At 37.6% G+C, this 288,358-nt stretch overlaps 2 protein-coding genes and 1 long non-coding RNA gene across 6 annotated transcripts; 2 read left to right on the top strand and 1 right to left on the bottom strand.

Annotated features, from left to right (window-relative positions):
• The first annotated feature begins 57,669 nt into the window (after positions 1-57,669).
• Positions 57,670-227,697, top strand: Cdc14a (cell division cycle 14A). Of its 4 annotated transcripts, none has more exons than XR_007109761.1 (17): positions 57,670-57,809; positions 58,576-58,666; positions 78,498-78,573; positions 84,179-84,223; positions 90,174-90,266; positions 120,572-120,651; positions 135,389-135,455; positions 138,613-138,675; positions 151,080-151,167; positions 158,213-158,443; positions 163,610-163,748; positions 197,835-197,994; positions 204,575-204,690; positions 205,444-205,494; positions 208,841-208,960; positions 209,693-210,209; positions 226,867-227,697. XR_007109761.1 is itself a non-coding variant. In XM_047560390.1 (17 exons), the coding sequence occupies exons 1-17, from the start codon at positions 57,761-57,763 to the stop codon at positions 226,894-226,896; spliced, it is 1,839 nt and encodes a 612-aa protein (XP_047416346.1). In that variant the 5' UTR covers positions 57,670-57,760; the 3' UTR covers positions 226,897-227,697. The 4 variants fall into 4 exon arrangements, 1 of the variants encoding a protein (XP_047416346.1); XM_047560390.1 differs by having other exon boundaries at positions 209,693-210,032; XR_007109762.1 differs by lacking the exon at positions 84,179-84,223.
• LOC124990391 (uncharacterized) lies at positions 164,847-234,829 on the bottom strand. The gene is made up of 4 exons (XR_007109764.1): positions 234,698-234,829; positions 217,827-217,955; positions 214,096-214,187; positions 164,847-167,163 (listed from the first exon to the last, which is right to left on the bottom strand). It is a non-coding gene; the product is annotated as an uncharacterized LOC124990391 (long non-coding RNA).
• A 10,404-nt stretch (positions 234,830-245,233) lies between these two features.
• Gpr88 (G protein-coupled receptor 88) lies at positions 245,234-248,846 on the top strand. The gene is made up of 2 exons (XM_047538416.1): positions 245,234-245,453; positions 245,834-248,846. The coding sequence occupies exon 2, from the start codon at positions 245,903-245,905 to the stop codon at positions 247,055-247,057; it is 1,155 nt and encodes a 384-aa protein (XP_047394372.1). The 5' UTR covers positions 245,234-245,453; positions 245,834-245,902; the 3' UTR covers positions 247,058-248,846.
• The last annotated feature ends 39,512 nt before the right edge of the window (positions 248,847-288,358 follow it).

Below are 288,358 nucleotides of genomic sequence, written 5' to 3'. Positions count from 1 at the left end.
TTAAAGATGATGACAATACTATTATTTGATGTTCATATTTTCACAAATGGGTAAGTTTTACAAATTGCTCACTTTTTAACAGTTGAGATATGAGGTATCTTTCTATTTTTAGAGTAAAATTTTTGGAGCAAAAATATGCTTATGGTATAGGATATTTGTTAGGCTCTGTTAAATTTTGGGTCTTCATGCTGACGTGATCCTTGCTCCTTCTGATGGGGTGTGCCAAAAATGTTGAAAAAGTAGGCTGGAGTGCAGAAATTGGGGATCTGGGAGTGAGAGATTTAAGTTCCACAGTGTACATGGTGAGTGTATGATTGATCTGGGGTTGGGTTTGTCACTATTTTTGAGTCTCAGCTTTGGTAAAACAAAGGTATGTCAACTGCAAAGAAAATTTTATAATTCCTACAATTGACTTGAGTTTCTGTTTTCCCAAAACAATTCAATTTCTAGTTTTATTCTGTATCTAAAATTCTATTTTCAGTAAGTTTGTTTTAAACCAACAAATAGTAGTTCTGTTGATTTGACACACTATGTTTGATAATCTTTAAGAATATTCTTCAAACCAGTGACCTTCAAACAGGGTGTTCATACTTGGAGTTTCACAAAGCCTTTTTATAAGTTTCAGTTTGCAGTTATCAGTAGTTTAATAGAGAAAATTGGCTTCCAAGTTTCTCTTCTTAAATATGTACTTCCTCTTGAATTGCCTGAAGTCAAGGTAGGGCTTCCAGGTTCTCCTATTTAACTGTTCTCTCACAATTGCTGTTCTTCCTCTTTACAAAAGAAAAATTTATTTTTTACCCATTCTAACCATGCTGTGGTTCGTTCCCACAGAGTCTTAAGAAAATCTTCAGGCCACTAAATAAACAATTGGACAGGATAGTCTTTGAAAGCCTATTCAAAGATAGAAACTTGCATCTTGTTTTTATATTTTGTATGACTTTAAATAAGGAAGAGAAAGCTGCAGTGTTTACTTTGAATAGATCAATACTGCATTTTTAAATAAAACTTTTTTCCTGATTAGTAGAAACACTTCTATTAAGTTTGCCAAAAGGCTATTAGAATGCTTACATTTCTTTCTCTTATTTTTTTTTCATTTTAGAAGTTCACTGTTTAGTATGAATTAATTACTTTTCTTTCTATTCATCCCTACCTTGTGAAATATATTATAGTTTCTATAATCTATATTGTTAATATTGTATAAGTAGTACCTATTATTAGTAATACATATTTTTAAGCCCTCTTACTTGCTTGGTAACCTTTTTTAAAAAAATATTTTTTAGTCGTCAATGGATCTTTTATTTATTTTTTATATGTGGTGTTGAGGATCAAACCCAAGGCCTCACACATGCCAGCAGTCTACCATGGAGCCACAACTCTGGCCCCACTTGGTAACCTTTTTGATATTGATTTTCATTGAATTTTATCTCATTCTAACAATTAACAATATTCATTCATGATACATGATTTTATTTTGGGAAAAAAGCATCAATCTCATTATGACATATTTCCAATAAAATTTTACTTTTTTATGTATAGTATTTCAACCAACTGAACTAGATCCCCATTCATTCAAAATTAATTTTTATGCTCAGTTATTTAGTAATATAATCATCAGAAGAAACTAAAATTCTAGGAGTTGCATTCAACGAAAAATTTAAAGTGTAATGCAAATTAATACATATTTTTATGGTAGAAAAATATGAAATGAACCATTATGCATAAAAATATATTAAATAGTGGGGAAGAGGAATGTATTTTTTCAATTTCAGAAAATGGATACAAAATGCTATGATATTTAGATAACAGTGGATAACTTTGAGAGTGGTGGAATAATTTTATTTCAAATTGGAATTATAATATTAAAATTAGACCCTTTGCTATAACTATTGAAAATTAAGATGAAAAAAACTTTATTCTAACTTAAAAATGTATAAGGATAATAGTATTTTAACTTAAAAATGTATAAGGATAATAGTATTTTAAAATTTTAGGTTTGTGACCAAAAAATATTTAAAGTCAACTGCATTTAGTTAAAAAGTTCTTTTAAAAAAAGTAAAGCTGTTAATTTCTGTCCGATAAGGAACCCACTAGTCTATAGCTATAGAAGCTTGAAAAATATCTAATCTAAATGGGGAAATTTAATTTTGTTTTTGATTTAAGTTAAATAGCTACATGTGGCTAGTGGCTACCATTTTGAACAATACTTATTTATTTCATACTGGGGGTTGAGCCCAGGGACTAGTACTGAGCTACAAACCCAGCCCTTTTTATTTTTTTGTTGAGGGACAGGGTCTCACCAAGTTGCCTAGGCTGGCCTTGAACTTGTGATCCTCTTGCCTCAACCTCATGAGTTGCTGGGATTACAGCTGTGCACCACCACACCTGGCTTATTTTTTAATTTTATATCCTCTCTTACACTATGTACTAAGAAGGAGCATTTGAGGAAAATCACTTGGAGCTGATGTTTGTAGTTTAGATGATTCCACAATGACAAGGTTTGTGCCATCTTGGAGAAAACAGATGGTAATGAACATTTCCAGCATTTTTTCATATACTTGTTCCAGCACTTTTTCATATACTAAAGGAGGGAGAGGAGTCCTTAATCTGATTGGTGAGAATCTGCCTTCTATAGTGGACAGCCCACCCCAATCCTGCCACCAGTACAGCAAAGGAGGTAAGAAGGACAAGCAGTTCTTCCCATCCTCTGCTTATGTCCATGTGTGAAAATTTGCTATTAAATGATGGGATTTTTGAGACCTGTGATCCTTCAGGCAACTGGCAGGGCAAGTTTGTTCAGTGTCTGCCTTGAACTTTCTTCTCCCTCACTGGTAGGTAGTTGTTAAACCTCAATTTTAAGGGGGGACAGGAGGTGGCTCTCCTTGAGCCTCAGGTTTCAGTTTTCTTGCTCCCCAGTTCAGCTTTACCTGAGAGCCTCTGGTTTGGAAGTAATTGGGCCTCCTGATAAGCTCTATTGATTTGAACCTAGAAGTGGGGAGGAGACTTCACTGCTAATGTAAAATATATGGGGTCTTTTTAGGGAGAATAATTGGGAAAACCCTGTTTGGTGATTATTAAAATAAGCAGACTCGTGGTTTTGATGGTTGATGATTTCTTTTGGTTTGTTTTTTCCTTCACATAAGAAAACTAGTGTGACATTTAGTTTTTGTCTGGTTTTGGTGTGTGCTGCTTCAGTAACTCTGAAACAGAGCTGATAGATAGGTGTGCATGATGGTTGTTTTAACCATCTTTCCTCTAGACAGGCTGGCATGTCCTAAAGAAGTGCGGGTTGGGGGTAAAAACATTCTCCAACCAGGTGCTTCTTACTGCAAAGCTTAAAAAAAAAAAAAAAAAAATTCATGTTAGATGAAAATGAGCATTAAGAACAACATTGCACCCAGGCATGGTGGTGCACACCTATAATCCCAGTGACTTGAGAGACCAAGGAAGGAGTATCACAAGTCCCAGAGGAGCCTTAACAATTTAGCAAGACCCTGTCTCAAAAATAAACAATAAGGGCTGGGGTTGTGGCTCAGTGGTAGAGCACTCGCCTAGCACATGTGAGGTGCCAGGTTTCAATCCTCAGCACCACATGAAAATAAAATAAATAAATAAAGGTATTGTGTCCACCTACAACCAAAACTAAATAAATAAATAAATAAGCTGAGGCAGGAAGATTGTGAGTTCAAAGCCAGCCTTAGCAAAAGTGAGGTGCTAAGCAATTCAGGGAGACCCTGTCTCTAAATAAAATACAAAATAGGGCTGGGGATGTGACTCGTTGGTCAAGTGCCCCTGAGTTCAATCCTCAGTACCCCCACCTCAAAAAAGATAAAAAATTAAAAGGGCTGGGAACGTGCCTCAGTGGTTAGCATCCCTGGGTTCAATCCCTAGTACCAAAAAAGTAAAAATAAAAAATAATTGTAGTGTCAGGAAAATGAGTAATATGTGGTCTTTAGATGTTAACAGGCAGGGCAGGGCAAAACATGTCCAATCACCCAATGAGGATTTTCAAATTACCCCATTTTCTCTTCTGTTGTAGTAGTAGTACCACCTCTTCCCTATTCTGACCTTAGCACAAATCTCCTATGGTCATAATAGGGCAACAAAATGGTACCCTCCATTTATTATCTCCAAAGGTCAAAAACTGTACAGCACTGTGCAGGCTGTCATGGGGGAGACAGAACCTCCTGGACCACCAAGCAAGCTGCAGTGATTTGGAGCCATTGTTTGCCAAATACATGTAGTGCATATATTGACCTGTAAGAGTTAAGAGAAATTGAAATTCAGGTGGTAGAAACCTGAGGCAACCATTTCCAACCCTATAGATCCATCTTACCAAATCATTAATGGGGCTTATTTTGAGTTTGTACTATTTCAGTGGTCCCCAAAGCCAGTCATGACCAAGAAATATTTTAGTATGATATATACTCTTAAATCAGTCAGGGCTTACTCAGGAAAAATAGGAACCACATTTGATATTGCATAGAAAGTTGAACTTATACGGGAAACTCATTACTAGTTGTTGGAAAGCTAAAAGAGCAAAGAGAAGACACTGAGGTAACCAGAGATTAATAAGTGTGAGAAGTGGTTAACATACTAGGAATGGGGAAATACAGGTAAGAGTATGATTACCAGAATCTAGGAGTTTGAAGGAGGGGCACTTTGGAACTATAATCAGATTTCTCAGCAAGGGGCACTTTTCAGCTGGTGATTTGACCTCAGAGCATTGTGTTAATACCCAGCCTGCTGAGGGGAGGTGCAGCCTGGTAGATTCCAGTGGCATGGCCCAGCAGGTGAAGGAGCACAGTGGGGCTAACATTCCAGCTGCCAAGGGAGCACAGCAAAGGTGTGTGGCAGGGTCAGGAACAGAGCTGAAGGAAGCCAGTCTGCTGCTGCTGCTGCTGGATCAGTCCTGCAGGAAAAGTGTTTTCCCTTCCCCCTTTCCAAGTTCATATTCCCTAACTAAGAAAAGATTGCTTGGAAGTTACTCTGACTTTTACTGTGATTTCAGTTCTCTTATTTTCAAACCACTTAGGCACAGATTATTCCAGTCTCACCAATGATACTTCTCTATAATCTCAGTAATTTTAAATTTCTTTGAGAAGATATAAAATCCCAGGCTGGCGATGTAGCTCTGGGCAGAGCATTTGCCCAGTATACCGAAGGCCTCTTTGGATTTGATCCCTAGGCCAGAAAAACAAAGGTAAAATTCCATTCAACTCCACTCTCAGGAAATTCTGAGTGGAAAATTCTGGGTAGGCCCTGTTTCCCAAAGGACCCTCCCAAGTGACTTGGGTTTAGTTGATCCACATAACATCCTTTAAGGAACACTGCATTTATAGGTGACTCCAAGGCTGGGGAAAACTGAGGAAGAATTCAAGTAAGATTTGGGAAGAAACAGGTGCAAGTTCTGTTGTCAATAGAATCCAATTCCAGAAACACAAGTTGAAAGAAAACCCAAAATCTTTTTTGCCTTTGCTTAACATTGATTCAAATTGTAGCACGTCAGTGCACTCACATTACCAACCCAGGTTTGCAGAACAGCTCTCTATCTGCATGAGAAAGGCTATACAACATAATGGATACTGGTATCAGATTGCTCTTTCAGGACCATATCACAGCTGCCACCAAAGCCTGTGGAGACAAATAGATGTGAGCTTGAATACCAGCTTCCCCACTTCTTAGTAGTCTAGGTGAATTAACTGAGCCTTGGATTTTTCATGGGAATAATATTTTTTAGTTGTTATAGAAGACTTGAACTAGAATACTTAATCATTTTAGATCTAATATTTTTCTTAATACAAGGCTAGAATATCTGATATCCTTCCTAGCTCTAAGCATCTTCATATATTATTTGAGGATTCTATTTCTAGTGTAATTCAAGTGAAAACATTCAGATACTTGCAGAAAACAAAATCTGCTTCTTTAGGCAGAAAGAGTTTTCATAATCATATTCCTAAGTTGAATAATGACAGGTAAGGCAGTAATAGCTTCAGGCAGAATGAGTCTACCTGGCACTGCTACAGGTCTCTGGAATGAAGGGTGTTCTTTGGATCTGATGAGTGCGGCTTTATCAGACAAGTCCTGTGAACATCCTCAGTGGACTTTGTCATGGAAAAAGAGTGTCCAGTGATGAGAAACCGGAGTTGTGTCACACTGACCCTGGAGTTAATGGTCTCAAAGTAGGGTATATGAAGAATGATGCTTAATTCCTGAGGAGCCTTTGAGCTAAATAGGTCATGACATCTCATCTCACTCCTGGTGTGTCTTAGATTTCTCCATTCTCTATCAACATGAAAGTATAAAGGGGAAAGATTTCCCTCTGGAAGCACAGGAGCCTGGTTTCCTACCTTTCCCCACGTTCTTTTGCTTTTTTGGCACTCATCTTGTCCACTCCAACACATTGTTCAGGTTTATGTAGACAACTGACCTTTTTTGCGTTGTAGGGATTCTAAGGTACAAACACCTGAGGTTTTTTTTTCTCAATTAGGCTTCATATTATTTAGTTGGCTTTACATACTTATTAACACCCCGTTATGCACACTTGTCAAAAAGGCTTAGAGGCTTACAGTACTAAAAATTTGTTCTTCTTGGCATTCCATTTAGCTCTTAGATCTGGGATTATAGGCATTGTGTGGTGTGTGTGTGTGTCTCACCCCTCCCATCCCCCCATCCCGGGCTTGTGCTGAAGAACTTTCTTTTCCCTAGAGGGCTTTTTCACTCACTGTGATAGGCAGGATCATTGAATCAAGGGGAAACTGAGAGTAGGTAAAGTAGGTTTTAAAAAGTCATTGAAAACATCAAGAACGAAGCACAAAAGAAAAAGGAAGGGCTACTCTCAAGACACACAGTAGGATAAAGTTTGTGAAAGTCAAAGGTCATGGAAAGGTTATAGGTCATACTAGAAGGGCATTCAGAAAACCAGAAGTCCTCAAAACTGAGCAGTAGTTCACTCCAGAAAGGGAGCACCATGTGTGCTCTTGTTGCTATATTGCTGAATTCTTACTGTGTGAGGAGCCAGATGACTTATTTTCCCAGGTAGGCTAGTCCAGTGAGGGTTAAACATACACTTTTTCCTCAGAGAATGTTTTGGTCAGCTTTTTCATTGCTGTGACCAAAGACCTAACAAGAACAATTAGAGAAGTAAAATTTTATTTTGGCTCACAGTTTGAGTTCGCAGTTGATAGATGGCTGACTCCATAGCTCTGGGCCGGAGGTGAAGCAGAACATCATGGTAGAAGAGTGTAGTGGAGGAAAGCAACTCAGGACACAGCCACAACCCACCTGCCTACAGTTGCTACCCAGTTATTATATATCAGTGAATTAATGCACTAATTAGGTTAAAGCTCTCATAACCCAATCATTTCACATCTAAACTTCTTCAAGCAGCAGGCCATATAGCACACTTCGTAGAGGGCCAGCCTGTCATGCTGGAGGCCCAGGTTCGAGTCCCCAGCACTCTGGGGTTCTGGAAATAACAAACAAACGAAACCTAAACTTCTTACAATATCTTACACATGATGTTGTCGGGGAGCACCTCACATCTAAACCCTAACAGACCATAATTCTGTCCTGTTTGTGATCCAGATCTACATTCCAGCTGTTGGTAAAAGCTGCACTGATTTTTCATGTATTTGGCTGTGGTAGTTTCTCTCTTCCTTTTCTGAAGAAACTGCCTGTTCTGTCACTCATGTTATCCACAAAGATCCTGGATAATCTACTTTTTATCTGTCTCCTTATTTTCAGTTTTTCTATCAGACAGTATCCTTTGTATTCTCCCTCTTGGGCTTCTCTCTCTTTTCCTACTTATCTCCTTTGTAATTGATCTGCCTTCACAGTTTTCTACTCTGAGCAGATTTTTTGGTTATTTTCTTAGAGTTTCTCCCCCCTTTTCTCTTTCAGGTAGTTTTTCTTTTTCTTTTCTTTCTTTTTTCTTTTTAGCTCATCACAACTTCATTCTCTGTTTCACTCCCATTGTCAGTGCTCTTGGATAAAGTAGAGATTCTTTCTCAGCAATTCTGCCAAATACATCTGTAGCCTTCTCAACATGGCTACCAACTTGAGAAAAGTTTTATTACCTTGTATTGAATGGTTTATATCAAAAAGCATGTTTTCTACAAGAATTTTTTAAATTTATTTTTCTAATCTATGATTATTAAAAAAAATAAAATGTTAAGCATATTCAGGATCTTCTAGGTGCCCTTTTTTTGTAGTCAAGCATTGTCACAATTTCAGCATTCAGAGTTACACACATAATTGCATAGGCACCAAAGAAAACAGGAATAGACTTAATGTGTAAGTGATGCATTTGAGCTAAGCGGAGGCTGAATGACATCATGTTGCATTGTACAGATGAATGTTTTTCAGTGATTCAAATGTAGAGAATTAATGGGGGAAATGAATCATCACAGCACAAACAGTGAAAAACCTGCCAAACAAAAACAAACCTGTACTGAAGCAAGCAGTACTACGCCTAGTTTAAACCAAATCACATCATTAGTCACCTTAAACGTAATTAGTTTGAATTTAATTTATTTTTGGATTGTATCATAATTTATAAAAATTTAAAATGATTTTTAGTTGTATAAGAGCTATGTGCATAAGGGGTTTATAACTCTTTTTTATATTTATAGATATTTATATAACATTATACTAAAAAGTTCATCAGGCTTCTGTTTCCAGACAAAATGAACCAATAGGGATCAGAGCTACCCTCCTGCCTGAGACGACTTAAACTGAACAAAATACATAGAGTGACAATTTTCAAGTCATTATTAGATATCAGACAATGAAAGATAGTGTTCCCTGAAGTACAGGAAACAAGCACAGCTTAACCCTGCTGACTGCCAGTATAAAGTTTCCAGACCATGGTGCAGGGGAGGGGAAAGCCAGGTAGAGCCTGGTGAACTCCTTGCATTGAGGATATTGACTGAATGATTGTAAACACTTGGGTGGCTAGAGTTTGAAGGATAGAATACTGGAGAAATGAGAGAGAGCAGCAGAGGAAGTTCAGAAACCTGCCAAAGGTTCCCCTCAAATATTCAGTAGAGTACTGATGAGCCCCTCATTACATCAGGCTGTGAAAGGACCATCCAAGAGGAATAGAAGGAACAGCAATTGTTGCTCACACAGGAGTAGAAGATGTGCCTATCCACTGCCACCCCTACCTACCACAAAGCCAAATTTAGAAAACCTCATAATTTATGGGGAATTATGTACTCTGGACAGTCATGCTTCATAAATGGGGATAAATTAGCCCTAGAATAAATGCCTGAGCTTGTCTCACCAAGGAAACTTAAGATAGATTTAAAAGAACCAAACTATTTCCTAGTAATATAACTGTGGCCCAGAACCAATTCCAGTGATGTTCAAAAGAATACAAAAAAATCCAGCCACCAAAAAAGTAAAAAACACAATGTTTGGTACCTTTAAAGTACTAGGGCAGGGGCGTAGCTTAGTGATAGAGCACATGCTTAACATGCACAAGACCCTGGGTTCAATCCCCAGCACCAAAATAAACAAACAAAAATTACCAGGTGATCAATATGCAGGAAAACATGACCTCAAATTATAAGAAATGAATCAATAGGAATTCACCGAGAATTGACAACATTATTTAACTGTATTCTATATGTTCAGAAAGATAAAGATTGAACATGTTAAGGAGAAAGGAAAGCACAGAAAAGACCTATATAGAACTTAGAGATGAACACTGTGATACTTGAGATGCAAAATATGCACATTAGATAAAATCAGACAATGCAGAAATGTAGAGTAATAAACTTGAAAACATAATAGAAACAATTCAAAGAGTAATACAGAGGGAAAATGAATTTTAAAAGGTGAACAGCATATCATTAAGTTGTGGGACAACTTGAACGGGTTAAATTTATGTAATTGGAGTCCCTGAAGGATAGGGGACAGGAAAGTATTTGAAGAAATGATAACATTTTTTGAAATTTGTTGAAGAATATAACCCCACAGTTCTAAGAAGTTCAACAAACCCCAAGCACAAGAAACAGGAAGAAAATACATCAAGGAATAAATTGCCCCAAACCAATGAAAAAAAGAAACTCTTAAAAGAATCCAGAAAGAGATACAGCAGATTTCTCTTAGAAACAATGCGAGTAAGAAGAATGGAGGAAAAAGAAAAAGAAAAAGAAACAAAAATGTCTTTTAAAAAAAAGACAAAATACTTTTTCAGACCTACAAAAGTTGAAAGAATTAGCCACCAATAGATATATACTAAAAATAATAATAAATGAAGTTCTTCAGTTGGAAGGAAAATGATGCAAAACAAACCTGGACTACACAAGGACTGAGCACTAGGAATCATAATTCCATAAATATAGGCTTTTCAAAAAGAGAATAGACTATTGAAATAAAAATAATAACAATGTAGTATGGATAATATATATAGAAATAAACCATGTGACAACAGTAGCAAAAAGACTGGGAGAAGAGAACCAAGAGTATACTCTAGTACTAAAGTTTCTTATACCATATGTGAAATGATGCATTTGGTTCTCATTCTATCGTGCCTTCACTGATAAAGACTGTGAAACACATGTTGGAATTTTGAATGGTATCATATTAAATCTATTTGTAAGGTTTTTGCTTTTTTGTTTTGTTTTTGTTTTGGTACTGGAGATTGAACTCAGGGACACTCAACCACTGAGCCATATCCCCAGCTCTATTTTGTATTTTATTTAGAGACAGGGTCTCACTGAGTTGCTTAGTGCCTCGCTGTTGCTGAGGCTGGCTTTGAACTGAAGATCCTCCTGCCTCAGCCTCCTGAGCCACTGGGATTACAGGCTTGTGCCACCACACCCAGCTATTTGTAAGCTTTTTATTCATCAACATGGTATGTCTCTCCATTTACTTATGTTTGCTTTAGTGTTTCAATAAGGTATTATCATTTTTTCCAGAAAAGACTAATACTTATTTTTCTATTTCTAGTTACTACAAGGAATGTCCTTCTTTAAAAAAGAATACAGACTTTATTTTATACAGCAGTTTTAGGTTCATAGCAAAATTGACTGGAAGGTGTAGGGATTTCCTTTATGCCACTTACCCCATGAACACATATCTTCCCTGTGATGGAAGTTCTTCTGGGTAGATATGAAGAAATGTAATTGTGAATCATACATATATATTTTTAAAGAAACTCTTTCAAGGTGGATTTTGCATTTCCACTAGCAATCAATGTTTCTCTTCTTCCACATCCTTGTCAGAATTTGGTGTTGTGATTGCTTGGGTTTTAGTCATTCTAAATGATATGTAGAGGTTGAATATGTTTTTTTTTTTTTTTTTTTTGAAATTTCAACTAACTCCTGTCACTCTTGTATTTTGATCTGATAGCAAATTTACCATACTCTTATTAATTCTAATAATTTCTGTGTACATTTCTCTGTATCTTTATTTAGGCAATCATCCTCTGTGAGTTCTCGCAGTTTTGTTCCTGATTCTTTTTTTTTTTAACTTTTATTTTATTTATTTATATGTGATGCTGAGGATTGAACCCAGTGCCTCACATGTGCTAGGTGAGCATTCTACCACTGAGCCACAACCCCAGCCCCATTGTTCCTGATTCTTGTTTCATATGTTTTAAGCAATTTTCTGCTGGAAAAGAATTTTCAGACATAGCCTGAAGGAATATGGCTATAATATGAACAATATGAAAATTTAGACTTCTATTATGAGGCTCCATAAATGTAGACAACCATCTTTATTGGTCAAACTTACAAAGATGGAGATCATGAATGGCCAATTTGTAGCTCAAAAGGGGTTCATTAACAATTACTCTCTGTAGTGGAGAGTTGAGATCAATGATATTGCACTTGTTGGTGACCCTAAAACAATTACTCTTAAGATTCTCAAAGTCTATGGGTTCACGTTCAGGTTTTCTAAACTATCTTTGATGTTAAGGCAAATCTAACAACGGAATAACAACAACAAAAACTTCCCATAAAGAAAAGCAAGATCCAGGTGTGGTGGCACATGCCTGTAATCCCAATGGCTCAGGAGGGAAAGCCAGGAGGATTGCAAGTTCAAAGCCAGCCTTAGCAGAAAGTGAGACGCTAAGCAATTCAGTGAGACCCTCTCTAAATAAAATACAAAATAGGGCTGGGTATGTGACTCAGTGGTCAAGTGCCCCTGAGTTCAACCCCAGGTACCTCCCTGCACCACAAACAAGAGAGAAGCAAGAGGGGTTGAGGGTGTATGTATTCAGTGGTAGGGCATTTGCCAACATGTGGAGGCTCTGGATTCCACCCCCAGCACTGCAATAAGAAAAAAGAAGAGAAGAAAGAGAGGGAGGAGGAGAGAAAGTGAGGGAAGGGAAGGAAAGGGGCGAGGGAGAGGGCTGGGGGGAGGGGAGGGAGAGGGGGACAAGGGAGGGAAACAGGAGCCTTCCTCACTAGGGGCAGACATCTTGGTAATATGGTTTACCTACGTTTCATTTTTCTTTAATTCCAGGTGCTGAAGTAGGCTGAGCCACTAGCTTTATCTAGGCTAAGCAGACACTTTGGTGGACCATAATGCACTGTCTGCCCCATCAATCAGGACTGCAGTGCTGAGAAGGATGGTCTGTGTCAGCCACGAAAAGACAGGGCTTAGAGAATAGGGGCAGCAGGCTGGTGCAAGGGATCTGGGCTTTCTGGTGTGGCAAACACTAAGGGAAGGCAAAAAACAAGGATGGTGTTAATGGTTTGGATGTGAGGTGTCCCCCAAAAGCTAACATGTGAGATTATGCAAGAAGGTTCAGAGGAGCAATGATTGGGTTGTGAGAGTATTAACCCAGTCAGTGATTTAATCCCCTGATAGGGATCATCTGAGTGGTAACTGAAGTGGTAGGGTGTGGTTAGAAGAGGTGGGAATTGGGCGTGGGCTTTGGGTCTCTCTCTCTCTCTCTCTTTCTCTCTCTCTCTCTCTCTCTCTCTCTCTTTCTCTCTCTCTCTCTCCCCCTTCTCCTCCCCTCCCCTCCCCTCCCCTCCCCTTTCTCCTTTCTGATCATGATATGAGCTACTTCCCTCTGCCACACTCTTCTGCAATGATGTTCAACCTCACCTCGAGCCCTGAGGAATGGAACTAGCCTTCTAATGACTAAGACCTCTGAAACCATGAGCCTCCAAATAAACTTTTACTCTTCTAAAATTGTTCTAGTCAGAATCCTTTAGTCACAACAGCCAAATAGCTAACTAAAACAGATGGTTACTTTTTATAAAACATCAGTTTTGGGGAAAAGATCAGCTTATAAAGAAAATACAAAGTCATTCTTGGTTCACCTACCATTTGGGACTCACATTGTTTTATATCAGTATACAATAACAGATGGATAAGCAAATATTTAAAAAATAAATTTGGGCTTGTAGTCAACATAGTTGTGTCTAGGGTTTTTTCCCCCTTTATAGATCATGAACTTGTCTTTATAAATTCTTCAAAAATGTTTGTAAACCTTATTTTTCAGTACAAGAGAGTTCACTGAGCAAGCTCAGTGTGACGTCCAGGCTACAGAGGAATCTAAATCTCTCTAGAGCCAGGCATAGTGGCACACACCTGTAATCCCAGCATCTCGGGAGGCTAAGGCAGGAGAATTGAGAGTTCAAAGCCAGCCTCAGCAACAGTGAGGCCCTAAGCAACTCAGTGAGACCCCATCTCTAAATAAAATACACAAAAGTGCTGGGGATATGGCTCAGTGGTTGAGTGCCCCTGGGTTCAATCCCATACCAAAAACTAATAATAAAAAAAATAAATTTCTCTTTTAAGCAGAGCTAGGAAGGATAACAGAGGAGCATAGGAAGGCTGTGTTGTTCTTCTGTGGACAGTCTCCCTTGCCACACCCTATGAAGCTGTAGAAACCCAAGAGCTTCCTTAAAAGGACACTTTGTGCCCCTCGTGTGCTCAGGGCTTTCGGATTTCTCTTTGAAAAACCCCAGGAAAGACATAGTTGTTTACCTAAGGAAAGAGGAAACAGGAAATATGATAAAAGAAGAGTAAGAAGCTGAATGAGGGGAAAGAGGAGGAAGAAAGAACAAACCCAGGAGAGCCAGTGGAGTTTGCTCTGTATATTTTTGTTTATTTCCTTCTTTGTTTGTTGTAAAAGAAGCAAATGGCGTGAGAATCTTGATTATAGCCAACTGGGAGTCTGGGGACCTAAGGGGTTTGCTAGTTTTGACTTAGGGAGTCTGCCATAAAAGCAAGAATAGGAGAAGCCACCTTTTCTTTATGTCAATGGAGACATCATAGAGTCTGAGTGAGAACTTCAGTGAATGATTTCCACATCCCATATTCAACCCTGCCTTCTTTTTAAAAGGGAACAGTCCATAACTAATTGAAAGAATTTTTTTTAAAAAAGGAACAGTCCTGTATTTTCCTGTAATTTTTCTACATTTTTATCTTACTAATTTGCCTCAAATTCAATTTGAATAAAATTAAACTCATTGCTCTAACTTCACCTCCCACTTCTAATTCAACTACCTTGCCTTTTTTTTTTCCTTTCTTTCTTTCTTTCTTTTTTGGACCTGAAGGATTCAGCACAGTTGGTGGGGCTGTAAGGGTGCCTAAGGGGGTAACTTGTAAATCAATACACTAAGTCTAATTGTGCTATAGGAACAGAAAATATCCTTAAGTTCCAGATATAATCAACTAATTAACTTCTCCATTCCTTAATGCCGTAGACTGAGCCCTAGTCATTTGTGCCTGAATGATGCCATCAGAGAGGCACCATCTCTCAATTTTCCTCTCTTCAATTTATCTTAGCACTGATGCCAAACTAATCTTGTACATAGCTTTCAATGACCTCAGTGACTACTGAATCAAGTTTGTATTCCTGCACCTGGCTCTTGAAAGCCTCGTTACTTAGCCTCATTATGGTTTGCACAGAATTTTCTCTTCTATGCCCTAGAAAATGTCATTCTCCTTCCTGCCTCCAAGATTTTGTTACTCTTCATCTTGGGCTGTTTTCTCCTTTCCCTCTGCATTTCCAGATGCTTCACATTTCTCAGTGCAGCCCAGATCACCCTTTCTTGGTGAGACCTTTCCAATTTCTCCAGTCCCTCCTTTGGTCTTCATTGAATTTCCAATGTACTCTGAAAGTGAGACTTCAGTCCTTTGTTATATATTGTCTGCTAGAATTAAATACCATCTAAGAGTAGACCTGATTCTTTTCATTCATTCTACAAGTATGTGTTGCATAATTTTTAAACTCAGCTCTCATTCTCTGTGTTTTAAATGACTCAGAAAAGAGCATGCTCCGGATACTGAGCTTTAAATGTTTAACCAATTCTCAGGTCTTGGGAACAAGAGAATTTTAGGTGGGGAGGTAGAGAAGAATCAAAGTAGAACTCAGTTTTGGATCAAGGATAGAGTTTTTGAGGAATGGGTAAATAGAATCAAGTGCTATTGAACCTTTATCAAGAAGAATGACAACTGAAAAGCCAATAATGGATTTTATAACTACGAAGTTATTATTATCATTATTATTTGTAGTACTTGGAATTGGTACTTAGGAATTCAGGGGCGCTCCACCACTAAGCTAAATCCCTACCCTCTTTCATATTTTAATTTTGAGACAGTGTCTAACTAAGTTGCTCAGGCTGGCCTTGAACCTGAAATTATCCTGCCTCAGCCTCCCAAGTAGCTGGTATCACAGATGTGAGCTACCAAGCTTTACACAAGTAGGAAATTACTGATAACTTCCTAGAGTGAAGCCGGGTATGGCAGTGCTTGCCTGTAATCCCAGTGGCTCAGAAAGCTGAGGCAGGAAGATCAAGAGTTCAAAGTCAGCCTCAGCGCTGGTGAAGCGCTAAGCAACTCAGTGAGACCCTGTTTCTGAATAAAATACAAAATAGGGCTGGGGATGTGGCTTAGTGGTTGAGTGTCCCTGAGTTCAATCCCCAGTACCAGAATAACAACAACAACAACAACAACACACTTCCTAGCATGAAATATATTTAGAATTGTTTAGCCAAAAATCATTTAAAAACCTTTGTAAGGGCTGGGGAAGTAGCTTAGTGGTAGAGCTTGAGGTCCTGGGTTCTAGCCCTGAAACCTCAAAAAAAAAAAAAAAAAAAATCTAAAAAATTCATCTCAAGAGATGCCTGTGTTGAATTTTGGTTGTAAAAGTAAGAGGTAACTATTTTAAGTACTTTGGTCCTTCCTAAGGTAGATATTAATGTTTAAGTTAAGCAATTCAGAAGATAAACATTATATTTTACTTGTTGTACATGGAGTAGAGTTTATTTAATTTTGAAGGTAAAGCAAATCTAAATCCAGTTTATTTGATAATGAACATTTATTCAACACTTAGTCAGAGGCCTTTTAAATAAAAACGCTTCCCTTCCTTCTGCCATGTGTAAAATGTCTAATTAGGGAACGAAACTTTGGTGATTAAAAATGACTTTCAGAAAATATAGTTACAAAATAAAGCTGATGCAGATGTAAATGATAGTAATATCAAACACTCTACATATAGTGCTTGCTGCTTGCCAGGCACTGCTCTTCGTGCTCTCCATATATTTATTCATCTATTCTTCACAATACCCCATTGTAGCAAATAAAGGAATGAAGAGGTAACTTGTTCAAGGTTATACAACTAGTAAGTGACAGAACCATGTTTCAATAGTTCAGACCCAGACAGTGGGACACCAAAACTAAAGCGCTGAGATTTTCGTTTTTGTTTGTTTTTTTAGTTTTTATTTTATTTTTTTTTTTTGCAGTGCTGGGGATTAAACCCAGAGGGACTCTACCACTGAGCTACATCCTCAGCATGCCCCCGCTTTCTGTTTCAGATAGGGTCTCACTATGTTGCTGACGCTGGCCTGGAATTTACAGTCCTCCTTTTTCAGCCTCCCAAGTTGCTGGGATTACATGCTTGCACCACCACTTCCAGCTGCATGGCTGTTATTTTGGATGTAGCTGACAGAACTTGGACAAGAGGCTGCAGAAGTACTAAACATAAATGCCTTACAGGACTGATGTAGAGAAATGGTGAAGTAGGAGGTTTTGCTTAGATGTGCCCATTGTCATTTCATCTTCTTTGGTGGCTGTTTAATGCCAGGCTATCAAGTACTAGTGTGAGTCGATTATTCTTGAAAGATGTGAAGGCGTAGTAGAAAGAGTATCATCTGTTATTCTGCACTGAATATTTTGGAGAGAGCATTATAAGGGAGGGATCAGCACATTTCCCCCTCAGGTAAGGGCACAAAGGAGGCAAGAAGTTTACTGCATTCTCTAAAGAAAAGAAGTAAGAATGCTCTAAAATTCCATCCAAGTTTCCATCTTACTAGTAGACTTAGAAAGTTCTATAAGTTTGATAACTTCTTTTGACTTATTGATCTTTGTAATGTTCTTCTCATTTTTTGCTTTGATATTTCCCCTTTATTTCCCTAAAGTTAATAGCAAAATTTTTATCAAAGAGGGTTTTTTTTTTTGGGGAGGGGGATACTGGGGATTGAACTCAGGGGCACTCGACTACTAAGCTACATCCCTAGCTCTATTTCGTATTATATTTAGAGACAGGGTCTCACTGAGTTGCTTAGGGTCTCACTAAATTGCTGAGGTTGGCTTTGAACTCTTGATCCTCCTGCATCAGCCTCCTGAGCCACTGGGATTACAGGTGTGCCTGCTTTTATTTTTATTTTTTTTGTGGTCAGCAAGATAGGGGTAGCTGTAGGGATAGAAGCCCACTCTAAATTTTGTGCCAATTGACAAAATACCAAGCGGTAGTGTGGGGGATGTCTGCAACCTGGGTTCAGTTTAGGGGTAAACACAATAAAATCCTCTGATGCAGAAGTCATGGTTAAGAAGTAGGAAAGTCCTCATGGAGCTTCATGGCAATTGATTATTTTGTGCTATCAGAACTGATGTTCTAATTAGAAGGAATGTTTCAGTAACTTTTCCATCTTTATCACAGAGGTGCTACCACCTGCATTTCTTATGTTCTAGTTCTTCCTATTCCTTTTTGCTCTTTCCCAAATTCCACAAAATACTGAAATGCTGGAGGTGAATTTTCAGGGTGCTCTGTCAGGAGTTAAACATTTTTTCCTCTTCTCTAAGGAGAAAATTGCCAGTGAATTACTTTGGAACAAAAAATTACCCTCCCTCCTCCAAGGTCAAGGGAGAACTACAGTGGGATCCCTGGGGAGTCTCCCTTAGGTGACTCCCCTGTACTGAAATCATTGAGGGAAATTTCTCATGGAAGGCCAGATTCAGGAGGAAGAACCCTCTGTTGTTCTCAGAGAAAAGTGGCACTCCCTGGGAGAGAAATTTTTAGAGTAGTGGATAATTGGATTGGTTGGTTTGTAGGCTGAACAGAAGTCAATACAAATGATGAGACTGAAGATAGGAGAGCATTAACAATAGGCAAGGTCAAGGTCTTACATCGGCAGCCAAGAGGTTGAAATCAAAGACATGGTTGGAGGATTAGCCTTGGGATAGAAGAGGAAGAGTTCTTTCCTTCAAATTGATGGATGTGGGGGGATGGTAGTTAGAGATATAGGGAAACATTAAAGTGACTAGAAAGACTATATTTAAATGTTAATGTCACCTGGTGCATAACCAGTGAGCATGGACTAGGACTGATCAGTGTAGCATTAATTTTCAGATTAGCTACTACCTGCAAAGTATAAGAAAATTAAAGTTTGTGGCTAGACAGTTATAGACAGAAGAAGTTAATTTCCTTCCTGTTCTCACTTTCCCTTTCCCACCGTAAGTGCATGGTAAGCTTCCATTATTAGGGAATACACATTTTTTTTTCAAGTAGACATGGACATGTATGAAAATTGACCATGTATTTATCCACACAAAACTTAATGGCTTTCAAAGAATGGGTACCAAATAGAAAATATTCACTGATATCAATGAATTTAAGTTAGAAATTAACAACAAAAAGCAACTTTTAAAGTACTATATATGGAAATCAATCCACAATTTAAAGAAGAAATCATAATAGAAATTAGAAAATATTTATAATTGAATGATAGTAAAGATTGTGCAAGTAAATTCCTGTAGGAGGCAGCAGGGATGCTGCATAAGGATGCTGCAGCAGGATGCTTGACTGTCATTTCTGCGTAGCATGTAACACAGTGGCCAACCCCCTGCAGAGTGACATGCCCATGTTTTACGGTGACTATTGTTAAGACCCACCTAACCCATGTCTCTATCTGGAGGACACATTGCAGTAGTAGGAAACACAAGAAGAAGGTGAAAGATGACTATTAGAAATGGGTGGAAGACCAGGCTCAGCACTTGACGAACAAACTGATGGCAACTACATTTCAGCAAGGAAAGATAGCTCCTCCTCCTGCAGGACCAATGATCCCACCTACCCTCAGGCTCCCAGGTTCTCTTCACCTTGATGATGTCATGACCTTTCATGATGCCAGTGATGGCCCCTCCTCCTCCTGGCATGATGCCATTGGGGCCTGCTCCTGGAATGAGCTACCCACAGGAGTCCGTATGCTAGTGATGCCTGTGCAGGATGAGTCTTTGAGCCCAACCCACTATGGTGCCCATTAGACAAGGAATGATTTGAGCAGACAAGGACAGAAAGGAGGTCTCTTTTTAAAAATTTTATTTTATTTTAAATTGACATATAGTAAATGTACATATAATATACATATTTATGGGTATAGTGTAACATTTCAATATGTGTGTACAATGTGTAATGAATGATCAAATGAGGGTAACTGGCCTATCTAGAGGAGAGTTTCTCCTCCTCTTCTCCAGTGGTGCTGGGAATCAAGGGAGGCTTTCTCATATCAGTTTTATATTACTTCTTCTACTTTACCAGGAGATCTTGGTTCTCTGACTCTGCATTTTCTAATAACATGAAAAGGAAGACTTGCTTCTTCTTCCTATCAAACAGAAAATAGTTTTGGAGCAGAGGAATGGGACCAAAAATGTGTAGCTTTCATTTGTATTGTGAAATGTGAAAATAAAACTGTCAACCTTTTAGTTAAATCAAAAAAGATTCTTGATCACATCATGGAAATGCAAATGAAAATCCCAGTGAAATATCATATTACAGTCACAGTTTGGCAAAAACTTTAAATCTGAAGTGTTGGCAAGGAAATGGAAGACTGGAATTCTCATGTACTGTTGGTAGAAATGTAAGTCAGTCTACCACTTTGGAGCAGAAGTTTATATTAATCAGAACATTTGAAGATGTACATATCCTACAGTCCAGATGTCCTCTGCTTCATGTGTATATAACTTTTGGACTCTTGTATATGTGCACCAGGGTGTACATTCAAGAATGTTTATAGGAGTATTATTAGAAATAGACTAAAAATTGCAAACAATTCAAATGTGCGTAATGAAAAGAATGTCTAAAGAAAGAGTGGTTCCTACTATATGAATGTATATCAAAACAACTTTGAACTGAGAGGGTAGGTCACAAAGATATGTATCTGGTATAATATACTTCGTGAACACTTCAAAACCATGAAAAGCTGTACATTTAATTTATTGGGGTACAATAAATTGATTTCAAGATAAAGGAAGAATTTTGTATGTAGAAAAGCGATTATTCTGGGGTGGAGAAAAGGAAGGAAGACAGGAATTTTGAAAAGGTCAGAAGTAGGAAAGGAGTGAAAATAGAATAACAAAGTGCTTAATTAAGATCATAAAAAGCAGAAAAAGAAGATAAAAATAGTAAAAAAGAACAAGGGAAACAAATCAAAACAGTAACAAATATGGTAGAAATTAATCCAACAATATCAATGACTATCAGTGATCTAAATTTACCTATTAAAAGACATATTATCAGAGATATCAAAAACAATTTCCAGGTATATATTGTCCACAAGAAACCCATTGTAAATATAAAGACACAGATTAGAAATACATGGATAGAGAAAGATATGCCATGCTATTATTAAAAGAAAGGGATTAACTAATTTCAGATGGAAGCAACTTAAAAGCAAGGAAAGTTATCAGAGATAAAGAAGAGCATTATATAATGACAAAGGGGTAATTTATCCAAGAGAGCATACAAATCCTTAGTGGGTATGCACCTAACAACAGAACATTAAAACATGTGAGCAAAAAAAGGGGAGAAAGTAGATTTCCTAAGTGCCAATCTTCATTTCCAAAGTCCTGTTCTATGACTTAAGCTGGGTGGTAAGCAATGAAATGTCCTATTTTATTATACAAAATGCACATGTAATTCCTATATGCCATTTGTATGTGCTACATTTTGAATGTTGGCATTACCTAACTAATTCATATGTTGAAAACTAATACCCAATGTGATTAGACAATGTGGATAGAACATTCACCTATGGGTTTAGTGGTTTCGTGACCTTCCCCCCACCCCCTGGTACTTGGGATTGAATTCAGGGGCACTTAACCAGTGAGCCACATCCCCAGCCCTATTTTGTATTTTGTTCTGAGGTTCTCACTGAGTTGCTTAGGGTCTCATTAATTTGCTGAGGCTGGCTTTGAACTCTTGATCCTCCTGCCTCAGCCTCCTGAGCCACTGGGATTACAGGCATGTGCCACCGTGCCTGGCATAGTGTCCTTTTAAAAGAGGTTTGAGGGAAGGAAGTTAATTTTGTCCCACTACCATGAGAGGACACAAAAGTCAACATCTGTGAGGAATGAACCCTTACCAGACATTGAATATGACACTGTCCTTGATCTTGAACTTTTGAGTCTCCAGAGCTCTGAACAATACATTTCTGTTGTTTATAAGTAACCCACCATAATTTGTTATGGCAGCCAGAACAGACTAAGACAGTCAGTATACTATGTTTATATTATATACATATGCATCGTATTTCTTAGTATGTTCAACAAAAACAATAGAAAAAATTACTCTGGCAGCTACGTGAAAATGGGAGATTATAGTAGAATCAGGGAGATAAGCAGATGCTGACACAATAATGATAAATGGAAAAGGATAAATCACAGGCTTTTTCAAATTGAATTTAGGACTTTTGAATTAACTAGATGGGTTAGGTTGAAGGAAAGGAAAACATTGAGGGTTATTCAATTTTCTAACTTGTAATGTACTATACATTTCTACATATTAATAGAAAATTTCTGGAAGGCTATTTAGAAACCGGCAACAATGTGGCCTTTGGTAGAGAACTGAATAGTCCTGTGTAGGAGAGAGAGAGAAATACACTTTTTATAATCTCTTGAATTTTGAACCATATTCATGTATTATTCAAAATATGAGAAGAGAGTAGAGATTTGTATTTAGCTCAGATATGACTATTCTGATTTAATAAGGGAAAATGTTTTTAGTAGTAATAGGATCATAGCAATGGCTCCACATATTTTGGAATCTGATGCTGAATTGGCTAAATAGCAAATCTTGTGCATTTACCTTAGGCTAGTATGGAAGTGAGGGTTGACTGCCCTCTGGTTGACAGCTAACTCTTGCTGAGAGAAAGTGAGGGTGCTGGGGTTGCTCCTTCTTCAGTAGGATGTAAGTAGGCAGTCACTCTGATTGACATGTGTGGTACAATAACAGAAAGAAATGATAAAATATTCTCTGGTTGATCCTTGTGGCTGCAGAAGTCTTATTTAAAAATTATATGGTGAGGTTGACCCTGACAGTATCTTACCTGCCCTTCCTGTATCTTTTCTTGAAGCATTCTCTGTATAAAAATCCTGTACATGTAAGCTGGTCCTCAGTAAGCAGCAAAGTAATAAAACCTTCAATATTAACCCTCTAAGGGAGAAGGGGGATTATTAGGAATTCTCAAAATCAAAAAGGTCTCAAAAATCAAAACATAAAAAAAGGGGGAAAAAAAGAAAAGGAAATAAAAAGTGTTATTGTGAACTTCCTAATTCTTATGTCTCCCCCCACCTCCTCTGGGGATTGAACCCAGGGACTTGTGCATGCATGACTGGCACCCTATTACTGACCTACACTCCTTGCCTAGTTCCTGTGTCTTTTTGATTATGCTATTTGTCTATTTCTAAGGCTGATCCTGCCTCTTGTTGTTTATTTATTTATCTATTTATCTACTTATTTATTTATATTGGAGATTAAACCCAGGGGTGCTTAACCACTGAGCCACATCCCCAACCCTTTTAATTTTTTTTTTTTTTTTTTTGAGACAAGTTCTTGCTAAGTTGCTTAGGGCCTTGCTAAGTTGCTGAGGCTGAACCCAAACTTGCAATCCTTCTGCCTCAGCCTCCAGAGTCACTGGGAATACAGGTATGCATCACCATGTCTAGTTTGATCACTGTTTTATTTAATTTTATTCATATCTTGCCTCATTTCACAAAGTAATTGAGGTGACATAATAAATACAGACCATAAAACAGTAAGCTACAAATAAGGAATTTAGCCCAGAGAAATAAAAACTAGAGTAGAATGTCATGTCCAGGCATAAAAGTAAAAATGAACCACTAGAATTGAGTTTCAGGTTTGGTCTAGGACTCCTGGTGAAAGTCAAAAGGGAAACATATATTCCTAGTTATTCTCTCCCTGTTCCTTTCATCCCCTAAAAAGTTCTCTATTTTCTTAGGGAAAGTATATGACTTTTCCTAATACTTGACCATAGAAGAAATATTTCTCATGTGGCTATAAATTTTTATTATCAACACTGACTCCACACACTTTTGCATAAGAAAGGGCACAAAATAAAAAAGAAAATAAGTTGTAATTGAATCAAAATTGAGTAAATGGTTAATTTGTACATTGGGTATAAAGGAAACAGTGAATGTAACTGACATGACTTATTGCTATGTATTTGTTTACCAACTTATATCTCAGGAGCAAATAACTAGGGATTTAAGAATCCTCATTTGTGTGCTTTGGAAATATCATGCAATCACCTGGTATGGTTGCATCATTTTTTTGGTTCATATGGAAATAGTCAAAGTGATGTTAACTTGATAATTCTGTTTGCCAAGCTTCCTGTTTTGTGTGATATTTTGTAGTATATTTAAGTTGTTCTCTGTATAATTAAATACATTCATTGAATGGGTCATTGCCGAAATAATAGTAGTTTCTAAGGAAAAGTTTTGTCAGCATGTTTATCATTGACCCAGACAAAGAGGGAGTATACTGATTAAAAATAATCATGGACATGAAACTGAAAGGGTTAAGTTGAGCAACAGATAACAGAATCTGGCTCTCATTCCCTCTTGACCATATTGTAAGTAAGTTGCCAAAAACAGCCAGATGTATATCTGCTTGACTGTGGATTTTTCCAGATCACTTCCTATTCTGAACCTCTGGTTTTTGCCCCACTCCACCCAGGACCTTGTTCTGTTTCCTAGAGATGATCTGTGTTCAGTCTCTGGCTCCATGCCCTAAAACTCTGTGGAAAGGATGCTCTGCTTTCCCTTGCTCCTCCAAACTTGATTTGGCTGGGTCAACTTGCCGTGTGTGTGTGTGTGTGTGTGTGTGTGTGTGTGTGTGTGTGTGTTCTGTGTGTGTGTAGTGAGGTATGATCAGTCTTTTTCTCATTTTGTTTGGACTGAAGTCAAAGAGTGAGGAAACCTAGGCTGGGTGAGTTGGTGTAAGCCTGTAATCCCAGCAAGTTGGGAAGCTGAGGCAAGAGGAGTGCAGTAAGTGAGCAAGACCCTGTCTCAAAATAAAGAAAAATAAAAAGGACTGGGGATGTAGCTCAATGGTGAGTGCCTGTGGGTTTCAGTATTGTGAAAACAAAATAAAGAGGAAGCCTAAATGTTGCTCACAATTGTTTAACAAAATAAAAATGCTCCAAAGTGTATTTGTTCATTCACTTATTGTGTGCTTGGCACTGAGAACATGGAGATAAACAGAAAAGACTACCTTGACAGAGTTGAATTAACGACAAGGGAAGAAGTAATTTTAAGGCAGTTTTTCTTGAGTGTATGATTTATTATCATTTACATAGTAGAAATAGTTGATTGGACAATTAGGCAAGAATGATATGACAAAGTCTTTAACAGCAGTTATTAGAACTCCACAGTCTCAAACTGGGGTGATTGTGCCGTCAGACTGGCATTGTCCAAGGACACTTTTGGGTGTCACATTTTTGGATGCGAAAGTGCTACATGGTGGGTATATGTCAGGGATGCTGCTAAACTTCCTACAGTGCACAGGAGAGTCCCCCATAATGAAGAATTATTGAGTCCAAAATGTCAGCTGAATGGAGGTTGAGAATCTCTGGCTAGAGTATATGTCAATCCAAATGCTTTTGAGATAGCAACTATCAGAAAGGTTTCCTTTAGTCTAGTATTTATTATTATTGCTAATGAAAGTATCTGACTGGGCTGGGGTTGTGGCTCAGTGGTAGAGTTCTTGCCTAGCACATGTGAGGCACTGGGTTCGACCCCCAGCACCACATAAGAAAAAAACTAAATAAAATAAAGGTTTTGTGTCCACCTACCAAGAAAAAAAGTATCTGGCGTTCATTGAACCCTTAATATGTGGCAGGCATTATGGTGACATTTTCAATTGACTATCTCATTATTATTATTAGCTCTAATTTAAAAATGGAGAAACAAGTTTGATGGAGGTAAGAAAGTTGTCTTGCCAGGTGTGGTGGTACATGCCTGTAATCACAGCAGCTTGAGAGGCTGAGGCAGGATTGCAAATTCAAAGTCAGCCTCAGCAATTTACCAAGATCCTATCTCTAAATAAAATGTGAAAAAAAAAAGGGCTAGGGATGTGGCTCAGTGGTTAAATGCCCCTGGGTTCAATCCCTAGCACAAAAGAAGAAGAAGTAGAAGAAGAAACATCCAAAGACTGGGGATATAGTTCAAGGGCAGAGCACTTGCCTAACATGTATGAGGTCCTGGGTTTGATTCTCAATACTGCAAAACAGCAAACAAAAACTTGTCCAAGACCTCATTGCCAATAAGTGGCAGAGTGGGAGTTCCTGTTGAACCCAAGAATTCTGGCTTCTCTTTCCTTACTACTACAACCAGCATCCCTAGTTCAGATGCCAGGCCGTCTTTTCAGCTGTTCATTAGCTCATAAGAAATTGCTTTAGTGATTTGCTATAGGTCACAGGCTTCTGTTGGAAGCCTGAAGGAAACGACAGGTTGACATAATGGTGTACAAATCAACCCAAATTTGGGAAAACAGCATTTTAGGTTTTAAAACATCAACATCTAGTTTATGTGATTAATTAATGGTTCTGTCACATAATTGTGCAGCTGGCATGTTAATCTGACCCAATTAAAGAGAATCAACCAAAATTATTAGTCATATCTAATTCAGCTATGGCTGTGTTGACACAAAGCAAACCACGATACTATAAATAGCAGAAGAAAGTTAATAGGCTCAATGCAGTCAGCTTTCATTATTTTACATGTTATTATTTTGGCTTTACTTTTCATTATTTTATACTTCTGTTTTACTAAGAGGTTCTGGGCAGTTTCTGATAAAAATTTTAGGATTCGATAGCACTTTTCATCAAATGTTGATGTTTTCTGAAAGCTGCGGTCCAGTGTCATCCATACCTTTACTTGCATTACTGTGCCTGAGACTCCCAGAATGTAATTTGATCTAGTTCTTTATCCCGTATTCTAACTGATAGAAGGTAATCGAATACTACGTCTGTCCATGTGATAGGGCAGAATTCTTCTGTTTCTCACCTGAGTACAACAGGCCTGTGCCACCCAGAAGAATGCACTGGTGACTCAGAATATGTGGGGTCCTTATAGCCCAGGAGGATATCCTTATGAAGAAGAGGAAGTATGGGCCCCACAAATCACAGGTCAGTGTGAAGTGAGTGATCCCTGCAAGTTTCTGAAATACTTGCTCATATATATGTATAGATCTGCAAGACGGGCAGTTTCAGTTTTTTAGGCCTTGAGGTATGTGTGGGTTTTGGCATTTTAAAAGTACCCCAAGATACTTCGTTTCATTTATTTATTTTTGGTACTGGGGATTGGTACAGAGCTACATATCCAGCCTTTTTTATTTTTTTATTTTGAGGCAGGGTCTCACAAAGTTGCTAGGCTGGTCTCAGACTTGTGATCCTCTTACCTCACCCTCCTGAGTAGCTGGAATTACAGGCATGAGCTGCTGCACTTGGCCCCCAGGCATTTTTTGAAAGAATAACTTACCTAAAATTCATATCTGTTTGGCTGACATGAATGAAGACACCTTTATACATTGGACCAGTAACAGTTTCAGTAACAGTAACAGTTGGTTAAATTGAAGGAGGTTGAATTTTTTTCTTTTTTTAAAATTATTATCATCTAAAGGGGGAGGTTAGCCAGTGAAGGCATTTTTGTGGATAAACATTCTTTTTCTTGCATATTATTGAGACTGGTATATTACTTATTTCTCGTATAATTCAGTAAGTTTCACAGACACTATTTCATTCATGACGTCTCTGAATCCTGGAGTGGAAGATGGCTGTCTGGTGTGTGTATGTGTGTGTGTGTGTGTGTGTTTCTCTCATTTTTTAAAAGTCACGAGAGGTTAAATATCTCAAAAATTCAAAGCCAGTCAACAGTTTAGTAGTATAGCTTTATATTTTGGAATCTTCAGAAACTCTTGTAGGGGGTCTGCTGTTATTCAATCTGCTTCCAGAAATGTCCTTTCATATTGCCTGCAAACCCTCTTGATAATAGAAGTACTTATAGTCAAGCTGAATAAAAACATAGTGGTAATAGCAACGATCATTTATGGATTGCAATGTGCCAGGTATAGAGCTGACTGCCTTAAATGCACTTTCACTTCATCTGCATAGCAACTCTGTTATTTGTTCCTATTTTACAGAGGAGACAAATGTAGTTTCCATAAAGTCATACAGGTTGGATGAGTCACACAACTGACAAGAAATCAGTTAAACTGGGTTTGAATGCAGTTCAAACTGATACTCAGGTATTTTTGATCAGCTGTCTCCTGACTGAGAACTCTGTCCTTGGTCTCAGGGTTTAAGTGAAAAGTTGTGGTTCCTAGAGACAATGGAATAATAAAAAGAAAGAGAGTGAAGGCCAGGCAGTGAATTTCTTCCAGGAGTCTGATTGTTTATTAATTTTTTTTTCTAAAATTTTCTTAGTAAAGTTTTGATTTTTTATTTCACGACAGTTCTAAAAGTGACAGATTGTTCTAGGAAAACCAATGTCACTTTCCACCTAGATAATAGAATATGTAGTTTGATTTTTAAGGACACACACTTGAAAACAATTTCTTAGTGTTGTAGCTCTCAACACTACTTACTTCAGATAGAATTTCCTACCCTGCCCTTTTCCCACTAAGATGCAAATAAAGGCTTAACTAAGCTTAGTTCCTAATCATTTAATTAAAGAGGTAATTCTGTATTTCTTTTATTGGGGGGGAGGATGTGGGTACTGGGGATTAAACCCGGGGGTGCTTTACCACTGATCTATATCCCCAGCCCATTTTATGTTTTTGAGACAGGGTCTTACTTAGTTGCTTAGGGCCTCCCTAAATTGAGAAGGCTGGACTTGAACTTGCAATCCTTCTCTTTCAGCTTCCAGAGTCGCTGGGATTACAGGTGTGCACCACCAGGCCTGGTTGAAATTCTGTATTTCTTTAGAAGGGCATTTTATATCATTTAAGCTTTGCAGTCCACATAGACCATAAACCTATAGGTTAAGATAGGAAATGTCACCTTCTTTTGATTCAGCTGTTATATCTGTAAAATTTTTACCTAACTCATCTTCAAAAGAAAGTTGTAGAGTCGGTAACTAGATACTTTACAGTAATGCGTAGTTATTTAGCATTCAATTGTCTTGGCCTTGTGCAAGGATGGGTATTTTATGTTATATTATGATATTTCAGTCCCTCTATCCAATATGTAGAAGTAGTAATATCTCCATTTTACAGATGATAACTTTGAGGTTTGGAAACTAGCTTAAATTACACTTTTAGTTACAGAGTCTAGACTCAAACAGGTCTGATTCCAAAGTCAATATTTTCAAATTTACCCCAATGGTGTCTAAACTTTGGGCAAATAAGGGTGAAATGTAAATATATATATATATAATAGAAGTACTTATATTCCTTTGTTTTCCTCTGCCCAAAGAGTGCTCCATTTTTCATCCTCAACAGATTAATACCTTTATAAAACACTTTTATCCCTGTTTACTACAGATGGAAGATCAAGGATTTAGGAGGCACAGGTTTGTATTGCAACTCTGCAAATTCCTCAGGCTGGTGTGGAAAAGGCTGTTAAATTTCTTGTTTTAAATTCGTTCTTGCTGCAACCATACTGGGTTACTCATTCCCCAGACACGTCTCACTTTTTCACTTAAATGTGTCAAGGTTTTCATATGTGCAAGATGCTGTATTTTGGGGAAATTTAAAGAATAAACATTGCACAGCTGGTGGGGATGGCAGTCTTGAGATGAGATGCTCTTTTACAGATTCTAGTATAATACACTGAAAGGGAGGAATACACAAAATTCTGGGGAAACACAGAAGAGGGGAATTCTGGAGAACACAGAAGAGGAAGGGACCAAGTGTGACAAAATTAGCATATGAACTACTTGGCTAAGAGGATTTTGTCATGAGAGATGGTGGAAAGGGCGTAGTAGACTTCCCAAAGCTGTAGCATAGTGGAAGATGTTGATTTGTAAAGGTCACACCACATTCAGGGAAGAGACAACCACGTAGTATGAAAAAGGACAGGTGTAAAATTGAACATGGCTGGAGACAGGCTTGCAAGGTGTTGGGGAGGGTGGTAAAGGTCCTTAGAGTTACTAATGAGGAATGTGGGTATTGTTTTATAGGCATGGATACCATTAAAATTCAGAGTTTACCAAAGCCTACCATCTTCTCTAAGACCTTACATGTCCCATCCACCTGTACTGCTTCCTTGTGCTATTTCCAACCTTCTCCCCTTCATTTTCTCTGCCCTGTCCACCCTGACATTCTCTGAATACTCCAAGAATGCTCATATAGCACTTGACATTTCCTCTACCAGGAAGAATGTTTTCCCCCATTCCTTTCTGTTGGTATTTCAAGGCCTGGGAGTGCAGTTCATCACTGCATGAAAACCCTGCCTAGTCTCATGCCTTCTTAGTAGAGAGACACTGACACTAATTTGTGAAGACAGAAGTAATTAGACAACTGTACCATTTCTATCACTTGCCCATTCAATTCACAAACTTAATTACACTTGTGCTCCTTACTTCTTTGTCATGGATTTGGGGTGGATAATCTACAGCCCATGGGAATGCCACATGTTGTAAGTAAAATTTTACTAGAAGACCGCTGTATCCATTTCTCGAAGCATTAACTGTGGCTCCTTTAGAAATAAAATGGCAGAATTGAGTAGTTGGTACACAGATTATGTGACTTGCAGAGCTGGAAATATTTATCATCTGGGGCCTTTATGATAAGGTGTGCTGATAACCTGTGTTAGAACCTGAGGTGATCCTTGTATTTTTTAAAATTTATTTTTATTGCAAACGAATGGGATATATCTTGTTTCTCTGTTTGTGCATGAAGTAGAGACATACCATTTGTGTAATCATACATTTACCTAGGGTAATAGTTTTTGATTCATTCTGTTATATTTTCCTTCCCCCTCACCAGTTCCACCCCTCTTTTCCCTCTATATAGTCCCTCCTTCCTCCATTCTTGCCCCCCTCCCACCTCCCATTATGTGTCATCATCTGCTTATCAGCGAGATCATTCGTCCTTTGGTTTTTTAAGATTGGCTTATATCACTTAGCATGATATTCTCCAATTTCATCCAGTTGCCTGCAAATGCCATAATTTTATTATTCTTTATGGCCGTAATATTCCATTGTATATATATATATATATATATATATATATATATATATATATATATACCACAGTTTCTTTATCCATTCATCAATTGAAGGACATCTAGGTTGGTTCCACAATCTGGCTATTGTGAACTGAGCAGCTATGAACATTGATGTGGCTGTATCTCTGTAGTATGCTGATTTTAAGTCCTTTGGGTATAGGCCAAGGAGTGGGATAGTTGGGTCAAATGGTGGTTCCATTCCAAGTTTTCTAAGGAGTCTCCACACTGCTTTCCAGAGTGGCTGCACTAATTTGCAGCCCCACCAGCAATGTATGAGTGTACTTTTCCCTACATCCTTGCCAACATCTGTTGTTGCTTGTATTCTTGATAATCGCCATTCTAATTGGGGTGAGATGGAATCTTAGGGTGGTTTTGATTTGCATTTCTCTTATTACTAACGATGTTGAACATTTTTCCATATGTTTGTTGATTGTTTGTAGATCTTCTGTGAAGTGTCTATTCATTTCCTTAGCCCATTTGTCGATTGGATTATTTGCATTCTTGGTGTAGAGTTTTTTGAGTTCTTTATAGATTCTGGAGATTAGCGCTCTATCTGAAGTATGATTGGCAAAGATTTTCTCCCACTCTGTAGGCTCTTTCTTTGCATTGCTGATAGTTTCCTTTGCTGAGAGAAAGCTTTTTAGTTTGAATCTATCCCAGTTATTGATTCTTGTTTTTATTTCTTGTGCTATGGGAGTCCTGTTGAGGAAGTGTGGTCCTAAGCCGACATGTTGAAGCTCTGGACCTACTTTTTCTTCTATAAGATGCAGGGTCTCTGGTCTGATTCCAAGGTCCTTGATTCATTTTGAGTTGAGTTTTGTGCAGGGTGAGAGATAGAGGTTTAGTTACATTCTGCTACATATGGATTTCCAGTTTTCCCAGCACTATTTGTTGAAGAGGCTATCTTTTCTCCATTGCATATTTTTGGCCCCTTTGCCTAGTATGAGAAAATTGTATTTATTTGGGTTTGTGTCCGTGTCCTCTATTCTGTACCATTGATCCACCTTTCTATTTTGGTACCAATACCATGCCGTTTTTGTTACTATTGCTTTGTAATAGAGTTGAAGATCTGGTATTGTGATACCCCCTGCTTCACTCTTTCTGCCAAGGATTGCTTTAGCTATTCTAGGTTTTTTATTCTTCCAGATGAATTTCATAATTGCTTGCTCTATTTCTGTATGGTACGTCATTGGGAATTTAATTGGAATTGCATTGAATCTGTATAGCACTTTTGGTAGTATGGCCATTTTTTTTTTTTTTTTTTTTTTTTTTTTTTTTTGGTACTGGGGATCGAACTCAGGACCTTAGTGCTTGTGAGGCAAGCACTTTACCAGTTGAGCTATCTCCCCAGCCCCAGTATGGCCATTTTGACAATATTAATTCTGCCTATCCAAGAAGATGGGAGATCTTTCCATCTTCTAAGATTTTCTTTAATTTCTTTCTTTAGTGTTCTTTAGTTCTCATTATAGAGGTCTTTCACCTCTTTTGTTAGATTGATTCCCAAGTATTTCATTTTTTTTGAGGCTATTGTGAATGTAGTTTTCCTAACTTCTCTTTTTGAAGATTCATCACTTATGTATAAAAATGCATTAGATTTATGAGCATTGATCTTGTAACCTGCTACTTTACTGAATTCACTTATGAGTTCTAAAAGTTTTCTGGTGGAATTTCCTGGTTCCTCTAAATATATAATCATGTCATCAGCAAATAGGGATAGTTTGAGTTCTTCTTCCAATTCGTATCCCTTTAATTTCTTTGGTCTGTCTAATTGCTCTGGCTAGAGTTTCAAGGACAATGTTGAATAGAAGTGGTGAAAGATCAGAAGAAGATCTACAAGCAATCAACAAACATATGGAAAAAATGTTCAACATCTCTAGTAATAAGAGAAATGCAAATCAAAACCACCCTAAGATTCCATCTCACCCCAATTAGAATGGCGATTATCAAGAATACAAGCAACAACAGGTGTAGGCGAGGATGTGGGGAAAAAGGTACACTCATACATTGCTGGTGGGGCTGCAAATTAGTGCAGCCACTCTGGAAAGCAGTGTGGAGATTCCTTAGAAAACTTGGAATGGAACCACCATTTGACCCAGCTATCCCACTCCTTGGCCTATACCCAAAGGACTTAAAATCAGCATACTACAGAGATACAGCCACATCAATGTTCATAGCTGCTCAGTTCACAATAGCCAGATTGTGGAACCAACCTAGATGTCCTTCAATTGATGAATGGATAAAGAAACTGTGGTATATATATATATATATATATATATATATATATATATATATATAAATATATATAATGGAATATTACTCAGCCATAAAGAATGATAAAATTATGGCATTTGTAGGCAAATGGATGAAATTGGAGAATATCATGCTAAGTGATATAAGCCAATCTCAAAAAACCAAAGGATGAATGATATCGCTAATAAGTGGATGATGGCACATAATGGGGGGTGGGAGGGGTTAGTGTTAGGGTTAGAGTTAGGGTTAGGGAGGGGGGCAAGAATGGAGGAAGGAAGGACTATATAGAGGGAAAAGAGGGGTGGGAGGGTTGGGGGGGAAGGGAAAAATAACAATGAATCAAACAACATTACCCTATGTAAATTTATGATTACACAAATGGTATGCCTTTACGCCATGTACAGACAGAGAAACAACATGTATCCCATTTGTTTACAATAAAAAAAAAAGTGGTGAAAGATGGCATCTCTGCCTTGTTCCAGTTTTTAGGGGGAATGCTTTCAGTTTTTCACCATTTAGAATGATATTGGCCATGGGCTTAGCATAGATGGCCTTTACAATGTTAAGGAATGTTCCCACTATACCTATTTTTTCCAGTGTTTTGAGCATGAAGGGGTGCTGTATTTTATCAAATGCTTTTTTTGCATCTCTCGAAATAATCATGTGATTCTTGACTTTAAGTTTGTTGATATGGTGAATTACATTTATTGATTTCCAGATGTTGAACCAACCTTGCATCCCTGGGATAAAACTCACTGGATTGTGATGCACTATCTTTTTAATATATTTTTGTATGTGATTTGCTAAAATTTTGTTGAGAATTTTTGCTTCAATGTTCATTAAGGATATTGGTCTGAAATTTTCTTTCCTAGATGTGTCTCTGTCTGGTTTAGGTATCAGGGTGATATTGACTTCATAAAATGAGTTTGGGAGGGTTTCTCCTCTTGTATTTCATAGAATACTTTGAGGAGTATTGGAATGAGCTCTTCTTTAAAGGTTTTGTAGAACTCGGCTGAGAACCCATCTGGTCTTGGATTTTTCTTTGTTCGTAGACTTTTGATGACTTCTTCTATTTCATTACTTGAAATTGATCTATTTAAATTGTGTATGTCCTCCTGGTTCAGTTTGGGTACATATGTCTCTAGAAACCTGTTGATGTCTTTGAGATTTTGTATTTTGTTGGAGTATAGATTTTCAAAATAGCTTCTAATTATGTTTTGTGTTTCAATCATGTCTGTTGTGATATTTCCTTGTTCATTCCAAATTTTAGTAATTTGAGTTTTCTCTCTCCTTTCTTTGTTAGTGTGGCTAAGGGTTTATCCATTTTATTTAGTTTTTCAAAGAACCAACTTTTAATTTTGTCAATTTTTTCGATTGTTTCTTTTGTTTCAGTTTCATTGATTTCAGCTCTGATTTTAACTACTACTACTCTTGGTGTTGCTCTGTTCTTCTTTTTCTAGGGCTTTGAGCTGTAGTGTTAGGTCATTTATTTGTTGATTTTTTCTTCTTTTGTTGAATGCACTCCATGCAATAAATTTTCCTCTAAGAACTGGTTTCATAGTGTCTCAGAGATTTGATATAATGTATCTTTTTTCTCCTTTACCTCTAAGAATTTTTTTATTTCCCCCCTGATGTCTTCTGGTATCCATTCATCATTCAATCATGTATTATTTAATTTCCAGGTGTTGAAGTAGTTTCTGTTTTTTTATCCTGTCATTTCTTTCTTTCTTTTTTTTTTTTTTTTTTTTTGGTGCTGGGAATGGAACCCAGGGCCTTGTGCTTGCAAGGCAAGCCCTCTACCAACTGAGCTATCTTCCCAACCCATCCTGTCATTTATTTCTAATTTCAATCCATTATGATCTGATAGAATGTAAGATAGTATCTCCGTCTTCTTGTATTTGCTAACAGTAGCTTTGTGGCATAATATATGGTCTATTTTAGAGAAGGGTCCATGTGCTGCTGAGAAGAAAGTGTATTTGCTGTTTGTTGGATGGTATATTCTATAAATGTCCATTAGGTCTAAATTATTGATTGTATTATTGAGATCTATGGTTTCTTTGTTCAATTTTTGTTTGGAAGATCTGTCCAGTGGTGACAGAGGTGCGTTAAAGTCACCTATTATTATTGTGTTGTGGTCTGTTTGATTCCTGGAAATGAGAAGGATTTGTTTGATGTACATGGATGAGCCAATGTTTGGAGCACAGATATTTATGATTGTTATGTCTTGCTGATTTATGCTTCCCTTAAGCAGTATGAAATGTCCTTCTTTATCCCTTCTGACTAACTTTGGCTTAAAGTCCACATTATCTGATATGAGGATGGATACTCCAGCTTTTTTGCTGAGTCCATGTGCATGGTATGTTTTTTCCCATCCTTTCACCTTTAGTCTGTGATTATCTCTTTCTATGAGATGAGTCTCTTGCAGGCAGCATATTGTTGGATCTTTCTTTTTAATCCAATCTGTCAGTCTATGTCTTTTGATTGATGAGTTCGGGCCATTAATATTCAGGGTTATTATTGAGATGTGATTTGTATTCCCGGTTATTTGGTTCATTTTTGTTTTTTGACACGACTTGGTTTCTCCTTTATTTGGCTATTCCTTTAGGGTAGTTCCTCCCTTTGCTGATTTATATCATTGTATTTCATCTCTTCCTCACGGAATATTTTGCTGAGAATGATCTGTAGTGCCGGCTTTCTTTTTGTAAATTCTTTTATCTTTTGTTTATCATGGAAGGATTTTATTTCATTGTCAAATCTGAAGGTAAGTTTTTCTGGATATAAGATTCTTGTTTGGCATCCATTTTCTTTCAGAGCATGAAAAATGTTGTTCCAGGCCCTTCTAACTTTTAGCGTCTGGGTTGAAAAATCTGTTGATATCCGTATTGGTTTCCCCCTGAATGTAATTTAATTCTTTTCTCTCGTGGCCTTTAAAATTCTGTCTTTATTTTGTATGTTAGATATTTTCATTATAATGTGCCTTGGAGTGGGTCTATTTTAATTTTGTGTATTTGGAGTCCTATAAGCCTCTCGTACTTGATTTTCCATTTCATTCTTCAGTGGGAAATTTTCTGATATTATTTCATTGAATAGATTGTTCATTCCTTTGGTTTGTTTCTCTAAGCCTTCCTCAATCCCAATAATTCTTAAATTTGGCCTTTTCATGATATCCCATAATTTTTGTAGATTCTGTTCATGATTTCTTACCATCTTCTGTGTTTGGTCAACTTTGTTTTCAAGATTAAATAATTTGTCTTCAATGTCTGAGGTTCTGTCTTCCAGGTGTTCTATCCTATTGGTTATGCTTCTATGGAGTGTTTAATTTGGTTTATTGTTTCCTTCATTTCAAGGATTTCTGTCTGTTTTTTTTTTTTTCAGTATCTCTAACTCTTTATTGAAATGATCTTTTGCTTCCCACCTTTGCTCTTTTAACTGTTGAGTGGTGCGATCATTCAATCCCTGCATTTGCTCTTTCATCTCATCATTTGCTTCTCTGATCATTTTAATTATATACATTCTGAACTCCCTTTCTGACATTTCTTCTTCCATGCTGTCATTGGATTTTATTGCTGTAGCATCTAGGTTTGTTTGGGACATTTTCTTCCCTTGTTTTCTCATATTGGTCAGGTGTCTATCCCTCTAGTACTGAAACTCTGAGATATTGCAGATTTCCTCGATTTCCTCTATTGACTTATAGTGTCCCTGTAGATTTCCAATAACTTGCCTCTAGACTTCAGTAGCCTGAAGTCTTGGAGGAACTTGATAATACAGTGATACACAAGGAAGCTGCCCCTCTAGGTGTGGTGGCCTTCAGGTGGGGCATATTTCCTGCTGGTGGGCAGAGGCACCTCCACTTTTTGACCGATGGTCAGTCAAAAGGAGGACTAAACTGCAGGCTGGGACATGGCTGGTCTGGGACTGTGTCTCTGGTTTCCCCTGGTGGGAAAGTCTTGCCCGGTGGGGAAGACTCACCTGGTAGGGACGTCTCTCTGGGCAGCTCTCCTCTGAGAAGTTCCCTTCGGTCCAGAACTACCACCTGGGCTGAGCAGCCCTCCTCTGTGACATTCCCAGGGGTCTGGACCTACCTCCTGGGCCAGGGGGCCTCGTCCTGTGATTGAGACTCTCGCTAGGCAGCCCTCCTCTGCAATGTTCCCTGGGGCCCCGAACTACCACCTGGGCTGGGGATCTGGCCCTGCAAGGGACTCTGTCTCTGAGCGGCCCTCCTCTATGACGTTCCCTGGGGACTGGACCTACTGCCCAGGCCTGGGACCCTCGCTCTTCTCCGAAGCCTCTTTTTGCACATACTGTTTTGAAATATGTTTTAGTTTTAATTAGTTTTCCTCCTTTAGTCATTTAATCCAACATTTATGTCATATGATTAACCATCTTTTAAGGCAAATAATTGTCCTAAGAAATGGATTTTTTTCTTTCATTATTTGCTTAGTGTACTACATCCAATAAATTAATATAATGCCTAAACAATTTTTTAAATTTCCTACATCTGCTGCTTATACACACAGGATCACTGCTGAGATACAACCTTTTATTTTATTTATTTTCTATTACTATAACAAGATACCTCAGGCTAGATACTTTTTGAAGGAGAAAGGTTTTTTGCTCACAAATTTAGAGGCTAAACATCCAAGATAAGTTTACTGCATTCTGGGATTACTGACCTGTCCAGGGAACCCCCAGTGGGAGAGACTCACCCGGCTACTCTGAGTTGGTCCCGAGTCTCTCAATACCTCCTCTTCTTGAATCCTGAGTCCTGTCAAAGGTCCTCTAGCCTCCTGTATGTGTGTCAGGAAGGGAGCCACCCTTCTGATGATGATGGCCATGTCCTCAGGAATAATTTAAAATGCCTGCACCGGCCTCCAAAGAAGCTGGGGAGCCCCAGGGAGGGTGCACTGAGTCAGCACAGAGGCAAGTGCAGTGTCCCTCAGCGGTAGAGGGGCAGGCGGGCAGGCTCAACGATGGCGTCCAACTTCAGCATGGGGGTCCGCAGGTTCTGATCCTTGTTTTGATATTGTCCTTTTCATTTTTTCAGTTCGTTGGGCTCTCCTTCTGCACTCAGGCTTGAACTTCATTGGCCACCTCTTCTTCAATTCCCTAGTGTATTTAAAGATAGTAGCTTTCAAATAAAACAATCCCTTTATCCTTCAACACACTCATGACCCTACCTAACTTCTCATCTTCCCTTCTCATCCCAGTTTTTTCTTTTTTTTGTGGTGGTGGAGATTGAACCCAGGGTCTTACTCAGGCTATGTAAATGTCTACCACTGACTTATATCCCCAGTCCTCATCTAAGGTTCTTAAAAGTTTGCTTTCCTAATCAGTCACCTCACCTTCCAGTCACAAGTCACATCCCAAACCACTTCGGTCTTACTTTTGTCCTATTTGCTGCTAGTTAGTAAAAGAAATCAATCAGCTCAATTAATTGACTTAGTTAATTAATGAAAATATTTGTTGGGGAACCACTAGGTGCCATGCTCTGTGCTTGCCTTTGAGGACTCAGCAGTGAACAAAGTTGACAGAAATTCTTGCTGAGTGGAACTTGCAATCTAGTGGGAGACACAGATAATAAAATATCCAGTATTTTAGAAAGTGATAAGAACTCTAGAGAAACATCCTTCGGGGGAGATCGGGAGTGCTGGTGGCAGATGTGGGGTTCTGAGTTTAGAAGGGTCGTCAAAGACAGCCTCACTGAAATGATGACCCTTGGAAAAAGACCTAGTGGGAGTGAGCCCCTGAATGGGGAGCATTCAGGGTAAGGACCCTGGGGTTAGGATTGTCTGGGATGTTCAAGGAACTGAAAGGACCAATATGGCTGGAGTGAGTAGGAATAAAGGGCAGAGTGATGGGAGGTGGGTTTAGAAGGGTAAAGAGGAACTGTTGTTTAGAGCCTTCTAAAGATTTTGCTTTTTATTTGAATGATTTGGGATACTATTAAAGGACTTTTGGGCTAAGAAAGAATGTGATCTGACAGGATTCTAAAAGGATCCCTCTGACCACTCTGAGGGAAGCCAGTTAGGAGATTGTGGCAATTTTTCAGAGAATGGTGACTTGAATGTGGTGGTACTTTTGGAGAACTGTTTCATTTCTGAATACATTTTGAAGGTAGAGTTGACAAGAGAGATGTGGTGTGTGACATAAAGAGTGGAGTCAAGAATAAATCCTGGGCTGTGGATATAGTTCAGTTGGTAGAGTGCTTGCTTCACAAGCAAAAGGCCCTGGGTTCAATCCCCAGCACTGCAAAAAAAAAAAAAAAAAAAAAAAAGAATAAATTCCAAGGGTTGGGGTTGTGGCTCAGTGGTAGAGTGCTTGCCTACCATGTGTGAGGTACTGGGTTTGATCCTCAGGACAAATAAAAATAAATAAATTAAAAAAAGGTTAAAAAAAAAGAATAAATCTCAGGTTTGGGGCTTAAACCACTGGAAAGGTGGAATTATCAGTTTAGATGAGGTTGATTGTACAAGAAACAAGTTTTGAGGGAAATATCAGGGATTTTGGGGGACACACTAAGTTTGAAATGCCTTTTAAAAATATTTAGTTGTTGATGGACCCTTATTTTATTTATTTATTTATATGCAGTATGGAAAAATCAAGCCCAGTGACTTACACATGCCAGGTAAGCACCTACCACTGAGTCACAACCTTAGCCCTTGAAATGCCTTTTAGACATTCAAGTGAAAATGTCTAGTGTCAAGTTAAATGTATAATATATAAGTCAGGAAATAAGTGGAGAGGTAGGATTGGGGATGAGTGCTTGTAAGCAACATATAAATCAAAATTATGACTAAGTGAGGTAATAAAAGGAGTGGATGAGATAGAGAAGTATTTAGGCTCCGAGCTCTGAGGCATACAAATACATACTCAGATAGACAGACAGACAGATAGATAGATAGATAGATAGATAGATAGATAGATAGACTGATTTTTTTTTTTTTTTTTGGTACTGAGGATTTAACCCAGGGACGCTTTACCACTGAGTCACATCCCTAGCTCTTTTTATTTTTTTATTTTGAGACAGGGTTTTGCTAAGTTGCTTAGGATCTTGCTCAATTGCTGAGGCTGGCTTTGAACTTGCTCTTGTCTCAGCCTTCAAATTATGGGATTCCAAGAGTGCACCCCTGCACCTGGCTTGGGGCACACTAATTTTATAAAGTTGAAATAATGAGAAGGAGCAGAGCACAAAAGGAGTCAATGAGATAGAAGGGGAACCAGGAGATTTGGTGTCATGGAGGCCAAGTGGGGAAAGTGATTAGAAGGAAGCAAACATGGAGTTAAATAGACTGAGAATTGGCTGTTGAGTTTAGCATCTATGGGTCATTTGTGATTGACAAAAACAATTTTGGTAGAATGTATATACAGAAACCTGATTGGAATGTGTTCAAGAGAGAATGAGCTGAGGAGAACTGTTGATAGGGAAGACAAAAATACAAAGGAATTTTGCTGTCTAAGACAACAGAGAAACAGTATTCTATTTGACAATCCAAAGGCACTTGTTATTTCTGCTTTTATTTCTCTGTTATTTTTGCCACTGTGCACTGTGCCTTATCCTGACTTCTACAAGTCCATCCACCCATATCTGTATCTCTGTGTCTGAGGAATTTTTTTAGTTTTAGTTTTAGTTTTAATCTTGGAGGCACCAAAGAAAAGTTTGGGAAATTAGTATCCCTGGAAGCAGCCCACAACCGAAGGCTGGTGTCAGTTGGTATATAAATGTCACAGCCCTGAGTCCTTTGTTTGTGTGTGTGTGGTGGGGGGTGTAGGTACATCTGAGGGCTAGTGGTTTTGCACTATTACCCAGTGTACCCATGGGAAAAAATTCCAGATGCCCAGTAATAGACATGCTTGAAGATACATCCTATGTATTTTTTTTTCTCATAAGGGAGTTTATTAAGCAAACAGAGTGTCTCCCTGCAGGGTAAGAGAGAAAATGAGAGGAAAAGAAAGGGAAAGAGAAAGGGCATGCTCTAGAGAGAGTGGAAAGCAAGGAGGAGAAAGAAAGCAAGTTAGGGGGAGAGAAAAGCAAGAGAGAAAAGATGGCGGGGTAGCTACCGTAAAGCAGTTGAATTCTCCCGGGCTAACAGGGGACCAATAACGGAGAAGGATACTTGCAAGCTGACTGATGAACCAATAGCTAGCTAGGATGTTCACAGAGTGACAGTAGTTGGGAGGTGGGGAAAATGCCTGCAACGGAAAGGGTGAGGGAGCAGCTTTGTATATTACATTCCCCCGTTTCTGTTTTTATAAGAAAATCTTTTGTTCTCCAGTTCTTTCCTGCCTTCTCTCTCCTTCCTGCCTAAGTGACTAGGGCTGGTTTCGCAGGTGAGATGTAAAAAGTCCATTCTCCCAGGGGCAGTGTTCATCTTCCAGACTTCCAGAGGCAGATGGCTTTCATGGACTTCATTTCCTTGATTTAACTGATCCCCAATTTCTACACTAACTGCCTGTACCCAATTCTGGCTTAACTCCTTTACTGCTTTAGGGAAAGGGGGTGCTGACCCATCTGGCTTCTTCGAGCTGGAAGGGGGCAGCGTGGGGCAAGCAGTTTGGAGTTCCCTTTTTAGAAATTGGGTTAATCGAGGGGTCCATGGTAGAATTCTGGTTGGGGAACAGCAGGTTGTAAGGCATCTGGGGGATACATCCTATAATGACTATCTTCCTTTCTTGACCCATTTAAACTAAGACACTGCCTATTTAGACATAATCTAAAATTTAATAAAACTCTCATGGTCTTATGTTATTCAATTAATACCGTTTATAGTAAATGCTCTCAAGGTATAAGAAAATGGAAAAACAGAGAAAAGTTACTTTTGCAAATAATCCTTTTGCTTCTTTTTCTACCTGTGATAATGAGAAATATATATTTGGTCTTTGTCCCAGGGTCCTAAAACAGAACTTCTAAAACCCTTGGAATTTCCTGAATGATAGGTGTGATAGGAGCATCTTTTATTTTATATAAATGCCTTTAAACTACTGAGCTTTTGCTACTAAGGGAATTCCTAGTAGGTTCCTACAAAGCTTCAGGATGGTGGCTAGTTGCCAGAAGAAACAATGAAACATGTGAAACTTTTAGCCCTACCCCTGTACCTCTGGGGAGTAGGGAAGGACTGGAGATTGAGTTCAGTCACCAATGTCTAGTGAGCTATCAACCATGCCTATATAACGGAACCTCCAGAAAAACCCCTGCACAATAGGGTTCAGACAGCTTCTGAACTGATAAACACATGGAGTTACTGGAAGGCTAATGTGCCCAGAGAGAGCTTGGAAGCTTTGTACCTTCCATTATACCTCTCACCCCCATTTAGCTGTTCCTGATTTGCATCCTTTATAATAAATTGATAATGGTAAGTAATTTTTTTCTGGGTCCTGTGAGCTGTTCTACCAAGTTATTGCACCTGAGGAGGAGGTTGTAAGAATCACTGATTTATAGTTGGTTGGTTAGAAGAACAAGTGGCAACCTGGGACGTGCAACTAATATCTGAAATGGGACAGTGCTGTGGGAAGGAGGCCTTAACTTGTAGGATGTGATAAGTTCAGGTAGATAGTGTCAGAATTGAACTGAATTATAGGACACCCAGTTTGTGTTGGCAAGAATTGGAGAACTATACATTTGTGTCAGAAGTGTCGTGAATATAAACAATAGAGAACCTACTGTTTTTTTCCCCTGATACTGGGGAATTGAATCAGAGGTCCTTTCCCACTGAGCTGTATCACCAGTCTTTTCTATATTTTATTTCGAGACAAGGTCTTACTAAGTTACTGAGGGTCTCACTAAGTTGCTTAGGCTGTCCTGGAACTTGTGCTTCTGCCTCAGCCTCCCCGGCATCTAGGATTACAGGTGTGCTCCAATGTACTCAGTCCTACTATTCTTTCACAAATATGTTTGTTCCTGCATTTTGAAGGTATTAACACAGTAACATTGCTAGGTGTGGGGATAAGAAGAAAAGTTTGATTTCATGCCAGTGATATTAATTTTGCATCTATGATGTCTAATCGTGTAAAGTCTAGGAAATTATTAATTCAGCAGTAATTCTCAGAGCTCTTAAGTAATTTTCCTCTTAGAACACTTTATGAATATTAAGTATCCAACTCAGAATCTATAAAGTAGACAGATTATTTTATGGTCAGAGTAATGTAATTCCTCTTGAGATTTTGTGGTTTTTCCCAATGCACAACATTCAATTACTGTTAAAATCTGAAACTTCTTTAAGTATACAAAGAACACTGGGCACCCCCACCTCGCACACTTAATGTAGCTAAGCACATACTTCCCTTCTATCTACGCCTATTGAACTAAAAATGTTATACTTCTGAAATTATCTGAGACCCTGAATATTGAAACTGTGGAGAATCTTGTACCAGAAGAGGAACCCTGAATGTTTTATCACCTCTCTGTCTCAATGTCTTCATTTTGGTGTCTTTTGAGAAAAGAAAACTTGGACTGGGGTTGTAGCTCAGAGGTAGACCGCTTACCTAGCATGCACAGTGCCCTGAGTTCCAGTCCCTGGACTGAAAACAACCAACCAAACCAAACAACAACAACAACAACAACAACAACAACAACAAAAATTGTCTGGAGCATCTTCTCATTCTCTTTCAAGAGTGCCTCTCTCTTTATTCACATCGGAAAGTGTTGACAGTCTCCATGACTGATTGAGTCTTTAAATTATTTTTTATTTTTTAATCTCTTGTTTCATTCATTCTTCCTTGAAGAAAATTTTTATTTGAAAGAAATGCATATAATGTTGATTATATGCTATACAGTATTTTACAAAGAAAATAGTTTCATCTTTATGATAGAATGAGGTAGATATCGTATTATACTCATTTTATGGATTAGGAAACAGGCACAGAAAAGTTAGTAATTTGCTCAAGTTCCCACTACTAGTAAGTGGAGGGGCAGATGTTCTGTCTCCAGAGGTCATGCTATTTACCACCTTATGATTTTCTTCAAAGTAGACTGTGTTTATTTTTTGAAGAATCTGAAACCTGTCAGTCAAGCCCAACCACCTCTCCTGAGAGTTCTATCTATGTATTCAAGTGCTTACTTATATGTATTGCCATCTCATTGTCCGGCAAATATTTCAAATTCTAGAGAATACAAACTGAGCTCACTTGCCTTCTTCTTTCCCCAGGAACATCCTGTACCTCTGTTTTTGAAAACGCAATCACCTCATCCAGTCAGTGAGAGTCACAATTCTGGGAGTCATCTTTGGCTCCCCATTTCCCTCTCAACTTTTATTAACAATTGCTTTGCATATCCTGCAAATATTTTGCATAATTTTCCTAGTTATCATAGTGACTTTTTCATGATACTCAATTTATTAAGTAAAAGTCCTTATTATTAAAAGTCCATCTCAACTTTTATTAACATTTGTTTTACATATCCTGTCATATCCTATGAATGTCTTGAATTTGGCCCTTTATGCCTATTGTCATCTACCTATGTCATTTCTGTCCTGAATTACTGAGTACTAGGAGTTGTAGTCTACGTATAAACCATGTCCATGTTTGACTCACACATGCTTGGGTATATCTGATAAACTTGTAGAGAGCGCTCCAAAGATCCACTTAGAAAAAGAAAAGAGAAGTCAATGGAGGAGCATGGAGAGAAGGAAAATTCAACTTAAGGGAAAGAAGAAATAATGATGAGCTTCGCTAAGGTAGAAATCAAGGTTTCAGGTTTTTGAAGGAAAGGTATCTGTTCAGGAATAGTACATTGTTTCTCACTTGCATCTGTGGCTCAGCATCTGCTGCAATATGCTATCATTGAAATTTTATATTAAGTTAGAACATTGTAGGCTATGAACATTCATTCTGGGCTGTACATTAACCATTTAAACCTTTTTATTTTTATTTATTTTTTACACATTTTTAATTTTTTCTAATTAGTTATGTATGACAGTGCAATATACTTTGACACATCATACATAAATGATGTATGACTTCTCATTTTTCTGGTTGTACATGATGTAGAATCACAAAAGTTTTGTAGTCATATATGCACATAGGGTAATAATGTCTGAATCATTCTACTATTCTTTCTACCACCAGATGCCTTCCCCTCCCTTCACTCCCCTCTGCCTAATCCAAAGTAACTCTCTTCTTCCCTAACCCTCCAATTGTGAATTAGCATCTGCATATTAGAGAAAACGCTTGGTCTTTGGTTTTCTTGGATTGGCTTATTTTGCTTAGCATGATATTCTCCAGCTCCATTCATTTTAGAGGTAAATGCTATCATTTCATTCTTCTTTATGGCTGAGTAATATTCCATTGTGTATATATATTGCAGTTTCTTTATCCATTCATCTGTTGAAGGACACATAGGTTGGTTCCATAGTTTAGCTATTGTGAATTGAGCTGTTATAAACATTGATGTGGCTGCACCACTGTAATATGCTAATTCTAAGTCCTTTGGGTATAAACCCAGGAGTGGGATAACTGGGTCAAATGGTTCCTTTCCAAGTTTTCTGAGGAATCTCCATACCACTTTACATAATGGTTGCACCAATTTGCAGTCCTACCTGCATGTATGAGTGTACCTTGTCTCTACATCCTCACCAACATTTATTATTGCTTGTATTCTTTTTTTTAAATTATTTATATATATATTTTTTAGTTGCTGATGGACCTTTATCTTATTCATTTATATGCGGTACCGAGAATTGAACCCAGTGCCTCACACATGCTAGGCAAGTGCTCTAACACTGAGCCACAACCCCAGCCTGCTTGTATTCTTGATAATTGCCTTTCTGACTAGAGTGAGTTTTGAATTGCATTTATCTAATTGCTATCTAATTGCTAGAGATGTTGAACACTTTTTCATGTATTTGTTGATTGACTGTATTTCTTCTGTGAAGTATCTGTTCAGTTTGTTAGCCCATTTATTAATTGGGTTATTTGGGGGGTTTTGGTGTTTTTTTTTTTTTTTTTTTTAGTTCTTTATATATCCTGGAGATTAATGCTGTATATGAGGAACACGTGGTAAAGATTTTCTCCCATTCTGTAGGCTCTCTCTTCACTTTATTGTTTCCTTTGCTGAGAAGCAGCTTTAGTTTGAATTCATCCCATTTATTGATTCTTGATTTTACTTCTTGTGCTTTAGAGGTCTTATTAAGGAAGTCAGATCCTAAGTCGACATGGTGAAGATTTAGGCCTACTTTTTCTTTATTAGGTGCAGGGTCTCTATTCTAGTGCATGGTGAGAGATAGGAGCTTAATTTTATTTTGTTTCATATGAATTTCCAATTTTCCCAGCATGATTTGTCAAAGAGGCTATCTTTTCTCCAAGGAATGTTTTTGGTGCCTTTGTCTAGAGACAACCCCCCATAAACCTTTTTATTTTTAAGTGACATTACAAACAACTCTAAATAGATGTCAAAATGTAAAATATCCCATAACTATCTGCCCCCACAAAAAAACTATTTCCATGGCCTTGGTTAGAATGGATTATTTTCAAGTGAAATGCATAATTTTATTTTTATTATATTTAAATTCACAGTTAAGTTCATAAATGAAATGGGCATAAGGGTTTTTTTAGTGTATCATTTATTTCCAAGTTTTCAAAGAGAACCAAAGCTAAACTGGATAATGTGCCAAGTTTTCTAAAACAAAGGTATTGTTTTATACATTTTTTAAAAAAATTATAAAACAAATATTAAAATAGTGCATAATAAGTAAATTATCTGTAGTCCAACCCTTTTAACACTATTGTTTCAGTGTATTCTCTTTCAGTCATCTTCCTGTTTTTGTTTCTTAGACAATAGCATTTTAAAACGGTATCTTTTTAGAAAACCTTAACATAGAACTTGATGCAGAAAGCATTATAGGAGGGCTGAAGGTATAGGTCAGTGGTAGAACAATTGCCTAGCATGTGTAAGGTCCTGGGTTCACACACACACACACACAAGCACGCGCACACACGCACAGACACACACACGCACACACACACAGCATTAAACATTATAGTATCATGGTTGAGGGGATGTCACATCTAGATTCCAGTTCCAAATGCACTTGCTATGCAGTTTAGGGTTCAGTTGAACATCTCTAAGCCTCACCATCTGAAAATGATGATTAAATATCAGGATAAGTGACAATGTGTGCGATGGGTTTGTCATACTCTCTGGAACACAATATGTAACAAAACAACTTTATTACCAATTATCCTCTTTGCATATGCATTTGCATAATTTTCCTAGTTATCATTTTGACTTTTGCATAATACTCAATTTAGATGACTTCTGACATTAAACAGACAACCATTCCTCTTTTTTTTCTAATATATTGTGTTGAAAACATAGCCCATTGTTTCGATCTCCATTCCTTTGATTTCTGAGGTTATTTTAGCACATTTGCTAGCTAAATTATCTTTTGTAAGTGGTAACCTTCATTCATTATTTTATTTGATAGATGCAATTTCTTATAGCTTTCTATATATTTTTGTACATGATATGTAACATTATTGTCTCATTTCTTGAGAATATTTTCTCTGAATTGCTGCTTACCTTTTTGTTTTAGTTTTTTCATAGTTGAAACTGGCGATATTTTCTTTGCAGTTTCTTTTGGTAGGGTTAAGCTTCCTCTTTCTGAAGTGATTAGATAATATTATTTTCTATTACTTAATTTTTAGAATATTTAACTCTTCCACTTATGCATAACTCTTTCTAGTATGGGAAAGAATTAATCATTCCCTCTGTATTTCTAAGAACTTATCCTGATGGCATTTATTGAACAGTCCTCTCTTGTGTTCGAGAATTGCTTTCCATATTTTAAGTTTTCTATTTGGTCATTTTAGAACCAACAATATTGTTCACTAATGTCCTGTGATCTACTTTCATTACTATCTTATCTTGAATATCCTAAATACTATCTTAGCCTCTGCTCTATGTAACTCTAATTATGTAATACACAAACTTTCATGTGAAGAAAATATCAGTACCCTAAAGGTTGAAGTAAGGGCGTTTAAGTTTCTGAGGCTGACTTTGAACTCACAAAAACTCTCGCCTCAGCCTCCTGCTTCAGTCCTTGCCTCAGTCCCAGGTATTACAGCCACTGCACTTGGCTGAAGTAAGAGCTTTTAATTTGCCTTCTCATTCACTAACTCCTTTCATTAACCCATTCACTATTGACGTCTATGCATTCTAATGAGAAGTAAAGGCCTTCTCTGAAATTCTTACTTGGAGTTCAAAGTTAACAATAGTTTCTTCTCTATTTCAGAGTTCTTATATCACCCCCAAACACTCATGGAAAGGTGTTTTGAACACATCTAATAACTACAGGTTTGGATCTTATTATTACCAGTCTGTGGGCATTCATACCCATGTCCTTCCCCAGGATTTTATAATTTTTTTACTTAAAATCTTTTCATCATTTTCTGCACATGGCACCAGAAACTATCTATCTAGTTATGTGATTTCTCCTTTTAGAATCTTTCTGTGACTCTTATTGCTTGAAGGATAAAGGACCACATTCTTTTTCAGTGGCTCATAAGGCCATTCACAACCTGGCTCATATCTCGTTGGCAGCCTCAACTCTACATTCCTTGCCTGGCCACAGGGAGCTGTGTTCTGACCAAACATACCCGTTTGGATTCATAAGGCTTCATCATTCAGAGCTGGGCAAGTATGAGGTAAGGCAGAAGGGGCAGGTGGTCCTGACATTGACCCTATCCCAAGGACCAACTGTAGGCAGTGGACCCCTGAATAACTTCATGGGATTGTGAAGGGAAGAACTGATTAAAATAACCCTCTTATCCTATTCCCTCCTTTAAAGGACACAATCATGGAGGAATTCCAGTTGAACGACAGTCCTTTTGTCCTATCTACAGATCAAAGCACAAGTGAAAGTTTTGCAACTCTTGGTTGTTGCAGAGATCTAGGGAAAGGAGTAACTGACCTGGAGACAAAAGTGGAAGGATTCAGGATTCATTATGAAGAGAAGCAGGCAGGTCATGTGCAGTGTTTGGCTGTGGGAGTTAACTTAAAAGATAATTCTTGACTTGGCTTTGTCTTGAGGAACTGGATTTTATAGTGGTATGTATGGACCTGGGGAATTCTAGAAGAGGAGGAAGTTTTGAGGTGGAAAAGTTCTGGCCAAAGAGTTAAAATGCTGGGACAGGTTTGAGACATCTTGGTAAGTCAGGGGCCTTTGTCAAATTTTGCTTGTGTTTGTGTGTGTGATTGCTGTAGGTAAGTGGGTAATACTTAGGTTAAAGATGCTCCAGTAAAATAAAAAAGATTTTAATAATAAAAAAAAAAGATGCTCCAGTAACTAAAAGCACTTTCAGAGGAATGCTGCAAAGGCAGTGATAAGGCGAAATTCTTTAGGAAACTTGACTGGGCAAACTATCAGAGAGCACCAAGGAAGGTTTTGCAATGTGCAGACAGTGTGTGTGAGATAAGAATTCTGCCTGGACAGTGAGTGTTTTTCCTCTTAAGAGGAGGTGGGCAAGGCTGCCCGTCTGGGGGCTCCAGGGTAGGCCATACATTATGGTCGCTTTGCCTTTTGCTTTTCTTTTCAAATCTTAAGGACAATCAGCTTGCCCTCTAAGAAGTCAATGTTATTATTTTTTCTAAACCTGTTTCTTTTTTCTTTTTTTGTGCTGGAGATTGTACCTAGGGCCAAACACCTGCTAAATATATACTCTACCACTAAGTTACACCTCCAGTCCTTAAAAGTTTCTTTAAAATCTGACTTAGAAATCAACTTCTTATATATCCCAAATTACTTTTGTTAATTAAAATATTTTAATAAAGTGTAATTCCTATATTTTCTGTTTTCTATGTTTGCTTAGGGTCTTTTTATTAAAATCAGTCACAACTTAGAAGGAATGTATATTATCTCCTTTATTTCCTATACATGCAAATTAAATTTCATGACTTTCAGACAACTCTTCCCTTTATGCCCTTACGTTCCACAAAAATTGACCAAGTTCTCTTTTGTCTTTTTAATGGTCATAGGTAAAAATAAAGAATGGAAGATCCTATTAATTGAACTGAATTCTTGTTATAATTCTGCTTCTTTGGGGAAATAATGACTTGGCCTCCAGTCTGTTTACAGCAAGTTTAAGGGTTAGGTTGCAGATCAGTGGTGAAGCACTTCTCTACCATTCGTGAGGCCCTCAGTTCTATCCTCAGTACTGCAAAAAGAAAGAAGCAAGTCCATATAATTAGTGTAAGTATTTTGTGGACTGTGGCAAATTTTAACTCCCCACCTGACAAGACTGTTTCCTTTTAATATATTTCATATTGGTGTCCACTGCCCTCTGGTTAAAGTCCAAATTTTTAGCCTAACTTACCAAAATTCTTCCTCTCTATGTACTTTTTACTCTGTGCTGAAGTCAAATGGACCTATTTTGGATCCTGTACTAACTTTTCTATTGCTTCTCAGCCCATGTGCATAACTAATTCTTCAACTTGGATTTCCTCTTCATGTCTCTTTCCTTCCCACCTCCTCTGCTGTCTTGCTCACTCAGGAAACTGGTTACTTCTTCCTGACTAACACCTGTTCAATCTTCAAGTCTATACAAGGATCCTTGGGGTCACTTTTTACTTACCCCCGGTACTGCTGTGCCTCACAAAACCTCCCTGGTGCTCTGTACTCTACCCTATGGTGGACCTTGCTTCCAGAAACCAACTGCTCGTCTGCAGCCCTTTCCAGAATGTAAATTCCTTAAGAACAGGAGCTCTGCCCCTAATATCCAGCACAGTGCCAGGCAAACAGTAGACAATAAATATTTGCTGAATGAATGCATTGATGTAAACAAAATGTATATTGATATTATGTTAAATTTAACAAGTATGAAGAGGAATATTTTACCTAAAATCAGTATAATGTATTTTAATATAAGCAAGAAATTATTTTTTGTGTATCACATTATTAGACTGTTATTCTACATCAATAAATACAAATTATACTTTGGGCACAATTGGAAGAATAACATAGACTTTTTACATGGGAAGCCTTGGTATTCCAATGGTTCCCCACCATGAGTATCAATATAATTATTGGTGTTGTTAGTAACAAGAACTGCCATCAGGAATCTGTTCAGTAAATAACATAGTATTTTTAATTGGAAAAGTGAAAACCAAAGGTCTCCTGTTAGTTTATTAAAATTTTTGTTTTCTGTAAAAAGAATAGGAATGGAAAATTTTTGTATCTATACCAGAAAATATAGTGTTCCAAAGGTGCATCAATAGTCACCATGGAAACTGCAGGGAACAACATTTGTGTTCCAGGCTTCTGGAACAGAACAATAGAAAGAACATAGCCAGAGCAGGGGAATTTAGGAATTCACTGAGGATGCTTGAATGGCGCTGTTGGCCCCATTATATCTAAAGAACCAGTCAGAGACAATCAGAAATGAAAGATGACATTAACTTTAGCCTGTGGAGTTGTCTTCAGTTGATTAAAAAAATCTTCTCTGTGAGTATATATTTCACTTATATTGTTAGCTAGGAGTAAGTTACTAATACCTAGATCTAAATAGGTGTACTCATTTGAGAATTATGAAAATTAGATTTTGAAAATAGATTTCTCTCTCTTAAATCTATGCTTTAATAACAAATATTTGTATACTCTAGCATCACAGCAGCACACTATTATTAAATCCTGCTTTTATTCCTGTGAGTTAGAAATTATTACAATTCCTATTTAATAACAGAGGAAACTAAAAACCCCTGAAATTTGAGCTTGCACTTATAAATCCAGTTATCTTTCCAACTCCAGGTTGTAAAGGAAGTGATTAAAATTTTTTTTCTTTAGTTGTAGATGGACATGATATCTTTATTTATTTTTTATGTGGTGCTGAGTATTGAACCCAGTGTTTCACACATGCTAGGCAAGGAAGTGATTTATGTATCCAGCTGATTCAATTCAATTGATGTGTAAGTACTGAAATATACATTGCTGTGCTTGGTTTTAAGAAGAAACTTAACCATTAACTGTTATTATCTTCCTGGTAGAAATATGTATAGTGGAGACATGTGTTAAGGTGCATTTGGGACTGCATATTCAAACCTTGAGATTGCAATATGTAACTCACTGATATTTCTCAGTAAGGTGATGGTGATGGACGTCATCATAGTTGAGGAAATGATGATGGTGGGTGAGGAATAGTGAGGGATAGTTTATATATTTTTGCAGAAAAAAAATTCAGTTATTTCTTTTGTAAAAAGAATAGAAATGACAAATAAGCAGATAGATAAATTCTATAAAATTAAAAAATGCACTGAGTTGTTAGCCAATTTGAAGAAAAATAGGAATGGAAAATTCTTGAAAAAGGAGGCAAACTGGCTAATAAATCGACTACTTCTGGCGGCGGATCTTTTGTCTTCTAAAGCTGTACCATTCTTTATTGGCTGTATTAGTCAAAGATGAAATTACTTGTTAGAATGAATGTTAACTAAACCAGTGATTCTTAAACCACATTCTGTAGAATTCTAGTACAGGGTTAATAAATCACAGGAGTAGAAGACAATTCAATATTGTATGTGTGTGTGTGATCTGCTGGGGAGGGAACCCAGGGCTTTGTGCATGTGATTCAGATTTTGGTAGCGGCCAGATGGCAATGATAGTAGTAGCAGATAATACAGCATCTTCTATTGTTTCACTTTGAGCTTAAATTATTTCAGTATTTTTTCTAAATATTCTGAAGAAAATACTTATAAATATTAGGCATATGTGTTATTGTTTAAAACTTTATTACCTCAAACATGTAAGAACTTAAAGGCTAAACCGCATAATACAAGCTAACTTAGAAGAAAAGTAAGAAAAGATTGTTAGGTTAGGAATGATGTATATGCTGTAATCCTGGCCCTGGGGAGGCTAAGACAGGAGGATCGACTGAATCCAGGGGTTTGAGGTCAGCCTGAGCAACATAGTGAGAGCCTGTCTCCAAAATAAAACACACCCCACTGCCAAACAAAACAACAACAAAGGGTTGTTAGTATTAGAGCAAATAATGAATTATGGTCTTATTTCTACTATGAATTAGTTACTTGGCTTTATAATGTCAATTACCCTCTATGGACCTCAGTTTCTTCCCCCTGCCCCAGCTTTTTCTTCTATTTTGCTACATAATCTTACAAATGCAGTATTTCCTAGAAGCCCTGAGCATTCGTTCACGGCCGTTCACCCCTATTCCCAGGTTTAGCCTCTGCTAAATCCCTTGGGTGCCATGAAGTCTGTTGAAATTATAACTAGCGAATCTTCTGGTTCTTCTTTGAATTTGGTTTGGAATTCTTAAACATGCATTCCTGTGATGTAGAGTATGATTGGATTAGCTATTTTATGAGCCACACAATCTATAAATTTTTAGTATTCTGGTTTTACTATAATAGCACACACACATATACATACATATATACATATATAAAGTTTATTTTTGTGGTGCTGCAGATTGAACCCATAGCCTTACCAATGCTAGGCAAGTATTCTATCACTGAGGGACTTTCCCAGCCTCTATATGTATTTTACTAAAAGCTGCTTTAAATTTAGTTTTTATATCAGATGAAGAATAAATTATCAAAATGTTTAAATAACTCTAATTACACCTTTTCAAATTACTTAGCAGTATGAATTTCTATTGCTTTTTCTAAAAATTATTTTTAGCTTTACATGGACACTATACCTTTATTTATTTATTTATTTTTATGTGGTGCTGAGGACTGAACCCAGTGCTCCACACATGTGAGGCAAGCGCTCTACCACTGAGATACAACCCCAGCACTCTGCTGCTTCTGTGTCATACTTAATATGAAATTAATTTCTAGAAAGAATTCAAAGTATATATTCTGTTTTTTTTAATTTGCTTAGACTTATCATCATTACTGAACAAGCATGTTCTAACGATGTATTCTAATAAGAAATTATGATAATTTAAAAAGAATAGAATATGTAAATCTCCTAGCTGTCTAGAGCTTTGACGGTCTTGAGCTCATTTTTCCTTGCCCTTTTCCAGCAAGAGAGAATATATTTCTTTTTTTCTTATAGCTAAACTTAGTTTATTGCTTTTGTCCCCATTCAAATCTTCTATTGGTATTTTTTCTGATCTCAGAACTGGTCACACTAGGTCACCACTGCCCTACATTCTGCTCTGAAACACCCTTTATGAGAAATTGGACAAATTGGAGAAGAGACTAGTTGAGAAGTAAGGAGGCTTGAAGTTATATGATATAAGAAATGTTGAAGAACACAGGGAAGTTAATCTTGGTATTTTAATGGAAAGGGTTAGTCAATGGAGCCACATTGCATTTTTGAAGGGTTGTCAAGTGTAAGAATAACTAGGACCCTTCAGGACAGCCTCAAGATGAATTAGGGGCTTGATGTAATTTGGAGCTGCCCCCAGTAGAGCTTTCTAGGTCTGCAAGCACCCAAGCATAGGCTACAGGGTGTACTCAAACAATGGTTGCATTAAACTTAAATGTTGTTGTTTTAATACTCAAGACATTTTCTATGCTTACCTGCTAAATTTTTTGTATAACATTTCCTTCTTTTTCTGCAGTTGAGTAACATCTTAAATCTCTTAGTATTTCTTTTATGAGTGATACACCTTTATTGTACCATAAAATGAAACCCAGTTCCTTACATTTATTTGAAGTTGGGTAGTTGGAAGTATCTTCCATTGTCTTTCTCCGTAAGCTGTAAAAGCATGCCTTTATTATGAAACTACAACCAGTAGGAACATTGACCTCATGATAATTGAGAGAATAATGTGTTTTATGATCTCATTAGAACTTTGGCGTGTATGTGTGTTGTGTATGCACAATCTTGTTCATATTTTTCTTATAGTATTTTTTTTGTACTACTTACATTGTGAAGATTTTGGTTTAGAGAGATTCTGTCATACTGACATTATTTTTCTTTAATATAACCTTAAAACAAACATTACTTACAGTGACTTGTTACTTTCAAAAATTTCATTATAATATTCATATTGTAAGTATGCTAACTTTTCATTTATTTTAAGGACTTCTATTTTATAGTCATAATTCATTCCTTATTACCAAAATTTCTAAGCAGGAAAGGTTTATGAAAGAAAATGCTTTTGCAAATTCATTTTAAGAAATACCAAGAGGGCTGGAGTTGTGGCTCAGTGGAAGAGCCTTCCCTGGCATGTGTGAGGCCTGGGTTCAATCCTCAGCACCGCATATAAATAAATAAATATAAGATCCACTGACAACTAAAAAATATTAAAAAAATACTAAGAGAGTATTCCATTAAATGTGACTTCTCTGGAAGTGTAGATTTGGAGTTCTTTCCATGATAGTATTTATGAAATTAAAATTTATGCACTGAATGAGAACTCCAACTTTGTGTGTGTGTGTATGTGTGTGTGTGTGTGTGTGTGTGTGTGTTGTTGAAAATTGAACTTGAACCCAGGGCCTTGTGCATGCCAGGCAAATGTTCTATCATTGCGCTATATACCCTGTCTCCAAATTCCATTTGTAATGCACTTTTCCTTACATAACACTAAGGTGAAAAATTCTTAGAGAATTTAAGTGAATTTAGATTCTACAAGCATTTAAAATCAGCAACTTTAGAAATAGATTGTCATCACTGGATTTATTTAACTTTTTAAATAAAAAAGGTAAGTTTGATTCATATACTTTGTTTTTTTCAATATTTTTGTATATGACAATCTCAGAATTTTATCAATAAAATAATATGAATCGGTCAACATGATTGTTGACACTAAGAATTGAAAGAGTAAACATCAGGCAAAATACAATTAACTGAGTGTGCAAAACATGTTTGAGAGATGCTTTGTTCTTTAGAACTCTAGACCCCTGATCAGTGACCCTTAAAACTTGGAATGCACCTCAGCACTCATTGCCACTCATCTTTTCAGGACTTTCACATTTTTAAAAAAATTTGAGATGTTTCTTTTCCTCATGTGAAAATGACGGGGTATTAGAAGGCACTCTGATGATTCTTCAAATTTACTTGGTTCTGGGTTTAAGGATTTTAATGTTAGGGTAGGTTCTGTTTTTAACTCTCTTACAAGGACATGTTTGGTTAGAATTTCTGAGTCTCTAAATAATTTTTCCGAATATCAAAGTAAGATTTGTTTATAGTTTCTGTGCCAGTTTGACTTTCCCAGAGCCAGCAAAGCAGGGTAAGGGTCTAAAACCAGAGTTAAGCGTCACACCTTGGCCTCTGAGCGCTCCCTGTCAGTTGCTCTTCACTTCTGCGCCCCCTTCCTCTCCAGAGGTAAAAAGCCTCTGCGCTGGAAAAGACTGGTACAAATTCCTTTCTGCTTCTGGAGAAACCACTCAGAGCGCATGCCCTTCTGATAGTGAGTTCGTAGCGCCATTTTCATATAAAAAGGACTGCCCACTAATTAGGCATGTTCATAGGACACCCAGCATTAAAGTTGTTCAAATAGTTTGAAGAGCCTCGCAGGAACAAGTCAAAGGCGTCTTTGAGAGGAACCCCTCCCCGCCCTGCAGCGCTTTAGCTGAGAAATTCTTTTGTGTTAATTTCCCTTGTGCACCAGTGGCCCTTTCCCCTTCTCTTCCTCCGCCCAAGCTGGCCAAAACTGTAATTCCTCGCTCCCTCTGGGACCCGAGCAATACAAAGATTTAGCTTTTGTGATGATATTGTGCTCATAGTGGCGGCCCAAATAAGAGGACATGGAGAACCGGATGGGAATGTTTTTCCCCGCGGTGAGAACAAAGCACAACTTATATCAAAGTCTAGTATGTGTAAAGGAAGCGCTAGGCGGTAGAGCTTCTTTTTTGATTTTGTTTTTTTTTTATAAAGACGCAGACCCCTCAGTGTTGTGGATGGGGGTTGGTCGCAAGGTCAGCTAGAGGTAAGGTAGATGGTAGAGAAGATTTGGGTTTTAAGTGTGTGTGTAAGCGCGCGCATGCAAGAGTTTAAAAGAACATGGGGTGAGTGGGGAGAAAGAGAATCAAAGAAACAGAGCAGTCTGCAGTGGAGAAGACAGTGGGTGCAGAAAAGGAAAGGGGGTCGGCTCATCCTTGCCTCGGAGGCCGCAACAGCGCCCATGGTGACATACACTCTTAAATCCCACCGTTTCATTCATAAGTTTCAGGCCTGGAGGCCCCGCCCGGCTCCCCTGAGCCGAGGGCTCAGTTTCCTGTACAGCAATTGGTGAACGGCAACAAAGCCTTAGCAACCGGCTCCTAGTGACCCGCAAGGCGCCTGGTAACAGGGGCGCAGGGCCGGCCCTGAGTAAGGAGCGGAGCTGTCCCTTTAAGGGATGGCCGCGGAGCCGTGAAAGTGGAGGGGGCTGAAGGAGGGCGGGGAGGAAGGTCTGGGGGCGGGCCGAGGGGGAGGAAGAGTTGCTGCTGAAAGGAGGTGGCGAAGGAGGAGCCGGAGCAGCTGCTGCCAGCCCGCGGGCACCGGAGTCCTGCCCGCTGCCGCACGAGTAGCCACGGGCGCGATCCGGGCCAGACGCCTCCTCCTCCATGATCACTTTGGGAGCCGGGAGAAGACTTTGCCCGGCCGTGAGAGCTGGTCTGCGTTTCCCAGGCGCGGCGGCGGAGCAGCAGCAGCAGCAGGATCCGAATCGGAGCGGCCACAGCCCGGGGCGTGTGCGCCCCGCGCGGAGCGGGCTCGGGTTCCCCACGGAATGTCCCCGGGGCGCCCGGCGCGCTGACCCCGCAGCCACCTCCGCTTTTGGCGCCTGCCGCCTCCCTCGGGCAGGCTCGGTGTTCGGGACTGCGAGCTTCCCGGCTCCTGGGCAGTGGGGAAGCCCCCGGGGGCGGGTGACCTCAGCTGGCCACGACCCAGCCCTCCCCTGAGCGTATTTCGCTTAAGATGGCAGCGGAGTCAGGGGAACTAATCGGGGCTTGCGAGTTCATGAAAGGTGAGGAGAGCCGTCCCGCATCCTTCAACCTTTCCACACCCCCAACTCTTCACTTCTTGTTCCTTTGTCCCAACCTCTGTCCCGGGCTTCTCCTGGGCCCCTCAGTGCCCTGCAGCTGTTGCGCGCGCTCTGGTCCCGGCTTGCTACTCTCCTGTCCCCGAGGACCCCTTGCTTCCGGCTTCTTTCTTGCGTCCCTCGTTCCCTCTGCAGCTCCCTGGTAGTGGGACAGCGCTGGCTTCTGCCAGGTCTTCACTTAGCAGCTGGTGGGGAACTTACTCCGGTTAATCCTTTCGGTTGCCTTTACCCCCACCACCATGGCTGGCCTCGGTTTTTGGGACTCCCCCCAACCACACCCCCCTGTCTCTCTTCCTCTTCTTGAAGTGCAGAACTGCAGGGGAGAGGCTCGCCTCTCTTCCCCATATGCAGCTGCTGAGGTCTGAAGATTTCGGAACCAAACTTGCATCTCCAGTTTTGCGGGTACCGGAGCTCTGTCTACACCCACAGGCCTGAAATAAGGGGGGCGCCGGCACTCTGCCCCTGGCTGACGTCCTCCGTCGGGTCCTCTTCTCGCCTTTCTAACTGTTATACTGTTGGGTCTCTGTCGCTTTCTGGGAGAGTTCAGGTTTCTGCAAGAATCCCACGTGTTAATGGGGTCTTTAAATTATGTTTACAGTTGTTATTTTTGAACTTTTGTGTATTATCACCACCCTTCACCTCACTTTCTTACTTCTCATGTTTTCTTCTGTCTTTTAAATTTGTCTTTCAGATCGATTATATTTTGCTACTTTAAGGAATAGACCAAAAAGCACAGTAAATACCCACTATTTCTCCATCGATGAGGAGCTGGTCTATGAAAAGTAAGTTTCTATTGTTCTTCCCCCACCCCTTACCCGTTTCAACAATTTAGCTTGTTGGTTCTTAGGTGAGGAAACACTATGCACCTTTATGGCAGTTTTATTCACTTCTCCCTCACTGGTGTAGGTAACAATATCAAGTTGTTTATTTTATTTTATTTTTTGGGGGCACCGGGTCCTTGGGGAAAAGTATAAGGAAAAGTAACATTTGAACTTGTCCACATCTCAGTCCTTTTTAGACTTCTGTATATATTAATTCTTTCTACCCTCACAACAAACAGCCAATATAGATTCCTAACACTCCCCAGAGTGGGACCAGGCAGTCACATACTCTTATCTTTAACAGACTCTGTAATTGGCCTGTGAATCAGTTGCCAAGTATTTATGGAGCACCCCCGGGTACAGGGCAGTGTGCATATTACGGGTGCTTAAGCTGTGCAGTTCATAAGATTTCTGTGAACTGCAAATGGTTTTGTTTGTGTAACTTGTTTTCAGAAAGTGGGACAACATGAACTGCAGGGAGCTGTATCCAAGTTCTATGGATTTTACCTGTATGATGGATTACTGATAGAGTTATTTTACTTAGGTTCCCTGAACTTCATGATATTATTTTCTTTGCTTTTGAGGATGTGGTATAGGAGTGCTCATTTACTTTCTTTCTTTACTTTTCATCTGTGGGTTAGGATTTGGGAGTGTAAAATAAGAATAGGGAACTGTCTTTTGTGACCATTGGTCTATGGGAAAAAGGTATTTTAATGTTTTAGGAATAGTAAAAATTTAATTGAAAAGAGATAAATATTCAATAAAAGCAGTAGGTTATAAGGAATAAGAAGGCTGAATTGACTTGGTTAGTGCCAATAAGAGGCTGGGACTGTAGCTCAGTGATGGAGCCCTTGCCTAGCATGTGTGAGGCCCTGGGTTTGATTCTCAACAGCACATAAAAATAAATAAAACAAAGGTATTGTGTCCATCTACAACTAAAAAATATTTTTAAAAAGTATTGATATATCAGAGTACCCATTCCAATTTAAACATTTAATTTCACTTGTTACCTTAACCAAATGTGCAATTGAATGAACACAGTTAAATGAGCCATAAAGAGCTTCCTAGAACTTGCCTGTTAAAAAAGATATTGACAATTCTGCCTGAGGATTTTTGGGAACTAACTGAATGAGTTTTCTGGACCTTCAAGAGCTATCTTTTATTTGAGGGAAAACAATCTTTGTCACTTCATCATAGGAGTTCTTGAAGCTGATTTCTTCAGGACGTTTCTCTTAGTGGTGCTGGGAGGAGGATGCTTCTTGAATGGCTGAAGTGAGAGTGGGAATGAAAGAGCCCTTTGCTATTGCTCATGAATGCCCAGAGTTGCTGAGGCAGAGAGGTCTAAATCTCTGGTGTCAGATTACAGCTCTGCTCCTAGACAGAATGGAGTTATGTGCAGCCTGCTCCCTGACCCTGTGTACCTGGTTGATGTCACTGCCAGCAATGTTTATTGAGTGGTCATTCTGTTGTGTGGCTTTCTTTTTGTGAGTTTAGGGACTTCTTGAGAATCTGAGGGTAGGGACTTTGTATATTCCATTATGTTCAATTCTGCAGTGACTAACGTGCCAGAGGTTATTAATATGTCATTGAACAAGCTCCAGTCTTGAAGTCTGAGTCACTTCTCTTGGGATTGCTAGGTGGTGGATCTAACAGAAAATTACATTTAGCCAACTAAGCACAGTGTAAAATGACTTTTAGATTCTAAAGTTGATGTATGAGGACAATTTTTTTGGGGGGTGATTTTAATGTTATATAATAGGGCTAATGTTTATAATAGGGCTAATTACAAATTGTATTCCTTCTGTATCTATTCTACCTTTTTTCTGATATCTTATAAGGAAAGACTTGCTAGAGAGGGTATTTGGTTTATTTTGTGAGTTTGGATATCATTTGAAATGATGATGAGGACCCAGCTTGACAGAGTGTGTCCTAGTCTGGACTTGCTCTCTTGTCAGAGCAGTAGCTATGGTTCTGATCATCCACAACCCATCTTTATCGTTATCCCAACATATTACACTGTGCAAGGTGGTGCAGAGAACAAAACAAGGATGAATGCACATGTTACTTTCAAGGAACTGCAAGCCAAGAGGTGAGTAACAGAACTGCAGTTAGAGATGCAGGAAAGAAAACTGCCCTGAGATAGATATCCCCCTGTGTTTGGAGGCATTCACAGGGAGGTGGGTGCATCTGGTGGAGGGGTTCAGAAAAGACTTCGTGGAGGAGTTAAGACTGGCTTAAAGGATGGACAGGACTTTAATAGGCAGGAACATGAGAGGAGAAAGAGGAGAGGATGCAAGGATGAGGAGGGAGGCTCAGGTCGTGTGCTCTGGGAACAGTCTGTCCTCCACTTTGCCCAGTGTGTATATAGGTCACATGGGGAAATGTGGAATACGAAACCGAGAGGTCAGCTGGGGAGAGCTTGAATGCCAGGGTGAGGAACCTTGGTGGAATACCATGGGACTCTCCTAAGAATTTTGGGCAGGTACGGTGTAACTGGATTTGCAAATAATGGCAAACATTTACTGAGTGTTTAAAGGTGTGCCAAATGTTGTCCTAGGTACTCCACAACTATGAATTCATTTCGTTTTCACAACAATTTTATGAGGCAGGTGCTGTTGCCATCCTGTTGTACATTGATGAGAATAAGGGACAGAGAGATTAGGTAACTCACCCAAGGTTACAGAAGTAAGTAGCAGAGCTGGTATTTGAATCAAAACCATATAGTTCCAGACGACACATCTTCTCTCAAACAATTGATATGACAGCATCATTTTAGACAGAATAGTAAGAGCCCCCATAGAAACATTCTGGGATATCCAAGGTGAAGAAACAAGTGCTTAAATTTAAGATGGTGGCAGTGAGGATGGAAAGAAGGGATCTGAACCATGTGACCTGGCAACAGATCAGGGCTGGTTGGTGGAAAGCTAAGGAAAAAAGAGTCTAAGAAGTTTTTAAGAGCCTGGGAGGTGAGCCTGCAGGTGCCACTAACTGAAACAAGAAAGGAGGACAGCTTTGGTGAGAAGATCATTCCATCTTGGTCAGATGGAATTTAAGAAATTTTAAGGCATATTCACATCACCATTGAATATGACATACTTTTGAAGAATTTAAATTTAGGAGTTTCAAGGAGATGATAAAGTAGTAAGAATGATGCAGTTTCTGGGGAGGGAAAGAAGATATCATGATCTGTATTGCACAGGTAGACCAAGGGAAGGAATTGGAAATAAGCAGCCAAAGAAGTGGAAAGCCACTGAAGGAGAGAGGGACAGAGGCAATGGAATCCATCCCTTAAGCTCCACTCCATGAAAGTATGGACTGAGAGAGATTGTCAGTCCCTGGAAGGGCATGTAGCAACATGGGTTCTGTCTGTGGAGGAAGTCCTGCGGGAGAGAGAGGTCTTGATGGTCACATCATGATATGCCTGTCCCTAAGGAAAGGAGTGTGTTTATATGCATTATCACACAGGGCCTCATACAGCTCTTTCTAAGTCTGTAATTGTTTGCTGAATGTTTCAAAGAAATGCTGCCTTTCTGGCTAAATTATCACCTTAGAAACTATTAAGTGGACTCTTTAAATACTTAGGCTGCATTTGCTCTGGACATAGCTGTGTTTCTTGCTGATGTTTATTTAGTTATAAAAGAATGATAGCACTCTGATTGAAATGGCAACCTTCTGAGAAGGCATTGGAGAGACTAACAGAGCAGCTTCCTGAGGTAAGTCTATTAGAATGAAAGTTTAAATTTTCTGCTTGATTTTTAAACAGGACTTACCTCATTACTGTAAATGTTTTAACAGTTTTAATAAAATGTAGATGATAAAAAAAATCATATTTTGTCCCCAGAGTTAAAACAGTATAGGTTAACAAACTTGTGATACAAAAATAGTTCCATAAAAAGGCACTCTTTCAAAGAAGATTTATCTGTGTTTGATTAAGCTACAAAAAATGCATAAACTCTCCAGAAAGGCTAATTCTTCGGTATTGGAATTGGTCCCTGTAATCCAAATAGAGGCTTACTTTTAATAATGTGGTTCACTTTTTAAAAAATTTTGGCCCAAGAATTAGCAAAATCTGATATGTTAGTTGTTATAACCTTTGTGTACCCCTCTTAATGGTGATCACTGGTGTGGGGTAGGTGTTAATGGCATGGAAAGCCAGTTTCCTGTGAAGGGTAAGGGCTGGGATCATCATTTTCAGCCTGGGTTTGCAAAGGAAGAGTATTGAAAGTGCAGAAAAGAACTCTTCAAGAGATATATCTGGGGGACCGTGGCTGTAGCTCAGTGGTAGAGCACTTGCCTAGATTGTGTGAGGCACTGGGTTCAGTCCTCAGCACCACATAAAAATAAATAAATAAAACAAAAGTATTGTGTCCTTCTACAACTAAAACAAAAATAAAAAACAAACAAAAAACAAGAGATATACTCTGGGGACTGAATTTTAAGGAGTTTCTGAAGTGACTCCAAGAAATTTACCAAGTATGGTAGCATGTCAAGAATAAAGAACCTCTGACAATGACTAATTAGCTAAATGAAAGATTTAAATAATCAATTTTCATTTAAACTTTATTAAAACAGTCTGATATGAATAGATCCAAGAAAATCATTTAAAAAAAATTTTTTTTGTACCAGAGATTAAACCCAGGGACGCTTAACAACTGAGCCACATTCCCAGCCCTTTTAATATTTTATTTTGAGATAGGGTCTTGCCAAGTTGCTCACGACCTCACTAAGTTGCTGAGACTGACCTTAAACTCGTGATTCTCCTGCCTCAGCCTCATGGGATTATAGGCATGCCCCATTGGGCCTGGTCATTCAGGAATTTATTGATAAATGATTTATAAAAGAAAGATCTCTTCCTTCTTCCCTCCCTCTCGCTCTCCCTTCCTTCCTTCCTTCTTTTCTTTTGGTACCAGGGATTGAATCTAGGATCACTTAATCATTGAGTCACATTTTCAGGCTTTTTATTTTTTTTAAATTTTGAGACGGGGTCTCACTAAGTTGCTTAGGACATTGCTAAGTTGCTGGCTTTAAACTTTTAGTCATGCCGCCTCAGCCTCCTGAGTCGCTGGGATTACAAGTGTGTGCCATAGCACCCAGCTAAGATTGATTTCTTTAATCTCATCCATTGCATAGGTTTGAGTCAAAATGTGATTATAGAACATCTTTGAGTAAAGTACAGGAAAACTTCTCTTGCCTGGAAATACTTATGGGAATGAGTATTTAGGTTATATGTAAGTGAGAAGAAAACTCTGGTTTTTCTGTTTTTATGTCAAGTTTAATAGGTAGCAGGATAATCTAATGGGAAGTTGGATGCCACCGAAGTTCATGTACACATATACATATACACGATCTTAAAGAGCGTTAGGATTATCATTTATTACCTTAGCTCTCATTACAAATTGCTGTGATATAGGAAGAAGGGGAGATTTGGTTGAATTTAGGAGAGATTTTTACCATGGGAATATCAATAAAGTCATAACAGTGACAACAGTATGTCCTGTGTCAGGTAGCAGTTTGTGTGCTTCACACGCACATTGCCTCAAATAATCCTCAGAACAACGCTAGCAGCCAGGTGCTGTTACATCCTCCTCTTTACAAATGAGGAAACTGAGGCCCAGCGAGAATAAGTCTATTTTCCAAAGTCACTGAGTTAGTAAGTGGCAGAGCTGTAGTTCCGTCTACAGGATGACTGTCCTGGAGTCCATACTCTTAGGTTTCTAGCAAGTTCCCAGTTGTTCTGCACCTGAGGAAGTGGGGAGGGTGTAGGGCTTTGCCCCTCCCTGCCAGACTTGACTGCCCTAATTTGGGTGTGATGATAGCTTTAGTGAGAAGTGTGCCCCGACAGCATGTGCACAAGCTGTATCCCAGTCATTCCCAGGATATGTCCTGATAATTGAAAGTTTTTTGGTTTGTGATTCCTTTTTTGTACATGTAATTTTGTTTTTTCTCCTTACAGTGTACTGCCAAGGAGAGAGAAAATAAATTGAGTTAGTTATTATTGTATATTAGTAGGACATGTGAAAATAAAAGAAGCCCAGTTTTTATAAGCCTGTGAAATCTGCTTTTGTAGGCTATCTGGTGATACGTGTTCTTACCTGGTGTAACTTAAGATATAATGATTTCTCCTAAGAGTCTAGAAAACTAGTTTTTAAAAGATGGTAGGTTTATACTGTCTTCCCCCCTTTCTCCTTCCTTCCATTCTCTCTTACAAAAATAACCAGTATTGTTCAGGCCTACTTTTCATATCTTCTGTTTTTAACACCTGAGTTTTAGGCATGTGCTTGTGCATGTATACACCTATTTATATATTATGAGGAAGTAGAATTATCTGTACACATTCAAAGTTTTTTTTTTTTTTTTCCTGTTGGGGTTCAAACCCAGAGTCTTGCATATTTTAGAAAAGACTCTACAACTGAGCTACATCCCTAACCCTCAATTCTTAATTCTATGATCCACTAGAGTGAAATTTTACTTTTTAGATATTGATTTACTTAAATATAATAATATTGATTTATTTAAATACTCTATTTTGACCTCTTGGGCATTCATGATACGTAGGCAATCTGTAATCTTCATAATGATAAATTGTTCAGTTTTTTCAGTTTGCTTAAAATAAGCCTGATGAAAATGCAAACTTCAGCTGAGGTGCTAAGGAGTTTTCATAACAGCACTCATCTTCATTAGTCAGCCAGAGAGTGATCCAAGTGGGCTGCAACGGCCCAATAGGGAGCTGTCTGCATCCAAGTGTTTTCTGTGCCAGGTCACCACAGGGCGGCTTCATTATTTTGTTTGAAGTAGATTCCTAAGACATCAGATGTTCTTATTTGTAAGTTCATAAACACATTCTCAAGGCCAAAGTAAATGACTTTTACTTAGCCACAGCTCAAAACACCTTTGTGTTAAAAAAGGAAAAAAAGAAAAGACTCAACACATTTTTACAGGACATAAATGGTATTGAAACTTGTGATTGAAAATTGGTATACACAAAACTAATATTTAGGTGGGATAGATTGTGATGCAGAACACTGTGAGAGATACACAAAATGAAGCAGGAAGTGGAAATGTAGACTGTAGAGCAATATATGCCCAAAGCTGTAGATGTATGTGTTAGGAGTCCAAGAAAGGAAGATTATTATTGCCTGGGGCATTAAAGACTTTACAGAGTGATGTTTGAAGCAGTGGTTAAAGGGTGTGTAAAAAGCAAAGAGGACATTTTATGATCTCTGTGAGGACCAGTAGGACCAGTTTCTGCTCACCATTGTATCCATTTGCCTAGCACAGCACCATAGAGATGGTGCTCAAGAAATTCAAGTGAGTGAAGGATTATGAAAGGAAGAAAAGGAAAAAAAAAAAAAAAAAAAGTTTTCAGGCAGAGTCATGCATGAGAAAGGACACAAGAAGTGTTGGGAATAGCAAGATTCTGTTAGCTGAGGTGTATTATTTAAATGGAAAGAAATTGCAGGTTAAGGATGGGCTGGAATGAGGGGGGAGCCCTTTGGGTATCAGTTAGTTCTGCTTATGTATGAAGGGCAGAGGGACTAATCAGGGCTTTGATTGGGACCAGTACTGCCAAGGCCAGCAGGTGGTAGTCAGTGAGGCTAATGGCAAGGATTGGATTTTGGTCATAGCAATAGGAACAGAAAGGCCACATAGGGAAAGGCTAGAGAGGATGGATTGATTAGATTTAGGACTGATCAGATGAGGTGGGGAAGGAGGAAGTGGAGGTGAGTGTAAAGTTTCTAGCTTGGATGATGGGGAAAAAGTGACAGGTTTTAAGTAGGTGAAGTGTGTAAGTCAGAAGGAGGAGCTGCACCTATTTGCTGTTCTGTTTTGTTTTATTGGATGGGAAATAGGAAGTCAAAAGTGGGGATCATCGTAATGAAGTTTTTGTCTTTTGTGATCTCTAAGTAGAAAATAAACAATGCCTTTCCTGGATATTTAGATATTTACTTATTTAAAATCTGGGCAGGTGGACAGGATAGCTGATCTCAAGTTCCTTTCTGGCTTGTTGATTAATTGGGCTTCCTACACTTAATTATGGAATCTACTGGTTCTTTAAAAAAGTTCTTTTGTAAAGCTTTAGTTTCAATTTACTTAAATAAAAAGTTTTTTGTTTTTTTTTTTATTCAACCAAATACTTTCAGGACCACCAAAGAATTTTACATTGAATGAGATCCATCGAAAATATTGCTCTTGGGGCTGGGATTGTGGCTCAGTGGTGGAGTGATTGCCTAGCATGCGTGAGGCACTGGGTTCGCTCCACAGCACCACATATAAAACTAAATAAAATAAAGTTATTATAAAAAATATGCTAAAAAGTTGCTCTATTTGTAGAAAGTATGTAATATTTCTAATCCTTGAGAATTTAGAAATATCTACTAAATATTCACATTTATTTAAAAAGGGAATTCCTTTATAAGAAAAGTTTGTGTGACCTATGCTTTTGAAATAAAATGTTTCTTTTTATATTAATTTATTAATTTTGTCTTAAACATGTTCACATCCCATTAATGAATCAAAGAATTTGCCAGTTTGGGTTTCTTTTGTTATTAATTTCCTATTGGAACCAGAAAAAGTGATTTGTTTCAAATTTGATCGACTTGATCAAGATGTTTTAGTAAAGCACTTTATTTACCTTTGCTTGAATGTGGTTTCAACAAGGTGATTTCTACAGAGAGAATTAAAATTCAATTTTTATTTTTATTTATTTATTTATTTTTTGTGGTGCTGGGGATCAAACTTGGAGCCTCGTGAATGCTCAGGCAAGGACTCCACCACGAGTTCATGCCCAGCCTGGAAAATTACATTTGAAGTATAAAAGCTTTAGACCTTTTTAAATGAATATGTTTTTGCCTTCTGAAAGAATTTACCAGTCATGATCCAGTTTTCTTTGCTATAATATTCAGACTCCATCATTAAGACTACATTGACTAAACAATTTCATTGTAATTCAGGGATAGGTTTAGGAATTTCTAAGGAATAAAGGGCTCTTTGCTGATGTGCCAGATGGCTCCTGTTTGCTAAACATCTTGTGTCTTTTAATGGTTTTAATTTATGTAGTCACTTTTTATTGATGATTTACTTCTATGAGTTCAGCCCTCTCTTGGTGCTCTTGCTGTTGAGTTAGCTTTCCGGCGCTTTGAATGTACTGGCCCCTATCAGCTGCTTCCACCCTGTGATCTGCTGATGATTCTCACATACCATAGGCGTAGAAACCAGATATCATTTTAATAACATTGGGCATGAAGTAAGACTAAATAGACTGAGCGAGACTGGCACTTTTATAAACATAGCTAAAGGGCATGCATGTTTTTTGTGGCTGGCTTCAGAAGAAACAATCCAACTTTGTTTTTGACCTACTTATGATTCAAATTCACTTATATTTCAGATTGGTGAGATTTCTAAATTGAGATTCTTAAATAAGTGATTTCTTATTTTATACATTTCTCCATGTTTTATGGGAGTATGAAATCAATATGGCATTTTCATTAGTCCCAGTAGTCCAAATTATTGCTTCTCTGCAGCAGAATTAATCAGAAATGTTAAAAATATTTTTAAATGTTTTGGTAAGTATGAGATAAAGAAGGCAGCATACAAGGTCCCTTCTGGGAAGCTGGGTGTGGTGGACTTGTGGCGCAGTGCCTTCCCGTTATGCTGGACCCTTTCACTAGTGCCATGCTGTGTATGTCCCACAGGCTCCATGGTAGATTGCCTGCAGCTCTAGAAAATCCAAAAGCAAAGGTTTGAGATGATTTGAGCTCAGTATAACTCTTAGAATTGAAATAATTCCTAAGAAAAATATAGTTGCGGTGATAAATCGTTGGAGTGAGTCTTTCTGGATTGGGTTACTTTACTTCTGCAGCAGGGCTCCTTTGGAGCAAACCACAAATAAAATGTGGCCCCAGGGAGAAGACTGGGGTGATGTCTAACCTTTCTGCACATAAAAGGGGTGAATGATTTTGCTATTCTCAGCCCCTTACTGCCTCTTCCTATTTAGGTCTTTTTTGGGGGGCTGCTTTTGGTTATTTCATCTAGGTTTGTACCCAAAACTTATAAAACATTTGATATGATACCCCTCCTCACGCTAAGCTGGTGTGTAGTTTCTAGTGATTAGAATGGAAGAAGGAAGTATTTTTACAAATGAACCAATCATATCACAATCTTTTATTTATTTACTCAGTGTTCTCTGTGCCAGGTGCTAAGGATAGGAGAGTGAGTAAATTTTAACCCAGCCTGTTTTCATGGAGTTTATAGTCCATAGGAAAGACATTCGTAAAATATTGAAGCACAAGATTATATGTAAGTTCTCTTAAAGAAAGACCTTGTATTCTTTGAAGGCACACAGCAAGGGAGCCTATGGGGTATGTGTGGAAGGAGCAGGGTCTAGGAGGAGGGCATAGAATGGGGGTCAGAAAATCATTACTTGAGGAAGTGTGATTGGGGCTGAGACCTGAAGGATGAGTAGGTATTAACTAGACCAGGCATGTGCTAAGGACCTAAGGCAGAAACTAATAACTAAATTCCCATGACTTGAGTTTACTAGTAATAAAATAGGAAGATAGTGTAAATTGAGGCCCCAAAGAGACATGGTAAGGACTATACCACCCGGGGGTCTGGAAGGCAACGTCAAGGGTTTTGGTTTTAATTCCAAGTGCTTAAAGGATTAAGTCATTGCCACAGGTTTTAGAGTTGGTATTTCCCTTTCAGGCCTCAGCTGTTGAATGAAACATGGGGGTTAGCCTTTTATGTACTGGGGATCAATCATCACTCTGTTTTCTGCCTAAGCAAAACATATATTGTCTGCAGAGCCCTCTTGCCTTCAGCACCTGCCTTTGAATAATCAGGTTACTTAACTCTGGTTGAGAATGTTCCTGTGGGAGTGGATTTTAATCTTGCTGGTACATTCCTGAAGAAGTCTCCTTCATTTACATTAATCTGAGCCTCAAAAGGGATTTTTATTAATTGACTTGTTCCAAATAGGGAAGTCACAGAATTACAGACCTGGATGCTGGAAGGTTCCTTGGTACCATCTGTTCTCTTGTTTGGCTCCATGGTAGAGTGGCCGCATGCACCCATTTTATAGATGGAACTGCTGAAGGCTTACATGACCTGCTGTGTCTGGGGATAAGAAGGTGTTAAGCAGAGAGGGCGTCCTCACACTCAGGGTAGAGTTCCTGGACCTTCCTAAAAACCTAGGTGATGCATCAAGGGACAGGGGAGAGAGTCAGTGAGGAGTTTCTCTCCTTCCTTTATGAGTTCAACAAATGCCAAATGTTAATGGAGGTCAGTACATACTAGTGATATCACATTCCTAACATACAAGACTGCTTTCTGATCTGTGGGTTTGTTCCCCAGCTCTGCAGAAAACATGATGAATTTCAGGGAGAAAGCTGTGTTCTCCCCTTTCCTGGGGAGACATTCTGAGGGAAGTTCCTCCTTTACTCACAGATCTAAAATATTGAGAGAACAGATGGTATCAAATAGGGCAAGTAGCCTTGAGGAGCACTGGAATGGTTGCATTTATTTCTCCCGAATGATAACTGCACTGACAGACCCTTTAATATATATAAATAAACTAGAAGTGTGATACGTGTATGACATGATAGTGGGAAGAACTTTAGAAGCCATCTAATTCAGTGACTTTGTTGATAGATGAGTATGTGGAGTCCCAGCAAGGCTGAGACACCAGCCGGGCACACAGGTTGATCAACTTGGTACTGGAACCCTGTAACTCCCAAGGGTCTTTAGTTCTGTGTGTATGGGCGTGTGCTGGGAAGTTGATTAGATGTTCAATCCTCTTCCCCAGGATGCTGGCGTCATTGTTGACTGTGTGGGTGGTTATGCCACAGGGTTTGAGAAAAACTCCAACTCATGTTACTGCTCACTGAGCAACTAGGACCTTTTAAAATTGTAATCATTAAGAGTTTCAGCCATGTACAGGAGTTTTATCATTTGACTGGAGAAGTATTGATAATATTCTAGTAATAAGATAAACGTTAGTTGGTTTGTATAGACCAAAGGCAGGACTAATTAATTTCACATGCACACACACGCACACACACACACACACACACACACACACACACACACACACATGATCTCAGTGTGTTTTGGGGGATACTGCTATTTTAGCAAGTATCATTCTGTAATAACATCTTTACTTCTCAGTTGGTGGTGAACTACTTGTGGGTAGCAACCAGTGGTCAGCAGATATTGAATGAGCAAATGAGTAGACAAAAAATGTCAGCAGTAATGGCAGAAAAAAATTAAAGGATCAATATGCCTTATGATGATATTATAGACTTTTTTTATCCTATTTTTTTTTATAGTACTAGGGATTTAACCCAGGGTCTTACATATACTAGGCAAGCACTCTGTCACTGAGCTACATCCCCAACCCTTTTTATTTTATTTTGAGACAGAGTCTGCTAAATCACCACGCTAACCTTGAACTTGCAATCCTTCTGCCTCAGCTTCCCAGTGGCCACCCTATTTTTAAAGCAGTTTTCTTTTTTGGCATCACAAATATCCTTTAGTTAATATGTTAACTTACAGTGTCTTGCTCAGAATAGATGGTCATAAATTTTATTGAATGAATGGGTAGTGCTTGGAATGTTGCTTATCTTTTTGCTGAGAAGTCAAAAAATTTCCATAAAGCTTCTAATATGTACAATGGAATATATAGCAGTGCTTCAAACAATTCCTCTGGTAATGGACTCACTTAAATTATAGTTTATTAGGAAAAAAAAACCCAAAGACAAAATAATAATCCATAAGCTTCACAAATTTTGTGAGAAGAGTTAGATGTGCAGGGCATAACAGAGGCTTCTAGACTGAGCCTTTCTTCCCCTCGACATCTGTAGGACCAGAACTGTGGGCAGTTGGTGACCCTGGTAAATGTGGGCTCTGATGCTTGAACTCCCCTTTCTCTGTCTTCCCCATAAAGAGATGGCCCTCCTTTCTCCCCTTCTTCCTCCATTGCAGGACTCCAGATGTTCCAGTTCTTTGAATTTCTTTGCTGTCAAAATTGGAAAGAATTTTATTTTAGTTGTTTACACTTATTAAATAAAAGATTGACTTTCACTTTCTACTTTATGAATTTCATTCTAATTATTGACCCATAATTTGTCAGCCTTGTTAAGGAAAGTATACTTATAGGTAGTTGGATTTATTTGTTCATTTATTCATTTATTCATTCATTTGGAGATGAGGGTACCCTGAACTAATAAAATAATGAATCCTGTTTTTTCTACCAAGTGAGACCAGAATACCCCTGGTTGCTGGAATGGAAAAGATACCATCTAGTGTCATGAACTGGGTTTATTTCTGTCATTTCTTCTCCCTTTTCACTGTCCCCAAGCTGATGACTTTCTCTTTTTCCTCTCTTACCCTGAACCCAACTTTTTCATTCTCCAGTCTTCATTCCAGTTTGCCTAAATACATATTTAATGCTCCTAGTATATTTGAAGTTTTTTAATTATCAATTGATTTTTAAAAATTTTGGTATTTCCCTCTCTTTAATGGTCTAATTTACCTATGTATTTCTATTTTTCCCTACCTCTGCTGAAGAGGATTCTTATAAAGAAGTATGTTATTGGAAGTTGTCTTCTTTATTCATGTCATTTTATTATATTGAAGTTAGTGATAAACCAAGCATGGTGTAAGCAGCTGTGACCACTTTTGCAATGATCTTGACATTTTCAGAAGTGTATTTAGCTAGTTAGAAAAAAAAAAATATAAAACTATATTATTATAAATACATTTTTTTTTTTTTTTACACTGGGGATTTAACCCAGGGTAGTTTACCACTGAGCCATATCCCTAACTCTTTTTATTTTTTTATTTTGAGACAGGGTCTTACTTAGTTGCTTAGGGGCTCCCTAAGTTGCTGAGGCCAGCCTTGAACTTGCAATCCTCCTGTTTCAGCCTCCTGAGGGGCTGGGATTACAGCATGTGCTGGCTAAATATTCTTATAAATATAAATGTTATAAAGAAAGGATATATTATATGACCTTAAGATATAGTTTGTAGGCTTTATATTTGTCTGGGACAATTCTGACTTTTGAAGACTTACCCTAATTTTCTCTTGGCTTTGCAAAATTTTTGACTGAATTTCTTAATATGACTTGAAGCTCTCTACCTCTTTGTGGGATATGAAGGCTAGTCTGCATTTCTTGGGCTGTGGCCAACAAAAAGCTGTGACATCTTTACTGCAGTTATCTTTGGATAATAACCTGTTCTTGTATCAGCCTGTTCTTTGAGGGACGGTGAGGGAGAGAGGGGACTAGATCTTCTCCCTTTTTTCTGTCATCTCGGTTCTAGGTCCCAACCTGACGTTTTAGATGTATCACATCTTTGAATAAAAATGGTGAATAAAAATGACCAGGTCCCAGTCTTGCTTTGGGAAATAAGTAGGCCCTTGAAGGGGAAATATATTGTCTTGTAACATTTTACCTATACTTCTTTCCTGGTATGTGGCAATTTCTTTAGTGTTTTGTAGTTATTTTTGTTCTTATCTTTTCATCTTTGTCAGTATGATTCATTAGTGTTTCACAGTGTCCAAGTCTGTAACCTTTAACTCCATGTAACTTTTGAACACTTTATTTTTCATATTTTTTATTGGTACATTATAGTTGTACATAATGGTGGGACTTCTTGTTACATATTCATACATGCACACAATATAACATGTAATTGGGCCAATTGGCCAGTATCATTCCCCAGTATTTCCCCTTTCCTTCCCCTGGGTCCCTTTCCTTTACTAATTTCCCTTCAGTTTTTATGAAGTTCCCCCACACCCATCTTTCTTTTCGTTTTTTTCCTCTCCAACTGCCACATGGGAGAAAACATATGACCCTTCACCATCTGGGTTTGGCTTATTTTGCTCAACATAATGGTTTCAAGTTCCATCCATTTTCCTGTAAATGACATAATTTCATTTTTCTTTATGACTCAATAAAACTCTATTGTGTACATATATCACATTTTCTTTATTCATTCATCCACTGATGGACACAGTCTGGTTCCATAATTTGGCTATTGTGAATTGTGCTGCTATAAACATGGGTATGCATGCATAGAATGATGAGTTTAAATCTTTTTTTTTTGCTACCCCGGATTGAACCTAGGGTTACTTAATCACTGATCCACATCCCCAGGCCTTTTTATTTTTTATTTTGAGACAGGATCTCACTCATTTGCTTAGGGCCTTGCTGAGTTGCTGAGGGCTGGCCTTGAACTTATGATCTTCCTCCCCCATCCTCCCGAGCTTCTGGGATTATAGGTGTGTGCCATCAATCCTGGCATGACTTTAATTCTTTAGGATAAATATCAAGTAATGCTATAGCTGGTTCATATGGTGGTTCCATTCTTAGTCTTTTGAGGAACCTCTATACTGATTTCAATAGTGGTTGTACTAACTTACAATCCCGCCAGAAGTGTAAAAGTATTCCTTTTCTCTATATTCTTTCTAGCATTTATTGTTTGTAATCTTTTTTTTTTTTGCGGTGCTGGGGATCGAACCCAGGACCTTAGTGCTTGCGAGGTAAGCACTCTACCAACTGAGCTATCCCCCCAGCCCCTATTTTTTGTATTCTTGATGACTGCCATTCGGACTGGTGTGAGAAGAAATTCCAGTGTTCTGCATTTCCCTAATTGCTAATGATTTTGAATATTTTTTCATGTATTTGTTGGCCATTTGTGTTTCTTCTTTTGAAAAGTGTTTGTTTAGTTCATTTGCCCATTATTAATTGAATTATTTGGGTTTTTGTGTATATGTTAAGGTTTTGAGTTCTTTATATATTCTGGATGTTAATCCTCTGTCAGAAGAGTAGCTAGCAAAGATTTTCTTCCATTCTGTAGGTTTTCCCTTCACATTCCTAATTGTTTCCTTTGCTGTGCAGAAGTTTTTTAATTTGATGCTATCCCGTTTAATATTGGTATTATTTCCTGAGCTTTAGGGGTCCTATTGGGAAAGGTTGTTTCCTGTGCCTGTGTTGACCCTACATTTTCTTTGGTCTAATTCCTAGGTCTTTAATCCATTTTTCTAATTCTGTGAAGAATGTCACTGGTATTTTGATGGGGATTGCATATAATCTGTATATTGCTTGTGGTAGTCTGACCATTTTAATAATATTAATTCTGCCTATCCATGAACTTGGGAGGTCTTTCCATCTTCTTGTATCTTCTTCATTTTTTTTTTTTCAGTGTTCTATAGTTTTCATTGTAGATGTCTTTCGCCTCATTGGTTATTCCTACTTTTTTTTTTTTTTTGAGACTTTTTTGAATGGGGTAGTTTTCTTGATTTTTTTTTTTTTTCTCAGCAGATTCATTATTGGCATATAGGAAAGCTGTTGATTTGTAACTTTACTTTGCTGAATTTGTTTATTAGCTCTAGCAGTCTTTCGGTGGAACTTTTTGGATCTTCTAAGTATAGAATCATATTATCTACAAACAGTGATTCTTTGATTTCTACCTTTCCTATTTTTGACCCTTTGTTCCCTTCTTTTGCCTAATTGCTCTGGCTAGAATTCCTAGTACTATATTAAATAAGAGTGGTGAGAGTGAGCATCCTTGTCTTGTTGAACACATTTCAATAGATGGCAAAACTGAAATTTTAATTTATTTAGCATTAGTTAATTTAAATTTAAATAACCACCTTGGCTACCGTGTTGGAGCATGTAGATCAATGTAAGAATGAGATCTGTATTTGATTTATTTTTCCCCTGTTATAGGAGTATGCTAATTTATCTTGGTGTTTGGTAAAAAAGGTATGTTTATTAACCATATTGCTTGCAAAAGTACATGCTTTGTGTTTGAAATTGAAGTTGCCTTGTATGAAACTGGAATTAGATAACTTGAATTTTTGTGCTTTTCTGAAGGTGAATCAAAGTGAGTTTAAAAAGCTGAAAAAATTTTATAATAAATTCTAAATTAAATATAAAATTCTACAAGTGTCAATATTTATATTCAAGATGAAATAAAACAAGGTATGTTAGCAGTGTTGCTTTCAAGTAGACCAAGGACAAGAAAATCTTTGTTATAGAAACAGGGTAGCCTTAATCAGTACTGGGCAGGTACATATTTATATACAGTTTTCTTTCTTTCTTTTTTTCTTTTTCTTTTTCTTTTTTTTTTTTGATGTTGGGATTGAACCCAGAGCCTCATAACACTGAGCTTTACTCCCAGTCCTCATCTTGTTGATTTTTGGGTGGGCTCTTGTTGACTGGTTTATACTTGTCGGTAATTAGGCTATAGGTATAGTTCATTTTGGATTCTTGGGTATTTTGTTTATATTCATAGCAAAGCATCACGCTGGGAACTTTAGAAGTAAATTGAGAACTTTTATTCCAAATTTGCAAGTTTCCTTTCTGTTGTTGTGCTCATAAAGTCTGTATACTGAGACAGCTAATTTTGGTGCTACCTGGAATAAAATTCCAAAATATTACCTACCTACCTAAAAAACATAAATACACAAGTTTAGTATTCTTTACTACCTAAGGCAAATGGCTATTGGCAGTTTTGATGTAGTGTAATGACATATTTATGATAGTGGAATCTGGGTGGCACAAAAAACTTAAATGACTGCTCAAAAGAACGGTATTTGGGGGATGGAGTTTTGCAACTTTTTGGTATTTAGTAAATTTATGGTCTGAGCTAAATTGAACTTAGAGCCTTAATAAGTGAACTATTCATAATGAACATTCCTTTCTGGGAGTTTTGTATCACATGTAGAGTGTTCTTCTAAGCACATAAAATGAAAACAATTCAATCCCTGATAGAAGGTCTTATGTTGTAGTTGATCAGAGAGGGCCTACTTTTAAAATTCTTCACAATACGTAGTATCATGTATACAGGGCAGAAAGGATGAGGGCTTTGAGCAGAGGTAGTAGTTCATGTTTCCTAAGGGAGTGTGGAAAGGCTTTGTGGAGAAGGTCGGATTTGAGGGAGCTGAAGGATTACAGAAAGTGAAAAGGCCAACATTCTAGGTAAGGAGATCAAAGTGAACAGAGGCTTATTTTTTTTTTTTTTTTTTTTTTTTTTTTGTGGTGCTGGGGATTTGAACCCAGGGGCTTGTGCTTGCGAGGCAAGCACTCTACCAACTGAGCTATATCCCCAGCCCTAGGCTTATGTTAACAATATGCATGGACTATTTGGAAATAAGGAATGGACATGCTTATTGAAGTAAAGGTTCTATTCCAGTACCTGGAAGCTAGAGTAGAGGTATGCTATCCAGGACTTTGATTGGTAGACCAAAGAATTATTATTATTTTATCTTTATTTTTATTTTTTAGTTGTAGATGGACACAATATCTTTATTTTATTTATTCATTTATTTTATGTGGTGCTGAAGATAGAACCCAGTACCTCATATGTGCAGGGCAAGCACTGTACCATTAAACTACAACCCCAGCCCCCCAAAAGTTATTCTTAAAGCATTTAGGAGGCAATCAACATTTTTGAATAGTGGGAGGATATGTGAGAAGTGAAATTTTTTTGAAGATTGATCTCTTGGTACAATATAGGATGATAGGGAGGGGGAGAGAGAATTGCAACGGTATAGGCATGAGATGAAGATCTGTTCTTCTGTTGCTGAAGTTGTTCTGACTTCTTCTTCTTCTTCTTCTTCTTCTTCTTCTTCTTCTTCTTTCTTCTTTCTTCTTTCTTCTTTCTTCTTTCTTCTTCTTCTTTATTTTTTTAGTACTGGCGATTGAACCCAAGGGTGCTTTACCACTGAGCTACATCTTCAGTCCTTTTAACATTTTTTAAAAATTTGAAACAGGATGTCACTAAATTGCTAAGACTGGTCTCAAACTTGGAATCCTCCTGCCTCAGCCTCCTGTGTTACTGAGATTACAGGTGTATGCCCTGTGCCCATCTTTTTCTGACTTCTGTTATTGTGGGAACTGAAGGGAAGGGAGGAATTAGAGTAATAACTTATTTGATTTATAAGAACTAAATTAATATTTATTTTCTTGCCCTACATGTTTGAGAGGTGTCATGCCTGAGTGAAAGGCATGAAAGGGAGAAGCAAAGTGGTTTTTAGTCTTGAGGGTTGTTCTGAAGGAAAGGTCGGTTTTGGACATTCTGAGTTTTAGGTATTAGGAGGTCTGTAGGTCTGTAGCTACCCACTGGTAGGTCCAGTGGGTAGCTTAAGATGGAAAAGACTGATACTGAATTTCAAGTGGAGGAGACGTCTCTTTTCCTTTGGGTTACCAGATAAATTCATGATAATGCACAAGAGAGAAGTTCTACAGATTGAGGACTGTGTCCTGGGGAATGTTAGGAGGTGGAGAGAGAGAGAAAGGAGCCAGAGTTTCTTATAATAGAGTGTTTGAGGAGAATGAAAACAGAAAACCACTGGATTTAAGATACCTGAGAATTGAGAGCATTTGAATGGAATAGTTGTAATCAGAAACCAGAGTATACAAGCTTTATGGCAAAGTAGGTAATAAAGAAATAAAACTAGTGTGTGTAGGCCATGTGCATGTTATATTCATGTTGGCTATTTCTTTACCTGCATTTCAGTTATTTTACTTAGATGGCATAGCAGGAAGGTAAAAGAAGGTGGAACTCAAAAACTGTTATACAAGTTTTCTGTTAAGAGGCTTGTTAGAACAACTAGAGTACATGAGTAGGGTAAAACCATTAGTTACTTGGATTATCACAAGTCAGAGTAGTTACATAATGATCCTTATTCCTGAAGATAATTGAAATCTGATTTCAAATTTAATAAAATTAAAACTACTGAAAATTGTACTTCTACTAAATGCTATTTTTTTTTTTTATATCTCAGTTTCTATGCAGATTTTGGGCCTCTGAACTTGGCAATGGTGTACAGATACTGCTGTAAACTAAACAAGAAACTTAAAGTGAGTATTATAGTGGTATACTTATATTCTGAAATTAAAACATTTGAACCAGGAAATCTGCCAGTGGGATTGCTACACACACATCATTTAGTTAGGTAATTTTGATTTTTGGAAATTTATGTGAGTAGTTCACCTCGAAATTGTAATAGATCCTTTTGATTACACCACAAAGGACATATTAACCTCTTTCATTTTTCAGGATGAGCTGCAATATGAGCTGGATTAAGTCATTGGAATAGTGATCCAGAAAAGAAAGCACAAATCCTTTTTAGGTTGTTAATGAGTCTCTATCAAATTCCTTCCAAGGTTAATTTTTCTGAAACCTTCAGATCTGCTTTCGTAGACACTGTTACCAAGTGATGAAGGGACTCATCATGATTGAACCTTTGGAGCACGATCATTTTCTGTCTTGTGGAGACTGAAATTTTTGCATATTGAACGTTATTTCTATAGAGTTAGTTGCCAAGTGAGATGGATGAACTGGAAGTGAGAGAACATATTTCCCTGAAAGGAGAGAATTCAGGTCATATATTCAGTATTCATCTATAGTGGGTTTGTTGTTGTTTTTTTTTTGGTCTTTTGCAGTGCTAAGGATTGAACTCAGGGCCTCATGCATGCTAGTCAGCTGCTCTACCACTAAGCTATATATATCCCCAGCCCTCACCTATCATTTTGATTTTGCTAAGGATCTGTTTTCATTTACTATACTTATATGTGGCTTTTGGAAGGTAACTTTTGTTTTTTTTCTTCTTAAACTCTGAGCATATAAAGAAAAGTGACATTTATATTCCTCCATTTGGTAAAGTTATCACATAAAAATCAATATTAATCCTTTTCTTCCAGTTATTAAGTGGACATCTTAAATATTCATTTGGGAGACAGAACACTACATAGCATGATCTTAAGATAACCACAAAATTATAATCCTCAGGTATTTTATTTTTTTCAGTTAGGTAAAATGTTGCTGTTATATGCTGCTGTGTCCTATACATATTAACCACTCAGTAATTATCTTTCAATTTGTCTTTTTATCAAATTTAGGTATAAAATGCTGTCTGGTGGAGAATTTTCTATAGAATGTGTTATGTGTTTATGAATTTACAGATTTTGCCATTGAACTTAAAGTGCTAAATGGTCATAGAATGATACCAAGGAGAGATTTTTTTGAAAGAAGTTAATAATTATATAACATGAAATCTATTACATTCAACTCTTTCAGGAATTAACTTATAAAGTAGCATCTGACTTGAAAATATATTTGCAAATACCTTTAACTAAACCAGATCTGTACTGTTCAGAAAAGAAGCTACTGTCAGCAGTTTAGGAAATAGAGTGTAAAACTTAGATTTTTGCAATCATCAAAGAAGTAGATGATATTCTTCTTACCTAAGATGAATTTTTAATGGTTGAACCAATAGGGAAAAGGCAATTAATAAATAATTGAAGTTCATGCTTTTCTTGTAAGGATCTAGTAATTTCTAGGCTTTCTTGATTAGTCATGTTAGTATATAGTTGGTATGAACCAGCTATTATAATCAACAACCTGGGACCCAAGTACTATCTGGAGTTACCAAAAAGAAAGAAATCATTGTTAGGAAAATAAAACCACTGATCTGACACAGTGTTCCACTTAAAGCAGTTGCACAAGAGTAGACAGATTGAATTAAGACTATTTTTTTCCTACCACATTGATACATAAAGGCTTGTTTTTTTTTGGTACTGGGAGTTGAACCCAGGGGCACTCAACCACTGAGCCACATCCCTAGTCCTTTTATTTTTTTATTTTGAGATGGGATCTCACTCATTTGCATGGGGCCTCCCAAAGTTGCTGAGGCAGACCTCCAACCTGTAATCCTCCTGCCTCAGCCTCCCTAACTGCTGGGATTACAGGTGTGCAACCACTATACCGGGCTTAAAGACTTGGTTTGATTTGCTTTTATTTACAAATGTTTCTTACAACATTATGAAGGTTTAGTAAGTCTAGATAGCCCCCTCAGTTCATTTCAATGATCAGGTCATTCTAGACTGGTTGCCTAGAATGACATTTTTAGCTTTAGAACAATTAATGGGCAGCCTGTTTCTTTCTGAACTTAAGTATTAATAAGTCTTGAGTTTTCTCAGTGAACCAAACAGCCAAAGACTCTTTGTAGTAAGAGAAAAATTTTAGTTTACCAATCTAAAGTTGGAATTGTTTCAGTCTTGTGGAATCTTAGTTTCTTTCTTTCTTTCTCTTTTTTTTTCTTTTTTTGCCTACCAGGGATCGAACTCAGGGGCACTGAAGCACTAAGCCACATCCCCAGCTTTTTTTTGTATTTTATTTAGAGACAGGGTCTCACTGAGTGGCTTAGCACCTCACTTTTGCTAAGGCTGCCTTTGAACTTGTGATTCTTCTGCCTCAACCTCCCAAACCACTGGGATTACAGGCGTGTGCCACCACGCCGGGCGAATCTCAGTTTATTCATCGGTAAAATAGGAATTCTCTTACAGAATTATATTAGAAATATATGTAAAGGGCTGGGGTCATAGCTCAGTTGTAGAGTGCTTACCTAGCATGTGTGAGGCACTGGGTTCCATTCTCAGCACCACATATAAATAAATAAATAAAATAGAGATCCATTGACAACTAAAAAAAAAATTAAGAAAAAAGAAATATATGTTAAAGAACTTTGTAAATTTTAAGACTAAGATCCTATACTAGATAAAGTCAGTCATATAATGTTTGTGAATTCTGGTAGTAAATTCAAAGTCATTTCTTCCATGAAATTTATGAAGACCCTCCTCTCATCCTCAATGCCATCATTTCCAAAAGGGAAAGCTGGCCAATGTAATTTTGGGAATTGAAATGACTGTTTAGTCAAGACTCAGAAAAGGAGTCCTGGGAGAGGTGTGTAAACTTGCCCAAGCTGCAAGGTGAGGTCAAGTCTCCGTTTTGTGTCCCTTGACTACATCCTTCACATACTTCTTTCTGCCTTTTACAATCTTCACCAGTTCATTGTTCCTACTACTTTGTCTTTCTTCGAGGATCCTTTTCCTTTTCCTTTTCAGTGGCTGTTACTGTCATTCTGGCTGCTTCATTTCCAGGAACCCAGACTCCAGGCTCTCCCATCTGGAATGTACCCTTCTTGTTATGTGCCTGGCTGACCTGTCTCTTACCCTGCTAGGAACTCTCGACCCTCAATCTCTGTATCCTCTCAGCCCATAGGCACCCTGCTGTTGTCTCTTGCCAACAGCTCATGGTTCCTCATTTTGGTAGGCCCTGGGCACCTTGCCTCTGTACCTGTTGCCTTACTTGCCTTTCCAGCGCCACACTTGATGTCTTCCCAGCAGACATCAAGTGTGCACCCAGTGCCCAGCGCAGAGTCACCAAATTCACAGAAGTTTCTGTTGACTTTGTCATGATTCCCTTCGTTTGCAGAATGCCTCTTACCTTCGGCCTGCAGAGGTTTCAGAATACCTTGCCCTCAGCATGCTGGTCTCCCTGTGTACTGATTTCTTAATCTGTTCTCCAGATTTTGCCTTCCTACTTGACAGAAGCTACTGTGTTTACACCTTAAACACAGAATCTGATGTAATTTGCTTGGTTCTCCGATTTCTTTACTACTCTGAATAATTTGGCATTTTATTTTCGCCAATAGTTTTATCTTGGAATTTTTCTCCTCTGTGATTTTTCTAATTTCTTTTGGCACCTTTTATTTTCTAGTTTGCATATTTTTTATTCCTTCTAGTAAAACTTCTATGATTTTTCTCTTTTATTCAATGCCATTTGTAGGTAGGTAGAATTTTGATGTGAATTTTATTTCAAACTCAACTTTCTCATTTCTTAAATGTCAAAAGGTATTTTTTTGGGTTGATGATTTGAGGTAGTGATTTGTCGCCTTATTTTGTGGGGGAAGCGGTGTCCATGTGCATTACAGTCCCACTGGCCTTAGTTTTAATTTGTTAATTGGAATGGAAAATTATCCATCAAACATCTGCTTAGATTAAAAATCCAAAAACAAAAATCACTATCACCAACAAAAAATCCTGCTGCTTATTTTAAACTGTACTTTAAAAAAATTGTTAGTACTAACAGTTATGCCATAATAGGTTTCTTTTCTATTTCTATTCAATAATTACTGTGAAGAAGGAAGCAACCAAACAAGGGAAGATTTATTGAAATGAGAACAGTTTGTAAAACTGTTTATGTTATTTCGTGTAAAATGTCATTGATGATTGATGGGCTAGAACAGGAATTATCAATCTGGTATTTCAAGGGATTCTTAAACCCCAAATTACATGTACACTTTTCTGTGTATTTACTTTTTCCTTCGGGATGATTCATAGCTTTTTATCAGGTTCTCAAAGGAATCCTTGGCACATACAATGCTAACACTGAGGCAGAATATAAGGGTTTTAAAAAGAGAAGGCTATACTAACAAGACAAAAATCATGGTATTTTAAAAAACAGAATACCTTCTCCAACTTAAACAGTAAAAAAAATCTTACAGTTACTAATATAATAATCTGAAAGTTTTATAACTATAATATGATTGAACTGGCTTTTTCTAAAATAGTCAATACAATTTTAATTATTGATTTCACTTTTTTTCTCAGAATATAAAATTCAAGTTTAGGGGAACTTTTTTTCTGGAAAAGGGGAACATTTCAGGCTGGGGTTCTAGCTTAGTGGTATGGAGTGCTTGCCTTGCACATGTGAGGCACTGGGTTTAATACTCGGTACCACATAAAAATAAACAAAAAATAGAGATATTGTGTTTACCTACAACTAAAAAATAGATTTAAAAAAATGGGGACATTTTCTATGGCAGTGATTTAAAAAAATTTTTTTTGATACTTGCTGTTGTGAGCAAATGGGACAATTACAGTAATCTTGAGAATTATTTTAAAAAGGATTAAAAGAATATTCACAGAAATGTAATTTTGAATTTACAAAGCATCCCACATAGTCCTTTCAGGGTGAAAGCGAAGGGGAGTGGACATCATAAAATGAAGGATTGCATTGAAGCATTGAGGTACCTGGCAGATGGTGGGGCTCCAGGAATGTCCTTGTTACTGAATGAATCAGTGCAGTAATTCTATCCTGGAAACCAAGCACCTGCCAGTGTCTCAGGTGGTTGTACACAAGAACTCTTTTGATATGATTAGACCACCCTCTTTTTATAACTACAAAAACATGTTATGATTTCTTCATGCAGGTCTTTTCTGTTTTAGGTTTATGGGCTTTGGGGAAAGAAAAACAAGTTCTTGTAGTTTAAAGAGGTACTGGGACACCAAAGCAGTAACTCACATGGGAAGCAGGTATATGCAGAGTTTGCAAGGCATGGACCTCTCACGTCCAGTCACGAATCTGTAGGCCAGAAGAACTCTCTTATAGAGAATTCTCATGCCTTCAACTATATGATCAACAAGATTAAATAATCCTATGAACAATTCTTCTGTGACATTTTGACTTCTACTTTAATCAAATATGCCATTTAATTAATGGAATATGTTGGGTTTGGAACAAAATGGACTGTACAGGGATCTTTTTCTTTTGAAATAAACAATTCAACCTATTTTATCTTAGCTCTAAATAAAACCATAAACCATATTTTGTTTTGTGCAGCCAAAGAAAATTTTCAAGAATATCCCTTTCCTGAGAAAGTTGGAGGTAAAACATATAGAGGTCATGGCTGCTCACAGGAAGACCTGTTCATTTTATTGCTTTTGCAGTGAGATGACCACTGATTGCTATGGAGGTGCTGATTGCTGCGGCCATTTCTGGGCTAGCCTAGTCACCTGTAAGAGAATGATGCCTGGGTCACCATGGTCCCTGTGCTGTGATCTATTTAATCTGACCGCCATCATTGGCAGAGCTTGCTTGTTTAGAGAAGTGCATGGGCTCTATTTCTTATTAAAGAGCATATTATCCTGGCTTCTTTAGCTCAACCAGACTGATAGCTTAATTAAACACAGTGTTCTAATCAAATAACTTAAAGATTTTACTTTTAAGCATGGCAAACAACTTTATGAAAAGGCTGCTTAAAATCTGCCTTTAAATGGATCATTAACTTTTATTTTTCTTTTGGTTCTGAGCTTAATTGCATCACCTTTTGTTGTTGAATGGTTAAATAGTTTGTGGTCTCCTGACCCAAGCTGAACAAGTGCATGATTTGTATGTGTTGCACAATACACAGATAGCCTGGGCAATTTGTTATTTGTGTAGCATGTCATCATTTTGTCTCTCTCTGAGTTGCTGTGGCTTATTTTCATTAGGAATGTTCTTATAGACTGCGACCTTTCATGCAGCTTTCCTTTCTGAGATAGAAAATGTCTATGTGTGTTGCGGGGGGGATCAACACCCTCATCTTAGTTTGTATTGTTCTATGATAGCAGTCACATTATTTTGGTTTACAAGTATCATGGTATACCTACTTCTGTGATTTTCATTAAAGTCATAAAACTTTTACATTCAGGTAAGCAACACAATTCTGGATACTTCTAGAGTTTTGTTTGTGTTAATTGATAGATATTCAACACTAAATCCTAGCTTTTATCTATTCTTTTTGATCTTGTTAAATGAGACAATTGTTGTACCTATAATTGAGGTTGTTTCACTGGTGCTGGTATGTTGTGAATGTATCCCTATGCAGTTATTCTCTTGTGTTTGTAATAAGTATTGGCCTATATTTTGCATCAAATATTCATTAGATTGTGAGCACACATGAGGCTAGAGACTGGGGCTCCCCTCCTAGAGGGTTTGATGCGCACAGCTGCTCCATTCATGCTGACAGAACCAATATGACTTTTTCAGTCACAGTATCCTGGCACCCAGGTATAGCAAACTGGTTGCCTATGGTCTGCGTTTAGTCTACACGCATATTCTGTTGGGCATGATTGCTGTCTTGAAAAATTTAAATTCATAGTCAACATCTGTGACTTAGGAAAATTTTCACATAATTCTGGATTTTGCACTTCTTTAAATTTTGTAGTATCTGACAATTGTGTGCTCAAATTCCTGTATGGGAGTAGCAGCAGGTTGGTCCCACTCCAAATTATGGATCCCTGAGAGCATCTGAGTTTGGATCCTGTGAATGAACTCTGTTTAAGTCAGCTTAATCCCAGAATCACTAAGGTACTTGTTTCTAAGGTGTTATCACCTGTAGGGCATGAATTTACAAATTGTAAGAAAGGTTTCTGAGGAATCTGGGGAAGGATGTTTTTGTAACATTCTTTTTAAACATGTATGACATGATATGGAGCTTCTTTGTAAGAGAAGTTAAAGGTCTTTTGGAGTCCTTGACACAGTGTTTTAGGATCTATAACATTTCTGGTGGTGGAACCAGTAGTATTTGTATGCAGCTATTCTCCAAAATCCAACAATATGTTAAGAGTAATGGATTTCAGTGTGCTGTTCCTGGACCCCCCAGCATCAGTATTACTGGCTGGGGAATTTTTATAAATGCAAATTCTCAGGGCCTGTTCCACTGAATCAGAAACTCTCGGTGTGGAATTCAGCAATCAGTGCTTTAATAAGCTCTCTAGGTGACTCTGAAGCAATCATTACCAGGATTAAATATAATGTAATAATATAACAATAAAATATATTTTAGATTTATTTCTGAGTTGGAGTCTCACTGTGTTGTCCAGGTTGGCCTCGAGCTCCTGGGCTGGAGTGAGCCTCCTGCCTCAGCCTCCTGAGTCACTGGCACAGAGGATATGTGCCACCACTCCTGACTTTACTATATATATATATATATATATATATATATATATATATAAATAATTTCTGACAAACTTTAGTACTGTTGACTACAGAATTTGTTATGGCCTCATAATTGAGATTTACACAAATTATCAAGCTCAGTGTGAGAGTTCTGGGTTTCTCCCACCTCCCACACTTGTGTGAATGTTCACAGCAGGCCCTCTTTGACTCCTGGTTTATGTTCTCCTGGTAAATGGCAGTATGCTCATTATACTCATTATATTTTAGCCTTGCCCAGGACCTCTGCCTTGGGAGACCTCCTTGGTGCTCTTTCTGGTGCTTTGAAAAACAATGAAATACAGTATAGGACCAACGGATGTTGACTGTCATCGTTGTTGGTGCTATCATTATAGATATTATAGAGGGCTGGCTGTATCCACTTCGGTTAAGAAAGTTCAGAGGCTATGTACTCCACTTTCAAGATAGAAATCTAAAATACAGGATGGATAGTGGTTGCAGATTATGATTTGTAATGGTCACATGTGTCTCCCTTCCAAGCAGGTCAGCAGGCCAGAGTTCTCAGGATTCCTTCTGTGACATTCTCTCCTTTATATTTAAAACTGTATTTACTTGATTTGACCAGTTCCTAACTTAGCTTTGCTGTTGTACCTTGTGTATTTGTGATCTGTGAGCTTCTCATGTAAAGTAAAATCTCTCTGTAATAGAGGGGATAGCTCACTAAAAACCAGAGTTCATGGTGTAACTTTGCAGGTGTCCTCCTTGAAGGGCAAGGACCCTCTGCCAGAATGCAGAGGAGACAGACCAAAGTGAGAAAGAGGCAGCTGTTCACTTGGAGGACATGATGTTCTCCTGTGATTAAGGCAGAACCTGAGAAAAATCTGCAAGGTTCATTAATTAGAGGTCTGTTGTCTCTAAACTCTGCCTTCTTTTCCTTGCATGGGAAGGGTCTGGAAGGCTGAGTTAATATCTTCTGAAGTACTTGGTCATCAGTGTCCACCTGGAATGGTATTGTTTCCCCTAAGGAGCTTTGATTATGTAATAGGTAGTTTTTTTTTTTTTTTTTTTTTTTTTTTAAGGGAGGGGCATGTTAAATGCTTGAAAAGAAAAAAATCTTGAAGAATTTTTGTATATTAATTGATCATGTAAATCATCAGCTAAATAATTTAAGAAATGCTTTATTATCCCTAAAAATTTTCATAGCATATCAGAATATTTTCTCTGTTGAACATGACTTGTAGAAAGCTAAGGGGTAGGGTGACCTGTAGAGGGAAGCCTGGCTGTGGAAAGGAGGGAAATTAGGACAAGGCCAGGACACATAAGGTTTTCCTCTGTTATCATTCATTTTGAATTAGTTGTGCTTCCTTTAGCCAGAACTCAACCCTTTGTGATTTGACCTAGGAGACACTGGCTAAGCTTCACTAAGCAGAAGATCATTTCTTGGCTGTAGTGCTTTTAAAACTTAGAAATTCTAATTCCAAAAACATCTGAGCAAGGTAAATGTTAGACACTTCAAAGTTTTCCCTATAAATCAGGCAGTAAGTTCTAAAAAAAAGAAAAAAAATTAATTGTATTTGTTTCCTTTTGGCAGCTTCCCATAGGAAATATTTTAAAGTAATTAAAATTTCTAGGTAGATTTTTATGGAGACCATTTTTTTGTGATGTAATTTTTGAAAGCTTATAAAGTTTAAGAAACTACTGAAGTTTTAAAAAATTTTGATTTGAATTATATTTACTTGAAAACATTTATAGATATACAGTGACAGACAAGTCTCCCTCAGAATTCTGTCCTCCAGCTTCATGGTTCCATTCCAAGGTAGTCTCTGTCTCACAAATAATTTAGAACAAGAGAGAGAAAACAAATAAGTAAACACAACAAATTCCAGAACAAAAACTTGAAACAAATATACCCAGGAAATGAACATTGGTGATAGAAGAACAGCATTTTGGCCAGGAGATTTGTAAAATAAATAAAATTCCACATCATAAACTATAACAGTAATTTGGCACAGAACCTAAAATTCTTGTAGAAAAGAGCATCACAGCAGATAATTCGAACTTCAAGATAGATTGTTGACGTTTTCTTCCCTTTAAGGAACTAGGAAGGTAAAATTTGAGAGATACAGGGAGCCAGAAGAGTCCCGAAGCTCAGTCTGACTCATGGATGCCCAGTCTGACTCCTGTTCCTGGAGAGACTGTCCTGGGCCAAGCAGTCTTTAGACATTTGGGATTCAGAGACAATAGGGGTACTTAGGTCTAAAGAGCCTAAGTACTCCCTGTCCTTTTGGTAAATCAGACACAACTTATTGATGGAGAATGATAAGTGGTAAAGCCAACCACCAAGAAATAGTAAAATTAAATAGGAAAAGGAAATGTCCAGGCGGCGAATAGTTTCAAATTGAGAAAGCAAGCAGACAGATGTTAACACCATTGCTAGTGACCTTGAAGTCTTTAAGATAAAGTATTAACCTGACTGAGGTGAATTGAATAAAAGATTCTGCTTTTTTCCTCCTCATTTCATAGGAGTATTTTCATAAATTTGTCAGTAAATAAAGGCATTGATAATAGAGAACTATCTCTGAGTCAAACATTAACTAAAAAATTTTTTTAGGTATTGATGATAGACCTTTATTTTATTCATTTATTTATACCTAGTGCTGAGAATAAAACCCAGTGCCTCACACATGCTAGGCAATGGCTCTACCACTGAGCTATAACCCCAGTCCCCAAACATGAATTTTTACAGATTCATTTAAAGCAGGACACTACCATTTTTAGAAAATGTGATTTTTGATTATTAAAGAAATGCATGAAGGGGTGATGAGAATTTCTTGGCTCATAGCTGGGATACACACAGCTACATTGTTGCATGCAAAAGCCAATATGATGCAGTGTAGTTCTTAGAATAGATTCCAGAGTTTCTTTCCTTATAAGAAAAAGCAGGGTAAAGGATTCTCTGTGGGGTATGATCAGTGTACAAGGAATAGAAAGCCCCCTTTATGGTCAATATGAATTTATAGAAAATATTACAAGATACTTATGTACTTATATTTTGATAACCATTTGTTAAAATACTGTAATTGTTTTGAAATACGAGGAAATTGAGTAGATCTAATTGAGTTATATCATGTTCTCATTATAGTAGATTTGAGTTTTGATTAATAATTTGATTTTTTTTAACAGATCTTTTTATTTGTCACTTCTTTTCATGTTTAACATGTATACAGCATACCATGATGCTTATTTTGGGTTTAAATAGTTGAGCATGCAGCATAGTGTCTGACATATAGCAAGTGCTTAATTAATTGTTTGAACTCACAAATTTAATATTTGACTGGTGTACTAAGATGTTTGCTAATTTACTTTTGATGATTCATCTTTTCCCATTTACCACATTTTCATTTAATTAAAAGGGAATTATTAGAGCACATCTTTGAGAGAAATATTAATATTCATCTCTAAAAATAAAAAAAATTTAGAGAAGACTATAGATGGGTTGACTCATTTAAAGATAAACTAAAATATGAAAAGTACGGTAACTTATGGGAGGGGCATGTGGGGAGTGAAAAAGAGTACTGCATGTAAATCAGGAATAAGTCATCAGAAATGGTTTTTATTAATAGAGGTCTCAGTGATTTCATTATTTTCCATCATATTAGTCTCCCTTCTTAGAGAGAAACATGTTTGTTATATTGTCAATTTTTACATCATGGTGGCTGCAAAAAAGTGAAATAAGAACCACTGTGCTGGTGTTCAAATGCCATAGAAGTTAAAATTGAAAGGTGTTAAATTTGTGGATCCTAAAACATCTTGGCAGTTAAGGGATGATGGCTACCTTCTGTATATTTTAACATTGTCTTTATGGTTATGCTAATTTTTGAACATTCCCTCTTTCTAGTCATACAGCTTATCGAGAAAGAAAATAGTGCACTACACCTGTTTTGACCAACGGAAAAGAGCAAACGCAGCGTTTTTGATAGGTGCTTATGCTGTAAGTACTTTCTTCATGATTATTTTCTATAATCAGGCCGGAGGAAACCTGACACTGTCAATAAATCCTAGCCACTTTTCCAGTGGGACTGAGAGAGAGAGAAGATTATTAGCAGTTTGGGAACTGATCAGGAATGGAAAGTGTGGACTAGCATTGATGCAGTGTATTTTCTCTAGATTTTATTTCCTAGTAGCTTGTAAGAGAATTTTGGAAACACAATATATAGCTTGGAATCCACAGTTGTAAAAGTGTGTTAATAAAAAGGAAACCTAGCAAGAACATTTCCAAGAAAAAAAAGTATGTGTGTGTGAAATGAAATATAATACTAACAAAAGATTTTTAAAGCCTGTTACGGTGTTTCGTTTTATGGGAGAAGAGGAAATCCTAAATTGCACAGGGGAGAATTATTATTACCATTATTTTTGTCAAAACATTCATTCAGCCATACAAATATTTATAGTAGAAAACCTGAATATAAGTAATGTATATATTATAGCTTCCCTAATAAGTCCTTTTAAAAATAATTTTGAGCAGAAATTTTGTTCTCTGCAAGCACAAAAATATCAATATGAATTCCATATGAACATATTATAGTTTCTGGAATTTTCTATGTGTATTGACATTGGGTAAAAACTTAGAAGGTAGAAGTGTTCAGGGTTAAAATGTACTTGCAACCTAGAATGGCATTTGAGGGATATGTCTGATATCCAGTTAGGAATATGTTGGTTGAAAGGCAGGGAGAGAGGTTTCATTTCCCATCTTCCTTGGGGAGAGCCACTACTTCTCTGAAGCCCAGACATACTGCTGCACAATCTTTTGAGGGCCTCATCCTGAAGACCTTGACAGAAGGGGCACCAGCTAGTAGACATCAAAGTCTGCCACATCAGATGCAAAGCTCTGGGGAACAGAGCCCAGAGGTACTGTTGGGAAGGCTGTCAGATGTTGCAGGGCACAGGCAGAGAAGGCAGCAAGCTGACAGCCAGAGTGTCCGGGCCTCCTAGGTGTGAGGTGCCTAGCTCTGCCCACACTTTCTCCCAAAGCAGCTGCGGTAAGCCTTGGGCTATTCTTTGTGACCCCTTTTCTTTCTTGCTCTGTAGACAGTATGGTACAGTATAAGGAGTAGTGGATAAGAATCAGAAAGGCATGAGTTTTTCATGCTTAAAGGACTTTGATTATTGGTAAGCCATTTTATTTCTCTTAGCTTTGTTTTGTTTCTTCATCTGTAAAATGAGAGGGTTCGATGTAATGACCCCTAGATTTTCCTTCAGTTCTTAGGATACACAGTGCCAGCGAAGCTGTTGCTTTTATTTTAAGAGTATACATAAAAGCTGGCTGTTGGCAGGAAGGTTCAGTGAAGGGCTGGTGAACTGAATTAAGCAGGCATGCTTATTTTTCAGTTTACATTGATAATTACTACTCATTTGGAACTGATGATGGATGCTGTGATTAAAATATGGGGCGCCTCTCCTGATCTCTGAACTGAAGCCATGTAAACAAGTGTGTTTTTCCTGTGGGGTTTTGTGATGCTTTGTGAGCCTGTAATTTGTGGTTCCTTTGTCATAAAGGATTGCCATCAGAAGGGTCATCATCTGCTGATCCTCTTTCTTTCCCTGCTTTCTCTTCCTTGCCCCTTCTCTTTTTGTCTGTTTTTTTTTTTTTTTTCCTGTTTTGTTCAGTGTGACCCTTCTTTTTAGCAGGTACCTCCAGAATTTTGAAGTCTAGTTATAATAGATGCATTGAACTCATGATAAAATATGTCTTCTAATGCAGAAATTTCTGTCACTTTAAAGCAACCAAAAACATCACAGTGTGGTGGAAGAAGTGCTGAGTACAGTGTGAGCTCATCTTACATGCTATTTATGGTCCTGACTGTAAAGTGATTATCTTTGTATTGGTCATTTCCCAGTTCATTTTCTTTCCTAATTTTGGAGCTGCATTCCCCAGAAAGCTGCATTACACAAACCCTTAATAAAAATGAAACTACGAATTATAGTCTTAAAGAATGTTTTATGCCGTTCTTCAAATCACTTGAATGCTCCTACTTGTTGACACAAATTTTGAAAAAAGATAATAATGTGCATTACATTTAGGTTTCCTTTACATTTCACACGTGCTTCATTGTTGCTAGTTGGGTCAGTCTCAGTCTTATTTGAAGGAATCTTCCCTGAATACAAAGGATCTCAACCTTTACAGCAGCAACAGAATCTGTGAGACAAACTAGCTAGGTGTGTGTTTTACCAGAGAGAAGTCTTTAACAGTGACTGTGTCCCTCCTTTTAAAATAAGGAGTCAGCCCTCTCTCAAGGAGTATTGACTAAAAAATATTCTGTACTAGGACAGACCATTTTCTCAGAGCCTTGGTTTTCTTCTTGGTAAAATTTGGGTAATACTAGGGTTTCCCTGTCTACTTCACAGAATTTTTCTGAAGATCAAATATCCAACGGCCTGTTTGATAGCTCTACGTTTTATATCTAAAGGATATCTCACAGTTATGATGGCAGAAGAGAACTTTTTTATTCTTTCTCTCCCTAAATCAATTTATTTCCTAGTCACCTCCTTTCTAGTTACAGATTAACTGCCACACCTACTTTTCTATATCAAAAGACAGTGGTCATTTTCCTTCCTTTTCCCTCATCCTCTTTGTGCTTGCTGTAAGTTTGGTCTGCTGTCCTTCCACAGCTTGTATGGAATCAGAACACCTCTTTTTATTGATTGCTGGCCCCAGCCACTGCCGTCGTTCACCTGGATTACTACCACAGCTTCATGCATTGTTTCCTTTTTTACATTTTTAAAAAATTTATCTTTAATTTAGTTGCCATACCATTGACAGAGTAGTCTTTTAAAAAATATAAGCTGGATCACATCATTATCCTGTTTCACATCTGATTGCTCCCCGTTCTTGGCATGAAATTCATCCTTCATCAAGTTCTAGTGCAGTGGGATACTTTCTAATCTCAAGGGTCGACCTCTGTCAGGCTATTCCCTTCACGCTGGTCTTCTACCCGTGGAGGTCTCAGGCTCACTTCCTTGAGAAAGTCTTGATATTTATGCTGCCTAGAATGTTCTTACTTTACTACAGTAATCTTCTTTTCTTTCTTTTTGCTTTTTGCAGAGCTGGGAATTGAACCCAGGGTCTTGCTCATGTTAACCAAGCTTTCCACCTCTGAGCTACATCCCTAGCCCTGGGACATGCTTACTTCAGACCTTTGCATGCCTGGTTCCTTCTAATGTTACCCTTTTAGAGAGGCTTTCTCTCAGATTTTACCCAGCTCCTCCCTTAGTCATCCCTGGGCCTTTACTCTTTTATTTTCTTTAGAGTACTCTACTATTTGAAATTACCTTGTTTGTTTATGCATTTACCTGTTTATTATCTCTTTCTCAAACTAGAGGGTAGGGACCTTATCTGTTCTGTTCACTGCTGTGTCTAGAGGGTGATAAAATATTTAATCAGTTGAATTGGAACCTGGCCACAAAGCTGAGGCAGAGTCTGTAGGCTTCCTGCTGTGCTGAATCATAGGCACGTTTAGGGTATTGGATTGGGGTACCCTTAGGAAAACACAAGGATGGCCAGTGTGGATGGGGTATGCGCTGGGAGCAGCAGGTATTTACCAACTGGTGTGGAACTATTTCAGTACTTGAGCACTATTATGGTTTGAAATGAAGTATCCCCCAAAGGCTTATGTGTTAAGGACTTGCTGCAGTGCTGCAATATTTGGGATCGAGGTTGGGGGTGACTTTTGGAAAGTGAATGGATCATAAGGGCTCTGATCTTAGTGGATTCATCTATTCATAGATCCATACTTGAATGACTAATGGGAGGTGTTGGAAACTATGGAAGGTGAAATCTTGTTGGAGGGAGTAGGTCCTTGGGGACATTTCCTTGGGGACTATATCATCCCCCTGGCCCCTTCCCTTCCTTTCTTTCTCCTGTTTCCTGGCTACCATGAAGTGAGCAGTTTTGTTCTGCCACACCCTCCCAGCCATGATGCTCTGCTTCACCTCAGGCCCAAAGTAATGGACCTGGCTGACCTTGGCCTGAAACCTCTGAAAATGAGAGCCAAAATAAATCTTCCTAAGTTGATTTTCTCAGGTATTTTGTTACAGTGATTGAAAGTTAATATAAACACTGAGTATCAACTTTAGAACTGTGCCAGGTGCCTAGTAGATGCTCCGTAAATATCTGCCAAATGAATAAATGATGGGGTGACAAAATAGGAAAGAAAAAAGGTAATTCATGGGCAACTCCTCTGAAAATGATCAAGTTGGACATAAAGTGGTGTCTCAAAACTCTTAAGATGATGACTGAGCCACTTGTGGTCTCTAAAGATATAGAATCAAAGACAATTTTTAAAAATAAGGTTTTATTTTTCCAAAATTGCAATTATGATAAAATACATATATCATAAACCTTACTATCTGAACTATTTGTAATATGTGATTGTTTAGCTTAGAAAGTTAAGTTCAGTGGTAAGTATTTTCATATTGCATGCACCTATCACTGCCTCTTGCTTTTGAGTGTGACATCTTGTGGCAAACATGATGCATCCGCAGAGTCAGAACTTGCATGTGGTTTCTTAGTTGGAGGATGACTTCAGGTATGCCACAGAAGATTCTGTGTTTCTATTTCATTATCTCTAAATGGGCAGAGCCTTTTTGATCCCTTTTAGAGTCATAAGCATCAAAAAGCGGTTGAGTCCAACCTGGGCAATTTAGCGAGACCCTATCTGAAAAAATAAAATAAAAAGGACTGGGGATGTGGCTCAGGAGAGGATCCATAGAAAAGGAAACTGAAGACGGGGTTGCTGGAGGGGTGTGATCAGTGGGGGGTCACAGTACCACTTAACAGTGGTATAGGCTTCCTTATCTCTTTACTTCTTAAGCTGTGATATCTCGTTCCTTGATTGGAGGTCTCAAACTTTAAGATGAGATAAATTTTGCCAGAAAGATGTTCCCCTTCTGAGGCAACCCTCACTGCAATTGCAGAGTTAGGAGCTTGGATCGTGATGGCATCCAGAATACTCTAATGTAAGGATATATATATAAATATATATATATATAAATATATATATAATGTAATATATATATAAATATATATATATAATGTAAGGATATATATATATAGTTCAGATAGTAAGGTTTATGATATATGTATTTTATCATAATTGCAATTTTATATATATATATATAATGTATTTATATATTATTTTATCATAATTGCAATTATATATATATATATATAATGTATTTATATATTATTTATTATTATAATATTATTATATATTATTTATTATTTTATTTATTTATTTGTTTATTTACTTATTTTTGGTACTGGGGATTGAGCCCAGGGGCACTGAGCAACATCCCCAGCCCTTTTTAATTTTCATTTTGAGATAGGGTCTCACTAAGTTGCTTAAGGCCTCACTATGTTGCTGAGGTTGAACTTGAGCTTGCAAACCTCCTATCTCAGCCTTCTGAGTCACTGGGAGCACAGGTGTGCAACACTGTGCCCTGCTCTCATGTGAGTTTGAAGAAGATGACTTTTCACATTCTAAGAATGAATTAATTAGGTACTTGCCATGTGCTTCAAGACTAAGAACCTCACTCTATGTTACTGTATGGTTTTCAGTTCACAGACCTATGACAACTAGGCCAAGGAGAATTTCAATCAGGTTATAATGACTGAAGAAATGGAAAAATATATCTATGAGAGGTTAAATGTGATTGGTTAGCTTAGAAAATTAAGTTCAGAGTTAAAGAATCACAATTTTTTTTTTTTCAGATTTGTGGAAGATGCTTAAATAGATGGTAACCACATTGTGCTTTCCTAACTGAGTTGTTAAGTCCTTGCATTACTAAAGGAGAGGTCTCCATTTTATATTTACTGAGACTAGCCTAGACCAGATGTTATGTCTGAATTGGAAATGACAAGACTGAGCTTTGTAGACTTTCTAACCATGTCTGTGTCTGCTTTTTATTTTGCAGACTACACATAAGGGCTTATTAGTTATATTCCACTACTGTGTCTACTGACTAATTGCAGATGCTGTTCTCCATCTGGCTTAGTGATGGAGAGCAAGGACTCTAGCACAGCCACAGGTCAGCTTTGAATCCACTTGTTAGTATTGTGTCTTGAGCAAGTTATTTCATTTGTCCAAACTCCTGTTTTTGTCCTTTTTCATCTTTAAAATGGGGATAATACTGTGCTGCTGAACAGAGCTGTGCTGAGGACTGAAGGATCCATGTGCCCAAAGGTGATATCGATGTAGTGATGCAAGCACTTAGGGATGCCTGGTGGCTCTGGGCAGGGAGGCTGTGTGACCTTCCAAGTCTCCTGTCTTCTTGGACCTATTATGTGCTGAGATCTTAGATTGCAGCCCTGAAGATCTGTAGATCTGATTGCTACTTCCTTCTTTTGGTCCTCTTAGCTTTCCAGCACCCCCCATTTTACACTTACATCCATCCTTGGCTCAGCAAGGCTCAGGAGGTTGTTAATCTGATTATTGCTTAGTATAATTCACTGGAAGGTATGAATATGAGCTTATTTTCTTTCCCTTTTAGGATGTTATTTGCATTTTTAAAGGAAGAATCTCCAAATGAATTTCTCATTTGTGAGATATAGTCAGGTATTCATTAGATCAGGAAATATTTATTTAGTTCCTATGAATCTTGCTTAGCACTGTGGCAGGCTCCAGGGAATTAAAAAAAAAAAAAAAAAAGACAAAACAAAACAAAGAATGCCTATTTCAATTGGAGACAGATAGGTAATAAATAATTGTGAAAAGTGTGATAGGTGCCAAGTTTGGGTAAATGTGAATTCATTCAACAAATGTTATTTGAGTGGTTATCTTACAACAGGTGTTGTTCTAGGAGTTGAAGGCTACTAAAGTCAGTGAATTCCTCCCTTCTGGTGTGGGCGTATGTAGGACTATGGTTCAAACCTGGCAAAAGGGAAGGATTAGGATGGCCATGCTGTGGGCCAGATTGGTAAGGAAGTGTCAGACTGAGGGCCCAGCATGAAGGGGAGGATGCTTTTTTGGGGGACATGGGAATAGGGTTTAGAAGATGCTTAATTTTATTTTTAATATCTAGTTTGAAAAGGTGATAATATAATGATAAGACGAGGTCATTTATGATTAAAAAAAACCCTTACAAAATGACATAACCACATTATAGAAGAAAAGTAAGAAGATTCTCCCTTCAACTTCATCAATCTAGACCTGAACTATTTACTTAGGTGCAATTGCAATTTAGTTTTGTGAACTTTTTTTAATTTAGCCTCATATTTTGCCATTTTGTCACTTAGGTGACCAAGTAATATTCCATTTAGAGGTTATGCATTTTTTTTATATTTTAGATTCCTTCTAAATTTTTTAATAATGTGACAAACATCTTTTTTGGATTATAAATGTTTTCACACTTGATCTTAACTGAAAGGCTGAGGAGAAATTACTACTTTTTTTTAATGGATTTTTATCTTTAGATTGTCAGAAATGGGGTTGATAGTTTTTTTTTTAAATAGCATTTTAAGCCTCTTGAAGTACATTACTGTATTTAAGCTAGTTTTCACTAAATTTGGTAGTGTGTGGTATCTTTAGTTTCATACACCTTTGCATATTAGATATGAACTTTTTGAAGTTTAATTGCTGAAATTTGCAATTTTAAAATTTAATTGTTGGAAAATGTTAGTTTATTGCTTTATTGATCATTTCTTTATTAATAAGTCTTACTAACTCTTGTGGTTTTAATTATAGTCCTATCAGTCTAAATATCTGTAAGAAATTAGGAAGTCCATAGACCCTAAGTTCTATTATTCATCAAAATGTTGTATTAGTAAGTTCTTCTATATGTGTACCTGAATACAAATGTGGTTAATTGGAATTTCAGATAATGAATCTATTGATTATTCAGCACTAAGCTGTTTTTTGACTATATACAGAAAATTATACTCAGAACAATATTAGTTAAAAGTGGTTAGAGTATGCACGTTTATATCAGTGGAAATAGATTCTACCTGGCCAATAAACAGTGAACTGGTTCTTCTTTTTATTATTTGGACAAAGTGTGTTACTTTCCTGAATCTCTAGCTCACAATTCATCTGTAAATTGTGATTTCAGAGCTGCCTTAAATTGTCATTAAAAAACTGTAAATTAAACAAATGTCATGTAAAATATAGGTAAAATATCAAGAAAAATTTTGGTTCAAAATAATAATGGCATTTACTTTAAATATTTATTAAAATAGTAATACGACAGATGTCTGCTACAAGTGTTCTGTTATCCACTGTGGCTTTTTGGTTAGTCTGACGGATAGCATCATGCTTCTGCTTACTGAAATTCATAGAGAGGAAGGGAGGGGTGGCACATGGCTGGGGCAGGGCAATTTCCTGTTTGCAGTTCCTTCCTTTTATAGATTGATAGGCAAGAACCCCTTTGTGATATTGCCTGTAAATGGACCAGACTGTCTTTTATTCTTGTAGGCTTATATTTTTTTGGTGGCTTTTAAACAGGTCAGGCTCTCTAAAATTATGCAGCATTTTAACTTCAGACTACTTGAGACTGGGAGTTCTGCTAGTTTTCCAGTGCCATCGTAGCCAACTCTTCCTACTGTTTAACTGTGGGCTGGAAAAATTACCCATTTGCTTTTCATTTATGGAAGGTTTGTTTCCCAAACTGCACATATCTTTTCGGTTCCTTTTCCTTTTCTTCTGTTGACATCTTGATAACAAGGGTCCTCTGTGATTAAGTAAGTTCTCGAATTTATATACACATGCACAGCTACACACCACACACAAGCGTGCACATGCATTAAGTACTGTTTATTTACTATTGGCACATTTTGTGTGCTTACAGTAATTCACTCACACATTTATGAAATCTTGGTAGCCTTGGAATGATATGCACTTTTTATGTGAAAAAGCTGTGTCCATTTGTTTAATTTAATACCAAATTGAGAGGGTATACTTTTTTAGTGCTTGAAATTACTTATGTTCTTGTTTATTTTCTCTCTTTAAGGCAAAGAAGTTTGTCTTATTCTCCATCACAGCTGCAGCATCTAGAAAAGTGTCTGACACATCCTAAGTACTCCATAAGTGTTCGAAGAACAAATAACTAAATGTTTAATGGATAAATAAGTCTTAGTTGGTTATCTTCCACAGTTTTAGAAGTTTAATATAGAATAATTTAAATGCTGGAATGCTTAAAGATAAATTATGAAGTCAGTACTAATTGTAAAAATAACAGAATCATAGTGTAGGCATTACTTTTTTAGAAGTTACTGAGTAAAATGAAGTCTTATATAGAATTGAAATGGATTTATTAATATATGTAACATTTGAGATTAGTATTATGAATGATAGTCTTAAATTTTAGCCTCAGCATTATTTGTTTTTTCTTAGTGGGTGAAAATCCTTTTTCATACATATAAATAGTTGCTAACAAATCTCAATAATTTTTTTAAACAGCTATCTTTTAAACCTTAGGATAATTTTCAGTAAGAAGTAATTCAAATGTTCAGAAGAGGAATACTAGAAAAATTTTAATCATAGTCTAGACTTTAAAAATTTAACTGCATGCATTCATTATGGGGGAAAAAAGTAAGGAAAGAGGTACTTGAAGCCCTGAAGTAATTTTTCATTATCAGAGTGTGACTTTAAGTGTATTTGCCATGCCTCCTATGAGATCATACCTGTACATGTCTACCTGACTTTTACCTGACATTTACCTGTGTGTGGGCCTTTGTTGTTCAGTCTTATACAGAAACCTGGATGGAACAAGCTCACAGATTCTCTGCAGAGCTACAGCATTCCTAATCAAGGAGATATTTACTACGATATATTTAGAAATTGGAGATAATGTTTCCCAGATTCATGCAAAGTGAGGTTATTGACTGCCCAGTGATTGTATCTTGGTAAAATTTGTTACTGAATGCATTTGATTGTGTTTATTCTTTTGTTTAGTTTACAAATAAACTTATGAGAATTAAATAAAATAGACCTACTTTGGCAGAACCACTGAAGTATCTCCACAGGAAACTCAGTGGGAAGAACCCTGCTCCAGTTTTGCTTTCTTATATTTCAGCTGGCAAAATTGTTCAAGGTCAAACCCAGTTAGTGATGAGAAAGAGTAGAACCCAAATCCCAGGTTCACAGTTGGGAGTGTCATCCAGTAAACACACATAACCGAGCAAGTTCAATCTTGGAATAATACTCTGCATTCAAACCATTAATAAATAGTCTGCAGAAGATTAAAAACAGAATGTAGTATGGAAGGGTTGACTTTTCCAGTACTGTGATGTTTCAAATACCCTAGTGACACAGTTTCTTTTCCAGGTAGCATCTGAGCTTTGATTCTGGCTAGTGGGGCTTGCACCCTAAATACTTTTGTGTATCAACTAGGTGCAATGGTGGCTTTTTTCATGTTTGCTTTGGGGATGTTGGTAGATGTCTTAGGGTAGGTCTATGTATAGGAGTGATGGGGAAATAGAAGAATTAAGGAATGCCATGGAGTGGGTTGGGCTAGTAGTATCTCAGGATAAGATTTTTTTCCCCTTAATCTACCTTGGGAAACATTTTACATTACAGGTTTGCATACATGCCCCTTTCACATGTATATTTGAAACAAAAGGCTATGAGACGATTTTTACCTTACAGTGTGTGAAGCATACTCATAATTTATTTGTTCTATTTTATTTTTAAAATTGTCTTTATCCATTAAATTAATTTTGCTACTCACTAATGGATTATGACCTGCAGTTTACAAAACATAGCCATTGGAGAATCTACTTACTGTGCTTAGATCTAAAAGGGTATTTACATTTTTTTTTTTTTCTGCATTGATTTTGGTATAGAATACTCAGGCAATTGTGTGACCCAGGTAGGTTAGTCTATAATTTTCTTAGCTTAAGAAAAACTGAAAGTGTTCTGAACTCCTCTGAGGCTCCTATCTCCAAACATCAATATAGCTCCAGATGGTTTTTATTCAGTTGATACTTGATTTTAAGGGCTCAAATAGTGGTATTTATCTTTTCATATCTCACTCTCATTTGAATCACTATGCTACACTAAAACTCTCATTGCTCTTCCCTTTTTCCTGACAAAATGTGCATTTATTCAGTTGGAAACAATCTTGAATTTTTAGATGGAAAAAACCTGTACATGGGTTAGCACCTGGGGTCTCTGAGGAGCCAGCCTGAGCCCAACTTACTGGGTCTCTTGTGTTAGTGCCTCATGCTAAGTTTGTGCTAATAAACTACATAATGCCCTATTCACTCTACAACATCTGATCTTGTACTTTAGGTTTATAAGTGGTTTTCGATTGCATAATTTTAATTTATGTAAATTATACTTCAAGAAAGTTTTTTCTGTTTGATATGGTGAGTAAAATCATATCTTTTCTCTCATTGTGGGAACTGAACTAAATCATTAAAAACCCCCTCCAAGGTACTTTCTGAAATTTTAAATAAAGGAGGAGGTAATGCATATCCTGCTGAGGTTGAAAATAGCATGTAGCATGGAAGGGTAGAGTTATGAACGTGGAAGGCATACGTCCAGTTATTCCTAAGATTTTTAGTGCTCAAAATATGGTTGTCATGCTAATAAACTTACGCCGTGTGTCCATGTAAACTACTAGACTCCCATGTGAATGCCACTCTGTCTCTGTCTCATTCTTAGTTTTCTTTCTCATTGTTCCTCTGCCCTGGCCTTGCTTACCCTGTGCCTATCTTTCCCAGGACCCCCATGACAAATGCTGGTAGGGCTTTTGAATTTTCATTAAGGAAAAAGCGAGGGTTGTAATTACAGCAAAGTCATGGTTAACAAAAGTAAATAGCAGTGCTGGGAAAGTATAACTTTGAAGAAATATTTAAGAGTTGCCGCGGTACCTCATAGAATTATTTAATAGAGAGTAACATTTGTGATTATGATTTCAAACTAATGAGCAGATAGGCAAGGCTTTCCATGTGAATATACATACTGTAGGATGAATCAGACTTATAATTTTTTTGAGAGTGGGTGTATGAGTCATTTAGTGGGCTTGCTTTGGGAAATTTTATTCAATTAAGAAAAGTAATCCTCCTCTCAGGTAAATTTTTCTTGGTGCTTTCTATTTGCCTACCCTCACTTCTCCCCTACAGGTATTCACTTTTTTATTTCCTTACTCTCTGACCCAGAACAAGGCTTGATTATAGCTTTTCTCACTTTGTCTTACAATTTATTGTATGTACTGTAATCCAGTACAATAAACTCCTTGCAGCTACTTGCTTTGCAGTTTCTTCCCTACTAGAATGATCTCCATGAATAAAGATGACTCTTACTCATATCTGTATCCCCAGTCCCCAACATCATGCCTGTCTCTGCTGTTTTAATGAGTAAAGGAATGAATGAGATAGGAAATCTCACTGGAGAAAATTCAATTCCCAGCAGTGACTGATCTTGTATTAATAGCATGTAAGAAGTGATACAGATGGACTCCAAGCTCAAGATCTTCATCATGTAATAGTAGTCCTCTTCATCCATGATTTTACTTTCTGTAGTTCAGTTACCCCCAGTTAATCATGGTCTGAAAATATTAAGTGAAAATTCCAGAAATAAAACATTCATAAGCTTTAAATTGCACACCATTATGAGTAGTATCATGAAATGTATCAACTGGCTCCATCCCACCAGAGATGTGAATTGTCCCTTTATCTGGTATATACACAGTGTATATGCTATTCTCCTGCTTGTCACTCACTAGCTGTCTTGATTATCAGATCACTGTTGCTGTATCTCTGTGATAGTGTTTGTTCATGTAACCCTTACCTAGAAGCTTAATGCTGTGGCACAATGCCTACTTCATTCACCTCACTTCATCAGTCACATCGGCTTTGTAACTTACGTAATCATAATAAGAAGGGTGTGTACAGTATAATATTTTGAGAGGGAAGGAAAGAGAGGGGGGAGGGAGAGGCTACAATCACATAACTTTTATTACAGTATATCGTTATAATCATTCTATTTTATTATCAGTTTTTGTTACTAACCTTATCGTGCCTAGTTTTTAAATGCAACTTTTATCATAAGTATGTATAGGAAAAAACAGTGTATGCAGTGTTTAATCCTGTCCAAGGTTTCAGGCACCCCTTAGATATCATGGAAAGTATTCCCTAGGGGTAAGAGGGGACCTCTGTACTCTTATCCCAAGGTCCTACCCTTTACCACTATCATCCAGATCCTAGCTGTAGTACTTTCCACTTGAAATCAGCTGCTTGGTAGGCACATGGGAATGGATCCAACCTGTATGCAAAATTTAGGCATATGTTAATAGCATTGCAGGGTGTTCTCTGTTTTAGAATTGGGACACGTAAATCCCATTTGTTTAAATATGGTAAAGTATTTATGTTCCTTTCAGAAATGAGTGAGTTTTTGAGAAAATTCCCTGTATCTGTAAGTGAGTTGTAGTTTTGGCAGCAAACTACATGTTTTATCCACAGCCAACTTTTAAGTTTGTGTTTTTTTTTTTTCCTAGAAACATATCTGTAAAATGTAATGGAAATAGCGATGAAATGGGGTTAAAATTTCAAGTTTCTAAAATCACTGTTTTTTCCCCATCTAAAAGCTGAAGTATGAATTAAAAAAAACTTTAAAGATATTGGCATTGGACTGGTGCTATGATAGCACATGGTTAAAGAAATTAGGTATTTGATTTTATATATGTATATTGACTGATGAAAATATTTTACTTCTGAATTTAAGGAAGGGGAAACCAGATTTAAGTTGTTTTAAGATCTATTACCATTAACATTTTTTGAGATTTTACCAAGAATATGGACTATAGGATTCCCTTTATTCACTCCATGTTACACCCCTGACCCCCATTTTTTTTTTTTTTTTAAGAGCATTGTTTGACCTAGACCTCAGGATAAGTACAAAAATTTCAGGAAGCTTTCAGAAGGTCTCTGAAGTTTACTTTGTCCCCTCTAGCAATACAGAGGATAATTTCCCCTCTAACTAAGTGTGTTAGAGGACTTATATACAGTGATTCTTCACAGTTTTGCAGAAGTAGACAGTTTAGAGAGGCTCTTTCCCTTGCCCTGCCTGCCCCCTGCCCAGTCTCTACCCTAAGACTAGTTCATTTATTATTTGTTCTTTTTAGCTCTACATGACAGTAAAGTATATTTTGACATAGTATTCATACATGGAGTATAACTTATTCTAATCAGGATCCCATTGGTATTCTTGTGGTTGTACGTGATGTTGAGTTACACTGGTCGTGTATTCATATGTGGACATAGGAAAGTTATGTCTGATATTTTCTACTGCCTTTCCTATTCCTATCCCACCTCCCTTCCCTTCATTCCTCTTTGTCTAATCCAATGAACTTCTGTTCTTCCTTTCCCGCCTATTGTCTGTTAGCATCTTCATATCAGACAGAACATTTGGCCTTTGGTTTTTTGGGATTGGCTTATTAGCATGATAGTCTTCAGTTCCATCCATTTACTGGCAAATGCCATAATTTCATTCTTCTTTATGGCTGTTATGGCTGAGTAATATTCCATTGTGTATATGTACCACATTTTCTTTATCCATTCATCTGTTAAAGGGCACCTAGGTTGGTTCCATAGCTTAACTATTGTGAATTGAGCTGCTATAAATGTTGATGTAGCTGCACCACTGTAGTATGCTGATTTTAAGTCCTTTGGGTATATACCAAGGAGTGATAACTGGGTCAAATGGTGGTTCCATTCCAAGTTTTCTGAGGAATCTCCATAGTACTTTCCAGAGTGGTTGTACCAACTTGCAGTCCCACCAGCAATGTATGGGTGTACCTTTTCCCCCACATCCAACATTTATTGTTATTTGTATTCTTGATAATTGTCACTCTGACTGGAGTAAGATGGAATCTCAGTGAAGTTTTAATTTGCATTTCTCTAATTGCTAGAGATGTTGAACATCTTTTTCATATATTTGTTGACCGATCGTATTTCTTCTTCTGTGACGTACCTTTTTGATTTCTTTGCCAATTTATTGATTGGTTTTTTTTTTTGGTGTTAAATTTTTTGAGTTCTTTATATATATCCTGGAGATTAATGCTCTCTCTGAGGTGCAGGTGGCAAAGATTTTCTCCCATTCTGTAAGCTCTCTCTTCATATTCTTGATTGTTTCCTTTGCCGTGAAGAAGCTTTTTAGTTCGACATCATCTGTTTATTGATTCTTGATTTTACTTCTTGTGCTTTAGGAATCTTGTTGAGGAAGTCGGTTCTGAAGCCAACATGATGGAAAGTTGGTCCTACATTTTCTTCTATAAGTGCAGGGTCTCTGATCTAGTGTGTAGGTCCTTCATCTACTGTGAACTGAGTTTTATGCAGGGTGAGAGATAGGGGTTTAATTTCATTTTGCTACATTTGTTTCCAGTTTTCCCAGCACCATTTGTTGAAGAGGCTATTTTTTTCTCTGATGTATGTTTATGGAGCCTTTGTTTAATATGAGATAACTTTATTTGTGTGGGTTTGTCCCTGTGTCCTTTATTCTGTTACATTGGTTTTCATGTCTGTTTGGTGTCAATGCTATGCTGGTGTTTTTTAAATTTTTTTTGTGGTGCTAGGGATTGAACTCAGGGCCTTGTGCAAGCACTGTACCAGCTAAGCTATATCCCCAGTCCACCATGCCATTTTTGTTACTATAACTTTGTAGTAGAATTTAGGACCTAGTATTGTGATGCCTCCTGCTTCACTTTTCTCATGAAGGATTGCTTCTGGGCCTCATTTTTCCAAATAAATTTCGTGACTGCTTTTTCTATTTCTATGAAAAGTGTCATCCTCACTAAAACGTAATAAGGAATTTTCCCAGGACCAGGAGACTCAGAATTTAAAGAACTTGTCATAGGAGGCAGAACTTGGAAGGATAAGCAGTCTGTCATTCGTACTCCTATCCTTCTCAGCCTCCGCCATAGCAGCTCCCAGTTTACTTACACACCCATGGTCCAAGTGAACACTGTGATGTGAAATGACCAGCACCTCTCTTCCCACCTACCGCTTCTTGTCATCTCTGTGTACCCCTTCCTCTCAGTTTGTGTTTTTTCCCTACTACTTCCTTCCACCACTTCTCCTTCTTCTCTTCTGACCCCTTCTTCTACTGTCTTGTTTTTCTTCCTTCTTCTTAGGCAGTTAAAATACAATAACAATATTGTAATATTGTAACTGGAGTATTACAATGGCTTATAACTGTCTCTGATTTACTCAGCTTAAAATTTAATAGTGAGTGTCCAGGTGACTTAATCAGAAGGGAGAAGTAGAGGGCTACTAGACCCTTCCTTCTTTCATGAAAGCTCTTCATCCATTTTAATGGGAAATTGTCTTTCTCCTCTCCTATCTGGTTCATTTGTTCATTGTTTCATTGAATAAATATTTATTGAGCATCTGTGCTGGATACTCTTCTGGGCTGTCAGTATAGAGCAGTGACTAAGAAAGGTAAAATCCTCGTCCTCACAGAGCTTATAATTTGCTGGAAGCAAGCAGAGAGAGTAAAGGACAGTGACAGTGGCTAGTGGAGATGGACTGGTGACCGGTTGGTTACTTCAGATTTAGGGAGAAGGCCTTTGAGGTTTTGACAGGTAGGATGATCAAGAGGAGTAAGGCTTTAGGGTGGAATGAGCGGAGCCACTGAGGAACCAAGGCGAAGTTCACGTAGCTGGAGACAGAGTCAGAGGGTAGTGCAGGGAGGCTGAGGTCTCTGCTGGGCAGGTATGTGAGGGTGAGTTTGGGTTTTATTCTCTGTGACCTGGGAAACTGTTAGGGTTGGAATGAACTGATTTGCACTTAGAAAGACTTGTTAAACTTCCTTTTAGATCTCTACTTAAAGCTATTCATGATTCATTTACCTCCATGATTCAACTTTTTCTTGTGGTACTACAAAGTCTTGATGGTTTGATGATTTATTTATTTATTTTATGGGTGGTTTGATTATTTAGATGGTCTGCTTTCCCTGTTGTCCTCATTTTTATGTCCCTAAAATATAACTCAGTGCCTATAAGTTGACTCTTACATAGCTGGGGCTATAAAGGATGTTAGCAAAGCCTGTTGACATTGTCTTGGAATTTCATCAAGAGTGTAGACCTTCCTTTTATCAACTGTCTCTGTCTCTGTCTCTCTCTGTCTCTGTCTCTCTCTCTCTTTGGTACCAGAGATTGAATCCAGGTCCACTGTACCACTTAGCTACATTCCCAGCTCTTTTCCTTTTTCTTTTTAGAGTCTCACTATGTTGCTGAGGCTGGCCTTGAACTTGTCATTCTCTTTCTTCAACCTGGGTTGCTGGGATTATAGGCTTGTTTCACCATGCCCAGCTCAACTTTCTCTATTTTTTTGAACATTGAATACAATCATTATTCAACTGTCTCTTTTTTTTTTTTTTTTTGCTGGTATTTGAACCCAGGGCCTTGTGCTTGCAAGGCAAGCACTCTACCAACTGAGCTATATCCCCAGACCCCTTCAACTGTCTCTTAAAGCTAAGGAAAGAATATTTCTTTGTAGTCCTGTGATATTATTTAGCCTTCTGACTTATGTAAGGATAATACTTATAATAGTGGTCCTCTACTATAATTATATTTCAGAAATATGCATAGACCAGACCTCATATTTGTCAAATTAGGATCTTAGGGAGAAGAGGCTAGGATATCTATATCATAAAATGGTTTTAAAGGTTTTTCTGAAGAGTACTTAGAGTTGGGACCCCCTAGACTGGAAGAAGAGAGTCAAGGAATGCTCCATGAGGTCAGGAACATATTTCCGTTGTCCTTGGTATTATCTGTGGGGTCTGTTATCAATAACTCTTTACTGAATGAAGAAATAAATTATCTGCATATAGAACTGTGGAAAATTCTCTGCTTTTCTTCTTTTGCTTTCTCCTTCCCCTTCCTCATTTTTTTCCCTGCTAGTGAGCCTGCTGTGTAAGACTTGCTGCTGATTAAAGGTGCAGGTGGGAAACTGTTGACTAGGGTCAAAGGGGGTTTGTTTTCTGGAAGGAGGGAGGTCTACTCACCAGAAGGGGAAGGAGATTCCTGATAACTGCAGGGGAAGTGCATGAACTTTGTTCATATTATACCAGGTATATATGCAGTAAATCTGTGGTTGGTTGGGTTAAAGTGATTTCTATCTGAGTTGGAGTTGCTGTCACTTGTTTTAGTTCTACTGTTTGTGGAAATTAGTAAGCGAAGGTATTTAGGGAACATAGTTACTTAAAAAAATCTTTGTACATTTAAGAATGATTAATTCTATTATCTTCTTGGAGGACAATCCTGTCAGGTATCATTTGTTTAAGAGTTCGGCTAATGTACAGAAAAATCGCCATAGAATCCTTTCGGCAAATACCTGAACTGCTGAATAAAGCTCTTGTTTCTCCCATATTCTCTAAGCAACAATTCTTTTGTAAATACAAGACGAGAACAGCCAGTTCCTTGTTTGTGCTTATTGCTAGTTTTCTGTTCTTGTGTAGGTTCAAAGAATAGTAGCTTACAAGTTACTTTGAGATGTCAGACCTGAGATTTAGTTCATGTGCTATGTGGCTCTTAGAAGTTTGTGTAATCTTACCCACAAATGTATAATTATTTTAAAAATCTTAAATAAGATAAGTATATTTGAAAGTTTTTTAAAAAAATTTTTAAACAATTTTACTTAAGATCCCTCTGGGCATGCTCTTGTTAGTAGAATGAAAACATTTCGGGTTGCCTGGCCTGCCTCTGTCCCTAAAGGACATGGCAGGTTGCCCTCAGTTGCTATAGGTGAGGAGATACAACCTGCCCTCGCTCAGTCCATCCCTGGTCAGTAGTCTTCCTCTTCCTAGGTCCAGAAAACTTTTCACCTTTCTCATTCTCTTTTTTCGCATTATCTTTCCTTAGTGCAAGAAAATATTTTTTTCTCTTATATTTGATTTGCCTCCCATTGCCTTTGATTTGAAATCATTCCTAATCTTAATGCCAAATATTGAGGAAATTTATGCATTTTGAAGTGGGGTTGGTGATAATAAAGAATTAATCAAAACATTGAAATAATTCAGTCATTGAAAGCATGTTCACTGATTTCCCATGTTTTTCTAATCTCATCTTTCCTCAAGTATTAGCACTGAGGGGAGAGGATTTAAGAAGCCAACATACTTTAATAATTTCAGTTTTAGTGTGTAGTTTTAAAAATAATGTTTTCTGCTACATTTTGTTTTAGATATATTATTTTGGTGTCAATATGGAGCATATCATCATTTTTGGACTAGCCTAGGAAACTAATGATTTTAAAAATTTGTCTTCGGTACAGTATCTCCAGATTTTGAAATATTAGCTCTACTAATAAATGTTCGGACTACAATTCATTTGCAAGTTAAGGACTTCATGATGGATAAGAGGTGCTTAGGAAATTTAAACATGAACTCATGATCTATTGTAGTAGATCTGTCATGGGTGTCTTTGCCTTTTAAACATGATTTAAACGTGATCAAATTCAAACCTTGGTTTAAAGAACATATTTTTTCTCAAATAAAGAACTTGCTTTCAAAGGTTTTATGAAATAAAACTTATACTTTTTTCTTAGGGAAATAGTGAAACTCAGCAGCTGGAGTTTTTAACATGAAACCATTCAGTTTGAGAGTATGTATTATTCAAGTGATATTCTGGAGCAAGTCCATTTTTGTGTTTTATAGAGACTATCTTCTGATGATGAATGATAGATGACATAAAGGCTTCTGTTTACCTGCATCTTTTAACATAGCAGCCTTCTGATCACCTGTTGGATTAGGGACTTGGGTCTTCTTGAGACATTTTCTCCTTTGCTCTTTTAAAAAAAAATTTTTTTTAGTTGTAGATGGACACAATATATTTTTATGCGGTGATGAGGATCAAACCCAGTTCCTTGCATGTGCAAGGCAAGCGCTCTACCACGGAGCTCAGCTTCAGCCCTCCTTTGCCCTCTTACGGTCTCTGTAGACTTATGTGTACTGAGACCACTGGCTTGTGTCTTTGATTTTCTTAATGAGGAGTTGACATGATGCAGTCAGTGATGTCTGTTGAACCTGAGCTCAACTCAGGCAAACAGAAGACATAGTGTCATTGAGAAGGTGTTAGCAAGTGCTGTGTGTTTATCCCATCTGTATCTCAGTTCTGTAAAGACATCTTTTCAGGCTTATTATGAAAATTCTAGTTCCCATCAGATTAGATGGGAAGATCCACATGGCTAATGTTGTCTGCAATTCTCCTAAATTGCCCATCAAAGAGCTCCCACTGGTGTCACTCTGATTATACCCAGGAGAGGGTGGAGAGTGTATTTCTATTCCAAATGAATTCTCAAATAGAATAAAGTCAGCTGCTTGTTATCTGTTTATCAAATCCCAACTTAAAATTAAAATGTAAAGAGATGTCACATAAGAGTATTTCAGAGCAAACATTACCTCAAACAAAAAGCACAGTTATTTCTAGACCTCTTTTTCCAATGGATGCCAGATTAAGTATTTTTAGCATAGGAAGAAGTGATGGATGAAGCTGAGGTCAGATTCTGCCTTACTTCTGTAACTAACCTTGCCACCATATTTGCTGAGCAGATACATTGAATTATACTTTGCTGACCTCATGACTTGTGATTTATTACAGACTTGAAGGACAGGAAGAATGATTGACTATCTTTTATAGCATGTTCAGCCAGAGTTTGTAAGGAACAAGATGTATTCATTCTTATTCTATTTTTTTTAAAACTTTTTTTTAATATACTATTTTTTAGTGGTAGATAGACATAATACCTTTATTTTACTTATTTGTTTTTATGTGGTGCTGAGGATCAAACCCAGTGCCTTGCGTGTGCTAGGCAAGCGCTCTACCACTGAGCTAGGACCCCAGCCCTCTTACCCTGTTTTAATGAAATTATTTAGCATACTTGAATTAAAATAGACTAACTGGAATACAGTTTGTTTAAAACATCCAGTTGCATTTATGATTTGTAACCAGATGAATTTGTAAGTGATTGTTCAACCCTGAGTGTTTCTATTACATAAGCAATTAGAACAAAAGTTGAATTGCTTGTACATTTCAGAAAGGTATGACTTTTCCCTATACTTTAAATTTATAAAGTTGAATGCAGATATTGTTTTCTTAGTCACTGAATATAATGGGAGGAAGTGACTAAGAAGAAAATGTTGCTAAACATTAAAAATATTAAACATTTTGTTTGTGCTTGTGTATGACAATTAAGACTTAATGCCATCCTCCAGAAAAAGCAGTTTGTAAATTAAATGTCCTGACATTTAAGAAGTCTGAGAACCAAGTCTTGGGAGCCAAGGAAGAGACTTTAGAAGCTTTGTTTTTCAACTTCTTTGCAGGGTTTCTTGCTTCATAGTGTGCTTCCGTGGACTTCTGTGGTTCATTCTTTGCAGGTAACTGGTAATTACTTTTCACTCTGAGCTTGGTAATCTTATTCTTTTGTTCATGAGAAATTCAAATATGAAAAAAATAAGTACAGTTCTAGTAATATCAGTTCTCCACTGTTTACATGTACTTTATTGGGGAGACATGGGCCACCTCAGGGATCTTCTGATATTTTGACAGTGGATTTGATAAAGCAGGAGCCAGTGGCATTTATTTTATAGTTGTTGATATTAAGGCACCAAGAGACTTGGAGGCTGTTTGAAGAAGCAAAACTGAGAGTAGGATTAATGTCTGTACTTCAGAATCAGGTTTTACTAAATAATGGTCTCTATGTTAGGATTTTGCAATATAACAATCATGAGGGACATTCATCACCTCTCATTTTGATTGTGTGACGGTCTTTAGGGTTCAGGTGTGAAAAATATGTAAATCCAGATTCACATGGCTATAGATGGTGAAAAGGAGAAAAAAAATATTTTGGCACCAAAGTTTATCTCCTTTCTGTGTTCCTTTGCTGTAGAAGAGCTATGTGCTGGATACAGTTCTGAGCACTTGACATGTGCTGTTAATTTATTTAATCTTCCCAGTGAATGACTTTATGATGTAGTTAATTATATTCCCACTTCACACATAAGGAAATGGACACATACAGAATTAACATCATGCCACTCAGAAGTAAAAAAGCTGTGTTTGAATCCAGGCAGGTGGGCTTCATACCTGGGTACTTAATCGTCACACTCAGCCGCCTCAGTCGTTGGATTGTTGATCCGTGTTCTGTGACTATGTCATGGTTCTTCTCACAGAAGTACCTCTTCCCCACCCCAGACTTGAGCCATCACTATTGAGTGTATGCTGTGTGTCACACACAGTGTTGAGTCCTGCAAATCTAGAATTTAGCCTGGAGAGACGGACTAAATCAATAACCATAGAAACAAACAAGTAAGAATTTGAAGAAGGGCAGAGAGCTCCGAGAACATAGGGCAGGGACCAATCTCATATTGCTAAAGTAGGCTGCCTGTGTCAGAGCCCTGGTTTCCTGGTGGGGCAGCCCAAGGAAGGGGAAGAGGTAGCCATCTAAATGCTACCATGATACTAAGGCAGGCTCAGGTCTAGTCTGGTTGCTTCATGGCCTATTCCCAGCCCCCTTTAGAGCCCTTGCTGCCAGTGTCTTTAAGTTCCTTAATGAGGCTGCAAACTCTCTCTGTGTCCTCTTATGTGCCCAGGTTTCTGTGCAAATAAACATTAAGTAAATCAAATACATGTTGATTAAATTACAGTTATCTCTGGTGATTTATGTTCCGTTCTATTTCTTCTTGAATGCCTGTTGTCAGGTATTGGGAGTGGCCAAGTGTAGCTTTAAAATAGACGCAAGAGGGAGAGTGAATACCTGATCAGGGACTATGTCTTGACTCTATAAATACATCCTATAAGCAAATACAAATCAATGAGCTAGAACTTTCATTTTTCATCAGTCTTTTATTATTTTCTCTTTTAGCACAGATCACTGGAGAATTGACTCTACCATGTAGTCTCTTACTCTCACACAACTAGACTCACAAAGTTAATTTTATTAGCTCCTTGGGCAGTACTACTGAAGTAGCAGTGACACATTTAAAAAAAGTCTCATTTACTGCCTATTAATTAAGCTGAATTAACCCTCTGTAGTGGATACAGTCACATAGTTTGTAAGTATAAAGCACTCATTCCCAAAACATGTTTTTACTAAGCATGTCTTTGACAGGAAGCATTGAAAAGCTTATCAAGGTGTAGGGAACTTGGTTACCAACTCCAGGAGCTTTTTGCTTGAATGTAAAGGACAATAATCACAGCTGAGCTGAGGGGCTCATTAGGAAGTGGTTGTGAGAGTCCGTGAGCAGGAAAAACAGCCTGACTCCACCCTGTTCAGCTGTGTCACCTCGAGCTGCTGATTCTCTGTGGCGCCTGGTACACAGTATTTGTTGTTTAACTTTCTGTTTTTATTATTGGTGTTATCATGGCTGTTATCACTCTTATGATTGAGTGTTGTATTCTGGAGTCTGAGAAGTAAGGGCAGGGTTTCTGGGTTGGAGAAGCGGTGGTATTTGAGTTGGTGAACTGACTAATAAAATGAAAACTAGTGAACTAGCTAATGAAATGGGAAAAATTTGAATAGGCAGAGATGGTAAGGAGAGTGTTCTGTGAAGAAGGTGTCAGATGCCAGAGGTATCAAGTATTAGTTTAGGGAATGGTGATGAGTCCAGGCTTAGCAGTTAAGGTTCATTTGAGGAAAAATAACAAACTGACCTGAAAGGTAGACTAGGGTGATGACTTGGTCAAGGGCTGGTGGTCTGGGCTGGGCTTCTGAGCAGGACTGAGACTTGCAGAGCCCTCTTCTGGAATTTTATTCACCCACTGGTCTCAGGGAATTAGTTCTATCCCCAACCCCATATCAAAATCTTTGGATGCTCTTGTCTCATATATAAAGTGATATAGTATTTGTATATATCCTAGGCACATCCTCTTATATACCATAAATCATCTCTAAATTATGTATAATACTTCATTTAATGTAAATGCTATGTAAGTAGTCGTATTGTTTAAATTTTTTTTTTTTTTTTTTTTACTGTTGTACTATTATTGTCTCTTTTTTGAATACGCTTGATCTACAATTGTTTGAATCCTAGAATGATGTAGTATTTGCAGGAGGATGCAAAGGGCTGACTGTACTGGATCGGGCAGGAGGAGGAGGCAGAGACTGGTGTTAGTCCTTAAGTCTGGAGATAAGAGTTTGAAATAAAGAGTGGATGGTTATGAAAGAAGGCCAGGTGGAGGTTCACCCTGGAGCTCAGGAAACCTATAAGTCAGGGCCCTTGCTAGCTCAGGCCCCCTCTCAAGGCCTTTGGAGGGTCCAGTGGTGGCATTTTTGTGAAAATTGAAATGATGTTTGTATCCTCCTTCTCTCCCCAAATGGTATGTTTCAGGGCCCCAAACTTGAATCTCCTCCATAGTTGAAAGAGACTGAGAGTGAACCCATCATCTGGGTGTTGAGTTGATTGTGTAACACAGTGAAGGAGAGGTGGAGTCAAAGATGAGGTGTGAAAGTTTGGATCTGGCTGATTGGGAGGAATTACAGATGGGAAAGGGGATTTCAGACTGAGTACACTATACTGCTTCAAACAGGGAAAGAAATGGTTTCTTCTTGTGTTTGCCCTCTCCGTCCTCAAGTGCCATCTTGAAAGTATGATGATTTTAAGTCCTGTAGGCTGGGGACAGGGCATAAACATGACTGCTGATTAATAGACTAGAGCCCAAGGTATGTGTCAGTGACATCTTGGTAATGTCCACTTTAAGTATTCTGTGAGTGTCAAACCTACTCTGAAAGTTTTAAAGAAAAGCTCTCCGTTTTGATGTATCTTCTTTATTTTGAAAGTCTTAGTTCTTCTAGATTTCAAACTGTAATGTCTATTTTGTGGAAACTTCCATTTGGAAGAACTTTACTTGACTCAGAAATGGTTAGAATGATAATTTCATGCTCTCATGTGGATCTTCTAGTGGCAGTACCTAACTGGGAAGGACTGTTCTGGGCATTTGTTTCCTCTTTTTTAAACAAGTATAATATTAAACAAATAACAGGAAATCAACTGTGAAAATTGAAGAATACTCACTCAGAGGGTCAAGTGGGATACTTAAGAGTATTTTTGTTTTCCAAATCACAAAATATAAATATAATTAACATGGGGGGGAGTAGGTTTCTTTTTAAAATACACTTAAGGTATCAGCATATATGTGTGTGTGTGTGTGTGTGTGTGTGTGTGTGTGTGTGTGTGTGTTGCACTCTGCTGTAAAGCTTTTTTGGAAGAAATAATAGCAACTAAAAACAAAGTTAAAAGAATGGCAAAGTTTGAGGCAAATGTCCCTAGGGAAAGACCACTAGTGAATTCATGACTTGAGTCTGATTTTGACTTCTATATTAAGCCATTTATGTAGATAGTTGTTTTAAGAATCACTGCTTGCGGATGAGTGAGATTAAATTAGCTGAATAAAGAAATAGCTGTCAATTCCAAGATGTCTCTGAAAATATCATATATTATTTTTTATAGGCTTTAAGGATTTAGTGACCATAGGATTTAGTTTTAAAAAATGATTTAGGATCGCCAGTCGTGGTGGCATATGTCTGTAATCCCAGAGGCTTGGGAGACTGAGAAAGAAGGATCGTGAGTTCGAAGCCAGTTTCAGCAATTCAGTGAGACCCTGTCTCTAAATAAAATACAAAAATGCAAAAAAAAAAAGTGGGGGCGGGGTGGGGCGCTGGGGATCAGTGACTGAGTCCCCTTGAGTTTATTTCCAGTATAAAGTTTATTTTTTAAAGTGGGAAAAAATGATTTAGAAGTACTTGCAGATAAATTATAGGAGGATTTTATTTAACTTGCCATGTTGGTGTGGTATTTTTATAAAATTAATACAAGCTTGATATTTGATATCTTGTTTGTCCCTGTGTGATATATATACAAACATTTAAGATTCTAAGTGTTATGTATTTGAATATTCATTTATGTGTAGATTCAGTGGTTGGTTTTCCACTTATTGCAGTGATTTGAAACACTTCATTAATTGATTAAGTTAAAAGGGCATGCTTATTTAGAGAGAGAAGGTAGTACATTGTGGCATAGGTGGCAGAAGGTAGGAAAGTTCATGCATGATTAATTCAGGTTTGGGCAACATTAACTTACTGGTAAACAATATAAATTATGGTGGCTTGCCATAGTGTAATTTTTCTTATGTTGTTAAAGAAAAACTTCATATTGCTGATGATGCATGTTAGATTTCTGGCTCTTTAAGAAATGGAGTTATTTGCCTCTTTGGTACCTGCAGTGAAGTCTATTAAAAAGAAAAAAAAATCACTTTAATTGGCTGAATCATGTTTAGATTAAAATAAGAATGTATATTTTAAATATTATTTTACTGAGGAAGTTTCTAGGTTTTCCTGACAAGGGTAGGGAGATTTTATAAAAATCTCATTAACGTGGTGTGGCAAACCAAGCCCTAGCTGTGCAGGTGGCTTTTGTCAAGCTGTATCAATCAAAAGTTTGGAAAAATTCTTCTCATTGGATTTGTTTTTGTTTTTATTTTGTGGTACTGAGATTAAACCCATGGGCGCTCTCCTGCGGCTACATCCTCAGCCCTTTTTAATTTTTATTTTGAGACAGTCTTGCCAAATTGCCCAGGCTGGACTTGAATTTGCTCTTCTCCTACTTCAGCCTCTCAAGTCTCTGGGGTTACAGGTGTGCGCCACTAGGCCTGGTTCGCCCACTGGGTTTATATACACTAAGAGCTAGTGAGAGGAGTAGACAATCTGATATAATTTCCTTCTAGAAGCAGAAAAATAAAAATCAGAATATTTAGAGGATACTTTGAAATTAATTTTATTCAGAAAATACTTTTAGAAATATTAGAATATCTAGTGACAACTTTTTAAGCATTAAATATAGATCTTAATTTTAGAAAAGGTACATTTAGCATTTTATAACTGATTGAGTTACTTTGCATTAAAAACCAAATTTGAACACATCTGTACAAAATACAGTGATAGAGATTACAAAATAGAAAGTTTCCCTTTCTACCTCTAATGCTTCCCTTGTCTTATTCCTCAGAGATAACAGTTTGAAGTCACCTAATTTTAAAAATCAGGTATAATGGAAGAGTCCATTTTTCTATATATTTTTTGAGTCAGATACAAGTTCAAATTCTAACCCATCATAGAGCAACAATGCAAGTTTGGAAAGGTGAACCTTCTGAGCTCCAGATTCCCTGAATCTGGTAAATGTTACTTTCCTTTTGAGTTTTAATCAGGCCTGTATTTTCGTTCTCTCTCTCTCTCTCTCTCTCTCTCTCTCTCTCTGTCTTCTAGAAGAGCTGGCATAAGAATTACATGCCATATTTTCTCCTGGAAAAATGGGAGTCTGTATTTTAATGACCTCGCATGCATTCATTCGTTAATGCACTTGTGTATCAGGAAAACATTTTCCCACTCTCCCTAAGTACCTGCATTCAGGCTGTAAAAGGTCAACCTGTAAACAGATGCCCCGGGAATCTTCCTGGAATTTAGATGGCTTCTGCTGGGTTTCACTTTGCACTTATTAATAATTTAGCACTGGGATAAAAATAAAAACAAAGGCTCTCATTTTACAGTGTGAGAACATGGGTCATGTGTGCTAAGTCATGCAGGTAAGATGAGGAGCGAAGCCCTGTGGGGTAACCAGCCTAGGGAAGAAGCATTTCATGTGGACCGGTGACTTCAGAACCTGTGGAACCACCGGTCTCAAAATTAAAGGGAATTAACATAATTGCTCCTGAGGAGGGAAATGTATTTTTGCTTTTCAAAGGTTGATGTATAAGCTCTAATTATCTAATCCAAACACAGAAGGCTTTCTACAAGCTGCTTTCCCTTTTAGCTGCCTAGTCAACTTTCAAATGCTGTAGCACTGCCTTACGACCAACACTGTTACATAACCTACCCATTAGGGCGCAGTGAAATTATGTTGTAACATTGGTTACTGCAAATGGTCTTTATAGCTAGGGTTGATTTAAATGGATTTATAATTGTTTGAGCTGGAACTAGAGTCGTGATTCTCTATTTGTAGAATCTGTGCCTCTTGTCTAGATCAGTACTTTTAAAGTTAATTCACTTTCAGTGCTGCTTTTGTTTCACCCTCAATTTGCTTAGGTTGGTGTATGCTGTATCAGACCTTCTCTTTATTTGCCAAATGAATATGGGCCCTTGTTATTAAAGTTAGATGTACTTTTTTTTATCATTTATTTTAATTTTATTTAGAGAATTCAGAATTAGAGTGCTTCCTAGTCCTGAAATTATTAAGAAGTAAATATATGTGATATATTGCTAGTGGAATAGCTTAAAGCTCAAAGAAGCTTTGTAAGTACAGAGGAAAACCCTACTTTTTAAGAATTGGGACTCTGCCATTCTTGTAATTGAAATGCATACTGTTTTGATGTTTGGACATATAAAGGAAATAATACCATTAATTCTAGGTAGAGAGGATTTGGGGAATTAAATTCACACTATAGATGATAAAGACCAATGCCCTTGGCCCAAAATTAAAATGTTAAATTGCACTTGGAATAAAACCAAATCCCTCCATGGTTTGTAGTGCTTTTCACATTTCATTGCTTGCCTCCCCCAACTCCTTCCCTCTCCCCTCTGCCCCCTTCCTCCTTCTCCCTGTCCTTTCTCTCAGCTCACAGGTTCTTTCCTACCTCCACCAGCTTTGTCTTTGTCCTTCCCACTGCCTGGAAGATCCTTCCTCCTATCCCTTAACTCTTCCCATAGGAGCCCTTCCAGAGCTCTATCTGAGCACCACCCAGAGACCTCTCCCTATCATCCTTCAACCAGGTCCTTTCTGTTCTCTCTCCAGAAACCTGCTTGGTTCTAAATAAAAACTTAGACTGCTTTTATTTTTTTAATTATTGTTTTTGCTCTACAATAATGTAAATTCTATTAATGAAGGAAACAGCGACCCATACAGTGCCTGGCATATAGGTGGTACGTCAACTGAGTGGAGATTGTTTACTAGTTTTAAGAGCTCCTTTTTTGTTCCTATCTTTAAGATTAATTTTTTTAATGCTGTGTGGGGGGATTAAGCATTCCTGGTATAAAGGGCCAAGCCACTAAGTTTTCTAACCTGCTTACTAAGTACCATCCCCCATCATTTTATTGTGATTTTATTGAATATTTAGAGAGCAACACTAGCTTTCCTCAGAGCAGGCAAGAGAATTCAGTAAATGTCTTATAGGTATTGTGCTCACTGTGAGATGTCTTTCAAAACTCATCAATTACTGAGTTAACTCATAACTTTTTGTAATTGAAATGCATACTGTTTTGATGTTTGGACATATAAAGGAAATAATACCATTAATTCTAGGTAGAGAGGATTTGGGGAATTAAATTCACACTATAGATGATAAAGACCAATGCCCTTGGCCCAAAATTAAAATGTTAAATTGCACTTGGAATAAAACCAAATCCCTCCATGGTTTGTAGTGCTTTTCACATTTCATTGCTTGCCTCCCCCAACTCCTTCCCTCTCCCCTCTGCCCCCTTCCTCCTTCTCCCTGTCCTTTCTCATAGATCTTCTATGAAAGACTAGGGGCCTGTGTTTGTCATTGTTGAGCACACAGTTTAACAGGTGTAACAATGGAGGTGTGGGTGTCTCTGCTATTGTTTTTCTAGTTGTGCAGTAGTGAACTGCCTCTTCCGGAATCCGCTCTCTGCAAAAAGGTCATTAATACTAAGAAGTGGGAATTTTAAATGCATCTCCCAAGAGGACAGATTAGATACCTTTTTCAGATTTGTGCTCTATTCAGATTAATACTTTGTGTTTTTTCCTGTCCATTTAAATATGATAAGGATACACAAAGTACACATCGGGTGGTCCATGCCACAATTCAAAATAATTAATTTTCTGATCCATTAAGAAAAAATAAAAGAAAAAGCTGGGTGCAGTGGCACATGCCTAAAATCCCATGGACCTTGAGGCTAGCTTGATCCTCCTGCCTCAGCCTCCCAAGTTCAAAGCTAGCCTCAGCAAATTAGTGAGGCTATAAGCAAATTAGCAAGACCCTGTCTCAAAATAAAAAACAAAGGGCTGGGGATGTGGCTCAGTGGTTAAGTGCCCCAGGGTTTTGTACCAAAACAAGCAAGCAAGCAAACAAACAAAAACAGTCTGCCCTCTGTCTGTAAGCTCTTACCAATCTTTAAGCCAAAGTCTGCTTCTCATATTCAAGCTGAAAAGAAACTTTGGCAGCTTGGTTGCTGTCTAAAGATCAACATCACTATGAGAGTTTTCACTTTGAGTGGAAGAAGTGAAATGCAAATTTGTGTGAGTAACTAGTTTTGTGCCATTTTTTGGTGGCATTCTAAATGTTACTATTTTTCTGTCTCAGGTAATCTACTTAAAGAAGACACCTGAAGAAGCCTACAGAGCACTCCTGTCTGGCTCCAATCCCCCCTATCTTCCATTCAGGTATGACCACTCACAAGACTTGGCTAGATCTAACTAGAGAGCTGGCTCCTTTAGATTTGGGTTGTGGTGCTTTTACATTGTCTAAGAATGACCAGGATGTTATATGGAATGAAATGAGGTAGTCATTGTTTTGTTTTGTTCCCTCCCTCTGAGGTCAGATGGTATTTTTATTATTTCTTTTTGCAGATTTCCCCCCCGCCCTATAGCTAGTAAGAATAAAATAGCTTGTTCCTTTTAGGAGTTTGTCTTTTCTTTTTTTCTCCTAGAACCCTTTCTATATCCTTACAATTTATTTGAAGCACAAAGAGTGCCTAATTTAGGAACTAATAACCATGTCAAGATCTGTTAGCTTTTAAAAAATAAGCTATATTGCTGATTCCTCCATTCTTTAATTTCATGAGCATCAATTGAGCTCTGATCCCATGTCAGGTCCTGGGGATATGGAATAAGATCCTATGGGTAACTTCCAGGAGCACAGGTTTAGTGGGGACCCAAATTCCCTGTTTAAGCACATACATGTGGCGTACATCCTCAGGAAGTCTGTCTCTTGTTGCAGTGTTGAAAAAGAAAGTTATGTAAGTATCACCTGAAGAAAATTAAACAAAAAAAAAAAATTAGGGCAAACTTGAACTTTCTTAAAAATTTGAAGGGAACTGTGGGTGTAGCTCAGTGGTAGGTAGAGCACTTGTGTGGCTCACCAGGCCCTGGGTTCAATTTCCAGCATTGATAAAAACCAGAAAAACCAATTTTAACCAAAATACTACCACAACAGTAATCTCTGGCAGAAGTTTGAATAATTTTTAATAATTTCTCCCTTTTGCTTATTTATGTATTGAAATCTGTGAGCATGAGTACTGCTTATTATTGTTTCTGTTACCATAAGGAGATATATTTGGATCAACTGAGGAGGATTCTGTGTTGTCTGTCTTCCCACTGTCTGTACATTCTGAGGGTAGACTTCAGAGGGGACATTTAAAGTGCTCTTGGTAAACATCTGAGAGAATAAGAAGTAGTCCAGTAGGATCCAAGAGATTCCCAACAGTTTCTGAGACCACAGGAGAAAATGGGAGGGACACAGTTGGGTCTGAAGACCGGGAGGAGGTACCCAGGAGGCAATGGTAGAGTGCTGTAGGGAGGCCAAGGGTGGGGCACTGAGAGGAGCAACTCTCCAGCCATCGGGAAGATGAGCGCTTAGCCACTGAGGGGCAGAGAAAAAGTGATGGCTTATGTATAGGAAAGTGTTAAGGAAACTTAAGAGTTTTTTTTCCTTCTATAATTTGAAAGCACTTTGTGAAATACAATTCTATTTTGTCAGAAAAGAAAATAATGATACTTGTTTGATTTTAATCAAATTTCAGCTCTATATTTCTTCTCTATTTCATGTATTTCTGCTCCCACTCCTTTTTCCTTCTTACTACATAATTTGAAAATAATTTGGTTGTTATTCTAGCTTCTTTCTGACACAAGTGCTTTAAGTTATAAATGTTCATCTGAGTACTGTTTCATCCCAGAGATCCTGATTTTTTAAACTTTATTATCACTTATTTCAAAGTACTTTTTATTTACTTTTCTCATGTGTTCTTCCTTGACCTCTGAGATGTTTATAAGTGTGCCATTTAATTTTGAAATGGTTGACATGTGAGGTTGGGGTTCTACATATCTTAAGGTGATTGATTTCTAATGGAATAAATCATGCAGGAAACCCAATCTGCATGATTTCAAAGTAAAAAAAGTAATGGAAATGCTTTTTATATTGATTGTATTGGTTATATACATGTCAAAACTGATCAGATTGCATACTTCAAATATGTGCTTTTATTGTACTTCAGTTTTTACCTCAATAAAGCTATGGGATAAAAAAGGGAAAAATAATGATAATTTTAGTAATTCTACTTCAGTTCTAAGCAAAGAGGTTAAGAATATATGCTTTGGGGCAGGGAAGCTTCATCTTACTTCTTAGTATTTATAGTAAGTATAAGTAACTTGGGCAAGTTATCTTCTCTGAGTCTCAATTTCCTGATTTGTAAAATGGCTACTGGGCTATAGTCTATGATTAAGTGAGCTAATGCATTTATTCCTGTGCCTAGTGTAATACATACATATATATATATATATATTTTTTTTTTTTTTTTTTTTTTTTTTTTTTTGTAGTACTGGGACTGAACCCAAGGTGTTTAAGCACTGAACTATATCCCATGTCCCAAGTCCTCTTTATTTTTCATTTTGAGACAGAATCTCCCTAAGTCATGGAGGCTGGCCTCAATCTTATGATCCTCCTGTCTCAGCCTCCCAAGTTACTATGATTACAGGCACCACACCTGGCTATTGTTCAAAATTGTTTAAAAATGAAGACTTTTGAAGGCTTGTTGAAGGTGTGGTTGGTATGTTCAGATGTACTCTGTAATTGCAATGCTTATGTACCCATTTGTGCTATATATTTTAGAGTCTTTTTAATAAAGGCTATCATCAATTTAAATATTGCTCTTCAAGATTTATTCATTTCTCAGACATTTATTTGAGTAGTCACTTCTGTAAAGCCTCTCCTCATTTATTTGAAGAAGGTTGCAGATCCTTTACCTATAATTCCCTATTACATTTTATGTATTATAATGTTACATACACCATTAAAGCCTACATTCTGTATCATAATTATTTGGTTGCACGACCGACTCTTCTCTCAACAGCTGTAATTGAGTTCTTTTCCATTTGTGTCCAAAGGGAATAAGTACATTAATTTCTTCTATGCCAGTCACTGTGATAATCCTATGGCTCTAAAGATGATTAGGGTACCTTGATACCTACTGCAGGGAACTCTGTATGGTTCATAGAAAGTACAAGTATGTAGAACAATTACAGAGCTTTTCTAGGGTTAAGAGATAGGTATTATGGGAAAACTGAAAAAGAAGATGTAACTTCGGAACTAGGGGTTAGGGGAGATGTTAGGAAGAGGACCCTAACTTTTGTGGGAATGAGCATAACCATCCAAGTGCTGATTTTGGGTGTTGTAACTTTTTGTTCATGTGCCATAGGCTTTAAAAAAAAAAATAGCACACTAGGTAGGATACTAAGTAGTGTGATGTTTGCAATATCGGTTACATTATTATAACCAAAAACATGATCTGACTTTTTTCTATTAGGATTTATATTTAAAAATTTTAAATTATAGCCTTCTATTAACCTAGTTAAAAATTCATGAAAAATGAGACAAATTTAGAAAAAGATTCATGTAGCTTTACTGACTTCTTGATTAAATTAAGTACAATTGATTATGGCCATAGTTGAATTTCTTTCTGGTTGTGACACTCAGGAGTGTTGCAGTGTTACTGTTTGTGAGTCACTCTTAGGGTGTTCCACTGAGTTGTAAGGTATTTGTGTCAAATGGTACTTTTCTTTTGTAGTAAGAATAGCCAGTGCGTTTATCAAGAGTGACTCTAGCTGAAAACTAGAGGGAAAGGGTATTTCCATCTACTTTAATTCTTTGAGTCCACCCATCCTCAGTGTGGGCTTGGCAGCCGGCCTTCAAGGAAACAAGGAGCCTTTCAGTCCTGGGGGCAGAGTCAGCAGAGTTTAAATTGGCAAGCCTGGAATGAGTCTTTTAGAGATTCTCTCCCTTTGGTGTACTACCAAATTTAGTGTACACGATTGCCTGAACATTCCGTAAGGTCGTATTAATTGCCTCTTGTCTAAAGTTCCACAAGACCACTGGCCCCTGGTGGTATCCCAGCTTGTTTTCATGACAGGTAATGACGATGGCTTTCAGATCTGTGCTCTTGGGCACTCATAAAATCGTGCTTGTGGAAGTTCAAAATTTCACAAAATATTGAAAGTTAACTAAGTTGCACAACTCTTCTTTGAGTTTTTTTTTTTAAATTCATTTGACACCTACTTCTTGGTTAATTGGTTTATATGTATCAAACCAAAACTTGGCAACGTTTTTGGTGTTGGCAATGATTCCTAAATCTGCAAAAAACAATTTTTTTATGGCATATAAACTTAAAGGGGAATAAAATTATGCTAACAATAAATAATGTCTAGAGACCCAGTTTTGAAGACATATCTAGAAAGCATGGCATGAAAAAATAATGAGTAGGTGTGGAGGTGATGGAGGTAGGGTGTTATGCTAATGTCCAGTGGAATAAAACTGCTTGACATTGGGTGGATGGCCTAACTCTAGTCATTAGTTTTTCTTTTTTTATAATTTTGTGCAGCTTTTTTTTTTTTTTTTTTTTTTTTTTTGACTTGAAGAAGAGAATAGATGTCTAGTTCAGTTTTTCCCAAAGATATGTGGGTTCTCAAGTTTGTTTGCACACTGGGGAAGCTTTTAAAAATTATTGATGCCTGAGTTTCACCCCCAGAAATTCTAATGTAATTGACCTGGGGTGGAGTCTGGGTATTGGAGTTTTTAAAAACTACCTACATAGTTCTTACATGTGAATATGTGGTCAATGTGGAAAACTGATCTGTAAGATACACCATGCTCAAAACAAAACAAAAAACAAATTCAATGATCAAGTAAGTTTAGACTGCTTCATCTTGGAGATTTATAAAGTACACTCTCATTTTAAAGATTCTCACTATTCTGAGTAATGAAGTAATCTTTTTATTTTTATTTAACCCACAGCTTTCCAAAGTACCGACACCTCCCTGCCCCTATTTCTGTTTACATCTGGCAGAACGATAGGTTTGAAACACTCTGAGGCATTTTTCCTGATCCATGTTTGTGTGGAACAAAAAATATCTCTTGGGAGCAGATCTTGGAAATAAGTGGATTATCCCAAATAGTGGTATTTTGTCTAATGTGAACAGGAATATCCAAGTTTCTCTCAAAGCCTATGTGAAGCCAGACCATCTTCTTTGACAGAGGAGCCACGAACCTACCATTGGCAATCCTTTAATGTCATTTCATTAACGTGGACTCATACTGTTTGTGTTAAGGGAGGTATTTGTTGTGTTTTGGGGATGACTCCTGGTGATACCATAGTTGCTGAGCTACGTAGCTGAGTCTTAATGGGAAATCTCAAAAGCAATTATTCTAGATCTTCTGGGCATGCCAGAACTTGCAGGTCTTTTAATAAAGACTCCAAAGGGTCAAGCACTTAGACCTTGGCGTGAGGCTGATTTCTTTCTTCTAAAGCAAAGTAAACATGTGCTGGTAGATGTTATTTGTAATTATAAAATATGACTCTTCACATAAAATGTTGAACCAGATATTTTTTAGTTCAAATATGGCATTGTGATTTTTGTCAAAATGCGTTTAGTAATTAACTTTGTACTTTAAAGTATAAGTTTTTCTTACCATATTTTTCTTGAGTTTCAAAAGTGTGGAAACAAAAGTTTATTTTATGCTTTTTAAAGATATTCCTTTAATTCTCAACTACCTTGCTACTTCCTAGTACTAATGTTTGGGATCAATTCTGCCCCACGGTTCTTATCTCTAACCCTTTTTTTTTTTTTTTTTTTTGGGGTGCTGGGGATCGAACCAGGGCCTTGTACTGACAAGGCAAGCACTCTACTGACTGAGCTATCTCCCCAGCCTCTCCCTTTTTGTTTTTTATTTTGAGACAGGGTCTCACTAAGTTTCTTAGGGGCTTGCTAAGTTGCAGAGGCTGGCTTTGAACTTGTGATCCTCCTGCCTCAGCCTTCCAGGTTGCTGGGATTATAGGCATACTGCACCCAGTGAGCCTTTTATTTTGATGTGTATAGTATGATGGAAAAGAATTGACATGAGTTTTGAATAGTGAGGGTGTGCCAGTTTCCTGAGTGTTGAAAATAGGTGGTTTATCCAGTCCAAACTGTTGAAACCATTCTCAGTGACTGGGGCTTATTTTGAGTAACTTGGATCACAGTGGAAAATAGACAATCATATTTTTCTTGTTAAACTGGCAAATAAACACCATTCTACAGGATATGAGAATAGAAATAACTGTCAGGGTTTCTGTGACCCATTAAATACACATGGAGGTGAATTCCATCTATTCTCTTTCTTATGATCTGGAACAAGATAGTGCATCAGTGATTTACACTGAAAAATTGTCCTTTTCAGTTATTCCTATTTTATGGTTCCAGCTTAGTGTTACCTGAGTTTGTGCAATAGGGTTAGTGCAGTTAGGGTTTTGGATTCTTTAAGCTATGTTTCCATTGCCAGACTTAGTTGATGAGAAGGTAGTTGTTTTTGTTGTTGTTTTTTTTGGGGGGGGAGGTGGAGTGGGTGGGGGGGGGGCGGAGTAACCAGGGATCTAACTCAGGGATACTTAACTGCTGAGCCACATTCCCACATCCCCAGTCCTTTTTTGTATTTTATTTAGAGACAGGATCTCACTGAGTTGTTTAGCACCTTACTAATTGCTGAGGTTGGCTTTGAACTCTCGATCCTCCTGCCCTAGCCTCCCGAGCTGTTGGGAGGGATTACGGGCATGTGCCACCATGCACGGCTGATAAAAGTAGTTTTGAACATGATTGCAAATGTTTACCTTTATGAAAATTTAAAGATAATTTGCCATTTTTTTTAATTTTTAAAGAAAAATTAATGCAGTTAAGTAGGTGCCAGTCAGCTATTGATCAAAGACTCAGAGCACATCTTTTGGTTTGTTTTTCTGCTTTTATTGCTAGTTCTAGACAGATTCTATCCTGCTGAGTTTATGTGACCTTTTAAGCCATGATTTAGAATTGAATTTTCACCTATCTCTGAGCAAAGTGGTTAATATATAGCCTGGGGTTACATATGAGAAGCAGGAGATTCTGTATTCTATTTTTGTTGGATGCTGGTCATGGTCAGCTTTTGGCCCTCTCCCATGCAACCATTTGGTTTTGTTCTTTCCACTAGTTTTTATCAAATACATTTTCATTGTATAGACCTAAAATTTATAAAAACTCAATTCTTCTTCTTGTGGCTAGTACATGCATACAAGGGATTTGTTCAGAGTCTGAAAATTGGGGTGTATTTTAGACAGTTCTGTCACTTGAGGGGCATTGTCTAGGTCTAGTACTATTTCATATAGTCTAGGGCTGAACTGTCTAGTGTAATAGCTACTAGCTAATATGCTATTGAGCACCTAAAATCTGCCAAGTCCAATCTGAGGTGGATTATAAATATTAAGTACACATTGGATTTCAAAGATTTAGTTTAAAAGAAGAATGTAAAAATACTCATAATCATGTTGATTACATGCTTAAATGAAAATATTCTGGTTTAAACAAAATATGTTATTAAAATTAATTATTTCTTTTTATTTTATTTTAGTATGGCTATGAAAAAATTATAATCACATGTAGCCCTATTTTATAACTGGTATTATATTTGTACTGGATAGATATGATTTGGAGCATGTTATTGTTACTTTACATAGTTTATAGTTAAAGACTTTTTAGCAGTGGTACTTGCTTGTAATCCCAGCTACTTGGGAGGCTGAGTCAGGAGGATTGCAAGTTTGAGGCCAACTTGGGCAACTTAGTGAGACCCTGTCTCAAAATAAAAAATAGAGAGTGCTAGGGATATAGTTCAGTGGTAGAGCACCCCTAGGTTCAATCCCTAGTATCAGAAAAAAAAAATTTTTTTTGAAAATAATTTTCACTTTGAAAGATCAGTAGTTCCCAGCCACTAGTGGTGTTCAGCAAAGGTAAATGAACTCCTGGTAATGATCATTTATTCATTTCTTTATTCATTCATCAACAACTACAACATAGCAATGCGCCTAACACTGCATTATTCTCCAGGCACACAGACAAAAAAACCCCACATTTTCTTTCTTCAGGAATTTGCAACTTTGTGGTGGGTATGAGGATGGGATTCAGTTCAGTGCTTTGAGGGGTTCTTGGATGTACTTTTGAGATCTGTGTCAATGCATTGCTCTGCAAATATTTGCATATCTCCTAGTTACTTGTTATTCAGAGAATTTATGAAGAATCACAACCTGAGACACTTAGGTCATAGTCATTACCAGTATTCGTTAGTTCGTTTACCATCAGTTCTTTTTTATTCTACAGTGTAGTCTCCACACTGTAGATACTACGCCTCTTCTCCATTCTTCATTTCAAACAACTTCAGTACCAGAAATATTTTCTTATTGTGTAGTGTAAATATGTGCTTTCATCTCTGGTTTTCTCTCCCCATTATAAAGATTTAAAAGGTTGCTTCATTCTGAGTGATTTCTTAGATTCTTAGATTATAAGTGGAGGTATGTTGGTAAAGCAACTCAGGAAGTATAAAGTATTTGCTGATTCTTGTGGTGCAAATATTACTCTGACTGCTGACATGGGCTCAAAAAGTTTCTGAATATTTAGCAATTGACTTTGAAAGGCTATACAAGATAGCTCTAGGGCACCAGTGAATCAAGCCCTTTTGTTTAGTATATAACTGTGGTTGTTGATACTAGTTTTTTTATAAATTAAATTTTTCCTCTGCTTTTCTGCAAAGTAAATGCAAAACCATAAAATAAATGAAAAATCCCAGTTGCTTCTTTTCTTCAAATATTCATTGATTTAGTTTCATATGCAACATGTATTTATTATACTTATTATAGTATATGGATTTTTATAATTATTTAATTTGTGGTTCAGTTGACTGTTATGCCAGAAGTCACATTTAGAAAGGTAGAATTGCTAGAATAGTTAAAGGTTAGATGGATGAGGCTGAACTAAATTTGCATCTGGATGTCTCTGGACAGTGGTTGACTGTAACATCAGTCTTGGGTTTAGAGACACATGATTTATTCTTCAGCAGAGATGAATGATAGAAGACTTGGGTGTTTAGGTATTACCATATCTCCTGAACGAAGAGTAGTCTTTTGTTTATGAGTTTAACAGAGTAATGCAATACATGGTCAAATTATCATGACAAATAAGGATAAGAGTTGTAGTTTTCCTGGGCCACCAGGGGTGTGCATACTTTCCTCTCCTTTATGGGGGAGGTGGAAAAATACATGACCTCTCATTCTTCTCAATAAATATTTCGTCTAATAAATACAAATGAATGAGTGTATATATGCATGAATAAATGAATGAATGAAAAAACAAATCAATAGTTAAGTGAACAATTGGGAACTATAACTGCAAAAAAACCTGAGAGAGTTGAAACGGTTTAGTGTATTGTCACAGTGATTTAAATACTCAAAGCTCTTTCTGCCTCTCTGAAGCATGGGTTATTAATAAGCCAGTGTGTTTAATATCTCCTGACAAAGGAAAAGAAAACTACCTGCAGCATCACTGCTTTTAACTTTCTTTAATTAACACTCTTTGGCAGAGAGAACAGAAGGAAATGATTTTAAATGGACAGAGGGATTTAAATACAATGAAAGTTCTTGCTTCTGAGAATTAAGGCATTAGGCTACTTAAGTTAACAAAGTAATCATGAAATATTATAGAAAAATTTCTTGGGATGAATTCTCAAGCTTCTTTACTTAATTTAAACATTTATTTACAGACATTGATTGTCTATTTTGTGCCACGTGCTGAGGATCAATGGTGAATGATAAACATATAGATCTGCTTTCTTTGAAACTATTGTAGAGCTAGAGGCAGAAAGTCAAAATTAGTAGCACACTAGAATATAATTTCAAAATGTAGTTAAAGCCAAAGAAGGAAAAACAAACAAACAAACAAACAAACAAAAACATCTGGGAGACCTGATCTAGTCAGGGTGGGGCTGGAGAGTCCTCCCTGAGCTTGGTGGTGTTTGAGCTGAGATCTGAAGGATAGGGAAGGCAACCTAAGTGCCAAAGGGGGAGTAGGAAGAACATGTGACTAGCAGAGGCAAAGGTTCTGAGGGCAGATCCAAGGGCTCCACCTGAGGAGCTTAGGAAGGTCTCCGAGATTGGACCCACAGAGTGAGGTGAGCTGGAAGGAGGAAGCATGTGAGGCAGGTGGGACTAGCCACAGGGCCTTGCATCCTCATTGAGGGTGTGAACTTTACCTTCAAAGCATTGGGAACTTAGTGAAGAGCTGTAGGTGAAGGGTGACTGGATTAGATTTGCTTTTTAAAATTATCACTCTGGTTGCAGTGAAGAAAACTGATTAGAGAGAGTGAGAGTGGATATAGAAAGACAGTGGTGGTGGAGTTGGCGGGTAAAATACATTCAAAAGGTCCTTAAGAGGGAAAAGCATAGTGAAGGATAGGACAAGGGGAAGAGAGAAATGGGGAGGCTTCTGGAAGGGCTCCAGCCTGGATGACTGTGGAAGTTTTATCTTTCTGTAGACCTGGAGTGCTAAAGGGCCAGATCATTGTCTCTGTGGTTTCTGGAGGAGGAGGAGAGATTCAAGAGATTTTTCTTACATAATGAGTTTAAGGCACCCAAATGGAAATGTCATGTAGTTGGTAGGCTATACTGTTTTGGAGTTCTAAGAAGGAGTTTGTGTTAGAGAAATGAATTTGAGGGTCTTTTCAGATAGATATGTAGATGAGATTGTCTAAGGCAAATGGTTTTCCACATGTTTCCTTCTACCAGCAGCATCTGCATCACCTGGAAACTTGTTAGAAATGCAAATTCTCAGGCCCTACTTTAGATCTCTTGAGTCAGAAATTTGGAGTGGGCCCAGAAATCTGTGTTTTAATACAGGTGATTATGATGCACACTGAAGTTTGAGAGCCCCTGGTCTAGGGAGAGAGAATGGAGTGAGAAGAATTTGGGCTAAAATTGTACCTTGTAGAGGTCCAACTTCTAAGGGGTAGGTGAAGGGCATATCTGCAAAGGAGATGGGAAGTAGTAATTAGGCAGAAGGAAAATTCAGGGACCAAGAGAAAAGAATATTCAAAGGAAGAAAGAAGATACTCACTGGTGACATGTTGAGGAAGATGGTTCTTGCCAAAACTTCCCTGGACTTAGAAAGTAAACCCAGAGTCAGAATAGATCAGGGGTTACAGGGGGCTGGGAGAAGGGAGAATGAGGAGTGACTGCAAATGATCATTTCATTTATTTTTGGGGTGATAAAAGTGTTTGGGAATTAATAGTGATGGGGTTGGAAAACATTCCTAGTATACTAAATCCCACCAAACTCTGTGCATTTTGAAGAGGAAGGTGAGAAATTCTGTAAAGGTATCTTCTTTTGTTTGTTGTTTATTTATTAATTCTTTTTGGTGGTGCTGGGGATCGAACTTAGGACCTTGAACATGCTGGAGAAGTGCTCTATCACTGAGTCATACTCCTAACTTCCGCTGGAGAGGTCTTCTTTTAAAGAGGGGGCCAAAAAGGAGGTGGTAGCTGAAGCAAAATGCGGAGTCAATAGCATTTGGAATGACTTGTTCTTTTTAAAAAGCGGTTGAGACCTGAAAGTGTTTAAATTGTTAGGAAGGAACCAGGAGAGAGATTATGGACAGGAAAGAGAATATTGATAGTGTTAAATAATGATATAATCTCAGCATAAGAAAGAACTTTTGAGATTAATAGAGCCTACTGTTTTCCCAATCCCTGAGATCCATTTCATATTATAACAGATGAGAAAAATTCCTACTCAAGTTTGAACATTGTGTGGGGCAGGTACCTTGATGCCTTTCAGGACCAACCTGTTTTATTTTCAAATGATTCTAACTAAACTGAGTAGTTGAGGAAAATCAACAAGAAGGACTGGTTTATAAAATGGATGGCAATATTGCTTTTATAGAATAAAATCTCTCAATTTTAATGAGCTTTTCAAACCTGAAAGGCATGTCCTTCACTCTGACTTCTAGAAGAATCCTGTCCTGTTACTCACCCAGCCTTTGAGAATTATGTGGTATTAATTGTGTTAGTTCTGTTTTTTCAATTGTCAGCTTGGTATTCAGTTTTCATGGTCTTCAACTTGATTTACCACGCATTCATCTGATTTCCAACTTTCAAAATTCTCCCTCTCCCACCCCCCCTTCTCCCTTTCCTTTCTTATTCTCCCTATCCATGCTGGATTACACTGGGGTTGGAAAGCGTTCCTGGGGTATTGGTAGATACTTGGGTTTAATCTTCCTCCTTGACTTAACTTTCTCTGTCCCTGACCCAGGGAATATATAACATGTTTTTGTGTCCCTTCACTGTATATTTACTCTCTTGTGTCTGTAAGGGAGATGTTACTAGTAAACCATTTCTTTCTTCACTGGTGTGAGGGCAGGTGTGGGAACCGTTGCCTTTATGTAGCTGTCATGATGTATCTAAATTACCTGATAGTAGGTGCTCAAAAGAGGTGTGTCATTCCTTTCTGCAGTCAGGAAGATATTACTGAATTTCATGGCGTTCCTTCTTATATATTTCAATTTATAAACTTCTGTTTGTGTTTCCAGCTTGCTGAAACTGCTTTGTGTCCTTATTCTGTCACATGGCATATTAACTCTTCCTCCCAGCTTTGTAGGTGTGCAGATTTGACCACTAAGTCATCAGACTGCATGCTCTCTTTCTTTGAAAACTTCCATTTTATTTTTATTATTTATTTAGAGTCTTGCTATGTTATCCAGGCTGACTTTGAACTCCTGGGCTTAGGTGATCCTCCTGCTTTAGCCTCCTGAGTAACGGGATCTACAGGTGTGCACCACTGTGCCCAGCTCAGAGCTCTCTTTTCAGTTCTTGGTAACAGTGTGACTGTGACAGGACAAGAGATAGCATAGTTCGCAGACATCCAGAAAGATTAGGTCTCTTTGTGAAATCATTTAGCCAAGGCTAGGGGTAGGAAGATGTATTTAAAGGAATGGGGGACACTTCTAATTCTTATAATTTGTTTTTTTACTCTTTTTGAAAACAAAGGAATTTTCTTTTTAAAAATTTGAAACAGTAGTTTTTGACCTACTGTGAGAACTAGTGAATTTAGGAGAGAAAAATTTATCTTTATTTTTACTAACCTTATAATTTATAGGATTAAATTTAACTATAAAATTTTGAAGTAAACTATAGTAGCTTTAGCAACATATTTGACTTTGTCACAGTAGAAGACATTTTTGTCACAGGTATTTTTAAGCCACATTTCTGTTTTTATATCTTAAAATATTATTTATGCTCATTTCTTCCTCAAAAGTATAGGAGTTATTATCAGGCCTGTCACTAGATCTTGCCATGTATTAACTTAAAAAGTATATTTTGGGGTATTATAAATTTGTTCTTTAATATTTTAATAACTTTGTTTAAATTGGTTTTCCATTAAAATTATATATTTTATTTTATTCATTTAAAAACTTTAGACCATTAAAAAATGGGTGGTCCATCAGATCACTGCAGAGGTCCAAGGCACCCAGATTCTGAATCCTTGCCCCAAAGAGACAACTATTTGCAAAGGAATGTGTAATTGTTAATATAAACTAGTATTTTATCTTAGATCTCTAACTACTCCTTTATCTGTATTAGTCATTAAAATTTGCTTCTTAGCATGTGATTTACAGCTTTATAAGATAGTTGAAAAGACATTTTGTTTTCACTGAAATAAGTTCAGATGGTATTTAAAAACAATAGCAAAACAACAAAACTCCTCTTGAAATCAGATTTAAATATCTGAACTGACCCTTCCTATATATATAGGTTACTTTTGAAGTTTCAGGATTTAAGCAATATTTCTGTTAACCTTGGCTAACTCACTCAATTTGTATTAGGCTATTAGGATGCTGAAACACAGAAAATGTTGGAGTTACATTTTAATTCATGGCTTAGCAGCGACAGGTTCAAGGTACCTTGGATGACTGGAGATATAAAACTTTGTTTTATGTTAATTATGTGTAAAAGTCCTTAAAGATTGTGTTCTCTTTCTGGTTCCCTCCCAGATGCTGTCCTTGGGCTGGTGTTGTTAGGGTCCTTTACTTTGTCAGGGCAATGCCTGACAGTGGCTCCCTCCTTGGGTCAGCAGTGGAGTCTGGGCTGAGACCAAGAGACTTGAGGTCAAGTTTCTTGCCTCAGACACCTTGGAACATTGCTGGTGTTAAAGCTCCAGTTCCAGTTCTTGTTTAACTGACCTGAACTTGATACTTCAGTTTTATGTTGCCTGAAGTAGATCTGCTGAGTTGCTCTAAAAACTTGAATAAAGCATGAAGCCCTCAATTTTTGGTACAGTAGGTTCCCACTCTTGATAGAGCACGTCAGGGTGCATAAGTAGACCTCAGGGATCCCAGGAGATTCTTGGGAAGTGTGACTGCCTTTTCCTCAGCCCCTCCCTGCTCCCTGTAGGGAGGAGATGGCTTTCAATCCATGAAAGTAACTACTAGATTCTATTGACCTACATACACTGTTCCCCTTACCTTTCTAATGCTGTGTTTATTGCACTCCTGACAGAAGATTGGTCCCCTGCCAGAAGGCCTATTGTAACGATGAATGTTTTACTTAATGAAATAGCTCAATTCACTGTTAATAAGAGTGGTAATAATATTTAAGTGTTTTCTTTGTGCCTCACCTATATGAAGGACTTTACCTATTTTTTTTTTAATGTCATCTGATGTCAATCCTATGAATGCTAGCTGTTCTCATTAACTTTGCTTCACAGATGAAAAAACCAGGACTCCCAGAGGTAAAGTAACTTGCTCAAGTTCTTACCCAGTACTTGGCAGAGTGGGAATTTGAACCAAAGCAATCTGACTCTGGGGCTCAGGCTTGAATCTACTTTCTTATTAATTCTGCCTGTTGGATTAGAGCAATTTCAGAAGTGCTTCAGTGAAGCTGCAGTAGTTAACTCGTAGGTTCTGACATGCTGCATAAGTTTGCCATGTTGACAGCATGAAGCTGAGCAAGCATAACTCAGGCTGACTTAGGCATATTTTATTTGAAAATTCTGAATGCAAATTTTTAATGTTGTTTATTTACGTTTATAGGGATGCTTCCTTTGGAAATTGCACATACAATCTCACCATCCTCGACTGTTTACAGGGAATCAGAAAGGTAATACTTTTTCTTGCTATAGTTGGTATAGTAGTTTAAAAAAACAGAAGAGGAATAATCCTAACACCTTTTTTGCCAGTGGAGAAGAAAGAGGGAAGCTAGTGAGCAGAAGGATTTTCACTTCCTGACTGATGATTGATTTGTAAAGTACAGCTAGCCCTCAGTATCTGTGGGTTCCTCCTTGATGACTCAGCCAACCTCAGATGGAAAATATTTGGGGGAAAAAAAAAAAAAAAACCAGAACAAAACCAAAAAACCCTGCTTCTCTACTGACCGTGTACATAGACTTCCCCCCTTTGTCATTATTTTCTAAATAATACAATATAACTATTTACCTAGCATTTACATTGTATTCAGTATTATAAGTTATCTAGAGATGATTTAAAGTACTTGGGAGGATGTGTAGAGGTTACATGCAAATACTGTACCATTTAATAATAGGAAATTCAAGCATTTGTAGAGTTTGGTATCTGTGAAGGGTCCTGGAACCAACCCCCTTGGATATGGAGGGACATTGTGTAGACAGACAATAGGGCAAACTGGGTCGAGGGAGATCTCCCTTTCTCATTTAAACTATCTGTGTTCTGGGACAAATTGATCACTTCTACCTGAAGCTGTGCCAGTGACATTTCTTTGTTACCCAGTGAGCTTCATTATCAAGCTAGATCTTGGTGTGGGAGATACAGGAAGTTATCTAAGCCACTGTTCTGTTAATTCACCCCTGCCCCAGACTTGACTGAGTCATAAATTCTGGGGGTGGGGACCTATTATGTTTGAACAACCCCTCCAGATGATTTCATACACTCTGAAGTTAGTTAGTTAGTTGTATTTATTTAGTTATTTATAATTATATAAAATGAAGAAGGTAAACTAAAAGATTTTTGGGATATGTTTAATTTACAATCTGAGAAGACATTCAAGCTATCCTGTGAATTATTCCAATGAATTCTGAAAGTACAAAATTCCATCTTGGGCATAAAGCTATGATTTGTTATCAGTCAGAAATGAATGTGTTATGTAACACATTGGTTATAAAGTGTCAGTATATATATAGTATTTTATACACACACACACATATGTATATATATATATATATATATATATATATATATATATATGGTGTCAGTAGGAGTGCTAGCTCAAGTTTCTTTTCTGTAATATAAAATTGGTTTTGCTATGTTTTGAGTTGAAATAATCAACTCAATTAATTAAGCATATTAATATGATTAATATGCTGCCTGTTTTATGTATGCTTGTTTCTGACTTTGATATTTTATTTTATTTATTTATTTTTTTTCATTGGTGGTACTGGGCATCAAGTTCAGGGTCTTATATATGCTAGGTCAGTGCTCCACTATTGAGCTACCCTGTCTCCAGTTCTGATATTTTGTTTAAAAAAAGGATCCTAAGTCTTCTAAGAGTTTAAAATAGTTTTCAGATATTTTTCTCTTCATAAAAACTGTGGTGATGCTGTAGTCCACCCCTGCCAACAATATCATGGAAGTGCACATCCAGAAATACTAGTTAAAAGGTTTTATGGAGATATTACCCAACATATAATCCATAATTATAGCATTTAGAGAAGTGCCTGAGGGAAAAAAGTAATTTACTTATTGTCAGTATTATTGTTATTTAGCCTCTCCTTCCATCTGGTACGGGCTGCTGCTTTTACAACATAAAATTCAGAAAGAGTTCTCACTGGAATATCCCTGGCCATTATTATGGTAACTGGTATCTCAATATAGAAATTCATGACATACTTCCTGTTATACAGGAAAGGTGTGACTTAGTAATGAATGCAGCCTTCCCTAAACTTGTTATTTCCTCAGATGTTGGGGTCTACCCAAATATAGATGAGATTTTAAAGGATCTGATAGGTATTCCACAGATCTTTAAGCAGCTGAGACACTTTGGCCCGTGTACACTCCCTTACATGATATGTCCTGTTCTGGGCTGTTTTTGTGGTAGGGAGAACCCCTGTGAAAATGTGCTCAAAGTGTGGCCCCATTTTTGCCTTTTTAGGGAAGACATTTTTCTGACTTTGATATCTTAACATTGTCATAAGCATAGGTCATGTGTTATGTGAACATATAGTTACATATGCAAGTATACATTTTAAAAATGAGAAAGGAAGAAAAGTAGATTATTTAGAACATATTTTTCTCACTGTTTTCTCTGGAATGGTAAGTATAGATGAACTAAGTTGCTTTTTGAAAGGTTTAACTTGTTCTACTTTTTCTGTAGGAATTGCCTAAACCAGTGTTGGCAGAATTTAGCATTTATAAGAATTACCTAGGAAAGCATGTTAAAATGCTGATCCTGGGCCCCATCCCCAGAGAGTCTGATGTCACAGTTCTGGGATGGGGCCCAGGAATCTGTCTTTTCTTGTAAGCTATCTTAAGTGTTTTTGATGCAGTTGGCCTGTGACCTGTATTTTGAAAAAATACCCTGAAGGTTTTTCAAACCTGAAAGTACAGGAGCTTAGCTTACTAGTTTCTTTTTCTATTTTTAATGACTTGATCATGTAACTTTTAAATATACCTGTGGGTTTGTTTTCTATTGTAATCTGTATAACTTCAGGGTTTATAAAATAAAAGACTGTTTGTCCCCCTGAAAATACTAGATCTGAGCAAGGTAGATAATTTTAAAAAGTTTTAAGTCATTACAAAAAGAAGTGTGAAGCTTTCTTTGTTTTGTTAAAAATATCAGTTTTTTCCTTCTAACATCAGACTAACATCAGAAAACAAATTGTCTCAAAGTAGTTTTAGAAATAAATTAGAAATTAAAAATACCCTTTTTTGTTAAATATCTCATTAGATTAAGGAAAACAAAACTTTCTAAAAATAACTGATTATTTTTCTATCAGAGAAGTTAGTCACTATAATATATATTCTGTCATAGGTATAGTTCTCATTGGATTTTGACCATAAAGTTGCCACTTTATCCCATTTTTACATACATTATTAATTTCAAATAAAAATTAGTGTAAATTAGAACCCAAGAGACATCCTTTGTGGGACTACTGTTGTAAAATGATTTCTAGAGATGCATAAAATTAAAAGTTTCAAGCTCTTATATTATTGTTATTGGGAATTTCAGAAATGATGAATTTATTCTATCAATTTAGTGTAAAAACTATTTCAAATTCTTCTTTTAGGGATTGCAACATGGATTTTTTGACTTTGAGACATTTGATGTGGAGGAATATGAACATTATGAGGTTTGTACATTTAAATTTTTTTGCAAAATATACTTTCATACTGATTAATTTTTTTCCATCAAACTGCTAAATAAAAGCATTCTTGACCACCCACCCCCAGTTGTTTTGTCCTTTCAGCTTTGTTTTTAATTGTTGAACCAAGAGTCACAAAAATTTTAATTTAGGAAAATGCCATATTTGCTATATATTCTCTTATTAAACTTTATTGACAATCTTTTGTACCTTTATAAGAAAAAATAATTTTGAAATATAGTCTGGAAAAATTGTTATTTTATTTGAAAATTCAACTTTATTTAAAACAAAACTGGATTTATAACTTATAATGCTCTTGACTGTATATATTCTGTTTTGGAGCAGAGTTGAATGCACTTAGTTTTAGGAGTTCATTGAACTTTTCCTCATGGCACTGTTATGAAGCTTTCAGATGATGTCTTGCCTGTCCATTTAGGCAGTGGCTATCTGGGCTGGGTCAGACTATAAGCAGATGTTGAAGAAGGGCACTTTCTGAGCAGTGTAAGGAGTCTCGAAGTTAACTTTTTTCTGACCCATGAGAAACCTGTGGTGTGTGAGGAGGCTGGACATTCTCTGAACATGAGCTCATCTGCTGGGTGCCCCCAAGAGAGTAATAAAATTTATCACATCCTTTCTAAGACCAGGACAGCCCTCATTTTGGGGGCTCTAGTCCAGGCTATGTCTATTTGAATATCCTGCTTGCATGTTACATTTAATAAGTCTGAAACAAAACTAATATCTTTCATCCAAACACCGCCTTCTGCTTTGTTCATCTGTGTTGACATCTATGGTGTCACCATCCTATTGTTTGCCCAGGTTCAAGCCTAGAAGCATCCTTATTATCCCCTCCTTAATCTACTGTTTGAATTCCTGTCTCTGGTGCCACAGGATATGTTCTCTCTCTCCCTTCCTCTTCTCGCTTCCTTCCCACTAGCTCAGGTCTCATATGGTTTCCTGTGGACCAATATCACTGCTCTGCTCTCTGCCTGAGTGCTGGCCTTCTCCTCCCAGGCTGCCTGAGTGATCCTAAAACAGAACTCTCATCTTATTTTCTTCTTGGCCCCAAACTGGCTGTGGGTCCCATTGCCTTGCAGAAAGAGGATACTCTCCTCCGTCTGGAATTTTCGGCTCTGTTGAGTTCCACCTACCCTCATGGCCTCATCTCCTGGATCCGCACTGTGTGCACTCTCTGTTCTAGCCTCTGAGCTGCTTACTTACTGTTTCTCAAATGTCTCTGTGCCCCAGCTGAGCTTGCTTTCACCCAGCTTCGCATCTCCCTTAACTCTTCTCTCCTCCTTTTCATCTGTGTTCAAACCCTACACAGACCAGACTGCACCTCTGGAGTATTCCCTTCCCATTAATTTCATGGTTTTTAATTTGTGCTTTTCATTTTTCTGACATCATGGCTATTTTCACACAAGCTTTATTTTCCTTCTTAGATTGCAAATTCCCTTGGGTGGGATTTGTCCAAGTTGAAAAACATACTGCATTCTTTGTTGGAACATGTCAACATAATGAAATTGCTACTTCTCCAAAAATTAATAAATTTAGTGCAATTTGTTAAAAAGTTCCCAGCTTTTTAAAAACTATAAAATATTTTTGTGGCATTTGTATAGTAGTGAAAGAATCCTTTCTTTTTCAAAACAGAAGACTAGAAACAAAGGGATGTGCACCTACGGTTGGATAAACTGTGGCACATGTACATCATGGATGCCGTGTGCACATTTAAAAACATGAATTCAACTGTACTACATAGGGTGATTACTATAATATATTGTTGCAAAGACACAGAAGAGTGTTTATAATCCCCTTTAAAAAATAAAATATAACAAGACATTCCCACCTCATACATATTATAGGTATGATGCTGTATGATACATACTACATGTATTATATCACGTGCACAGCAGTGATATACTTTGAAGCTAATGAAGTGTAAATGTTGAGACCTCTTGATTGCATGGGTACCTGTTAATGTTCTATACCAATTTTATGTTAGTAATTCTGTTTTTTTTTTTTGGTACTAGGGACTTAACCTGGGGTACCTTTTTATTTTTTGGTTTGAATTGCTAAGGGCCTCATTAAGTTGCTGAGTTTGACCTTGAACTTGTGATCCTCCTGTCTCAGCCTCCCAAGTCCCTGACATTACAGGTGTGTGCCACCACACCTGGCAATAATTTTGTATTTTTTTTTCCATGCAAGAGATTTTATTAAGTGGACAGGCAGAGTGCCTGCCTGCAGGTTGAGAGTGAGAGAGAGAGAGAGAGAGAGAGAGAGAAAGAGAAATAGTGAGAGCAAGCGAGAGAACGAGTGAGAGAGAAAAGGAGAGAGAAATAATTCTGTATTCTTAAAGTGAGTCTCCAAATTAGATAAATTTTGGGTCCTCTTCCCCAAAATAACCTGGGTCTCTACCCTATGTATGTAAGCATGGAGAAAAATATATGACCAAACACTAAAGCAGTTTTAATAAAAAGAGAGGTTGGTGAGGGATGCAGAAGGAAAGGAAGGAACAAACACTACAATAAAGAGGACAAGCTCAGTGATGTTTTACTTATTTCTTAACCTCCTCTCTCTCTCTCTCTCTCTCTCTCTCTCTTTTAACTTTCATGTTGATGTTGAAGGGTGAATTGAAAGTGCTGTTGGAAAACCTTAAGCACGTAGTACAATTCAGTTCTTACAACCAACCAAACATCTGGTGGGGTGAGGCCTCACCCTGTGAGCTAACAACCACCATCCAGGGATTAGGACTGGAGTTAGTCGGTTTTGGTGAACATTTGATAAGTTTTCTGTTAAAAATCTTCCTTTTTGAGAATGATGTATCTATTCTATTATACAGCCCATAAAAGAGAAAATGACAAAGAGGAGTGTTTGGCATTTCATAAATGTTTTCTTTATAAATAAGTGAGTAAAGAAATGACCGTCTTTGCCAACACTCTGGGGCCCAGTCACCTCTTGCTAGAGCTCCGCCTCTTGATGTCTGCCCTGCTCCAGTGAGTCTGGACATTTGGTGAACTTGTGTGGAGTAGCTGAATTTCGACATTTCATTAGCTCCAGCAGAGTCAGTATTCCAGTGAAGGCATTGTAGTTTTCAAAGTAAAATTTTTATCATCCATGACAATTTGTGAGAATATCACCCTGATGAAACTTTTCAAAGGCACAAGTACATGTAATATATAATATGACTCAAGAAAAAGCCTCAACCAGTAAGACTGTGTCTCTATGTGATATGAAAGGGGAATCTTATGATCAGAATGCTACTTACAAATGTAAATGATGAGGTCAACAGAACATGGGAAATACCTATTGAATATTGTCTATTTATAAACCTCTGCTCATTCTGCCAAAGGTTTTATCTGTCTTTATCCTGTAATTCAAAGGTATAAAGCACACTGTCTGGTAGAAATATTATGAGAGTCATATATATTTTAAATAATCTAGTAGCCACATTTAGAAAAAGTAGAAAAGAAATAAAATTAATTTCAATTATAGATTTTACTTAATGCAATATATCTAAGATATTATTTCAATGTGTAGCCAATACAAAATTATTAATGAGAGGTTTTACATTTTTAATTTAATTTTTAACTTGTTCTTTTTAGTTATTCATGACAGTAGAGTATATTTTGATATATTTATACAAACATGGAGTATATCTTATTCTAATTAGGATCCAAGTCTTGTGGTTGTACATGATGTGGAGATTCACTGTGGTATATTCATATATATACATAGGAAAGTTATGGCAGATTCATTCCACTGTCTTTCCTATTTGCATCCCCTCTCCTTTCTCTTCATTCCCCTTTGTCTAATCAAATGAACTTCTATTCTCCCCCTGTGGCCCTTGTCTGAGCATCCACATAATCAGAGAGAATATTTGACCTTTGGTTTTCTGGGAATGGCTTATTTTGCTTAGCATTATAGTCTCCAGATCCATCCATCCATTTACTGGCAAAAGTCATAAAGATTTTTTTTTTTATTGCTGAGTAGTATTCTATTATGCATATATACCAAGTTTCTTTATCCACTCATCTTTTGAAAGGCACCTAGGTTGGTTTCATAGGTTAGCTATTGTGAATTGAGCTACTATAAACATTGATATGGCTGTATTACTGTAGTATGCTGAATTTAAGTCTTTAGTGAGAAAAGTGAAGCAGGAGTTACCACAATACCAGACCTTATACTGCAGAGGTATAGTAACAAAAACAGCATGGTATTGGTACCAAAACAGATATGAAGACAATTGGAACAGAATAGAAGGCACAGAGACAAACTCACATAAATACAGTTATCTCATACTTAGACAAAGGCACCAAAAACATATATTGGCAGAAAGATAGCCTCTTCAACATATGGTGCTGGGAAAATTGGAAATCCATACGTAGCAAAGTGAAATTGAACTCCTCTCTCTCACCCTGCACAAAATTCGACTCAAAGTGAATCAAAGACCTACACATTAATTATTTTACATTTTTTGAGTAAGGCTTTGAGACACAGTGTGTACTTTACACTATGGCATACCTTAATTTGGTCTTGAAACATTTTAAGTACATAAGAGCCACATGTAGCTAGAATGCAGATTCTGCAAGAATGACAGGCTTGCTAGGTTGCTAGCATGGTCCATCAGTGTGACAGGAAGTCTAGGAGAAGCAGAACAGGTTATATTTCTTGCTTTTTGTGATTTAATTGTTCACTGGAGAGTTCTTTTCAAGGCTCTGTCTTGTCTAGAAAGCTTGGGGTAAGATACCTCAGGCTCCTGCTTTATTTTCATGTGACTTGCGAATGGCACACTGCATTAAGTATTGCTGTAAGCACTGAGGGTTGGTTTCCATCTTGTGAAAGTGTCTTTCAAAACCTGGTCTTTCCAGGGCCTTTGCCAACCTCCTGTAGAACTCTGCAGTTCCTCCCATTTGCACTAATCAAACAGATACAATTCTGGCAACTATACAGGAAGGTTCAGAAAAGGAACTGCAGGTGGTGATCCAAAAGTTTCCTGTAGGAATTAGTGTCAAAACATTCATACTTTTCCTACATGTTTCTTAAGATGTTCTTGAAGAACTTGAGGACTAAGTGAGCCACCACTGCTTTGAAATCTAGCCATGGATTAGTTCAGAAAAATGAAAAATAGACGTTTTGTCCTAGGGAAAAACAATGAGGATGAATGAATATGAATATTCTTCTGAATTATGTACCTGTACATATGTGAGAAACTCTAAACTCTCCAGTAGCAAAGTTATAGGTTAATGCTCATGTAGGGTGATATTCTGCTTAGGAGACCCTCACTCTAAGGGGGGAGATTACTGTTCTTACCAAACAAGACTGTGCCTGTATTCCACTGATCATTAATGATTCCACTGATCATACTTAAGCAGTCATTGTTCATCAGAGAAAATCTGATGTCTTCAGTTTGTTATTCTAGTTGTTCTTAAGGGACTTTCCGGTGTTTACCAGAGACTTGCTGTTTTTGATGATGTCCTTATGTTGGCTAAACACAGATGAACTCACAGAAAAACACAGAGGAAGCATCATGCTGTAGCAGTGCCCTGTCCTTAATTGTGGGTATGGGAAGAAATACAGAGCAACAGTGCTTCCAGGGCAGCTCATGGGGTTGCCTCCTCACTGTAGCTTGCACTTATTATTCCATCCAGCATTTGGCCCCTGCAATCTCCATGAACTGCCTTTTGGAAATTAGATGGAACCTGAAGTTCAAAAACTACTACAAAGCTGAGAAATTAATTTCTTTCTTTGAGCTTTTTGTATCTGCCATTGTCCTTCCTCCCACTCCACACAAATCATTCCGTTTTGTTTTGTAAAAAAAAATTAAAAATATACCCTGTGAAGTCATTCTGTGAGTATGAGAATATTTCCTGGAACATCAAGCTGTTTTTGACTTGACCCTGTGCTTCACATGCTGACAAGCCCAGGCCACATCTTTACCCTGGCTACTTGGTACCAGTGAGAGCTGCACTTGGCTACTGCTTCTCTAATGACAGAGGCACTGTTACCGCTTACCTGGGAGTGGAGTCACTGCACAGGGCTTCCTTTTGTTTCTCATGATGGCATACAAAGAAAATGATAACATTTGCTCAACACCCTGTGATCATAATCACAGCTGTTGGCATCTGGCCTGGGTACTCTGGCTGCACCAGTCCTTGCCCAAGCAACTCCATGGTGGTCAACTCTGGTTAGGAAACTTTGTTTTACAAAAATAATGATGTTCAAATAAAACTTGTTATAAGAAAATCATGAAGCCACCTTACTCTCTACATGGCCTTAATCTAACAACTTTTCAGTTTGTTTATTGAACAGGTATTAAGTGCCTCCTATTAGCTCACTGTATTTTCCAGGTTCATTTTTTTTTTTTTTTCTTGTAGGAGGCTACCTGTAATTTTATTCCTTCATGTGTAGCGCTGGAGCCTTTACTCTTATCACATTAAACCTTAGCACTTGCCTTATTCTGCAGACGTTACCGTGTTTGACTCTTGCCACCAGCTGTCATCTCTGATTCTTCAAATTAGTTGTCTATGCAGAGTTTCTCATTGAGCCAGGACAGGCTGAATGTGTAACATTTGGCTCCTGAGATAATTTCAGCAATTCACAAGTCATCTGTATTGCCATCTTCTCTGATAGGGTGCTCTTCTGGGAGAAGAGCATTGCTGTTCTAGAAAGTAATGTCAGGTTCTCTTAGTCATATTATAGTGCAGCTTATCTGGGAACTATTTGTGAGAAGGCACTGGTCTGTTATAGCGGTCCACTGTATGTGTTTCTTTACTCTTGAGCCTTTTTGGGCAAGTCTTCCCCTTAGTATCAGAGTCGATGTTTTAAAAACAAGATCTGATTATATCTTTCCCCTATTTTAAGTCCTTTATGGCTTACACACTGACTAACATCCGGGAGGAAATGTAAACTTTTTACTGTGGCACAAAAGCCTGCCTTGGCATGGGCCTCCTTCCTCTCCCCTTTTTTCTTTTCCATCCATGCAGCTACCCAGAAGGGCACTGCTTCATGCTCTTGTGCCTGTGAACATGCTCTTGCTCCATCTTCCCACCTGCGAGCCCCTTTTTTCTCCCACCGTGTTCATGTGTTCTACTGTTAAGTCATTCTCAGTCTGTGGAATCTCATCCATGCAGTGTTTTGTGATTCTTCTTCCACAGCTGCATCTCCCCTGCACTGTGAGTGCTTGTGGGCAGGGACCACGTCCTATTCCTCTTTGTATGAATAAGTAATCCAGTAGCATGGTACATGCATAGTGGGCAGTCTTTAAATATGTTTCTGAAATGAAAGAACTAAAGAAGTGAGTGAACGAATACTTAGAAAGGAGTATAGCACTTTTCAAATATTTTGTGTGATCTCTTTCCAGTAGAAAGTGACTTAATAAGTCTTATTAATTAAAGTTCCATTCTGATTTTGTAGTAATATTCCAAGAAACAGATTTTACTCTGGTAGACACAACTTCTTGGAATAGTGTTTCTTTCTTTCATTATCAGCCAATCTGTGCTGTAATCTCTTCTTTAAAAAATCAGTTATTTGCAGCATAGACTGCTATTTATTGTAATCTAAAATCCAGGGACTGTCTATATGACCAGGGACTGTCTCCAGATTGACTGTAATCCTTCATTGCATAAATAAATGTTCAGGTTACCAGGAGTTGTAGACTCCTGATTTTGCCCTTTAGCATGTCCCTTGGGAATGAGTAGAGTTTGTTAGATCTCCCATTGTCAACAAGTCACCTTAGGTCAACATCAAAAGTCAGTGTTGTTGAACACTTTAAAAAGTATGATGTTCAAGGCTTTGCCTTGGATTAGAATTTGTACACTGGAATGTAATCTGGATGTTGCTTGGTCTTCCATCTTCACTTGTTTGTAGATTGTGGACTGGAAAAATGAGAGCTCCTGTCATAGGACTGGGATCAAGCAAGCCTCAGAATGCAGGCATGTGGACATGTCCTCACCACTGGGAGCAATTATAGAGGTGTTCCTCCCATGGTGATCGAATTATTAGAACTATTAGAAGCATTGCCCTGGAGCCATCCTATAGTATTGATTTCATCACTCAAAGGCCACAAGATTATAGAACAGAATTCCTTTTTGGCCACCACATCTGCTAAAGTGGAGGTGCCCAGTATTTCCTCATCTGCTAATAAATCACACCCATTGCTAGTTAAAGATCATGATGGTTAAGTCTATAAAATGTTTAGAGGCCTACCCTGTCCTAAGCAATTTCCCATGTTTTTTTCCCTTCCTCTTTAATTATTGTTTGGTCTTTGTCCTTTCTTATCCCTCAAACTTCTTGAGAGAGCAGTCTGTATTCTACAACTAATTATGGTCTGGTTTATATCTTCATAATTCCACTGAAACTGTTGCAACACAGAAGTGAGAAAAACAAATGGCTGGGCTTGGTCTTCTTCCTATTTGATTTGCCCTGTGGCCACTTTCTAATTCTGGAAACTTACTTTCTTTCCCTAACTTGTAAGGTCCTGTTTCTTGTATTTCTCCCTCTGATCTCTGGTATTCTTTCTTAAGCCATCTTGCTAGTCCTTTCTCTTCATTTGCTCACTCCTGTACTTTGCTCTTCTGTGGGCCTCTTGATTTCTGGTCATGCACACATTTCATGATTGAAAGCACCTGCTTTTGAGCTTCAACAACCCTATATGAGCTGCTGTCCCCAGACCTTCATGTCTTGAACCTTAAAATGACACCAGCAAATGTGCCCTGGATTTTTGCTCACTGTTCTTTTATCAGCAGAGGTGTTCACTGGTCTGGACTGTCGGAATAACCCCAGGCCCGCAACTGTCTGCCTCTTGCAGCCGTGGCTAGCAGAGATGAAGTAATCATCTGAACAGGACACTCCTCTTTCCCTCCTCCACACTGTCTCTCTCAAAGGCAGATCTAAATTAATAATCTAAAGTTTATTACTTAAAGCCAAAGTTCATGGAAACTTAATTTAAACCAGACAACTCAAATATTTACTTGACTTTAAGCTCATAAAGTGCCCATCTTGACAGCATATTCACCTTTATGTAATACAACTACACTGTCAACACTAATTAACTGTTTTAGAAATTAGGGAAATAAAAGGGTACACTTTTAAAATGAATTTTAAAATAGACATTGTAGTTCTTTCTTAATTTTTAAAAACAGTACTTGCCCCAACCTTGTACCTCTTGTGTACTTCTGTGTTGGCATTTATCAAAATTTAGTACAACTCTTCTTTAAAGGATCAGATGGTGATGGTAAATACCATCCGCCTCATAGTGTTGCTATGTAGTCTAAGTGAGTTGCATGGAGTCAGTCTGTATGTGTTGCCACTTTTACTGTTATTTCTGCTTGTTTTTGTATTCCTTAGAAGAACAGAGAGAATGCTTTTTATTATTTTTTATGTGACACTAAGTTGCAGTCCTTGGTATTTAATAAAGACTCAGCAAATATTTGAGTGAATGTTGAATTATGCTTCAAAATTATTTATTCATGTTGTCTGAGAAATCACATCAATAAAAGAAGCAGTCTCTTAATTGTCAACTTCAGGATTTTCTTTTCTTTTACTGTAGGCTTATTACAATGGCATATAGGCCAAATATTTTTTAACATTTGAGTGGAAAATATTTGTGACTGCTACAACAGAGGCACAGATGTATTTCTGTGCAAGTTGTAAAAATTTGTGCTTTCAAAGCAAATTATATTTTAAGTGTACTTACCAGGAGAGTTAGCTATTCAAAAGAAATCTGTTGAATCTTTTGTGAACTGAAGACTCCTGCAGTAAAGTTAATAATAGCACCCAAATATATCAGTTTCAGGAATTCAGATTTTGTTTTGGGGTTTTCTCATAGTGTAGAACATCTATAGATTTCCTACATAATATTTGATGTAGATAGTGACTTTATATTAGAAGAGGCTAAATCCTACTCTTGCCTGATCCTTGCTTAGATGTTTCTTTATAAAATGTGGTAGGGTTGGAAAGTACCTTGAGTTCCTATCTGATCTAGGTTTCTTTGAAGTACGTGTTTGCTTGAAAAACCAATTTATATTATTTTAAACGTTCTGTTATTGATACAGACTAGCATTTTTATAATTCACTGTGAAAGGAGACACATATATTAATTTTGGAAGGTTACCCAAGGAAGCTTCTGTTAGGTTAAAGTTGTAACTTTCTTATTAATTTTTTTTTCAGATTTAAGACATCAATCTTATTTATTGTATCAACTTCATCCAGACTGCTAAAGATAGTCCAGTATTATCTAATGTTTATCTTTTTGGGTAGGAAAATTTGCAAACCTATTCTTTTGATTCTGAAAGATCATGACCTCTCTCCTATATGATTGATTATAAAAGGTTACTATTTAACCAAACAGAAGTCTATAATCCAAATAAACAGATATAGCACAATTTATTTATCTGCCTAGTTCGTGGCCAAGGACACAGATGTAGTGAACGTGGAAACTGGATTTCTTCTACTGTCCCTGAAGAGCTGATTTTAGACTTTTGATTAGAGCACACCTTTATTCTTGAATTTTTAAAGAATGCTTTAGTTTTAATTGCTCAAAATGGATATTGGATTATTAATTTAGGACTTTTATTTGAACAAGAATTAATGTTTAATTGCCATAGGAGTTGTATATTTGATTCTTTATTCAAATGATTATAAACGGATAGTCACACATATGTTTTTGTGACATTCATGGTGTCGCTAAGATTTTACTTAGGGCATTATAGAGATATTATGTTATTACAAGTAGATTAATGCAATGCTGACATAACAATATATCATGTAAAGTTTTATTTATAACTTCTTATAGTTGGAAAGATATATCCTCATTTTAAAAATGAAAATGTATAGCCACGTTTTGATTTTCATGGAAATGTTAATAATAATTTCCTTGATGATATTATTCTAATTTATTTAACAAATATTTATTGAGTTCTTACAGTAGAGTGCAGACTCTTACTTGGCTCAGGTTCCTATTATTGAGGTCATCTATATAAAAGACTGGAGAAGACAGCCTTTTATATAATAGCCATAGATGCCCCTTGAAGAGAACCATGTTATTTCCCTGTGTTGAGATCGGAGACTAGGGAGGTGGGGTGGGGGTGGTATGTAGAGAAGACATAAGTGAAGAGGAAATACATGTATTTTGCGATAGATTGTACAGATGTCTCCCAACTACTTGCATTGTCCTGGGTAACCTTAGCCCTGTTCTGATGTCCCATGAATTCAGAGGGAAGAAAAGAAAATGAAGGGGATGATGGTGTGGTGGAAGTAGTTGACATCTTTCTTGGTCTTCAGACCTTTTCTGATTATTCCTTAGAGTATATAGACTAGAGGATGACAGCTGATGATCAGTCAGCCCATAGTATTTAAAAACCTAATTTAAAATAATCACCATTTTCCGGAGATTTGGGACACAGGTAGGAGGATCCAAGTTCAAGTCCAGCCTTGGCAATGCAGTGAGATCCTGTCTCAAAAGAAAAAATATAAAAGGTCTGGGGATGTAGCTCAGTGGTTGAGTGTCCCTGGGTTCAGTTACCAGTACTGCAAATAAAATAAAATAAAATAAAATAAAAATGAAAGTTAATATTTCAAAGACAGAGATTTTACTTGAAAATTTAAGGTTAGCCACATTCAAATTTTCTGCAGGGTGACTAATTAACTTGAGTGGAGGAGCATCCGTTTTTATTGCTTGGGTTTGCAACCCCTGCAGGAAACCTTGACTGACTCTGGCTTGTGGTGTACCTCCAGGATTTAATGAGTTTCTGTCCCTCCCTCTGCCTTCTGCCATTTTGCAGTCTTCAAATTAGCATCAACAGTAGACATCAGCCCATCAAATCAGAAAAGATTTGGAAGTGTGTTCATCATAAACCTTATGTTGACAGTTTTTCATTGCTTACCATGTTCATGGAAATGTTTGTGTCTCTCATTTTTTTCTTACCTCCCTTTATTTATTGCTGGGATAAACAATGTTTGTTTTAATTTCATTTCATTTCAGAGTGACCAGGAGACAAACTTATTTTAAGCAAAATATCATACCTTAAATTAACTTTTCTTTCTTTCTTTCTTTTTTTTTTTTTTTTTTTTTTTTTGGTGGTGCTGGGTATTGAACCCAGGGCCTTGAGCTTGTGAGGCAAGCTCTCTACAAACTGAGCTATATACCCAGCCCCTAAACTATTCCTACAGCCTAAACTTTTCATAGTCTAGACAGAAAAATTTCTCAAGTGAATTGAATTCATAAATATCATGTTGAGAATCAGATGTACATTTTTAAGTTATATTACTTTGTTTTCATATATGTCCAGTTGGTCTAGTAGTAATAGACGGAAAAGCAGTTTTATTTGTAAGGGTTTCCTAAATTGTTTAAGAATTATAAAATATTTTTCTTCTCTTTTCTCACAAAATTCTGCCAGCGAGTTGAAAATGGTGACTTCAACTGGATTGTTCCAGGAAAATTTTTAGCATTTAGTGGACCACATCCTAAAAGCAAAATTGAAAATGGTAGGTTTTTCTTTACTTTAACCTCCAAAAATTTATTTTAGTTACTTTTCTTTAATTTCTTGATTTCCTCAGATAATGCTTTCTCTTGGTTTTATTCTACACTCTATTCATGATCTAGAAAATTGAATAGTAACCAGTGTGTTGAAGGTTAAACTTCCAGTAGGCAGAGCTAAATCCACTCTTTTAAAACTAGCATGTTTTTTAGGTTACTATACATAGGATGTTTTCTTTATCTAGTTACTAAAGAAGAATTTGAGAAACAAACTGATTGCTAAACCACTAAACAGAATGCTGAATTCTGTAAATGTTTCTCAGGTTCAGTTGGTTATAAGAGTATCCCCAAGGTATTCTTGAGGAGTGTCGTACTGAGTGATGATAATGATGTTTATTTAGTACTGACTACATGCTAGTTTCTAGCATCATCTCAGTTAATGTCCAGTAATTCTTAGATGTAGATTCTGTGATCTACATTTAAGAAGGAGAAAATGGAGGCTCATTAGTGGGGATTTACCCAGGGTCACATAGTGTGTGCAGAACTGTTATTCCAACTCAGAACTGGGCTCCTAAACATCACCACTATACTATACTACAATATACTTAGGTCCTTTGAGACAATGAGTAAAAATTTTCTAGCTGACAGTAATTAAACTACTTATTTGCAGCAATGGGAATATGTATTCAGTAAAATAAAAACAAAGCAAAACATACCTCTTGAATGCAACATGATTAGCTATGTGAAATTTGCCATTAATACTTATTTTCTACTTATTCATCTTTTTTTCAATCTCCTAACATTACCTCAACGATATGTAATGATAGACATCAAGGGTTTAAGATTAGTTCACAAGGGAAGTAAATCAAATTGGAAAAAAAAATGTTATCCACGAACACAATAACTCCTATTTACTGTCTGGCCATAGGGGTGGAGTGCATCAGTTTTCCTTGGGAACCTAATTTGAAACCTCTTGTCTAGATTTACTCTTTTTACATCATCATCACCATCATAATCATCATCATCATCATCATCCCTACTTCTGAAATCTGGGTTTCATAATTATTATTATTCATATATTTAGATTTGATAGTTTGAGTTTCTACAAAATATGTATATCATTTCATATCTGTGACTACCTTGCAGGGAATCCTGCTTGAATCATGGTCACCCCTGCCCTCCCATCATGGATAGGTAATCCAGGTTTAGAGTTAAACTTACAGGGGATCTCTATAGAGAAGCTAGAATTAGATCTGTTTGCTAAGGATTCTCATTTTGCTCTGTACATTGATTAATTACCCTCTATCATGTTGAGTTGTTAGGAACAACACATGGAGTACCTGAGGAAAGTGCTTTCTGACAGTTGGTCTTTCAAGACAGGGCTGATTAAACCTACCTTCTGTGCAAAAGTATTTGATGCAGGCTCAGGAAACCAGAAACAGTAGGTGTTCTGTTTGAGTAGTGGCTTCGTTGTTGGGTATTTGGCAAAGTTGAAAGAATTTTGCCATTTGGGATTCATATGTTTTACTGTTTTCTTACGCAGGAGATGGGAGGTATAATTTAAAAAATTCTCTAAAATATTTTTATAGAACTAATACATGCTTATTTTAAGAAGAGTGGAGAAAATGCAGATGGACTAATGAGCATAAAAGTCACCTATAATTCTACCCACATTTACTAGTTTTACTAATTGGAATAACCGGTGGTTTTTTAATTTCTTCCACCTGCTTCTCTTCACTTGTGCACATCTTACTTTCTCAGTGTAGATATCTTTGTATATGTCTATGCATAAACACACATTTATGGTTTTTTTTTTTTTAACCAAAATAGGATCATAACATAATTGCCATCTCATAGCTAGCTTTTTTCACTTAACATGTCGTGGATGTTTTTCATGGCAGTATATGTAGATCTATGTTATCATTTTGCATGACTGCATTGTCTATTATTCCACTCTATGTGCCATAATCTTGTTAGTTTATTTTGAATGAGATAAAAGTTGTTTAGTTTTTCACTTTTTAAAAACTGCTATGGTCGGCATACCTATTCATTCATCTTTTACAGTTCTAGTTTCTTCTCCAAATTCTTAGAAATAGAATCACTGAATAAAAGAAAGAACATGTGTATTTTATGCAATTTTTTTGGTACTGGGGATTGAGTATAATTCTTAATTTTAAAAATCTTTAAAAAAACATTCTTTTTGGTCCCATATTGTAATATGGAGAAAGAATCATGGATGCCACTTGGTTTTATGCCAGGAATGGTGCTAAGCCTCTTGTACACGTCATCTCTTTAGTGATCCACCCTCTGTAGAAGGAGATGGTTAGTTCATGGAAGACAAGGAAACTTAGAGGAGTTACATATTGTTCAGGTTCTTGCAGCCAGTACCAGGCAGTCGGAGGACTCAAACATAAGTCTTTTTAATTCCAAATTCTGTGCTTTTTAAAATTGTATTACAGAGAATGAACATGTTACTATAGAAAATTTAGCAATACAGATAGAGAATAAAACTCTTAAAATTATATGAGCAAGAAATAACTATGGTTAAGATATTGCCTATATACACCTTTTTTTTCTATGCATATACTGTATCCTCTCATTGAGAAAAAAAGGTCTGACAGTGTTACTTTAATTTGTTGGCTTTTATGAGGTCTAGAACAATTTCATTTAAGATTCTCTTTGGTAAAATGTTGATATTTTACTGAAATCCCCATTGTAACATCTGGTGTTCATTAGAAGTTTCAGCATTTTTTTTTTTTTTTTTTTTTTGTGAACGGTTTTAACTTTGTAAATACTTTTGAATTTAAAATAAGTTTGAAAAAAAATAAAATAAGTTTGTATTGGGATTAATAAATTTTTATCCAATTACAGTTAGGTCTTGGTACATTCCTTAAATTTTTTTTAATTTAAATTTTGAGGAACCAAAATTTTCAGTCTCCTGAGGAGACTGAAGGTCATTTTAGGAGTTTGTAGGTAGATTTTTGAGGAGTTAATCAAATAAAAAAGGAAACCCTATGCTCTTGGGATGGGCCAGAATGTATTCTAAGAATGTTCAGGGTGTTTGTGTCAACAGAGAGAACTAGAAGTCTTGCTTAGCCATCTTGGTTCACACTATTTTGACAATAGGGAAAGAGGAGTCCTACTTTTTTGTTTGTTTTAACAATTTTGAATTGATGAATGATAGCAGTTGAATAAAACAGATATTTTAGGTTTCAGATTTACAAAGTCTTTTAAGTAGTAATGTCATTTAAACAAACTCTCTCTCTCTGTCTCTCAGGGAGGGGGAGGTGGTGTAGAGGTGAACCGAGAAGCAGAATTCAAGCAATTTGAAGCATAAACCTGTTCTTTTAATGAGAGCAGACTGGTGTAATGACCCTGAGCAGGTTGAAGTGTGGCTCCTAGATTACTTACTGGTTATATGAACTTCAGTGAGCTCCACAGCTCTCTGACCATCAGTTTCCTTATACATCACAATGAGGGAAGTTTGATCACATTGCAGGTGTCTGGTGAGGATTAGAGATTATTTGAACAGCTTGACCAGTCAGGCACACAATATGCCCTTAATAGATAGCAAATATTATGATTACATTTCCATCTTTGACCTTTTTGTCCCATAATCCCAGATGTAGAACACCAATGAACACTTAAATTGAACAACAAATTTACCACTCATGGTATTTATGAAATAATTACTGTTTTCAGAGGTCTATTCTTTTGAGAAAAGTAACAGGTGAATGATTAGAGCATTTGAAAAAAAGTTTCTATATACCTATGAAAAACATACAAAAGATATATAAGCTCGAGATTATAATTTCCAACCTATTTTATGCACCTGTGTCAATTTTGTTGAAATATTTGCAGAATTGAAAATTTGGGACATCACTGGTTAATGAGCCTAATCAGCATATTTTATATCTTCCGACATTTCCTTGTCCCTTTTGCAGTTTTCACTTTTAATAATGACTAGGTGGACTAGTCATTTGACTCTGCTGTTCTTAGTTTCATAACTTCAAAATGAGTGGTTGGGAAGAGATGAATTTTAAAATCTCCTTCAGCTTGGAAGTCTTTCTGTGTTGTGTCAGCGCCACTGCCAGGTAGAGCTTGTGCCTCGCTGATGCCAGGGCGCCATCTAGTGGCCAGATGCAGCCAGGGTTGTATGAGTGCTCGCTCTGGGTGGGCTGCAGGACTCCCAGGGAGCTTTCACATTGCTAAAACCAGCCCCCCAGGATAACCACACAGTTGCTGAGAGCTCATGGCTCTCAGATGTTGAAAATCTGTCTGCCAGAGTCCAAATGCCCTACCTCTTACAACCTGTGTGTGCACGGACCAGTTAGCTTTTCAGGCACTAGTAGCCTGAGTAATTGTAGGGTTTAATGTGATAATTCACATGGAACACTCAGCATACTGCCTGGCACGCCATAAGTGCTCAATAAATGTTAGGTGTGATCATTATTATTATTAAAAAGTCTGTTGTCATTTTTTATAGTTCTGTCTAGTGTCCATTTCTCAAAAGATATCTTACTAATAGAGTGTTTGAGGGTATTAGCTAAACCTCCATTTACTCCTGATAGAAATTCATATAAGAAAAGAGATTCTTACAGCCTTGATTGTACAGAGGGAGGGATGGCACCTAGCCAAGCAGGTGCCATCACAGAGTTAAAAGGAATCCCAGGAATAAGACAGGCTCCCATTAGCCTACCACACCCAAGGAAAGCTCTCTATGTGTTTGGAGTCCCTCTACTTCTTATTCCTTGCACGACAGAAAAGCTCTTATTTCCTCATGCCAACCATGGTTCTTCTCCCACTTAGTCTACAGACTTGTTGCTAGGAAATAATTTGAGTAAATAAACCAACTAGGGAAGCAGACTTGATTTTTGCAAGTAGAAGAGCATGTGCTTTCTCCTCATGTGTGTGTGTATAGGTTGCTGTTTTTACACAGAAGATGTTAAGTTACCTTTATGTCCTGTTTGCTCAATAGTCTATGAAAATCATGCATTCGGGTTGGGATTAGTTAGACCTGCCTTCCAATTCTGCTTCCAATTCTGCCTTCAGTCTTGTGATCTTGGCAGAGTCTTCCAGTTAGGGCTCTTGGTTACAGGCAATAGAATCAACTGTGGTAAATTAAACTAAAAAGGCATTTATCGGAATATGTTGGGTAACTCGCTGACTCCAAGAGGAAGCTGGAGAAATAGGCTTAGAAAACACACAAGGTTTTTGGGAGATAGTGTATCTTCAGGGTCCAGGCAGGAAATGGGAACCACTCTAGGTATTCCAAACAGAAGGAATTTAACTCCAGGAGTCTGCTACAAAGAAGTCTAAAAAGTAAAATACGCAAGAGTGAAGAATCTAGAAATTATGGAAGACACAACTAGTGCCTTTAAGGCTGGGGTTAGAGAGATGAAAGTGGAATTACCAGAGCCAGGGAGCATTGAGGAGAAGCCAGATGGCTGGAACTCAGACCTCTGGAGGTCATGCTACAGAGCACTGTTTGGATCGGGGACTGAGGAGTGGAGACCAGAAGGCTGGGCTCTGGCCCTGCAGCAGTGCAGCAGGCTGGTACTGGGAGTGCCACCCTGGGTGGGGAGCTCTGGCTGCTCTCTTCTTCGGCTGCTGATGTGCTACTGATAGAATGGGAAGAAGGCCCTTTTCTGGTTGCCCTTTAGTGTCTTCTATCTTTAGAATCAACAAAAAGGCACCTAGATAGGTAGTCTGGGAAGGATAATATGTGGACCTCAGCCCCAGCAAAATGGGGCAGGGTGTAAAAGGGTTGACTTGGAGTTGAGAGAAAATGAAAAGGACCAGCCCAAGATCCAAGGCAGCAGGAAACGCAGCTGAAGGAACAGTGCAGAAGCCATCTGGCTTTGCAGGTCACTCCTACTGCCTTGGAGCCCCATTTTTGAATGAAGTTATTTCACTTACCTACCCTGGATGGGTTACAGATGTGGAGATCAGTGTGCTGGGCATTTGTCCTCTTAACTCTTAGGGCTGCTAGGCAAGGCCTGAAGTGGCCAAAGCTCCCACTGGTCACCTCGGTGGATTGGCCTTGACTAGGTCTGGTCTGTGACTCAGTTGATTCTCTAGCTCCTAGGAATGCTCACATGGTGGTGGACATTATCAAGGAGTTGGAAAACTTAGTATCACAGAACCCACCCCCCCCAATAGAAAATGTTCACCAAAAAGGTCCTCTTTTAGCTTCTTTTTCAAGTTAAAAATTATTTTATATTTTACACTGACAAAATTTTATGTATTCATGATGTACAATGTGATGTTTTAAAATACTGTACATTGGCTAAGTCAAATTTAATGTATACATTGCCACACATATTCATCAATTTTTTTTTTGTGGGGAGAACTCTTAAAATGTCCTCTTAGTTATTTTTAAGTATACAGTGCATTGTTATTAACTATAGTTACCATGCTGTACAATAGATCTCTTGGATTTATTCCTCCCGTTTAACTGGTTTTGTATCCCCAGCTTTTAGTGGTTTAATCTGTTAAATGGGGTTAACCATCCTCAATGGTTGTTTTGAGAATTAAAAGAGAAATTATATACAGCTGTGGCTTGTGCATGAAGGTGCTTTATGATCATGAATCTATCCTGTGGGGGATTGTGCTATAGATTAAAGCTATACATCTGGCAAAAAAAGTTTTAACTGTAGCTGAAATGTATTTGTCAAGTGAAAAATAACATTCAAGGGGGAAGTAAAATCACCAAGAAACATTCCGTCTCTTATGCATATTGGAGTACTTCAAGAATGCCTTTGTTTTGGGGACGGGAGGAGTACATATGTCCTCGGGATTTGAATCCTAGAGATTGAGATTTTGAACTTTAATGGGCTGTTTCAATACTTAGAGAAGGTTTTGGTTTTAACCCCCTCTGACGTTTCAGTTACGCAGACTGCTTTTATGAGCTTCTGGAACCTTTTATACCCTCATGAAACATACTTTCTTTTGAGGTCTGTTGAGATTTCTGCACTTTGTGGTTGAGGGGGTGTGTCTGGGTTATGTGAGATGAAGCGTCTGCCTTCTGCTTATGGCTTCTTTTCCCTTTAGGTTACCCTCTTCATGCCCCTGAAGCCTACTTCCCTTATTTCAAAAAGCATAACGTAACTGCAGTTGTGAGACTGAACAAAAAGATTTATGAGGCGAAGCGCTTCACAGACGCTGGCTTCGAGCACTATGACCTCTTCTTCATAGACGGCAGCACACCCAGTGAGAACATCGTGCGAAGGTTCCTGAACATCTGTGAGAACACCGAAGGAGCGATTGCGGTCCACTGCAAAGGTGTGTGCGAGGGCTGCCTAGTCATGGAGCGCATGAGCACGGGTGATCTGAAACCCAGGAAATAACGTGAAACAATGACCTAGTGAGTTAGAAAACTAGGGTTTTTAACTTCAGGAAAAACCTTTTAATTTAATTTAATTGCATCATGAACCCATTTTAATAGCCCTTCCTAAGGAAAGAAATGCTAGGGCTTGGACAGTTGATGGTGGTGTGACTTCTTGACAACGCAGGTTTTCTGACCTTAACCTTTCCAGGCCCAGCTCATTGACACTGTATATCTCAGGGGGAAATATTCTCAGCAATGTCCTTAGGCTGGTTGGCAGGAACAGCTTTGAATAGGTCAAATGGCCAAGAAGCAAGTGTCATTAATTCCCCTTTCTCCTTTTCTTTTAGAATTGCTCATCTCCTCTACATCTTTTCTACTCATCTGATATTTGGTGTTTCCATTCTATGACCCCCATCCACCCCCTGTGCCTCCCTTTTCCTGTTTGTCTTTTGTATCATGGAACTGAGTGTCTTCCGTGCCCCTTGCCAGGGGTAATCACCTTACTCACTTGCCTATGATGAGGACTGCCTCTCAGGATGAACTGAAAGGTTTGGTTGTGTAAATGAACCTCTGGTCTCTGGGGTGGATACTTTGGGGTAGGAATTGCTCAGAGTATAGGAGGTAAAGGGTTGTCACATTTAGCAAATAAAAATACAGAATGCAGCTAGGCAGGATCCAGCAGCTCCAGAGGCTAAGGCAGGAGAATCTTGAGTTCAAAAGCCAGCCTCAGCAAAAAGTGAGGCACTAAGCAACTCAGACCGTGCCTCTAAATAAAATACAAAATGGGGCTGGGAATGTGTCTTAGTGATTGAGTGCCCGAGTTCAATCCCTAGTACAAAACAAAAACCAAAAAACAAAACCCAAAACAACAACAACAACAACAAAAAACCAGGATGCCCAGTTAAATTTGAATGTTATATAAGCAGTGATTTTTTTTTTTTTTTTTTTTTTTTAGTAAAATTATATCCTAAATACTGCATGGAGTGCATTTTTTTTTGCATATTTTTAAAAAATATTTTTCACTTGTAGATGGATATGGTACATTTATTTATTTATTTAATTTATTTACTTTTATGTGGTGCTGAGGATCCAACGCAGTGCCTCACATGTGCTAGGCAAGCACTGTACCACTGAGCCACAACCCCAGCCCCACACGTTGTTTTTTATGTGACAACCCTATGTCATCTACTTAGAAAATATTTGCTTGCCTAATCTTAGTTGTTAGACTGCCAGGAGGTTTACTTCTAGTTTAGATTTTCCAGTCTGGTGGAAGATATTTTACTGGGATCTTTGATTTTAGTAATGAGAAATCACTTCAGCCACCTTGAGATGAGCCTCCAGTTTCTTGCATGCAGCTCTTCATTGTTGCCACTGGGTGGTGCTGTTCTCGTGGTTTTGCGTCTGAAAATGGGTTTTTGTCGTATTTTATGCTAATTGGCTAGTAGGTGTTGGGGATGGTACTGTTCTTTTCCTGTGCCTAGTGTTGCTGTAACTGCCTTATTCAGACGAGTGTGGCTTTGGTTCTGACAGAAATTAAAATACCACTTTGTAGGCCCTTGTTTCTATGTTTAAGATTTGAGTAGGTGGAGGTACTTCGCTGAATATATGAGCAGCAACGGGAGGCTGCACTTTACCAGAGACTGGAAGAGGTGCAAGTGAATAGCACGTGGCCCCTGATTTAGACAAGGGCTCCTGAAATCAGGCTTCCTCCTCCTGGACTAACCCTGCCCAGCTGTCCCTATCAGCACAGGACCCCCTGATTGGCAGGACGTCCCCTCTGCCTGTGGATTGCTGGGAAGGTACTCCTCACTCACTCCTTTGTAAGCACTACTTTCTGGTTATAGCAGGGTGGCTTGGCTTGGGTGTGTTTCATTTACCCCTTAAGTTTGCTTTTCCCTCCCATTTTGTTAAAGATTGCCCAGATCCAAGAAAATCCCAGCATTTCACATATTTCAAATATCAGTAGAACTGATGGGAATGTAGCAGCAATGAACATTTAGTAGAAGATATTCATATCTTCTCTTCCAGAGTGTAGTTTTATTGGGTGCAGTGGTATAAGTCTGTAATCCCAGTGACTCAGGAGGCTGAGACAGGAGGATTGCAAGTTAAAAGCCAGCCTCAGCAATTTAGCAAGGTCTCAAAATGAAAAATAAAGAAAGCTGGGGATGTGGCAGTGGTTGAGTGCCCCAGAGTCCAATCCCTGGTACCAAACAAACAAAAAAAACTCCCCCAAAGAGAAAACATCAAGTTTTAGTTTTATATATATATATATATATATATATATATATATATATATAAAAGTAGTATTTTTGCTTGAATTAATTTGGTATTTTTTTTTTTAATCAGTTTTATGGACTACCTGGTCATATAATCTATCTGTGGATTAACAATCCATATCTTGGATTGACAAATTTGAAAGAGAAGAAATACAGAGCTTTCATTAAAACTCAGCATCTTTCTTAATAGTATTCTTCATCCAAGAAACATTGTGAAAATAAAACTCTCTGGTGTCAAACATTCTTGTTACAGGTATTCTCTGTATATCCTTGACCTTTGAGTATTTACTTTTAGGGTATGTATGTTTGATTATGTATATATGTATGTATATGTCCATATGTCATATGTATATATATAATCTAGATACTTATAGCAGAGGTTTTTGTATTTTAAGATCAGAACCTTTAGCAGTGAGATGAGTTCCTGTACAGGAAAGTCAGGTTTTATGTGGTGACACCTTTTTAAGAGTGTTACTTCATTTGCTTCCACTCATACACACATGAAGAATACTTTTATAGGGATTACATTTTCAGTTTAATTACAACTGTATTGCTTTTAATAGCATACTTATCTTCTAAAGGCCTATTAATTATTTTGACATCTGCCCTAATTAAGTCAGCTTATTTTTTTGGGAATTCAAGCAGTACTCAGTATTTTAATTGAACTAAAAGGAAGAGGGAGAGAGAATCTTATGTCTAATGAACCTTGGTAGCTACAAGAAAGGGCATGAAAATGTCATGCCTCAACATATAAAGCCTTGTATACAGAGACAAACCAGAAACTAATTTGCTGAGAATGTGTGAAACCTTATCACTGTTCACTTTGTGGTTGATGAAAGGAATGCTCTGAATTCTTCAAATTTCCTACCACAAATAATAATCTAAAATACAGCAACATTGTGATAATATTTCGATATGCAATTTTTGATGTTCTATAGGGATTTCAGAAGATGGCTGAACTATAAAGCTACTGGAGTCTGACTTGGTATAAATAGAACACTTTCAACCTCTTGTCATGCTGTGCCAGGGAGCCCTTTAATTATGAACGCTTTAAAATTTTTGTTAAAAGTTTTGATAGAAACTTAGTGAAGTGTTCCTATTCTGTTCACTTGTGGCAAGAGCTCCCAACTATTGAGTGCTAAGTAGGTTCTTTTTATAGATCTAAATTATAGACTCTTTTTAAAAGAGGGAAGCAACTTTAGTTTCAGAGAAATTTGAAAATTCTTTGCACCACCTTTTTGATTGTGAGTAGGACTAGGAGCCTAACTGAGGGCATCAGACAGCTCCTTGCACAAAGCAGGGCACGGTAAGAGAGTGTATCTCCATGAAGAGGCCACTGCTCTCCAGGTGGAGACCCGCTTGGTGACCCTGGAAACCAGTGCTGGCCTCCTGCTGCTGACCCAGATGTTCAACTGTGTTTTATCTGAGCAGTTACCCTGTCAATCGTAGACTTATCTGGTATCTGGGGAATTATCAGTTATGGGCTCCGGGTGAAGCAGAAGGAAAGGCAAAAATTACTCTTACCTTTTACTATTAAAGAGCCCCCTGAGACCATAATTAAACTTCATTCTTTTCTAAAGAATGTTGATGTTTGATGTGGGGCAAAAGGTACTTCAGATGAAAACAGGATGTGTATGCACTTCCTCTAATAAAATGTTGGATATATCCTTTAAATTTTTTTTTTTTTTTTTTTTAAGGAAAAGACTTCTAGGCATCTACAGACATGAACTTGGCTGTCATTTCATTTTTACTCTTGATGTGTATTGTCAAACCAGGCATTATGGAGCAAAATTGTTTTGGGGGGATGGTGAAAAACCTTTTTCTGTATAAAGTACAGATTTACACCTAATGCATATATAGATATGCAGTGTATCGGTGTGTGGCAGTACAATTTTATGGGGAAAGATAAGGAAAAACAAAACAAAACAAAATGTAAAGAGGCTCCTGGGGGAACAATACATGTAAAAAAGGTTGTGAAATGCTGATTTAAAGATGTACGTTTTTGCACCTTAACATTTCTGAAATTAGGATGGATTTTTAAATTGATAGCGTGCCATGGTTTCATATTTATTTGGTCAAACTTAAGTAATGGTTTGTATTGTACAATTAAGTGGTTTGATGGTGTGTAAGATTTGCTGAAACACTGAATTTTTCAAAGTACTAGGGAAGATGAGAGAAGAATCTATTGTTTGACCAGGGAAAACGGACAAAAGGACTCCTCAAAACAAAACAAACCAACCCAGGTTCTGGACTGTGTCAAGCTCACAGTTAGAAAATGGCTGCATTGTTAGAGAAGCCTTTGCCTCTAACAGAAAACCCCCAGAAGATTCCTCAAAAACAGCCATTAACTTTTCCCTATTTCCTTTTTCTAACTGAAGGTTTTCATGGATGAAATCAACATTGTACCAGTTTCCTAGGTCAGAAGCATCAGTCGTTTTTAACTTTCCTTGTGACCCAGGCGAAATTCTCATTCAGCTCTTTCTTATTGCCACGTCCTCACCCCTCTCAAGCCCGCTTCTCTTCTGCCTTACTCTTCCATCTTGTCTCTCTGGCCCCTGTCTCTGTCTCTTTCTGATCCAGCTGGTCTGTGGCTGCCAGATCCTTTTGCTTTCATCACATCAGTTTCTCCGTTGTGCCCCCTCCCACCCCCATGACATTTTCACTTTGCCCTTTCCACTGGTTAGAGAAAAATACAGATTTCTACATGGTAGCAATTGCATGTATGTTAGCTGCTAATATTATCATTACACTTGGAGCCAGTGCAGTTTCTGGTAGGGTTTAATTTCAGTTTTTATGTGGATGCATTTGCTGAACTTTGTATTCACCTGTGTTCCTCTCTTATAGCTGGCCTTGGAAGGACAGGGACGTTGATAGCCTGTTATGTAATGAAGCACTACAGGTTTACACACGCCGAAATCATCGCTTGGATAAGAATTTGCCGGCCAGGCTCCATCATTGGGCCCCAGCAGCACTTCCTGGAGGAGTAAGTGTACCCTCAGTATTTTCATGGTACATCCTTGTTCCTGACCCTTTCTACTTCTTCTTCCCCAGGTTCTGGACTGTGTCAAACTCACAGTTAGAAAATGGCTGCATTGTTAGAGAAGTCTTTGCCTCTAATAGAATATTGTTGATTTGACAGCTAATGCATTCTCACTTTGTACCTTTTATATCTCTTGGATCAGGTGAGAGTGAGAAGAAAATCACAGAGCCATCTCTGCCTACCCCTTTTCTGTCATTTTCTATGTGTGATCTGGCTACAGTGCAATTTTCTAATGTCATCCCACTTGGCACTTTTCATTCTTTTCTTTTGTTTGCATGTCTAAAAGCAGAATGAAATAAAAAACACAACTAAGGTCAGCAGTGACTTCACTAAGTTTGTTTCTCCCCTGACAACTAACTGAACTGCTAATGAGGCTGCACCTTCTGAATATACCCAAGAAGTTACCAAGGAAAGAAAAGGGAGAACTGGGTTTTAGCCCTGGCCCTGCGACTTACCAACTTTATGACCATCATTTAGAAGAATGCTTATAAATTCATTTATTCATTCACATATTCATTTGTGAACTTTTCAGTGCAACCTCAACCCGCTGGGTAGAAAGATTTAACCCGTAAGGGCACAACCCTTTCTGGACCACCTGGCTCCTTCTTAAAATGTTACAGCTTACCATCAATTTACCCATTAATAAAATGAGTAGGTGAAATTGGCACTAGTTGACCCAGGACCAGCTCTAAAGTGTTATCAATTAATGACCTACTGAAACTGCATTTTTTTTCCTTTTATGTTGGGATGACATTCTTTTCCATGTAATTATTCCTTAAACAAATGATCATGAATTTCATAGAAAGGTGCCGCAAGTAAGCTCTTAGCATCTGAAGTGATTAAGAAGATTTGAACCTGCTGAGAAATTACTTCAGTTGCCAATACTGTAGGGAATAACTTATAAGAAAATAAATTCTGAAAAATGAGCAGTTATACCTTAGCTTAAAAGGAAGGAAGAAGGGTAATAATTTTTCAAGAAAAAACATGCAAGAACAGAATTCATTAAGAAGAGGAAACTTCAAGGGTTTTACCTGTGGGGTACAGATAATTCTGTTATTAATACTTTATTTTCAGTCATATTTCTCAACCAGTGGTTTCCTCTGTTTCCTCTCTTGTGCATTCTGTTCTCCTACAGTGTGGAGCTTTGTAGAATGAATCTTCAGGTGCTTATTTTATTAATTTCTTACCAAAGTTGAATAAACGGCTTTAGGATTAAAAACCAAAAACCAAAAATACTCCTCAGCCTAATTCTTTGAGCCATTTACTCCGTCTTAAAATTATGGATTGGAAAAAGGTTCATTCAGTCGGTAGGACACTTACTTGCACCAGGCCCTGCACCGTGCAGCTCATGAGGCAAGGAGGTGCAGTGGAGAATGCCATGGCCCAGGTCACCTGGTTTTCAGGGTGTCAGATACCACAACCTGCCACTTCGTGCCTAGGCACACCTTCAGACCTCCCTGTTGTGCCTCTTCTCTGCCATATCACAAGGTGATACCAGAAGAAATTTGGGTTATAAGGAGCAGGCACACTGGGTTGAAGGAAGGTTTTTTTCCTTTATGGGTACATAAGCTGTACAACTCTGGAAATTTCCTAGGTTGTGAGTCATACTGTGGTTTTCCAAGTATTTGTGAAAACTGAGGTGCAGGAATGACTCTCTTGTCTAACTTCAGTATGAAAGTAAGTCATTACAATGCTCAGGTGAGAACCTTCGGAAGGCAGACATCTTTTTGTCTTAGGCATTGTGCCTTTTATATTTTGCAATGTTTCTTCCAGAACTTGCATAGAAAAGTGCCTGTGGCGCTTATGGGCTTTCCCAGGCATTATTAGATCTCTTTCCTCAGGGCAATTGTCTCTGGCCTACTCTGCTAAGTATTTGAACTTGACAGTTACTCTTTTAGTTTCTTCTCACATTTTCCTCTCCCAAGCTTGTGTCTTGACACATTCCAGGCATTGTTTGGTGTGTTGGTGGCATTCTTCCATCCAGCAGATGGTGGTTGTATGCACACCCTGTGTCAGGCAACGCTCTCTCCCAGGGAAGGGCGAGTGGACGCGGCAGCCAGGGTCCTTACTCTTAGGGTGCATGCCTTTCTAGTGGAAGGAACACACAACACAGTAAGCAAAAATGTACATTTATATGCAGGGTGACTTCTGATGGTAAGTGCTCTGAAGGGGTGACAGAAATGGGGGAGGGGTGGCACACAGGAGTTGGGAGAGCTCTTGGGAAGCAAGGAGGACTTCTCTGAGGAGTGCTGAGACCTGAAGGCAAGAAAGAGCAAGTTCTGTCAAATCTGAATTGTATTCCATGCAGGGAGTCCATGAGGGTCCTGAGATGGAAGCATGCTTTGTGTTTTAAAACCGGGAGCGCAAGTTAATATGAATAGAACATAATAAGCTGGGTATGCTCAGTGAATTTTGACAAAGCAGATACAACTGTGGAACCTTCCCGAGATCAAGAAGTAGAACTTACCAGCATCCAGAGGCACCTCTTGTGTCTTTTCCCATTCATCACCCAGTTGGTCCATCAAAGAGAACTATTCCAGAGATGAGTTTTGCCTGTTTCTGGACCTTCTATAGAGGGAACCCCTGCAGTACATGTAGACGTCTGGCTACTTTTCCTCCACATCATCCTTGCTGCTGTTGGTGGAAACAGCTTGTTCATTTCCACTGCTATCATGGCTTGAATAGATGACATTTTATTTCTCTGTTGATGGATATTCAGGCTGTTCTCAGTTGTTGGCTGTTTCATGTTTTTGTGGGGTCTGGTGGATGTACACCTATGGGTGGAGACAGTTGGAGGTGCGCATTCAACTTTAGCAGATATTAAACAGTTTCCCAAAGTCAGTATGACTGTTTATATTCTCATCAGCAGTGGCTTGTTTGTCTTAAATTCTAGCCATTGGATTTTGTTAGTTGTGGTTATTTGCTGTGTAGTATTAATTTGCTTTTCTGTGATAACTAATGCGGTTGAACATTTTTTCATGTTTATTGGCCATTCATAATTCTCTTCTATGAAATAGCTTTTCATGTCTCTTGAACATTTTCTGTTAAATTGATTGTCTTTTGCTTGATCTATAGGGATAGTCTGAATACAAACAGCCCATTTGATGTAATGCAATACTCTCGTGGTGTGCATTTCACTCCTACTTAATGGTGTTTTTTATGAACAGAATTTTAAAGTATCAGTACAGTCCAATTTCATGAACTTTTTTCCTTGTAGGTAATGCTTTCTGTGTACTAATTGAGATGTATTTGTTGCTGGGCATGGTGGCATATGCTGTAGACTCAGCTAATTGGGAGTCTGAGGTTGGAGGATCACTTGAGCATAGGAGTTTGAGATGAGCCTGAACACCATGAAACCCTGTCCAAAGAGAAAAAAAAAAAGATATCTTTGTCAACTCCAGAGTATGAATATGTTATGTTATCTTCCAGAAGCATTATTGATTTTTTCTATTGCATTTAGTTCAACAATTCATCAGGAATAGCTTTAAAGCATATATCATGAGATAGGAGCCAATACTGTCCCCCACCCCGCATCAATATTCCTGTGACCCAATACAATTTATTGAAAAGAACACCCTTTTCCCTTTGCTTTAAAGTGTCACCTTATCATAAATCAAGTGTCTGCGTATGTTTGTTTTTGGACACTGTTTTCCATTCTGTCAGTTTGTCTAACTTGACACCAATACCTTAGGTCAGAATAACTGACTTTTTAAAATGAGTCTTGATATCTAGGAGTGTAAGTCCTTCGATTTTTTTTTTTTTTTTTTTTTTTTTTTTTTTTGGTACCAAGTATTGAACTCAGGGGTACTTAACCACTGAACCACATCCCAGTCCTCTTTTTTTTTTTTTTTGCATTTTGTTTAGAGTCAGGGTCTCACTGAGTTGCTTAGGGCCTCACTAAATTGCTGAGACTGGCTTTGAACTTGCAGTCCTCCTGTGTCAACCTCCCAAGCCACTGGGATTACAGGTATGTGCCACTGTGCCTAGCTAGTCCTTTGATCTTATTCAAGATTGTTTATAGCTTTGATCTTACTCAAGAATATCTTGCTACTTTCATTTATTTAGATCCTTTAAAATTTTAATAATTAAAAATGTCTTTAATTTTCTGTGTAGAAGAGTTAGATGTCTTTTATTTGAATTTACTGAATACATTGTAGAGGTATGATGTTTTAGTTTTATTTTCTAGTTGTTTAAGGCTGGAGTATAGAATTAGAATTGATATAAAAAGCTTAGTTCAATTAGTTTTCCCAATTGTACTTTTGTGTGACCACAAACCAAGACAAGATCTAGAACATTTTTGAAAGTCCCATCATGCCTCTTCTCAGTCAGTGCACCCTGACACAACTCAGAAGCACTTGCTTCTGATTTCTTTCACTGTGAATCAGTTTTGTCTGTTCCAGGGCTGATGATGAATTATACTGATTTTTCAAATTCTGAGCCATAATACATGATACACCATGTATTGTTATGTGGCTGACTTTTTTTCCTTTCTTGCTTAAAAAATGTTTTTGAGATTGATTTATTCTGAGTATATATGTAGTTTATTCTTCTTTATTGCCGAGTAGTTTTCTGTTATATGAATATATTATGATATAGTTGTTAATGGACATTTGGATGATTTCTAATTTTAAATTGTTATAAATAAAGCTTCCATGAATATTTTTGTCTAAGTTCATTTATAGACATATGTTTTCATATCCTTTATTTAAAAAACCAGGGATTAAATTGCTAGGTCATAGGACTAGGTACAATTTAACTATGAAAACCCACCAAAGTGGTTGAATCATTTTATACACTGGTAAAGTGTGAGAGTTCTAGCTGTGCCATATCTGTGTCAGCATTTTATATTATAAACATTTTATTTATCATTCTGATTGGTTTGACACAGTATTTTATTATGATTTCTGATGACTAATGATGTTGAATACTTTTTCACTTTTAATATACATTTATTATCTTTTGTGAGGTGTCTTGGCCAAGTCTCTTGCCCATTTAAAAATATTAGTTTCTTAAAATTATCACTTTGTAGTATATATGTCTATATATATTTTATATATCTACTACATATGTTTTATTTATTTTGTATACAAGCTTTTGTCAGATACATAGACTGTGTGTCTTTTAGTGAGCAAAATCTTAAAATTTTGCTGAAATTGAGTTTTGAAAATTGACCTTATATCCTATAACCTTGCTAATTTCACTTATTCTAGTAGTTTTTTTTCTTTTTTCTTTATTGCACTGGCTCAGTTGGAAGTGGTAGTAAAAGTAGCTATCTGTGTTTTGTTCCTGATGTAAGGGAGAAAATATATCATTAAATATGATGTTGGTTGAGGGATTTCAAAGATGACTTTTATCCGAATGTGGAAACTTCCTTCTATGTAGTTTGAGTTTTTAGTTTAAAAATGGTAGTAAACTTTGTAAGTTTTCCTGTAGCTGTTTAAAGAATTATATAATTTTTATCTGGTGATGATGAATTATACTGATTTTTCAACTGTTGAGCCATAATAGTTATGATATACTATTTTTTTGAAAGACTGGATTTGATATGCTAATGTTTGTTGGGGATCTCTGTGTCTGTGTTCATAAGGGATTTTGTTATATACTTTTCTTGTACAGGTTGAGTATTCCTTACCTGAAATGCTTGAGACCTAATTTCAAATATTGGAGTTTTTGGTTTTTGGAACATCTACATAGTCTTTACCAGTTGAACATCCCTCATCTGAAACTATGAAATCTGAGCTATTTCAAAATTAAAAACTTTGTTAGTTCTCAAAAAAGTTTTAGGTTTGGGGACATTTGGATTTTGAATTTTTGAATTAGGGATGCTCAACCCGTAATGCTTTTGTTAAGTTTTGGTGACAAGGTTATGCTGACCTCATAAGATCTGTCTTCTGAAAAGAAGGTGTTATAAGATGCTATTGTGAGAATTGAAGGGTGGAAATAGAAAATTAGGGGATGGAAAGTGGAGACAGAGGCTGAGTTGGTATTAGTCAACCTGGAGTCTTGGTTGACATAGTGTGACAGAGGTAAACCAGGATGTGAGCCTTGAAGAGTTTGGGTCTGAAAGTCTCTCTGAGCCAGGCAGGTCATTTTCATGGAGGCTGAAGGATTTGTTTTGGGTCAGTGGTAATTTTCTGTCCAGCAACTTTTGGGGTAGAGTGGCTAAGGGGATGAGCAAAAGTCTCCTCTGTTTTGTCTTATTTTACACGTGGTACTGAGTATTGAACCCAGGATCTTTTGCTTGCTAGGTAAATACTTTACTCTGAGATACATCCCCAGCCCCCAAGGTCTCCTCTGGTGCCATGTTTGTTGGGCATGAGGGTTGGGAATGCTGTGTGAGGTGTCCAGGTAATCTCAGCTCCACTTCAGGTAGTGCTGGAGCCTGGTGGGGGAAGTATCAGATCAGAGGGGCCTGCGTGCTGTGGTGGCTGAACATTTCTGTTCATTTCTTTCCTTGACAATTTGTAACCATTCTTCTGAGAAAGTTAATTTTACATGCCTTTCTATAGCCCATCTAAATATAGTCACAAACCTTCTCCTAAGCTGTATTGTATGTTAATGATGGTTTTCCTTTTGCCCAGCCCATATTGCTATTGTGAGCTGATAGAAGTTTACTTTCTTTATTAAATATAAACCACTTAGAAGGAAAATAGTTTATTTCTGGTCTATCCTTCTTTCAACATGCATCCCTAAGCTACTAATGAAACAACTGTTAACAGTAACAAAATAACAATAGTTATTTTTCTGTCTCAGTTAGCTTTCTGTTGCTGTAACAAATACCTGAGATAAAGAAACTTCAAAAGAGGGAAGATTTATTTTGGTTCAGGATTTCAGAGGTTTTAGTCCCAAGGCTGGTTGACCCTGTTACCTTTGGGCCTGTGGCAAGGGAGCACATCATGATGTTCCAGAACCAAAGAGAAAGAGAGGAAGAGAGAGGAGGAACCAGAATCCCAATATCTCCTTCAAGGGTATGCCCCTAATGACTTATCTTCCTTTAGACCCAACAGTAGTGCCCCAGACTAGGGGACCAAACCTTCAACACATAGGTCTTTGGAGTTCACTCAAGGTTCAACTATAGCATTTTCCGTGTTGTATTTTATTGTTATAATTATAGATTTCAAATCTTTCCCAGTGACCTTTAATTTTCACATCTTTATCATTCTTGTCAATCTTTGATATCAGCTCACAGGTGGCAGAGATTCCTTCTTTCTTTCTACAAATATTTGTTGAAAGTTCCTAAGTATGTAACTGGGAAGTCACAGTAAAAGTAAAAAGTTAATTTTTAACCCTAAAACTCATTTATTGGGCCAGGGCAGAAGCATTAATAGACAAATGTATAAATTATATAGTTTCTCTGATGATGACGGGTACTACATGGAAAAATCAGAGAAGAATAGTGAGTGGAGGAGAAGGTAGTTTTAAATAAGTAGTACAGAGGGAGGTCATTGAAATGGCATTTGAACAAAGGCCTTGAAAAAGTGAAAGTATAAATCACATGAATAACATTTTAAAAAAACTACTTTTTATATTATTTTTTTATAAATAAAAGTAGTTTTTTTTCCTTCTGATTTGTTTTAAACTGACAAAAATTGTGTGAGTTTAAGGTATACCACATGATGTTTTGAAATGTGTATATATTGTGGGATTGTTAAATCTAACTTATTATCATTCATTTGCCTCACATACTCATCATCTATTTGTGGTGAAAAAAAACTTGAAATATATCCTTTTAGCAATTTCCTGTATATAATACATTTTTAAAAAAAACTTCTTTTCATTGTAGATAGACACAATACCTTTATTTTATTTATTTATTTATTTTTATGGTGGCTGAGGATTGAACCTAGTACCTCACTTTTGCTAGGCAAGTGCTCTACCACTGAAACACAACCCCAGTCCACCTATAAAACATTGATATTAACTATAGTCACTGTGTTGTACAGTCAATCTCTGGATCTCTGGAACTTATTCCTCCTAACTAAAATTTTGCATCTTTTAAAAAATTTGTTCTAATTAGTTTTACATGGTAGCAGAATGCATTTTGATTCATTGTACACGAATGGAGCACAACTTTTCATTTCTCTGGTTGTACATGATGTAGAGTCATAGCATTCATGCAATCATACATGTACCTAGGGTAATGATGTTTGTCTCAATCACCATCTTGCCCACTCTCATGCCCCCTCCCTCGCCTTCACTCCTCTCTGCCCAATCCAAAATTCCTCCATTCTTCCTTTGTCCCCGCACCACCCACATATCAGAGAAAACATTTGGCCTTTGGGTTTTTTTAAAATTTTTTTTATTGTAAACAAATGGGATACATCTTGTTTCTCTGTACATGAAGTAGAGGCATACCATTTGTGTAATCATACATTTACATAGGGTAATGGTGTTTGATTCAGTCTGTTATTTTTTCCTCCCCCACCCCTCCCACCCCTCTTTTTCCTCCATACAGTCCCTCCTTCCTCCATTCTTGCCTCCCTCCCACCCCCCATTATGTGTCATCATCCACTTATCAGCAAGATCATTCGTCCTTTGTTTTTTTGAGATTGGCTTATCTCACTTAGCATGATATTCTCCAATTTCATCCAGTTGCCTGCAAATGCCATAATTTTATTATTCTTTATGGCTGAGTAATACTCCATTGTATATATTATATATATACCACAGTTTCTTTATCCATTCATCAATTGAAGGGCATCTAGTTTGGTTCAACAATCTGGCTATTGTGAATTGAGCAGCAATGAACATTGATGTGGCTGCACCACTGTAGTATGCTAATTTTAAGTCCTTTGGGTATAGGCCAAGGAGTGGGATAGCTGGGTCAAATGGTGGGTCCAATCCAAGTTTTCTAAGGAATCTCCACACTGCTTTCCAGAGTGGCTGAACTAATTTGCAGCCCCACTAGCAATGTATGAGAGTACTTTTTCCCCACAATCTTGCCAGCACCTATTGTTGCTTGTACTCTTGATAATCACCATTCTAATTGGGGTGAGATGGAATCTTAGGGTAGTTTTGATTTGCATTTCTCTTATTACTAGAGATGTTGAACACTTTTTCATGTATCTGTTGATTGTTTGTACATCTTCTTCTGTGAAGTGTCTGTTCATTTTTTTAGCCCATTTGTTGATTGGGTTATTTGTATTCTTGGTGTAGAGTTTTTTGTGTTCTTTATAGATTATGGAAATTAGCACTCTATCTGAAGTATGAGTGGCAAAGATATTCTCCCACTCTGTAGGCTCTCTCTTCACATGGCTGATAGTTTCCTTAGCTGAGAGAAAGCTTTTTAGTTTGAATCTATCCCAGTTGTTGATTCTTGCTTTTATTTCTTGTGCTATGGGGGTTCTGTTAAGGAAGTCTGATCCTAAGCTGACATATTGAAGATTTGGACCTACTTTTTCTTCTATAAGATGCAGGGTCTCTGGTCGGATTCCAAAGTCCTTGATTCATTTTGAGTTGAGTTTTGTGCAGAGTGAGGGATAGGGGTTTAGTTACATTCTGCTACATATGGATTTCCAGTTTTCCCAGCACCATTTGTTGAAGAGGCTGTCTTTTCTCCATTGCATATTTTTGGCCCCTTTGTCTAGTATGAGAAAATTGTATTTATTTGGGTTTGTGTCCATGTCCTCTATTCTGTACCTTTGATCTACCTGTCTATTTTGGTACCAATACCATGCTGTGTTTGTTACTATTGCTTTGTAGTATAATTGATACCCCCTGCTTCACTCTTTCTGCCAAGGATTGCTTTAACTATTCTGGGTTTTTTATTCTTCCAGATGAATTTCATGATTGCTTGCTCTATTTCTGTAAGGTACATCATTGGGATTTTAATTGGAATTGCACTGAATCTGTAAAGCACTTTTGGTAGTATGGCCATTTCAACAATATTAATTCTGCCTATCCAAGAACATGGGAGATCTTTCCATCTTTTAAGGTTTTCTTTAATTTCTTTCTTTAGCATTCTGTAGTTCTCATTATAGAGGTCTTTCCCCTCTTTTGTGAGATTGATTCCCAAGTATTTTATTTTTTTTTGAGGCTATTGTGAATGGGGTAGTTTTCCTAACTTCTCTTTCTGAAGATTCATCACTTATGTATAAAAATGCATTAGATTTATGAGCATTGATCTTATATCCTGCTCCTTTACTGAATTCACTTATGAGATCTAAAAGTTTTCTGGTGGAATTTCCCAGTTCCTCTAAATATATAATCATGTCATCAGCAAATAGGGGTAGTTTGAGTTCTTCTTTTCCTATTTGTATCCCTTTAATTTCTTTGGTCTGTCTAATTGCTCTGGCTAGAGTTTCAAGGACAATGTTGAATAGAAGTGGTAAAAGAGGGCATCCCTGCCTTGTTCCAGTTTTTAGGGGGAATGCTTTCAGTTTTTCACCATTTAGAATGATATTGGCCATGGGCTTGTCATAGATGGCCTTTACAATGTTAAGGGATGTTCCCACTACCCCAATTTTTTCTAGTGTTTTGAGCATGAAGGGATGCTGTATTTTATTGAATGCTTTTTCTGCATCTATTGAAATAATCATGTGATTCTTAACTTTAAATCTGTTGATATGCTGAATGACTTTTATTGATTACCTGATGTTGAACCAACGTTGCATCCCTGGGATAAAACCCACTTGATCTTGGTGTACTATCTTTTTAATATATTTTGTATGTGATTTCTAAAATTTTTTTGAGAATTTTTGCATTGATGTTCATTAAAGATATTGGTCAGAAATTTTCTTTCCTCGATGTGTCTCTGTCTGGTTTAGGTAGCAGGGTAATATTGGCTTCATATAATGAGTTTGGGAGGGTTCCCTCCTCTTCTATTTCATGGAATACTCTGAGAAGTATTGGAATGAGCTTTCTTTAAAGGTTTTGTAGAACTTGACTGAGAACCCATCTGGTCCCTTACTTTTCTTTGTTGGTAGGCTTTTGATGACTTTTCTATTTCATTACTTGAAATTGATCTATTTAAATTGTGTATGTCCTCCTGGTTCAGTTTAGGTAATTCATATGTCTCTAGAAACCTGTTGATGTGTTCAAGATTTTGTATTTTGTTGGAGTATAGATTTTCAAAATAGCTTCTAATTATGTTTTGTGTTTCAATCATGTCTATTATGATATTTCCTTGTTCATTACAAATTTTAGTAATTTGAGTTTTCTTTCTCCATTTCTTTGTTAGTCTGGCTAAGGGTTTATCAATTTTGTTTATTTTTTCAAAGAACCAACTTTTTATTTTGTCAATTTTTTCGATTGTTTCTTTGGTTTCAATTTCATTGATTTCAGCGCTTAATTTAACTATTTCCGATCTTCTACTTTTGGTGTTGCTCTGTTCTTCTTTTTTTAGGGCTTTGAGCTGTAGTGTTAGGTCGTTTATTTATTGATTTTTTTTCTTCTTTTATTGAATGTACTCCATGAAATAAATTTTCCTCTAAGACTGCTTTCATAGTGTCTCAGAGATTTTGATATGATGTATCTTTGTTCTCGTTTACCTCTAAGAATTTTTTTATTTCCCCCCTGATGTCTTCTGGTATCCATTCATCATTCAATCGTGTATTATTTAATCTCCAGGTGTTGGAGACGTTTCTGTTTTTTATTCTGTCATTTATTTCTAATTTCAATCCATTATGATCTGATAGAGTACAAGGTAGTGTCTCTGTCTTCTTGTATTTGCTAACAGTAGCTTTGTGGCATAAAATATGGTCTATTTTAGAGAAGGGTCCATGTGCTGCTGAGAAGAAAGTGTATTCGCTCTTGGTTGGATGGTATATTCTATAAATGTTCGTTAAGTCTAAATTATTGATTGTGTTATTGAGATCTATGGTTTCTTTATTCAATTTTTGTTTGGAAGATCTGTCCAGTGGTGATAGAGGAGCATTAAAGTCACCTAGTATTATTGTGTTGTGCTCTGTTTGATTCCTGGAATTGAGAAGGATTTGTTTGACGTACATGGATGTGCCACTGTTTGGGGCATAGATATTTATGATTGTTATGTCTTGCTGATTTATGCTTCCCTTAAGCAGTATGAAATGTCCTGCTTTATCCCTTCTGACTAACTTTGGCTTAAAGTCCACATTATCTGATATGAGGATGGATACTCTGGCTTTTTTGGTGAGTCCATGTGCATGGTATGTTTTTTCCCATCCTTTCACCTTTAGTCTGTGGGTATCTCTTTCTATGAGATGAGTCTCTTGCAGGCAGCATATTGTTGGATCTTTCTTTTTAATCCAATCTGTCAGTCTATGTCTTTTGATTGATGAATCCAGGCCATTAATTCGTTAATTCAGGCCATTCAGGGTTATTACTGAAATATGATTTGTATTCCTGGTCATTTGGTTCATTTTTGGTTTTTGACATGACTTGGTTTCTCCTTTATTTGGCTATTCCTTTAGGGTAGTTCCTCCCTTTGCTGATTTACATTGTTGGATTTCATCTTTTCCTCATGGAATATTTTGCTGAGAATGTTCTGTAGTGCCAGCTTTCTTTTTGTAAATTCTTTTAGCTTTTGTTTATCATGGAAGGATTTTATTTCATTGTCAAATCTGAAGGTAAGTTTTGCCTGATATATGATTCTTGGTTGGCATCCGTTTTCTTTTAGAGCTTGAAAAATGTTGTTCCAGGCCCTTCTAGCTTTTAGGGTCTGGGTTGAAAAATCTTCTGATATCCATATTGGTATCCCCCGACCGTAATTTGATTCTCTTCTCTTGCAGCCTTTAAAATTCTGTCTTCATTTTGTATGTTAGGTATTTTCATTATAATGTGCCTTGGTGTGGGTCTATTGTAATTTTGTATATTTGGAGTCCTATAAGCCTCTTGTACTTGATTTTCCATTTCATTCTTTAGATTTGGAAAATTTTCTGATATTATTTCATTGAATAGATTGTTCATTCCTTTGGTTTGTTTCTCTAAGCCTTCCTCAATCCCAATAATTCTTAAATTTGGCCTTTTCATGATGTCCCATAATTCTTGTAGATTCTTTTCATGATTTCTTACCATCTTCTGTGTTTGGTCAACTTTGTTTTCAAGATTAAATATTTTGTCTTCAATGTCTGAGGTTCTGTCTTCCAGGTGTTCTATCCTATTGGTTATGCTTCTATCGAGTGTTTAATTTGGTTTATTGTTTTCTTCATTTCAAGGATTTCTGTTTTTTTTTTTTTTTCAGTTCTCTAACTCTTTATTGAAATGATCTTTTGCTTCCCACATTTGCTCTTTTAACTGTTGAGTGGTGCGATCATTCAAAGCCTGCATTTGCTCTTTCATCTCATCGTTTGCTTCTCTGATCATTTTAATTATGTACATTCTTAACTTCCTTTCTGACATTTCTTCTGTCATGCTGTCATTGGATTTTATTACTGTAGCATGTAGGTTTGTTTGGGAAATTTTCTTCCCTCATTTTCTCATATTGGTCAGGCTTCTACCCCTCTAGTAGTGAAACTCTGAGATATTACAGATTTCCCCTGTTGACTTATAGTGTCCCTGTAGATTCCCAATAACTCACGTCCTAGCCTTCAGTAGCTTGAAGTCTTGGAGGAACTTGATAATGCAGTGATCCACAAGGAAGGTGTCCCTGTAGGGATGGTGGCCTTTAGGTGGGGTATATTCCTTGCTAGTGGGCAGAGGCACCTCTACTTGTTGACCGATGGTCAGTCAAAAGGGGGACTAGACTGCAGGCTAGGGCGTGACTGGTCTGGGCCTGTGTCTCTGGTTCTACTGCCCTGGTGGGAAAGCCTTGCCTGGCGGGAAAGACTCACTCAGTGGGGACGTCTCGCTGGGTAACTCTCCTCCGAGAAGTTTCCTTTGGTCTAGAACTACCCCCGGGGCTGGGCAGCCCTCCTCTGTGACATTCCCTGGTGTTCGGAACAACTGCCTGGGCCAGGGAGTCTTGCCCTGGGCCAAAGCCTCTCGCTGGCAGCCCCTCCGAGAAGCTGCCTGTGGTCTGGTCCTGCTGCTGGTCCTGGTTCTCTTGCTCTGCGCTGAAGCCTCTCACTGAGTGGCCCCTCCTCTACAATGCTCCTGGTTGTCTGGGTTCACAGCTCCAGCGGGGGAGTCTTGCTGGGCAACTCTACTCCTCAAAGTTCCCTGTGTTCTGGGTCTACCGCCCTTTCTGGTAGCCTCGCCCTGTGGGAGAGACTCACCCGGTGGCTCTGATCTGGTCCCGAGTCTCTCAATACCTCCTCTTCTTGAATCCTGAGTCCTAGAGTGACATGAAATGCAGTCACCCTGTAGTCCCCATCTTGAAAGTCCTCCTGGCCTTTGGTTTTTGGGGAATTGGCTTATTTTGCTTAGCATGATATTCTCCAATTCCATCCATTTACCTGCAAATGCCATAATTTCATTCATCTTTCAGGCTGAGTAATATTCCATTGTGTATATAACCTCAGTTTCTTTATTCTTTATCTGTTCATCTATTGAAGGGCATCTGGGTTGGTTCCATAGCTTAGCTATTGTGAATTGAGCTGCTATAAACATTGATGTGGCTGTTTCACTATAGTATGCTGATTTTAAGTTCTTTGGATATAGACTGAGGAGTGGGATAGCTGGATCAATTGGTGGTTTCATTTCAAGTTTTTTAAGAAATTTCCATACTGCTTTCCAGAGTGGTTGCACTAATTTACAGTACCACCAGCAGTGTATGAGTGTATCCCCGCCCCCCCCCCCCCCACACATCCTCACCAACACTGATTGTTGCTTGTATTCTTGATTATTGCCATTCTTACTGGAGTAAGGTGAAATCTTTGAGTAGGTTTGATTTGCATTTCTTCAGTTGCTAGAGATGTTGAACATTTTTTCATATGTTTGTTGATGAATTGTATATCATCTTCTGTGAAGTGCCTGTTCAGTTCCTTAGCCCATTTGTTGATTGGGTTATTTGATTCTTTGGTGTTAAATTTTTTGAATTCTTTATATATCCTGGAGGTTAATGCTCTCTCTGATGTTCATGTGGTAAAGATTTTCTCTCACCCTGTAGGCTCTCTCTTCACATTATTAATTGTTTCCTTTGGTGAGAAGAAGCTTTTTAGTTTGAATCCATCCCATTTATTGATTCTTGATTTTATTTCTTGCAAATTTTGCATCTTTTGACCTACCCCCACTTCAACTCTTTGCTTCTAAGGGTTTGACTTTTTTAAATTCACCATATTAGTGAAATCATATGATATTTACCTTTCTGTTCTTGACTTATTTCACTTAATATAATATCCTCCAGGTTTACCCATGTTAATGAAAATGATAGGATTTCCTTTTTTAAAAAAGACTGAATAGTATGCTATTGTTTATATACCCTATTTTTTGTATCCATGCATTAATTGGTGGACACTTGGGTTGATTTCATATCTTCATTATTGAGAATAATGCTGCAGTGAATACCAAAGTGTAGATGTCTCTTAATTGGAGGTTTTTGGTTGATGTTCTTTTTCAAGAAATCTTGGAATTTCTATGCATATAATTGTGTCATTCACAAATAGGGCAGTTTTATATCCTTGATGTCTATACTTTTTATTTGTTTCTTCCCTTCTTGCATTGGCTAAAACTTCTAGCATTGTGTTGAATAGAAGGGATTGGAGCACACATCCTTGTCTTACTCCTGATCTTGAAGGAAAAACATCCAGGCATTCTTGGATGCTTTTCCAGGCAGTGTCCCTGTTCTTATGAACTGATGTTGAATTTTGTCAAAGGCTTTTCCTGCATTGGTTGAGACAATCGTGTGATTTCTTTTCTTCAGTCTTTTAATATGGTAGATTCCATTGATTATTTTTCATGTATTGTCATGGCAGAAGAGATGTCACTGAAGAGAATCTTGAGTAATTCCTGGAGAAGAGGGGAGCTTGAGTCTAGGACAAGTGGGGTCCTTGACAGACCAGACAGAACAGAATTTCAGCATGTGTCAGTAGAGGCACAGAGATTTATTTAGGAAAGTGAAGAGTATTCATTTAATGGAGAATGTGGGCCATTTCATTTCATTTGGGAGTACCCTGCTCTCTTTTAAAGGAAATGTGGTGAGGGTTGCGTATGGGAAGGGACATGAGGATGGCATTAAAAGTTGTTCATAAGGTGGTTCATGGTGGTCTGGTTGTTCTCAGGATCGTTAGGCCAAACGTGGTCTCCATTATCTGATCAATAATGCTGAAAAGTCCTCTAAATTATAGGCTATTTAAAATATCTCTCTTTGCTTAATCTATTTATTGGTGGGCTAATTAACAGCACACAAGGTAATTATCATAAGTGAGTGCATTTATAGTTAACGTTAAGATTTACAGATTTTCCAGAAGTTAGGGAGTGGGAGACCCCAGGGAGAGACTGACTTGGGTACTGTCAGGCCTGGAAAAGGATGTGGAACCTCCGAGAGTAATATAATGTTGCCTTGTCTTTTCTTTGCCTTCTCTTTTAGTATATTTTATCCTACCTCAGAGTGAGTCTTTTATTCCTGGAATAATCCCCACCTGGTCATGGTGTAAAATTCTTTTTAGATAGTGCTGAATTCTGTGTGCTAATATCTTTGTTGAAGATTTTTATGTCTGCCTTCATAAATGGTATGATACTATAGCTTTTCTTTTTTTGGACTGTCTTTGTCTGGTTTTTGCATGAGAGTAATATTAGCTCCATACATTGACTTGGAATTGTTCTCTCTCCTATTTCCAGGAAGAGATTGTGCAGAACTGGTATTAATTCTTTAATGCTTGGTAGAATTCTCCACTCTTTCAGATTTCAGATTTTGGAATATTGGTATAGACTTTACCAATTAAACTTTACCAATTAAACATCCCTAATCTGAAAATCTAAACTCTGAAGTGCTTCAGTATCTGAAACATTTTAAGTGTCGATGTGACATTCAAAAATTTAGTATTTTGGATTTTTGGATTAGAAATACTCAACCTATATTCTTAACTTAATTTCTGATATTTAGAATTTGTGTTTTTTTCTTTTATACAAGTTTGTCAGTTTTATTGATTTTTTTTCAAAGAACCAGCTCTTCAGTTCATTGGTTTTCTCTTGATGTATTATATTTGGGTGTTTTTAATTTCATTGATTTATGTTTTTATCTTTATTATTTCCTTCTGCTTATTTTGGGTTTAGTTTGCTCTTTTTCTAGGTTCTGGAGGTGGGAGCTTAGATTATTGATTTAAGATATTTCAGTTCTTTATTAATGTATGCATTTAGGACTTTAAGTTTTTCTCTCATAGCTTTGTTATATGAATTTTGACATGTATTTTTATTTTATTTTATATAGTCATTTTTATCAATTTGAGTGACATATAGAAATCTTAACCCTCTTTATGTTCCTTTATTCTCTCCATTTATAGTAGTTACCTCATATATTTTATCAAAGTACACTTAGAACCACAGCAGTATCATAATTCTTGCCTCAATCATCAAACATTTTAGAAACTTAAAAGCAGGAAAGAAAGTCATTTTGTTTACCCATGTTATTGCTTACTGTGATCTGTCTTCTTTCCTAGTGTCCCAGAGTTCCTTCAATACCATTTCCTTTCTGTTTGGGAACTTCCTGTAGTGATTCTTTTAGATGGATCTACTAGCAACAAATTCTTTTAGTTTTCTTTCATCTGAAAATATTTTGATTTTCTTTTCATTCTTGAGATATTTTCTTTCATTGTTTGAAAACTATTGTGCCACTTCTGTGTCCTTCATGGTTTCTGATGAAATCTGCTGTTACTTGAAATGTTTTCCCTCTGTGGATATGGTATCATTTCTTTTTTGCTGCCTTCAAGATTTTTATGTCTATGTCTTTAGTTTTTAGGATTTTCATTGTATATATCTTGGTGTGGATTTCTTTGGAATTGTCCTTTTTGTAAATCTGCTCAGCTTCTTCAGTGTCTTTACTTATTCCTTGTCCAATTTGGAAGGTTTTAGCTGTTATTGCTTCACTCTTTCAGTCCTGTTCTCTTTTTCTTTTTTTGTTGACATAAATGTTAGATCTTTTGTCCTGGCCTACTGGTTATCATTTTATTTTTCAGTGAATTTTCTCATTGATATTCAGATCGGATAATTTCTATTGTTCTGTCTTCCGATTCACTGATTTTTCTTTTCTCTGCATTCTGCTGTTTAGTCCAACTACTGAGTTCTAAATTTTGGTTGGATGTTTTTCCTCTCTAAAATTTCCATTTGGCTTTTCCTTGTATCTTCTATTTCTTTGCTGAGACTTTCTCTTTTTCATTTGGGTCATGTGCGTTTGTAGTAATTTGTTGAAGCAGTTTTGTTATAGCTACTTTATAGTCTTTGTCAGATAATTCTAACACCTCTATCATTTGGTTTTTGACCTTTACTGATTGTCTGTTTGCATTTAGTCTACATCAATTTCTGAAAATGTCCATGAACATTTTCCTAGTATATTATGAAACCCTGGGTCTTACTTAAAGCCTGTGTTTTATCTGACCTATTATACTGCCCCAATAGGAAAAGTGACGTTGGTTGGGGGTGATTTTCTCTCTTGCTACTATCAGGTAGAGGCAGAATTCTGGGGTCTCATTGAGCCTCTGTTGATTCTTAGTTTTGGGGGGTTTCTTATTAATGCTGGGTGGATGTGGAAGTTCTATCTTCCCTATGTGGTCTTTGCTGACACCGTGATGAGATAGCTTGTTACGCTTGTTACTGAAGGGTGTAATAAAAGTCTTCACTCTCCATTAGGCCCCTCTGACACCATTCTGACTGATAGGAAAGGAGCACCTGTAATTGCCTTATTGGGGTGGAAGACAGGCACTCCTGTTAACACCTTAGTTGGGAGTGAGGCTGGGGTTGGGAGACGTTGTTACCTGGTTTACTCTTTGGCCTTCTTTGACACCTCTCTGATCAGGAATAGAAATCTCCTTTCAGCCTTTGCTAATTACATGGGAAAGGACCACAGTTTTTTCCTGTGGTGTTTGACTAGATTGAGCAGTCATTGTCTAACATTTTTCTGCCTTATTAGGATGCCATTTTCCTGGTCTTGGACTACCGAGGGCAGAATTTTGTTGCCATTCTGTTAGCATTTAAGGATTGCTCCTTTCTTTAGCTCCAAGACTGGGATATATATGAAAACAACATCAACAACAATAAGAACAACAACAACAACAACAAAAAACCAAAAAACCAGGAACTCATTACATGTTTGTTACTTGAACCTCAAGGTTCCTAACCAGTTTACCTTCTTCACTTCTGTTTTTCAGGGTCTTCTTATGTTTGTTTTATATGTAATAAATAATATTTTAAATTTTATTTAATGGAAATAATAGGGGAAAGTATGTCTACTTGTCTTCCTGAAAGTGGTGTCTTACCTAATATGTTAAGATAATTAGTCTGACTGTGATGCCCAGCATGGAGTCTGCTATGGTAGGCTGCATGATGTTCCCCAAATATGTGCATGTTAAAATTCCTGGTAACTGTGAAGGTTATTTTATATGGAAAAAGAGACTTTGAAGGAGTGATTAAGGAGTGATGAAGAATCTTGAGAAGCTTATCCTATATTATTCAGATGTGTCCTTAAACAAGGGCCACAGGAGTCATTTAGAAGAGACAGAAATGTTCACAGAAACAGAGGCTGGATCAATGCACTTTGAAGGTGGAGGAAGGAGCCATGAGCCAAGGAACATGACAGCCACCAGAAGCTGTTAAAGGCAAGAAAATGTATTCTCCCCTCAGAGTCTCCAGAGTCTCCAACCCTGCCTATGCCTTGACTTTAGCACAGTGCACCTGATTTTAGACATTCAAACTCCAGAACTATAAGAAAGTAAACCTATGTTCTTTTAAACCACTATGTTTGTGGTAATTTTTTACAGTGACCATAGGACCCTAATACATCTTTGTGTCATCAGTAAATCCACACAGCTGCACGTATAGATCTTCATGATGAATAAGGATATTCTAAACTTCTCTTATTCATTGTACCTTCTAATTTGGAATATTTGACGTATCAGAAGTCGTGTGACCCAAGTAATATTTGGAAGATTGGGCTGAAACCTGTGTGAAATGAGTCAGATGGATGGGTATCAGAATTAAAGAAGCTAAAAAGGAGACCACTGCAATCTGTCAGGGAGACAGGGCCGTACAAAAGGACTAGACATTGCTCCAAAGAGTTGGAGATGGATACCAAAAGCATTTCAAGGAAAAAGCATATCAAGCTTTGAAGACTGACTAATGACAGAGGGATGAGTGTGAAGTCAGTGATGACGCAGAAGCATGAATAATTAACGTGTCCATTAAGACAGAAATAAGAAGGTAAAAAAGCTTTCATTGGGCTCTCATCTGTCACAAGTGACTGAACAAGTTAAAGGGATTGTATTCTTTCAGAGGTGAAAAACCAATCAGTGCTTTTTTAGATAATGTTAATTCCAAATCTGTGACTGTAGACGAACTCATTTGTCATATCCTGCTTATCCTTGAAGTTCAAAAATATGTCCAGGTGTTTCTGTGTCTCAAGCGAGCATCTCCCTTATGTCACTGGCCATGAGAGATGTTTGTTACTGCCCTTGTAAATTGCTGATGAATTTATGTATGGGCAGTTCCAGAAGTATTCCTTTGTTATAGCCTGACTTTATATATTTAAAGTTTTTTTTTTTCTAGGATATGAAGCTCATTGTTCACAAAAACAATCATTAGTGTTTCTTTCTTCTACTTAAACCTGAAATTCTTAAGCTAAAATATCCTTCTGAACCCAAATGTTTCTTTTACTGAACAACCTCAAGGTTCTGAGGTTCTTCTCAAGGTGCACACTACATCTCTTTTGTTATTAAGCCAGCTCTTTACTCATTCTTCTCAGAGACAACCTGTAAAGATATGAAGGTGCAGCCAGGCAGTATTATAATTTGGTTGATTCTATTTATTGAACATATACTGTGTGGCATTATGCTGACCTCTAGATCACAATCCATTAATGCTTTCATCCAAGGATTCCTTAAGGGATCATTGAGGAACTAGTACTGGGCTCTCATGTGGATGTTCAGCAAAACTCACATAAAGCCTAAACCCGGACCCTGTGGGGAGTTCACTCTGTGAGACAGAGCTGCCCTTTTGAAGTAAGTCATCTTTAAGTGGCAGTAATTTTGTGGTTGAACCCCTTTCATTCCTAAATCCATAAATTGAAATTTCCATGATTCTGCTTTACTATCATATGTGTTTTTATCAGTTTCTCATCAGGTATTTTTTACAGCATTTAGGTAGCTGTAAGGCTTTCTGTTGTCTTCTATGTTTCTTAGACATTAGGGTAGGAGTCCTTTGGGGTTATTGTTTAGTACAGTTTCCTATTCAGCAGGTCTGGGTGGGACACGAGAATCTGCATTTCTGACAAGCTCCAAGGTGATGTGATGATGCTGGTCCTTGATCCAAATCCACAACACAGTTTTTTGGCTCATTCTTATTCTGTAGATGTCAACTTGTACCACATCTCCTGTGGCTTTGAGCATTTGGTAAATTTCATAGTTGGATTGAGCTGGATCAGAAATAAAGTTTAACCATTGCTTTTTATTTTAGGAATTACCAAAAATAACATGGAGAAAACCTGTTTAGCAAATGAAAAAATGCTAGAAAAAGTCTAATGGTGATGGATTGACTTTTAGTTGGGATTGACCACTACCATTTCCCCTTATGCTTTTCTTTTAGATATGTGCAATTAGGTCAAGTAACATTAATTTTTGCGGGGAGGGCATACTGGGGATTGAATTTAGGGCACTCAACCACTTAGCTACATCCCCAGCCCTATTTTCTATTTTATTTAGAGATAGGGTTTCACTGAGTTGCTTAGTGCCTCACTTTTGCTGAGGCTGGCTTCGAACTTGTGATCCTCCTGCCTCAGCCTCCTGAGCCTCTGGGATTACAGATATATGCCACTGTACCTGGCTTAAATTTCTTTTAATAATAAGTTTAAGGATTTAAAATTTTGTCCTTAAATACAAATGAAAATCTTAAATATAAAAAAATCAGAATTTGACAGCAGTAGATACTGTGGTTCACGTATTAGAATAAAAGGCATATCACAAAAGTTTTAGTTTATAGTACTTGTTAAAAGTGACTTTTTGCAATAACACTATTACAGAAGCTTCTTTATTTTTTTCAATTTTACTATTGCATTTTCTGATCCACTTATTGACTGTTTTTTAAAATTTTTTTTTTTTACCTTTTTTTAATTGTAAACAAATGGGATACATGTTGTTTCTCTATTTGTACATGAAGTCAAGGCATACCATTTGTGTAATCATAAATTTACATAGGGTAATGTTGTTTGATTCATTCTGTTATTTTTTTCCCTTCCCCCACCCCTCCCACCCCTCTTTTCCCTCTATACAGTCCTTCCTTCCTCCATTCTTACCACCCTCCTTATCTCTAACCCTAAACCTAACCTTAACACTAATCCCTCCCACCCCCATTATATGTCCTCATCCCCTTATCAGAGAGATCATTCGTCCTTTAGTTTTTTGAGATTGGCTTATCTCACTTAGCATGATATTCTCCAACTTCATCCATTTGCCTGCAAATGCCATAATTTTATCATTCTTCATGGCTGAGTAATATTCCATTGTATATATATATGCCAAGTTTCTTTATCCATTCATCAACCAAAGGGCATCTAGGTTGGTTCCACAATCTGGCTATGGTGAATTGAGCAGCAATGAACATTGATGTGGCTGTATCTCTGTAGTATGCTGATTTTAAGTCCTTTGGGTATAGGCCAAGGAGTGGGATAGCTGGGTCAAATGGTGGTTCCATTCCAAGCTTTCTGAGGAATCTCAACACTGCTTTCCAGAGTGGCTGCACTAATTTGCAACCCCACCAGCAATGTATGAGTGTACCTTTTTCCCCACATCCTCGCCAACACCTATTGTTGCTTGTGTTCTTGATAATTGCCATTCTAATTGGGGTGAGATGGAATCTTAGGGTAGTTTTGATTTGCATTTCTCTTATTACTAGAGATGTTGAACATTTTTTCAAATATCTGTTGATTGCTTGTACATCTTCTTCTGTGAAGTGTCTGTTCATTTCCTTAGCCCATTTGTTGATTGGATTATTTGTATTCTTGGTGTAGAGTTTTTTGAGTTCTTTATAGATTATGGAAATTAGCACTCTATCTGAAGTATGAGTGGCAAAGATATTCTCGCACTCTGTACGCTCTCTCTTCACATTACTGATAGTTTCCTTAGCTGAGAGAAAGCTTTTTAGTTTGAATCTATCCCAGTTGTTGATTCTTGCTTTTATTTCTTGTGCTATGGGAGTCCTGTTAAGGAATTCTGATCCTAAGCCGACATATTGAAGATTTGGACCTACTTTTTCTTCTATAAGATGCAGGGTCTCTGGTCTGATTCCGAGGTCCTTGATGCATTTTGAGTTGAGTTTTGTGTAGGGTGAGAGATAGGGGTTTAATTTCATTCTGTTGCATATGGATTTCCACTTTTCCCAGCACCATTTGTTGAAGGGGCTATCTTTTCTCCATTGCACATTTTTGGCCCCTTTGTCTAGTATGAGAAAATTGTATTTATTTGGGTTTGTATCCATGTCCTCTATTCTGTACCATTGATCTGCCTGTCTATTTTGGTACCAATACCATGCCGTTTTTGTTACTATTGCTTTGTAATAGAGTTGAAGATCTGGTATTGCGATACCCCCTGCTTCGCTCTTTCTACTGAGGATTGCTTTAGCTATTCTGGGTTTTTTATTCTTCCAGATGAATTTCATAATTGCTTTCTCTATTTCTGTAAGGTACATCATTGGGATTTTAATTGGAATTGCACTGAATCTGTATAGCACTTTTGGTAGTATAGCCATTTTGACAATATTAATTCTGCCTATCCAAGAACATGGGAGATCTTTCCATCTACTACGGTTTTCTTTAATTTCTTTCTTTAGTGTTCTGTAGTTCTCATTGTAGAGGTCTTTCACCTCTTTTGTGAGATTGATTCCCAAGTATTTTATTTTTTTTTTGAGGCTATTGTGAATGGGGTAGTTTTCCTAACTTCTCTTTCTGAAGATTCATCACTTATGTATAAAAATGCATTGGATTTATGATCATTGATCTTGTAACCTCCTACTTTACTGAATTTACTTATGAGTTCTAAAAGTTTTCTAGTGGAATTTCCAGGTTCCTCTAAATATATAATCATGTCATCAGCAAATAGGGGTAGTTTGAGTTCTTCTTTTCCAATTTGTATCCCTTTAATTTCTTTGGTTTGTCTAATTGCTGTGGCTAGAGTCTCAAGGATGATGTTGAATAGAAGTGGTGAAAGAGGGCATCCCTGCCTTGTTCCAGTTTTTAGGGGGAGCGCTTTCAGTTTTTCACCATTTACAATGATATTGGCCATGGGCTTAGCGTAGATGGCCTTTACAATTTTAAGGAATGTTCCCACTACCCCAATTTTTTCTAGTGTTTTGAGCATGAAGGGATGCTGTATTTTATTGAATGCTTTTTCTGCATCTATTGAAATAATCATGTGATTCTTAACTTTAAATCTGTTGGTATGGTGAATGAAATTTATTGATTACCTGATGTTGAACCAACCTTGCATCCCTGGGATAAAACCCACTTGATCTTGGTGTACTATCTTTTTAATATATTTTGTATGTGATTTCTAAAATTTTTTTGAGAATTTTTGCATTGATGTTCATTAAGGATATCGGTCAGAAATTTTCTTTCCTCGATGTGTCTCTGTCTGGTTTAGGTAGCAGGGTGATATTGGCTTCATATAATGAGTTTGGGAGGGTTCCCTCCTTTTCTATTTCATGGAATACTCTGAGAAGTATTGGAATGAGCTTTCTTTAAAGGTTTTGTAGAACTTGACTGAGAACCCATCTGGTCCCTTACTTTTCTTTGTTGGTAGGCTTTTGATGACTTCTTCTATTTCATTACTTGAAATTGATCTATTTAAATTGTGTATGTCCTCCTGGTTCAGTTTAGGTAATTCATATGTCTCTAGAAACCTGTTGATGTGTTCAAGATTTTGTATTTTGTTTGAGTATAGATTTTCAAAATAGCTTCTAATTATGTTTTGTATTTCACTCGTGTCTGTTGTGATATTTCCTTGTTCATTCTGAATTTTAGTAATTTGAGTTTTCTCCCTCTTTCTCTTTGTTAGTGTGGCTAAGGGTTTATCAATTTTGTTTATTTTTTCAAAGAACCAACTATTTATTTTGTTAATTTTTCCGATTGTTTCTTTTGTTTCAATTTTGTTGATTTCGGCTCTGATTTTAACTATTTCCTGTCTTCTACTACTTTTGGTGTTGGTCTGCTCTTCTTTTTCTAGGACTTTGAACTGTAGTGTTAAGTTGTTTATTTGTTGATTTCTACTTCTTTTGTTGAATGCGCCCCATGAAATAAATTTTCCTCTAAGTACTGCTTTCATAGTGTCCCAATGATTTTGATATGATGTGTCTTTGTTCTTGTTTACTTCTAAGAATGTTTTTATTTCCCTTCTGATGTCTTCTGTTTTCCATTTATCATATAATAGTGTATTATTTAATCTCCAGGTATTGGAGAAGTTTGTTTTTTATTCTGTCATTTATTTCTAATTTCAATTCATTATGATCTGATAGAGTACAAGGTAGTATCTCTATCTTCTTGTATTTGCTAACAGTAGCTTTGTGGCATAAAATATGGTCTATTTTAGAGAAGGATCCATGTGCTGCTGAGAAGAAAGTGTATTCGTTCTTTGTTGGATGGTATATTCTATATATGTTGGTTAAGTCTAAATTGTTGATTGTGTTATTGAGATCTATGGTTTCTTTATTCAATTTTTGTTTGGAAGATCTGTCCAGTGGTGAGAGAGGTGTGTTAAAATCGCCTAGTATTATTGTGTTGTGGTCTATTTGATTTCTGGAATTGAGAAGGATTTGTTTGACGTACATGGATGAGCCAATGTTCGGGGCATAGATATTTATGATTGTTATGTCTTGCTGATTTATGCTTCCCTTAAGCAGTATGTAATGTCCTTCTTTATCCCTTCTGACTAGTTTTGGTTTGAAGTCCACATTATCTGAAATGAGGATGGATACTCCAGCTTTTTTGCTGTGTCCATGTGCATGGTATGTTTTTTCCATCCTTTAACCTTTAGTCTATGGGTATCTCTTTCTATGAGATGAGTCTCTTGCAGGCAGCATATTGTTGGATTTTTCTTTTTAATTCAATCTGCCAGTCTATGTGTTTTGATTGATGAGTTCAGGCCATTAACATTCAGGGTTATTATTGTGATATGATTTGTATTCCCAGTCACTTGACTCATTTTTGTTTTTTGACATGATTTGGTTTCTCCTTTATTTGGCTATTCCTTTAGGCTACTTCCTCCCGTTGCTGGTTTGCATTGTTGTTTTTCATCTCTTCCTCATGGAATATTTTGCTGAGAATGTTCTGTAATGCCGGCTTTCTTTTTGTAAATTCCTTTAGCTTTTGTTTATCATGGAAGGATCTTATTTCATCGTCAAATCTGAAAGTAAGTTTTGCTGGGTATAAGATTCTTGGTTGGCATCCATTTTCTTTCAGGGCTTGTTAAATGTTGTTCCAGGCCCTTCTAGCTTTTAGGGTCTGGATTGAAAAATCTGCTGATATTCTTATTGGTTTCCCCCTGAATGTAATTTGATTCTTTTCTCTCGTGGCCTTTAAAATTCTGTCTTTATTTTGCATGTTAGGTGTTTTCATAATAATGTGCCTTGGTATGGGTCTGTTGTAATTTTGTATATTTGGAGTCCTATAAGCCTCTTGTACTTGGTTTTCCATTACATTCTTCAGATTTGGGAAAATTTCTGATATTATTTCATTGACTAGATTGTTCATTCCTTTGGTTTGTTTCTCTAAGCCTTCCTCAATCCCAATAATTCTTAAATTTGGCCTTTTCATGATATCCCATAATTCTTGTAGATTCTGTTCATGATTTCTTACCATCTTTTCTGTTTGGTCAATATTGTTTTCAAGATTAAATATTTTGTCTTCAATGTCTGAGGTTCTGTCTTGCAGGTGTTCTATCCTATTGGTTATGCTTTCTATGGAGTTTTTAACTTGATTTATTGTTTCCTTCATTTCAAGGATTTCTGTTTGTTTTTTTTTTTTCAGTATCTCTAACTCTTTATTGAAATGATTTCTTGCTTCCCGTATTTGCTCTTTTAACTGTTGATTGGTGCGATCACTTAATGCCTGCGTTTGCTCTTTCATCTCCTCCTTCAGTGCCTGCATTTGCTCTTTCATCTCCTCGTTTGCTTCCCTGATTATTTTAATTATGTACATTCTGAACTCCCTTTCTGACATTTCTTCTGCTGTGCTGTCATTGGGTTTTATTCATATAGTATCTAGGTTTGTTTGGGACATTTTCTTCCCTTGTTTTCTCATATCTCAGTGGGATTCTGAGATATTGCAGATTTCCTCTCTTGGCTTATAGTGTCCCTGTAGATTTCCAGTGTATCACCTCCCAGCCTTCAGTAGCCTGAAGTCTTGGAGGAACTTGATAATGCAGTGCTTCCGAAGAAAGCTGCCCCTAGCCCCATACTGGTTCCAGGGCTTGGAGCTGGCTCTGTGTGGAAATGCTCTCACTGTGGGCCTGCACGGTGTAGCTGGCCATGTGGGAGGAGCCCACTGCCGGAGTGAGCAGGGCTACCTGGGGAAGACTCTAGCTGCCCTGCCCTGCTCTGATAAGCCGCCCCTATCCGGGCCTGCTGCCCAGGCCAAGCTTCACCGTTTGGGGAGACTCACCCCATTGCTCTATTTTAGTCCGAGTCTCTCAATGCCTCCCCTTCTTGAATCCTGGGTTCTGGAGTGACAGGAGATGCAGTCACCCTCTAGTCTGCCATCTTGGATTGCCCCCCACTTATTGACTGTTAATCAACAATGAAAATTTGGTTTGCAAAAATAAAATAGTAATATGAATTCTTGTTAATAATTAAGTATATATAAGAATTTTAGGTAGTTGTGTTATCAGAAATTTATCTTAAACTATTCATTCCAATTACTCCAGATATAAAATTGAATTTTTAAATTAAATGTTTGTGATAAAATATGTACAACATAAAATTTACCATTTGAACCCATTTTTAGATATACAATTCAGTGACTTTAAGTACATTCATAATGTTGTGCAGCCATCACCATTATTTCCAGAACTTTTTAATCATTCCAAACAGAATTTCTCCACCTAAGCAGTAAGTCCTCATTATCCTGTCCCCCAGCTCCTGGGAGTCTATATTCTATCTTCTGCTTCATGAATTTGTCTTTTCTAGGTACCTCATGTAAGTCAACTCTTATAATATTTGCTCTTTTGTGTCTGGCTTATTTCACTTGGCATAACATTTTCAAGGTTCATTCATGTTGTTGTAATTGATTTTACATGTTGTAATTGTAGCATGTTGATTGTTGTAGTATTAGAATTTTATTCCTTTTGAAGATTGAATAATTTTCCATTGTATATATGCACCATCTTTTGTTTATCCATTTTTTTGTTGATGGCTGTTTTTAGTTTTCTGTATTTTTTGGCTCTTGTGACTAATCCTGCTATGAACATTGGTGCATGAGCATTTGTTTCAGTTCTTTTGGGCATCGACCCAGAAGTGGAGTTACTGGATGGTGTGATAATTCTGTTTAATTTTTTGAGAAACTGCCAAGCTTTTTTGCATTGCAGCTGCATAATTTTACTTTTCTACCAACAATGCAAATGTGGTTCAGTTTCTCTATATCCTCACTTGGAATTTTTTTTGTTTTGCTTCCTGTGTTGTGCATAAAAGTGTATGGAAAGGGTTAGAGACACAAAGAAAAAATAATTGAAAGCAGTAGCTTGTTAGGTTTAGGTGTGAAGTCTGTGTTTGACTTCATATCCCAATGATCTAATACCCTATCGTAGGGAATTTATACCTAAGCTAGATCTAGCTAGTTGAATCGAAGAATTCCCTCTTTCTTTGGTCTTCTAACTTTGTTTGCTCGTGCTTTTCAAAATCAAGAGCCTTCTCTTATGCCTCCAGAAATCTTTGTAAATATCTTCCTGCTAAATCTTCCATTTGTGATTCAGTGTTTCTGTAGGATCCCATCAATACCTGTCTCCTCATCTCCTGCCCAGTGGTTGCTGCTTCTCATCTGTCTTCCTTTGCCATCAAGCTGGAGCTTTCGTTAGCCCAGTTCTTTAGGTGGGAACTACTTCTGTGTCTATAACAGCCCTGGGACGATAGAATGGGAGGTATGGATTGTGCGCTAGTCACTGCTAGAGTTGGCTCACGCCAAGCTAGGAAGTGCTAGGAAGTCTATGCAAAATGACTAGATGGTGACTTTGAGTGGACATTGGAATCAGGGTTGGGTCATCCTGGCAAAAATGTGTCCAGGATGGAAGGTGTGCTGAAGATGAGGAGTTAAAATGGTAGGATTAGCTTGATTTAAAGAAGTGAGGGAGAAGAGTCAGCCATAAATAGGAGTAGCTACTTAATGACATCCATTGTGCTCTGGACTCAAAACCAGAAATATTTATAGCAGTGCAACTGACTTGAGTTTTACTATAGGACTATAAAATGAAATATTTTCAAATAAATATGAAGCCTTTGTGTCAGAATCAACTATAAATTGGCTCATAATGAAGCCAAGTTATTTAGTTATTTTCTTAGCCCCCTTCTTGGCTAGGCTAAACCTGACTAACCTAGGGGCAGCACACAGCCAAAAGCAGTTACCCCAACCTGCCATGTCTCTCAACAATTCTAAGTTCAGATCAAGACCAATCTCTTCCTATCATTGCAAAGCACATATTCTGTTAGCAGAGGGCCAGTAGTTTCAGATTCTTATGCACTGCATTATTGGAGGGTTTACTTTCAGCAGATGCGTTAGCTTCATAAGATTTGATTTTTAAATGTTAAATACTTAAAAATACATGTTTTACTTCTTTTGTTGGAGATGAGGCTTTTAAGGAGTAACAGACACCACAATAAAAGCTTGCGTGGTTTCCATTATCAATAAAAAGGTATTTTTGTGAAGCACTGCTTTTTTTCTCAAGAAGCACTTGCATACAGCATTGCTTAGCAACACTCAAATCTGCTCTGACACCTTATTCATCTTTAATATTCAGGTTCAAATCAAGTCTTTCCAGAGATGGGGCAGGTTGAGTCTTTTAAACCAAGCAAGTGAAAGTTGTCACTTTACAATTTTCATCTCTAGCAGCAGATTTTCATTTTATAACTTAGTTTGGAATTGGAGTTTTTTTTTTTCTCTTCAACTTAGCCTCTTAGGTTCTACTCCTCTGCCTCTGTACCCACTTCATGATTTTTATTCCTAAAGACCCTTACAGGTCTTTGATTTATTGGGGGATCAGATTTGAATGTCTTAGCATAGCTTGCAGGATCCATCCTGAGCTGCCTCTTACCTACTTCTCTAAAATCCTTAGCTTCAGCCAAATTAAACAACTCTGTTCTCCAAACATGCTGTGTTCTCTGATACCACTATTCCTGCAGCCTACACATTGTTTTCTTTGCTTTGGGGAAGCTTTTTGCTGGCCAAGTTTGCTTATATTTCCAGATAGTGTTGTGCATTGCCTAAGGATAGGGAGACGTTCTCAGAATGGTTTTTGCCTAAAGACAGGTGATTTTATCATCCTGTGAACATGAGTTAGACTTCCACAAACCTAGATGGTATAGGTCAGTTGCTTCACCTGGCCTCATGATGCAGTGAAGAGGCGAGGCAAACCCGAGATGTATGTGACTGCTGCCTATGTGACATGGCATGGTGTTTTACAGTAGATTTTTTTTTTTTTTAAACAGTTGGAAGGGGTATACTCTACAATAATGATTAAAGTATAGTATAGTAAGTACATACATCCGTAACGGTCATTTATTATTATTATTGGGCATTATGTAGGATACATATTTGTATGTGCTTTTCTTTTAAATGACTGGCAGCACAGTGGATTTGCTTTCACCAGCATCACCATGAACATGTGAGGAGTGTGTTGCAGGATGGCCTTGCTATGACTTAGATGTCGCTAGGTGATAGGAAGTTTTCAGCTCCATTGTAATCTTACGGGACTACCTGCATATACATGATCCACAGTTGATGGAAACATCATTATGCAGCACAATCCTGTACTTCTGGATTCTTGGGGAATTTCTGAGTTTTTCAGATTGAGTTGGGCGCCCCTTCTCCTAGGTTCTATGTGAATTTTGGTCATGGAGCTTAAAATACTGGATTTCAGCTGTATACTTTTCTCATCCTAAAAGAACTTCTTAAGGGACAAGGATTTGGTTTTTATACTCATGTCCTTATTCTTTCTGTATGTTTTGTCGATCTGAATTTGTCATTTTTGTGATAAAGCTGAATCCTCTCTCCCTTGTAATAGTGGGAGTTTTAACTAGAGACCCTAGATACTTCTATGAATTTAAGTTCTTTTTTAAAAAAAAAAAAAGTTTTTTTTTTGTTGTTGTTCTAATTGGTTATACATGAAAGTAGAAAGTATTTTGACACATTGTGCACAAACAGAGCATAACTTAACATTGCTCTTGCTGTACGTGGTGTTGAGTCACACCAATAGTGTAATCATACATATATATAGGGTAATAATGTCTGCCTCATTCTACCGTCCTTCCCATCCCCTCCACTCCTCCCCTCCCCTCAACAGTTATTTGTTGAACCGTTCTGTCTCTGTCAAGGACTCTGCTGTTTGTGCACTACTATGTGGAGGTAACAAGATTCAAGGATTAGATCAGAGGTTACTCTAGCTGTTGGCTTGCAGTCATGAATTAGAAGGTATAAGCAAAGGAAGCAAGATTTTTTTGAAGATGCAAAATGTGAGAGGTTATTTCCTGATTTTATTAAGATTTGCACAAAGGAAAGAAATGTTAAAAAGAGTTTGTTTTGATTCATATTTTTACAGTTAGTATAGGAAAAATAAACTGTAACTCACTGGTATGTTAACTTCAATGTACATATCCTAAGCTCAGAAAAGACACCTAGTAGGTTTGCTTCCAAAAATTAAGTTCCACCCCAATAGAAGGCAGATCTTGCCTCACTATCTAGGAAAGTGGTGTGTATAGATTTCTGGGATTTTAATTTAATTCATATTTTTAAAAACTCAGCAGACTTTTAAAATACATTTAATTTATTTAGAAATATATTAAACTTTGCTAAGACAATTTAAACTAGTTTTCGGTTTGAGAACAATGTAAGAAATGGTGAGTCTTTTATGTGGACAACATATTTTATATCTACAGCCTGTATATTGGCTGTCTCAGAAATCAAATGTAAAGGAATTTCTTCCCCCTTGTTTTACTTGGAAAATATGTGTTATAAAATGGGCAAAAAAAAAAAAAAAAAAGAAAAAAAAGAAAAATTACCTCATATTTGAAAGTAGGGTAGGATATTCTATTAAAAAGAAAGTCCTCCACCCATCCAGTAGCACCCCATGCTGCTAACCTTTTTGCAGTTATTCTGCTAACTTCTAAAGGCGCTTTGTAAGTACTGTTGTTAAGAATATACAGTGACGTGTTGTCTGTCATCTCTTATGACAACCTCAGATTCCTTTCCATACTTATCTAGCTTTGTTCTGCTTTCATCGTTATTTTTATTTGGTTTTTTAGATCACTTATTTTTTTCCAAAAATGGATGAGAGGCACATTGTCAAAAAGAAGTCAAATACTGTCGACATGATGTAGTAGAAAGTGAAAATTTTTTTTGTCACCCTTCTCAGGGTAACTGGTGAATATTTTGTGTGTATTTTCTAGATAACTGAACTTTTTGCTAACATTACAATTCTTTTTTTCCCTTTAACACAAAAGGGACCACACTTTCCACACTCTGTCACCTGTACTTTTTTCACTCATTAATGCATCATTTCATGGCCATTCTTTCCTATTACCTCATGTGGGTCCCTCACAGGCTTTTATGCGGCTATGCAATGCTGCATAGAATGGTCTAATGCAATCTAATGAGCTGAATTTCCACCAGGGTGTCCCCATCATCTTTCTATTGCAAATAATGCTTCAATAATTTTTTTTTCTTTTACACAGTATGTGTATTTTTGTAGAATAATACCTAAATGTGTGCGTGAGGGGGGGAGATTACACATGTGAACTGTTGCTGTGATTTATAAGTTAACCTATTCTTCATGACTTTCAATGGCATTTGACCAAAAATAACAATGTTCTGATTTGAGAATAAACTTTACTTGTAAGGGATTCCTTTTGCAAGGGCCCAATGTAACATTGCTTTTCTTCTCTTGTTATAAACCTGAATTATGTGATATGTAGAAACCTCGAGGGAAAGTATTACTTTCTTTGCCTGTTACTTTAAAAAAGAAACCTGTTCTTATAGGTGGCATCTCCCTGATAGTGCTATTATTCTTTGATTATTTCTATTCCTCATGATTAATTCCTCCCTGTAGAATGTGGTATAGGATAGAAATAAAACTAGTCTGTGAAATAACTTACCTTAAAAGAAATGTATGGTGACCCCACCAATAAAAATAGGAACCATCAGTGGTTATTTTGCTACATTTTTAAAGTTCTCTTCTGATAACCTTGAAAACAGTTGCACTTGTGCCTGTTGAATAAAAGAAGCTTATGGATGAACCTCAGACATATTTTCTTTTCCCCAAAGAAAATCTAATTGGGATTATAAGCCTTGCTTTTAGATTATAAGAGTAGGGTTTTGAAAGTTATGTGTTGAGGACCCACAAAAGGAGGTGCTTAGTACTTTGGGGGGGTATAATCTCCATGTAACTCAAGTTCTTGCATCTGTTTTCAAGTTCAATACATTCTAGTTGTTTTTATAACAGACAAGTCAAACTATTACTTGAACAATATCTTACAAATTTCAAATTCATATTTAAAAGACCAGAAGGCACTCAAGTCTTTATAATGAGGACCTCAACAGTCAAACGATACATAGTGGACAAATGTCGGAAGGTGGATATTTGTATTTACTATAAATTTATTTTGACTTTTGAAAGAGATTTTATTTTTCTTAATTCAAAGATTTCATAATCTGAATATCTGATTTCATAATCTGATTTTAATTGTCTGATTTGTAAATGTTGTCCTGCTAATATTTTTCTTTTTAATATACTTTTGAGGAGATGGTAGTAGTTCTAAAGATTTTTTTTGTCTGTTGTCTTACAGAAAACAAGCATCATTGTGGGTACAAGGAGACATTTTCCGATCCAAACTGAAAAATAGACCATCCAGTGAAGGAAGTATTAATAAAATTCTTTCTAGCTTGGATGATATGTCTATTAGTGGAAGCTTATCGAAAATACAAAACATGGAAAGATTTGGAGAGGTGAGTTTCCCCCAGGAAGATTTATTGCAATTAGATTAATTTATATTTGTTTTCCAATTGAATGGGTGTGACATGGCCATATCATTTCTCTGAGATGCTGAGAGGACCAAATTTTTAGGTGTGGAGTTATCCACATTCAAAGCAAGGAGCAGAGCAAAGAAACCAATTGCTCTTGAAGAGAAAAAAAAAAATACTCTAAGGAGTACAGTTATAAAGAAGGCTATTCTAATATGGAGAGTACTCACAGAAAGGAGGTAGAAAAGCAATCGAAGAAGTAGTCCAAGTTACAAGTGGTACTTTGAAAGTCTTTAATTCATGTTGATTTGTAAAGTAAGTGCAGAATTGAAAACACAATTAGGGAGCACTGTTTTTCTGAGGCTCTACTCTAAGCAAATCTCTTTAATAGATGTTGTGCATCATCTTGTTTAATCTTCATAACCACTTGGCATGTTAGGTAATGTTATTTCTTTTATAGTAAGGAAGTTGTGTATCAGAGATGTTCTAATCTCAGTGTTAAAATTCATGTGTTTTTTCCATTATTCTCTGCTACCTTTGATATGACAGGAAGTGACTTAGTAAGAATTAGGATCATGAGCATTTTTTATAACTAGAAGCAACCTTACAATCAGTTTTTCTAGTTCTTCTCGTATGGATAAGAAAGCAGGGTCCCAGAAAATTTTTGATTTGTCCAAGGTTCCAGAACTGTTTAGGAATGGGATCACTCTAAGAATTGGGCTTCTAGTTTCTAGTTTAGCTCTTTCACATCTTATGCCTGAAGTGAAGTTAAGCACTTGGTTTATATTTTTATATCCCTAAAGAAGCAAAAAAAAAAAAAAAAAGTGGCTAAAAACATTTAAAGCATTCTGTCAGATGGCAATCTATTAGCCCCAGACCAGGGCCTTGAAAAAACACTGCAACTCTGTCTTAGACCTTGAGGAACCCAAAGTGGAAGGAATGAATGACAGCGCTCTTCAGTCAACACTTGGAATCCCCAAAACATTTCTTTTCGCAAGAAAGATAACCAGCGTGTGTGGAGGTGGTGAGAGTGAGTTTTCCCAAAGAACAAAGGATGGGGATTCCTGAAGGAACTGATTTTTAAGCTTCGTGTATGTTCTGCAAGACAGCCACTGAAGGAGTGGCTAAGTTTACTTGTTTGAGTCATCTGTCCTGATGGGATGTAAATGTTAGCCAAGGTCATGTTGATGTTCAGAGCCTTTGTTGATTTTTTCTTGTCCCTGTTGTCGTCTGGTCAATTAAAAACAAACAAAAAGGATGTGAAGGAGCATTTTAATGTGACAGTATTGCTAAGCAAGAACACTTTTCTTGCTCTGGTCAGCATTTCCTTCCCAGGTTGAATTCAAGTAAATAGGGCTTTGAGTTATGACCTCTGAAAAGACAAACATACAATTTATCCCTGTATCTTAGGAACACATTTAACTTTCAATAACATAATACTTTCTGTAGCATGCTATGTTAAATTAACATCTGGTACTTCAGATACTTCATTCTCATTTTTTAGACCCCAATTTGTTGAACTTAAGAATAATTAATGCTTATTACTGGAAGAGTAAGGAATGCCATATGATGGAAATTTAAAATATGCTAGTTTTAAATATAGGCATAATTTTAGATGCTGGCTGTTTCTATGTCCCCTGCCTTGCCCCATTATAGTCTGTTCAGGCTGCTATAAGAAAATACCATAAACTGGGTGGCTTATAAATAGCAGGAATTTATTTCTCATAGTTCTGAAGGCTGTAGAATCCAAGTTCAAGGAGCTGGGAGATGGTGTGTCTGTTAGGGGCCTGCCTCTGGTTCATAGATGGCGCATTCATGGCACATTCTCCCGTGTTTTCACACAGAGGCTCTCTTGGGGCCTCTTTTATAAGGGTAATACTCCCATTTATGAGGGCTCTAATCACCTCTCAAAGGACCTGCCTCTTAATGTATCACCTGAGGGGTTAGGATTTCAACATGTGAATCTTGGGGTGGGACACAAATTATGAATTGTGGTGGGTATTATTGCATTCTACCAAATAATTATTTTATCTTTAGCCATTCATAAGTGCCATTGTTTCTGCAGTTATAGGGTATAGAAATGAAAGAATTCAGAAGTGCCAGAGGATGAGGTTGTGTATTTTACACTGTGAATTCTTTCCCCGCCACCCCATAATTTCCTGATGCCAGCCATAGAACACTACTGAATAGGGGAATTGGTTTACTCAAAAGTGGACTTAAGGGGGCTGCGGTTGTGACTCAGTGGTAGAGCACTTGCCTAGCATGTAAGAGGCACTGGTTTTGATCCTCAGCACCTCAATCAATCAATCAATCAATTAATAAAGGTATTTAAAAAAGACTGGAGATGTGGCTTAAGTGGTTAAATGTCCCTGGGTTCAATCCCTGGTACCAAAAAATAAAAAAAGTGGACTTAATAGAGAGTAGTATCTTTGTTGTTCTTGTAAATTGAAAGTGGGGGAAAAAGTCAAGAATACTGTAAGGATTTTGATGCATTTCAAGCCCATGCAAGACCTGGATTTATTTTAGCTTGTGCATAAAGTGCAGAAAGGCTGTAGTCCTTTAGAGATTGCCATTTAAATAATTAATAAAAGATTGAAAGGAGAAATTCTAAGTTAGTTTTTGTTTTCTATGCCTATAAGAATTTTCTTGTGACTGGTTATGAGGAAGCTCTGTAATGTTCTAATCTAGACAATTTAAATATAGTTTTTCAGTACTTAGTTGGTAAAAAAAAAAATACTAACTAGAGTGATGCAGGTCATAGTGATGGACAAGACTGGGGCTTTAATGAATTTTCTTAGCCAACTCAGAATTATGAGGAATCTTGGAAAATAGAGGCTTTACCTTCATTGAACCTGGTCTTTATTGCTGGGCTAACCTTTCTGAAATACATACCTCCCGCTGGGGTCTAGCTTAGGGTTCCTGCCCCGTGCTCCAGCCTTGCTCTGTGCTTTCCCTCCAGGGCCTTTATCTGTGCTCCCCTGCCAGGTACATTTTATAATGGTAGGTTTTTATCTCATCATGGTTCTATTCCTGGTCCAAGGGCCTTAATAGATGTTACTTGAGTGAATGAAGAAGGCTTACTGTTTCATAGGAAAGAAAAAACAAGGACACAGATAGGGAATTGGCAATAATCCAACCTATATAGGTACAGTATATGCTCAAATACAAGAGTACCAGCAATAAGTGCTCATTTTGACATTTAGGGGTTTAAGAGTTCGTATGGGTTGGAGTTTTAAAAAAAAAGGGATGTTGCTCTTGGTAGAGCCTAGCATGTGCCAGACTCTGGATTTAATCTCCACCACTACAGAAAACAAAAACAAAACCCAGAATGAAACAACCTGGAGAAGATGGAATTTAAAACACTTTCTTTAAAAATTTAAAGTGTAAATATTTGAGTTAAATGAGGAACTTAGTGTGACAACAGCCACCTAAATAGCACCCAGTACATGACAGGAAGTCTTTTAAGCACTTGAAGTGGATTAACTCTTTAAGCCTTACAGTAGCCATATGTCATAACCACTAGTATGAATGAGGCCCATTATAGAATACAGAACCGAGGTAGAGGAAGGTGGGCCACCTGATATGGTGGAACTCTCATTGGAACCCAGGAATGCTGGCCCCATCTGTGTACTCAGCCACCTTACTGTGAGGTCACTCCATAAGGTCTTCACTGTGGTTTTAGTTCATTAATAAAGTACTTTTGAACGAAATCTTAGCTGCCCCTTTTAATAAATAACTCTCAGAATCACAATATATAGAAATACATTTTCTAATGAATGCCCTTACCCAACCCTATACACACACACAGGCTTTTATGACCTGCATATATTTTAGGATCAATTCCCTAATAAACCCAGGACTTGGTTATATGATGCTTTGTTTGTTTTATTCAGTTTTCCAGGGCTCAAAAATCCTTTTCCATACAGGTTTTTAGTTTCTTTACTCTATAACTTAATGTAAATGTGCTTTGAATAACATCGTGTAGTACTTTTGTCAAGAGTTTGAAGGCAAATTATCAGTTACTGACAATTTTGTAGTTTGTATGTCCTATATCTTTTAGTCCTAAAAATACCCTAAACTACATCCAGTAGCCACAGAAACAAATTAAGGGCAGATCACTTTAGACAAATAATAACATAATTTGAATTTTAGTAGGTTTTTTCAGACCTTTCTTACAAATCTTGATCCTTTCTCCTTCTTTTTTTCCCTATTCCTCAACTACAGACTTCTAAGCAGTTTCCCATACCTAGTCCCATCCATCACCTCCCATCATACCACTGCGGTAGCCATTTAACTGCCCTCTCCACACCCAGCCTTTGCTTTCTCCCACCCATTCTTTCAGTGAGCGATTAGGAGGAAATGTTTGATATATATGCAAATGAGGGTGTTATGTGTGTGTGTATCAATGTGAAGACACCATGCACACAAATAAAGCATTATGGAAATCCTCATAGCTTCCAAACATTGAGATATTCTACTTCTCTAAAAATGAAAGCAGCATAAATTTAAATGATGAGACACTGTTTATACCTATCAAACATTAAAAAATTTATGCAGTTTTGGCAAGGGTATAAGGGAATACACTCGTAATCTTTGCCAGTTGGAGTTTAAATGGTATGGCTATTTTGGAAGGCAATTTGATAACATGTAGAAGACGACTTTAAAATGAACATGGTGATTCCACTTCTGTGAATTTGTCATAGGGTGATAATAAGACAGTGTTAAAAAACGATGTTCATATAGGAGAATATTTGTATAGTGTAGATAGACAGAGAACAGCCCACTCCAGGGTGTTAGTAAAATAATACAATTTGGTATATCTAGGCAATGGAACTTGATGGGACTATAAAATGATAATGTAGAGGTCTTTTTAAAAATGTATCCTGATACACTTTCATAAGATATGTTTTTAGTGGAAAAAAGCAAGTTACAAAGCAGTGTATAAAACATAACCTCTTTTGATAAGGAAGAAGTATGTCATGAGGATGTGTGTAGTACAGGAAAAATTGTGTGCCAGAAGGTTAATGTTTGGATTTTGATGGCGAATATAAAGGTGTTTTCAGTATTTTTCCATACTTTTCTGTACTTTATTTCTATGACAAACAAATACTGTATGATAATTCTTTTTAAAGAAGAGAGATGACTTTCCTCTCTGGAGGTTGAAAACTGGGACTATATATGTATTATAGTTTTCTTCCTCTTGGAGAGTGATGGTACTTAATTTAAGTAAACTTAAGAGAAGAAAGTTAAAAAAAATATGTTCAATCTAGATAGTTAGGTACATGCCAGTGTGTTCAGCATTTTTGTTGTTTTCTGATTTTGAAATGTAGCATTTTTGGTGGGGTGGTTACTGGGGATTGAACTCAGGGGCACTCAACCACTGAGCCACATCCCCAGCCCTCTTTGATATTTTATTTAGAAACAGGGTCTCACTGAATTGCTAAGCACCTTGCTTTTGCTGAGGCTGGCTTTGAACTTGAGATCCTTCTGCCTCAGCCTCCTGAGCTGCTAGGATCACACCCCATGAAATGTTGCATAATTTACCAAAAAACAAAACAAAAAACAAACAAAAAAACACCTTTATGATTCACAAAAGAATGAGAGAGTAAAAATGTGTAATTATAGTTTTAAATACATAGCTAATTTTTAAACTATATATTCTTTAAAATTAGTTTTTATTTTTTCAAGTAATATATTACCATAGCTTTAAAAATATCAAAAGTATTGAATTCTAATAATAAAAATATCAATTTCCTATCTCACCTTTCCATATCCCCAGACTGCTAAGCAAATTATGCTAGTGTTTTCACTGCCACATTTCTAACTACCTTGCTTATGTTGCTGTTTTTTTTATATTTGTGTATTCTTTAATATTGCTGTTTTTTTAAAAATAAGTCTTGAACCTTTTCCTGTTTCTTCCTGCTTGGGGTAGATAGGATTTAGCTCTTCTGTTTTCTTATCATCTCCACTCCCCTTGAACTGGCATGTGGAAGACTAACATGATGCTTCTGTTTTTCAAACTATAAAACTTACTCAGAAGGAAACATGCTTTCCTGGCTTAGTGACGTTGGTCCTTAACTCCTCTGGAAAGGGCTTGAGTGCTTTTACTGTGTTAAATGATGTTAATGAGTTACTGTGCAGATATCCTCAGTTATTTTATCTTACATTTTCGAAAACAAGCTATGGAATTTGCATTGATGGTTAGGATCTGAAAACATATTTGTTCTGTATCTCTTGAGTTATACTGTGTTAGGCTATATTCCAAAGCATGATTGGGTTCGCATTAGAGTCTCTTTGGTTCATTATAACAAACAGCTCCTTTTCAATTCTACCACATCCATAATCAAAATTCTTTCATTTGGAATTTTACCAGTTATTCCAATGGCAAATAGTTGACTATTCTTTAGTGTATACTTGGATAATGATGAATTTAGAGTACATTTAGTCTATATAATAGTTTATATAGGAAGTATCTGTAAATACAGATAATTTATAATCTGTTAAGAAATCTGCATAAAGCAAAATTGTTGATAATGACCTTGCTATGGAACATTTTTTTCCCCAGAATAATTTAGAAGAAGATGAAGATGTGGAAATGAAAAATAATATAACCCAGGGAGACAAACTACGTGCCTTAAAAAGTCAGAGACAGCCACGCTCCTCACCGACCTATGCATTTAGGTAGATCTGTTTTAAACTTTAAAATTTGGTGTGCTTCCATTCGTTGCTAGGGTTCGTTGCTTGCTGTTAGGTCAAGTTGCTCCCCAGTGGACAGAGTTAGGAAGGGAGCTGACATGCCAACCCTGGACTATTCAAACCCCTGCTCTTTTAACAATATATGTTGTCTTTCTAAGTCAGTGGAAGGTTCTTCAAAATCAGTTTACATTATTGGACTTTTTTATTCATCATTTTTGCTTGGGACTGTAAGAAATTGCTTTATATTGATTAAAATAAATTTCAAAAAAGCTTTATATTTGATTTTTAGGATATTTTAAGGGATATATTGGAAGAAAGTATTACTTGGCAAATAAAGAGGAAAAACAAATGAGTCTCTACTACCCAAATCTCAGAAGGCTTGTACTGATGTGGTTTTTCTATTTTCTTTTTTAATTCTGTCTTTGAAATTACATGTTCTTACTAGCATCATGGTACCATCTTCAAACTCTTTTTACCCTGAGTGGATACAACCCCACCTTCTGATTGAAAAGCAAGATGCTCTAAAATAACATTTGAGATGGAATAAAATGACTAAAATGTACTTCCAGCTGGTTCTGGGATTTATTTTATAAAGTGGATGAATACTAACATTCACCTGTAAGATGAATTCAGACAGTTTAATATTTTTACGGGTCGGATTCCATATGATGTGCCTTTTGGTCTTCGCTGTGTGTATGAACCTAGTGATGCCAGAGCACTTGTCTTTGATTTCTGCAGGTCTGATGATGTGAAAGGGCTCCCGAGAGCAGTTGTGTCCCAACCTTTCAGGTACTGTTAACAGAATTTCTGGTACTTTGTAAAAATATGCTATCCTTTAGATATATTTCCTAACCCTCCAACTGATGAAAATAAACTGCACAGTTTTTCGCTTTTTAAATTCTTTCCTTTCTGTTTAAGAATTTTACCATATACTTTATTTTTTTAACTTTTAATTATTTTATTCTTTTTAGATATACATCAGAGTGTATTACATGAAGTATAACTTATTCTAATAAGGATCCATTTTTGTGGTTGTACATGATGTGGAGTTTCACTGATAGTGTGTTCATATATGAACATGGGAAAGTTATGTCTGATTCAATTCACTGTCTTCCCTATTCCTATACCTTCCCCCTTTCATTTATTCCCTTTGTCTTATCCATCGAACTTCAAACCTCCCTCCCTGCTTATTGTACACACATTGGAGAAAACAAACATTCAGCCTTTGATTTTTTTTTTTTTGGATTGGCTTATTTCACTTAGCTTGACAGTCTCATTTTTCTTTGTGACTGAGTAATATTCCATGTATATACATACCACATTTTCTTTATCCATTCATCTGTTGAAGGGCACCTAGGTTGGTTCCATAGCTTAGCTATTTTGAATTGTGCTGCTATAAACATTGATGACAGTACACTTTATTTATTTTTGTACTACCCCCACCTCCAGTATGTATCAGCATCCACTTATCAGAAAAAAACATTTGGCCTTTGGTTTTTTGGGATTGGCTTATTTCACTTAACCTGCTATTCTCCAGCTCCGTCCATTTACCTGCAAATGCCATAATTTTATTCTTCCTTATGGCTGAGTAATATTCCATTGTATCTATATACCACATTTTCTTTATCCATTCATCTATTGAAGGGCATCTAGGTTGTTTCCACAATCTAGCTATTGTGAATTGGGCTGCTGTAAACAGTGATGACAGTACATTTTATTTTTAATGCTTGCTGTGAAAAGGAATTTTGCCCTCTGGATGTGCCCTAGGGTTATGTGGCCATGGTGGTGGTATCAGTATACTTTGTGCTCCCCATACAATATGGGGTCTCTCGTAAATACAGGTGCTCAACCACTCTTCTTTCAAGCCAGGGACAGATTTTGCCTTGATTTCCCTGCCCGCATTTCTGTTGGTCTTTCTTCCCCCTGTCTCTGCATGTATTTCTTTACCTCCTTTATTTTATAGTTTTATTTCTCTTCTATCTTCCATTGAAGGAGAAAACATGAAAGCTTTTCTCTGGCAGAGTATCCCCTGAATACTCCTGGAGTGCCAAAGGCCAGCACAGGGCTTGAAGAGAGCAGTAGAAGGGTTTAGCCATGACTCTTGATGAAATACCTTCTGGTTTTTATTCATTCATAGGTTGTTTAACAGGGACCATTTCGATAGGGCCCACACTACATTGCTATGTTTTGAGGCAAAACATGGTGTAAGCTGCCGTTAAGGTGGATGAAAAAGAAAAGAGCCTACAAGTAAATAAGCTTTTCACTAGTAGATAGGAAAAACAAAGTCCTGCTCAATACATCACATGATTTGTCTATGACAAAATGATTTTGATGTTAAAACCATGACTGAGCCCTGGCTCTCTGGATTTAGCCAACTCTCTCTGTTTCCACTTGGCAGATGTTGAGTAAGCTGCTGAATCTGGCAGTGTGCTAGCCAGTGGGAGTTGAAATGAGGGACAAGTCTTTGCCTCAGGGAGCTTACCTCAAGTGAAGGAAATAGACTTATACCAAGCATTGAAATATGGTATGAGAATTATGATTTGCTGTGAACTACAGGATGCTCCCCCTGCCTGGGAATTCAGGCAAGGCTTGCTGTCTGTAAGGACATGTCCAATGGGAAAGTATGGCTGGCAGGGCCTGCTCAAAGAGGAAAGAGTCAGATTTTGGAGGATTTATTTTATTTTTATTCTTTTTTAAAAAAAGTGCAAATCTTCTTTAAAAATTTTTTTGGTTGTAGATGGACACAATACCTTTATTTTGTTTATTTTTATGTGGTGCTGAGAATCAAACCCAGTGCCTCACACCTGCTAGTCAAGTGCTCTGCCATTGAGCCACAACCCTAGCCCAGATTTTGGAGGTTTTATAAAGTCAAGCCAGAGGTTATATATTTAGGGTTTGTGGGCACTGGGGAAAGATTAATAAACAGTGAAGTGACTTGATTAGATTTCCCTGGAGGCTATCCACAATTTGAATTGTTAAGGAACAACATTGGAAGATAGTCCTAGTATCACAGAGGGGCACAAAGAAGTCTCAGAGAGGGGGACCTGGACTCAGGTTGACAGGGTCCTTGATGTGTGTGTGACAGAAATGAATTTTAGCATGAGTCACATATTCAGGCACAGAGACCTATTTAGGAAGGCAAGGAATACATATTCATTCAAGGGAGTATGTGGGCTCTCTCAAGAGTGAGAAGTACTCTTGGGGTTCTCAGGCTTATCTTTTAAAGGAAACTTGGTGAGGGGTGGGCATGGGAAGGAATGTAGGATGATATCAGTTTGGTGATCATAAGTCAGTTCTTGTGGTCTGGCTGTTCTCAGGATTCTAGTATCCTCAGGTTGATGTCTGCTCCATCATATGATCAAAAGATAACATTGGAAAAGTAGTCTGTATTATAGGTTTTGTATCTCCCCTTTGTTCAGTCTATTCTAAAATACATGCATTAGCGTGCTAATTAACAGTGGAAAGGGCAGTTTTCATAAGAGAGTGAATTTCCAGTAGTTTCAAGGTTGTGAGTGAAAATTTGTAGACTTCCCAGAAATTTAGGAGTGACAGGCCTGGGAAAGAGAAACTAGCATAAGGCTTTTAGTTAAAGTTATCATCTTTTTCCTGCCTCTGCCTCCTTCCTACCTATTTAAATTTTTTTTCTTCTATTCTCCCTCACTAATAATTAAGGATAAGAGATAATGAGGGCTCACTTTGGGTAGTTGTGGGCTGGAAATGGCAGGATGGGCTTGAGTGGGACCCGAGGACCTGCTGCAGCATGAATGCCAGTGGGAAGGAAGGGAAGTGGCGGGGATGGCGGGATGGTGAATTTGAATCTCAGCGACTGGGTGACTTGGATGAAGAACCTTTCCTTTAGGTTCTTTCTCCTCTGTTGGTGGTGGGGGCAGTATTATCACCTGCCTCCTGGGGTGGTGGTGAGCAGGGGCTGAGGTAACACCCTTGGGGTTCTTAGTACAGCACCTGGCAGAGCCAGTGCCGTGAGTGATGGTGGCTACTGCTCTCACCAGTATTGGGACCTGTCATGACATAGTGAAGGTTCTTTAATTTATCTTATCCTACTTCACTGGTGTATATTTAGCATAAACATACAACAACTTTACTGTGACACTTTGTCCATTTGTTTCCCACAAAGATTAAGTTCTTCCCAACAAGGATCTGTGTCTACTTTGAAGACTTCAAAAGTGGCTTTGTCCCCTTCAGCAACGGCCAAGAGGATAAGCAGAGGTTCATCTTCAGGCACCAGCGTGAGAAGGTAATATTTTCTCTCCCTTTCGGAGTATGGGCTTAAGGTAAAGGAGGTCTACAGCAGGCAATGGGTTTTTCTGTAATTTTGTGAGAAGAGGGGACAAGGAAGAAGAGGAGAACCCCCCAAAGACTCCGATCTTCTGGGGCTTCTGTTTTTGTCTTGCTTGCAGGGGACAAGGCAATGGAGGGAATATCATAGAGGGTCCCATCCATGTCGTGAATCTCCAGCTTGCTTAATGTGATCTTGAAAATGGAATTCATTTGTATATACAGATGATAAGTGGTATTATCATTTCTCACCTGATGTATATAAGCAGGTGAACTAACTAAAATGGTAGGGCTGTTTCATGTAGCTGAGCGCTTAAGTATGTATAAGTTAAATAATATACTAAGTGTGCTCTTAATTCTCCCCTTATATTTAACTTTCATTTACTTCCTGCCTCAGGACAAATAGAACCCCCAGTTGTTGTATTCCAGGATCTGTAGTCAAATTGTTTTAGCCAGCTTCTTTGTTACTTAACTACTTTTGTCCAAGGAACATGACATGTGTAACTAAAGCCCACATATTATCATGTCCCTGAGGGTGATAAAAAGAAGCCATTCTGTCATCCTTTGCACTGACCAGAATCGTCTTTATCGCATTCCCCCAGTGTCATGAGTGTGTCTTAGAAGCACAGGCTCTGTGTAGTACACATCGCTATCTGAGTTTCTTCCCTCCGCTCCTTTGTTTTCTATCCAGCTTTTCCATAAACTCCCGGCTAGCCAGTTCTCTAGGGAACTTGAATGCTGCGTCAGATGATCCCGAGAACAAAAAGACCTCCTCATCCTCTAAGGCAGGTTTCACAGCCAGCCCGTTCACCAACCTCTTGAATGGCAGCTCCCAGCCACCTGCCAGAAATTACCCTGAGCTCAACAACAACCAGTACAACAGAAGCAACAGCAGCAGCAGCAGTGGGGGCAACCTCAACAGCCACCTGGGCCCTCACAGCACCAAGACCGAGGAGCATGCCACCATCCTCCGGCCCTCCTACACCGGGCTTTCTTCCTCTTCAGCAAGATATCTGAGCCGTTCTATCCCTGTAAGTTCGCAGACATCACCTCTTGGTCCTCAGAACCCTGAATGCAACTTTTGTGCCTTGCCTTCCCAGCCAAGGTTGCCATCAAAGAAATTTAATAGTGCCAATGAAGCCTTCTGATCAGCGCCTGCCCTCTGTGCTGTGAAACCCTATGCACCACTTCTGCTGGCTCCTCTTCAAGTAAATGCCATGTTTCAACTGGGTTTTCTTCTTTTATTTCCCCCCCTTCCTCTTTTTTAAGTGGTTTCTCTTAAAGGGGAAATGACTTCATTCCTTTCATCGTGTACACTGTTGACTTCATTTGCCTTTCAGTTCAGTTTTCAAATCACTCTGAACATGTGATAGAGAGACAGGAGCTGAGTGGTATAATTGATAGCATTTGCTCTGGTTGTGGTGGTATTAAGAATTATGGTTTTTTCTACATCATCTATCAATGAAATTTGGAGTATTGAAATGTGGAAAGTCCTGAACATACAGCATCTTCTCAGAACTTAAGCATCAGGCCCTTGACTGTTTCACTTCCCGCAGGGAAATGGCCCATAATTAATTGAGTGGCAAATGGAAGGTGTTTACAAGAAAGGCTCATAGGTAGGTTCCTGGGACACAGGTGAGTGGAGAGCAGCAGAGTGTCACAAGATATTTAATATTAGCCATCTTTCTTTTAGAGATGGGCAGTAAACATGTTCTACCAATAAGATCATTATTTAGAGTCCCACGTTCCTTTTTTAATGATCAGTGATCCCTATTAGGATTAAGATAGAAGGAGAACTAGATTCCACCTTTCAAGGAAATGTGAAGCACGATGGACATGACTGTACTCTGGGCAGGAGCAAGCCAGTGTCGTAGAAAGACTCTGGCCTGACATCACTTCCCAGCCACTGTTTCCTCAGCCATCATCCAGGGAGAGGCTGCTTTCTACAGGAGAAGGGAGAAGGAAAAGTACTGGAGGCGATGCTGCTTGTGGCCCACTCAGCAAAGCAGTAGCCCCGTGGCCAGTCCTTACTGAGACCTACTTCCGTTTGCTGGCAGTTTAGAGAGCATGCTGACTGATGTGTTCTAAAACGGGAACACTGTGTATGTGTGTGTGTGTGATGTTGGACCCATTTTCATTCCCATCTCCACCTCAGGCTCCTAGTTAAAAATTTGTCCCCCACTCTCCACAACAGTCCTTTCTCTAAGAGAAGTTCTATTCCCAATGATGTTTTTCACCAATATTTTAGATTCCTTTATAGAAACAAGGACCCCAGGTAATGCTAGCCCACCTACTCCTTAATTTGCTTCTAATCCCACTATGTAATTGAGTAGATATCTATCGTTAAAACCAAAATCCATGAAACTGGGAATTAGGTGTAAAAGGATAATGTATTTTAAATTTTCATAAAAATGTTTATAGATCACATACTTCACAGCAAGAATTGAGTTCCGTCAGTAGTTTCATATACTGATTGTGGATCAGCCTCTTTTTTAGAGCAGAATCAGATCTTTATATTTTCAGAAAAAATGTTAAATAGATAATTATACAGATGCCTTGTGGATTTCAGAGCTAAAGGTTTTATGTCACCTACATTTATAGCACAAAGCCAGAAATTGACATTTTGATAAGAACGTTCTACGTTTTTGCCATCTCCATTTCCCCCTTTGTGGGGGCATTCTTTAGACAAAGTATTGATCTCCCATATTACTTAATTTTGTTCTCATTACATATTTTGTGACTTCTTTTCAGCTTTCCTCCTCCTCCAAATCCCTCTTTTGGCTAGAATAGGGTGATTTTCCAGTAATTGAATATACAGTTATAGTGTGTGGGGGCAGTTGCTGCCCCCACCCTCCTGCCTCCTAAATATGTCATGTCATTGTAAAGAAAAGCATTGGCAAATCTAATTGCAAGCATCCCTCTCACCCTCCCAGAAGTAAGAGGCAGCAGGTTTCTGTGGTAGACCCTCTCCATGGGGCCTCTGTGCGGCCAACCCCTGCTGACTTCTGGTGGGAAGTCCAGAGTAACATGGAAATTCCCACTTGAAGTGGAATAAAGGAGGAGGTTGTAAGTTGTTTTTGTTTATGGTCCAGAGCAGCTTTTCTAATAGTTGTGGGTTTGTTGTCTAAATATGGCTGGCCTTCTTTCCAGTGCTGCTGAACGTGGGAGACTTAGGGCCCTTGAGGAGCAAGGAATGAGTCACTCACCAAAAATGTTCTAAAATCTTAGTTAGGAAAATGAAGTCTACATGGCAAATCCTCCCAGCACTTTAAGAAAGACCCAGAAACTCTTAGGGGAGAGGGTGACGGGTATTTAGAGGGAGTCTAATATTTTAAAAGCTACAATTAGCATCTCTTTTGAAAGCTGCAATTGCTCTCTCACTTTTTGCAGCAGTTCAGCCCCCAGAAAAATGTAAAAATGATTTCCTTGTTCTGTCATTAAATGCTTTAACACAGAAAACAGGAATAAATATTAAGGAATTCTTGTGGATATGACAGAGTACTAAGAATCAGTCGGGTTTTATTTTTATTAATTTGGCCTCTTCCACTAGTCTTATGGTCTCACTTGCCCAGTGCAATGCAAAAGATTTCATTTTTGTTGACCCACTTACTGTAAAAAAAACCACTTTCACTCTCTGACAGAGGAATTTTCAAATGCGTAAGAAATGAGGGACATGTGATCAGGTGTGGGTGGGGTGGAAGTATTTTATTAAGTTGAAATTACTTGTGGTATCTGTCTTGAACATTTGCTATGTTATATTTTTATGACACTTATCAGTGAATTGCTATTCATCTACATTGTCCTTATCTGACCCCCAAGTTCTACACCCCACCTTGGTCCAATCACAATACTCCTTCTTCCTCTGGAGTCCCATTGTCCACTATTCTGAGCTCTGTGAGGGCAGAGATGTTGCCTGTGGTTCCCATGGTGGTCTACCTTGCACCTGACATGTAGTAGGCACTCAGTTAAGTAATTGTGGATTGAATAAAAGGATGGATGGATGCTTACATGTATGATTGTGGTAAGAATTATTACTTCTATGTTAAAGATAAAAATCTTCAGTGTCAGAGAGGTTAAATGTTTTGCCTAAAATTCTGCAGCAAATATGTAGCAGACCCATAGTTTGAACCTAGGTCAGTTTGACTCCAAAGACATATTCTTTTGATTACATTATAACATGTATATACCAGTGTAAGTAGTTAAAAATAGGATAGGGCTGGGGTTGTAGCTCAGTAGTAGAGTGCTTGCCTAGCACTTGTGCAGCACTGGGTTCGATTCTCAGCACCACATATAAAAGAAAATCTTAATCTATAATTAAAAATATTTTTTTAAAAATAGAGGAATATCTAAGGATGTCTCCATTTTGCCAAGAAAGATCAATGAAAGCTAGGAAGACAAGGGAATGTTTTAGCTGGGCTTTGGAGGAGGAGTAGCAGCCTGCTAGGGATCGATGATAACAACAGGAAGGGGAGGAATGGCCACTCTTTGCAGTGGGAACAGCAGGAAAAGGGATACAACCTCAGCACTGTGATCAAGTTCTTAGCTTCTGAAGACAGGTAGACCTGGGTTTAAATTCTGCCTCTGCTACTTCCTTTTTTTTTTTTTTTTTTTTTTTGGTGGTGCTGGGGATTTGAACCCAGTGCCTATGCATGCTTGGGAGGCAAGCGCTCTACCAACTGAGCTATACTCCCAGCCCTGCCACTTCCTTTTCAAGAAGAACTTGGTGATTTATTTAACTTCCATGATTATTATAAAATGGGAATTATAATAATCAGAGGCAGATCTAGGGTTTCCTTTGTATGTACCTGGAAGCTTATGCAATTTTATAGGACCTGTTTAGCATAAAGACTACAAAATATTTATTTTTTGGTAAACTTTATACAAACATATGACTATGTACTTTGAAAGGGGTTGGCGCCCTATGGAGTGTTAAAGCTAATGTGTTAACAATAGCAATACTAATATCTATAAAATAAAGTGGTTACAATGTTTGAGATTATATTGCACAGTACTCATTAATAGTGCTCAGTAATTGTTAGCTATTGTTGTTTCAAGAGCAATGAGTATTCCAGCATAGCTGAAGCTGGGGGTTACCTGAAGATGAGGCTGGAAAGTGAAGCTGAAGCCAGACTGGGAAGTACAGTGTGAGCCAGAGAAACCTTGCAGACAGGAGTGACTTGACAGACCTGATTGGAGGAAGATAGTTCTGTTAGGCTTGTGGACAGCAGCTCTTCAGGAATACCCTGAAAGGCAGGGAGACTAGTTTGAAACCTCTCTACTGTCCTCAGCCTCTATCTCAGCAGGTGTCATTGAATAAATGCTGTGCTTCTTTAATGATTATTCTGGGTTTCAACATACATCATAGTATTGATACCATTAAAAATTATGTATGACTAATAGCTCTAGCATAGTTTTATTATGAACTGATTAGCTAGCTTTTAATAAAAAGGCTCTTCTGGAAGCTGCTTTGGATATCACCTGTTTGAAACTTTCTTGTGATTTTAAAAAAATTGTTAAATACTAGCCTACATTAAACTTCATTATTCACTCTCACAGCTTAATCTTTAAACACTGCCTGGAATATTCTCATAGTGAAGATTGGAGATTGTGTCCATGATGACAGTTCTTATTTCTTGGAACATTTTTATACGTCTCCTTTCTGCTGCTTTTTCATCCCCTTTGGTTGTTTGCATCTTTAATAATTTTCCTAACTCAGTCTCTTTCTACCTTTAATTCGTATCGTAGAGTTGGTAAACTTTTCTGCAAGGTACACACAGTAAATATTTTTGGCTTCGTGTCCCAGTTGTTTTAACTCAATCCATAAAGGAAGGGTGTGGTTGTGGTCAATAAAACTTCATTAACAAAAATAGGTGGTAGAATAAATTTGAACCATGGGCTACCGTTTGCCGACCCTTGCTTTAAAGCATTGCTGGATAGTACTGATGTCTATGTTTTAGTCACATGTTCTCAGTGGCCAGTGATGACCTGAGGCTAGAGCAGTAGTCTTGCATTCCTTGCAGCAGAGGCTTCAGGCAGTGCATCTATCCATGCAAGTGCATTTCCCTCTTGTCCCCAGACACTGTGTTCCCTCGTCCTCTCACCTGCTCCTGGCCTTAGAAAGACCTTTCTTGGGAGGCTCCTGTCCTCCTCACCAGTTTCTCATCTTTCATGACGCCCATTGCCTTCCTGTCTCCTCCATGAGACTCTTCCTGAAATTCAACCTACCCAATGTTTTCCTTTTTATCTCCTCTTGCTTTCCATGGTGAATATTTAATACTTTGTTTTTATCAGTATATAGTGGTGTTAGTACATACATGAATATGAACATCAATATTATTTATGGTACTATTCATATATCAGATGTCTCCAAATTTTAAACTTCCTTTGTGCAGGCTTTTCATTAAGTTCTCTTGTATTTCATGGTTTCTGACACATTGCCAGACGCAGAAAGGAATAAAACTTAAAATACATACTTGGTTCATAGTTAAAAGGGAAATTGAAATTAAGTGTCATGTGCTTCCTACTTTTCCTGCATCTTCTTACACTGTGGTTGAATTGGGCTTACACACAGTACTCTGTTCCCAGGGTAGTAGGCATTCTTACACTCAGCTCATTAGGGTTGTTCTTTGTGAGGATTCTGGATGAGTTCTCCATCTCAGATTCAGCCAGTGTAGGAACAATCTTGGTAACCTGTAAATAGGTTAATTTTTCCTTGTGTTTTAACATCAGGCAGAATGTAGACATATTATTAGGGCACTTTTAGTGCTTGAAGTAGTACTTGGAAAAAGATAAAAATGTTGAATTCAAGCTTTGTAAGATAAATAGTTTGATGAAAATCTACCAAGGGATAGGCATGCACATTAAAAGCACACTTCACTGTTCCTTTGGAATAATGTTAGTGGTGACAATGATGAACAGTTACTTATTGATTATTTAAACATCTATCCACAATAAAATGCTACTGCTTTCCAGTACCATGTAATATCATTTCCTGATTAAACTTGTTGCCTTTTCCCTTTGCCTGTTCTTGGTTTTTAAAAACTGTCATCCTATCCTGATTTTAAATACTATACTTATTCAGGTTTATCAAATATTTGTGAATAAACAGTGTTTACTAAAATAATACTTTAACATAAAAATTATTAAATCTGTGAATGAATATATTTAATATTTGGATATTAAATATTACATTTAAGAGTAAGGATTAGTGCCAACTTTCTAACCTTTTGTTGTATATTTAAATTGCTGTGGTTTTTCATCTTTTTGGTAACATTGTCTTAGTTCTGGTGTAATTTTTCAGCTAACAAATACTAAACAGTATCAAGAACACGAGCTCAGTCTCTGTATTGAATCATATTTTTGTTCCCTTCCCAGGGGATTTGGAATTTTTACTTGACAATTAAAGCATCAAATTGTTTCGAGGTTGGCATGGTTCAGATGATGCCTTTAAATTTCCATATAAGCTCCTTATGTGCATGCAGTGCGTTCTAATATAACTAACTGTAATTTTCCAGTGTTAAATAATGGTTCTGTTTTCTGTATAGAGCCTGTCAGCTTTTTTTGTCTCTCCATTTGAAAGGACTTTCCAAACACAAAACTTGCCTTTAGTGACAAGGTTAATCAAAAATATGTAATGGAGAAGAACTAATTTATAGTCTCAAATACTTTGTAGTTATTAATTGCCTTCATTATTCATCATAAGTTTTACACCTTCTTTCTTATGTAATATCAATAATACTGCCTATTTTCATTCCATGATTTCTTGTCTTTATGGGTAGTTTTAATTTTTTCACCTTGAGGAGCTCTAGTGATAACTCATTTTGATGTTGCTTTATTATTTGCAGCTCAGCCTGTGAAGGTTTGCCTCTGGGTTGCAGGCTTTGTCAATGTTCTTGGTATTCCTCTTTCTTGTGTGATATGCCATTTTAGTTGGTAGATTCACCGTGGATGGGAATTAGTTTTTTTCTCTCTGTTTTTCCCCCCATCTAACTTTCTTCAAGAAGTTTTATTTTTGATTGACACATAATAATTACACATATTTATAGAGTGCAGTGTGATGTTTTGATATATGTGTAATTGCATAATGATCAAATGAGGGTAATTAACATATCCATCACCTTAAATATTTGTCATTTCTTGTTGGCTGTACCTGATCCTCTATATCTTTAGTCTAGAAAAAGTTCTTAGTGACCCAGGCTCCTGTCTCTTGGTGAACTGGACCCAGGCTTGCTTCTCAGGCAGGGAAGCAGCTCTGCAGAAGCCCTGTCCTAGGAACCACGGTCATGGCTTCTATCTGTCTACTTCTACAATGGGGAGAGCCCAATCCCTGCCCTGATTTTGGGCCAGGGACTTTAGGCCTGTGTATCCACAGGAGTGGAACACCTCTGCCAGTTTTCAGCTCTGTAGTTGGTGGCCTGCCACTGTGTCTCAGTTTGTTTCTAGGTTACAAAGATGTCGACCTTGCTTTTGAGTCCTGCTGTATCTTTTCTTTCTGCTTCATCTTTTAAAAATATTTAATTTAAACACAGAGTGGATAATTTAGAGCATAATCATCAGTTCTGCCTTGACATGAAGTAGGGCCAGGCTCTGCAGCTTGCCCTTTAGGGCCTTTCTGAGTCCTCCCAACCAGCTTTTCGAGCTCACCTCCTTTACTGCTCAACCTGAACCTTCTGCTTCTGCCAGGCTCAGTTTCTCTTGTCCTTGAACATGTTCTGCTCTTCCTACCTTTGTCCTTTTCTTGCATGCTGTGTTCCTCACTTGGTCTACCTTACTTTTTCCCTTTGTTTCTGAGACTCCTTCCCATCAGGAGTTGATTGAAGTCTTACCTCCTCCCCTCACCAACTCCTGCAGTCATGACTTTTTCTGAAGTTGTCCTGTCTGTTTTGGTTGTTTGATCTCACCTTCCTTCTTTTGTCTTGAGGGTCAACTGTCTCTTAGAAGTAGGTCTTGAACCCCTGCCGGATTGTGTAGAAATCTTGAGGTTAGAAATATCAGGTTAAAAAATATGACCTCTTGTTTTCCTCATAGCACCTGTACTGGGCTCTGCTTACCTCTTGGTTATTGGTAAGTATTTATTCCATACTTTTATCTTCTCTAATATTGAGTAGGTTATTTATCACTTCCAAAAATTTGAAATTTTGTGTGTATATGTGTGTGTGTGTGTGTGTGTGTGTGTAAGATCTTTAACCCAGGAAGGCATTTTTTGCACACACATGGGAGTTCCTATGGGTGTGCATGCATGTGCAAACAAGCACAGACCCCACATGCACATAGCTTGTGAATGCTTTGGATTTGCTCCAGCAGATGCCTCTGCTTAGTGACACAGGTTCTCCTTGATAGTGAAGGTCTGAACTGCTTAGTGGCTGAGGTGTGAGGTAGGAACCATGGGACACATATACGCAGATGTTTCCCTCTCTTGGGGAGACTGTTATGAGCCCCTCAGCTTTCTGTTGAGGAAAAAGCAGTAAACCCAATGAGAAAAGAAATCTCCATTTGAAAGTGAGCTAAATAAGATTGGTCATTCCAATCTGATTCCCTTCACTTACTCCTTTAGTACAAATTTCTTACTCTTTAGTAGCTCCAAAATCTTTACTGTTAAAGAGAGGCACAGCCTGTGTTCTGACTCCTTAGATCCCGGTTTCTACACCCTCCTCCCTTCTGATCACACCATGCATGCTTTGAGGTTCCTTTTTCCTCATCACTGTCAGCTGCTGCCCTCTATGCTTTCAGGGTTTTTGTATATACTTTTTAGCTACCAGCCTCATGCCAACATTCAGGGTGACTGTAATGTTTTTCTAGTCCATCATCATCATCACCACCATTTACTGAGTGCCTCTGATGTGCCAGGCACTCTTTTAGGTCTTCTATATACATTATCTTCTTTCTCTAACTTGGAATCAAGACTCTAAGAAGCAATAACTTGCCCAAGGCCTCATAGTGACTATATTTTAAACTTCTTTAACTCTAATGGTCTTTTTTTTTTTTTAATTCACTTGGAAATCCATTTAACAGACCTAATTGTTAGGAACATTGCTTCTGATTTCTTTCATCCTACAAGACTCCTTTCCAGTATTCACCTCCCCTCCTACCTCTGCTCTGTGACCTCTCTCTCTGACCCTTCCTCAGTTTATTTCTTTTCTTTTGTAGGTTGCTTAGTCATTTCTCCTTCCCTTTCCAAACATTCTCAGTTCCACTTGGAAATTCTGTAGTCACTTTGTTACTGGCCTTCAAAGTTATGTCAACTTAACCATTTCTTGTATCTGTCCCTTGTCTCTCTCTACTGAGTACTTTCAGAGAAGAATTCCATAACTTTGCCAGTTGGCCCTATTTCAAATGTGTTTCTAATTTACTTGACTCTTCAGTGCTCTCAATGAGTTTACTTATCCCTTTTTGGTTCCCTTTCCCCTCCTCATATTAGCTGTTCCAAAAGTTTTTTAAAAAAAAATATTTTTAGTTGTAGATGGACACAATATCTTTATTTATTTTTATGCAGTGCTGAGGATCAAACCCAGTGCATCACACTTCTAGGCAAGTGCTTTGCCACTGAGCCACAACCACAGCCCCCCAAAAGTTTTAAATATTTTTTGTCAGTTAAACCCCTCTCCTAACCTCCAAAGGCCAGTCAGCCTTGTCTCAAGATCATCTCAGGATTTGCTGAGAATGTAGAATTTACTAAAAGGAATTTCCTTCAACTGTTCTCTCTCTTAAAGTTTAACTGGGTCTGACTCATTTTCTTTTCTCCTTCCCTTTTTAAACCAAAGAGACCCTACCATTTCTCAATGGTAATAACTCCATTTTCTGTACTGTTCTTTCCAAACTCTCAGAAAGATGCCTCAACCACTTCCTTCCTCTCGTACCTCTTCAATCTCTTCCTCTCCACCTGCCTCCTTGTTTCCTCAGCTGTTAACATGTGCATCCACATTGGTAGGGCTGGTGCAGTATAGGCAGGAGTCCTCCCTCCTCTTTTTGTGATTTCTCTTTAATGGCCAAACGTGGGAAAAGAGAAGCCCACGTTGTCGCCTCTCCCACCTCCCTGGTGACCTGCTCTGCAGCTGAAGGTGGACACCCATTCTGCCGAGAGTCTGTCCCACAAGTTACCACTTCTAAGCTCAGATTTGATGGTCTTAGGGGGTCCTCATTCTTCTTAGTCTCTCTGCAGCATTTGACAATATTTTCCTTGTGATTTTTCTTCTCCTTTGATTTTTGGAATAGTATTTCCCCCTGTTCCCACCCTCTCTATTCTGCTCCCCTTGAGTGGTTATGTTTTTGTCTTGTCTTCCTCTGTCTGGTCCTTAGTGACTTGCCCTAAGGCATTGACCTTGGCTCTCTTCTCTCTGTGGATAATCTCCTCAGCATTAACTACATTCCCAGCTTCCTGTGGGCATTTCCTGGGATGGAGAGAGTATGTGTTCCTTCAGCTGCATGCTCCTCTTTGGTTTCCTGGCTCAACTATTCCATTTTATTCACCTAATCATGCAAGTTAGACATTTGGAATCATCTTGACACTACTTCTGTCTTTCCTCTGCTACATCCTGTCACTAAGTCCTGTCAGTTCTCCCTCTAAAAGGTCTGTTTTGGGGAAAGTCCCTACATTCTTACCTCTGCTGCCCTAATTGAGGCATGAAGATGAGCTGTTGTGTAACCCTTTATATTTTCTCAGTTGTAAGTGTCCCAGCTTTAAACTCCCCTAGACTACTCTGAGTATTAAATTTCTAAGACATTGCTGATCAAATCGTTCTTGTATTTGGCATCATTCAGTGGTTCCACTCTGCCTAGGAGGTCAAGTCCGGATCTCTTCTTGGCTTGCTGTTCTGGGCTCTTCTATGTCAGACCAAGTTCCTTTCTGGGGCTGTGCTCCAGCAACTCTCCTGGATCCTGACTGGCATTCTGCAAGAACACCACACCCTACCCTGAGCAGAACACTAGCATGCGCAATTTCCTCTGCTTTCCCCACTTTCTCTGCTTGGGTTTTTGTTTCCTGTCCTGGCTCAGTAGGTGCCTTTTTGATGAAGCGTTTGCATCCCATCCTGGTAGAATGCCTCTTGCTTCTTGACTCTCATGGGGCTTTGTTCACACCCCTGTCCCTCTCATTGTTATAGTTGTGTAAGAGTCTCTCTCTCTCTCCACTGCAGGTTTTAAGCTTCTCAGAAGCATCTTTATTTCCTGAGGTTGTATAGTGTAATAAGTACCTAATAAATATTTGTTGAACTGAAAGCTGGATAATGTATTTGCATACATGACTTGTTAAGCTAGGCTGCTTAGGAACCCATATATCATTGTTAGCAGCCGAAGCACCAACAAAAAGCAAACTAAGTATTCAGCTTTAGCTTTAATATACTGCAATCTGGAAGTTGTCTATTTTTTTCTAGAAACTTGGCTTTACTAAAATAAGAGAAAATACATTTAAATCAAGCTTGCATCAATATAATTTTGGTGTTCAGATGAACTGAAAACACTCATGTAATGGTTGGCTGAGTCAAGCTGGGTGTCAACAATCTGTCATCTAACAATTGAGCTCTTTGTGATTGTTGAAAAGCATATATTAAATTCCCCCAGAAAAAAGAATCTATTAAAAACCATGTAGGAAGGTGAAAGAATATTTTATATAGCATTTTAATTAACCCAAATTGGCTTATTAAATCTTGGGGCACCTAAAATGCTTACAGAACACTGTAGAAAGATGTGTATATCCCTTTCAAAGCTGCTTTTATCACAAACCCTATCCTTTTTGTGTTAACAGGATACCCATAAAACCTTATCCACCTTTATTTTTGTCCAATGCTGTTATATTAGCAGAGGCAAGTACTTACAGTAAGGAAAAAATACATTTGTAGACATACGTATCAATGTACACATTTGCATGTTAAATTCTTGAGCAGTACAAAAGCTGAAAACAATTGCAAAGCCATAAAGAGGCCCAGGAGTACAGAGGCAGTTATAAATTTTTCTCAATATTGTGCTTCTTCATTAAAACTTTTAAACATGGGAGTTATATATGAAATCCCATATTGACAAATGTGTATTTTTTTTTTCTTTAAATTATCTGTCACATTAAAACAAACCATTTTTGGTTGGGTGCTTTTTGCCTCTGTAGTTGGAACTCACACCAGGGATAACTAGCAGACAGTATTTTTCGTCCTTTTGGGATTTGGGAAAATGGAGAAATAATAGCAAAGAAAAAAAAAGTGGCAAAAGTCCATGAAAAATTTGAGACAGGATTTTAACCTACTAGGGCTCTAACTTTCCAGATTACTGATTCTTTTATTCCAGGGATTTGAACTTTAAGATATTGCTTCATTCATTTGCTGCCAGGGATCTTAATCTTTCATTCTCCTTTACAATTTGCTGCATTTGATATCCAACTTATAGTTTTTTTTTTAATATTTTTAGTTGTAGATGGATACAGTACCTTTATTTTATTTATTTATTTATCTTTATGTGGTGCTGAGGATTGAACCCAGTGCCTAACAGGTGCTAGACAAGCACTCTACCACTGAGCTACAATCTCAGCCCCATAGTTTTATTAATTAACCATATGTATAGTTTTTATGTCTGCAATTATTAGATATTTTTCTATCATGATTAGGTAACTGGGCTGTTTAAAAAAGAAACACCTCCAGAATAGCTAAATTTTTAAAGTTAATACCCACATCTGCCAAAACAGATTAGTAGTGAATTTCCAGAACAGAACAAATTGTCTTGATCTCCTTACCTAACACTGTTTTATGTCAAATCTTACTGCTTTCAGGGAACAAGACTTCTTGATGTAAGTTTATATTTTGACATAAGAGATTTTGAGGCTATGAGTGTAGGGCAATTTTATCCCCATTTTGGGGGTTGAATATTGTTGCATTATTTTTTATGGCATTTATATTATAGTAATACTATATGTTGATAATAAACTTGATCTAGTATTAACTCATTATAACATTGTTTAACTTACCTACCAAATGAATTTGAATATTGAAAAGTTAAGATCTCTTGCTTATATAAATAAGTGCTAACTTACAAATAACATTTACACGTAAGGTCTCACTTTCTTCTCTGCTTTCATCACCAATATTTTTTTTTATATTTCAAATACATTAGCAGTAATTCATTGTGGTAACAACAAAAACATTGGCTAAGTAGAAATAAAACCTTAGTTAATCAAAATACTTAACCATGGATATTCTTTTTAGAGTATTCCTGAAAAGATTTTTGGATTCAGTCTTGATGAAAATAATTTAAAAATGCATTATCTTCTTAAATGGAATAAACATTCCATTCTTCTTATAGTTTAATTTTATTTATTCACTCAGGATTATACCCTCCCTAAGATTCTATTTGTCTTACCTTTTTGTTGGGGTAAGAGAGAATGTTGGATTGGCAATGGAGTGATCACAGAACAAAGGCTAGAAGCTCTCTTGAGGCATTACACTATGGTGGCCATGGTTCTTTAGAGCCATACTGTTGAGGTTAAAAATCTAATTCTACCACTTGCTAGCTGGGTGATCTTGGGAAAATTACTTCACCACTTTGTGCCTCAATCTTCTCATCTGTGAAATGGGTCGTTGAGAGCATTTAATGAGTGAATATGTATAAGATGTTTAGAAGTGTGTCCAGAATATAGAAAGTACTCAATATATATCTACCTCAGAATAGATAAACTGCTAAGAAGTTTATCTGATTTATTAAGAGCTCTAGATAGCTTTATGATGAACCTGAGTCTAAACATGAAATTCATTTGTGTTTCATATATGCTTGATATACATAGCCTGAGGATAGTTTTATGAAATATTTTCAGTGTACCTGTATGTTGACCATGACTTGTCACATAAGGTCAAATGTGGAATTTCCTACTTGTGGTGTCATGTCAGCTTTCAAAAATTTTAGATTTTGAAGCATTTTAGATTTTAGATTTTTATTGTCAGCAATCCCATGCAAAGGAAGCATGGAGTTATGCTTTTGTTATAATGTATATTAGGTCAAAGGAGGGACTAAGGTGGCTCATCCGTCTGTCTCTCACAAGTGGAGAGTACTGGTGTTTTCCTCAAATTTGTCTCAGTTGTGGCTGTGTACATACAGAGTACACACAGAGTCCTGTGACAGCCCCCTGTTTGAGCATGCAGCGCTTGGAATCTGAGTGCTCCCGGCCTCCCACACTGCTGCTCCCCAGGGAAAAGGCCTTGAGAGGTTACTTGTGATTTGTTAAAACTAGTAGATCTTGTAGACTCTTAACAATTTTCTTCTTTCATTAGTCCATTTGCATTAAGATTTTTATTGTAAGTTAGATTAAAAGGAAGTTAATTTATAAATACTGAAGTCAGAATAATTTTTTAAACTTTTTATTGATCTTTTATTTCTTTGAACTTTCATTATACCATAAAAAGAAATCATGGATGGGCTGGGGTTTGACTCAGTGTTAAAGCCCTTGCCTAGCATGTGTGAGGCACTGGATTGGATCCTGAGCACCATATACAAATGAATAAATAAAATAAAGGTGTTATATCCATCTACTGCTAAAAAGTATTAAAAAAAGAAATCATGGAGTATGTTTTGTTTTGAGGATTTTGGTATTACATTTCCACCCCCACTGCCTAGCATATATAATTGTTGAATGAATGAACTGGCATTGCAGACAGCCCATTTTTTTGGCCAAATTGTCTTCATTTGTTTGTGGAGGCCTGCTGTGCCATGTCTGCAGTGTGAGAGAGCAAACTGGATGTGTGAAAAAGGAAGCAGTAGGGATGGCCGTGAACTGTATTTGAGACTGCATTAAACACCACCTAGACTCTGTGAGTTTTGCTAGGTCAAAGCAAAGGCTTTGGCCAGGAGACTAACGAATATATATATTTCATATGAGTAAAAGAAAGCCTTAAGGCATTTTAGATATTTTCTGCTTTCCAGATCAGTGAGTGCCATTATTCACAAAGTAAACAAATAAAAGCACACACACCCCTATTTACTCCCTATACTCTGATGTACACATAAGTGTCCTAGAGGAAAGTTCATTTTGACAGTGGTCACTTGTCTAGTGTCTATTTGCTGTATCTTTATTTATTGGGAGTTGACGGAGCTTTAGAGGTCCTTATAAATACAATTTTGTTCTAAATTTATAAGCAATTTGAATTTTCTAATTATATTAGTGAAAACATGTACAACTTTTGTAATTGGGACAAAAGCAAAAGTTATATATGCTCAATAAAGCACTGGCTGATTTATAACGTGCACATGTGGTTTTCTCGTAGCAGGGGAGACTTACCTGGCTCTGCCTCTGGCTGCTTGCCAGACTTGAGAAGAAACTAGGGAAGAGCAACTAGAAAAATCACATAGATCCTTTTAGGCTGAAATGCTAGTATGGTTACTGGTATCCTGCAAGTTAAAAGTAGGTTTGCGTCAAGGTGTTTGACAAGCTTTACTGGATTTTCTCAGGGTCCTAGCTTTTTAATTCCCTCTGGGGACTCAGGTATATTTATATTATAGTGTCCTTGTTCCTGATCATATCACTCCTGTTTTGAAACCTTAGCATAAACCCCATCTGATATCAAGAAAGTCAGTTTACCCAACCTTTTCCCTTCTTCCTAGCAGCTCTTGATATTTCTTCCTTGACACTTGTAGCCTGGGAAACCACTCCTCCTTCCCTTTCAACTCCTGTCCTAACCCTTTCTAGTGCACAATGTTCATTTTACACTATGTATATTACTATTTATTGTTGATAACTCTGTCTTTTCATTTCGTTCCTGTGATGACAATGTGGTCTTTCAAGATGAGGTACTGTAACTCTTGACTCACTGTACTTAGTAAATGGCTATTGATAGGATATAAAATTCATTGGAACTGTGAAGCTGAACAAAAGTAGTTTGAATCCTTGTTTATGTTCTTTGGAAAATGGATAGATTCTTTTTTGCTGACACCTATAATATCACCAAAATGGACTAGTTTCAGAATTCATAAGACCTGTTAATTAAATGCTGCAGACCAATTTTGTAAATAATTTCTGGGTGAGAGAAGAAGGCATTTGGGAGAAAATCAAGTAATCTTTGTTGTTCTAAGGCATTTGAGTAGAAGATTGTGCAAAAAAGTTTGCTAATGTTTGTATTGATTTATGTCTTTCTATTTTTTGCTGTACAAAAGTAACTATTTGGCAAACCTTTTCTCTCTCTCTTTATCTTCACCAGTTTATATCTACTATCCATGTTTTCTGATTACATATCCCACTCATGTTCCTTTTACATGTTGGTATCTAATGTGACGTGGGAGTAACTTGTTTGTTTACTTGAACATTGTCTGCTGTTTGTTTTGACTGTGAGGCTCCCTGTGTCTGTGCCTTCGAGTCTTAAGATCAGATTTCAAAGCTGAGAGTACTTTGTATGTCTAGAAAGGATTTGTACCATATTTATTTATTAAATCCAGACATTCTTAAGAAATTTATTTAAATGGTGACTAATTATATTAAATTGCAAGTATTAATAAGTCATTGATATATATTAAATGAAAAGCATATATCTTCTCAAGGCTTATTCTTATCATCTTCAGTAAGTTGCATATATCATTTAATATTTTTTGAGTAAAAATCAATATTTTGCATAAAAGTCTAAAAACTGAATTTAGGTAGGCTCTTCATTTTCAATTAATATGTAATTTTAATCACTTAATATCTTAGTAAGCCTTTTAAAACAAAGTTTTCTTACAACCACTTTATGTAGCTGAATTCCTAGCAAATGCTTTGTTCCCCCATCTTTTTCTATTTTTTCTCAGTTTATTTCATTTATCTTTTATATAATAGACCCAAACTGCCTTGTGTTGAAGGAGGAAGCTGCATGATTTGCAAGCAGTTTTACATGTGATGGAATTTAACCTGAGCTTATGTCTCTCCCCGCACAGTCCCTTCAGTCTGAATATGTTCCTTACTAAGGCCTTGCTGCTCGATGGAAGCTGTTCCTTCTTAGACATCTGGACAAGCGATGCGGAGGAGGGCACCAGCTTGCTGGAAGGATGTCTCTGCCTTCTTACCTTAAATTAGAGAGAGCACTAAGATAACACCTTCAAAAGACTTGAAACCAGACAGCTGGTTAATGACTACTGTAAATGCACTGAAACTATGTTTATGGAGATTTCAACACTTTTTATGACAGTTTTAATGTTGAATTTGGTATTTTGAAAGCTATTTTTAATGTATTTCGGTAATACATTTGTTATTACATTTACATGTACAGTGTTACATTATGTATGTATTGTGAACTTCAAAAGACTATTTTGATAAATTTATAAATGTATAAAATTATGTAAAAACTAGACTATATTTTGATTTAGATTTTTCCTGTTGTTTGCTACCAAAAATTTGTATTCTACACTTAGTTTTAGTATGGTCTTGTCTTCAATGAATTAATAATTCCTCTCTATTAAGAAAAAGAAAGGGAGAAAGTTTTTAGGAAGTGGTTTTTATGTTCCCACTGTGAATATGACAGATCAATTGTGTTCTTTGGGGATGTCAGTCTAATTTAAAGAGTTCCTCCAAGTTTATTTCTACCAAGAGTAGAATCGTTTGATATGGCTTATTTAGGACAAAACCCTTCTCCTTCATTTTTGTTCTTTGAACCATTGAGATTAGTTTTGTATCCTTGGAAGCTTAAAAAAAATAACAACATCCAGTTGAAGATTAGAATCTTCATTTCAGGATGTTTCTCCTGAAAGCATGCTTTTTCTCTGAAATGACTGAACATTCCAAATGCTTTTTTTCCCCCTCCTCTCAAAAAAAGTGCTTTTAAAAAATGCCTTAAACCATTTATTTTGCCTCTATTTTTCTCTTGTACATATGCAGAAGAGGGCTACATATTTTAAAATCCACATCCAAAGTCTCTGAGAGCTCTATCTCTAATTGTACAATAATGATTTTAATGACCGAAAAGCACTTCAAAAGAGTTATTAACTCGATTAGAATATTCTGCTTTTGGTACGAGGTGGTTGTTTCCATGTAAATCACATGTGGTCTGACACCAGTTTAAATCAATGAGGGAAAAACTGAAAAAGATGCTGCTAAGTAGTTCTTTATATCCGGGGAGTTATTTTGAAACGAACAGAGTATAATTCCCTGACGCACACGCAGGTGTATCTGGAACCTAAGATGAAAATGAAAGGATCCTCTTATGGGTACTCATAGCCCTTTCATGTGAGTATAATCTTTTATTTAGGTCTCTAGAAGCCTGTCGGTTTCATTTCCGGGAGGAGCTGGAGGGCCCTAGATCCTGGTTCTCTTCCGGCTGCTTAAGGATGGACTCACTCCCACCCTGCAAGTGCTGGGTCAGGGGATTCATGTGAAGGGCTTGACTCTGAGCAGTTGAGTTATTTATAATGTATTTATTAGGGAGGGGTACCTTGAGACTATTATTATGTGCTTCAGCAAGACATCTTGTTCATGTTTTACGCTTTTAAAGAGACATTTGAATGAATGTTTGACTCAGGTTTGTTAACATAACCTTCAATAACTGCAGTACCAAAAAGTTGCACTCAACTGATGAAAAACAAAACAAAAACAAAAAATGAACTGTATGTTTTAGGAATCCAGTCTTAAAACAAGTGGAATTAAATTGTATATTTTTTTCTAAAGCTGGAAAAGTATTTTATTAAGAGTTATTGTAAAAAAAGATTAGTTAATTATATAGGAAGATGATTGTATTTTTTCAAATTATCATTGAAAAGTAATTAAGATGATGTTTGTGAAGTAGGGGAAAGGGAACCGTATTGATGTTTTTAGTTCTGTGAACACTAATTGTGTGCAGCTGTTAAAATGATTATAAAGTTGACTACTGTAAATTTTCCATAATTATGTGTGTATATAAATCATATGTATTTACATGTGTATGTCTTAAAAATTATTTGTACACATGTGCATACATAGATACACCAAGAAGGGGATGTATATAATATAGAAAGTATATAGCAAAGTAATTCTACTCCAGTAATAAAGATTGTTTGACATGTATTTTGCTATGAATAGTTTATCTTCCAAAATATATTTTGTTCTATTTTAAAGTATAGAAGAATACACTGCTAATAAATAGTTAAAGTCTTATGCAATTTACTTCTTGACTTTTATAACTTGGATTTGGAGTTATCAATATGCTGAAATTTATCATTTTCTTTTTGACTCAATGTGGTTGGTTCCTTTTGGGTTTCTCCAGATCTTCCTTCTGGATTTTTAGTTTATCTCTTATTGACCCTCCAGCTTGTGACCATTGCTGAAAATACATGAGCTCAAACTTTGTGCTTTGAATTTCACAGAAGCCAGAAAATGTTAGGTTCTCCTTCCCTTTTTCTCCCAGTTTCCTTTCTGTTAGTAAAATAGTGATCATGATCAGTGTTTGGGTCCTGCTAGGTCATTTATGATTATTGGTGACTGTTGTGTAACACACTAGTCATCAGTTCCTTTTGAGAAAGGCTGACCCTTTTTCTTAATGGAGAAATTCTAGAAATACATCAGATGGAACAAACTTCACATCTGTTGGATGTTTATCCTGAAGTTTCAGCTTGGGAAGAAGAGGCTGCACAATTTATTGGAGATATTTTAGGTATTAAACTGGATCTTTTTGGGTTGGGATGTTTCTGAGTTGTGTTTTTTGGTTTTCTTTTCCTTTTTTTCAAACCTTCCTTGAGGATGGGAAGGTTTCATTTTTGGAGTTAGGAATATGTAATTACCTATCCTTATAACACTGCATGGGACAGTTACCATGGGACCATATCTTAGATAAGAGATTTATGAATCAGCGAACCCCATCAAGAAGGGCAGAAAAATCTCTTTTAAATTGAATTATTGTGAAAAAGAAAATGAAAAAAATAAACAAAAACGAAGAACAACTAGTTAGTTTCAACAAATTTCTTACCTATTGGTTTACATGGGTTTGTTATTATATGCAAAATGGTTGATAAACATCAAAAGACATCTGGAAAGATTACTTAGCATATAATATATATTCATCTGTGATTCACATATAGCAGGAACATGATTAATTATTAGGTACACAAGTATATTTTCATGCTTTCTTTGGTGACATGCTAAACCATTTATATGTTAAGAGTCTCTGTAAACAATTGTTGCTGTATAAGCGGAACAGTATGCATGTCATGGAAGAGGTCTGTACTCTTTAAGTACTGTCATCCAGCAGAGTTAATGATGCCTGCAAAGTCTTCCACTCTTCTTTGCAAGAATTTGGTCACTGTTTGTCTTCCCAGAAGATTAATTAGGGATAATTCCAATTATAGAAGGATATAACTTAAAGCAGAAGATAAAACTCCTTTATTTACACATTGGTTGCATAGGGGTGACAACTATAGCATATAAAAGAAAGTAAAAAATAATTAAGTTATTTTGAGCTGAATTGAAATGTTAATATATTCCCACCCAGTTCCTCCTCTATGGATTGAATTATGATAATCATATCAAGAAGGAGAAAAATAGCTTTTCTAGAGAATTTTAAACTTTTTTGGTAAGTGCCAAAAAGAAACATATTAAAAAATGTCTTAATGTAAAATGTATTTGGGGGACCAGTTTTAAATGGACAAACAAAATTAGCTGGGCTTTTCACTTCTCATGCATCATTTTAAATCTGCATGCCCTTGAAATCGAGGTGCATCACATTGCCACTTGATATTTCTTCTTTGGTTCGAATCAAGTTTACTAAAACATTTTTGAGAAATTGAACTGCAAGTGAGAAATGGGTAGTAACTGTAGGCATGACTGAAGCTTCAATGTTAACATTCAAACATCAGATTTTGGGGGTAATGTTCTATCAGATGTATTTTGCTTATTTGTCATGACACTTTCAAAAGTATCTGAAGTGACTTCAAAAAATAGCAGTTGTGGCTCAGGAGGCCGAGGCAGGAGGATCAAATGTTCAAAGCCTGCCTCAGCAATTTAGCGAGTCCCTAAGCAACTTAGTGAGACCCTGTCTCTACCAAAAAAAGAGGGGGTAGTCTGGGGGACATGGCTCAGTGGTTAAGTGCTCCTGGGTTCAATCCCCTGTACCTTAAATAAATACTGAGTGCAACACGGAGGAGAGAATTGAGACTTTGGACACTGAATTTTGAAACAACTGATGGTGAGACTTATGATGAGATAAGTAGGCCTCTCAAATGTCACAGGATATCTGTTCTCTTCCTGAGTTGGGAAACTCCAGGACTTTTTATTGGGATTAATTTTACTCATTTTAAGAAGAGAGAGTATCTTCATGTGGGATTGTCAATCTCAACGTTCAGATTCCCCCAAATCCTGATGTCAGGTGCGTGGAATAGAAATTTCAAAAAACAAATTGAAACTAGAGATCAAAATAGAATAATGAAAAAAAAAATAGAATAATGACAGTCCATTATCTATCATCTATCTATCTATCACATATCTGATCTTTCCCAGAGCTAATGTAACTTTATTATAGTTTGTGTAAATATAATATTTCTGTGTATTGGGAAAGTTTAATAAAACTTGGAGGAAACAGAGGACCCGAGACTTAGGATTAAAATAACTGGCTCACCTTTGTGTTTAAAAACAAACAAAACAACCAACTTTGGAAGAGAGAGAACCATATTCTAAAATCTAGGTTTCTTTCAGGCAGAGACATTTAACACCATTCTACACACTTTCAGAGATATGCCACCCATAAGTGACATGTTAAGGGGCATCTATCAATTTTAGAAACATGTAACCAGTTAACCATTCAAGCACTTGGCACTGTAACGTGCTATCTGCTGTGTGACCAGCAAGGATTGAATGGGCCCAGGATTTCCTGATTTGAGGAAATGAATAATATCCAGTTCCTCTTTCTCCCTTGACCACTCTTCATACCAGTTTGTTTCACAAGTATGACTGGCCAATCCTAGACTTTTCCTGCTACTTTTGGTGTGGTTTGTAGTTTGCTTTACCATTTAGACCACATACCTTCATTGACTGTGTTAGTCAGCTTTCCATCACTGTAACAAAACACCTGAGATAAACAAGGTTCATTTTGGCCCATGGTTTCTGAGGTTTCAGTCCATGATATGTTGGCTGCACGGATATGAGGCTTGCATCTGGGAGCATGGGTGGAGCAGTGCTGCTCACCTCATGGTAACCGGGAAGCAGAAAGCTCACTTTTATAAAAGTCCCCCCTCCCAAACCCATTAAAGCCATGACTCTGTTAATGGATTAATCCATTCATGAGATTGGAACCTTCAAGATCCAATCACCCCCTTAAAACCTCACCTCTGAACACTTCTGCTTTGAGGATCAACACACGAAATTCTGGGAGATATTCCAGATCCAAATCTTAACACTGACCAAGGAATAAATGGCAAGGAGCTGCATCAGATGGCAATTATGCAAAAGGAACTGTGATTTGTTAGCAGAAACACTGGTGGCAGAATCACCAAGCTCATGTCACATCATGTGAATCTCATGTCACATCACCACAGAGCCCCACCTGGGAGTTCTCTCCTCTGCTATTGCACCAGAGGCTGAATGAGGGACACTGCCTTGTCATGACAAGAGGTGGGACTGCTGAATGCAACCTTAAAAATCAACGAAACTGACAAACGGAAGACTTTCAAATAGCTTGATCTATTTTAAAGTCAAATCTGTTGGGGAAATTATCCTTAATTAAGGATTACTGTTTAAGTGACAGGTAGTTAGGATTGTTAATTTTAAGGTAAACCAAAAGAGCAAAAGTTCACCCATATGGTCTGGAGGAGAGATAAAAGTCAATTACTAAGTTAGGATCTCAGATGAGAAAGCTCTGTGTGTTGGGGGTCCCCAAGACCACTCCCAGTTTCTGTGATTCTCCAGAAATACAGGACTCAGCATAAAGCTGCACACATTGCTAAAACTTATTACAGAGAAAGAATACAAAGCAAAATCAACAAAGGGAAGAGAAAAGGATCTGAAGGAAACCGGGTGTGGGCTTCTGTGAGTCCTCCCAGTGGATTCACACAACACGCTGATTTCCCCCAGCAACGATGTGATGATGTGTGACGTGTTGCCCCCTGGAAACTCATTAGAGACTAAGCACCCAAGGTTTTCACTGGGGGCTGACTGTGGAGGCACCTCTGCCAAGCACAGACCCAAATCCCAGATGCCAGAAGGAAATCAGGTGTTCAGCATAGACCATATTTGCACAGTCCAGGTACAGTGAGCCACCCTCATCATTTAGAGGAAGTTTTGTCAGCATAGGGAACTGTTTACCAGTCAGGTTCCCAGGCACAAGCCAAGGTCACCCTTGCAAGCTGACTGTTCTAAGGCAGCAGTGTGGCCTGCTACTTCAACACTTTTCTGTATAGTCTGTATCATAGCCAGCTAACATTCATGTGCAGTTTTACTGCATGAAGTCGATCCAAAAACCTGTTTCCAGAAGGCTTCTTTGAGGTGGGCAAGCATTGTGCTGTTTCACATGGTTCAGAGTTCTGTTTTCTGGTTTCAGAGTTCTGGGTTTTAAATGGATAAATGTGGAAGTGGTATAGCTTCCTCTTCTAAATGCTCTTTTGGCCATAATAAATGCTAACTATCTAATGTCTGTAACATTCCAATCATTTTCAGATCAAGCTAGAGTAGTAGGTAAAAAAATCACCCAATCTTTGCTTTAAAAAAATGAAATATGTCTGGGATACAGCTCGGTGATAGAACACTTGCTTAGCATGTGTGAGGCTCTGGTTTTGATCCCCAGCACCCCAAACAAATAACAAAAAAAGAAGAAGAAGAAAAGAAAAAAGTTCTGAAACTAATTTCAGTACTAATGTGTCTAAAACATCCTATGGTATAATGAGTTTTACACACACACACACACACACACACACACACACATACAAGAACAGAATATCAAATGGCAATTTTTTCCCTTTCCGTTTCTTAAAAAAATGTTCATGATAGCAGGGTGCAGCTGAAGCAGGAGGGTGGCAAGTTTGAGGCCAGCCAGGGCAACTTAGTGAGACCCTGTTTCAAAATGAAAAATAAAAAGGTCCGGGGGTATATCTCAGTAATAGAGAGTACCTGGGTTTAAGGCCCCTATTGCAAAAGAAAACAAACTTGTATAAATGGAGAGAGATATTTACGCTACTGCCAAGTAACATAGTGAGAATGCCAGAAGACCCAAATAATCAATTGGTTGCAATACCAATACAAATTTCAGAGAGTCAAAAAAAAAAAAAAAAAAAATAGTGGTGCCCAGACTCTATTCAATTAAACCAGAAGTTGGGGTGTGAGGCCCAAGGTTTGGAAAAACACTTTTTAAAGCTTTCCAAGTAATTCCTGATGTGCAGAATTTAGAGCCCAGTGGTAAAGAAAAGAGTTTGGGGAGCTCAAAACCATTTCAGTTTTTTTTTTTTTTTAAACAGTCTAAAGTGCTTTCATATCATTTAATGAGGAGGGCAAGAGTCAAACTTCTTAACCACTTAACACTGTGTCTTTAATATAAGATTTTATTTCTTCAGAGTGGGTTTTAACATTGAGATATAGGTTGAGAAATAATAGAGTAAATAATCCCTTGGATCTATTGTCTAATGTCTCGCTCAAGGGACGGTGCCAGGAACCGTGGGGAGTATGAAGATGTGTCACAAGGATGGGAAGGTGTGTCATTTATGTCTTCATGTCCTTAAGGAGGTTACAATCCAGTTGAGGAAACTGCATAATCATGCATTTGGTTGATCTTTTTTGATTATCAGAGAACCTCAAGTTTAGTTTTAGCAACAGAAGTCTTACCGAATTCAAGAAATGGACCCAAATGCCTGAACCTGACGGGCTGCCGCTGCTGGAACCGGAGCTCCACATCGCAGGAACTCTTCCTCACTGCCCGCACCTCTCGTGGAAAGCGTGACTGCCACCAGTGGCCACACATTCAACTTGAGCTTCAGTCTCCCGGAGAGATTCTGCCCTGAGCCTCGGGGTTGCCGCAGGTCAATGCCCCTGAGAAGTGACTCACGTTCACCTCTGAATGAGTAACTCGTGACTGGAGTAGGCTGGGGGATTGGGGAGGGGGCCGGGATCACAGAAGAGTCGAACCCCCTTTGAAATCAAGTGAAAAGAATAACTTTTTGAACAAGAGGTTCTCACTCCAAAAAGGTATGTGGATAGAGATGTTTGGGGGGTAGACACAAATGTCTACTATGCATGTGGCATCCTGCAAGACAGAGCTAGCTGTTCTTGGACAGCACAGGAAAACGGTGTGGTACAGAAGCCATGACAGAATGAATGATATAGAATATTGCTTTAACCCATCTGAGAAAGAACTTTCTAAACCTTCAGAGCAGCTTCTCAGATGGGTCTGTATACACACACTTTGACTTCCCAATGCCTGGGGGACCAGCCTGAGGGTGGTTAAATCACTGCTACTCCACATGCACCCCAACAAGTTGCAAGCTTGGGAGCGTTTAGTTTGATCTGTGTTGTCTGAGGGACCTCTCAATGGAGATGTTCAACAAGTAGGAGAAATGGGGTGATTTCCATGACTCCTTAATTCCCTAATGGAGCCTTCTAACATGTATTTGGCAGCTGCTTTTACGGAGGCTCAGGGCTGTATCCAGCATCCAGACAAAGGTTTTTGAGGATATTAAATAAAGGGATATGCTGAGAAATAGACTTCTAGAAATTTAAGGTATCAATTTGCTTCTCACACCTTATTTACAATGTAATTTTATTGGTGCATTATAATTATACATAATAGTGGGATTTATTGGGATATATTTGTACATATAATTAGTCAATTTGATTTCTAGTTGTCTCCCCGAAACCTGCTTTTCATCGTTTACTCTACTAGTCCACCTTCTAGTAATAGTAATTTCATGATTACACCCTCCTTTTCCCCCTTATCTTCGACATGTAAGAGAAAATATATGATCCTTGACTTTTTGAGTCTGGCTTTTTTCACCTAACATAATGTTCTCAAGTTCCATTCATTTTCCTTAGGCACCTTATTTCTGAAGTGAGGAAAATAGAGCAGTTTTTGTTTTGTTTTGTTTTTTGGACAATCAACGATTGTCTGGATGAGAAGAACAGGACAAGAGTTCCTGGTTGTCTTAAATATTTCCTGATCGGTGAAATTTAGACTTTAAAATTACATATACAGTTTCTTATATATTTCTTATTTTGTTTGTGATCTTGTCAATCCTACTTAACTCTAACTCACATGATGATAATTGTGGGAAAGTACCTTAAAGTGATTTTCTCATCAGTGTTTTATGTGAGAAAACACACACACACACACACACACACACACACGCACGCACACACATACAGAGCTCCTTTGAACTAATTTGATCTCTTCACTTAAATTACCTAAAATGGAGGGGCTAGCATTAGGTTTAGGGTTAGGTTTAGAGTTAGGCTAAGGAGAGCAGTAAGAATGAAGGAAAGAAGGACTGTGTAGAGGGAAAAGAGGGGTGGGAGGGGTGGGAGGGGTGGGAGGGGTGGGGGGGAGGGGAAAAATATAATAAACATCATTACCCTATGTAAACGTAAAAAAAATAAAATAAAAAAAAAATTAAAAAAATAAAAAAAAAAAAAAATAAAAAAAAATAAAAAAAAAAAAAAAAAAAAAAAAAAAAAAAAAAAAAAAAAAAAAAAAAAATGCTTGAAAACCCCCTTTCCTACTTCCTGTCTCAATCAGATGGAAAAATTTTAAAGCAGATTTTAAAAAATAAACTATATTAAACCCCTTACTGGAAAAAAAGTCACTTTTGGACGGAGACCAAGCCAAAGTAATTTTAGCTCAAATTGGTTTTCCTGGAAAAGCTGAAAATGTAGTTCAAAAAAGAAATGCTTTGGCTACTCTACAAATCACTCAAAAACTAACAAGCTAAAATCCTTTACTTCAGTGGTTCTCAAATAGCCAAATGAAAAAAAAAAATCACCTGTTTCTTGTTTAACATCAGGGCTTGTTAAAATGAAGACTCTGAGGCCCAGCCAATAAATGAACTGTACATGAGTGATTGTGGTAGAGAAAATTATAAGATCACAGATCGGTTACTCACAAAAGACAAAGGTAGGGATTCATAAGTCAATAGGATTAGAACAAGGAATTGTGCTTGAGAAATGAGCTAACCCATTTCAAAAAAAGTCACCTGTCTTATGCTGTGGGACAACATGGTACAGGGCACAGTTCTATCATTATGTGTGTGACTTTGGGTAAATCATTCATGTCTTTAAGTTTCAACTTTCTTTCCTATAAAAGGAGATCAGATGATGTCTTAGTGCATTCAGGTTGCTGTAGCAAAGTATAAAAAACTGCTTAGCTTATAAACAACAGAAATTTATTCCTCACAGTCCTGGAAGATGACAAATGTCCAAGGTTAAGGCACCTGCAGCTGATCTCTTGTCTGATGAGGGTCTGCTTCCTGGTTCATAGATGGCATCTTCTCACTGTGTCCTTACATGGCAGAAGGGACAAGCTAGTTACTTGGAGTCTCTTTCATGTGGGAACTAATCCACAATGAGGGCTCTGCCCTCATGACTTAATTGCCTCCCAAAAGACCCTGCCTCCTGATAGCATCACCTTGTGCATTAGGATTTCAGCTAAGAATTTTGGAGCTACACAAACATTCAGAGATTAATACCAATGATTCTTAACTTTTTTGAGATTAAAAACTGCTTTGAGAAGTAAATGAAATTCTTTAATATTTCTCCAGAAAAATGCACAAATGCACATTCTTGCATCCAGGTGTAGGGGCAGTTATTGTTCCCTTAAAATGCTTACATGGACTTGCATTGGCAATGACTCTCTGGGGAGGGGGTGGATTTACTTGAGTCTGTGCTTTATTCAGATTTGTTCCTATTGAGGAGTCATGTCACTATCCCCCAGGCTCTGCCCCACACTGGGAATCAGCCACTATCACTAAGAGGTGTGGCATACCTAGCAAGTACTGGCCCCTTCATCAGCTGTTGGCACACATTTAATCACTAAAGACCCTTAGGAGGGAGATGATGTCCCCATTTCAAAAATAACAAAACCAAGATTTGGAAAGGTGAGATAATTTCCTCAATGTCACATGGCTAATAGCAAACAGACCATGGGTTTGACCCTGACCTCTTAACCTGTATGGCAGGGTTTCTTGATCTTGGTACTGTTGACATTTGGACTGTGTAATTCTTTACTGTGGAAGAGTGCCCTGTTCATTGTGAGATGTTTATCAGAATCCCTGGCCTCTCCTTATTAGATGCCAATAACATCTCCTCAATCAAATCCTAAAGTAAAAATTGTCTCCAGAAAGTTCCTACTTGGCAGTAGGAAATCACCCCCGATGTAGAAGCACTTCCTATGGTTCACTCCCCTGATATCACTGCCATACTGAGCTGCTGCTTAAGTCCAACAGGGCAGGAGAAAAGGAAAAGCCATCATTATAAGGTTTTACGTGCCCAGGTAAAATATTTCATGGAATAACTACAAGTCATTTCAAGGTTTGTGATTATATAAATTCACAACTTCTAAATGCTTTCTTGTGATGGTGAGTGCTCATATGCATTTGAATCACTCCCAAATCTGGCTAAAAAATAACACAAGATGTTCTTTGAAAAATCCAGTGGCTCAACAGGCCCATACCAACACAATTCTCAGCTGCATAGTATCTGATAGCCCACGATCTGAGGAAATACAACTGGGATTTAAAATGGGTTTTAGACAGTCTCATGTTGTGTTTAGTGAGGTTGACCTGTGGCTTAGCTAGAGCAAGAAAGGGAAGGCAGCAGGAAATGAGTGATTTTTCACTGCAACTACTTACCCTTTGGTTTTCAAAGTATGTGAAACAGATGCTATATCATGTTTTGGTGGATCATGAAATTTAGTACTGGAAAAGTTCCCACATTAGATTCCATCAGGGGAGTGTGTGGAGTTCTATGAGGGGGTTGTTTTCAGCAAAAATTCTGTACAAAAATAATCCGGTGGCATAAACCACAGGGCTGTGGTTACATGAAGCTTTTAAAATAAATAATAACAATGCTCTACTGCATAACTCCAACACTAGTTTATCTCTTGAGAAAAGATAATTGAGAATGAAATCTTGATTCCACATATGAATGGTTCCCAAAGGATTTATGCACTACATGCTTAAATATTTATTTAAGTATTATGTAGTACATGTTTAAGTATTTTTAATGCGCCAGGCATTCTGATTAAACAGAGGGCCTTGTCCTCAGTTAGCTTACCATTGACAGAGAGAATGTCCAAAACCCAGGAAGCAATACTACACTCAGGTGCTTTGGGGGTACACGGGCTGATGATCTGTGCCTTCCAGGTACCACCCTTGGCCTGAGACGGTGCCAAGGGGTGGTCATGTGAGAGGGGAGTGGATAGAACTTGGTTGAGCAGGCTGCAGAGATAACATTAAACATGTGACCTTTCTGGCAAGTGACAGCAGAGCAGAGGGTGGGAAAAATGTGGGGTGGACTTTGGGTCAGAAGCAAGCTCTCCAAGTTGTCACATTCCAGTTGCATGGACACTTTCCGAATCTGAGAATTCTTATCCTGAGTGTGACTCGGGTTATTTTCACTTATGAAAGTATATTTATCAAGTTAGGAGAATAGAACATATTGTAGTTAATAGTTCCACAGGTTGACATATGAGTTTAAAGTATGTAGATGTATGGTATGTAGACTTCCATCTGGACTTCTACCCTGGCCTGTGGATTTAGGAGTGGACCTGGCTACCTTGTAGACAAAACATTGTAAAATGACACAAGTGAAAAATACTCAGAAGGTGCAGGGGGCATATCCTCACTAACATTAGCTACAATGATGCTCAGGTTCTCCGAAGGGCAACATGGCCTCACTCAGGGTTTTAATCAGGACAGTGTCATTTGCTCATTACTTTTCTCTACGAATATGAATTAAGGGTTTACTCTATGCCCATCATGATTCTGGAAATTCTCAATAATAGTAGTGAAACAAACAAACAAGGAATTTCCAAGGAATGTATATTAGAGTGTGAGGAGACAGATAAAACCAAAAACAATGATCTAACATGTCCAGTGATGTCTTTTGGGTTTCAGAAGTTCATTTTGGATGGAGGGAGACAAGATTATGAGTAGAGGTGAGTTAGGAGTTTATTGGCAAAATTCATAGAAGAGAGGACAGTAGTGTGGTGCCAGGTGGTGGCCTGGTATAGAAATCAGTAAGCAGATTTAACTAACATTAGCATTGTAAAATGATAACTCTTGGTGGTTGGTGAGTAAATGAGAAAGGAAAGATCTAGAATGCCAGTGAAGGTTCTGACTATGGCACCATGATAATGGCAAAGCAGTGAGATTTGGAATGTAAGAAAGGGAGGAATTGATTGCTTAGAAAAGAAAACGAGGGATCAGTTTTGGGCATTGTGGGTTTGAGGTAGCCACAGAACACTCAAATGGAGATGATTTTATCTATGGGCTAATCTTTGGTCAGTTGGCAAGGAAATATCTACCTTTTCTTGAGTCTTGTTCTCTTGGGTTAGCATTTAAGGAATATAGACGTTTTGGAGGAGATGCATGGAAGCAGGAGTTAGGCTGGGAGATATTTTCATAGTGCATAAGAAGTCATAAACCAGTTCATATGATTTCACATCACTCTATTTATTTCTCTTTCTTCCTCTGGCATTTAGTAAAGCTGCATTTAGACATTCCAGCTTATTTCAGTCATGTACATCTGAGAAAAAATGACATGCTCCTTCTTGAGCCATAGTGTTATAGGGGGAGCAGTGTACCCCATCACCCTCTAAGGCTAGTGCATGAGTACAGTGGAAGTTAGAGAAAGAGCCCCAAGATGAAGGAGAATCTCCTGGAAAAATCCAGGGCTGTGAACCCCAATGATGGGTTTTGCTCTTCCTTTACCATCCTTGGGAAATTTGAGTTTTATCTCATTAAAGAAAGCAGAGGTTACTTTGTAGAGGCCTCCTTAGACTCCACATGCCTTTCCAAAGCTAAGTCCAACACCATCTTCTCTGAGGAGTTGCTTTGCCTTATCCTTCTTTCAGCATAGATAATTTCTAGAGTTTCTGTGCTCCTATGACACTTGGGACATTATTCTCTTGTAAAACTTATGTTATATTGGAAATAAATAATCTCTGATTTTTCTAAAGTGATGTCCTTTGCCCTCTCCACATCCTTGTACTGTTATGCAATAAAAATTGAGAGGTTGTATACTTATGCTTAGGTCAGCAGGCTCCTAACTCCAGGGCCAGTGTGATGGTGGCAGTGGCCATTAGTAAAAGTTCTAAAGGCTCAACCTTCAGGATTCAGCTCCATTATCACTATCATCTCCACACAAAAGGCTTCCTGACCTCTGCAGGAAATAGTTCTTCTTTGAGACAGTGAGATACTTCTTCTGTCACTAGTCTCATAGCATTTTGCTTATGTCTTCATTATAGAATTTACTACATTATCTTATGACAGCTTTGCTTAGTTATAGGCCTACCCCTCTAAACTGAGCTTATTGAGGGCCAGGAAAGGATCTTATCTTTATATTTGCCATTCCTAGCATATAATGGGAATTCAATAAATTTTTCTGTGAGTGTATGCACTTAGGTGTTTGGGTAAATAGGTAGATATGTATTTTATTTATACCACACTTCCTCTTATAATATATCATAAGAAGCTTACAGTTAAAAAATATACAATATAGAAATGATAAAATATCAATGGAAGTAGAAAATCAGACAATTTTTTAGAAAATTATACATAACCAATATTTCTGAAGAAAAACTTGAAACCAAAATAACCAATAACTTTAAGAGATATTAAAATAAGATCCCTTTTAAAGAAAGTGATCAACCTCAATGTGCATATAAGTTCCATAAAACATAAATTTTTGCAAAAAAGACAAATCTTATGATTTTTATCATAGTGCTGATACCAAGAAAAGATTAGACAACATAAAATTAAGTGGGTTTCACTTATGATGCAAAAATATTAAATAAAATATCAGCAAATAGAATCTTGTTACTAAAAAGGCTAACACCAGGACCAAATACAGCTTATCATTTGAATAAAAGATGACTCAACTTTTTTTTTTTTGTGGTGCTGGGGATTGAACCCAGGGCCTTGTGCTTGCGAGGCAGGCACTCTACCAACTGAGCTCTATCCCCAGCCCCGACTCAACTTTTAAAAATACATCAAATATAACCCATTATATTAACAATTAAAGGGAAAAATCATTCATTTCAAATAAAAAGACAGGGTTGGAAAGGCTTGTTCCTAACTCATAGTTAACATATCAGAAAATGAGAACATGCACCACATTTGTGGTGACTTGTTAAAAACATTAAGGCATATGATTAACCAAAGCAGTGGCTATAGGACAAACAGGATGAGAAGGGAGACAGGTTAGCCCCATGGAGAGTTCCAAACACCTGCCACTCAGGGTGGAAGTAAGGGTAGTAGGAATGAAATCTGTTGGGATTCTGTAGGCAAGAGTGGAAGGCATGGAACAGGAAGAGAGTAATTAATTTGAGAAGAGAACCAGGAACAGAGCACCCAGGAATATCAAAAATAAGGGCCAGAGAGTGTGGGAGGGATGAGACAGAGGAGCAGTAGGAGAATACAGAGAAGCCTAGGGGACACATCACTGAAGAGGAGTGGGTTATTAGAGTTGAAGAAGAGAGCAAGGATTTGGGAGTCACTGGGTTTGCTAATTAGAGGTTGCTGTTGACCTTAGTCAAAGTTGTGATGAGAACCAAAGGCAGCGTGGGTGGGCAATCAAGGAGAATAGGAAGGAGAAGCAGAAAATGAGCACTTCCCCCAGGAGAGGGAGGTAAGCTATGCATAGCCACCTTGAGATGGAGCCCAAGTTCTTGGGAAGTTTTATTAGGTAGTGGTGAAATCGGTATTTTTATAAGGCAAACCGGAAGCAGCCAGGGGAAGTAGAGAGACTGAGGATATAATAGAAAGGAGACCATGAAGGGAGCAAGCTCCTCTGGGAGGCAGGAGGAAAGAGATGCTCATAAAAATAACCTGATATTTCACCATGGGGGAAAAAAAAAGACATGAAACCATTTATAATGTCACCCATCCATTAAACTCAGTAAGTGTTGGTGGATTACTACCACATGCTGGTGCTGGGAATAAGGGGAAAGAAGTCCTTACCCTATTAATTCAGGAATTTAAAACAAAAATGAAATGAAATAAACAACAGATAAAGTTTGGCCCCAGTCAGACCATGATTCAAGGAGGCATGGTTTTAACAGAAGTTAGTGTGAGAGGATAAGTTTTATTTCAATTACACATTTTAACTATGAACGATTAGAGGCATCTCCAGCAGGCGTAAGCACTCAATGCTTTAATAAAGGCAAATGATAACAGGTCAAACACAATGGCAAATAATATCAACAAACTTGATATTTAACCTTCAAACCTCTGAAGAGCAAATCACTGCAGCTTTTCTTTCACCTCTCCCCCATCTCAACCAGTTCCACTGGATGCAGCTTAACCAGACTCACTCCATCAAGTCAGGCTTGGTGCTAACCCTATCCCAGCCCTTAACAGTTATGAATTAAAATCACCTGTCATGTTTATCTAAAAAAGAACAACAACAACAACAAAAATCATTGTTTTATTGGTTTTGAAAGAGAAGAAAAACAACAACAACAGTAGAGGAGATGTGTCTGACCTTCATACTGAAACAAAGGAGAAATGCTAAACTCATGAATAGGGATTCAGGGAACATTTGAACGGAAAGGGCCTTCAAAGTCATTGAGTGGTCACTTCTTATTTGACAATATGAAAACAGACCATCATGAGGCCAGTTGATGGATGCCCCACTTAGAACCCAGGTGTCTTGAAACCTCTCTAGCATTTTTTTCCCATTATGTCATGTTACCATATTCCTCAGCGAGTTAAATTTGCAAATAAATGATTTTCCTAGTGACACTTGTTTATTTGGAAAGACATGATTTGTATAAACTTCCCATCCCCATGGGATAAATGAGTGCTTGTACCAAAGCAGATTTGAACATGTGACTGCAAATCTTTAAGATACACCTTAAAGTAAAAAGTTCTGAAAAGTCACCTTTGTTGTTTGCACTATGGACTAATCAGCTTCCTTCTCCTCACCCCACTGATGGGCATCCACTTTTTAAAAATAGTTTTTAATTCACAGAAAATTTGAGCAAAACGTACAGAGATTTCCTATATAATCCCTGCCCCACACATGCACAGCCTTCTCTCTCAGTTATCAAAATCTTCCACCAGAATGGGCCATTTATTATGACTGATGAAGTACATTGACATATTATCACTCAGAGTCCATAGTAATCATCAGGGTTCACTCTTAAGGTTATCATTCTATAGGTTTGGACAAACTTATAATGTATCTCTACCATTATAGTACCGTACAGTGTAGTTTCACTGACCTAAAAATCTGTGTTCTGCCTATCCATCCTTCCTTCCCCACTAAACCCTGACAACAACTAATCTTTTTACTGTCTCCATAGTTTTGCCTTTTCCAGGATGTCATATAAATGGAATCATACAGTATGTAGAATTTTCAGATCGGCTTCTTTCACTAAGAAATATGCATTTTAAGGTTCCTCCAAGTCTTTTCATGGTTTGAAAGTTCATTTCTTTTTATTGCCAAATGATGTTCCATTGTCTAGGTGTTTCACAAACAAGCAACTGACCATTCCAGTTTTACCCTCTATCTCTTTCAAACTCTGGAGAAGAGTCTGGTGATGGGGGGGAAAAACCCTGAAATTACACTTAAATTAAGACTTGTGTGTTTTATGTGGATAATTACCCACACTCACTTTACCAAAGAAAAAATGAACCTCAATTAGAATATAAAGTAATTCTCTCTAAAAATGTGGGAATGAAGAGACCAGTCCTAGATATTGAGAGTGTATTTATCTCTGAGAAAATTTTGCCTCCAGGATGCATAAGACTGAGATGAAATATACTGGGGGTATATTAAGTTTTATTCTAACATCGAGGGGAAGAAAGAAGGAAAGAAACATTAGGCAGAGTGAAAAATTAAGTGATTGACAGAAAGAGAGAAGACTGAGAAACTATAGGACTCTCTGAGCAAGATATTTTTCTTCCCTTTACAAGTTAGAAGCTATTGAATAATTCATGCCAAGCGTGGAAAGGCTGTCTTTTCCCTGGGTGATGTATAACTGAGCAGGAGAGAGCTTCGAGTGGGTTCGCCACATCAGTCACCACTCTTGCTTCTAAGCACAGGGTGCTCTCCTCTTAAGCACAGCTTCTGCTTTTGCAGGCAAGCATCCTAGCTGCTACTGCTCCGCTTGCTTGCCCACCTGCCTGGGCTTGCAGCCTGCCACTTCACTTTCTCCAGCCCTGCTGCCAGAGGAGAAATCTCCCTGCTGATTCCTGCTTAGGACCATGTGTGTGGATGCTGCTTGGGAGAAGTGGGGCATTTGCTCCTGGCACTGATCTCAGCTGAGTTTCTCCTGTTGATTTCTGGACCACAGATGCTGCTGCTGAGGAGGTATTTCTGGGCATCCTTCCCTCTGCTATCGCCAGTTAAGGACCATCCCAAAAGCAAGGTACCCTCCACCCTTCCCCCTGGCATTTTTCCCAGCTGGGATTTCTCTGCTTTCTCCCTAACTAAGGGCTACAGCTGACAATATCCCGTGTGTGTGTGTGTGTGTGTGTGTGTGTGTGTGTGTGTGTGTGTTTTGGGTGAGAGGAGGAGGAGGAGACTGTTCTTAGTATGGATCTGTCCTAGAACATAGAAGTGTGAAGTCTGTTGCAGGTAAAGCGGCCTTTCCCCTGGCACTGGAGACATTTCCACGGCAGGCACCTGTCATCTGCCGCCCCCGTCCTCCTCGAGCTCCCTCTCTCCCCTTCCCCCAGCCCATTATTCTGCTTCAGCCTTTTGTGTCTGTGGCAGAGGGCGGAAGGGATGTCTTTGCCCTCTCGGCAGGCAAGTGTCAGGATGGGCCGCGCTGCAAGAAGCCGACGCTAGGGCGCGAGGTGTGAAGAGTTGGCCAGAATGACCAACTCCTCCTCCACGTCCACCTCCTCCACCACCGGGGGATCCTTGCTGCTGCTCTGCGAGGAAGAGGAGTCGTGGGCGGGCCGGCGTATCCCCGTGTCCCTCTTGTACTCTGGCCTGGCCATTGGGGGCACGCTGGCCAACGGCATGGTTATCTATCTCGTGTCTTCCTTCCGAAAGCTGCAGACCACCAGCAACGCCTTCATTGTGAACGGCTGCGCCGCCGACCTCAGTGTCTGCGCCCTCTGGATGCCACAGGAAGCGGTGCTGGGGCTTCTGCCCGCAGGCTCTGCGGAGCCCCCAGGGGACTGGGACGGCGCCGGGGGCAGTTACCGCCTACTGCGGGGCGGGCTGCTGGGCCTCGGGCTCACCGTGTCCCTTCTGTCCCATTGTCTCGTGGCCCTGAACCGCTACCTGCTCATCACCAGGGCACCTGCCACCTACCAAGTGCTCTACCAGCGGCGCCACACGGCGGGAATGCTGGCGCTGTCCTGGGCGCTCGCCCTGGGCCTCGTGCTGCTGCTCCCGCCCTGGGCGCCGCGGCCGGGTGCCGCGCCACCGCAAGTCCACTACCCAGCGCTACTGGCCGCCGCCGCACTGCTGGCGCAGACGGCGCTGCTGCTGCACTGCTACCTGGGCATCGTGCGCCGCGTACGCGTGAGCGTCAAGCGGGTCAGCGTTCTTAACTTCCACCTGCTGCACCAGCTGCCCGGCTGCGCCGCCGCCGCCGCCGCCTTTCCCGCTGCCCCGCACGCGCCGGGCCCCGGCGGCGCCGCACACCCCGCGCAGGCCCAACCCTTGCCGCCTGCGCTGCAGCCGCGGCGGGCGCAGCGACGTCTCAGCGGCCTGTCGGTGCTGCTGCTCTGCTGCGTCTTCCTGCTGGCCACACAGCCGCTGGTGTGGGTGAGCCTGGCCAGTGGCTTCTCGCTGCCAGTGCCCTGGGGGGTGCAGGCGGCCAGCTGGCTCCTGTGCTGCGCCCTGTCGGCGCTCAACCCCCTGCTGTACACGTGGAGGAACGAGGAGTTCCGTCGCTCCGTGCGCTCTGTGCTGCCCGGCGTCGGTGACGCGGCTGCGGCCGCAGCTGCTGCCACAGCCGTGCCCGCCATGTCCCAGGCACAGCTGGGCACCCGCGCGGCAGGCCAGCACTGGTGACCCGGCCAGGGCCCGAGCGAGCGGAGTTGTGGGCTTCTAGCGTCTTTGGCCGCCATCGCCTCCTTCCCCTGTAAGGTATCCCCTGCCCCAGCGAAGACTCCCACTGGGAAGCTCAATAAACCCGTGCGAAGATTTCGCCTCCACCCCCGTGCGCTGATACCTGAACCAAGGTCTTCCTTAAAAGGGGTCCCGAAGTCATTGTGGACGGCCACCTTATTTTTACCCTTTGTTCCTGTGTTTTAGAGAATTCTTCAGCCAATACACTGGAGACTGCAAGAACTTACAAGACTGATATTTAAAAAGAACCGATTAATTTATTTCAAGTTTGTTTTTTGAAAAAGAGCTTTCATAACATAAAACCCTTCCCACCTTCATCGTCTTATGATACATATGAAGCGCCGTAAGTGTGCATGAACCAAAGGAAATAATATTCAGGAAGGAATAATATGCACAAAATATTTGAGAAAGTAACCTATTTCTGATGATGCTTCCTTCTGTTAAAGTTTAGTCTTTGTATATTAATTAACCTGGATGAGCGAAGCCACAGATGTGCACACCGACGTGAATTGCCATTAAGACCTCAAGCCCTTTATTCTTAGAAGGGTTTTTATAAAGTCATTCTTAAATGAGAGTCTTAGCCAGTGAAGAAAAACTAAATTTATTATTTTACACTCTTCTTTTTTCACCTTTAAGATTGAAAACTAGCATTGAGAGTTAAACTGAAAAATTTCCAGTTTGTTACTAGTTGGTCTGAGCCAGAAATGAAATTTTGAAAACAAACGAGCATTATCTATTTTAGGTACCAGTTTCACATTTTTGAAAGCATGCACACTTGTTGCTACCCTCATTTTGTAACCAATTTATTTGCCTTATGAGTGTGATTGCAGCTTTGAACATTCTGTACTATAATGGTTGCTAAGGAGAATAAGTCCTTCTGTTTTCTCTTTAACATTTAAAATATCTCAATGCACATGATATAATGAAACACTAATAATATCATAACTGCATAGCTAATATTAGCTGCTATTGCATGCTCCTAGATGTTAGAACTCATTGGGCATGTGGTATACTAAAGCAATACCCATTAGACAAGGACATTTTACTTCTTCCAGACACCAGAAGAAATGGCCTTCAATTATTTGAAAAGAGACACAGAGACACCTCTGGCTACCTAGAGTTCTTCTTGTCTTGGCCTAATTTATGAGAAAACTCCCAAAGGGACTTTATCTCACAAATGGAACCTCAGTCAAGATGGATTAATAATATGGTTTGACTCTGCAAAGCCATCTGTGCTCTTTTAGGGTTTAAACAAGCCACACGTTAGAAAGTAACACTGTTTTATGTAGTTCATATATATTATCATGACATTTAAAATTAATATCATATCTGTTGAAAGAAGTGTAATAAACATATATAATGAACAGTTCAAATGGGACTCTGTTCTCAAATGTGTTATTTGAGGTTCGTCATTTTCATCATGGGTTTACTAAATTTATTTAGAAATGTTAGAAATGCAAAATCATGTGAAATTACCTTATAAAACTAAAATGGAAGAAAGTGATTTTAATAATCATATATTAGACTGTTAACTGCATCAAATCTGGGCCATATGGCCTCAAGTAAGTGTAATTCAGGAACAAAACCAGTTTGCTTGTTGCACTCTTGTACATTTGAATAATTGTAGGAGTCCAGGAAACTTTGACATGTTCATAGTAAAACAAAAATAAAACAATTATGTTCATCACCAATAATAAAACAGCAGTCATTTTATTGATCTGTCCCCTGTGCATGCACCATTTCTTACTAAGGTTTTATCTGTTCCCATTTTCCTTGATTCAGATATTTCATTAAAGTTTGAACAACTATTCTTCTGAGGGTTTTTTTTTTCCCCTCTTCTGTCTCTCCTTTTCTTGTATTCGCCCTTGAGGACTCTATAACAGAGAATATGTTATTCCAAAGCACTTATGATTAAAGTAAATTCTTTTTGCAGGCTGTAATTTTTATTTTTGTCTTCTCAAAGTATTTCTATTTTATATAATTAAATAAGGTCCATATACCCCTTTAAAAAGAAATGCCTCAATTTCCCTTCTGTAAGTAGTGGGGAATAGGCTATAACAACAGAGAGCTGAAGATTTTCCATTTGGAGGGCCTGGGGGACTTTTCTTAATCTGTATCAAAAAGGTCTTTTTAAAATTAGACCTTTATCCTTGTGATGCTGCTGTTCCTATAATGTTTACCACACATATAAACCGCCTTTCAAGTCTATACCTGGTGTCTTGCATTGCTTCAGGCTAGTGCTGAGACTCTGCTGCTGGCTCCATGCCATGTGGGAGACCTACTTTAGATTAATTTACTAGTAATTAACTCCACAGGACTGATTCACTTTTAATTTCAAAGTAGCAATGATGTGTCTAAAAATGCCTTACTAGAGCACTAGCTGTGAGTATTGGAGTTATTGCTTTGACAAATTAAGTTAATGGAGATTGTGTTCTTATTTAAATGAAACCACATATTATCAACTCAGGAATTAAAAAAAAATCCTAGTTGCTTTTGTGGGCTGCCCTATTTTGTCTTTTCTATTTTTTTTCTTTTATGTGTGTGTTAAGACATATATTACCTGCCTCCCTTCCCTATGCATTTTAATGGATAAATTCTTGGATGCAATAGGTATTATTCCTAGCACATCCCTTTTTCCAAAAAGAAGTATGTGAATAAGCAAAAATTCTGTTTTGTATAGAGGCATTCACAGGTGGTCTTTGTTTTGCATGCAATGAGGATAGCTCCAGTTTAAACAAGGATCCCTTAGTGTCCAAATTAGGGAAAAAAGGGTTCTTCAGTGGGGAAATAGTTCTTTTCAGGAGGACCCCTGGGAGGATGGAGTGGAGCCAAGGAAGTCAGAAGGAGCTTACTTTATTTTAAATTTTTTTTAGTAATCAATGGGTTTTCTTTTCCTAAAACTGAAATTGTCTGTGGTTCTCAGAGCTAAACTTCCAAAGTTACCATCAGCATTTTTTTCATGACAGCCCAAGGGAAGGGGTAAAGAGAAGAGACAAGAGACCAAAACAGCCAGAGATACCTGGGAGGCTGGGAAAGGGCATGTCCCATGTCGGATCTGTTGGCAACACCGAGAGGACCAAGTGTTGGGGAGTGTGGATGGGAAATGACACCAGAAATAACACCAAAGCTCCAGCAACAAAAAGAAAGTCATCAAGCCCCAACAGAAGGGGAACTACCCAGTGCACCTCAGAAATGGGGGTAATGGTGGGGAAGAAGGGGACAGAATGGGGAGCACAGAATAGGGGCTGGGGGATTAAATTTTTTTTTGTAATTTTCTTTTATTAAAAACATCTCCTAAAAATGTGTCTTTTCCTTTATGTCTGGGTGACATATGTGACTGTAGGCTGGCCTTGAGCACTGTGAGGAGAGCGAATAGGGCAGCTAGGGGGTCTCCCCAGGGCATCCCCTCTGACCCCAGAGATCTAAAGGGGAACAGACACTCAACATTCCCACCTAAATGGGTGAAGTCAGCCCTTCGCATATCCTTAGTCCAAATAACTTGGAAGCCCCCAAATTCTTTTGACAATAAACTACAACTCCCAGAACTCCTGGGGTCAGCAAAAGAATGGATGTTGTCAATCCCAGGAATTTCTGGGAGCCCCTCCTGCACAAGCTGTCCCACTTTCCTTGAATCCAGGCAATGGAAAAATAGGTATGGGAGCAGAGGACAGGGGCTCAAGAGATGTTCACTTCCTGGCCTCTCCACTCAATTTGAGGATTTCCCCTTCCAGACCCCAGGAGCCCACCTGCTGTTCATACTCCTTCTCTTCCACTCCTACCCCTGATCTTAACCCAGAGGTCCAAAATGCCTAGGGGACAAGGAGAGGAGTGTCAGGTGGAAGCAGGCCTAGGCCCCAATAGAATCTTTGGGAAACAGCTCCAAGCAGGGAGGGACACAATGGCCTCATCTCATCCTAGGGAGGTTCCTCTTGAAACATTGGTGGCTACAGGCTGTGGGGGAGGATTGGCAGGGAGAAAGGTTAACGGTGTGACCTTGGCCTGGTGTTGCCCCAGCTAGTGCGGGTCAGGAGGAGCTTACTTTAACCCTCTGACAGAGAAAGATCTTGAAAAGATGTGTTCAGCAATGGAACTAAGGATGCAGTGCAACCATGATCTGAGGACGCTTTATTGGCCAACTTCAGTGTTTCATAGGTGGCCTTTATTTTAGTGCTCAGGATTCAGACAATACTTTCCTGGCTCTGGCAGTCCTACCAGCTGACTTGACAAAGGGCATCAGTAACATGCATTTAAACTTAAGAACACTGAGAAAAATTATAGTGTCCCTTACTTTTGAGACCTGTCCTTAAGGTGGATGGGTTATGGGATAAGAGTGGAGCTCCAGATGGAGCTCCTGGTCAAGGAAAAAGGAGGGAACTCTTCTTCCCTCCTACTTTCCTTTTAATGTTGCAAGGGCCCTTGTGCATATGTGTGTCACTTGATCCACAGGTCCAAGCTCTACACTCATTTCCCTCTCTGCCAACCACCTTGTCCATAATTAGGACCTAGTGGTACACACACAGGGCTGTCCTGGAAGTGACCTTGAGCCAGTAGGGTGATGAATTCCTGGGTTCCAGGAACCAGCGCATTTTGAGGGAGACACAGGCTCTGGGATGGCACTTTTCCTTGGAATTTCTTTCCTAGTGGGAAGGGTGGTGAGAGGAGAGTAGAGGCAGGCCTTTTAAAACATGAGATTCAAGTTGGGACCCCAGTTTGTTTAACCATAGTACTGTGTGTGTACATAGGCCCTCTCCAGGGACTCCTTAAACAGGTCCCCCACACAGGGTTTCCACACACAGGGTTTCCCCAGATACTTAATCATATCAGACCTATGCAATAGGTAAGAAGGATGGGGATATGAGAGTAGGAAAAGTGCAGAAGAGACAAGAGGTTGGATATTGATCTTTGTTGAAGGACAGTGATGGGTATGTGGTGATACGTTGCATGGTTCTCTCTACTTTGGTGAATCTTCAAAAATTTTCACAATGAAAATTTTTAAAAAGTGTAGCAGAAACCAAAAAGAAAAGGGAAAAAAAGGAAAGAACTGGAAGAAGAGAGGAAAAGAAAGAAAAGTAACCAATGCCTTAGGTCATGTAAAGATTAAATGGAGAAGCTGGAATTCAAACCTTTGTCTGACTCTAGAGCATGAGGTTGTAGCTACCCCAGTGTGGGATAAAAATCAGAATTTTTTAGTCAGTGTGGAATTCCCTGCACCATGTGGCCATTCCCTAAATTCCCAAATCTACCTCTCCCCTACTCACATGCATGGCTACAGCATAGTTGGTGTAGATGCTGCCTTCTGAACAGTGGCCCTTGCTCAGTGTCTGAGCCTTGGCTCATTCAAGAACCTTCCAGGGTTGTACCAACTTCTCACAGTGTATCCCCTCTATTCCCTTCCAGAAGGCTCCTTAAGTTTCTACCTCTTCACTGGTGCTCCCCACCAGCTCTGCCTCCACAGAGCCCTTGTGCTGCTTGGATCTTACCACAAACTTCCTTCTTGTATTATCCGTTTCTTAATGTGTGTGTCTTGTCTTCAAAACTAGATAGGAAAGGTTTTGTTTCTTCTAGGTTTATTTTTTCATCCTTTTGAATTTTTTAAGAACAAATAATCTTGCACATTTTTGTAATAAGCTACCTGAAATATACTATGTTTTTAATATGTATTTGTAGTTGATGGTAGTAATTTTTTTTTTTTACTACCATAAATTGAACCCAGGGGCACTTAATCACTGAGAAACATCTCCAGCCATTTTCATTTTATATTTGGAGACAGGGTCTCACTAAATTGCTTAGGGCCTTGCCAAATTGCTGAGGCTGTCTTTGAAGCAATCCTCCTGCTTCAGCCTCCCAAGCCGCTGGGATTATAGGCATGCATCACCTGTGTCTGGCTGATGGTAGTAATTTTTTAAGAAAAAAGATTTGGTTCTTCCCTCACATGTTTATGTTTCTCTTAATGAAGTAGACCCAGGAATAAATCCTAGTTTCCAACTTATATCTTGCCAAAGGATATTTTAGATATCCCATAATAATGTGTGGGATTATGAGCCAGGTGTATACATTACAAGCTGTTGGTGCTGTCATTTGAGGGTTATATCCAAGCTCTGTTCATTCTGACTAGAGTGATAATAAAAGTTTCAGTCCTAATTACTATTTTAAATTCAAGGTTGAATTACTCAAGATGTGCAATTATAAAAAAAGAATGTGCAATTATTTCTCAGGGTCATACATAGAAAAGCAGTGTATTTTTGATTTGTAAAAGGTTAAACATTGCTGATCAATAGCTATGAAATTTTGCTGGAACCCTGGGATAAATAACTATGGGAATAGCTTTTGGAAGATGGACCTGGAAAATGTGCTAAAGATCATTCAGGTTGTCTCTTTGCTATTTTTACTAGACAGAAGATGCTTTAATTTTTAGTCAATTTAGGCCCGTTTACCATTTTTCTATTTTCAGGGAGTAGAAAAGTATGTGGCGTCCTTCGTATGGTAACTCTGTAACAGGTATTTTGCCTTTAGTCAAATAACAATTTTGTGAAACCCTCATTACTACAACATTTTTTTGTTTCTTTAAAATAAAATTTCTTTTTTTTCTATCCAAAGACATGCCTGTTTTCACAGAAAGTTTGTAAAACACAGAAGTACAGAAGAAATTCTATCATCTATAGTTCCACCTCCCCCCAATTACCATCTTTAACATTTTGCTGTACTCATCTACTCATCTTTTTCTCTTTTGCTTGTATGTATACTTAATTGTATGTAATTGCAGCCAGAAAGTATATATTGACATACTTATGAGTGTATGTCTACTAACCTATATAAAAACAAGTGTGAGCAGGTAAGAGATGTTATAAAGAGGAAACCTGATGACAGGTAGTGTTTGTCAGGAGTGCCTGTAGTATCATATGTTCAACTACAAGAAAAGGATTACCTGAAAGTGTCTGAAACAAGGAAGACATTTATTTGATCATCTCATGAAACAGAAGTCTGAAGGTAGGTGCTTCTGGAATTTTTTATTAGCATAACGATGTCATTAAGAACCCAGGTACTTTGCATTCTTCTATTCCACAGACCCCAATTCTCTTGTCTCATGATTCCAAGAAAGCTTCTATGACTCCAAGTGGTGATGATCCCATGATAGCACCCCAAAAATAAGGGAGCAAAACGCCTCTCTTTGCTTATCTCTCTTTCTTAAGGGAGGACATTCTAGGACACTCCCTTCAAGGACTTCCTATATCTCATGGACCAGAAGTAGTTTGCATAGCCGCCCTGAAAGATATTGGGTTGGGAAAACTTGGCATTAAGGAAAAATTATCTGAAAAAATACATGCAGTGCTGATCAACACAGATGGCATGTGGTTTTTCATTGTGCTGCTCTCTACCGACTTGGTGGCTTTGTCTCTCTGAGAACACACAACCAGCTGGACTTCAGGTTAAAACCAATAGCTCCTTGTGCAATATCCAACATTTAGAAGACATTTATTGTAAGTCTGTTGCTCAAGAAATGGGATCTTGTCTGACCCCTACTGTTTGGCTTTCTCACAGTCTGAACAGGTGAAGCATGTAAAAACTACAAACTACCAGTCCTCTTTCTGTCCCAGTCCCTCCCATGGTTGCTTTCTGCTGGGGTGGAGCTCTTGCTGGGATGGAGCAGAGGCAAGGTGAGAGCAGCCCTGGCTGCTTCCCACAGCAGCATCCATGCAGCTGGATTGTTTCCTGATTAAGGTGTGAACATACTGGGCTCTGGTGATGGCTGATATTAACACACTTTTCACTGAGTTTTTAAACATGTGACAAATAAGAACAGAAGTGTGCAGATGGGGAACCAAAATGTCCCTTCTACTTTTGATAAAGGTGAGGTTGGAGAATCCAATTTAATGTGAGTACTAGAATGGGTTCTAACTCCCTCTCCACCAGTCAGATCCCGATAATAAGCATGATGACTAGCTGTCACTGGTCTGTGGAGTGGGGAAGGAAAGAAAGTACATCTCTTTCACTCAAGACCTTCTTAAATTAGATCCATCTCATTGATGAACTTGAACAAGTGTCTATTGCCTGTCCACCAGATAACTCATGCTACCTCCAAGGGGTGCTCTAAAAGACAGGGTGAGAGTTCAGGAACATATAGCAAAAAGCCCTTCTTCTAGAGGTCAGAGAAGAGCGAAAATGACATTTTCCTTTAAAAGAACACATCCTGTGATTTTGAACTGGGTTAAGCATGAGTCACTCAGAGGAGCCATGGAAATTTGTTTCTAACCAGTTTTGTCAGTTAGAGGAAATTCCTCCTGGTTAGTAGCCCCAGGTAAACTACCATTTGTATCAGGAAGCATTAGTCAGGTGTCATTTAGACCCTCACTGCAGAGTTAAGCAGTAAATAAGTATACTCTCCAGATTTGGGAAAGAATAATTTTTACCATGTTATGAAATATGACTGAAGAAGGAGATAAATCAGTGTGGAGAGAAGGGGACTACATGGAAAAGTAAGGTTGTTTTCAAATATCTGAAAGGCTGTCAGGCATAACAATAGTGCTAGCTTCCATTTATTGATAATGTACTATGAGTCAGGCATTGCACTATGCACTTTATATATTTTACCTCATTTAATTTTCACAGCCTTATAAGGCAAGGATTATGCTTTCAGTTTTATATTGCAATGACTCCTGATTCTTTGAGAGGCGGGCTTGCTTAAGATCACTGGCGAGGGAGGGAGCTAACTGTCAAACTGGAGTCTAGCTGACTCCAAGGCCTAGGCTTGTAAACATAATACCAAACTGCATATGAAGGAGAAAAGGTTTGGTGTTAGGTTCTAGAAGCAGAATTTGGTTCAGTGGGTGGGAGATAGATTTCAGCTTAATATGAACAAAAACTTTATCTCAATTATACATGCTCAAAATAGTCTGGGCTGTCTCAGGAAATTGTGACTTCCCCAACACCTGAGGAATTCAAGTGGGGTATGAAGCATCATTTCTGGGGAGGATGTCTGTGTCGTGCAGGAAGCTTTACCATATCATCTCTGAGATGCCTTTCAAATCTAATCTCTATGATTATATAATACCTCTTCTTCAACTGGTGGGTGACAAAATCTTTCTTGCCCTGGGCCTCTGATGTTTCAGTTAACCAGTCAGACGGGGTGGGCTTGGCAAAAGCTTTACCCACAATGACCAACAGAGATGTAAGCCTAGTGACTAGAGATGTCCCTCCTCGGGCCCAGGGACATGAATATGACGCAATTTAAATGACTTTGCCCTCTTCCTGCTTTTCCCTGTCGTCTCCTTTGGTCCTACCTCATTCCAAACACTTTATGCAATTTAGGCTGAAAGAAGTATGGTTTACTTAAGTGTTGTCAGGCTAAATATTCAGGCCTAATGTACTACCTAATTTCCTTTAAAAACTTTCCGAAAGTACAATCATTTAATTGCTTATTCGGGAATTGAAAAGATTTCAGAGAAGACTATTTAGATGAGAAGTAAACTGTGGTTGGCTCCCATGTTAATTCTACCTTTGACAAAAATTGTTTCCCAACTGAGTTTTGCTCATATGACAGTCTAAAATGGATCTTAGCCAAAGTCTGCTTATTTGTATGCTTAGAAATGACATAGTCCAGTGACATTCTGGTTCCTTCTAATGAATTGACAAAATGAAAGATAGATTGATAGACTAAAAGTTAACAATATAAAAGCTTAGCATAAAGCTATTTTGGATTTGATGAAAATCAATAATAGAGTCTGGTATATATATAAATCTAAAATCTTTGGACTCTCCAATTAACTTGAACAAAAGTTTTGAAACTCCTCAACTTATACATTCTAAATTGTCTTGGCATTAAGGTATGCAAATAATGCTACTGATCTGCTTGTTGTACTAGTGGTTAGTAAAACTTTATCATTGTTGTAATTATCATCATCATCAAAGATAGTTCAGCAGCAGCTCAGTGGAGAACATCGAGTTATATATAAATTGGCTTTTGTGATTTAGCAAACTGCCCCCAAACAGTGACTTGATGTAGCAGTCATTGATTAGCTCATTAATCTATGGGTTAGCACTCTGGATGGGGACTTCTGGGTGCCTCTTCTGCTGGTCTCATCTGAATCCACTCATGAGTCTATAGTGAGATGGTGGTTGATGGTCCACACACCTACCTGGCACTTGATTATTGTTTGGACTAGCACTTGAAAGGCTGAGCTCACCAAGTCTCATTCACATTATGGTGATCTGAGAGTCAAGTTTCTGCTTCTGCGGCATTTGCTAACGTGCACTGGTCAAAGCAAAACACAGGGTCAACCCAGTGTCAAGGGGCAGAGGAATATATTCCACCTTTTGATGAAAATGTCTTCAAAGTGACATTGCTAGAGTGTGGATACCGGAGAGAAAGGATTTGTGACCATTTTTACAATGGACCACAGTTATGAATATACCCTCCTATTCTTAAGGGTCTTGCAATCTTATTATGGAGATAGAAAAGAGGAATGAAGAAATAACCAGCTGTCTTAAGTTTACCAGCTAATAAAGTGTAGAGTAGGGGAGATTAGTGAAGTCAGGATTTCTTCACATAGGATGTGAGATTTAGAAGAATGGGGGAGAGGAAAGGGCATTGCAAACACAGAGAAAGTTAGAAACAAAGACATTGTATTAGTTTTCTTTTCCTAACATAACAGATTGCTGTAAACTGAGTGGTTTAGAATAACATGAACTTATTATTTTAGGATTCTGTAAGTCAGAGCTTCATTATGGTCTCATCAGGCTGAAATCAGCATGTTGGGAAGCTTAGTTCTTTCTGGAGATTATAGGAGAGAATTTAATACCTCTTATTTTGAGTTGTTGGCAGAATTCCACTCCTTTCAATTGCAGAACCCTAGTCCATTTCCAGGTTCTAGAGTCTGCTGCTTTCCTTGGCTCATGGCCCCTCCCCTCCATCTTCAAATGTCAAAAATGATGGGTCTTGTCACTCTCATGTCACTTCTTTCTGACTTATCTCCCTCTGCCTTCTTGCATTTTCTAAGAATTCATAAGATTAGGTTGCCTCCCCTCTGGATGATCCAGTATAATTTTCCCAGTTCAAAGTCTTTAACCCTTATGTTATAGTTTAAATATGTTCCCTAAAGTTCTTGTTTTGGAAAGTTAATCCCCAATGCAACAGTGCCAAGAAGTAGAACTTTTAAGAGGTGATTATATCATGGGGGCTGCACCCTCATGAATGGATTGATGCTGTCATTTCATGAGTAGGTTAGTTAATGTGGGAGTATATTCCTGATAAAAGCATGTTTAGCTCCTTTTCTTCTTGCATATGTATACTCTCTTACCCTTCTGCCTTCCACCATGAAATGATGCAGCAAGAAGGCACTTCTTAGAGGCAGACCTCTAAACCTTGGACGTTCCAGTTTCTAGAACTGTAAGAGATTGGTATGTGATATTTTGGGGAGAGCCATTATTCTGCCTACCATAGGCGTAGAACCAAGACTGTGAAAATTGTGCTTGACTGTGAAGAAAAAAGTTAAATAGGGAAAAAGAGATGAAAGGTAAGATTGTACTGATTCAACCATATTCATCATATTTATCCTACTTTTGGGCCAATTTAATGAATTTTTTTTAGGACTATGACTTCTTTGACTACCTATCAAAATTTTAGTCTTCTTTTGTAATTCTGAAACATTTTTTTCATATCATTATTAATCAAGATGTATATATGAAATTTTAATTTTTGGTGTTTGCATTACAAAAAATTTTAAAAATATATAAAATCATATTTAAATATTTTTTAAAAAGATAGATATTCCTTCTTAAGCTCCAGTCTATCTGTTCATATGGATTCTGATTACAGGTCCTATGTCACCTTTCTAGTCCCCACCTTTCCCCCTCCATGAAACTGGATTCTCTGTGAAACTTATCATCTGTGCTGACAGTTAGGTTTCAGCTGACAACTTGTTTGACACTCTTTGTTAACCCAGGAAGCTACCTGACTTGTTTTTGATCCCCCATCATCTTCAGGAAATTATATAAATTGTAGTGGTTTGAGGGAGTGTGCAGTTCATTTTTATATAGATGATCCATCGTATTTAAAAATTTTAGGAAAAAAAACTATAATTATGAAGAGTTCGTTTCTTATTTACCGTACCATTGTAGAACATCGCGTTCCTGACTAATCTCCCAGTCAAATATTTTGTTCTTTTTAGACTTGTATCTCTTATCCAAGTTTGAGTCTGTAGTGTCATTACAAAAATTCTGGAGGACCATTTGTATCCTGAGGAAAAGCAACAAGCAATCCAGTAAAGGCTCTCTGAACCTCTGAGCTGGGGTGGAGATTAAAGGAGAAATGCTCTTTGTCTTAAAGATATCTTTTTTCTTCACAGGAAAAAAAAAATCAATCTCACTTTACTCTGAAAAATGTTTGAGAACAGAACTCATTTGCAGAGATGAAAATCTGAAAGCATAAAGGAACGGTAATTTTCTACTGCTAAAAATATACCCTATCTTGATGCATTTCCATCACGTGAGTTGTTAGCAGCGTGTCCAGGCTTCATCTGCAAAGAAAGATACCTCATCAGAGACCGCATTCAAGAATCAGATACAGTTGGTTTTAATGTGCTTTCCTCTAAGTTGAACACATTGTAATGATTCCTCCATTAGACTTCCCCACAGAGACAGGAAGGGGCATAATTATTATATTTTTGGTTCTAGCCATTTATAGCAAGCCTACCTATACCTGTATAAATGATACAGTCATAGTCCTTGCTTTCAAGGGACTTAGATCTAGTAAGGGAGAGAAAATAAAGTAAAGAGTTGCACATGTAGTTTTTTTTTTTTTCATTACAATGGGGATAAGTGACAAAAGGCAAAATTATGAAGTGCTATGAAAATTTACAAAAGGGAGGACTAATTTGTTTGAGCTTTCAGAAAAGCTTTTCTAAGTTCCAAAAACTAACTCAGATGAATTTAGGAAAAAAAATTTTATTGTACAATAAAAGAAAATACAGATCGTGACTTGGGAGACCCCAAATCAAAAATGGTAAGAAGTTCAGAGGCACGTCATCACAGATGGCTTATAAAGTGAAAATCAGGATGTGATTTAACCTTTGCAATGATTGGCTCTTATAAGAGGTGTTTGCAGGTGTCAGGGGATTGGTTAAAAGTGATTATGTATGCCATTTTTGGAAGGCAATGTAACTCCAAAATTATGGGCTACTCCAAAAGCATATCTGTATCAGTATACACATTTATGTTTATCTTTGGCTAAGTCACATGTTAGAGTGAGGGCAATAATTCCACAGGTTGAGCTGAAAAATTGAGAAAACACTCTTTCTAATAATGCATGTTGGGTTAAAATAGCATATTCAGTTTGGTGTTTTTTCTTTTAGATTTTTTAGCATAGGGATCCATCAACATTGATTACTAGCCCTGAATTAGTTCATGGTCAAATGATAATTAGAGTACAATGGGAATTTAATCTAGGAGTAAGATTTTGGGGAACCAGTTTGACAAAATGGTGAATATTCCTTTGTTAGGCATTGGTAAAAGGATAGCAGATTCCTGAGAGTTATAGCAAGGAATATGTAGTATTGAAAGAAATAGAAACAGAATCTTCTCAGATGTTAGTCTGCTAGATGAAGAATGTTGGGCATATTCTTTGTTTAATACACTTTTTATAGCATAAGAAACTTGCAGACACAAATCATGTCCTTGATCAAGCTCTGAAGAAAATTCTGCAATATTCTACAATACTACCTTTAGACAATTTGGATATGCCTTGCTCCTGGGTCCAACTGTAGGCTGTATTAAGTTATAGGTCTGCTTTTTCGTCCATACTGAGAGTGAAGATGCCAAAGCCAATTGTCAAGGACAAACAGTGTGAAGAGTTTTGCATAATTGGAAAGAGCTAATGTGGGAGGATTTTGTAAAACCTGCTCAAGTTCATTAAGGGTCTTCCATGTTTTGTTTCCCAAGAAAGAGACTCCTGAGTGCTATTTTTGGTCAATTCATAGAGTGGAGAGAACAATAAGGAAAAATTGGGAACCCAGGGCCTGTAATATCCTGCAAGGCTTAGCAATACTCTGAGTTGTCTTTTTGGTTACAAATTTCTGGTAATTTTGGGTAGTTTTTATTTTATTTTATTTTATTTTTTGGAGATGGAAAGATTCCTTTTGCAAATAAATCGTGACCTGGATAATGTTCCACTTCTTATAAGAAGAGTTAAGGTTTGTCTTGAAAGGTTTTATGACCCTTAAAGCCAACTGCAGCAGCAAATATTTTGAACCAATTTCTGAGTCTTCTTTGAAATGAAGAGAAAAGGAGCAAATCATGAACAAACTCAGAGTAGAATTTCTAGGAAATTATCAGATTTTAAAATCTTAATGTAAAATTCGTGAAAAGTGTGAAGGAGTACTAGCAAATTCCTGAGATATTACTGTTTAACTATGTTGTTGGTTTTTTAAGTAAAAGTAAACAAATGCTGGCTCTTTTTGTCTACAGCAATGCCAAAAACGAAAAAAGAAAAAAAGAAAGATAGAAAGAAAGAAAGAAAGAAAGAAAGAAAGAAAGAAAGAAAGAAAGAAAGGAGGGAAGGGAGAGAGAGAGGGAGGGAGGGAGGAAGGGAGGAAAGAAGGAAGGGAGAGAGAGAGGGAAGGAGGGAGGAAGGGAGGAAGGGAGAAAGAAAGAAAAAGTGAGGCACAATTCCATTATTATGAACCACTTGAATTCAGTGGGTACATTTTCCAATGGGGAGTTTGAGTTAGGCACTAAAGAAAACCTTGGAATAACAATTTTATTTGTAGGTCTAAGATCTTGTGCAATTTTTCACTCTCCATGGCGTTCTGGACAGGTAGGAGGGGAGAACTACAAGGACCAGTACAAGGAATCAAAAGCCTCTGTTTCACCAAGTATTCAGTGTTGGGAATGAGCCTTTGCATGACTTCAGGTTTCAAAGGATACTGAGGCAATTTAAGAAGTGGTTTAAAGAGTAAGTTTAAATATTTATGTTATTTTTAAATTTGTTCTAATTAGTTATACATAAGAGTAGAATGAATTTTGACACATCATATAGAATGGAGTATAACTTCTCATTTGTCTAAGAATTAGTCTGAATTTTAATAGATTCAAAACTTCTTATTTTTCTCACATCAGGTGAAGAGGACCATAGAATGTCAGGGGTTTCAGAAAGCTATAATACCTATATTTTTATGAAATTTGTTAGCCTTCTTAGCGCAATGAATTTTGTCCTGGAGAACATGTAAAGTTTCAGTGTCTGATAAATCTGAGATTTCTAATGTTATTTCTCCTGAGGAAATATGATTTGACCTTCAAATTTAGAAAGCAGGTCAGTACCTTGGGCTGTTTCACACAATAGAAAAGAATAACTTTTAGAGAAAGTCACTTGGGTAGCAGTTAGGGGTTCCAGCAAGTGAAACTCTTGAATTTGATTGGAAATTCACCACGGAGATTTTTTTTTAAAATCATTCTGAGAAAGTTCTTGTTGTATCATGATGGATTTAAAGTAGAGTTGCTCCAGTATTTCTTCATTTATTTAAAATTTAGTTTCTCTTTGCTGATTCAAAGGAATTACATTGGAAGTGGTTTGCTGGGCAATTCCTGAGAACCCTGTCAATACTGACCATTATCATAGGAGACAAGAGGTTGAGAATCTTCTTTCATGATCAGTCAGATGGCTTAGAATGCTCTTCTAAGGGATTCAAAGAGAAATTCTTTTTCACTGTTCTTTTTACTTGCAATAATGACAAGTGTTTTTATTGAACCCATAAATGTTGTTACATAAATGTATTTTAAAGTTAGGGTGGGACCCTTGAAATTATTGTTAATTGCAAGGTCATAAATTTATTTGGTGATTTATTTTTTATTTCAATACTCTCTCAAAATGTTCTGTTAAATTTTATTAACTCCTTGCAGGGAATCACTCACAATCTAGTTTATGCTGCTTTACTACATCATTTGTCTCTATGCATAGTCCATTAACAAGATGGACAGACAAAACCACTTCATTTTGCCCACGAAGCCTAGAGTGCTGTTTCAATATGTCTTCTAAGCAGATATGATTGTCCAAAACAGATTCATCATTTTTGTCCTGTTTGCAAGATGTGACTGTGGTTCAGACTATTCTCATAGGAATTCTTAGTTATGACCTTAAGGAGCAATTGTCATATTTTCTAACTCTTTTTATTCATGTGTGGCAGGATCTTAAAAATATTTAGTGGAATCTTTCAAACTATTTCTTGAGGCTATTTTTGAAAATTTTCAGGACTAATTAACATGTGAAAAAATTGATCTAAATCAGAGTCCTGGATCTTAAGTACCAGGAAAATTTTATATTATTATTTAAATTTAGTTTTAGGGTCTGGAAAATCCTTTATAGATCTAGACTTGGAGTTCAACTTGAGACCAAGGTTTAAGTTCTGTTGAGGTTGGTACCCTCATTAGAAAGTCTTCTCTTACAGGATATTTGTTGCTGAAGGGGTTTGGAGGAAAGGGAAAAAAGTAAAAAAGTTAGTGGATTAAAAATAACCAGGCACTAGCACATAGGTAGAACAGAGGGATTAACAGGTGGTTCCTCACATCAGTTGAATCTGAATTTTGGCCTTTGATTTCTTGTTGGCATACTATAAGGATTCTTTTAGACAGACTATTTTAGAGTCATTCTGTCTTTTAGAAACCTCTACACACCAAATGAAAAATGTATTCATTATTTTCGAGAGGTTTTATACCTTCTATCTTCAAGTGCACCCCAAAGATCATCTATTTTATCTAGATACCCCAAAATGGCCACTGCAATTTCAAATTATCCTTAGTAAAGTTAACTCGTTTTCCCCCATAAGATCCCATCTCACAGGTTCCTGAATTCCAAACAACTTAGCATGACTAACAAGGCTCCTCATGTTCTCGCCCCTTCTTCAGCATCTTCTCACCTTTCAACATGCTTCTTACCCACCATACATTAGTTTCATTAAGTTTATGGTATTTCCTAGAATGATCAAAACTCTTTTTAGAGTACTGATTTTTGTAAATGATAGCCTTTACTTAGAAATCAGATAATCATCCCATACTCCTCTACATCTTCTGTTAGGAATTGCCCCATATCCTCCAAAACTAAGTTAGGTATTCCTTCCACATGATTCCATAGCATCTTATGACTAATGTATGGTTCATATTAAGCTATATGGAATTTTTTTGTTAGTCTGTATGCTTTTCTAGACCACAATTTCCTCAAAGTCAAGGGCTGTGTCTTGTTCAGTGCCATATTTCCTAGTGTATAATAGGCTCTAAGTAAGTGCCAAGTGCTATTAAGGACAGTCAGTCAACTCTGGTCTCATCAGTGAAGCCACCCCACCTCAGTTCATTTCTAATCTCTAGGTAGTTCTCAAATTAACCTAACAATTGCTCTTCTGAAATTCAAAAGAAATAGAAGAATCATGACGAGGAAAAAGAAAAAATAAGGAGAGAAGATAAGAAAGCACTGGAGGCTCACTAAATGTCTTCAGCCATCTATTGAAGAAAGATGGTCGTAGATCACAGGTGCACAGTGTCCAAGGTCACCTAGAAGGGAAAGAAGCTAGTGCTAGTGACAAGGAATCATTTCCGAGTCTTGTCTTTCTTTCACATTGCATGCTCAATCCTTTAACAAATTCTAGTAACTTGACCTTCAAAATACATCCAGGATTCTATTTTACCAGTTTGAGATATTCTCATTTAGCACCTTAGTTATTGCAAGAACCTCTTAACTGAGTCCCCTGCTATTACCATTGACACCTTTACAATCTATTATCAATATAGCAGCTAAGATGGTTCTTTTAACCCGCAAGCTAGATGATGTCATGCCTTATCTTAAAATCCTCTAATGGAGTCCCATCTAAGTCTAAAAGCCAAAGTCGTCTCTAGGATCTGCACAGAATGGTGTGATGTGGAGTCACCTTTAATCCTGCCAATCTCATCTTGTTATTCTCCTCCTTTGTTTCTCCACTTCAGCTATACTGACTTTTCCCCTGCTCTCTTGACTTTTATGTGTATGCATTTTTAAAAATTTATTTTTATTGTAAACAATGTATGCATTTTTATTAGTATCTATAAAACTTTTCTGCATTTTTGTTACAAATATGGACTCATATAATTCTTATTTTCCTTTCTTTCTACAAAGTACTTACCATATACTTGGTTCTGTACCTTTCTCTTTTACACTTACCTAGCCTGAAATATTGTTTCATATAGTACACAAAGAATTTCAGTCATTGTGCAGTTGCCTGTTATTCCACTAAGCAAACAAATACACTATGGTCTATAATATGAGTTCCTTATTGGTGAACACTTGAGTTGTTCCAAACATGTTCTAATACAAGCACTGCTATAATAAATAACTTTGTATAATAACTTTTCATACGTGTGGTGGAATTATACCTGTAACATGCATATGGGAATTGTCTGGTCAAGGGTCAAATACATTTTTAATTTAGATAAATATTGCCTGATTTTTCTTCTCACTAGCAATGCGTGAGGCAATCTGTTTTTCCACCTATATCAATAATAAAGCAAATAGTTACTTTTGGATTTTGTCTAACTAAAATTATCACATACTTATTGTTAATATAGATTTAGTTGCATTTCTACTTTGATGATAGTGAAGATGTTATATTTACATGTTTAGAAACCATTTGTTTTTCTTTTCTCCTAAACTCTGTCCTTTATCTATTTTAACTTTTAGATTGTTGTTCAAGTTCTTAATTTCTTTTTGATATCAAAATGATAAGCCCTTCTCTGTGATATAAGTTGAAAATGTATTTTCCCCAATTTGTCATATGATTTGTCTAAATTATGTTTTGTCTTTGCTGTTTATGAATTTTATATAGTACTGTCATATCAGTACAGTCCAAAAGACCTATAATGCACCCTCAAATGTGAGCCACATAGTAATTTAAAACTTTTTAGAAGCAATCTTAGAAAAAGAAACAGTTCAAACTAATCATTTAAAGATTTTTCAGAAAAGAGTTATATGAAAAATAAACGGAGTTTTGAATATTCAACACTGTTTGCCTTTATGCCTGGAGGACAACTTGGCCAGATATAACATTGAGACTTATAATTTCTTTCCTTGAGAATCTTGAAGATTTTGTTCCTCTGTCTTCTGGTGATGATAGTTAGGGAGAAGTATACATATGGTCCCCAAAATTTTAATTTAAGGTATTTTGGCTTGAGGATGATGTGAGAGTGATACATATTCAGCAGAAACCATACTTTGACTATTGAGTTTTGATCTTTTCTTGCACTAGTGATAAGCCTACAATACCCTCTCATGGTGCTGTGCAGTGGCAGTGAACTGCAGCTCTCAGTCAGCCACATGATCACAAGGGTTAACAAATGAAGCTCTGCACTGTACTGTGTTGCTAAGCAGTAATGTCTGGTAAGTGAGGTGCATTAAATGCATTTTGACTTATGATATTTTCAATTTATCACAGTTTATCAGAATGTGACTCCATTGCTAGTAGAGGGGCATCTGTAATACCAACTGGATTTTCTATTTATTAAGTGACTTGACTCTTCTTCTCTTTTTCTTTTTTAGCCTAACATCCCAAAGGATGTTTTTCCTTTTCTTTTTTCCTACCTTCCTTTCTTCTGTCTTTCCTTTCTTCTTTTCTCCTTTTCTCCTGTTTCCCTCCTCTTTCTCTCTCTCATACTAAGGGCTGAACTCAGATGCTCTCTACCACTGAGCCATGTTCCCCGCTCCTTTTATTTTATTTTGATAATTTAGCAATCTTGCTAAATTACTCAGGTTGGTCTCAAACTTGTGATCCTCCTGACAGGCAGGTACAGGCATGGCTCTTTTTCATTTTATTTGTTTATTTTTAAGGCGTAATAATTTTTTTGGATATCAGCCTTGACTATTCTGGGACTGTTTTCCCATAATATGCCCTTTTAATATATGAATTTGAGTTTTCCTCTATTTTAGGCAAAGTTTTCTTGAATTACATTTGAAAACACTTGTTTCGTTGTTGGAATTCTCTTCTTTGGGAAGAGAAATTATGAGCAGGTTGAATCTCTTTGCTTGTCTTTTACATATGTACTTTTTGCTAATATAATTTACCTTATGATTTGTTTTATTCTTGTATGCTTTTAAAAAATTTCTATCACCTGTGGCTCTTATTGTGGTGTTTATTCTTCTTTGTGATTCTTGTATTCTACTTTTTATTTCTGAATGGTCTTTTTTCCCTTCTATTTTGCTCTTCAGTCTTGACAATTTCTGTTTTATATCCTTCTACTATTTGGTCATGTCTTCCCTGAGTTCTTCTATTTTCACTTTGTGGTCTGTTCTCAGACTTGTGATTGCTTCATCAAGATTTTAAAGTTTACATTTTCTGTCTGTTTTGTGGTAACATTTTCCAGGTGAATTTGAATTTTCTGTGGGAGAGTTGAATAGCTATTTTCTACCTGGGGTTCCTGGTGTGTGGTGAGCATATTTCTTTTCTTTTTTTTTCTCTCACTGTAATGAATTCAAGTTTCCTTGGAGGTTTCAGGACATTCCTGTGGATGAGACAGGCGTGAGTTTTCTCTCCAGGATTTGATATTCAAGGAATCCCTCCTTTCTTTCTTCAACAAACCCAGAGTGCTTCTGTATGGTGCCCTCTGTGGTCATACCTCCTTTTCCTCTCAGATCCCAACGTGATTCAGGAGGGCCTTTGTACTCGGTCCTGGGCTTCTCTGTTTTTTTTTTTCCCTTATCCACCACTCTTACCAAGGGACAGCCTTTGCCTACCTAGGCGATGCTCCCACTTTTAGCAGATATATTTTGCCAATGCTTGAACACAGTGGCGCCCAACTACTAAGCCACATCCCCAACCCTTTTTAAAATATTTTATTTAGAGACAGGGTCTTGCTGAGTTACTTAAAACCTCACTGAGGCTGGCTTTGAACTTGAGATTGTCCCACCTCGGCCTTCCAAACCGCTGGGATTACAGGCATGTACACCAAGCCTGGCTTGCTGATGCTTTTCTGAGATGTCCCTTCTGTGGGTCCCTGCAGGCACTTTGTAAGTCTCATATTACATCTCTTCCAATTCATACTCAATCATCTCTCTTTTAGGACCTCCCCTTGGGCGTAGTTGCCTTGGTTTTCTTAGTTCTTGTATTTGTTGGTAGGCCTTGTTGACATTCTTTGCCCTTCTCCATAATTTCTTATGCATTACTTACAAATAATTTAGAGTTTGTAGCTTTTGTCTGTCTCTTAATTTAACCAAAAGTAGCTTACAGGATTCCCCTCTTCCCTTCTTCCTATTGTTTTGTATATTTTCCAAAAAGAAAACATACAAAAGTGAGAAAACCTATCATTGAGCCACCACTATGTTCCTTAGGGGCATGATTTCTGACCTCGAGGGATTATGCAATAGTATTTCAAGGGGACAAAAATGAAACAAAACAAACAAAACAAAGCACAAGTGAGACTGCATCCAACAGGGTAAGTCATTTGAAGTTTCTCTTTTCTATTGGTGTACATGGCTATGAAGCATGATCAGAGGTAATTTGGGGATTTAATTTTGAAAGATATATGGCAACAAAAAATCCCTTTGTAAATGAAATAGACATGAATTAAAGGTATTTGTGAAGATTACAAAATTAATTTTTTATATTCTCCAAATGTCTCTGAATATAACTTAACTTCACCTTAGAGGTAAATCTTTCAATTTGCAGCTGAAATTGTAATGATTTTTATTTGAAGCTGGTTAAATTTGTAAAATCACCAAGTAAATTATTTGAATGGAAAGTTTTTTAAGGAAATAATCATCTATCTAATTAACCCTGATTGCATTGTACAACAATGTACTCACATTTGTTCAAATGTGAATTTTGTGGGGCTAGGGATGAAGCTGAGTGATGGAGGACTTGCCTTACATGCTCAAGGCCCTGGCTTCAATAAAAAAGAAAGAGGAAGAAAGAAAGAAAAAATATTTTTTGTGTAGTAAAATGCAATATTTTCATCATATGGAAAAACATGGCGCTCACCTTAATTTGGTAAGTCCTTTTCCTTTTTTCAGCCTAAGTATAACCTTGTCCTTCATTGCCATGTGCAGTGAATATGGTTTTGAATATAACCAGATGAAATAAAGGTTACTTAAGACAAATTGAGCTCTCTCTACTTCCTGGTTGCCGTGAACTGAGTCACTTTCCTCCTCTATGTTCTTCTACCATGATGTTCTGCACCATCTTGGACTTAAAGCAATGGAGTTGGCCAACCATGGACTGAACCTCTGAACTGTATAAGCCACTGAGAAGAATAAATAACATATTTTCATAGTATGAATTATGCTTGGAAAATTCATTATTTAAGGTGAAGAAAGAAAGATTCTGATAGCAAACTTTTCATTGAACTTTGAGATTGAGGGTTTTTAAAATTTGTTTACTTATTATTATTATTATTATTATTACTTTTGTGTGTGTGTTGCTGGGGATCGAACTCAGGGACTTGTGCTTGCAACACAAGCACTCTACTGACTGATCTATCTCCCCAGCCCCTAATTTCTTAATACATGTAACAAAGTGACCACCGAAAAATTTCCAGGCAAGAAAACTAATGTTACAAGAAAATGTAGCTGTGTGCTGTGTGCATGCCTTTAATCACAGTGACTTGGAAGGCTGAGGAGGAAGATTGCAAGTTCCAGGACAGCCTTGGCAACTTAATGAAACCCTGTTTCAAAATAAAACAGTTGGGGATATAGCTCTGTGGTACAGTGCCCCTGGGTTCAATCCTAGGATATATACACGAAAAGATTGTTTATCAACAAAAATCTAAATCTAGTTAACTTGAGAATATATGTTTGTTGAGGCAGAGAGCTTTTTGGCTCTACTGAATCCCTAGTTCCTACCCAGAGTAATGCTTGTTCTGAAGAACGAATTAGATAAATATTCACTAAGTGAAAAAAAGAAAAACTTAAATTGACCACCACACACCTATTAGAATGGCAAAAATCTGAAACCATGGTAGGGATGTAGAGCAACAGGAACTCTCATCCATTGCTAGTGAAAGTGCAAAATGGTACAGACTCTTGGAAAAGTTTGGTGGTCTCTTATAAAACCAAATATGTTCTTATCATACAATTCAGCAACCACATTTCTTGATATCTATTTACCCAAATGATTTTAAAATCTATGTCCACATAAAAGCATATGTGAATGTTTATAATAGCTATATTTGTAATTGCCAAAAAAGAAAACTGAAAGCAACCAAGATGTCTTCATCCTTCAGTAGGTGAATGGATAAACAAACTATAGTTCATCCAGATATCAGAATATTAATTGGTACTAGAAAAAGATGAGCTATCAAGCCATGGGAAGACATAGAAAAACTTTAAAAGCATACTGATAAGAGAAAGAAGCCAATCTGAAAAGTCTCTGTTTAATTTCAACTATGTGACATTCTGAAAAAGACAAAACTAGATAAAAATAAAAAGATCAGTGTTTGCTAGGGATTGGTAGCTGGGGAGGGAGGATGAATTGGTGGAACACATGGACTTTTGAGGGTGTAAAACTATCCTATATGAACAGTAAGATCAACACATGTCATTATCCACAGAGTGCACCAAACAAAGAGGGAACCCTAATGCCAACTATGCACTTCTGTTAATAGTAATATATCAATATTGAGTCTTCAGTTATGGCAAATTTATCATACTAGTGCAAGATGTGAATAATAGGAGAAACTGTGCCTGTGGGTTAAGGGTTATGGGGCAAAATCTGTGAAATATGGTACTTTTTAAAAATAAATCTAAAACTTTATAAAAATAAGTACTTTAACAAAAAAATCCTTGATTGTCAGTTATGTCTTTGGAGCTTAAAGTATAATAGTTATTAGTGGGAAAATGAATCTCTGTATCATTTTCTTTATTTACAGAGACTGTCAAAGAATAGGCAAGGGAAAGAAGAAAATAATATATCATATCTTCTACCAACTCCTCCATGATTCCAAGTGAAAGGCTCTCTGCTCATCCAACCATGGGAATGTCTTTCTAGAAATGCCAAATAAGGCTTAGGGCCAAGTAAGAGCAGAGAGAGAAATCTCTCAGCAAGTAAGGTGAGGAGATTCTTGTTGTAGGAATACAAGAGAGAAAACGTTCTGGGATACAGAAGGAAGATTGGATCTTTTGGAGAAACATGAGTAGCAAGATGTTTTCAAGGTTGGGATGCTTAATATTGTATGTTCAGTTGCTTTTGCTGTTGTGATGCAGAATCTCTCCACACTCTCAAGCCTTCAGCAAAGTCTGCCAAATACACAATGGTTTACATGGTTTTCTTAAAAAAAGAATTCTACAAATGGGGCTGGGGGCTGGGGTGAGTTACACTTGGGGAGTGGTAAGAGGAGGGCACACGGGCCTCAAGTAAACTTGGAAGTGAGCAGAAGCATGAATCTGAAGCCAGAAGTGACTGTGAGCTCCTGAGGTTTTGCAGAAATCATAGGTAGAACATTGAACTCCCCACCAAGTGGAGGCAGGGCTCAATAAAATTCCTTATCAATCTCAGAGCACAGAGTGATTTCAGTTTCTGTCTGGATTATATGTCTCAAAGTCATTTGGTTTCCAAATTACGCTCTTCCCTCTCTTTAGGCAATGTCTCGAATGTGGCTGTGGTCAGTGGAAAGCAGCTCTGGCTCAGCAACATCGAAAGTTTGATCACTGAGAGAACTGACCCATGATCCCAAACAGTGACACACAGTGGGGAGAAAGCCATTGCTGAATGGATCCTATGCCAGGCAGTACACAGAACTGCACAGTGCACTCGTGGGTCTCTGCCAGATATAAATGCAGAGAGAATCATTTAATCCTCAAATAATCTCTCTTAAAAGTTAAGAAACTGAAGCTCAGAGACATTGCCCTGAAAGTTCAAATTCAAATTCAACTGGCACCAAACTCTCAACTTTGGATAAAACAGCAGTGAGAGATTTGTCAGGTTTCTTTCACTCTTGCTCCATTTTGTGAGAACATGTTAGTCAATTTGTGTGAACTTATTGTCTTCTCAGCAAATAACTAGCTTCATGGCAGTTCACATAGGCCTAAGCTGGGTAACAAAAACAATTTTGAGATGTGAACTGCCCATGAACTTCACATATTTTTAGCAAGCCTTTGTGGATATTTAGTGGAGACTCTTACTGCTTTTGATTAAGACTGGAATTTCAATTGCATTTCAAATTTTTGAAATGTATTATCATAATATTCTCCTCCCCTTCCCTGTTTCCTCCCAGCTCCCTACTTCTGGCACAGGAACCCTTTGAGGTAGAGGTAAGGGTTACTTGTTAGAGGCCATGGCATTAGCAGCTGCTGCAGCAATGAACCGAAGGCTGGCCATAGATCCCATGCCTCTGTACACACATTTGTTTCAGATGTAGTAGTGTAAGTTCTGGCTCTGGTTAGAAGGAACTTGTCAATAAAAGTGACAGCTTATAATTTCCACATCCCTCTTGTTTTGAAATGTGCCAACAGATTATTTGAGCCAACAGTAGGACTCCTGCTCTTTCCTTTTGAGATAGAATTATAGTTTACTTCCCTTTTCCTGGTTTCAAGAGTAACTGTGCCCTCCTTAATGATTACATGCAGTTTTCAACTGTGCAGTTGATCGCAAGTTCTGTCTTGCATAGCATCTTAGCAGTAAAGTGTTTCTATTAGTCTTTCCACTTTAGGGAGAGGGAATTTGTGCATTTCACTGGCATATATCAATAGGCAATATCTTTGTGGTGGTGAAGAATGCAGAAGGTTATTCAGATTCTCTGTGTAGAGAAAGAGTCTCATTTTGAAAGTTGTAAGATGACTACACACACACACACACACACACACACACACACACACACACACAGAGGTAATCCTAGATTAAGCAATTGCCAATGCCAGGTCTTATTTTATCTGTGTACACTCATGTCCTCATGTCCTCCGATACGGAAATAGTTTTTGTTTGCTGCCTGGACCTATGATATTTCATTCACATGAACAAAATTTTAGTAAAATATGCCATCTAAGTTAAAGTTTGTTTTTTTGTTTTTAAAAGGAAGATAGTGGGTTTTGAATTTTTACCTGCTTAATCCATTGTTTGAGTATTATCAAGTATCTATTTGAGTAAGTAAATGAGCAATTATTTATCTAGACAAAGCATAACATATTTTTTGACAGAACCATATTTATTTCATAAATGTGTCTCCCTGCCACTTTTTGGACCCACCATATCCCACAAGAATGTGAGGATTTCAGTTTGTCATTTCCCTAACATATCTCTTACCCCCAGAGAAGCTGTTTCACCACAGTTGCTGGAACTCTGCAACTGAAATTCTACAGTAGCTTTATAAACACATTAAATCAAATGAAATTGTCCATAGTTAGTAAAAATAAAGATACGACCATTAGAATAAATGTTCAGAAGAAAGCAAACATGATATAAAGATGATATGCATTTAAAGGAAATAAAAGACAGACAGATTGGAAAGGAAGAAATGAAACTCTCTCTCTGCAGACAACATGATTGTTTATGTAAACAATACCAAAGATTGATAAAAAAAAATCTCCTGGGACTAATGAGTGATTATGGCAAGGTTGCAGAATACAAGATTAATCCATAAAAGTCAATTAATTTCCTAAATACCATCAATGAATAATTGAAATTTGAAATTAAAAACACAATCATTTAAATTAACATAGCAAAATGAAACACCCAAATATTTAGTAAATACTTGGGTAGAAATCTAACAACATATATGCAAGAGGTATATTAGGAAAACTACAAAACTATGATGAAAGAAATTAAACACCTAAATAAATGACAAGATATTTCATGTTGATGGATAGGAAGATAGTAATCTCAAGATGTCAGTTCTTTCCAACATGATCTACAGCTTCAACACAAACCAAATCAGAACGATGGCAAGTTGTTTCGTGAATATTAACAAACTTATTTCAAAATTTATATGAAGAAAAGGGCCCTGAATAGCCAACACATTACTGAAGAAGAACAAAGTTGGAGGACTGACACTACCCAACTTCAAGAATTTCCATAAAACTACAATAATGAGAACAGTGCGGTATTGGCAATAGAATAGAGAAATAGATCAAAATAACAGAATAGAGAGCACAGGAACAATCCTGCACAAATTTAGTTGATTGATCTTTGTAAAAGAACAAAGGCAATTCAATGGAGAAAGGGTAGTCTTCAACAAATGGTGGTGAAATAACAGAACATGCGCACATAAAAAATTCATTGAATCTAACTACAGACTTTACACCTTTAACAAAGATTAACTCTAAATATACAACTCAAAACTAAAAGCATCCATAAGATAATGTATAAGAAAATCAAAGTGTGGGAAAGGCAATAATTTTTTGTAAATGACATAAAAGATATGATCCATGAAAGAAAAATTTGATAAGTGAATTTTTTTCTTTTTTTTTATGTTTTAAAAAATTGAATATTTTTATTTTTTCATACATAAAAATTATATTTAATGTATAAAAAGTTTATATTGTTATATATGTACACATAAAATACAAGTATCACTTGGTTCAAATGACTTCGCTCTAGTCTTAACATATTTCCATTGCTCTTCTCATTTATAATAACTGTCCTGCTCTGATAATTGTTTTAACATTCAAACTCTTTTTTTTTTTTTTTTTTTTTTTTTTTAGGGTTTTGTTTTCTTCTTCTTCTTTTTTTTTTTATTGTAAACAAATGGGATACATGTTGTTTCTCTGTCTGTACATGGCGTAAGGCATACCATTTGTGTAATCATAAATTTACATAGGGTAATGTTGTTTGATTCATTCTGCCATTTTTTCCCTTCCCCCCACCCCTCCCACCCCTCCCCTCCCTCTATACAGTCCTTCCTTCCTCCATTCCTGCCCCCCTCCCTAAACCCAACTCCAACCCCAACACTAACCCCTCCCACCCCCCATTATGTGTCATCATCCACTTATTAGCGATATCATTCTTCCTTTGGTTTTTTGAGATTGGCTTATCTCACTTAGCATGATATTCTCCAGTTTCATCCATTTGTCTGCAAATGCCATAATTTTATCATTCTTTATGGCTGAGTAAGATTCCATTGTATATATATACCACATTTTCTTTATCCATTCATCAATTGAAGGACATCTAGGTTGGTTCCACAATCTGGCTATTGTGAACTGAGCAGCTATGAACATTGATGTGGCTGTATCTCTGTAATGTGCTGATTTTAAATCCTTTGGGTATAGGCCAAGGAGTGGGATAGTTGAGTCAAATGGTGGTTCCATTCCAAGTTTTCTAAGGAGTCTCCATACTGCTTTCCAGAGTGGCTGCACTAATTTGCAGCCCCACCAGAAATGTAAGAGTGTACTTTTCTCCCCACATCCTCGTCAACACCTGTTGTTGCTTGTATTCTTGATAATCGCCATTCTAATTGGGGTGAGATGGAATCTTAGGGTGGTTTTGATTTGCATTTCTCTTATTACTAGAGATGTTGAACATTTTTCCATATGTTTGTTGATTGCTTGTATATCTTCTTCTGTGAAGTGTCTGTTCATTTCCTTAGCCCATTTGTCGATTGGAGTATTTGCATTCTTGGTATAGAGTTTTTTGAGTTCTTTATAGATTCTGGAGATTAGTGCTCTATCTGAAGTATGATTGGCAAAGATTTTCTCCCACTCTGTAGGCTCTTTCTTCGCATTGCTGATAGTTTCCTTTGCTGACAGAAAACATTTAAGTTTGAATCTATCCCAGTTATTAATTCTTGCTTTTATTTCTTGTGCTATTGGAGTCCTGTTGAGGAAGTCTGGTCCTAAGCGGACATGTTGAAGCTCTGGACCTACTTTTTCTTCTATAAGATGCAAGGTCTCTGGTCTGATTCTGAGATCCTTAATCCATTTTGAGTTTAGTTTCGTGCATGGTGAGAGATATGGGTTTAGTTTCATTCTGTTGCATATGGATTTCCAATTCTCCCAGCACCATTTGTTGAAGAGGCTATCTTTTCTCCATTGCATATTTTTGGCCCCTTTGTCTAGTATGAGAAAATTGTATTTATTTGGGTTTGTGTCCGTGTCCTCTATTCTGTACCATTGATCTACCTTTCTATTTTGGTACCAATACCATTCCGTTTTTGTTACTATTGCTTTGTAGTAGAGTTGAAGATCTGGTATTGTGATACCCCCTGCTTCACTCTTTCTGCCAAGGATTGCTTTAGCTATTCTGGGTTTTTTATTCTTCCAGATGAATTTCATAATTGCTTGCTCTATTTCTGCAAAGTACATCATTGGGATTTTAATTGGAATTGCATTGAATCTGTATAGCACTTTTGGCAGTATGGCCATTTTGACAATATTAATTCTTCCTATCCAAGAACATGGGAGATCTTTCCATCTTCTAAGGTTTTCTTGAATTTCTTTCTTTAGTGTTCTGTAGTTCTCATTGTAGAGGTCTTTCACCTCTTTTGTGAGATTGATTCCCAAATATTTTATTTTTTTCGAAGCTATTGTGAATGGGGCAGTTTTCCTAATTTCTCTTTCTGAAGATTCATCGCTTATGTATAAAAAGGCCTTAGATTTATGTGCATTGATCTTATATCCCTCTACTTTACTGAATTCACTTATGAGATCTAAAAGTTTTCTGGTGGAATTTCCTGGTTCCTCTAAGTATACCATCATATCATCAGCAAATAGGGATACTTTGAGTTCTTCTTTTCCTATTCCTATCCCTTTAATTTCTTTGGTCTGTCTAATTGCTCTGTCTAGAGTTTCAAGGACGATATTGAATAGAAGTGGTGAAAGAGGGCATCCCTGCCTTGTTCCAGTTTTTAGAGGGAATGCTTTCAGTTTTTCACCATTTAGAATGATATTGGCCATGGGTTTAGCGTAGATGGCCTTTATAATGTTAAGGAATGTTCCCACTATCCCTATTTTTTCTAGTGTTTTGAGCATGAAGGGGTGCTGTATTTTATCAAATGCTTTTTCTGCATCTATCGAAATAATCATGTGATTCTTGACATTAAGTCTATTGATATGGTGAATGACATTTATTGATTTCCTGATGTTGAACCAACCTTGCATCCCTGGAATGAAACCCACTTGATCATGGTGCACTATCTTTTTAATATGTTTTTGTATGCGATTTGCTAAAATTTTGTTTAGATTTTTTGTGTCAATGTTCATTAAGGATATTGGTCTTAAATTTTCTTTCCTTGATGTGTCTCTGTCTGGTTTAGGAATCAGGGTAATATTGGCTTCATAGAATGACTTTGGGAGAGTTCCCTCCTCCTCTATTTTCTGGAATACTTTGAGAAGTATTGGAATGAGTTCTTTTTTAAAAGTTTTGTAGAACTTGGCTGAGAACCCATCTGGTCCTGGACTTTTCTTTGTTGGTAGGCTTTTGATGACTTCTTCTATTTCATTACTTGAAATTGGTCTATTTAAATTGTGTATGTCCTCCTCGTTCAGTTTAGGTAATTCATATGTCTCTAGAAACCTGTTGATGTCTTCAAAATTTTCTATTTTGTTGGAGTATAGATTTTCAAAATAGCTTCTAATTATGTTTTGTATTTCAGTCGTGTCTGTTGTGATATTTCCTTGTTCATTTCGAATTTTAGTGATTTGGGTTTTCTCTCGTCTTCTCTTTGTTAATGTGGCTAAAGGTTTATCAATTTTGTTTATTTTTTCGAAGAACCAACTATCTATTTTGTCAATTTTTTGTATTGTTTCTTTCGTTTCAATTTCGTTGATTTCAGCTCTGAGTTTAACTATTTCCTGTCTTCTACTACTTTTGGTGTTGGTCTGTTCTTCTTTTTCTAGGGCTTTGAGCTGTAGTGTTAGGTCATTTATTTTTTGAGTTTTACTTCTTTTAGTAAATGCGCTCCATGAAATAAATCTTCCTCTAAGTACTGCTTTCATAGTGTCCCAGAGATTTTGATATGATGTTTCTTTGTTCTCGTTTACCTCTAAGAATTTTTTAATTTCCTTCCTAATATCTTCTGTTATCCATTCATCATATAGTAGCATATTGTTTAATCTCCAGGTGTTGGAGTAGTTTCTGTTTTTTACTCTTTCATTGATTTCTAACTTCAATCCATTATGATCTGATAGAATACAAGGTAGTGTCTCTATCTTCTTGTATTTGCTGACATTAGCTTTGTGGCATAATATATGGTCTATTTTAGAGAAGGATCCATGTGCTGCTGAGAAGAAAGTGTATTCGCTCTTGGTTGGATGGTATATTCTATAAATGTCTGTTAAGTCTAAATTATTGATTGTGTTATTGAGATCTATGGTTTCTTTGTTCAATTTTTGTTTGGAAGATCTGTCCAGTGGTGAAAGAGGCGTGTTAAAATCACCTAGTATTATTGTGTTATGGTCTATTTGGTTTCTAAAATTGAGAAGGATTTGTTTAACATTCATGGATGAGCCACTGTTTGGGGCATAGATGTTTATGATTGTTATATCTTGCTGATTTATGCTTCCCTTAAGCAGTATGAAATGTCCTTCTTTATCCCTTCTGACTAACATTGGCTTGAAGTCCACATTATCTGAAATGAGGATGGATACTCCAGCTTTTTTGCTGAGTCCATGTGCATGGTATGTTTTTCCCCATCCCTTCACCTTTAGTCTATGGGTATCTCTTTCTATGAGGTGAGTCTCTTGCAGGCAACATATTGTTGGATCTTTCTTTTTAATCCAATCTGCCAGTCTATGTCTTTTGATTGATGAATTCAGGCCATTAACATTCAGGGTTATTATTGAGATATGATTTGTATTCCCGGTCATTTGGTTCATATTTAAAATTTTTGACACATCTTGGTTCCTCCTTTATTTGACAGTTCCTTTAGGATAATTCCTCCCTTTGCTGATTTGCTTCTTTGTTTTTTATTTCTTCCTCATGAAATATTTTGCTGAGAATGTTCTGTAATGCTGGCTTTCTTTTAGCTTTTGTTTATCATGGAATGATTTTATTTCATCATCAAATTTGAAGGTAAGTTTTGCTGGGTATAAGATTCTTGGTTGGCATCCATTTTCTTTCAGAGCTTGAAAAATGTTGTTTCAGGCCTTTCTAGCTTTTAGGGTCTGGATTGAAAAAATCTGCTGATATCCGTATTGGTTTCCCCCTGAATGTAATTTGGTTCTTTTCTCTCACAGCCTTTAAAATTCTGTCTTTATTTTGTATGTTAGGTATTTTCATTATAATGTGCCTTGGTGTGGGTCTGTTGTAATTTTGTGTATTTGGAGTCCTATAAGCCTCTTGGACTTGATTTTCCATTTCATTCTTCAGATTTGGGAAATTTTCTGATATTATTTCTTCAAATAGATTGTTCATTCCTTTGGTTTGTTTCTCTAAGCCTTCCTCAATCCCAATAATTCTCAAATTTGGCCTTTTCATGATATCCCATAGTTCTTGGAGATTCATGATTTCTCACCATCTTCTCTGTTTGTTCAACTTTGTTTTCGAGGTTAAATATTTTGTCTTCAATATCTGAAGTTCTGTCTTCCAGCTGTTCTATCCTATTGGTTATGCTTTCTATGGAGTTCTTAATTTGGTTTATTGTTTCCTTCATTTCAAGGATTTCTGTTTGGTTTTTTTTCAATATCTCTAACTCTTTATTGAAATGATCTTTTGCTTCCTGAATTTGCTCTGTTAACTGTTGATTGTTGCGATCGTTCAATGCCTGCATTTGCTCTTTCATCTCATCGTTTGCTTCCCTAATCATTTTAATTATGTACATTCTGAACTCCCTTTCTGTCATTTCTTCTGCCATGCTGTCGTTGGATTTTATTGATGTAACATCTAGATTTGTTTGGGGCATTTTCTTCCCTTGTTTTCTCATATTGTTCAGGAGTCAGTGGGTCATTAAGATATTGCAGATTTCCTCTATCGACTTATAATGTCCCTGAAGATTGCTAGTATATCCCCTCTTATCCTTCAGTAGCCTGAAGTCTTGGAGGAGGTCGATAATGCAGAGCTCCACGAAGAAGCTGCCTCTCTAGGGGTGGTGACCCTCAGGTGGCGTATATTCCCTGCTAGTGGGCAGAGGTGCCTCCACTTGTTGACCAATGGTCATCCAATGGGGAACTAGACTGCGGGCTGAGGCAAGGCCTGTTTGTGCCTGTGTCTCTGGTTTTACCGTCCCTGTGGGAAAACCTTCCCCGGCCGGGAAGACTCACTCAGTGGGGACGTCTCGCTGGTCAGTTGCCCTCCTAGAGGTTCCCCTCAATCTACAACTACCGCCTGGGCTGGGCTGTCTTCCTCTGCAACGATCCCAGGGGCCCGGACCTATATCCTGGGCCTGGGAGCCTCACCCTTCGCAGGCAAGTCTCCTTAGGCTGCCTCTCCCAAAGAATCTGCCCGCAGCCCTGGAAACTTCGCTCCGCCCCTAGGCGTGTCTCTGTGCGGCTCTTCCAGGAAGAAGCCACCTAGCTCCTGGGACACTGCTCTGCACCAATTGCCTGGCTATGCAGCCCCTCCTCTGAGTCACCACCTGGAGCCCCGCACAATAGCTCCAAGACCCAGAGACCCGCCACACACCTCCTCCTCGGGACAGCCGCCCGGCCTCCGACACTGTCACTAGGAGTCCAAGCAACTCACTTCGGGTCTCCTCCTACCGCCAACCACCCGTAGCCCTAGGCAGTAACTCCAAGTCCAAGTGACCCGCCCTGTTCCTCCTCCTCCTCCTTGGGGTAGCCCCCCGGGTGTTCAGGAGCGGTGGCTCCGAGACCAAGTGACCCACCACGCTCCTCCTCCAGGCAGGCCACCGGTGTTCAGGAGTGGTTGCTTTTAGTCCAATCAACTCACCACTCGCCTCCTCCTCTGGCAACCACCTGTGGCTCTGATGCAGTCACTCCTAGACCAAGCGTCCCACCGCTCTCCTCCCCCAGGCAGGCCACTGGTGTTCTGGAGCCAATATGGATATCAGCAGATTTTTCAATCCAGACCCTAAAAGCTAGAAGGGCCTGAAACAACATTTTTCAAGCTCTGAAAGAAAATGGATGCCAACCAAAAATCTTATACCCAGCAAAACTTACCTTCAAATTTGACGATGAAATAAAATCATTCCATGATAAACAAAAACTAAAAGAATTTACAAAAAGAAAGCCAGCATTACAGAACATTCTCAGCAAAGTATTTCATGAGGAAGAAATAAAAAACAAAGAAGCAAATCAGCAAAGGGAGGAATTATCCTAAAGGAACTGTCAAATAAAGGAGGAACCAAGATGTGTCAAAAATTTTAAATATGAACCAAATGACCGGGAATACAAATCATATCTCAATAATAACCCTGAATGTTAATGGCCTGAATTCATCAATCAAAAGACATAGACTGGCAGATTGGATTAAAAAGAAAGATCCAACAATATGTTGCCTGCAAGAGACTCACCTCATAGAAAGAGATACCCATAGACTAAAGGTGAAGGGATGGGGAAAAACATACCATGCACATGGACTCAGCAAAAAAGCTGGAGTATCCATCCTCATTTCAGATAATGTGGACTTCAAGCCAATGTTAGTCAGAAGGGATAAAGAAGGACATTTCATACTGCTTAAGGGAAGCATAAATCAGCAAGATATAACAATCATAAACATCTATGCCCCAAACAGTGGCTCATCCATGAATGTTAAACAAATCCTTCTCAATTTTAGAAACCAAATAGACCATAACACAATAATACTAGGTGATTTTAACACGCCTCTTTCACCACTGGACAGATCTTCCAAACAAAAATTGAACAAAGAAACCATAGATCTCAATAACACAATCAATAATTTAGACTTAACAGACATTTATAGAATATACCATCCAACCAAGAGCGAATACACTTTCTTCTCAGCAGCACATGGATCCTTCTCTAAAATAGACCATATATTATGCCACAAAGCTAATGTCAGCAAATACAAGAAGATAGAGACACTACCTTGTATTCTATCAGATCATAATGGATTGAAGTTAGAAATCAATGAAAGAGTAAAAAACAGAAACTACTCCAACACCTGGAGATTAAACAATATGCTACTATATGATGAATGGATAACAGAAGATATTAGGAAGGAAATTAAAAAATTCTTAGAGGTAAACGAGAACAAAGAAACATCATATCAAAATCTCTGGGACACTATGAAAGCAGTACTTAGAGGAAGATTTATTTCATGGAGCGCATTTACTAAAAGAAGTAAGACTCAAAAAATAAATGACCTAACACTACAGCTCAAAGCCCTAGAAAAAGAAGAACAGACCAACACCAAAAGTAGTAGAAGACAGGAAATAGTTAAACTCAGAGCTGAAATCAACGAAATTGAAACGAAAGAAACAATACAAAAAATTGACAAAATAGATAGTTGGTTCTTCGAAAAAATAAACAAAATTGATAAACCTTTAGCCACATTAACAAAGAGAAGACGAGAGAAAACCCAAATCACTAAAATTCGAAATGAACAAGGAAATATCACAACAGACACGACTGAAATACAAAACATAATTAGAAGCTATTTTGAAAATCTATACTCCAACAAAATAGAAAATTTTGAAGACATCAACAGGTTTCTAGAGACATATGAATTACCTAAACTGAACGAGGAGGACATACACAATTTAAATAGACCAATTTCAAGTAATGAAATAGAAGAAGTCATCAAAAGCCTACCAACAAAGAAAAGTCCAGGACCAGATGGGTTCTCAGCCAAGTTCTACAAAACTTTTAAAAAAGAACTCATTCCAATACTTCTCAAAGTATTCCAGAAAATAGAGGAGGAGGGAACTCTCCCAAAGTCATTCTATGAAGCCAATATTACCCTGATTCCTAAACCAGACAGAGACACATCAAGGAAAGAAAATTTAAGACCAATATCCTTAATGAACATTGACACAAAAAATCTAAACAAAATTTTAGCAAATCGCATACAAAAACATATTAAAAAGATAGTGCACCATGATCAAGTGGGTTTCATTCCAGGAATGCAAGGTTGGTTCAACATCAGGAAATCAATAAATGTCATTCACCATATCAATAGACTTAATGTCAAGAATCACATGATTATTTCGATAGATGCAGAAAAAGCATTTGATAAAATACAGCACTCCTTCATGCTCAAAACACTAGAAAAAATAGGGATAGTGGGAACATTCCTTAACATTGTAAAGGCCATCTATGCTAAACCCATGGCTAATATCATTCTAAATGGTGGAAAACTGAAAGCATTCCTTCTAAAAACTGGAACAAGGCAGGGATGCCCTCTTTCATCACCTCTCTTCAATATCGTCCTTGAAACTCTAGCCAGAGCAATTAGACAGACCAAAGAAATTAAAGGGATACGAATTGGAAAAGAAGAACTCAAAGTATCCCTATTTGCTGATGATATGATGGTATACTTAGAGGAACCAGGAAATTCCACCAGAAAACTTTTAGATCTCATAAGTGAATTCAGTAAAGTAGCGGGATATAAGATCAATGCACATAAATCTAAGGCATTTTTATACATAAGCGACGAATCTTCAGAAAGAGAAATTAGGAAAACTACACCATTCACAATAGCTTCGAAAAAAATAAAGTATTTGGGAATCAATCTCACAAAAGAGGTGAAAGACCTCTACAATGAGAACTACAGAACACTAAAGAAAGAAATTCAAGAAAACCTTAGAAGATGGAAAGATCTCCCATGTTCTTGGATAGGCAGAATTAATATTGTCAAAATGGCCATACTACCAAAAGTGCTATACAGATTCAATGCAATTCCAATTAAAATCCCAATGATGTACTTTGCAGAAATAGAGCAAGCAATTATGAAATTCATCTGGAAGAATAAAAAACCCAGAATAGCTAAAGCAATCCTTGGCAGAAAGAGTGAAGCAGGGGGTATCACAATACCAGATCTTCAACTCTACTACAAAGCAATAGTAACAAAAACGGCATGGTATTGGTACCAAAATAGAAAGGTGGATCAATGGTAGAGAATAGAGGACATGGACACAAACCCAAATAAATACAATTTTCTCATACTAGAGAAAGGTTCCAAAAATATGTAATGGAGAAAAGATAGCCTCTTCAACAAATGGTGCTGGGAGAATTGGAAATCCATATGCAACAGAATGAAACTAAACCCATATCTCTCACCATGCACGAAACTAAACTCAAAATGGATCAAGGACCTCTGAATCAGACCAGAGACCTTGAATCTTACAGAAGAAAAAGTAGGTCCAGAGCTTCAACATGTCAGCTTAGGACCAGACTTCCTCAACAGGACTCCCATAGCACAAGAAATAAAAGTAAGAATCAATAACTGGGATAGATTCAAACTAAAAAGCTTTCTGTCAGCAAAGGAAACTATCAGCAATGCGAAGAAAGAGCCTACAGAGTGGGAGAAAATCTTTGCCAATCATACTTCAGATAGAGCACTAATCTCCAGAATCTATAAAGAACTCAAAAAACTCTATACCAAGAATGTAAATAATCCAATTGACAAATGGACTAAAGAAATGAATAGACACTTCACAGAAGAAGATATACAAGCAATCAACAAACATATGGAAAAATGTTCAACATCTCTAGTAATAAGAGAAATGCAAATCAAAACCACCCTAAGATTCCATCTCACCCCAATTAGAATGGCGATTATCAAGAATACAAGCAACAACAGGTGTTGGCGAGGATGTGGGGAGAAAGGTACACTCTTACATTTCTGGTGGGGCTGCAAATTAGTGCAGCCACTCTGGAAAGCAGTGTGGAGATTCCTTAGAAAACTTGGAATGGAACCACCATTTGACCCAGCTATCCCACTCCTTGGCCTATACCCAAAGGACTTAAAATCAGCACATTACAGAGATACAGCCACATCAATGTTCATAGCTGCTCAGTTCACAATAGCCAGATTGTGGAACCAACCTAGATGTCCTTCAATTGATGAATGGATAAAGAAAATGTGGTATATATATACAATGGAATCTTACTCAGCCATAAAGAATGATAAAATTATGGCATTTGCAGGCAAATGGATGAAACTGGAGAATATCATGCTAAGTGAGATAAGCCAATCTCAAAAAACCAAAGGAAGAATGATATCGCTAATAAGTGGATGATGACACATAATGGGGGGTGGGAAGGGTTAGTGTTGGGGTTGGAGTTGGGTTTAGGGAGGGGGGCAGGAATGGAGGAAGGAAGGACTTTATAGATGGAGGGGAGGGGTGGGAGGGGTGGGGGGGAAGGGAAAAAATGGCAGAATGAATCAAACAACATTACCCTATGTAAATTTATGATTACACAAATGGTATGCCTTTACGCCATGTACAGACAGAGAAACAACATGTATCCCATTTGTTTACAAAAAAAAAAAAAGAATCAACAACTGGGATAGATTCAAACTAAAAAGCTTTCTCTCAGCAAAGGAAACTATCAGCAATGTGAAGAGAGAGCCTACAGAGTGGGAGAATATCTTTGCCACTCATACTTCAGATAGAGTGCTAATCTCCATAATCTATAAAGAACTCAAAAAACTCTACCCCAAGAATACAAATAATTCAATCAACAAATGGGCTAAGGAAATGAACAGACACTTCACAGAAGAAGATGTACAAGCAATCAACAGATATATGAAAAAATGTTCAACATCTCTAGTAATAAGGGAAATGCAAATCAAAACTACCCTAAGATTTCATCTCACCCCAATTAGAATGGCGATTATCAAGAATACAAGCAACAATAGGTGTTGGCTAGGATGTGGTGAAAAAGGTACACTCATACATTGCTGGTGGGGTTGCAAATTAGTGCAGCCACTCTGGAAGGCAGTATGGAGATTCCTTAGAAAACTTGGAATGGAACTACCATTTGACTCAGCTATCCCACTTCTTGGCCTATACCCAAAGGACTTACAATCAGCATACTACAGAGATACAGCCACATCAATGTTCATAGCTTCTCAATTCACAATAGCCAGATTGTGGAACCAACCTAGATGTCCTTCAATTGATGAATGGATAAAGAAAGTGTGGTATATATATACAATGGAATCTTACTCAGCCATAAAGAATGATAAAATTATGTCATTTGCAGGCAAATGGATGAAATTGGAGAATATCATGCTAAGTGAGATAAGCCATTCTCAAAAAACTAAAGGACGAATGATCTCACTGATAAGCGGATAAGGACATATAATGGGCTGTGGGAGGGGTTAGCATTAGGTTTAGGGTTAGGTTTAGGGTTAGGGATAAGGAGTGTGGTAAGAATGAAGGAAAGAAGGAGTGTATAGAGGAAAAGAGGGGTGGGAGGGGTGGGGGGGAAGGGAAAAAATAATGAATCAAACATCATTGCCCTATGTAAACGTATGATTACACAAATGGTATGCCTTGACTCCATGTACAAATAGAGAAACAACATGTATTCCATTTGTTTACAATAATAATAAAAACAAACCAAACAACAAAAAAAAAACTCAACAGTACAAAAATTCCAATTTAAAAATAAATGGGCAACAAATATGAGCAGATGCCTCACTGAAGAGAATATATGGATGGCAAAAAGAAAAGAAAAGAAAAGAAATAGAAGAAAAAGATATTCCATGTCGTATGTCATCCGGGAAATGCAAATTAGAACAAAGATTACGTAAAACTAAACATTCATCTGAATGCCCAAAATTCAGAACACTGATAGTACCAAATGCTGTGAGTATGTGGAGAAATAGGAACTCTCACTTATTGCTGGTGGGAATGCAAAATAGCACATCTGGATTGGGAAACAATTTGTCAAATCCTTAGAAAAAGAAGTGTACTCTTGACTATCCAACCCACTAAATAAACTATATAATTATTATTTTCCAAAAGAAGTTGCAAACTTAGATCCACCCAATTCTGCATAGGATTGTTTAAAGCAGCTGTATTCATAATTGCCCAAACTTGGAAGTAACCAAGATGTTCTTCAATAGGTAAGTGGATAAACTATGGTACATCTATACAATGGAATGTTATTCTGTGCAAAAAACTGAGTTGTCAATCTGTGAAAAAATATGGAGAAATCATAAGTGCATATCATTGGATGAAAAAGCCATACTGTGTGATTCTAACTATACGACATTCTGGAAAAGGTAAAACTGAACTGTGAAGACAGTGAAAAGATCAGTATTTGCCAGGGAGTGGTGAAAAAAGAGGAGAGGGATAAATAAATGGAGCACATTTTTTTTGGCAGTTAAACTATTCTGTATGATACTATAATGGTGGATACATAGATACACTTGTCAAACCCATAGGACTATAAAATATAAAAGGGACCCCTAATGTAAACTATGGACTTTTGTTAATAATATGTCAACATTGATTCATAAATTGTACCAAATTTGTTACACTAATGCAAAATGCTGACAATAGGGAAATGGTGCATGTGAGCAGAGTGGTAGAGTGAATACATGAGAATCCTGTTTCCCTCTCAATTTTCCTGAAAACCTAAAACTTCTCTAAAAGAGAAAGTCTATTAATTTAAAAAAGTGATGCAAACACATCAATGTGTACAGCAGCACAATTCATAATAGCCAAGTTATAGAACCAGCCCAGGAACCCACCCAAAGATGAATGGATAAAGAAAACGTGGTATATACACATGGTGGAGCTTTACTCAGCCATAAGGAAGAAAGAGGTTATGGCATTTACCAGTAAATAAATGGAACTGGAGAACATCATGCTAAGTGAAATAGACCAGACTCAGAAATCAAGAGTCTGATGTTTTCTCTCGTGTTAGAGTAATGAAAAAAGTAATGAAAAAAAAAATGGGGGTGAGGAGTTGGATCTTAGGAAAAAAGAGGTAAGTCAATGGAGTAGAAGGAGGATATTGAGGGGGAGAGAGGAGGGATGGCAAAAGGGAGGAAAGGTGGAATGAATTTGATGAAATTACACTATGTACATATATAAATATACCACATTGAATTCAACCTTTATGTATATCTATGAAGCACCAATTAAAAATTAATAGAACCAACCTAGATATATACATACACATACACAACCTAGATATATATATACACACATACATATATACATATACACATATATATGTGATGGAATATTACTCAGCTTTAAAGAAGAATGGAATTCTGACAATTTCTGGTAAATGGATGGAGTTAGAGAATATCATGCTAAGTGAAATAAGCAAAACCCTAAAACCAAAGGCTGAATGTTCTCTCTGATATGCAGATGCTAATTCACAATAAGCGGGGAATAGGGAGGAATAGAGTTACTTTATATTAAGTAGAGGGGAGTGAAGGGAGGACAAGGTGTGTGGGGGGAGGAATAATAATAGAGTGAAAAAGACATTATTAC

The sequence above is a fragment of the Sciurus carolinensis genome, chromosome 1, assembly GCF_902686445.1.
Source record: "Sciurus carolinensis chromosome 1, mSciCar1.2, whole genome shotgun sequence".
In the NCBI taxonomy this organism is placed as follows: Eukaryota; Metazoa; Chordata; class Mammalia; order Rodentia; family Sciuridae; genus Sciurus; species Sciurus carolinensis.
Note: the sequence above shows the minus strand (reverse complement) of the source record. Positions and strands in the feature narration are given on the sequence as shown.

Coding starts and splice junctions, on each gene's coding strand:
- Cdc14a (XM_047560390.1), top strand. CDS start 57,761: ATGGCAGCGGAGTCAGGGGAACTAATCGGGGCTTGCGAGTTCATGAAA. Junction 58,667..78,497: donor GAGGAGCTGGTCTATGAAAA/GTAAGTTTCTAT, acceptor TTTATATCTCAG/TTTCTATGCAGATTTTGGGC. Junction 205,495..208,840: donor GTTGTGTCCCAACCTTTCAG/GTACTGTTAACA, acceptor TTTCCCACAAAG/ATTAAGTTCTTCCCAACAAG.
- Gpr88 (XM_047538416.1), top strand. CDS start 245,903: ATGACCAACTCCTCCTCCACGTCCACCTCCTCCACCACCGGGGGATCC.